This window comes from Micrasema longulum, unplaced genomic scaffold (assembly GCF_059751315.1).
Source record: "Micrasema longulum isolate JH-2025_06_02 unplaced genomic scaffold, ASM5975131v1 h1tg000206l, whole genome shotgun sequence".
Lineage (NCBI taxonomy): Eukaryota > Metazoa > Arthropoda > Insecta > Trichoptera > Brachycentridae > Micrasema > Micrasema longulum.
The window spans coordinates 365,388-649,693 of NW_028277411.1; the positions used below are offsets into that span (position 1 = coordinate 365,388).

Consider the following 284,306-nt stretch of genomic DNA (forward strand, 5'->3'; position numbering starts at 1 on the left):
TTTTTTGAATTCCCGTGACAACGCTTCATTGCATTGGCCACGCCAAGTCATGATTCGGTTTTATTTTACTTAAATTTGTATTGATTCTTGAGGATTTCCTCGCAAAACTTCTACAAAACGTTTCACGTCTATATTTCTTACCACTTTCGTGCTTCTTTCGCTGTTTGTAAAGCTGTAAGATAAAAATGAATAAACTTAGTAAAAAATCATAAACTCTGATCTGATGAAAAATATGTGAAAAAACCAGAACGACTCGTTTACAAAAAAAAAATATCTCAAAAAGGTGAATGAACTTGGATATAATTTTTATAGGTTTTTCACTAGACATATTTAGGAATATTTTTGCTAAATAACATGTCTAAGGCAGGGGGCGAAGTTCTATAAATCAACACGAAATATATTTTTCGTAAAAATACGGTACAAAAATTTGCCGATGTTGACTAGAATATTTCTTAATAAATACGTGTATGATATTTATTAAAAATATGTGACTTGCTTCTAGTAAAAAAATACTTAGAAAATATATGCGGTAAAATAAAGCACGGAGATTCGTCAAAATACGTAAAAATATTATGATATACGCTTCCACTCACGATTAAAATACGACTGAAGTAACATGTCAACGCGCGATTTCGCAGTGTTACCCCTCCACTCCATGACCGCCATTTTTGGTTTTGAAAATGCACTTTAATACAAAGTTAACGCGATCTTTTAAACAAAAATAAATAAGTTTTTCTTTCGACTAACTACTGAAAAAATATCTGACCCTCGTTTACAATGAGATTTACTTATGTCGGTCAATATAATCAACCTGTATTCTTAATAAAAATAAATGTAATTTATTTCAAGCCTGTATGTTCTGAGCGGTAATTCATTACTGTAAATCGGCTTCCTGGCCTGTTGTGGTTCAAATAAAAAAATAATAAAAAATACTCAATTGATTTTGTAATTACCTTTTTTATTAATTTATTAACGGACATTGTCCATTTATATAATTTGTAGGGTATTATTAATATTGCCATATAAGAATAGTTAAAAACATTTAAAAAAAAGAAAAGATGAATTGACAAACTAAGGAACATCGAGGCAAGATCGATAGATTATATATCGTGTTATTATCGCTACGATTTTTTCAGTACCCTGCGTATGACGTCATTAGTTCTCTTCGGTAAGTTGTCCTATTTAGTGAGTTGGCTTCCCGGAAGCCGGAAATCTTTCACAAAATTCTACGATTGGTTGATTTAGAAAAAGTTGTGACTTTATTGAAGGAGGTTCATTATTGTGCATAAATAATATTTAAAACATTTTCAAAATACAATTTCCCGTAACACTGAACTTCTTCATTGTAGTAATTGAATTTAGTTTAAATGATTAGAATACTTTTAAAAGCCTTGAAATTCTTTTTTAAAGCTACCAGATCCGTATATCCGACAGGACCTATAACAGGGCCACGGATAGTGGGGAGAACCTTGTTTTCTGTAATCATAGAGAGGAAGAAAGGGACAAAACCACAGGATGTGTTCAGAAGATTGATTGGGATATCCGCACTAGCACGAAGGGTAGTCAACAATATTAAAAACAAATCGTATTTCATTAAATTTTCCATAAACTGATTAAAACTGCAGTGAATATTGTAGCGTAAATATTTAAAACCTCACAAGTAAAAATTCAGAATAAGGAAATTGAATGGAGATAAGTCCGCTTTGTTGTGTAGTGGTTGGCGCGTTTGCGAACCATTTTTAAGATACTGGGTTCGATTCTTGGCAGCTTGGATGTGAAGTACTGATTTAAAAGGTAGTAAAACTGCAATATTTCATTGTATATGGAGCGCAGTACTGGTCACATAACCTTCATGTAACAGATAAACGAAATACTCTGCATTTGGTTTACAAATGCAGTGCCCTATGAACCACTGAGTGTGCAAAATGGAATAATGATGATGAAATTCTTATGACTTACAGACTTAAAAAATAAAACGGTAAAGCGCGCATAGAAAAAGCTCTATATTATATTAGCCCGGGCACGGACAAAGTTAAAGGAAATTGATTGCTATTGATGAGTTTAAAAGCTTTAATTTATTCCTATTATGATTGCTTGGAAAAAATTGTTTCCTAAGAATCGACCCGCCAATAACCTTTGTTTAAATACCTTAGAGTTTGTTCCAATCAATTTGAACTCATTTAAGGTATTTGAACGAATGATTACAGAGTTATTCCAGCTAAAACACTTAAAATTCTAGTTGGTTTTAAGCCGGAATACCTGATACCCATTTTTTAATCGTTAAAACTTTGTTTCCGTTTGATCTGAAAAATATTACGCAACTTTATTTTATTTTCTGTCTTTTTTTCTTAATTAATATACGAGCATTTTCGTAAATAATATATGTTTTTTTATTCTAATACAAATCTACTTTTAAACATATAGTAAATGTTATAACTGTAACTCTCCGAAAAAAGAAACTAGCTCTTGTGCTTGGAGAGTGACTTATACTGTTACAGTTATTTATTTATTAGAATTTGTATAACTTTGAATAAACGAAAACATGAGGAAAAAACTCATATTGTATTTTAAAAAAAACAGAAAATAATAATACATTAATTAATACTAATTATAAATGGAATGCAGAATAGAATTGATTAATATAATTACATGATTGGTACATGTTTTTTTTTTACTATAGAACCTATTTTTATGATAAATAAATCGTTATCACAACATGGGCTATCTCTTCGTTCTAGTAACGCGAGCGAGAACCCTTTTAATACCCTTTTATCTCTCTAATTTTCTTGCCTCCTCTTTCATAGTAGTAGTTGCTTGATTATGGAATAATCTACCTACTAATGTTAGAGACCTTATTTATGTACATTTAAGTCAAGATTGAAATGTCACTATCTAAATATTTAGGTTGTTTCATGTCCTTCTTCTTTCCTTTCCACCCCATTTCCTCTCTTCATAGTATAGTGTTAATTAAAAACATATTTTTTTTAGTTAATCTTAATTTTGTATAAAATCGTAAGATTCGATATGTCCATGTACTAGTAATTTTCTCAAATGAACGGTTTGGGTAGGTAGGAAGAAATTACCATAAGGCAATATGCCCGCCCTTATATGTATGTAAATTGTATAGGAATATCAAGTATTAAATAAGTACAAACTTTTTCTAATTTTTTAAATGTTAAAGCTGTTACTTTTCAAAAAAGAGACTAGCTCTTGTGCTCTTTATCGAACAAATAATCGTATAGCCGTTAACGCCGAACAAGCAGTTTTTAAAACGGGTTTACTGACATAAGCTGGCAAAAATTAGTTGATGAAAATATTTGTCCGAAAAAATTATATCTAAAAACGTCCGAAACATAATTATTTTTAAGACTAATTGATACCTAAACTTAATTTAACCCCTTTTTTTTCCTTACTTTTACTTACTTACTTCGTTCTGAGCAATTGTTTTATTTGTATTAGAATATTTAATGCTCCTCTATTTAAAATCTTACGCTACCTATCTTTAATTCTTCATGGTTTTGCGTCAGAATAAAATAGACAGCGCTTTCGTTTGCAATTAAATTAACAATTAAAATATGGTTGGAATTATTCATTTCCATTTTGTCATTTGAATTATTCGACTTTCAGGGACAAGGCTAGGTTATCAAATTAAGCTAGGGTTTCCTAGGACAGCGGTGCCCGTATTTTAACGGCCGTAGTGAACGGTGATGCAGTGGACAGCCGTCGTAAAGGTGACTAGAGTGTGGTTTTCTAGGAAAACGGTGTTATCAACACCGTTTTCCTAGGAAACCACTCTCTAATCACCTTTACGATGGCTTTCCACTGCATCACCGTTCACTACGGCGGTTAAAATACGGGCACCGCTGTCCTAGCAAACCCTAGCTTTACACCATATTTTAATTGTTTGTAAACACGAGAGCGTTATGTCTTCTTTATTCCGACTCAAGGCCACGAAGAATTGAAGATAGGTTATGTTACATTTTTAATGTAACATTACCTATCTTTAATTAAAGGTGCATTCATTATTTTAATGTGAATACAAGAATTACTAGCAAAAGGGAGTGTAGGAAATATGAAAAAGAAAGGGATGAATTTAATTTAGGTATTAATTAATCATAAAAATAACGATGTTTCACACGTTCTTAGTAAGTATTTTTTTTCGTATGAATGTGCAAATATTTTCATCTCCTGATTTTTGCCTGTTTTTGTTAGTCAAACCTTTTTAAAAACTGCTAGTTTTGCATTAGCGGCAATACGATTTTTAGCTCGATAAACCCAGATAATAAAATATAGTTTAGTAATACTTATCAAATCAAACGGAAACAAAGTTTGAAAGATTGTAAAATGACTTTCAAGTATTCCGGCTTAAAACCATAATTTTTTTTCAGTATTTTAGCTCAGATAACTCCAAAATCATTCGTACAAATACCTTAATGATTGGATTAGTCAGGCCTAGGACCAAATTCTAATTTATGAAAAACCTTTTGAACAAAGTTTATTGGCGGGTCGATTCCTAGGAAACATTTTAAGAACGAGCGTACTCTACGACGATTCAGGTAAAACTGAATAAAATAAAATAAAATGCTTCAGTGGGAAACCAACTTTAAAATGAAATCTTATGTAAACCTTACCGGGAATCGAATCCAGAACTTCAAGCACGATAGGCGAACGCGCTAACCACCACACTACGACGCGGATGTTTCTCCATTTTGTTTTTTTTTAAAGATTCTTGCCTGATAGCAGACATCGACTAAAAGATACTTGTCCAGGATTCTGATTCTATTTCACATACAGAACTGTATTTTTCATCCGTCCAGACACAGTCAAAACAAATAAATATTTTTATTAAATACTAATCATACGGAGAAAAATAATATTAAAAAAAACACGAACATTTAATAATACGAAAAAAATAGAAACATTAAAATAATTTTAAAAAAAGGTTATAGCCAAAAACTATGAAATGCATGAAAAAATCCAGCGTTCCTGTGTATATACCTATATGCATGTTTTCTGTAAAGCAATTAATCAACTCTCCCTGATTACGAAATTCTAGTAGTCTACGGGTGAGGCTGATTAATATATCGCCCCTGATAGCATAATTTGAAGGGAATTTTGTTGAAGAATGCCCCGCCTTTATGAAGGGAGGGAAGGGAGGGCCACAGAGCTAGCCATACATTACAGCTATTGGCCTCGGTCAGACAGAGGTCGCGTTCTTGCGAAACGACCCAAGGGTCATGGGTTCTATCCCCGTCAAAAAGATAAAATAATAAGTTATTATTTTTTCTGTATCAAACATAATTTTGAGACTGAAATGATGATTACAATAAATTTTTTTTTCGGTCTATATGTTTGAGTTATTGTTTCGTTTGTGGTTCACACTTTTTTTTTTTAAATTAAAAAATTCAGTTTTACTGGGTTGAACTTCAGATTTGTAATCCGGCTACTCGGAGGTCGAGTTAGAAGGATAGTCTTTGGTTATGAACTTTTAAAAATATGTACGTATTAGATTAGATTTTCATTATTACGTACTAGATTTTCAAGACTCACCAAGATAATTTACTTGTCTTGACGGTGGCCATCTTTTTTTTAAAGAAAAGCGATAAAAAAGAATCAATGATGGGAATAAATATGTAGACATATAAAAAACAAATGCACACATTGCAGCTATTTATCCTGTCATTGGCCTGTTTTTCCTTCTTTTCCACAGCTTTGACTCTAAATTTAATTTGATTGGTAATTAAATTCTAAGTGTGTAAAACTGCATTGGTACTTATCATGCTTTGTAATACTCTTCTGCCGTCTACCGCCGAAACGCATATTTTGTCGTTTATGAGTTATTAATTGATTTATAATCAGCATTTAATTAGCTTTAAGAGTATACAATTCTTTTTCCGCCATGATAACTTGTTGTAAATTAAATACCTACCTATACAGTAACATCAAGTTTTAACCCATAAATGATTAAACTAACTAAAATGCGGTTTTTAAAAAACATTTTTCGCTTGATTATGTTGAATATTTTTATTTGTAAAAATAAACGAAACAAGTTCTCCAAAATGTATGTGTGTGTGTTTTAATTCAAACAGCTTATACTCAAAAGAAGTATCCGCTATCAGTTTTCTCCAAAAACCAAATAATACGCAGTAAACCTTTTAAATTTAAAATAAAAAAAATAGATTTATTAGCAGTATCAAGTTTTATTTTATTTTATTAAGTAATTCAACAAAGATACATACTAGAAAACATACAGTTTGAAAGCATTCGTCGATACAATTTTACATGCATATATCTTCAATTATAGAATTACACAAAATAGATTTATATATTGAGATGTAATACATTTTATTTTTTTATATATTTATATAAATATTTATATATTTATATTTATATATATATATAGAATACAATGCAATAAAAAATAAGTTGTACGTGTGTACTTATTAAATAAGATTTATTCCTAAGAAATTATTCGCAAAAGCTGAGAAAGTATCTTGAAAGATGACAATTTTATTGTTTCGACCGTATATATTATATTTCTGACACATGCGGGCCATAGGTGTGTGGTATGTAGCATTACTTGAAAACAAAGGCAGTTCAATTATTTCCCGAAGTTTGAGTGATCTCAATTCCGCATTTATTAGAATTTTATTTAGGAGGTTAGTATCTACTTTATAGTTTAATATTTTATACATAAATTTTATATCGAAAACAACTTGGCGTTTTATCAGAGAATCAAGATGAAAAAGAGTTAGAAGTTGCTCGTAATTTGAATTTGAAGGTGGGTTAGAAAAGGTACTTATAGAACTTTTTTGAACAGATTCTATTGAGTTGATTTTTATATTGCGGACTCCATACGCATGAGGCGTACTCAACACTCGACACTGTTTTAACACTTAACATTGCATTTTAACTAGTTTTGGACAGATTTTTGTCTGCAGTAACTGACGACACACCCTTTTCATACAAATAATAGTCATCAACATTGCCTTATGATGAAATAATAAAAATAAAGTTCTTATCAACATCATTGCAATTTATTTGTTTAAAACGTTTATTGGGTTGTGGATTTTTCGAGTTACGGCGGTTTGGGGAATGCACGGCAGTCTTAAATAGGTGATTTAAATTAATTATCTTAAGAACAAGCTCTATCTAGAGTACTACAATTCCCATTAACAAGGTACAATACACATAAAGACAGAAATAATGGAAATTTGCGTAGTTTTTTAATGAATTTTGTACTCCGTAGTTTTCCTTCGAGATTATGCAATTTACATAAGCACAAAACACCTCTTGAAGCGTCTAGTACATTACTGCGCCTGTGTAGGAATGAGCATAACGGTTATGACAACTGAATAGTGGATTCGATTATTTATATATTTTTTTAATACTTTACTTTTCAAACGTCCGAATTGACTGTCATTAGCCGCACTGGGATGGGATAGTCAAGAAATTGAGCCACTAGTACATTTATGGATTTAAAAAAAAAAAAAAAAGACCGACAAAAATACTTCCTTTCAAGGTGATGCCACTGCATGACATAACCAATACTAATTTGAATATCATAAACTTTTCTGTTTACACAGATTTAAAATACACATTTGGTCATGATATTCACAATTACAATCCGCGTTATTCGGGAAATCTTCATGTGTCTAAGTTTTGCTCAACGAAGTTCGGCAGAAGGCCTGTGGAAAATATTAGGCATTCTGAATTTAATAAACTGCCCGTTGAGCTAAAACACGAAAAGTCGAATAGAAAATCCAAAAGTGTCGCAATTAAAAAACATAACTTAAAGGTTATTAATATGTGATAGTTATTGATGTAATTTACATAGATGGTGTATAGTACTGTGTTTTATGTTTCTTATATAATGTTTTCTTACTATTTCGGATGAATTAACTATGTATGATATTATGTATTAACACAAAAATGTTTTTTTAATATGTACGGTCCTAAATGAGGTTTTTTAAATAACTCTTGGGAGTATAATATGTACTACTCGTATGTGTATTTCATGTTTTTTTAATAATAAAAAAACCCGTAACCTTATAAAAATACCAACTGATCTTTCTTATTGTATGAAACGCACGAAAGTTAACCGACTATTATCATAATTATGATTTAAATTATTTTGTTCTTTTTCATTATTATTGCCATATTTTATTTTTTACAAGTGGAATTATACGCATGGCTTTTCACGGGTACGCTTTTTTTCTTATTTTTTTGCATTGTATTTCTTTATATATAGAAAACTTTACTCAACGTATAATTTTGGTTTATGTCTAAATATTGAAGTTTTTGTTACAATGGCTGTTGTTTTCTTTCAATAAGTAAAATAAAGAATAACCGATTATGAGTTCTTGGAATATTTATTCTTGACATTTCTAGCCGTGAGGTTTCCCCCTTTATATATTTATTATACGATTCCTCCCCTCAGTTTTAATTAACACTGCGTTGGATGAAAAAGTTAACCTAATAATGAAGGGCCTATCAAGAAGAATGAAGAGGAACAAAAGGATTTCACACCTATCTCCTTTGCTTCTCCCCTTGAACAAGAAGCGCCACTTCAGAGATGAAAGGTGTGGGTGCGGGGTGTCAAAGATAAATATGGTGCAGTTAATCTTTTGTCCGTGTCCTGGCGGGCGAAGAATACATTTCACCGTGTGAAACAAAACCAGAATTCTAGACTAGTTTTTCACTTCTTTCACTAGTTCTTCACTCAGGTAAAAATAAAAATAAAAATCTAGTAAAGATAAGTTTAGTCCGCTACGTAGCGTAGAAGTTGGGGAATTCGCCTACCGTGGTTAATGTCCCGGGTTTGATTTCTGGTGAGTTTGACATGAAATGTAATATAATACACTTCGAAATACAAAAAACAACGACCAATTACAGCGCGCATTTACAAGTAATACGGATGCATGTACCTACTTGCGAATCAATATGCCAACAGCATCGGTGTCTTTAACGTGAGCCTTGAAAATTTTTATTGTAAAGTTCTAAATCAAATAGAAATTAATATGCTTTTTAATAAATAAATAATAAAATTGATTCTCCTAACCTACTTGAAAGACCGTGTGCCATCTAGACCGACAAGACAAAATCTTCTGTTTTACACTGAAAACGCGTCAACAAACTATTTTAAACAACCTACAATACCTAGAATATGCGACCAATATAACAATATATTTACCGAGGCTGATATTTTTTGTGACAATGTATGTAAATTAAGGTCAAAAATTATTGAAATTTTTAAAGAAAAGCAGATATTTAACTTTATTATTTTGTACAAATTTTTTCATTTCGTTTCTTTTACATTTATTATATTGAACATAATTTAAATTATTGTATTAAGTGTAAACAATATTTTTGGTGTGTGCAAGAGTTTCTTACACTAATATACAAAGAAATTGGCAATATATGTGTACATACTGTTTGTTTACCTAAAAAATAAATAAATATTGCATGATAATATAACGTACCACACAGCTTTATAATTTTAAACTGTATTTCTTTATGTAACATATGTTTGTATTTTATTTGTTTATTTGTAAGATCTTATACAAATTTTTCGCTCTTTTACACCATCATCATTTCCCTTTTTACACTTTATGGTGTATAAGGCACTACATTGGTACACCAATTGCAGCGTATCTTGATCGTTTTTGTTACATTAAGGTAAGATGATCAGTCTTACGCTTCGGAAACCAGTACAGGGACTATGAAATATTCTAGTGAAAAAAACCTTTTCGAGAAGGAAATATGGAAGTCTAGGCATTTACAGGGCTTATGACCGGTCATTGGTTGATTAAAGTGGCAACTTTACACACTTTAACATTCACTATTCTGCCGATGTTTGAACATCCACATTTCCTCAACTCTTCCATCTGTTGACTTTTGTGAAGTTAAAGAGCTGAAACCTTTATCATGTAGGTGAGATTCATCCCGCTGAACCAATTCACCTATTAGGCAACGCCTAAAAACTATTTTCCATTTTTTATACTTCTTTTTTCACCAGGAGGTAGTTGATTTCCAATGTTTTGAGTATGTCCAAATGGCTACTTAAACCAGCTAATGACAGGTCATAAGCCCTGTAAATGCCTAGGCTTCAATATTCGTGTCTCAAAAGTGTTTTTCCTCTCTGTTGCAACAAATTTAAAAATGAAAAACTCCCTAGGGAGGAAATTTAAATAGTTTGCAAGCATTTGGACATACTCAAAACATTGTTTGAAAACACTTTTAAATAAATATTTCATATCAACCATGTCGGGAATCAAACCCAAGACATCTTGCATAGTAGGTAAATGCGCTGACCATTACACCACGTGACTGACATACAGCTTCTCTCTTTCACAGCTTCGTTATATTTTTCTATACCAACTATATTTTTAAACACTGTTCTATCTTTTATTTCGTATTTTTTATATTTAATTATGCAATTTTTAGGTGTGTAAAAGCCTTAGAGGCGTGAAAGATTGATAAAATAAAATAAAACAACGAAACTCTTTAAGGACTAGAATACGCAACATACCTAGGACTCACCATGAGCAGACAATTAAAATGGACGAAACACATAGACGGACTCATCAAAGCGATGGGATTATTACATCATGATGTACGAAGCTTATGTTAAAAGCAAATCGAGTTAGATGACCACCTTCTGGGGAACCGGTAACAAGACGGACATAACAAGTAGACAAAGACAACAAAATAAAATAAAATAACGTCAACACAAAAATCAACAACGAAACTCTTTAAGGAAATAGAATACGCAACATACCTAGGACTTACCATGAGCAGACAATTAAAATGGACGAAACACATAGACGGACTCGCGAAATCGATGGGATTATTATATCATGATGTACGAAGCTTATGTTAAAAGCAAATCGAGTTAGATGATCAGCTTCTGGGGAACCGGTAACAAGACGGACATAACAAGTAGACAAAGACAACAAAATAAAATAAAATAACGTGAACATAAAAATCAACAACGAAACTCTTTAAGGAAATAGAATACGCAACATACCCAGGACTTACCATGAGCAGACAATTAAAATAGACGAAACACATAGACGGACTCATCAAATCGATGGGATTATTACATCATGATGTACGAAGCTTATGTTAAAAGCAAATCGAGTTAAATGACCGCCTTCTGGGAAACCGGTAACAAGACAGATATAACAACTAGACAAAGACAACAAAATAAAATAATTAACTATCATATGACTTACCCTACCAGTAGCTTAATTACAAATAACTACCGACGTGCTAAAAACATGCTAAGCATTTGAGCGATCGCAATGAACAATAAAAAACATGCTAAAGTTATCGCAGTCATAAGTCAACGCGTGTGTAATCTCTAAGTCAACGCTCGTGTCGGTTTGTTTTTTGTTTTCCTCGTAAATAAATACAGTTTACGGGCGAAAAGTCGGCGTTTTCTATAAATAATAATACAATATAATATTGCATTTGCAAAAAAGTAAGGAGTATCTTAAACAAAAAATTAAAATTAAACTATAATTAATTTACAATGACTATAGCGAGTGCTTATCTTGACATTTGCCTTGCCATCCACCGGCTAAATGCAATAAAAATCATGATAAATAATAAATAAATAAATGAATGAAAATAGCAGTTTTGGAATATTTTCCACATTTTTAGACCGGTTAAATTCAAATATGTGATTGCGCAGCAGGATTTTACGTCGCAAAACGTAAATATTTTGACATTTAATATTGTTTCAGTGTTCACAGATGAAGCACAACAACCACGGTAAGAAATTATTATCGCGTCGCTTACTGGCACGTCGATAGTTATATGCGATTGAGCTACTGAATCCTATGACAGAACAATACGAAAAGACGATAAAAAAAAACATTGACACGATAAAAAAAATGCATTCAAAATTGCGCTAAGAAACATATAAGACGATGAAATAACATTAACCAAAAATGCTGACATACAAAATAAAAATATCAAACAACAAGAAAACTACACAAGAAGAACAGTCAGAAATACTATTACGATGACTTACCTTACCACTTGAAAAATTACATTGGGGACAAATTTAAAATCGACCTGAAAAAGTACATAATGATTACGCTAATCAGAAGAGACATTACATGACTAGACCCTGTAATACTTCTTATATAACCCTAGCAGGTAAGATTCATCTGATCGAATAATTTCACCTACACATTACGCAACTCCTGAAAATATTTTTCAGCAGATGGAAGAATTTAAAGAATATATCGAGGCCTCACCGACAGAAGGCATTAAGTCAACATTCTTTAAATATTAAACATATTTTTACATTTGGTGCAAGATGTGGATTTTAAATTGTATTTTATGTATATGCCTAGAATAAAGATTACTCTTTCAAAACTTTAAAAAAAAAATTTTTGGAGAAATAATGCGTTGAAATAATAAAAAAACTTTAAATGCGATTATTTGTTGCGAGAACTTGTTTTAATGACTTGATGCATTCTGCCAGTAAAGCCTCGATATATGTTAAAATTAAGGCTGAATGATGAATGATGAATGATGAATGTTACCCAGCGTGTAAAGTGGCCATTTAAACCAGACATTCATATTTCTTTCTGCCTGGACTTTTGTATTTCCTTCTGTGTATCTAATAAGTTTCAGAACATAGCTGTTTCTTGTTCTTCAAGAGAGGCAAACACACAGTAAATAAATTTAAAAAATGTTTTTTTTATCTGGGTGAATGATAAATTAATCATTTTGATAAATGTTCGACGTACTGTCGTGCTGCAGACGGTTTTTAATATTTCAAGAAAATTGCTAACGCTAGCAAAATGCAGGGAAATACGATGAAAACATGGTAAAATAATTTCAACGAAACAACACCTAGCTGAATTTCAAAGGAGTAATTTAAATTTTCCCGACAATTTTACTCCCACGAGATGCTCAATCTTTCATAAGGGTTAAAACAATCCTTCAAAACCGCCAAACGCTTAACACCAATCTCAAAGCACGTAATGCAATTAGAGCCACCTTTCGATCAACTCGCAAAAAATGCTAGTAATTTGTTTACAGTACTATCCGTCTCAGATTAGACTTGGCAAAAAGGTGCCGAATATATTGTCGACGATTCGAATACGCGAGTAGCGATGTCAGTTCTTTTTAAGAAGTGGTGTGATTTATACGACCCTGAAGGTTATCAGTAATAGGAAGTGCGCCTGACTTCGTCACAGTTCCCGCCCTTTGTAGCTGGGGGCGCGCGCAGCAGCCGCGCAGCATCTCGGGAAATTCTGCGTTTCGGTTGACGCTTCGAACGAACAATTTCCCGGAGTCGAATATCATAAAAATATATGAATATTTTTTTTTTAAAACATTGAAAAGTAATTTTTCATAGTTGCAATAACAGTGAATGTGTATTTCATGTACATGTAAATGTACGTACATTGTTATACGGGATTGAAAAAAAAACAAACCACTAGAATGTTATAAAATGGCATTTTAGCAGCCTGTATATAGTATTATATATTTCTCGAAATAGTATCAGCTCAGTGATAAATATGTATTGGCTTTAGAGTCACCTTGTAATAAATATTTTTTATGTATTTAATAATATACAAAAAATGAAGCATAAAATGTTACATAAAATTGGTAGGTATTATAAATAATGTATTCAGTTGGATTAATAAAACGATATTTGAAAAACGCTTACGTAAATCTAAACAAATATATCATAGTTACTGTGGGTTTGAAGGTTTAATAAGCCTTTGTAAATGTGTTATTTCCTATCGGCAAACAAAGTTAACCTTCAATTTAAACTTGAATTAACAAGCACATTTAAATGATTTAAATGAAAACCTTTTGAAACACCCAAAAAAAGTTTATTGATGATTTGAATGGACTGTACAATGTATTGAAAACTTCTAATCTCTAATCTCTCTAATTTACTAAATATTCATCATGTGCTTTTTCAGATTGATTTTAAATTTGTCTCCAGTAAAAGTTTTCAAGTAGTAAGGTAGGTCGTTGTAGTGTTTAAGTCCATTATGTAGTATTTTTGACTGTCCCGTGTTTGTCTTTGCTTTTCTAATATGATAGTGTTGTCGTTGTTTGGTGTTATATTTGTGTATGTCAGCATTTTCGACTAATATTATGTCGTCGTCTTGTATGTTTCCCAGTGTTATTTTGTGCACAATTTTTAAGGTCTCAATTTTAGTCAAGTAGTTTATGTCAAACTGGTGTGTTTTTTTGTACAGTTCAGTCGTAGAGGTCAGGTAGGGTAGGTTGTATGTTAGTTTAAGAATTTTATTTTGTTGTCTTTGAATTCTCGTTATGTCTGTCTTGTTACCAGTTCCCTAGAAGGCGATCATGTAACTCAATTTACTTTTGACATAGGCTTCGTACATCATAATTTTTTCCTTTCTCGGTATAAAATCTTTAATTTTGTAGAAAAGGCTATGTAGTGATGCGATTACTTTAGTGAGTCCGTCTATGTGTTTTGTCCGTTTTAATTGTCTGTCCATTGTGAGTCCTAGGTAAGTCACATGTTCTAGTTCTTTAAGAGTTTCGTTGTTTATTTTTATGTTCATGTTATGGTTCTTCTTCTGTGTTTCGAAATGTATTATATTGCATTTCTTGGCATTTAGTGTTAAGAAGTTTTTGTTTGTCCAGTCTAATAGTTTTTGCACGTCCTTGTTGATGGTTTTAGTCGTTTCAATGTCATTTTTGTTTTCATATAAAATTCCTAAGTCATCCGCATAGATTGTTTTTTTTCCCATTATGTCACTGTGTATTATGTCGTTAATGTATATTATATAAAACAATGGTCCTAATATTGATCCTTGAGGTACTCCAAATTGCATTGTTGTTATTTCACTTTTGTGTTCTTCAATTTTCGTAAACTGTTTTCTTCCTTGTAGATAGTTTTTAAATATTTTGAGAGCTTGTCCCTTAACATTCTAATCACGCATTAAATGTCACTTCCTAAATATTTGAGTTTCTTTTCTTTTCCCTCTTTCCTTCTCTCTTTACCACCTTCTCTCTTCATAGTATAGTGTAGACATTTAGTGATTTTTTTTATTTAAAAAAAAAATATATACATTAATGTTTTGTTTCATAATGAATATATTTTATATATACCTACAATATGTTCATATACCATTGATTTTCTGAAATTGAACGGTTTGGGTAGGTAGAATGAAATTGCCTTAAGACAATATACAATATACAAGACCCTTATAAATATGTTTGTAAACTGAATATGTACATATATAAAGTGTTTGAATGAATAAATAAATAAATCAACAGAGAGGGAAAACATTTTTCAGAAGGGAAAATGGAAGTCTAGGCATTAACACATTGTTGAATCAACTACCTGGTAAAAGTAAAAGTATAAAAATTGGAAAATTGTTTTCAGGCGTTGCCTAGTAGGTGATTTGATTCAGCCGGATGAATCTTACCCCGTGATAAAGGTTTCAGCTGTTTTACTTCACAAACGTAAACAGATGGAATAGTTGAGGAAATGTGAATGTTCAAACATGGGCAGAATGGTGAATGTTACACAGTGTGTAAAGTTGCTACTTAAACCAGCCAACGACAGGTCATAAGCCCTGTTAATGCTCGACTTCCATATACCCTTCTCAAAAATGTTTTCCCTCTCTGTTGAAAAAAAATTTCAATATGAAAAACTCTCTAAGGAGGAAATCCAGCCAGTCTGCAAGCATTTGGACATACTCAAACATTGTTAAATAAATTTTTACTTAATAACCGGTAGAAAGAAAAAAAAAAGAAATGTGATTTTTCTTAATAAAAAAACCAATTTAGTTTGTACCGCAATACCCTCAGAAAAAAATCAGTAATAAAACGAGTAAACAATGTAAAAGTAATCATAATTAAAACGTTATTTCATTATTGCGTTTTAGAAAATAAAATCCTTACTCTGAAGCTTGTACTGGGACGCGTTCCGGATGACGAGAACGTAACAATGGTCGAATCTAGTTTAGCGGAGAAAACCGGCGGCCTTATCCAGTATGGACCAACCGGCCTCAAAGGAGAGCGCCCCGGACACTTAAACTATTGCCAAATTATCTTACAGAAAAACACTTAAATGTACCGGCGAATTGTCTCCGACACCCGCGAACTACGCGTCCCGTGATCCACATACAAGACACTGAATTCAAACTAAGTATGCTCACTCTTCAGCGATCGAAGTGTTTCATATGATCGGGACGAGGCTGCATCGGCTGCCCAAACAAAAGACAAAATAACTATATGAAGTGTTGAAATGACAAGTTTCCTATTGACAAGTAAATTGTGGATTAAGTTATCTGTGTTTTGAGTATTTTTTTAGTTTTTTCTGTGACCTCTGACAGTAATAAACGAATTCTGGATCCACAGCGCAATTTAAATTTTAACGTTCAACTAAAGGATTATTGTTACGAGGTAAGTAATTGAACCTATTTTAAGCAATTAGTTTTAATGATCTAACAAATGGTTATTTTCATTTTTATATTATGTACATTAAAAATATATTATTTTCTATAATTAATGCATATGCAAAGTAAACGCCAGTTTTAAAATTCTTGAATATTAAGTTTGTTGCTTGTTTACTGTTGTTTATATGAAAACATTACAAAATGTTACTGTTTCTATCAAAAAAAGAAACTGTTTTACAATATGTTGTGAATAATCTGACGTCCATACAATAACCACTGATTATTATTTACTTTGGGAGTACATAAAAAAACGAAAAAAAAATGTTTAGTCTTCAAATTAATTGCTATATTATGCTATGGCAATGTTTGTTTATCTATTGCAAAGAATATTAGTTAAAAAATAATAAGAAAAAAATAAAGTCACACAAATGTCATAATTGGTTACTTAATTTCAAACATTAAACGTTTTTTTATGAATAAATTTGCTACCCTTAATTTGCGAGGTATAATGAAATATTCGTTGTATGTTAAGCAGAAAACAAAATTCATAAATAATTATAATGATAAATAAAAATTGACAAATATTTAAATATAAGTTAAGAAGATTTTTGAAACAATTTTTAGACAAATTATTTTTAGTTTCAACATTTTTCCATAATCGGTCTCAAGTTTTAACATTTTAAGACAAACATTCACTAGTTTTAACCATTTTAGACGAACTGTTTTTTAACGTATTCAAACACAGACGAAAAACGGTTAAGAAAAGGAAATACGAATGCTAGGTATTAACAGGGCTTATGACTTGCCGTTTGCAACTTTACACACTGTGTAAAGTGTCAACAATCATATATTCGTCTATGTTTAAACATCCATATTTCTTCAGTTTTTCCATTTATTAATTTTTGTGAAGTTTAAGAGCTGAAACCTTTATTAATGTGCGTGAGATTCGTCTGAATAATTTATTTCACCTACTAGGCAAAGCCTGAAAACACAAAGATCTTTGTTGTAATACGTTAGTCTTGACACCTTAGGAGGTAAAATCCAGTCTTTGTCTACAAACATTTAAACAAACTCAAAATACTGTTGAACTGTGTTGTGTTTTGGCATTTTTTAACTAACCGGCATTAGCATACACCTTTTAAAAAGCAATCTGTCTTTAAATTTAAAACTTTAGAATAATTGTCTTTAGTTTTAGTCTTTTAAAAATTCTTTAGTTTTAATATCTTAAGACTAACAGTCTTTAGTTTTGACCATTCTAAATTAACTTGGTGGCCTCCGTGGTTTAGTGGTTAAGACGCCTGACTCGCACACGTTGAGAACACAAAACTCAAATGTGATTTTTCTAAAGCCTGGGTGTTCTGCGTACTTGGGCCTCCTGGGCTGTTGTGGTGCAAAAAAAATTGTTGTAGTTTTGGTATTTTTCAAAAAACCGTCATTAGTGTAATCTTAAACATTTTAAAATAAAACTTCTTTAGTTTGAGCCTTTTAGACAATCTGTCTTTGGGTTTCGCTGATTTCAGATTCAACGATAATTTATGCCAATTCGGTGTTCTGAAGATTATTGGTTAATAACGCATGTCTACATATTATATCTCATAAAGCATTTTATTTGGTTTACAAACATGTAAAACTGTGAAGATTCCTCATTTATGCTTGGTATCCCGGTAAACCTCTGAATGTAGTTATAATATTATATCATAATGATATTCTCATATGATACAATATTGATGAGGTTAATAAGGTCACATATTACGCCACAGGCACCCCATTAATTTTCACAATCGTGTTGCTGAATTACTTGACAAATTATTAATATGAACAAGATGGTTGCTGAAGGTTAACCCTTATCTACACGTGTCGCGACACTACGTACCTAAATTTGAAATAACCCGGTAAATACAAGCCGAATCATCAGTAGGTGTTTAGTATATAACAACATTTATCGATATTATTCCTGGCCTATTTATTACCTTTCTTTCCTATCCTTCCCTTGACCCATTCTTATGGTACCTACTTTACGTCAAGATGGAAGAAATACAAAAATAGAACATTTTGATTTGGAACAAAACAAATAACATTTTGACATTACACTGAAGATTGCATACAAAATCTTGGATTCGTCACGCGTCGTTGTAAAAGTTATCATAAGTAGTTACATAACTCATAATGAATTTCATCATCCAGTGCCCAAAATTGGAGAAATTTCCTCATCGCATCAAATGCAGGTCCATTTCTGTGTTCGTTTCCTTTCTTCAAATATTTCCAACCTTTTAAAAAACTGTGTGATATTCGTTTTTTCGCTACAGCCCGCTTTTTGTTAAAAGTAGGTCCCATAGAATTAAGAATATTCCAGAAGGAGCGTAGAATCATATTTGAATACATCGGACTGTGTCCAAAAATTATCTCAGAATAATCATTCGCTACCGCTAGAGAAGCCCCTTCGATGTATCGCATGGAACCTGGAACCCCATTTTTGGTTTGGTTTTCAGCTTAACAACAAACGTATAACAGACGGTTTCGGTTTGCGCTTGCGACTCTTAACCAGAGTGCCAACGGTTCACTATGTTGATGTAAACTGTAGCTAACTTCGTAAATAATATGAATAAAATGAATAAAGTATCAAATTATATTTTGCTTTATAGATATAAAGATTCAATACTGCATATAAGTAGGTACGTACATAATTATTCGCGTTGAAAAATTATAAGAGTTTAAGGAAATCAATCGAAGTTTACCAATCAGAACGATAGGATTTTAAATTGAAATAAAACACAGTAAATTAAAACTACAAAATTAAAAAAAAAAAAAATCCCTTATTAAATAATGAAACAACTTTTCAGTATAGCACTTTTGAACTAAAAATCAACCAATTGGGTAACCCCACCTCTACCCCTCCCTCCCTCACAACTCCCTACCAATTCTTCAATATAAAATAAAATATTTTATAATTAAGTTAAATGGATATTTAGACATGGTGGTGTTCGGGTCTCTATAAATCTGCATGTGATTTATGAATTTTTCGAAATACAATATATATATATATATATACTACGGCGATGTTGAAGGCGGAGGTGTATTTTAGTATTTGCATGTTGGTGTAGTGAGCTTCCTGACGAAGAGACGGATACGTCTCTAAGCCGGTAGAGTAAAAAAGTCAGTAAGTGGTTATTTACTAATATTTAGTACAGTAAGTTCTATAAAAAAATGCGGAATGGTTTTATTAGATGGTACGTATTATGCCATTTATGTTTTTTTTTTAAATATCGTTTATTTGACCACCACGGTTTCTCTTCTCTGATTGATCCGGTTACGCCAATTTTGATGACTGTGTGCTGCATATCGGATGATACAGCGGCTATGATACAGATAATGTTGGCTTCGAGCTCATCAAGAGTTCTATGTTTGTTGGTTAAAACTTGTAATTTAACATGGCCCCACAGAAATAACTCATGTCAATGGATTGTTTTTCGTGTAGAGTAAATTTAGTCTCCAACTTTTGAGTTATGCGAAGAATAACGAGTTCAGCTAGAGCAGAATAACGACATTACTTTGAACGAAATGCTCTTTGAGTGGCCACAAAACTTCTCGAATTTCGATAGAATATTTGAACGATTTCCAAACACTGGGGCAACTTGAAACGATTCACGATAAAATGGCAAACCTTACTGATGACAACTGACAGCAGATGTCAAATTTTGAAATTTAAATATGGCCGCCATGAGCTATAAAAATCCAATCGCCTCTATCAGCAAACCCTGTATAATTTAAGTATAAAAACGCAAAACAGAAATCGTCAGTGTGATTTTTACAGTATTCGAATAGTGAAAATTATTTTGATTAAATTTTTATTTATTTTATTTATAGTTAGCAATACTTTTTTTGAACAACAAATAAGTATTAGTGTTCTTGTAAATTATAAGTATTTCAATTTTGGTGGCTATTTTCAACGAGTTGTAAATAACTCACAATTAGAAAATGGAAATCAAGTTGGGGTAAAGTAGGGTTCGAAACATAGACCTCTGATCCATGAGTCCGCGACACTAGCCACAACCCGATTCAAAACACATTTGATAGTATTATACGTCATTTTTTTTAATTTTGTAAGAGTTCTTCTAATCTACTTGTTTTGTGAATTTGGAAAATATTGTAAGTGTTTTATTTTATTTGTTATTGGTCATACATTTACATTTATATCAATCGTACTTAAAAAGGGTGATTTGATTAATCAAATGTATTTTGTAGTTTCTTATTTAGTTCTCCTAATCATCCCATTCAACTTGAGTTAGTTTCGAAAACTCATCAGCGAGAAATGGCTCTAGCAAATTGCGATTCGGAGTGTCGCGCGCGTGTACTAACTCCACTCTCAATCGCGCGTGTAGCTAAGGGTTAAGAAAACCTCACATGGATTATTAGAGGTAATGTTTGAGGAACTAACGTTCAGATTTTCCATAAAACGATTATTTGAATAAATCCTACATTTTTATTTCCTCACTAACCTAACTTTAAGTGCGAATATTTGATGAACTTGGATATTTTGTGTGGTGCTGATAGTATTTTTTTGAGTTTTTTTTTATCACCTACATCTCGATCGCTCACTAACCTAACTTTTGGGTGGATATTATTTAATACAATTGAGTATTTTGTGTGCATTTCATTTTTATTTTGCCAGCACTTTGTGAACGGCTGATGACAATAAAAAATACCAGTATTAAAAAAAAATATATGCACATACATGTGTGGTAGTGTTTTCTTATTAAAATTAGTTTCACACACCTAAAATAGTTTATAATAATGTCACAAAATTGCTGTAAAATTACTCTGCCGTAATGTTGTGATTTACGACATTGGCCTTATATACCTAAGACACAGATATCTGAGTAGTTTGTGTGGTTCTGATAGCATTATTTTCATCATCAGTATCATCATTCCATGTCCTCTCCCTAGTTAGAGCTTAAAGTGTCCACGAAGATCCTCCGGGACTCTGTAGGCTGCCGGTTCCTGTTCATCCTCCCCAGTCAGGTTCGCGTCCCGTAGTTTTGACATAAACTGCCTACGAACAGTCTGCAGCGGACGTCCAAGACGTCGAGAACCCCGATGCCTTGTAAGTATGCGAGCGTATTTAAGGCTCTCAGGAAGCGTCCGCAGTATATGGCCAAGCCAGCGGGCAGCATGGCTTCCGTTTGGTGACATTTGTTACCAAAGTTTGCCGCGTCCTTATTACTTCATTCCTTACAACTCAAACTTTCGCACAACCAAGATTCTTCTGAGACGCCTATTCTAAAAACTCAGTAATTTTCCATTTTAGGCTCTAGTGAGGACCCACAATTCGCACCCTTAGAGGATAATAGGTGTTATGCCGGCATTATATACGCGGCATTTAGTTTGAACTGAGTAAATATCTGATCTCGATACCCTTAAGGCTCTTGAACGTGGCGCCTGCTATTCTTAACCGCACACCGAGTTCTTTTATTTTTAATGACCAATTATTATTTATTGACGTTATTTTGAATTAACGATCTTCATTATTATATTTCAACCGCTTACCTACCAACCTAAATTTTTGTGCGGATAAGTATTCGGTATATCTGAATATTTAGTGTGGAACTTGAAGCATTATTATTGATGATACATTCTATCACATTTCGATCGCTCTAAACAACTAAAAATTATATCACCAAGATCCCAAATAATCGAGGTCCCAAGAGACGGTTAATCGAGGGCCGATGAAATAAAGCCCGAGGGGCGGTCAAATGAGCTGCTAGTAAATGATTTAATTACCTGCTAGTAATTTCATTAATTAGAAAGTTCAGTGTTACGGAAATGAAAAATGTATATAATATTTTATTGTACGGCGAAGTATCTCGAAAATGTATGACAAAATTGAAAAAAATCATTTTAATAAGAATGAACAATTTTGAATTACGCCTTAAGTTTTTCCAAATCAACTCTTATTGACTCATTGAGTAGAACATGTGGCGTCACTGGCGGATTAGTTTCAAAATCACAAATCTTTGAAAATTCAATTGCTGATAATACAGTACACAAAAAAAAAAAATTTTTTTGATAGCCTAAATTTTTTTTTTTTAAACCGCGTGAACTTGAACTTGAACTTAACTTTTTTTTTAAGTCAATCAACAGGCTTAAGCAAGCCCTAATAGATTGGCATTAATGAGTAATACTTAATCTAAACAGTCTTAAAATCTACTTAAATTTACCAAATGTATAATTAACAAAGGGTATAAATATGGCATAATCAAAGCGGAAATGGAAAGGGTGACATCGCGAGTCAGGAGAGACAACACCGCTTGCTTCTTAAATGCCTGCCCTTGCTGTAGGAACACATCGACAGTACCGTTTAGTGAGATTTCGTTCACTGTTCTGAGGATCCTTGGTAGAGGGGAAAATAATCCGATGTTAGTTTTATAATTTCCCACAGCAAAGACAGGATTGGTACGCAAGTTACGGCGAGGTACATCAAGGTTTATCTGAGCGAGGATATCATGGGCATCTATACAGTTAGATATCAATTTGTGCAAGATATCAAACCAGCCAAAATATTTCTGAATTTTAAACTAAATATATGAAAGTACTCTAGACGATCATAATTGTTGATTATGAAAGTATTTGATTGGATTTAAAAAAATTACGTTGCACCGATTAAATACGCCTTATATGAATATTATAATTACGAGACCATATTATAAAATTAAATCTTACTCCACATTGCGGTTAATAATCAGATGCAATGATGTAATTTCTTAAATTCAAATTAATGTTAGTGCAGTCAAGTTTTTTCGTTCAAAATAGTCAATATTGTAATCAGTGATCGACCGAAGTTTCAGTTTCGGCCACGAGGCTTTGCCTAAACCTGCGTTCGGGATGTGTCTGATTACGTTTGGCTGACTCGGGTGGAAAATAAGCACAATTAAAGATATTGAATTGTTGTCCATTCAAATAATTAGTAATTGTTTTAGCATTGTATGTATGAATGTAGAAAAAGCAAGGACTGTATGTAAAGACAGAATGATATGGCGTTAAATCCTATCTAACAATGTTTGATTATGTCCAAATGCTTCCAGACTGGCTAGATTTCCTCCCTTGGGAGTTGTTCATATTTAAATTTATTTCAACAGAGAGGGAAAACATTTTTGAGAAGGCAATATAGAAGTCTAAGCATTTACAAGGCATATGACCTGTCATTGGCTGGTTAAATGGCCACTTTACACACTGTGTAACATTCACCATTCTGCCCACGTTTGAACATCCACATTTCCTCAACTCTTTTATCTGTTGACTTTTGTGAAGTAAAAGAGCTGAAACCTTTATCACGTAGGTGAGATTCATCCGGCTGAACCAAATCACCTACTAGGCAACGCCTGAAAATAATTTTCCAATTTTTATATTTCTTCTTTTACCAGGTAGTAATTCAACAATATTTGATTATTTCCAAATTCTTGCAGATTGGCTGGATTTCCTCCTTAGGGAGTTGTTCATAATATGGCTACCTAAACCAGCCAATGACAGGTCATAAGCCCTGTAAATGCCTAGACTTCCATATTCCCTTCTCAAAAATGTTTTACCTCTCTGTTGAAATAAATTAAAATTAAATCCTACCTGCCTACCCTTATGGGGAAACAAAGCGATGGTTTGTTTGTTTTGTTTTTGTTTTTCCATTGTCTAACACAAAAAAATTGATATCTATCCTGCTTTTGTGATTTGTTGCCTATAATTAGTAGTTCTAAGATCTTATATATATTTTTTGTTATTCCTTTATAGTTAAGTTAAAGTACCTATAGCGTACTTTGAAGAACTGATACACATAAGTTATGTGTATTTATTTATTTTACAGAAACAAATAGTCAACTATGATATAACATAAAATATATACAGTTTAAAGACAGACCAGCGAAGTTTCTAAATAAAATATCATACATATTAAATTGTGATACAACAAAAAAGTATGTTTTTGTGTATTTGGATGAAAGTAAGTGTAGAGGTGTGTTTGTGAGTTTTTGTGTGGGAGTAAGTGTTAAGGTGTGTGTATAACATATCAACGAATCAAAAACCGCTAATAATATACAAATTTACACATTAAATTTATATCCTTTATTTCATTGTGTATTTTATTAAGCATTTAACATTTATTTAACACTTATACATTATCACGAATGTTAATATTGTATAATAATGTAGAAAGTAATTCTGATATTAATATCTTTAACGATACATTAAATAACTAAGGAAAACTTAAAGGATACCCGGTTACTGGTAAAAAAATAATTAAAAAAATAAAAATAATAAAAGTGGAATAAAACTATTAGGTATTTTTATTATTATAATTAAAATGCAGTTCCACCAAGAAATGTCAATAGAAAAACTCAATATATTAAAGGAAAACTGTAACCCAATTTAATAAACCAAATCGTCCTTTATGTTAGTTAGGTAAAATAATTTGTAATAACATGTTAGTAATAATTTATGGTAGTAATTTTTATAACAATCATAGAATTCAATATAGCTAGCCAATCAAAAAAAATATCTATTATGTACATTTTTTCTTTATTTGTGCATGCTGTGTTCACATATAATCAATGAACAATATCTCAAATAACAATTTGTGATTATAATACCAATGTCATATGTATTGTTTATTGTTTTTGAACCAAAATAAATCAAATAAAATTTATTTTAATGAACGCATAAGATTAAACAATAAAAACGCCTAATTTCGGGCGTTTTAAAGTGCCTTTTAAACATATTGAAATAATTATAATAATAACAATACGTATTTAGTTTTTTTTTACATTTTACATTTTTTTTTTTTTGCACCACAACAGGCCAGGAGGCCTAATTACAGTGGTGAATTACATCACAGAGCACCCAGGCTTGAGAAACATCACATTTTAATTTTTGTGTTCTCACCGGGAATCGAACCCGGAACCTTCCGTGCGTGAGTCAAGCGTCTTGACTACTACACCACGGAGGCCGCCAATTCTTCCACTTTTATTTATAATTTTTTAACAGTGACCGGGTTTCGTCGTGACCGACATCGTCAGACTGGTGAGAGACTAAAAAAAATTCTGTATTATATACAAGTGCAAGCGGGGGTTTTAAATCATGATTTTATATAATTATGGAAATAGAAGAATTAAAATAAAAATAATTTAAGTATAAAGTTATAACAATTGTATGAATTTAAGTTTTGTTTGAATGTATATGATAAAAACCGGGGAAAATGATATAATTTTATGAAGTTTAGTATTTACGTATTTTATTGTAATAATTAAAATGCAGTTTCACTAAGAAATATCAGTAGAAAAACTCTATCTATATTTAAATAAGTTTCGGTTTCTGTTGAAAATCTTGTATCGGTCAGTCACTAATTGTTATAATATTTTTTAAAGTATTTATATTTATTTCAATTTATTATGCTTCAAAAGAGCGTTATGTGTCAGAATGAAATAAAGTAAGGTCTCTAAACTTAGTTCGTTTGTTTCAATAATTATATTTATTCTGAAAAATAAGTAAATGTCAACCTATCCTATTCATGAATCATAGTAAATAATCGGGAACCTATTGCTTAATTTCTAGTATTAATTATCCGTAATTGGTAGATTGGAGCTTTAGACTTTGTAGATGGGGTACCCCCTTTTGCAGCATTATTTAACAGTAGTGTAAACATTATTGACACCCCGATTACACAAGTTTGAATAAAGGCTAATTTCCATTGAGATCCTACCCTTAGTTGGCAGTTAGGTTGAGTACTTAGGCGGGTTTACGGTCTCTCCCCTTTAACTGAAAATTAAATGACTACCTACAGAAGCTTACGAAATACGCAACGAAATTTCAGAGCACATCCGAAAATTAAAATTTATTGATTGAAGAAGTTCAGTGGTTTTTTAATATATTTTTATTTGTTAATAGACTATTAAATTAGGCCAAAACTTTTATTTTTATTTTTATACGGGTATTCTTTAAATCCTGACACATCTGAAACCACGATGGTCAGTATGGGCAAGAAGACATATTAGCATATTCAAAAAAATATTTAGATCGCAGAAATTAAAAAAAAAAAGAAATTAAAAAAAAAATGGTTGCTTACTTTCGCAGGGGAGAAGCCAGGGGGGCGTGGACATGTGGTTGACGGTGTATCAGATTCCCCCTCCCCTCTCCTCGCTTCTCTCTTGAATAAGTAAATAACCATTTGTTTTTTTTAATATTTTATTTTTGTAAATTTTATTCGTTTTAAAAAAATATTTTAATGTGCCAACATATCTTCTTGCTCATACCGATCATCGTGGTTTCGGATGTTACAGGGCTTAAAGAACATCCTGTTTATCGTATTATCAGCGCTATGATTTTTTAAAGTTTTGTATTTCTGAGATAACTCAGCATGTGACGTCAGAGATTATTCTCTATCAGTTCTCCAGATTAGTTCGTTTACGGTAAGCAAAAAGATATCCTTCGTCGCTCTCATATCATTGGTAGGTTCATATGAATCAGTGACGTCGTTTAAAGTAGAGCGTTTTTATTAAAATATTTTTTATGATTGTTTTCGTACATTTTCAAGAAACTTTGCTTTACAATTAAAAGCTCTAATTTTTACCGCGCGCAAGAAAACATTTTTGTATCCAATTTCCAAACTTTATTTAAGATAAATATTAATATTTAAAGCATCAATTTTGCGGTCAAATATTTCTTTAAATGTTAGAAATTTTTGTGTAAAACCACTTACCGACTTTTCTCTGTCTGCTGGTTTCGAGACGTACCCGTCTTTTCATCAGGACATCAATTAAACTAACATTAAAATACCACTAATACCTTCACCATAGTTTTTGCACAAAAATACAAAATCAACGTGCTGATACGACACACGCTTTTAGTGGCTGACACTAACATGCACTAGTTATCATTTATGAAAATACTGATGTTACTGAAGAAATAGTTTAAAAAAGAGATTAGGAAAAAAGGATAAGCATGAGAGAAAATCATGAAGTGATTATTTTTTAGTGTTTTATCTAAATTATTCCGTGGGAGCAATTTTTATATCTCGGTACGGATCGACCATAAAAATAATCAGAATTCTCAATCTATGTAACGTAACAAATATTTAGCATCACGTTGTTACCTGTGTACGCAAAAGTTTTCAAAATTTATGGGATTTACCACAAGGCACAAGTATAAGGGTGATAGGTAATTTAAACGGGATTAAATATGAATTTATAAAATAAGCTCACGGTATTAAATCTTAATTCTTTAGTCGCTAAGCAAACATTTTTATGTGATCTTAATTTCTTTTAAAAGAAAGTTAGATAAAAGTTGAAATGTGTCAAGTTTTATTACGAACCGTAATTTGGCGTAATTAAATCGTATCTTCTGACAGTTTTTTTGTATCCTTAAGTGTAATAACTTGATAGATAGAGTTTATAGCATTTAGGTTGTTGAGGGTTTGAGCTCCTACCCTAGTTGGAGATAGAAAAAATACACGCGGTTGATGTTCGATGCGTATTTATTACATGGCGAATAAATTAGTCACTTTTTGTAAAGCACGAGAGAAACGACGGTGATGTGTTGAACTGACTGGGCGGCTTAGACTACATGCTGGAACTAAGTGACTGCACTGAACTGTTTTGGTTGAGCCTGACACTTTGGACTGACTGACATTATCACGCCCTATGATCTTTTAATAGTCTAGGTTCTTTTGTTCTTCATCTCTCTATGGTAGGAATGAAATTAATGGATTGCAGGACATTGCTCTTACGTAGACGGACGTTTTATGTACAATATTGTTAGTCTTGCAGATTATACTGTATTATTAACATATTACAACAGAGATGAAGAACATTTAAGAGAAGGTAATATAGAAGTCTAGGCATCTACAGGGCTTATAACATGTCAATGGCTGGTTTAAGTGGCCACTTTACACACTGTGTAACATTCACCATTCTGCCCATACTTGAACATCTTTATTCCTTCAATTCTTTCATATGTTGATGTTTGTGAAGTTAAAGAGCTGAAACCTTTATTTATGCGGTTAAGATTCATCTAATTGAATTATTTCACCTACATACCAGGCAACACCTGAAAATGTTATTTTTTCAATTTCTATACTTCTTCATGGACCAGGTGGATTTATCAACAAACCAGCCATTGAGAGGTTATAAGCCATGTCGATGCCTAGACTTCTATATTACCTTCTCTTAAATGTTCTTCATCTCTGTTGTAATATGTTAATATAAACAGCTCCCAGGGAGTTGATTCCAGTCCTTGTCTACAAAAATTTGAACAAACTCAAAATATTGTTGATACTGTATTAAATTCAATATTAAATGATGATTTGCTTCATCAGTGTGTCATCGATTAATGGACTATGTCTCCCACAGTTTAAATGATTTACCGTCAGCACTTTTCTGGTAGCTACGTTCCATGTGGCTCTGCTTACTTCCACGTCACGTGGCTAGCATAGTAGCGACATTTTGTGACTAGCGACTTCACTACATTAGGAAGCTTTGATTGTAATCGCTTTACTTTTTCAAAATAAATAAAAAAAACAATTAAAGTTATTACCTCGTCAGCTATTGTACTTTACTCGATTTGACCAAAACATGACTTAAAAACTAAAAAAAACTAACAATTTCATACACTTTATAAATAAGTTAATTTTAATTGTAATTGAGTGCCGAGTAAAATTTGATAGCAGTAACAGCGCCATCTAGCGGCTTTGCAAGATTTAAAAATTGAAAGTAGTTACAGCGCATGCGTTATTATTTTATGTAAGATGCGGTGCAATGATAAAAAGAAAACTGATACTTTGAAAGAAATGTTGCCACTCTGAAAAATAAATATTTCTTTTTTTTTTTAACGAAAGCCACGTATTGACACGTCTGTAGAGCCGACTTCGTAATTCCTCTATGGATATAGATAGTTGAACATTTAAGTACACCGTCTCGATATATATTGATGCATCTAGCGTTTGTAATCGACCCCCTGACGGTGCAAAGGGCCCGGTAGCGCCAGTAAATCATTGCAGTGAAAATCAGTAATTTATTACTACTTCTAAAAATTGCGTAGATGTTCAAATCACAAACATTGAGCAGAATGGTGAATGTTACACAGTGTGTAAAGCGATCACTGAAACCAGCCAATGACAGGCCATAAGCCCTGTAAATTCCCTAATAATTCCTTTATCTCGGTTTACATACTGGTCTCCTAGAAATTTTGATTACAAATATTTAAAATAAATAAGGCCCCAGTCAGGATTAAAGCAAATAAACTCGAATCACAGTCATAAACATTATTATATAAAAAAAACACGTTACATACTTTTGTTCCTTCTCATTACTGGATCCTTTTCCTGTCTCCTCCCAAACTTATTACCTTATCCCACATTTCTCATTTATATGTAGAACAAGTTTAGTATTTGCATTACCGAAGCTTATTGGAAATTAATTATGAATATACGAGTTATAGTAATATAATGAGTTTCAGTAACTCCTGAGAATGTGATTTATATGTTTTATACGTTGTATTAAAGGATTTACAAATAAATAAAAAATAACTGTATATATTATTTTTTTTAAATTCAGCGCAAAATTTTACCAGTAATTCTCCTTTTGACCAGTCGGTTTTTTTGTTGGCTGGAAGATATTGCTTTTAGCAATAAGTCGACCAAAAAGCTAATATTTTTAGATTGAAATAAATAAATAAACTTTTTAAATGCTTGAACTTCCATATTTCAGTAGAAATAATTTTCACATTCATTTTTCATACATATACTCGTATATCTAGAACTTCATTCATTTTTCCTTCCTGCGTGGGAGTTCATACGAGTTATTTCTGACGTAATCAAGTGGTGGTAGGATTTTGTTCTGTTTTGTTTTGACGTTTCATTCTTTCTAGCCGGACGAGAATTACGCATTAACCGGAGGCAATTTTTCATGGCGCACTGCCAACATTCTGTATGAAGAAATTTAAATCCAGGATAGTAGTCAATCACATTTAAACCAAAGAGATACGCTACCAAGGATCACGTGTCCAGCATGCATTAAGACAGCGCAATTACTATTATTTGACTTTGCAAGGAAAGAAGTAATAAGAGAACGGACGCAGTGACTCCGGTGGCAACTGTCACTAAGTGGAGGCGATACGGTTGGCATGTGCCGCGGATGCCTCCTGAGCCTTTACCACGCTTGCCTACTTTACAACGGCTCTCGACGTTCTGTACGTCCATTGTAGACTTTTCGTCAGCAGTTCGTGTCAGAACTACGAGACTCGAAACTTACTTGGGAGGATGCACAGGAGCTGGCAGCTGACAGACAGCTCCAACTAGGGAGCGGAAATAGAAATATAAGTACATCATTCTCACCTAAGAAGTGCCGCAGGTTTTTTAAAAATATTCTATTATACAATATTTTTTTTACTCTCTCTTCTTTGTAATGTGTAGCTTGTACACATTGCATTTAATAACTTTAATATCTCCATAAATATGATAATCTTTCCATCTGTTTAATACAGAGGAGATATCATTAAGGCATATACCATTCTCATCTTCTATGGTCCATGTTCTGCACTTGCGGTCACTAGTCAAAGTTCGGATTTTTTGAAATAGGTCTCTGGTTTCAAAACGAGAAGCGTGATTTTCTATTTTTGAGCAAATTGTGTTAATCGTTTCCGTCTAGTCTTTTCTGCAAGATCTCTGTACGTGATTGATTATTTCTGCGTACGCGTGTTTGTCTTCTTCTGAATTGATGCCACGTTGTTTAAGCTCTTTCCCTCTGTTAATGAGATCCCGTGTCTGTTCAGTCAACCAATGTTTATGCTGTCTTGTCTGCTCAGATACACTACTTTCGGCTACTGCTGCAGTATCACAGATAACGCCTTTAAGTCTCAACCATTCCGTTTCAGGGTCTGAGTTCTGGTTTGGTTGGAAATCGTTTAGCCTCTCTTTTATTTAGTCTTTGTACTTTGATAGAGCTGCCCTGTTGAGACATTTACGTGGTTTTAGCCTATCCTTGGCATTGCGAAGTTTAATTTTTATATCGGCTATTAAAAGTTGATGGTCAGAACCGCATTCTGCTCCAGGATAGGTCTTTACATTAGTTATTGACGATCTCCATCTTGAATTTATCAATATTAAATCAATCTGGTTCCTATAGTTATCACCCGGAGATTTCCAAGTGTAGAGCCTGCGTGCGTGGTGTTTGAAAGACGAATATAGATGTTCAAATATGGGCAGAATGGTGAATGTTGCACAGTGTGTAAAGTGGCCACTTAAACCAGCCATTGACAGGTCATAAGCCCTGTAGATGCCTAGACTTCTATATTACCGTCTCTTGAATGTTCTTCATCTCTGTTGTAATATGTTAATATAAACAGCTTCCCAGGGAGTTGAATCCAGTCCTTGTCTACAAAAATTTGGACAAACTCAAAATATTCTTGATAAATCCACCTGGTCCATGAGGAAGTATCGAAATTAAAAATTAACATTTTCAGGCGTTGCCTAGTCTGTAGGTGGAATAATTCAATTAGATGAATCTCACCTGCATAAATAAAGGTTTCAGCTCTTTAACTTCATAAACATCCACAGATGAAAGAATTGAAGGAATATAGATGTTCAAATATGGGCAGAATGGTGAATGTTACACAGGGTATAAAGTGGCCACTTAAACCAGCCATTGACAGGTCGTAAACCCTGCCTAGACTTCTATATTACCGTCTCGTGAATGTTCTTCATCTCTGTTGTAATATGTTAATATAAACAGCTCCCCAGGGAGTTGAATCCAGTCCTTGTCAAATTTGGACAAACTCAAAATATTGTTGAACTCGAGATATTGTTAGAATCGAAATGTTTATTGAAAATTACAGATTTTATTTGCGATGAATAAAAAGTACCGTCTAATATTAACGTCTGTATACAAGATGCGGAGTTAGCTATCTCGCTAATTTGAGGATAATCATTTCGTCAAATAAATCTAACAAGATTTTCTAAGACCTGGTTTATAAATAGAAATGGTTCTCTTTTGTAACACGAAAATTGCTTGGATATACAACGTTCTAACCAACAACAGAGAGCCTAAAATAGGTACATGACGCTTCATGTACTTACTTTATTATATGGTGGAATAATTTAATATGTAGGGGAAGAACCTACACCCACGGCCGCATTAAGGGATCCAGGGGCCCCTTTTGGTGAGTGAGCACGAAACACACCTTTCTTCTAGATATTGACGTAGGTATTTTGACATTATAAACCCAGGCCCAGAGGCTTAATTAGGTGTTTTAACGCCTTGGACAACAAAGAAAACAACGCCTTCAAAAATTGAATATCTAGTTATAATGTTTTATTTTATTTTTATTTTATTTTATTTTATTTTTGCACCACAACAGGCCAGGAGGCCCAATTACAGCGGTGAATTACATCACAGAACACCCAGGCTTGAGAAAAATCACATTTAATTTTTGTGTTCTCACCGGGAATTGAACCAGGAACCTTCCGTCTGTGAGTCAAGCGTCTTGACCACTACACCACGGAGGCCGCCCATGTTACCAGGCGTAGGTATTTATTTAACCTTTCCCTTTAAGTGCTCAAAACATCCTCGCGATACGGTGTTGTGTAGTTGATACCCTTGCAAAAATGAGAGATTTTTAATCAGAAGCGATTGCTTCAATCATATTTATAGTTTAAGTCAAAGGTGATGATATTTTAAATATAATTGTTATAAATACGAAAAAAGCATTAACTCACCCTTAACGAAGCTTGGAGAGCTACTGTGGAGCTACTGACGTACTGTACTGAAGTACTGGCAACTTTGCGATTCGCCCATGCGACGCGTGAAATTGTCTCGCTCCTGAGTATACTTGCATTGAGAGTGAGACGTAAAGAGTGTGTAAAATAATTGTTTATTCGGTACTCTTTTACTTCATTTGCCGTGACGTGCGACGCCTCAGTAAACTTTTAAATGCATAGGTGATTTATCTCAGATTTCTGATAAAAATCCTTTTTTTGTGCCTGGTAAACATTTATTAATTGATAAAAAAAAAATATTTCAAAGATATGTAAATGTATAGTGGTGTAGTACAAAAATTTTCAACACAGTATTTACTATACTTATAGAGATATACGAGCTACACATTACCGTGAAGAGACAGTTAAGTTGTACATCGATGGACTTTGTTTCGATTCGAGATTTTCACAAGTTTAACAGTTTTTCGTCAAATTTGAAATAAACAAATAAATGGTTAGGAAAAAAGGATAATCATTTATTTTAAACATAAAAAAATCTCTTTGGGAAATTCAATGTAGCTCGTTGCTCATACTTGAAGAATTTACTGATAAATAATATATGGATTCGCTATGTGTTTAACCATTTTAAAAGTAAGCCTGTACAAAAAACGCGTTAACAAAATATTTTAAAATAAAATTCCATCAGTTTTCAATTTTTTTTGTCGCCCTTAAATAAATAAGCATCTAATATAAACACTGCATTTTCGCTTATTATGTATGAACCTGTTGAGCTCGGGCCCTCTGGGGGCCAGGTTTGCTATAATAACATGTCAATAATGTTTTTAGACTAGACTAGTACCTACACCAAATATGTGTCATTAAATACTTTGAAATAAAATCTAATAAATTTTAAGCATTTTTATGGTAAGGGGCCCTCCGGAGGTTTGGGCCCCTAACCCGAGTCCTAGTCTGCCGTCATAAGCATAAAGGCAGTCATTTGCAAAAGTTATATTTTGTATTTATCAACTTTACGCAAATTTAGAAAAAACTGTAACTAGTTATAAGTAAAAATACAGTATGTCAATTGGTTTTGAAGCATTGTGGTGGGCAACACCAGCAATCATGAGGTTGGCAGGTCCGAACCCCGCTTTGGCCCGCAACGCGTAGTCCGCTGCAATGTCAGCCTGGACGAGTCTACTAAACACCGCACATCGAAAGAATTCGGTAAAATCGGTACATTTCATTTTAATAGTTCGTGTTGCCTGGCAGCTAGCTCTCCACCAGTGCTCGCTATTGTAAATTTCTTCTGTATGAAATAATCGGATGTAACTCGTGTGTAATTACTTAATAAATAACTTCAATTGTAATGCATCTTTCTCATTTAATCTGAAATCAGCTCGCACGCACCCACCCTAAAGTATAAAACCTGTTATTGTGTTATTGATTTCAAAACTTATTCTATTTACTAAATCATATTTAACTAATTTCGTGATTTATTTAAAAAGGCTGCCTTTTCGCTCATGACGGCAGTTAGTAGTGTGCCCATAGCGGTAATGCGGCTCTATACACTACAGTTTTGAATTCGGGCTTCAATACCATATATTTACACCGAATTTCTTGATTTAACCATCCTTGATTGCGCACGTGGATATAAATACCCGGGCCGGATAGGATTTCACCGCCTTGGAGGGATAAGCCAGGAAAATAATGTTTTTTCCTCTCCACGTTTTAAGTTCAAATGAGAGTACCGACGAACACGTGTTGAAATAATTGATTGACCTTGGCGCGTAGGCGTCTAGAACCCTTCCCAAATCACCCTTCATTCCAAATATAAAAAAAGATTAAAGGAATAAATTTTAAGAGATATGATTTTAAAATATTTTTTATTCCCTCTTTTAATAAGTTTGATTACTTGATCAATTAAAAATATCAGTGATGGTGAGATGCATATAAAACGCCCCGGCTGAACACATACATATGTATATAAACAAAACATTTTGAGTTAGTAGACATACTAGATTTCACCTCCTAGGTAGCAATTAAGCCCGACATATTGCAACAGGGACGGAGAACTTTTCAGAGAAGGAAATATGGAATTATAGCCATTTATATGATATTTAATAAGAAATCACGTAATTTTTGTTTATTCAAAAATCTATATTCATTTTTCAATATTACTTTAAATGATAAAATAGTACCATTTAAAGTAATCATCATAGGATATAACACACTTATGCAAGCGTTTTTTCCACTCAAAACATTTTTGGAACACACTTTTTTGTATGGCCTTCGACCTTTATCTCCTCTATGGTTGCGAAACGTCGTCCTTTCGTAGTTTTTTTCATCTTTGAGAACAAAAAAAAGTCGCAGGTGGCCAAGTCCAGTGGATATGGGGGCTGTGGGCATCAATGCGGTCCCTTTTTTTTTGCCAAAAAGTCGCGAACAAGCCATGAGGCGTGAGAGGACGATTTATCTATTTTGCTCTAAAAAAAATCTTCGAAATTCGCCTATCACTCCAAAACGCGTCTGAGAAAAACCAACTACACATTCAAAATGCAAAAAAATTAACATGAATATATTACTAACATGTGCACCAATCTAGGAAGAAAAAAAATCTCTTGCAAGAGGGAAATATTACGTTTTTTTTAAAATCAATAAGGGTCTATGAAATACTTTCAAATAATAAAAAAGTTGTGCTCATAAGTAGCATATAAAATAGTTTGAAAATTGTAATTGTGAATTTCCGGGACAACGCTTCATAGCATTGACAATAATGACCATGCCCCTTATACGGGACGATCCATTTGACGTTTTTTCATTTCAGCATGTTCTTTGTATGAATCGGCGTCTATTATTATCTAAATGCGTCCTATTATTCATCCGCGTTTATACATAATAGTAATTTTACCCGTATTTTTGTGCATTATGTCTGGAAGAAAAGGTTATAGATTCTGTATTGTACCCAGATGCACAGCGAATATATAATTCACAATGTGAAAATCCTCCAAAAAAACCACGCGACAATAACGGCCTATACAAATAGTAAGCAAAAATGCCAAATCATGTCACGTTTTTGTGACGGCGTATTTTATAAGAAATTTAAAAAAATATATATATATATTTTTCCACAATATCCATATTGATTTTGAAAATACAATTACTATTTCGAGATCCATTTTACATATTTTTTTCGGTATTCCTAGAATGTGAAATTTGCCCATTCGATATTTTAATTCGAAATTCAAAGATTCCGCGTATTTTTTATATGACCTCGTATACCTGCATAATATGTATATTATAACTCGTATTTTAGCAAAAACAAAATGTAACCAAAGTTAAAAACAAGTTCTAAGATACAATGTAAGTTGGTATTATGTTGCACGTTTTGTCATGGAATGACATTGTCAAACTAACTTGTTTGACAAGTTTTTTGTAAGTGCCTTCATAAGACAATGTTTTTATATATATTACGTCTTAATGGGACAAAATGCGTAATAAAATTATACATTAAATCAAACAAATATTTTTACACAGAGTGTAAAGTGGCCAATCAAACCAGCCTATGACAGGTTATAAGCCCTTTTAATGCCTAGATTTATATTTCCCGTTCTCTAAATTATTTTCTGTCTCTGTTGTAACATGTCGATAACTTCTTAGACGGTAAAATTCGGTTCCAATCTTTAAAAAAATTGAAAACAAAAATTTTTGACAAAATTATCAACTAAAATTTATAAATTAATTGAGAAACAACCGCATGATAAAAAAATGTTGGGATGTTTGATGAACCAGAATAAATTAAAACATATATTTTTTAAAAAATTTTCCATTCTTTTGAAATATCAAAATAATTTAATTTTCTTTTCATCAAATGTAAACGTGTAAGAAAATGGGAAACACTTTGCGGATAGGGCGGAATTCGAACCTCGGACCTACTGATCCGGAGTCCGTGACACTACCCACGGGACCACAACTCGTCTCGTTTACATGATCACGGGGTACACGGGGGTTTCGGGTTCAATTACCAGTGAGAAAACATCAATAAAATGCGATATTTTTCAAGCTTGGGTGCCGTATGGTGTAATTTACTTTTGTAATTGGGTTCCTAGGCCGGATATAGTAAAAAAATACAAGATAACAAAATATATTTTTAAAAAAAACATCAAGTACATAAAAAACATAACAAAGAAACAAACTTCACAATATTTGAATTCAATACCTGCTGGAAAAATTAAAAATCAATGTTTATTTTATTTTCAGACTCAATTTCCTTAGGTTTTCTACGTAACAGAAAATTCACCGTTATTTCTATGAAATTTTTACAAACGATTAAATCTTAAAGTAAGAGAAATGGGGAAAATCTCCATATTTATCTTGCTCCGTACATATATATTTATTTTTGTATACAAGGTTTTATAGCAGAGCGAGAAATGTATCAAGTCGTTATAGAATATCATTATTATTTATTAAATGCGAAGTAGTCTAATATGAAAATCATAAACATGAAACATTCATGTTTGTGAATAAAAAGGAATCCAGAAACGTTGAGATTTTGTCATTTTGTAAATATTTGCACAAAAATCTTTGAGATCTTAAATAATATCATCATCATATTTCCCTTTCTGCACCTAATTGTGCATAGAGCACTGCACTGGTACACCAATCGCAGCGTATCTTGATTGTTTTTGTTACATTAAGGTAAAATATTGAGTTTTTCTACTGACATTTCTTGGTGGAACTGCATTTTAATTATAATAATAAAAATACTTTATAGTTTAAATAAAAGTGGAATAAAACTATAGAGTATTTTTATTATTATAATTAATATTAAGGTAAGATGATCGATCTTACGCTTAAGGTACCAGTCCAGCGACAATGAAATATTTAAGTGTAAAAACACCCTTTTAAATAAATATTTCATATCAACCATGCCGGGAATCGAACCCGAGACTTTTTGCACGGTAGGCAAATGCGCTGATGCAAAACCCACTATAAACCTTCACCATAGTTGTTGCACAAACATTTAAAACCAACACTATATGTAATTAGCAACCCTTACATTTTTTTTTCAATTTATTTATTTTATAAACGTTTATGTACATTTTAAATATATTTTAATGCATACATAACACGAAAAAATTCATGTTAAAATTTAAATTTACAAAGATGGTAAAATAAAAATACCTAGCAATTATAGAGAAAGAATGTTATCCTCTCTGAACTTTTGTCAATATCCGAAGAGATACGGTTGAGTAAACACATTGCTCTTCCTACTGGCATTACCATCGGCAGGTTGGTTCTGCAAGCAGGAAGATAAAACAGCTTAAGCTGTCTATGTCTAAGGTAGTCATTAGGAACATAGGAACATAAAGAAAAATACTCTCTGTTACACCTATGTTGATCGTAATACCACGGATCAATCGGAAAAAATACATAAGCAAGTATGCATTTCTTCTTTTCTCTAAACTATTGTAGCCAAGCATTCCCAGTATGAAGTCAGACGGGTACAACCACGGATAGTTTCTGCACTCCCTTAAGTAAAGATACCTCAGAAATTTCTTCTGAACCATCTCCAGCATAAGAGAGTACTTCATGTCATGTCACGAAATGATTAGGTTATGAAATTATTTTATCTTATGGGAAAATATTTAATGTTACTTAAATTTGTGTCCTGGCAAAGAGACGGGTACGTTTTAAAACCGGTTGATATAGAAAAGTCGGTAAGTGGTTATATACAGATACTTCTAACATTTAGTAAAATGTTTGATAATTAAGTTAATAATGCTTTAAATATTAATCCTATAATAAACTTATAGTTTGTCATCGGGTGCTCAGACATACGTGTTGATGCATTTCAAAAAAGAGTTCAGACATAAACAAAATTTCAACCAAAAACAAGATGAAATAGTTCAAAATAATAAAAAAAGCATAAAAAGGATAGGAAAAAAAAATATTAAAATGAAAGAATTTTAATGCTTTTAGAAAGAAAAATGGTGGGTAGGCATAGTTGTAACTAAAACAATATTTAAAATTAAAACAAATAAAAAACTCGTTGTGTAATATGTTTTAATTTGAACTACTTAATGACATTAATTGTGTAATTGCCAGAAACACCGCGCATCGTATACATACTAAAAAATAATAGTTAATTGGTTTCTGATATCAACAATATGATGTTTTGCATAATGTTTTGTTTACACTAATTATAATGAGCAAATATTCGTGTTTCCATAGAGTAGTTATATAGTTTTATGTAATAGTTTATTTCTCGCAATGGTGACATAACCGGCAGGAGCGGTACGATAACGCTCGTTAGTAAAACTGACAAGATTGAATAAAAGATAAAGGGGATATGGAATGAGGGTGTCGCGTGTAGTATATTTATATACCCCTAAATCACGTGTCATCTATTCTGCTCTCTTAGAGACATTCTGGATATTGGCACTCTCAGAAGTGTGTATTTTGCTCGGTTTCAATCCACTGCAACCTATGGAATAGATGGCTAGGGGGGTTGTGGCAAAAATTATTATTGATAATAATATTCCAGTGCCCTCCAACATACCCGTCAGAACAGTTTTTCTAATACATGAAGGTGCTGGATATGAGACAACTGTACCTAAAAGAAGTACTTACACACTTCTGGTCGAACAATAAGGAGAGGTCTCAGCAAAATGTCCGGACGAGGTTTTCCCAGAGCATGAATTATATCATACCCAAAACCTATATGACTTTTGCTCAGAGGCATCTCTCATTTATCGTACCGAGTGTGTTCAATATTTTGGAAGAGCGTATTAAGCTCCCGAGGACAAAAAATTTTCAAGAAAGTAGTTGTTGAGGACTGGATTTTCCTTAGTGGGAGGGATTTGAGTAGGAAACTCCTTGATGATTTTCCGAATGTCTGAGTTTACTGTTTACCATATTGATGTTCAATATATATGTATTTTTGAAAATACAAATAAATATATTTTAAAAAAAGATATATTTTTGATTATTTTTTATTTTTCTCATCCTATATTTGTGATGATATACTCATGTGTCTGTGTCAACTAATTGCTAGTCCCATCTCAACACAGGACTTTTAGTCCCATGGAGTTGGGACTATGTCTCAAATAATGTACAATAAACTTATGTGTGTAAATAAATAAATAAATACAGACAGATTATTAATTAATTACACCAAAGAATAAGTTAACAGCTCACTTTAAGCTATACTTTTTTATTTATTCACAATATAATTGTGATTACATTTATTGGGACTCAAGTCTTAACTCCATGGGACGAAAGTCCTATGTTGAATTGAGACAAATAATGTACTAAAATAATATAGCGTAACTTTATTAATATTCAGAACAAAAACATCATTAAAACATAACACATAGCACATCAATGTAAAAATAAACAAAGGAGTTTCTAACTCGAATCCATACCCCAAGGAAAATCCAGACCTGAACCCATCTCTTAAAAATAGATTTTGTTCTTAAGAGCTTTAAACTCTCTTTCAAAATATTAGAAATTCTCACTGAGCAAAAATCGTGCGTGTTTTGGGTATAATATAATTTATATTCTGGGAAAACCTCATACGAGCATTTTTCTGAATACTTTCAAAATTATTAACATATTTATTACAACAGAGATGAAAAACATTTAAGAGAAGTTAATATATAAGTCTTGGCATCTACAGGGCTTAAGACTTGTCGTTGGCTGGTTTAAGTGGCCACTTTACACACTGTAACATTCACCATTATGCCCATATTTGAACATCTTTATTCCTTCGATTCCTTCATCTGTCGGTGTTTGTGAAGTAAAACAGCTGAAACCTTTATTTATGCGGGTGAGATTCATCTAATTGAATTATTTCACCTACATACTAGGCGACTTCATTTCTTCATGGACCAGGTGGATTTATCAACAATATTTTGAGTTCGTCCAAATTTTTGAAGTACTGGATTCCACTCTATTAATATTATCATATTAGAATACGAGTAGATGCCTAGACTTCTATATTACCTTCTCTTAAATGTTCTTCATCTCTGTTGTAATATGTTAACTTTCAGAATTGTTTATTTTTTAAGTACATTTTTTATTACAGATACGACTATGTTTATTAAAACAAAACAAAAATCCACATAGGCATAGCCTGGGTATACTAAATCTAGAAAACAATCTAAAATCTATGGTGAGAAAGTGAAAAAGGGACATGTAAAATTTAAATGGGAAGTTAAATTCAGGTTTTTTCTTCGGCCTCGTGGTGTAATGGTCAGCGCGTTTGCCTACTATGCGAGAGGCTTCGGGTTTGATTCCCGACATAGCTAATATAAAATATATTTTTAAAGGGTATTTTCACACCAGAATATCTCTTAGTCCCCGGACTGGTACCTGAAGCGTAAGACTGATCATCTTACCTTAATTTAACAAAAAAATATCAAGGTACGCTGAGGTTGGTGTACCAATGCAGTGCCCTATGCACCATTAGGTGCGGAAAGGGAATAATGATGATGTTTTTTTAATAAATTGATTCGAGCGGAAAATAAGAAAATAAGACATACAAAATAAAAAATAGATGCAGAGACAAAAAAACAATAAAATTGAAGTACTTAGAAAATTAAATTTAGAAAAAATACGAAAGTAAATAAAAAGTTTACATGGTATTAAAATCATAGACATTTTTTTTGTGACCTAGTTTATAAATAAATTATTAGGGAGTATAGTCAATTAAAGTAAGGATTTTAAAGTTTAGAGGCAAGGACATTTGCATGCCTCTGTCTTAGTGTTTGTTTGCAAAATCGAATCTCCAAGACTCGATTTCTTCGACTCTGGCGCGGCGGTTTAAGTTTTGAGGAAACAAGTGCAGACGATTTATAAAATATATTTATATTTTAAAGGCAGAATGGTGAATGTTACACAGTGTGTAAAATGGCCCCTTAAACCAGCCAACGACAGACCATAAGCCTTGTAAATGCCTAGACTTCCATATTCCCTTCTCAAAAATGTTTTTACTCTGTTGCAATAAATTTAGGCATAAACAGTTGTGAAACAGTGTAAAAGGGCGTGACGAGCAGCTTTGAAATCAGAGTAAGCGGCACAAACAGTTGTGAAACAGTGTAAAAGGTCGCGACGTACAGCTTTGAAATCAGAGTAAGCGGCACAAAAAGTTGTGAAACAGTGTAAAAGGTCGCGACGTACAGTTTTGAAATCAGAGTAAGCGGCACAAACAGTTGTGAAACAGTGTAAAAGGTCGCGACGTACAGCTTTGAAATCAAAGTAAGCGGCATAAACAGTTGTGAAACAGTATGGAAGATCGTGACGAACAGCTTAAAAATCAGAGTAAGCGGCATAAATAGTTGCAAGTAAACTTATTGACTCTACTTCGCGTTTTGCACGGCAACGTTGTTCGATATTTTTTATAATTTGTTTTCAAAGTCGCGTTATATGAAGCGTCATCTCTATTAACTGTATCTCGGTGCTTATTGTAAATATAATATATATTACTTCATCGTAGTTTTTTTAATTCAGGTTGAAAAATAAGTATATTATTTTTCTTCTCAAAAAAAAAGGTCAATCGGTCACTCTGTTGAGACGTAAAAGGGAACACAAACAAACAAGCACCTTTTCGCATTTATAATATTTGTATGGGTGGATATAAATTTTATATGCTAACATAATTCTGCATCTGGGATAAATAGACACTATTTTACACTCAAAGCACAATTTTGTCGATCATCTGTGGCTCTCACGCAAAAGTATACAATCTGGTTACATTGTTATCAGATTATTGCATTTCACTGCAATTCTGATTCTCAGTAATTGGCTCTGTGCTATTTTCTGCAACATTAATTCCCCCATCATATCACCGGGAACCAATTTGACTCCCGAATATATTTTATGCGGAATATTTAGTGAGTAATCCCCGTTTGTTCCAATTTTGTTCGCGTTTTCACATCGCCATGACTCGACTGAAATGCTAAAATACTGTGCTGAAAAAAATAAACACGCTGAAATTTGCATTTGCGGATTAGCTTTGAACTTTATTGAGTGAACCGACTGAATTGAGATTTTGTAATTTCTCATGAATAACATTTTGTTTTGTATGTGTGTTCTCACAAGGAAGAAAGTGTACTTATAAGTGTTTTCGGCAAGGGTGACTTCAATTTTACACATAGTTTTAAATGTTTAATACTGTACATAATGCAAAAAAAAAGCTGAAAGGAATGAACAGGGCGAACGGTGCACTAAAATCTAATTGGGCAAACAAATAGTTGTCGCAGGAGGCAAAACTAGCGGTTCATAATGGAGTTCTAGTACCAACTTATATGTATATACAGGATGTTCTTTAAACCCTGTCACATCCGAAACCACGATGATCAGAATGGGCAAGAAGATTATATTGGCATATTAAAAAAAATATTTAGAACGCAGAAAATTTGTAAAAATACAATATTCAAAAGAACAAATGGTTGCTTACTTCTGCAGGGAAGAAGCGAGGGGGGGCGCGGCCGCGCGGTTAACGGTATGTCAGACTCTCTCCTCCTCGTTTCTCCCCTACAGGGGTTAGCAATCATTTGTTTTTTTTAATATTGTATTTTTTAAAAAATATTTGTAATTAAAAAATATTTTAACGTGCCAATATATCTTCTTGCTAATTCTGATCATTGTGGTTTTATATGTGACAGGGTTTAAAGAACACCCTGTATATTGTATATGTATATAAAGTGTTAAATAAATAAAAATACGTTTATAGGGCAGAATCTAGACAAATTCCCTGCGCATCTAAGCGTTCGCTTTTAAAACTGACTGTTATTTCATAATTTATTTCGACTTCAAAATTTATTTATTTCTCTCTCATGTTTTTAATAAGCTTTTAAGAAAAAAATTACTAACCTCAAAAAGATAATTTTTAAAAAATAAATCGTAATTAAAATAAGGAAATAAAAAGAAAAAAGAAAAAATTTCTCCGTGGAATAAATTTTTTGACACATTTAATGCGTAGATATGCGTTAAACATTAGTGTGGGTAAGTTTCTACGGAATTAAATGTTGATATCAAAATATTGTTGATATAAATTAATATTATAATTAATGGAATATAATGAATGAAATAAGTTAACTAATTTCAAATACGAAGTGCAGAGATTTTCACTAGCCAACAATTCAGCTCAGTCACGGAAATTAGATACGTCAGTAATAAATTATAGCTTGGCGTAGAGTTACCAATTAAATTATTACACATCAAACTTCGGAAATTAACCGCTGTATGCGATAGAAGCTATGTACCCTCTGATTTTGCATAATTTATTCATTTTATAGATATGCCGCAGTTTACGATATATTTTCTCACTCTAAACAACTACAATGAAAATGCTGGAGCCTTAACTGTAAATAATTATAATAATTGTTTGTGAGGTGCCTACTACTTATATTTTATAATAAATTAAATGAGATCAAAAGAACCCAACAAAATATAAACACTCGTTCAGCAACATGAATTAACTGTATTTGTATCAACCACCTTTGGTTAAAAGAAATATAATGCAATTGCTCCAAAAATATTCAATGGTTTAATGCCAAATATAAAAGACCGAAAATGTAAAATAAATTTTAAAATAAAAAAAACTGCACATATAAATAGGGTAGCGAGAGATTTTTTTGAAAAATATATGTAGATTAATAAACGTAGTACTTTATATAATTGGTACACATATTATTTATATTATCATGTATTTCATTACTTTAGTTTTGTTTTTTATTATGTATTATACTTTATTATTTATGTTTAAGGAACAGGTATTTGTAGAATAACGATTGTTAATTTCTTACATTTGACTAGCTAGGCATTTATAATTAAGTACTTTGAGTTTTTTTGTTATTGTTACGAGTATATTAGTATAGAACTACTAGCTTTAAAAAAGAAAAATCTCCATCTTAGAACAGGCTGAGCCATGTTAGATGGAGACTATTCTAAACAGAGAACACTCCGTTTTCATTTTCTATTCACAAGTTTTATATAGATTCCCTGTTATTTAATATGTGTACTTATTTTATGCAATAATTTTATTTTAAAAAAAACATTTACAACTTTATTCAACACACTAACTAAATATTTTATATTCTTGGATATAACATTTATTTTCTGTTTTTAAATGAACTGATCCGGGGTTGCTATGAGTAAATTGACTGATTTAAGATGTCAGCAATTCGATAAACTTGAATGACTTCAGAATACATGCATAAGGTATATTTTTGGTCTTAGGAAATATGACCAGATTTCTGATTATCGTAAGCAACTGAAATGACTCAAAATTAGATACCGGTGAGACTATCATTCCCTCTTACTTCTTTTCAATGAATTTCATAGTCCTAACGCTCCTATATACCTCCGTGAATACTTTCAACGCTTATCAGTTCATGGTTTATCTCTTCATTCTAATTCTCAAAGGACTCTCTTAATACTCATCCACAATTTCTCTTTTTTCTCTAACTCATCTATCTAGTGTCCATACGGCTTGACTGTGGAATCATCTCCCAATCACCATCAAAGATTCAGTATCTCTGTTTAAATCATTTCTGAAGAAACATCTCCTTTCTCTTTCTTAATATCTCATCCTTTCCTTTTTCTTTAAGTAATAGTAATAGTATGGATTTGAGGTTATTTATATACAAATCTAGTAATTTCTAATTTAAAGGATTACTTTTATTAATTTTGTTTTCTATTGGATATGTTTTGTAACTTGAATTATAAAAAATTAACTTTTATTTGATTGTTTTTTGGAAGAAATTGCCATTTGGTAATAAGCCCGCCAACGTACACATAACATTAAGTACAAAAATCAAATTAAAAAATGTATAAAAAAAACAAATCCCTTAGCGATTAAGACCGTGGTTAACGTTATTTTTCTTCTCTTATATTTTATGCAAGACAAGCCTTTTAAATATCGTTTTTTATAATATGCAATAATGGGCCCGAATATTGGCTTATTTGTTAATAATTTATTTTGTTATAACTGCAGTTTTCTTAAAACAAAAAAAAATAATAAATGAAACATTCACCAATAACTTTCATCAACAAAATTAATATTTAACGTCAATAAATTGTGATTTTCGTAACAGAAATACACTGTTAAATTTGAGTATACAAGAAAAGTCAACTCATAACGCGATAATTATCAAAACCATTCGTTAATATACCCAAGAGTCCTGTACAAAAAATAATAATACTCAATTTATTGTCTAGAAGATTAACCGCTTAATATGCAAATTGTCTAATATGGCGGGGGTGAATTCTTTAATCATTATTTTGCTTCTACGGCGCCCTGTCCTGTCTGCCCTCCATGAAAAGATAAATTTCTCCATAATCAGGGTTAGACTTTGATTAAAATTGGTCGAAATCTTAACACTAATGTAAACTTTTTAAACACGGCCTAATTTAGACACAATTATATACTCAGATTCTGATCGCGTATACAAATTGTCATCATCGTCGCCCTTTTCCCACTTAGTGGCGCATAGGGCAATTCATTGGTAAATCAAATGAAGCGTAGTTTATTCATCTGCAACATGAAGGTAAGCTGATCAGTCTTAAACTTCGGGGCTCAGTCCAGGAACAATGAAATATTTCAGTTTAAAAAAAAACATCAAAATCGTCTATATTTCACGTCCACACCCTGCTAGGAAACGATAAGGCTTCACGAATGGTAGGCGAACTCGCCAACCACTAAATACCGAGGCGGACATACCTCCACTAGATTTCCTTATTCAGAATGTTTAATAGAACTGTGTTCTTAATCCGCCTAGATACAGAGAGCGTAAACATCAGAGAAAACCCGCCTTTACATATTCAAGACAACGCAATCTTGTAAGAATTCTTATATTTTCTGATTAACTATTTTTTTCAATTTAAAATCATCGTGTGCGTGTCATTATGTGTATAACAAATAGTTCTATGGCTTGGGTCTAAAAGAGCAAATGTTGGATTTAATTTTTCTCTTGCAAACATTTTGTAGTGGATTGATGTTAATTATTTTTTTTTTTTAATATTATATTTACATATACTTACGTGGTAGTGTTTTTTTATTGATAATAGTTTTAAATACCCCAAATAGTTTATTATAATAATATTTATGTTTTTTTGTGATATTTCTTGATAAATTCCATATTTAATAATTAAAAAAAATTATAAATGAAGTTTTCAATAAAACTTTTTTGTATAGTTTTACTTTTTTTTTGTGTTGACTAACGAGCGCTTTCGCCTAAGTTCGCAAGTAGACATCTTCAAGTCTTGAAGATGCCTACTTAGGCGTAAGCGGTCGTTGATTAAAACAATAAAAAAGTAAAACTTAACCAAGAAGTTTTATTGATAACATTAATTATAATTTTATCAAAATAATTAGTTGATTGTAACGCTGTAAAATACCTTTGCTTTAATGTTGTTATTTACGATATTGGCCCTTTTTTAAAATGTATTTATTTATTTATGAAATCATACAGTCTTTATATAAAACAAGGTACAAAAGAACAATTAAAAAAAGTAAGATCAATTACAGATTTCACACTAATGAATGCAGGAGGAGAGGGGAAAAATAATTTAATTCTAAAAAAGTAAAAATAAAAATATTACATAAAAAGTTCATAAAAAGGAGAAGACATTGTAAAGCTACTCTACTTTCCTCCCTCTCTCTTTGCTTCCATGAACATTTAAATTTAACTCAGAGACAAATTTCAAATCAGAATATGAACCGTCTGATAAATGTCTAAGGTCAATGTTTTAAATCTAAGAGTTTTTAAAATATATTTTTTTGGGTAAATTATAAAAATGGAAATATTTCTTTTAAATTTTATAAGTATAAGTAAAGTGCCTAGCAGATAAAATGTATTCCTTTTGTATTATTGTTATCAAAAACAATTTTTACTTTGTGGTATCACATTTTACACGTATATGTTTATTAATTTGTATTGTAAACCACTTTAATTTTGAGTAACACTTCGACCGGTTTCGAGGTTACTACCTCTTAGTCAGGAATCAAACTTACTTATAATTATGCTAACTTATATTAAACTAACTTCTTACCATCCCTCATCACATAAACATTTGCTTTCCATTCTATGATACATCGTCTTACTTCAATACCACTAAATAAAAATAATTTTGAAATACGATAAAGAGTATTGTTTTCAATAATAGTTATGAATCAAATTTAGGCGACAACATTTTGAATACAAAACTTAAAATGAACTAAAGGAAAAATACTTATTCAGTTCCCAAAATGTTTCGAACAATAATAAAAATCGGCGTGGAATTTTGTACATTAATTCATTTTCTAATAATATCGCTCAAATTTTACCTAACAATATTAGGCCAGCTTTTTATAATAATAATAATAAAGGTAAATTATTATTAAATCGTAAAGATAAGGATGCTAAATAAAATCATTCGGGAATTTATAAATTAAATTACTTAAATTGCCCAAATTTCCATATTAGAAAAACTTCACGTAAATTTAAAGTTAAAATCAAAGAACATATAAGATGTCTCAGAAATAATAATTTTCCAGAATTCGCAAATCATCTTATGTCCGAAAACAATGATTTTTATCAAGAAACGGGTGCAGAAATTTTCCATATCGAAAAAAATTGTTTTCGGTTAGACAATTTAGAACTAGGGTCAAAGCACCAGTAAATGACCACCCCCCAGTAAATGATCATTGGTTAATAAAACACAATAAAATAAGAATTGCTACATGTGTCCAGTCAAAAAACTTTTAACACTAGCTACTATGACAAAAGCAGTAGGCGGACACATCTTTTGGTAAGAAACAAATCTATCAGTTTTGAACTGTGAGTTGTCAAATAGTAAAAGTGCGTCTTTCCGTTATTGTTCTGAGATTTATAGTGTTTTTATAAGAAAAGGTGTAGTAAGTGTTTTATTTGACGACATTTCTTGTGCAATTCTTTGAATATATCTTTATTCTAACATGTAAGGGTGTTTTATAATATTATGATGTAACTAAATCTGAGTATTATTTTTACTGGGGTAGTAGTGGCCATTCACTGGTGATTCAGTTTTTTTTTAGAGTAATATTAATTATAATTGTAATACTCGTATTTCAATAAAAAAGTAAAAGTACTTAGAAAAATTAATGTTTTTTATTGTTTTCTTTTATTATGTACACTCAAATAATGAAATTTATACATTTAATGTGGATTTCACTACAAGCTGAACCTTAAATGGTCATTCATTGGTGCTTCAACCCTACTAGAAATTAGTAAAGCCATCAATCAAAAACTTTGAATAATAATTAATCAATTAAATTTAACTTCGAGTCCTCTTTTGAAAATATTCCCATTGTGATTCATTTTATCTTCTTTCTCTTTTCTTTCTTTTTTCTGTCTCTTTCATACAATATTTTATAATATAAATAGCAACGCGTGTAATTATAATTTCGTTTAATTCCTGACGACGAGGTTGTAAACTCGAAACCGGTCGAAGTGTAACTCAAAATTAATGTGGTTTATGCAAATTTAAAAACAAATCAGTGTATTCCTTTTGTTTCCCAAAGATTTGGACATACCGACGTAAAATGAGTTTTTACCACTATTGTTTCGGCCCTGTTCACACCCAGCAGGGTGGCACCCGTGTCTGGGTGTGAGCGTAGCTAGACTTACACCCACATTACACCCATACCACGGTATGATGTCAAGAGTAGGATGAAAATGAAAAGACTTGTTATCGAGTCATGTGTTTCTTAACATACTTTGACGTTGTACTCGCGTACAATACGGAGATAGAGGAATATTATATTTTTCTCAATCCAATTTACATATGAAAGAATTTTTCCAGGTCAATTTTTGTATAAAATACTCGTATGTACTTACCCGAATTTGCATGTGATGGTGCATAAGGCACTGCATTGGTAAACCAAATAAGTTACACGAAGGTGAGATGATCAGTCTTACTTTACCGGTGCCAGTTCAGGGACAACAATAAAAAAATATTCCAGAAAACGAGCAGAAGAGTGTAATTCTATGAATCGCAAAGGAATCAAAAAATATATTGCACTGTTAAATAACCCTTTAAACTACTCGTAGTATTTTGTTTTCAGAAGCAAAACGCTTTGTGAATATAACATTTTAACTTACTATATTTTACGGGAGTAACCAAAAAAATTATTTTGTTAAGTTTAATAATAATAATAATAATAAAAATCATAGTTTATTAAAAAAATAACAATTACTTTATCTACTCCATATACACTAAGGTAATAGATTTCTCTAGATCATGTCAAGTCTGCCTAACTAGGTACAACCTGTTTTAAGGCAGACATTTATATGCAAAAATAAACAATAACATGACTACCTACTAGTTTTTTTTCATGAAGTTATAGAATATACGTATTTACAATTTATTATTTTAAAATGTTTTTAGTAAGTTTTCCGATTTTCTCGACCTAAACCCAGTAACCAATTTTTAACAATTTTCAAAAATTGAATCCGGGTCATGGTTTTACAATGTTCGGGTAACATATTAAATATTTTGGGGCCCAGAAACCTGAAATTTCTTTGCCCAAATTCAGAGTTTGTTACAAATTTCATTTACTTAATTAATATCTCGGCCATTACTATGAATATTACCACGATTTTTTTTGCTATCTTCAAGTAATCCTTAACACAAAAGTAACCCGTAAAAAAATGTAACGTAAAGTGTAAAAAATGTAAAGGTACGACCTAGGTATAAAAAATAATTTTAAATGAAATATTTTGTCCATCAGAATCTCCGAAAATGACAAAATATCGAGTACCCTGAGACAAATATACAAAAAAAACATTCATTTGAAAAAAGGAGATATAATCTAATTAGATCACCAAGCAATACACACTTTTAATTTTAATTAGATGGAAAAAGAATCTAAATTTACCAGAAAAGGCAACGGGAAAACATTCTGGTCATCTTTTCTCAGGAATTACTACGGCGAGCACATCAATAAGCAGTTGTCCCGGCATAGGAATATTATAAAAGTAGTGCAGGACAGAAATGCTTTCACTGGAGCGACCGCCAACGTCGGGGGACCCGCCACCGGAAGAAGAAGAAAAGGATATATAGAGACAGTGATTATCAGGCGGTTATTTCCTAATCTAAGGTAACCACTCGAGGTTTTTTTTACAGAGTATGATATAGGTTAAACCACTTAAAACCATTAAAACAAAACAGCTCAAAACATTAAAATGAATTAGTAAATTAATCAAATAATTAAATAAAGAAACATGAAGCCTTTTATGTAAAGGCCGTAGTATTTACTTTACCCAAATAGAATTGGTCATTTCCACAACCTGGCAACACTTAAATATTATTCAATGTTTAGAAATGGCTAGAAGTAATTTAATTTCATTGTGAAAGTTTTCCTTTGAAATGAAAAGCTCGTATGTGGTTGTTTAACATAAGTTTTGGGAAATTACACAAATACGCGCCGTTTGGGGGATTAATTTTTAATTTCCCCGCTGCTTATTAGCTTTGTGAATTCGGTTGAACTTCCGTGAGCCAAAATTGCCAAAAATAATTGAAACTAGTGAAGCGAATAATCCGTTTTTAAATACGAAAAACCGGTTAAATAAGTTTTATTCAAAAGTGACTTCTCAATGACCTGTGGGTCATTCCACTGTGACTTGTATTCCATTCCATTCTGTTTGATTCCAGAATTTAACCATATTTAAGTTTTTACTATGTCATCAAAATTCATACTGCAATAAAATATTTTTTCAAACAAGATTACAAACTATTTTATTATACCTACTGCTAAGAAGAAAAAGCCAAACAGTCAATGTGTTCTGCGTTATCTTTTAAATAAATGTGGCTGGTGGGACACTGGAAAATTGCACTAATCTACCTTTGTGCATTTGAAGATTAATTTATGCCAAGGTATTCATTACTTATGAAAAAAAAGGGTTGTGTACATGTAGGTTATATCGAACACTTGTGTTTTAATCTAATAGAAGTCTTTTAACAATTGTAGAAAAAAATAGGTTGAGTGAAGTTCCGAAGTATTTTGTTCACAAATGTTTATGACTACCAACAAATAACAAAAAAATACTGAAATAATGAAAAAAAAAATGTTCTGAATGCTCGAAGGTCAAATTTTGGAAAAATCTTAATAAAGTATTAAAATTCACATATCTCCTGAACTATAAAACTTTAGTTGAGGGAAGTAAGGTAATTAGCAACTGACCTCCTCTTTATGCGAATTCGCCATGGCGAGTTCAGTTCTAGTAACCCTGTAAATATATTTAGCGAAAATGCTTTGAAACTTGAATGATATAAATAACACGTGTATTTTATTGGTTTGTTGGAAGAAATTTCAATTCGGCAATAAACCCGCCAGGGTACATTTTAAGTAATTTTTTTATTAAATTCAAATAAACGCCCGGAGGGTTTTTACAAGCATAGTATATAGATAAAAGATATAAAGAAAATTATTAACAAAAATTTAAATAAATAAGCATAGAATTAAGAGTACTCCAGAAGGAGCGTAGAATCATATTTGAATAGATCAGACTGTGTCCAATGATTCCACCACTATGCCCCACTTTCACCGCGCGCATTCGTGAGGTCGCAGCGTAATGTTGCATGATGGGAAAAAAAATCATAACACAAATGTAAGGTAAAAAAAAAGCAATCTGTTAATTTCTCTAAAATTTTATTGTGCTCGCGGAAATATTGATTGACATAACAGAGTAGATAAGTAAGGTCATTTAATAAGTGTAATTGTATTAATGAGCTTTGAACTTCAAATATAAAACAAATTTTATTTTACATAAAACGGATATTTTTATATCATGTCAAATAATATTTGATATTTTGAAGATAATGTCGGTCAAATGTGACCACAGAGTTGTTTAATCCGAGATCCAATTTTCATTAAATCTCTCATTAGATGAGTAAAGTAGGGTAAAAAATTTACTACCCTGGCAACACTAACGAAATTCCCATTTTGTTTTTTCGACAATCTGACAGACGGAAAAATTATCAAATTTTTAAGCAATGTATTTGTTATAAAAATATTCATTTGCTAATTACACATGAAATGTGATTACATCCTGTTTCTTTAAGATCCTAGCAGTATTTCTACACTTTAAAAGGACACAACACGGCATACTTGAATTCAATTCAGGAGTTGCGTACTGAGCGACGTTTACAAAGAAACTAATGGGTCAAAACGTAAACCTACTAATTTATGAGTAGTTGAGTCGCCTCCTGTTTGATGTGCGTATGCGGTTTTTGAACTATTCTTAATTCTATGAAAATAAGTTTAACAAAGACAACTTAAACAAATACAAACTAATACCACTTTTGGACAAAGGGATTTTGAGTGTAATGCAATTAAAATCTATAACCTACTTCCACCGTCTATTAAAACAATAAGAAATGAGAAAATGTTCAAAAAGACTATACAAAATGGATAGTTCAGCTGGGTAGAAGAATATAAATTGTCTCATTCGCCCAAACCAATATTGAATCAACTGCTCCACAAATGTATACTTTATGTTATGTTTTTATTATTTTATTGTGCGTTTTACAATATAAATAATATAGGTGTACGTAAATTTAATATAACCTTCAATGCGTAGTGTGTAAAACGGCCTGAACATTTTGTTAATTATTTCTGTATATTCAGTCTTCTTTGTATATTCTTAAATGTAAAAATATTTTTTACAAATTATTGTTAAGTGTCCTCAACACGTAATAAAAAATATAGATGCATCTGAAGCAAACGACTCATCTTGCCTTCATTAAACGCCGTGCCGTGGTTGGTGTACCAATGCAGTGCCTTATGAAAGCCCCGTGAAAAGGAATAATACGTTTTTTTTATGTTCAAAGAATAATATTTTTCTTCAAAACATATTTGAGTAAAGCCCTTAAAGTTGTAACATGAATGTTTGAGAGGGTGATATAAGTGACATAAATAAATAAAGGGGCAACATTCTTCCAGTACGCTACCTCGAGTTTTTGATGATTGATTACACGCCGCGAGTTTGTGTGTTGCGACCGACGCAACGCTCGAAAATGCCAGCTTATTTTCCTGAAGTCTTGTCTTCATTTTATAGAGAGCCATATATTTTTTAATGAATCTCTTAAAAAAATAAAAGTGAAATTACACCAATGCTCTCAGATATTGATTTATTTATCACATTACATTAACATTACAACACATACAATCACTAGATTTTCAACACAAAGACAACTTAAACAAATACAAACTAATACCACTTTCGGACAAAGGAATTTTGAGTGTAATGCAATTAAATTCTATAACTTTCTTCCACCGTCTATTAAAACAATTAGATAGAAGTAAAATGGATTGTCTCATTCGCCCACACAAACATTGAATCAACTGCTCCACAAATGTGTAGTTTATGTTAGGTTTTTGTTATTTTCATTGTGTGTTTTGTAATATAAATAATATAGATGTACATAAATACTTTGTTTGTAAAACTGTCGGAATATTTGTTAATTATCTTTGTTTTTTATGTTAGTCTTCTTTGTTTATTCTCAAATGTAATTTCAAAAAAGTATATTGTTAAGTGTCCTCAGCACGGGTAACCCCAGTGTGGTCACATTATTTTTATTATTGATCTTTGTTTGTAATGGAAAAAAATGATAAATAGAATACACATATTTATTTATTTTTTCCAATATAAACAATAATGATAAGACTAATAATTTTATGATATTTTAATGTTTTTTTTTTGTCTTTTTGATTTAGTACTCACTTTTATTTGGCGTATTGTTTATTGCGTTAATTTGTTACTCTATAAACGACGTCTCAATTATGTTTTTGTATTATTTTCTATTGATTTCAATGATTTTATTATTTTGTGTATTTTTAAAACAAAAATTATTTTTATTAATAAATTTCATAAAAAGTACTTGTTTTTGTAAAATTCTAAACATTTATACTTTACACATCTAGTAAATGTTATCACTGTAACTCCTAAAAAAAGAGACTTACTCTTGTGCTTGGAGAGTGACTTACACTGTTTTAATTGTTTATTTAAAGAAGTTTATAAAATTTTAAATACGAGTATATGAAAAAGAATAATAAAAACATAGAATTTAGAAAGAAAAACATAAAACAATAATACCATTCATACTAATTAAAATTTAATGTGGTTTTTACACGTGTTCAAAAATTTCTTTAGATTAACTTTAAATGAATTTATCGATATATTATTTTTAATAGTTCTTAGTTCATTGGGAAGATTATTATAATTTTTTACACCTTTGAAGACAAAACTATTTTAACCATGTCCTGTATGGAATTTAGGAATTTTAATATTATGTTGGTATCTGTTGGTATCTGGAGTGACTTTATTCACCTCGAATTCTTTTATTTGATTATGTATGTAATTAAAATTTGTATAATTTTAATTTCAATATTTATATCTTATTATTTTTGAAGATATCTTTTTTGGAGCGTTATTATTTGTTTTTTCACTTTTTATTATTGACAATTTGTTTTTCTGGATTGCTATTCTATTGCATGACATGTTTTTACAATAAAATTCATTTTACTGGGTGTTTTTTATTATTGTAAATTATTATGGCTTAACACAGGCACAGAGAACAGCATATCACTCTATCTTGGCATATATGCCTCGCTTCCTCTACATTCATACATCTTCTCATATGCACGCACGCCGATTATTCCTACTTTTGACATGCGCATCTTCAAGTATTTGATAGACTTGATTGTGCCATGTCTTTCTCGGTCTTTCTTGTTTTCTGCATTCATCAACTTTCGCTTCGTAGATCCTTTTAGCCGTTCTTTCACTGTCCATTTGCTCCACATGTCCAAACCAACAAAGCACCCCTTTCTTGATTCTGTCGATAATGCATTTCTAAGCCTTACACACTTCACGGATCTCGACATTTGTTTGTGCACCTATCATACATCGTTTTACCACACATTTGCCTGAAGGATTGCATTTTGACAGCATTCAACCTACTTTAATCATCATTCTTCAAATTCCATACTTTGCTCCCATACATTAGAGTTGGCAGAAGAACTCCGTTGTGAACTGATAGTTTAGCCTAAAAAGTTCATGAAAATGCAAACGAGTGTAATTTTAAATAAATATATTAACAAATAAATCTAGCAGTGGAGAAAACAAGGCTTAAGAAGAAGCAGATAAAGAAAAAGGTAAAATCATTTCATCCGATTAATCTCGCCCGCACCAATAAAGGTTTAAAGTCATTTACTTTACAAAAAAGATTTGGAAATTCACAAAATATTGCAGACTAAAAAAATGTGTTCAAGAAATGCTTTTGTCGTTTCTTCGTTCCACACAACCAAATCATTTTGGCGAGCCTTTCTTAATCTTATAAGTTATACCCGTCTTATCTTTGCATTTCTACATTCCTAATCCCTTTATACACTGATTTCTCACACTTTTGTCTAAGAGATCGAATTTCAACCAACTCAATCCGCTTTATTAATTCTTTCGCCAGCTCCACGTATTCCTACATTTATTTATGACATGTAAATAACAGCACACATGTCAATCACAATATACATACAAGTATTAAAAAAAAGTAAAAATGTGCATTATGGAACATGAAAAGATATAGACGTATAAACATGTAATGCACAAAAATAATAAAAAATCGAAAATAACTGAATCGCCATTCCACTTTATGATACATACCTACACACATGGAATTAGGGATAGTCCAGAAGCAGCCTAGAATCATATTTGAATACATCGGACTGTGTCCAATTATTCCCCCACTTAGACACACTTTCGCCGTGCGCATACGTTAAGTCGCCGGGTACTGTTGCTCGATGGAAAAAAAAAATCATAATACAAATGTGAGGTAAAAAAAAGCAATGTGTTAATTTCTCTAAAATTTTATTGTGCACGCGGAAACATTGATTGACACAAAAGGTTATATAAATAAAGGATCTCTTAATAAGAGTAATTGAATTTATGAACTTAGAACTTAAAATATTAAACAAATTGACACAAAACGGATATTTTTATATCATGCTAAATAATATTTGATGTTGATAAAGATGATGTTGAAGATAATGTCGTTTAAATGTCCCCCACGGCGTTGTTTAATCCGAGGTCTAATTTTTATTAGTTCTTTTATTAAATGAGCAAAGTCGGGTAAAAACAAAGTCTACCCTGGTAACTCTTACGAAATTTCCATTTATTTTCTTCGACAATCTGACAGATATAAAAATAATTCATTTTTTAAGTAATTCATTTGCTACATAAACATTCGTTTGTAAATAACACATGAAATGTGATGCCATACTGTTTCTATAAGATCCTAGCAGTATTTCTACACTTTAAAAGAACACAACACGGCATAGTTGAATTGAAATCAGGAGTTGCGTATTAAGCGACGTCTACAAAGAAACTAATGGGGCAAAACGTAAACCTACTAATTTATGAGTAAGTCGCCTTCTGTTTGATGTGTTTATGCGGTTTCTGCTCTATTCTTAATTCTATGCCTACACAGTTAGAGACAAGGAGTCTAAAACTGGTAATCATAGAATGGAAAAGTTGCTCTTAGTAGGCTGATCATGTTCAACAGACCAATCATCCCCCTATATCATATAAGCGCTAAAGGAACTAAAACTTTGCCGTTCAATATTAGGTACATTCCATAATTGGTTACTGCCCTTTACTATGAGTGTAATATCTTATATTGTAAAACAATTTAAATGGGGGAAAAGGGGTCGTTGAAATAGGCACTCGCTATATAGGTAATTCGATTGGGTTTGATGGGTTTCGAGATTATTGAGTCAATGTCACTAAATGCTAAATGGTTTTGGAATTCAGCTCTACGAGTAATGTGTAATGGACCCGAGTTGAATAAATTAGATTAAATTAATGTTCGTTTAAACGAGAAAGGCTTTCTGATTTTCTGAAATCATTCTTATACTAGAACAAGGGTTTTATAACATAATTAAACGAACAATACTCGAGTAAATTACGGGAAAATTTGGTTATATCGATTCCCAAAATTTTCTGTGATATTGTTTGACTTTCTAAATTTGTGACTTTAAGTTTTATTTGTAAATGGTGGGTGAAAAAAAGTACAAGAATCCTGTATAAGCGTTTTTTCTTGAGCTACCCGGCTTGATTTAAATTTAAGTTGAACTTTTTCTTAGATCATTTAACATTAGTCCGATAAATATACAACATTAGTACAACACAAATTTTTTGAACATTTGAATTTCCGATGCTCTCTTATATTTCCAAATTAAGACTTATCTGCACGTTTTCACAAACTTATTGACCTTGAAAAAAGGAGAACATTAATGGATCTCACTTTCCTCTACAAAATTATTAACAGTCTAACTGATTCGTCCCGGCTCCTAAATACAATTCAAATTAAATGTCCATCACGTGCCCTACGAAATCACCCAACCTTTCGAATACCTAGCGTCAATACAAACTATTGTCAGAATTCGTTTTTACATAGATTGTGTTCCTCTTTTAACAGCTTTTTTTAACCATATAGATATCTATCATACAGGATAACAATTATTAAAAAAATAGTGTATTGAAATCTTTTGAATAAAACTCCCGTTGATCCCCTTTTCTCTTACATCACTTCACATTACCTACATTAATATTGTTAATTTTAATCAATTTTTTCTACCGAAGTTTGTATTACTGCGAAAATTGCTTTACTGAAATATTATCAACTTCCTTTGGTTTAAAATCTTCTCTTTATATTGCTTTTTCAAATTTTAAATATTACTTGCTATACCTGTTATTCCTTCTTGTCTCTCTGCTGCATTGAAAGGTTTTAATACTTTTAAACTACTTTTAATTACTTATATTTTATATGTATATGAAATCAATATAATGCTGCTCTTAATATGTGTCATTAATTCTGAAGATGGTTTTTAAATTGACATAAATTTATTTTCTTATTTAAAGATTCTTCTCATCGCTTCTTTGAATCCCTTAAAATATGTATGTGTATATTTATGTTTTTCCTTTTTAAAAAAATGTTATTATTTTATTTTGTTTTTCATTCTTTATTTTAATTCTTAACCTTTAATTACTTTTACAATTTTTCTTCATTTTTTAAATGTAATTTTAATTTTCTAAACAACTTCTATTTATGTTTATTTTCCTTCTCTTTTTTGTACTTTAATTAATAACCTTACATATAATTATTTTAAAATATGGAAACTTCACTGGTCCATATGAGTTAAGTCTAACTGTGTAAAATATAAAACAATGTAACTGTACTGTATGTTTCCTAAATAAAGGAAAATAAATTAAAAAAAATAAAATATTACATACCTCCGCCATTTTCGGTGTTTAAGTGTGTTCCTGGTGCACCCCCATCGCTAGACTCAGTACCTTCATAAGTGAGCAAATCAGAGCAAATAATATAACTAACATGGTGAGACAACGACAAAAACCTTTGAAACGTAGAATGTTTTTGCAAAAAATGGCTGTTTCCCTCGTTAGCCATGGTTTCGAAAGCATTTCAACACTCTAAATTTAAGGAAATGTATTAAATCCAGTATTAAATGGTAAGATATTTTTAATATTGAAAGTGGTATGTCATAGCAGTTGAACATGTAATTTGTGCACAATTTCTATACCAAAGGCATAGAATTACCAAGTTCGTGTTACTCCTGCTGCAAGGTCAGACAAACTGTTCAATTTGAAATGAGTACAAATAATTACTTTTGATAGCAGATACTTTAAATTTATTCCTACTACATTTAGAAAGTAGATGCTTAAGATTGGAAATAATTAGTTTACATAGCTTGAAAACAGTTTTTGGGTAAACTTAACTATGTGCTGTACCTTCCCTAGTTAGATGACATAATAAAAACGACGTTATTTATTGAATAATATGATACAAATCTGTTGCTGACCGATTAACTGATGAACTTAGTGATTGAGTAAATGAGTAACTGCTGGTACCTAAGGGTGTTACTGCTTGTAAAGTAATTGTACAAAGTTTTTATTTTACTTCCTAGTGAGAAATTAAGGTAATTTTCTATTTGTAACGTGTAATTTCCGAAACTAGTCGGTTGCGTGAATAAAAAGTGGTTCATAAAACAAAGTTATTTTATTTCTACCTCTAAAATATTTCATCTTCCACTTGTTTTAGACCTGCTGGCCTGTTATTCTCTGCATCGAATTCCCTCTTGAGTGGTGAACTGCCAGCTGTTTTTCCATTTTTTTGGAGGTCGTCCTTGAGGTATGTTTACTTGAGGTATACTGTTCTTAAGTGTTTTTACGGCTTTTGATTCTATCATTCTAGTCATATGCTTACTCCAGAACCTTCTTCTCTGCCGTCCTCATTTCAAAATATTCTCAACTTCCCATATCTTACAGATCTCTGTTTTGTATTCTGTCACGAGGGTTTTGCCAGCAGTATTTCTGAATATCTTCATTTCACTGGCTTTCGGTTTTGACAGTGTCGGCTAGGGATTCTATGCTTGCATTCGTGACCTGAAAACATTATCAAATAATAATATGATGTCCTAATACAACGGACGAAAACAATTATCAAAGCATCCTCTTGATTTTCATCCAAAATTCCTCCTTCTTTAAGATAATATACGGTCCATGTAGTTTGGCTGTAGAATTATTTCTCACCCTCTATCAAAGAAGTTGCAAGTTTAATAGTAGCTTTGCTTTAATCAAGTTTGAAGAAACATATCGGTTCTTTTTTTAATCTCTATTCATTTTCTCTACCTAATAGTTGATTCACTTTTTTCTATTGAAGACTAGTAAAGGTATTAATTAATTTAGATATGTACACATATTGCATGCATTCTTTCGTTTATAACTTATTAAAACTAAAATAAAGAACTAACAATATTTTTTATTTTTAATTTTTAAGAAATCGCTATTTGACGATCGCTATCGCTATAAGCCCTGAAATAAACAATAAGTTTAATTAATGAAAAGTAAATAAATATTTATTTAAAAAACACGTATGGTAGAATCTGTTTGTTAGTTACAACAACAACAACAAACCATTACGTGGTTTCCCCGTAAGGGTAAGCAGAGAGGATAGAACGCCATATCACCATATTTGCATACATTTCTTGCTTCCTCTACATTCTGACTTTTGACATGTCCATCTTAAAGTATTTGTTAAATTTGGTCATGCCATATCTTTCTCGGTCTTCCTCTATTTCTGCATTCATCAACATTCGCATTGTAAATATTCTTAACCGTTCTTTTGCTGTCCATTCACTCTACATGTCCAAACCAGCGCAGAGCTCCTTTCTTGATTTTGTTGATTATGCTTGTCTAAGCCTGACATAAGTTAGTTATAGGATACCTAATGAAAATGACAAAGAAATTAACAAAATAAGCTACTTTTTTTACAAAATTCGAAATATAAACATAAATTCCATTTTGGATTTCATCAAATATACATAATATTATGCTCGTTACCAATAAATTGATAGTCAGATTCTTTGCAATCTGAATACCAAAGCAACATGTGTTTGCATAGAACAACGGCCAAATTTGAATCGGGTTGTAGTCCCGTGGCTAGTGTTGCGGACTCACGGGCCAAATGCCAGAGGCTAAAACCCCACTCTACCCCAACTTGATTTCCATTTTCGAATAGTGAGTTATTTACAACTCGTTATAAATGGCCACCAAAATTGAAATATTTGCGTAAATTATAAGAACGCTAATATTTCTTTTTATTTAAAAAAAAAAGTATTTTGGCTGGCTAAAATCAATCTAATTCGAGGCTTTGGTTGTACTTTATAAGATTTTTTTTTTCGACATTTCGTCGTTTTTTGTTTACGTAAAATTACACTAAAATTTTATTTTGATAAAGAGAGTTTTTGATTCAACACTATACAATGTTGTAATATAATCAATCAAAGTCCAAAATCACAATTTTGTCCGAGATGGTATGTACAATGATTGATTACAATGTGTAAATAATCTTACTATTATGATACTCTTTTCCGTCTCATCGCTAATGTATATAATTGCATTTCGGACAAAAAATTGTCACTTAAGTATCAATTTCTTAAAGTCCGTTATCAGAACTTTAAAAAACAGAATTAAAATGTATCGGTTGTGTCTTTATATTTTCCTTTAACCAGCTTGTGATCTCCTGGTTTATGACCTTGATGATTTGCATCGCAGACGATAGGCGTCCATTAGGGCAATCAATCTCCTTCAGTCTGGGATGAACTTTGTATACACTGCATAAGCCAGAAGGTAATTTGCATATCTTGATTGACCAATACGGACGTGGACGAGAGTCAACAAGATACTCAGCTGACGTCACACGTTATAGACGAGCAATATAAAATACAACGCTAAATTTTATCGGTAGTAAGTTAGTAAACGTTAGTTTGGAGTACGGTATAATCAGTTGGGGTGGTGCGAGTGACACCGTTTTAAATAGCGTATTTGTTGCACAAAAATCCATAATTAAAAAAATACTCAGAGTCCCGATACAGACATCTACTGAAGAAATATTCCACAAATCTCAACTTATGACACCAAAACAACTATACGCTAAAACAATACTCACAGATTCAATAATTACTCTTACTCGAATGAAAGACATAACCTCTACAATACATCACATACAAATAATATAATCACTAGATCCTCAACACAAAGACAACTTAAACAAATACAAACTAATACCACTTTCAGACAAAAAGATTTTGAGTATTATTTAATTAAAATCTATAACCCACTTCCACTATCTATTAAAACAATTAGTCACGAGTAAATGTTTAAAAAGGCTGTAAAAATTGGATAGTGGAGCTAGGTAGAAGTAAAATAAATTATCTCATTCGCCCAAACCAATATTGAATCAACCGCTCCACAAGTGTATAGCTTATGTTAGGTGTTTGTTATTTTCATTGTGCGTTTTGTAATATAAATAATATAGATGTACTTATATACCTTGTTTTTAAAACAGTAAATATTTTGTTAATTATCTCTGTTTATTAAGTAAGTCTTCTTTGTTTATTCTCAAATGTAAAAACACTTCAAAAAAGTATATTGTTAAGTGTTTTTGGCACGGGTAACTCCATGACAATATTTATTAATTATAGATGGTAAGAGAAAAATATGAATAAATAAATAAACAACCGATTGTGGGTCGTTGCACCAAAAACGGTTAAAGATTTTTTTATTTTTTTTGCTTGTTAAGTTACAATACTACACAAATATATTCTTCTTCTTCTCTGTCCCTTCAGTTCTAAAGGTTTGATCGTTGGTACTATCCCCAGCCATTCTGTCGACAGTGCGTCTCCATCTTTCATGGCTCTGCACCTTTTCCACAGCTCCATGGAGGCTCGCCTGTGACATTGTTCCCACCTGGCCGATCCTCTGATTCTTCGTTATAGCACACTGCCCTTCATTATTATACTTTCCCAATTTTCTGGGTCACATCTGGCTAAGTGTCCGAAGAACTGCAGAAAACGTTAGCAACATACAGCCGACAGGCGAACGTCTACGTTAAGTTCCTCTAGCATGGAAACATTCTTTCTTCAGGCTATTCTTCGGATCCTCAACATTCGACGCTACTTACTTGTATAACACTAGGTAAATTAATAGTCAAAATGAATACCATTATTAATATTATTTTCTTTTTTGCACCTAATGGTGAATATTTTTAAACCAAATGCAGCGTATTCGTTGTATCTTTAATCTTCGCAAATTTGACCACATAACCGAGTATCGCACGCAACTACACTGGCTCAGTATCAGGCATAGAAGAAACATTCACATTCTATCACTTCTTCACAATATTTTAAATAATCCCACTTCACCCGTTTATCTGAGAGAGCTCATCCAACCTCTTTCACAACACGGACTATCTCTTCGTTCTAGTAACGAGAGAACCCTTTTAATACCCTGTCATCGCTCTAATTTTTTTGCCTCCTCTTTCAAAGTAGTAGCCGCTCGATTGTGGAATAATCTACCCACTAATGTTAGAAACGCTCCTTCTTTATTTACATTTAAGTCAAGATTGAAATGTCACTATCTAAATATTTAAATTGTTCCTTTATCCTTCTTCTTTCCTTCCCATCCCCTTTCCTCTCTTCATAGTATAGTGTTATTTTTTTTTATATTTATATTTATTTTTGTAAAGCTTTGCTTTTAATTTTTGTATAAAATTGTAAGATTCAATATGTCCATGTATTTATAATTTTCTCAAACTGAACGGTTTGGGTAGGTAGGAAGAAATTGCCTTAAGGCAATATGCCCGCCCTTATATGTATATTTATTGTATATGTATATAAATTGTCAAATAAATAAATAAATATATATTTCGATCATTTGTTACATGAAGATAAAGTGATCAGTCCTACTCTTCAGGCGCCAGTCCAGGAACAATGAAACATTACAGTTAAAACTTAAATATTAATATTTCACATCCACCTTTCTAGAAATCGAACCCAGGACGTCAAGAATGGTAGGCAAATAAGCCAGTCACTACAAACCGAAGCGGACTTATCTCCACTCAATTACCTTTTCAGGATTTTTACCTGAGAGCAGCCATCGAGTAAAAAATACGCGTCCAGAGTTCTGGTTCTATTTCACACACATAAAGAACTCTTGACTCACCTGGACACGGGTTTATTATGTTAGTTTACCTAACTAACTGAGATAATAGGACCTTTGTGAAAAGTGTGAATAATCAAATCTACACAACAGATTTGTTTTTTACCTTGGAAAATGATCAATAATGCATTCATTCGTTTTTTATAATACAAAAAAGAATTTAATCATGTATCTGACCTGATCTAATGACTTTAATGACAGCCAGATCTAATATTGAATGAAACTCATACAAACTCTGAATGTATGAGGTGACATTCATTTTTATGACATTTTGACATCATGAAATTTTTAGAAGGTGATTACTACAGTTTTTTGTATGAAAGTGGCCTGGCTGTTTTAAGCAAAACATAGAATTGGCCTTTCTGAATTTCATAACACCAGACACCATTTTTAAAACTTTTGGACTGGCTGCCTTCTGCATAATTACGTCCAATTATGCATAATATATGTAAACAAAGAATTTTAACTGAAAAGTGGGGACGCTTCAAGCTTCCCCAAGTCTTTGTGGCAAATATGTAGGTTAATTTAAAGGAAATTTAAGATTTAATAATTGTTGTGTTTCCATTAAAGTGAATAAAATAGATTGCATAAAAAAAGCTCTTTCCTCTCTAACTCATATAGTGTACATGCGGCTCGACTGTGGAATCATCTCCCATTCCCTATCAGAGATGTTTCTACGGTATCTTTGTTTAAATCTCGTCTGAAAAAACATCTCCTTTCTCTTCCTTCTTTCATCTTTTCTCTTTAATCCCTTTTCCCATTGAGTAATAGTATTGATTTAAGGTATCATATTGTCACCCCAAACTGTAAACCTCGTAACTCCAAGTTCAGCAACTTTTTAGAAGAAACATGTAAGAGAGAAACGCAATTTCTTTATTAATTAAATGAATACAGATATTTTCAAAATACGTTTTGTTATTTACTTATTTAAGTGAAATAATTGATTTTTTTATTATGATGCATATTTTTATTACCTTTCTAGAACCAATCAATAAAAACAGTAAAAAATCATAAAGGAATATTATTATTTAACATAAATTTTAATACATCGATCAAATGGTTAGTTTTCATACTGAATATTGTGTGTGGTAGTCTCCAGGGCCCCGATTACAATAGTTAACATTTATCTTCAATTTTATCTATAACGTAAAATTAAGTTTTCTGTATGAAAAGCAGAATGCGTGTATAATGTATTTTTTTTCTTTTAAACGTGTTAAATTATAGGTTGCTGACGAAGATACTTTAAATGTTCATGCAAATATACTCATTTTCGTACACAAATATCGATTTTTCTTTATGGATAGTCGAAGATAACTCCGTTAATTTCCTATTGTAATCGGGGCCATGGTACTCTTTTTTAAGTTCTTGCGGATGGTCCTCTTTTTAAATTTAAGACGATCGTTATGGAGGCGTGGTAAATTTTTGAAAGCTCTACGGAAATATTTCTTCGTTTGGGTGAGGGTGATAAGTTAACTGAAAACCTTAAGTTACCATTGATTTTGACATCAGGAGCGTACTGCAAAGCACGAATATTAGCAACCACAAATCATCCCTTTTCCCAGGGCGAATTGTTTTGTAAAACTTTAATTTCTCAAAAGATTTTTAAATCATGGATAAATCAGTGAATATCATAAGGTTGTCCATTATTCTGTGAACGCAAACGTTTTTCTATGGTGGCATGCGTAGAATCGGCCTCCATCTGGGTGTGCCCCTTTTCCAAATATTTCTGCTCAATTATTATTTTGAAGTTCATGACCAAATTTAGTAGAGCTTTAGACATCACATAATTTCCATTTTGGTATGTACAACCATCACTGCACAAAATAATCTGATCGTTTTCATGCAATTGAGGCCTATGGATGCAATTGAAACCTTGAAACGCGCGCGGCGCCCGGGCGCGGGCACCTGGCCCGCCTCACGTCCCGCGCCGCAAAACGCTTGTTACTGTGGCTACGCGCTTATTATAAGCGGTGTCTTTCAACTATTCAAAAACAGTTTGCATTGTGTAGATAAGTGTAAGTTGGTCAATATATCAATTTTAAAACTTACTAGGCAGATAATTATAACATATTACGGTTTTAAGTTAAAAAAATATTTTTTACGATTTCAACTATTAAATTTATATGATGAGATTAAGAATGAATGTGAAATAATTTATGGAGTTTGGTAGAGGAAAGAAAGAGCACATAGAAAATAAAGAGGAATAAAATGATGGAAAGTTAGGGTTAAGATTGTCTAGTTATTTATTACAGTTCAGCTAATATAAGAAGATACTTTTGACAGCTTACAATAGTGTTGCGGCAGTCTTTTTTCTTTCGATGTTCGATATCGATTTCATCAATTTTAAATTATTTTCCATCAGATGGAGTGAATGAAAAATAGTTTTTATATTAACGACTAAATAGCTAGATACTTACTAAAAATAAAACGATCAAGTTAAAAAATACATAAAAGCAGTTTACTATATGTTTATTTTTGTCATTCAACAGAATACAGAAATTAAGGTAAGATAAAATAATACAAGAGAAAAAGTAATAATATGCCTCTTACAATAATAATAAGATGACAAAGATCGTAACAGAAATATATTTATAAAATTATAGTTAAAGCAATGATCGTTTTATTTAGATTAACTCGGAAGTGTTATCTTTAAACGTACTAAATAGGGAAAAACCAATTTTTTTAAAACATTTTTAAAGTAATAAGGGTGTTTAAAATACTGTCCAGTAAAAAAATATTCTTTGGCACTTATTAGTAACATATAAAATATTTTCAAATTTGTATTTCTAGTGAAAGTTAAATATAAAAACATTTCTCCAAAATATCCGTATTGATTTTTAAAATACAACTATTTATTACTAAATGTTATTAAATATTTGTATATAACCACTTACCGACTTTTCTATGTCTACCGGTTCCGAGACTTTCCCGTCTTTTTGTCAGGACACCAATTAAACCAAGATGCAAACCAACATGCAAAACCAACTACACACCTTCACCATAGTTGTTGCACGAAAATATAAAACCAACCCGACATGCATTTAAATAAGCACATGCACTGATTAGGACAAACATGCACTGAAATTATAAAAATATTATCTTGTTTGAGAATTAATGGAAAAAGTAGAAGGGATGGAGGGAGATGATAAGCTTAATAGGTTTTATAGGGTGACCAGTACAGTGGAACATTGTATAAAGGACTATATTGAAACCGGTAGACATATAAAAGTCGGTAAGTGGTTATATACAAATATTTAATAACATTTAGTAAAATGTTTGACCACAAAGTTTTTTTTTTTTTTAATTTAAATTTCATTGATAAACCCTTACGGGTTACATACATTCAACAAAATATTTTCACTTTTAAAATTCATATTCTACTGTTAATAATAATATTTTTAATAACTTTTGTAAAGGTTGTCTGAGTCTTTTGTTTAGTTTTGTCTGGTAGTTTATTCTATAATTTCAGTCCTTCAGTTCATAGTCTCGATTGCCCTGTTCTCGTTTTAAAAGATTGCATATGATATTTTTCTGATATTCTCGTATTGTGTTCATGTTTACTACAGTTTTTTTCGAGTTTTAATTCTTCGCCTACAATTACATCAGTGGCTAATTTATGAATAAATTTCAAGGATTCTAGTTTAAAGAGTTCAGTTATATTTAATTGTTTAGATTGTTCAAAAAGTTCTTTAGTTGCTGTTAGATAGGGAAGGTCATATACTAACTTTAATATTTTATTTTGCTGTCTTTGTAGTCTGTTTATGTCATTTTGATTTCCTGTTCCCCATAGTAGTTGCATATTACATATTTTAGTTTTTACATAGGCTTCATACATTAATTTTTTTTTCTGTTATTGGAACAAAGTTTTTGATTTTAAAAAATAGACTCGATAAAATGTAAAGTTAATGCTGTAAATATTAATAATATTTTATTAACTAATTATTCTTAATCCATTTCATATATTTTTATCGGTATTCGTAGTACGTGATATTTCTTTATTGTAGGATGGATCACATATAACAATCGCGAGCGAAATAGTGATTTTAGATGGTGTTTTGTGAGTAACACGATGAAAACGCGACTAATGTGAAAAATATTGATCTCCAATGTGATAATGTTCTGCTACCTGACTGCTCTGCTAATCGGCATAGCCAAAGGCAGGTTGGTTTTGGACGCCACGTCGGGAGGTAAAACAGTATGCGCTGACGCTGTCAGAGATAACCATCAGTAACATAGAAATTTATACCACACTACATTTTAAAACTCTTAAATAAATACTGATTTTTTATTTATGCCTTCTTTTTTGCCATATACCTATGTGGTCTGTTTTCCAGAGGGTTGTTCTTACTGTGAGGTAGATCCCAGCTGTCTTTCCATTTTTTGGCAGGTTTTCCATGAGAACGAGTCCCATGAGGTTGATCAGGGGGCTTATGTTGGACTCATTTGTCTTTAGAATCGTATGCTACTTCCGTAATTCGACGAGTGACAGCATTCTTGAACCACCCATATGAATGCAGTCGATCAAAAAACAATCAACTTTATCTCAAGTGCCCCAAAGTTCTTGACATTTACAATTGAATGCGACATCGTAACTTCAGTAGTCAAACTAATTTCTTGTAAAACGCTCGGCATTCATGTTTGAATGACGAATAGGTGTTTTATTTTTATTTCAACTAAAAATTTACAACACTGATCAATGTTATGATGATGACGTATCAACAAATGTGCAACAAATATAACTGTACTTATTGTTAATCCACTATCAAAAGAAGTTTCACTAGAATCATGATTTGAAAATCATTTTATCGCTTATCAATGTCAAAATACCTATTTGGCATATATATAATACAATTTGTTTTTTAAATCCATTAAATAAATATGAAATATTTCTAGTAACACGAAGATGTGTGTTACGTCAAAGGCAAATAATAATTATCAATGTTGCAGTTTCTCAGTAAAACATTTTCTTTTATTTTTTTCATAATATTCCATACCCAAAATATTCAACGGAAGAAGTCTGACAACAAACAATAAAGATTTACGTGTGGCAGGAGACCAGGAGAGCCATAGATAAATACGGATTTGTTAGTGTTGCCACTTTTTTATTCCTCTCTGTAATTAAATTATCAAGGGGTTTTTATGAATAGCATTATGACAAAGCAGTGGAAATGCCCAATAGTTTATTGTCGAGTGGGTGACAAAATGTCATATTTTTCCAGCATAAGGCTCCAGATGTTATATAAGTAGTTTCGAGTTTCGACACAAATTAGTCTCGAGACTAAGACGAAACTCAGAGATCAAGTCTCGAAATTTCGCGCTTACGAAACTGGCTAACATAAATCAGAAAAATAAAAACACATTTTTGTAAAATAAAAATATTTTATTTAATGTCTTTCAATCTCATTCATCCTCATTACTATCACTTTCTGCTGAATTGTTGTCGCTTCTGTCGTCTCCCATGTTATACACGGTGTTCTTTCAACCCTGTCACACTCGATACCATGATGATCAGTATGGGCAAAAAGACATATTAGCATATTAAAAAATATTTAAAACAAAAAAAATAAAAAATATATTAAATAAAACAAATGGTAGCTTACATCTGCAGGAGAGAAGCGAGGGGAGCGCGGCCGCGCATTTTCGGCGTATCAGATTTTCTCTCCCCCTCCTTGTTTCTCCTTTGCAGAAGTCAGAAACCATTTGCTTTTTCTGATACTAAATTTTTAAAAATTTTATTCGTTCTAAAAATTTATTTTCATGTGCCAATATGTCTTCTTGCTGATACTGATTATCGTGGTTTCGGATGTGACAGGGATTAATGAACACCCTGTATGTAATTTTTATATCTTAAATACTATCAATTCTTACATATCTGGGTAGTGCGAAAAAAAAAGAGCTAAAGTTACTATTTTGTGAATAAACCTCGTTTTAAGTGACCATCACGCATAAACGTATATTTTATTTTTTAAAGTTTAACTTAATGGGCCCAAAAATAAGGTCAACTTCAAAATTATCCGCGATTAAATTGAATTAATCGTATTGTGAACTCCTGAAAATGAACACGCAAACTACAATTCGATATTCAATACATAGTCGATGTAATCGTTGGATAGTGAGGGTTTTCGGTGGTACGTCACTATTGCGGCGACTACAACAATAAAGTACAGCATTTATTTCTTACACTTAGTTGTCAATATTTACAGAACTTCATGAGCGCGCAAACGTCAAAAGTATCTTTTTAAATTGCCTGTAGAATAAGAACGTGTCCGCAAAATGAAGTATTTTGGGTATATAATAATAGCTTCGGCTTTGTAGTGTAATGATCAGCCCGTTTGCCTACCATGCAAGAGGTCTTGGGTTCGATTCCTGACACGGTTGTTATGAAATATTTATTTAAAAGGTGTTTTTACGCTCAAATATTTCACAGTCCCTGGACTGGCAACAAAAATGATCAAGAAACGCAGCTATTGGTGTACCAATGCAGTGCTCCATGGACCATTAAGTGCGGGAAGGGAATGATGATGATAAATAATAAAGCAATTTTTTTTTCAGTAAATGTAAATGTGAGTTATAATAATATGTAATAAAATATGGCTGGGCGAAAATACATTTTTCGATATTTTCACACACTTAATCATAACGTTAACCCTAAACCTGTTAAAATTCATAATGGATTTCGGAAGGCGGAGGATCTTATAAAGAATTTCGTTTTGGTTGGGATATTTTTCACTGCGCGTATCCGTAGGTTATGTATTTAGAGAGGATAGGGGTTGCGGAGGATTTTTCGTAGGAAATCCGCCAGCTTAGTTTAAGTTCTTGACCGGAAACAAAAATAAACGATAAGCGCTTTCCAGGATAAAATTCCTACGTATTTTGGTTTAAGGGGTGGGGGATGAAATAAAAATATATCCTAATTGATGAATGACATCTGTTCCTCAATATTATGTCGTGTAAAGGATACTGTTTATTTGTAGTGATTGGTGACCGACCAAAATAAGATTTTCAGTCAAAACCGAAACGGAACCTTTTTATATTTGATATTTGTTTTTAATATTGTTGACTCCCCTTCGTGCTGCTGCGGATATCCTAACCAATCTTCTGAACACCTCCTGTGGTCTTGTCCCTTTCCCCTTCTCTATGATAACCGAATGGAGCTTCTCGCTACTATCCGTGGCCCTGTTATAGGTCCTGTCGGATATACAGATCTGGTGGCTTCTAAAAAGAATTTCAAGGCTTTTAAAAAGTTTTGTAATCATTTCGGCGAATTGATCATGTCCAATCAATTTAATCCCAGTCAGTAAAGAATTCACTTCCCTCTCTTCTCAATCCAATGAAGTACATAACATGTACTTCTGGATTACTTTCTTTCAGCACGAAGATGCTTAGGCTATCAGATTTCAGAGAGCTCCTTCGGGCAGCTTTTCTCGTTTGACAACGAGCAAATTTTCTGTGTAAGTGGGCACCGCCAAGGAGACTTATGTCTTCAGATGCGGTGTGCGGTATGTGGTGGGTAAGCTGTTATTATTATGTTAACTTTGTTAAATAGCTAATCTTAGGCATGTTTCACATTTTGTAAAATGTTTCCCTCGGCACGGGACACCCCAGTGAGGGAACATTATTCTGTATAAAAAAAGAATACAAACAATGTAAAAGTATAAATAAATAAAATAAATTATTCATAGATGGCTCTTTTATTATATTTTTTGAATAATTCTAATTTTACGTTTATTTTCAATTGAAATTTTACAAAACTTGGTTTGCGGACACTTTACAAAAAAAATAATTTTTTTTTTTTGTTTTGTATATCATTATGCGGAAAGGATCTTAATTATATTGTTTTGGTATTTGTTACAATGAATATAGTGTAAAATTTCCGAGAGCCAAGTTACGTAAATTTTCCATTGAAAACAAACGTATAAATGACATTTTTCAATAAAAAATTATAAAGGCGCCATCTATTTTTGTTTTGATTTATTTTTGCATTACAACAGGCCAGGAGGCCCAATTACAGTGGTGAATTACATCACAGAAAACCCAGGCTTGAGAAAAATCACTCTTTAATTTTTGTGTTCTCCCCGGGAATCGAACCCGGAACCTACCGTGCGTGAGTCACTACACCACGGAGGCCGCCTATGAACAGTTAATTTTATATTTTCGTTTAGAATCACCTTAAACAATTAAATAGTTTTTTCGCAATGCCCAAAATTATTTATCGTTTTTATTGTTAAACCTTACGCGTTCATAAGTGTTAAATAAAATAGACGATGAAATAACACGAATAAATAAATCAAAACTCTCTCACTGATATCGTATATACCTTCAATAGTGGCGACCACCAGTATAATACGCAGAGTCAAAATATTCACGTACCTGGATCACGCACGACAAGGTATGGTCTAAGGTCTAAGGCCTCTGCTGTACCTTGCATGTAATGAGTACAACGGGCTACCAGGGTCTCCTATAGAACCAAAAAAATGATTAAATGAATTTTAAAAATTACTACTTGAGGAGGGAGGTACTTGAAGGTGAAATTTAGTTTTAAGTTCTTCTTTTACCTCAGATATTTCTTACTTTACTTGTATGTAAATGTTTTTTATTATGTTTTGATTTAATTTCTTTGTTTAATATGCCAAACTTGCTATGTTATTTCAGTTTTTTGTACATATTATTACTTGATACTATATTATTACCATATTTTTATTTAAATATCTTCTGTCTGAGTGAAAAAATGAGTTTGTTGTCACTCCTGGGATTACAAAACAATATTTTTTTTCAAGATTTAATATAAAAGTAAAAAAAGATAATAAATTAGTTTGATTTAAGCGTTTTTTGGTACGTTGTTAAGTTAAACATATTGTTGTTAAATGTACGCTGTAGGAACTTTACTAAAAATAAATGACAGAAATATAAATATAAAAAATCTTAGATCTACCTAACGGTAGTAAAAAAATCATAAAATCAGTTTAGTTATTATTTTTTATGTTAGACAATGGCAATACAATAGCGAATTATTTGAATAAATGATATCTCTAATTCTGCTAATTTTTTACTTGAGTACAGCCAAAAGTAATCCGACACATCCCGATCGCAGGTATTCGCCGAGCCGAAGTTTCGCCCAATTTTCGGCCGAAAGTGAAACCGCGGGCGAAACTAATCGAAATCGAAACCGAAACATCGGTCAGTCACTATTCATTTGCTTTCTACTCATTGCCATAGCTATTGAGTCGTACGTAGCCCTGAAATATTTATTAAATTTCTGTGGATAAAGTACATTAACGAAATTGTTTTCTTGATGAATATCTGAACTGTGACAACTCAAAATATTTTTGCTGCCTTTGACAGCTGATGATGACAAAAGTACAGCCATAATTGATGCTGATTCACGTCAGAACAGCAGTGAGATCGCCGTAAAAATGTAACCAATCATCCGTGGTGTAACATTTGCATAGTATGAGGATGTTTCTAAGTACCACGTTTGGGTTCCTCGTGAACCGTCGTCAGTTAATTTAATGGATAGAATTTTAACGTGTGTTTCATTACGTGTAAGGCAAAAATTTTTTTTTTTCAACATTTAAACTAATCATCGAAAACATTCTACCATCCCTCGTATATGTGAAATATAGTGAAATAACAAGAATTTTAATAGTCTTAATATATTTCACACTCCACATAATAGGTACAGAAGGCAACTAATAAGCTTAATACAAATTAACAGAGAGTAGACGTTTTGTCTATTTTTTTGCTCTTTAGCATTAAATTAAATGCAATTTTCCACCCCTATTTTCCTTCATTTCTCCTTCACCACTCCTCGTCGATTTTCATATTTTCCTTCCCACTATCTCTTTGTTATGTCCATATTTATTTTACTTTAATATATAGTATATTATATTATATATATGATATTGTATAGTTGACGTCGTCGCAATTAAGTGAATACATATTATTGGATGGCTGGCCCTACTATTTTTATGTAAATATATTTTTTTCGTATTTTTTTTTATAATTATTTGAACTGTACATCTTCTTGTCTATAAAAAAAAATGAAATAAAATATTTTATTCAAATTTAATAATCGCTAAGCCTATAAATCATAAATTAAATAGTAAAATATTGCTTGATTTACAAAATATAAAAGCAAAAAGCACTAAAATAAACGATGATTTAAGACAAAACATTGAACAATATAAAATAAACATTTTTTCTAATATAATATTAATATCGTACGGGAAAAATACGATTGGATTAATTTCATAATATAATTCCAGCCAAAGTAGTAATGATACTTATGAAAAGAAACACTTAGACGAAATAATATTATTTTCTAGAGGAAATTTACATAACGTTTTATGTTTTTGTATGAAAATTATAAGGCACAGTTTTGAAGTTATCGGGAAAAATATTAAAATAACAACTTAAACTTTTTTTATTGATTTCTTATTTTATATAGCTGAACCCAGCCAAGTTTCGCTGTGGCTTTGTCTGATATTAACTATTAGGGGAGTAAATAAAAATAGTCTTGAATCGTCACTCCTCATTATGTACACAAGAATTGTTTATTTCTTTTACTAATGTAAAAAAAATAGTTGTAATATTGTATTTCTATTTGTTATTAAAAAAAAAAAAGAAAAAACTATAGATTTACAGAGAGAAAACATTGTTTAATTTAATATATTTATTTGCGTTGCTGTGACCATAGTGTAGAATATAAAGAAAGAAAAAAGTCAATTTGGCTAAAATTGATACAATGGCAGCACTGTGTAACACTGTTGTTCAGTACTTGTTAACTATGACAAATTATTATGAGTCAATTTAAAACAAACAGAATGTTCCGTTTTCGTTAGAACTTCCTAATAAAAAGTACAAAGCTAAAATGCAATGTTCTGTTAAAAAATAAGTAATCAAAGTCAATCCATTGATTACTTTCCGAGATTTGCGGCCACAAACATACGAAACCTTAATATTTATAAACATTTATTTTATTTATGTATTTACTTTTTATTTTATTCATACAAATTAATCCATATTACACACAAATTAAATTTAAGAAATTAACGTATCCCAAACTCTACTCTATGTAAATGACCTAGACAGGTATTTAACAGATTACTTATTTATTTATTTGGTTTACAAACAATGAAAAATAATACATAATACACATAAATATTTAAACAATAAAAATAGACACTACTTACCTTTTATCAATTACATGTAAATACCAACTAAATACACATTTATTTAAAATAAGCAAAATAAATTGTTTTAAAAATTGAAAAAAAATTGCAAAAATCGTACAAATTAATAATAAAATAAACACGAATAAAATACGTATTTAAATAAAATAAACAATAAAAATTATGAAATTTAAATTATTAAAAAAAAAACATTCATTAATATGAAACTATTAAAAAAAAATCATAAAATACCAATGAAAACAATAAACAAATATGCGTCGAAACAAAACCAGCAATGTAATCCATCAAAATTAAATGTACATAATTAATATATCAATATAAAAACGCATTTTGTATACACTTCTTAAACCTAAACAATCCAGCGTCAAAAAAATTGAATTTGTCATTAATCTTTATTCACTATTATTAATAAAGGTATAAAAGCAAAGGTAAGCGTCCATGGGACATATCTAATTCACTCGAACACAACCGAATTACGACCTGTATCAAAATGAGATAATCCAGCGAGCGCCATTTCTTGCCTATGCTCTTCTTATACTCTTCCTACACTCTTCTTTTAACACCTGTCGTGGGATTCTAAACGCCCTTAACGGGGTAGAGAAAACGTTGATAGAACGTAATTAGCAAAAAAATTAAGTGCTAGCGTCGCGTTTTCGTCGCGTTTTCTACTCCCTAGAAAGGGCTCAGAGTCGCACTGCTGCGCTGGTCTCGAAATTTCGACACTAGCATCTCTATGGAAATTTCGGGAGTTTCTACTTTCGATTGGATGCCCTAAATAGAAGGAAGTGTGGCGGTGCCTATTCTTTGGGAAAGCGTTGACATTTAAATCCGAAGTAGATATAACGCCGTGACAATGAAATTGTCCGCGTTCTTCCAATACCGCGTCTATTGAATGCGAATTCTAATAGGAACAAATTGCACACGGCGCGGCGCGGCTCCATTTTGTGTGCACTCGGCTTGCAATATTACTTCCTTTAGTGACCTCCACGTGATCAGATCTGTTGCTGACGAGGCCATAATGCGTGTCAAGTTTACTTATCAAATTGATTTGCACTTGTGTTCTGTATCAATGATATTAAATACCAACTATCATATGGAATTAATAAGTGGAGTCTTACGTGTTAAATATTTTTGTTTTCGATCAATTTAATTTTATGTATTTAAAAAAATAATATATTTTTGTATAAATAAGATAAATAAAATAAAAATCGAAAAAAAAACAAAAATGATGATTTGCAAAATAAAACCTAAAAGATGAGTTGAAATATTTACAGAATTTTTCATATCTATGAACTGGGAATATAAAAAGTATAAACGTTGAGGAGTGGACGAGGTGTTAAGAATACATCGTCCTAGGAGGAAGAAAACTTAGTAAATGAACTGAATTGTTAGGAACGAAGGTTGCGCAACTCCACTAACCTGGCTGGTGAAGCTGGCGGTGGCTGGCAGACGCTGGCACAGCTTTGTATGGAGCTAGCGGTCTAAATAGACGCTGGCATAGCTCGCTTGATGACAGATTTTGATGAAAGAAAACGCACTTCACTCTTAGAATGTTATTTGTGTATCGATAATGTTATGTTTTTTCCGGAAATCACACGTAGAATTATTGTTACATGGAGCGCGAAATGGAAAGGACGGAGAGGTACATATGGATTTGGTTGAGAATTAGTCCGAACAATACATGAATTTTTAATAAAAAATCATGATCAATAATATCAATGCTAGTAATTCGCAAAACACCATAATCATCATTTCCCTGTCCGCACCCAGTGGAAGACCCACACCTATAGGGCACTGCATTGGAACTTCTTTTAATCGCAGAGTATTTAGATAAATTTCTTTACATGGAAGACAGCGCAACAAGCCTTACGCTTCAGGTGCCAATTTAAGAACAATAAAATATTACAATACAGGATCACCTTCAAAACAAATATTTCCCGTCCATCCATCAAAGAATCGAACCTTAAGCATGGTATGTGAATGAGCCAACCACTACACTACGAGGCGGACTTATCTCCCCTCGATTTCCTAATCCAAGATTTTTATCTGAGAGCAGCATCGAGTGGAAAACACTTGCTCAGTGTTTTGGTTCTGTTTCACACATATAACTGTTTTTTTCATGCGCTCGGACACATAAATCCACAATCTAAAACGCAAATATTTCAATCACGTATCAGATTTAAACCGTATATGTTTTTTTATAATTTACCGAAATAAATAATGTCTTTTTGTCAAATGTATGTTTCAAAGCTGTCAAATAAATCAAACAGAATTACAAATAAAGTTTGATTTTGTGATTTAAATGCCAGATAACAATATAAAGATTTATGTAACTTGTTTGTTTTTAACTTTTAGTTGAACGAATTTTTATTTTCCATCCTATTGAAATAAAACAAAGGTTTTTTTAATTCAGATGGAATTATTCAATTTATGATACACAATCTCACGGGATATAAACATTTTTTGAAGTACAATTTTTTACAGGCTAAACCATGTTAGGTGGAGACTATCCTAACTAGAGGACACTCCATATTCATGTTCAAATGCTCTTGTGTTATTTAATATATTCAAATGTACAATACAACTCAACTGCCAATTTCAATGTACATACATATATGATTAAGTATGTACAAAAACATCTTTATATTAGGCTTGTGGTTCTGTGGCTAGTATTTTGGACTCACGGATCAAAGGTCCGAAGTTCGCATCCCGCTCTACCACAACTTGATTCCCATTTTCTAGTAGTAAGTTTTTTACAACTCGTTGAAAATGGACACCAAAATTGAAATACGAAGGTTGTCCGTAAAATAAGTTTCCCTATTTTTTTTCACAATGAAAACCAATTTTATTTACAACGAGCAATACATCATTAGAAAGCTTAGACTTTCAGCTATTTCTTTACATAGTCTCAGTTGACTTCGATGCACTTTTTTATCCGGGTCACCATCTTTTTGATTCCCTGGTCGTAGAAGTCTCCCGCCAGGCCGTAAAGGTAGCTGGAAGTATTGCTTATTGAAAAAAAATGGTTTTCGTTTTTAAAAAAAATAGGGAAACTTATTTTACAGACAACCCTCGTATTTAGGTAAATCATAAAAATCCGAATATTTATCTTTTTACTAAAAAAAAAGTGCACAATCGATTATTAGGCATTCAATGGCACGAAATCATTTTTCTGCAGTAATAGTCTTTATTAAAACTGAGACAGAGGATGGTCAAGTGCTATGCGTGGTCAATACTGCTTTACGGGGTTGAAACGTGGACTCTCAAGGTAAACTCCATGAATCGATTAGAGGATTTTGAAATATAGTTTCACCTAAAAATGCTGAATTCTACGAACAGATTTAGTGACCAACGTGGAGGTGCTGAGACCAGCCAGTGACGAAAAAGAACCACCATTCTCAATAAAACAGAGAACACTCTAGGTAATATCATGCGCGGAAGCAAATATGCGCTCCAACAGCTAATCATGATGGAAAAGATCGAGGGAAAGCGTGGAGTTGGAAGGTAACAGATGTCCTGGCTGAGAATCATTCGCGACTGGACGGGAGTGCGTGGGGTTGAGGCGCTGCTCCAGTTGGCACAGGACCGGAATGCCTACTCTAGAGTGATCACCAACGTCGAGGGGACCTGAAATGACACAGAAAGAAAAAGAAGATTATTAAGGGGTAACTGTCATGGTATTAAATATGCAGGTACCATGCCTAATTTTTTGAACAAGTAAAGTTAATTTACACCTGGTAATACTGTGGGCCAGAGAGGAAACTGTCGACGGGTTGACAGACAGAATGCCAGGATGGCAACAATACTGAAGCGTGTGAGCTTTCGCTGACGCTGAGAGTAAAATAACGTGGGAAGACTTTCATAACATCAAAATGGAACTGAAATTGATTCCCTTTGTTGACCACCCCCTAAATTGAATCATGGCAGAACTTTCATTACCCTTTTACTTAAATAATAAATCATTATCGTATATCGCAGCACTCAGATTTATGGGGAAGATTTCTCGTATCCCATTTTGAGAAAATATCTGAACTTCCGTACATTTAATTATTGAATGACGACCAGCCATCTTGGACTTCTATACTTGAAAACTCAAAGCTGTCAAAGGAAAGTCAACATATAAATGGATCAAATGGAATTTCTTAAGTCGATCGATAGATTATGTGACTTATTTATGAGGAATATGTCCCAATTATATAGTATGATGATAATTATAATCAACCGCCGTTGCACCATTCTCCTCGGTTTTATTGTATTAATTTATTTTTATGTTGAATAATATAAAATTCTAGTCTCATTGATTTTTAGTTTGTAATGAATCATTTATCTCACTCCATAAATCACAATAGCTTATTTGAATAATTTCGTGTTTAATAACTATGAGTAAATTAATTAAGATAAGTTTGAAGAAGCGGATTAATATTGTAAACGTAATTGTATTAAAGAATAAACTTTGTGAACATCATTCGAACGTCTTTTGATTCAATTTCTAAACTATTCTCCTGGGTAAATCTGCGAGAGATCTCGTTGAGTCTTAAACATTTCTTAATTTTATGGACTATTATTCTTGACGATTGAGTTAGCTGGTGGATGTTTTTTGAAAGAGGGGCGTGAGAAACTCGATAAGTCATATATTTATATACATAATTATTTAATTGTCCTTATGAATAATGCAAGTAGATTGTACACTTTAACCGAGTAGTAGGCCAATCCTCTTTGACTGAAAGTTGTTTTGTTGATTTTCAATTTACCTATTACATATATTTTTTTTAAAACATGGCTTTGTTTGATAGACCTTTAACAAAATTAAAAAAAAAAAAAAACATCACTGATTTTCCTCTAAGAGTGGCTAGCCAAATTGTAAAATGCCAAGTGTTGACAATATCGGTAATCATCGATTAGCCCTTTTACAATACGGAACCGTTTCGAAATTTGGTTCTCTCTTTATTCCGCGCTTCATATTTGAGGATGATGATTACGCCCGACTCTAGATATGGTTCGTTTGTGGACAATCTCCCTTTATCCGGGACGGTCTTGTGCTGATTGGTAGGCATTTGTCGGTGGATAATTCAGCGACCAAGCCACTCCATACTGTCGGTTGACGTCCACGCGACCTTGTCCTTATCAGAGTTCCCTTTGGAAATATTTTCAAAGAACTGCGGAATTCTTTTCTCGCACATAGATGTTAATTTTTCTCTAATGTCTAGCTCCTGGAGTATAGTATACGTATGTTTGAAATTTGGCCAGCCAAAATGTATTCCGGCTAAAATAAAAATCAGGTTTTGACACTGACATCAATATTAGAAGTGTTACCGTTAAATATACTAATGTCATGTCAAACCATCCTTATAAAACAAATAAATAAAAGTTTTTTACGTAAATATTAATGGAAATAAATAGAGACATGATCACAAGTTGATGACACCTTAAACTTTCTACTGAAAATTCAAAGGGTTTTTATTAAAAACTCGTTTGGTTAATCGACCCTGATAAGATATTGGATAATCATCCCCTCGGGAATGCTTAAAGGTTCAGGCTTCATTACACCTTTAAGGGCAGTGAAAAAAATGTAATTAGAGTATTATGCGTCCTGGAGATGTTAGGGTGAAAAAACAACACCAACAGATACTTTAATAAATTATTTCACATTATAATTTTTGTTAAAAAAAGAAATATTTGCGTTTTTATAGTTTGAACAAAATTTAAATTTCTGGGCCCTTTTTTAACGAGCTGTAAATAATTTATTATTGGAAATTGGCAATCAAGTTCTGGTAGAGCGGGGTTCCAACCTCAGATTTCTGTTCGTTGAGTTCGCAATACCACGAGAAAGTGCAAATTGATAGTGTTTTAGAAATCTTACTGAGATTTCAAGGAAAACCGATGAATTATTTTTTTATTGAAAAAATATCACATTTGTAATTTTATGGTAATACGTTTAAATTCCCGCTAAACTGCAAACGCTTTTTTTTAATCGAGATTATTTTTTATATCACTAAAAGATTACACAAAAAAAAAATCTTCCAATCTGCCCAAATTATGTACAACCTATACTAATTTTTCATTGTTCTAATCGCTAGACCGCAATATGGACTTATACTCCATTCGATTTCTTAGCGAGATCCTGATAGATTTTTTGTAGCGCTATGCTTCGAAGCCCCTGAACCAGCCCATGGATCCAGATCCAAGGGCGTAAGACTGATCATCGTACCTTAATGTATCAAAAAATATCGAGTTACTATACAATACGTGTGTCCTATGCATCATTAGATGCGGAGAAGGGGATGGTGATGCTGATTGAGTTGTATCTTACAGGAAAAAAAGATAACAATATAGGAATAGATAAATTACATTAACTACATATTAACCATCATTTTCTTAATTTTTATTGGCATGACTAATTATTTGTTCAAATGGTTTTTCAACTGTAGCTATCGGCTCTACAGGGTTTGGGTTTTATTTTACACTTAATACATGTCCGCTCCCCAAGTGGAGCATATGTTGTCCACTAAATTTCTCCATGCCTCTATGTCTGCGGCCGATTCCCGTGTGTCCTCCCAAGTCAAGTCTGCGTCTAGTAGTAAAGACGTGAACTGCCGACGAACTATCAGCCGTGGCCATCCAAGACAGCGAGAACCTAATGCCAAGCGTGGTTAGTGGTTAAAACTCTCGGGATGCATTCGGGATATATGGCCCAGCTAGCCGTAAAAATGATCTACGTAATAAATTAAGTAATATACGAAAAACTGGCATAAAAAAATACGAGATTTATCTTTTAAAAATAAGCAATAATTTTACGCACTTTCTTTTATTTGTTAAAATACAAGTTCGTTATTATGATTCATACGTATGATTTTGCCCTTTCGTGCCATATCTCTTCATCTCATCCACTTTCATATTTTTTCTGCTGATCGTTGATTGGTCACGCTGTGGACGATAAGATGTCATATTGGTTGATTTATTGAGGGAGAACAAATCGATAATTATATCGATAATAATATTTTATCGTGGTCGCCTTCACATTGTCCTTTGCGAGACCACTTCAGCTATAAATCAGAAAATACATATCTGTAAGAAGCATGAAACTGTTAGAAAATAAACATTTTTATTCATTTCGTTTTCCCACAAATACCAGTATATTTGTAATAAAATTTACAGAGATCTTTACTCTTGTGTTAAGTTCAAAAAATAAATCCATACAGTACACAATTTATTTTATACATATTTGCTCTGGTAAATAATATAAAATATTTATTTCAATATTGTAAACAAGCGATACTATTTTTTCCCAATATTTGAACATTAACTTTCTGCGCATTATTTTATTTATGACTATTAAAGTTTTGCTTTATTTTTATTCGTTTAATTGACATATTTTGAAGTAAAATAATCTCGTTATTATTTTATGTGTAATCATAAATTTGAGTACTAAATAAAAAAATAAATATTTTTCGTGATCTTGCTTTACGCTGTGGTCGTCAGACATCTCAGAAACTTTGTGTTAATACGCATTAATTATTTCCGCTCCAGGGGCAATTTGAGGGCAACGTTCAATAAAGACACCTTTAATTACTTTATTTGGTCGGTCTATCTTATAGGAGAGCGAGAATATAACAGTTTAATACATTTTAAAAATTATTTCACGTTTTTTATTTGGTAAGACTAAATAAAAATGTCTTTTTCTCAGTTTTAAGAATGCTCAGCAGGGCCGCGATTATGAACGGCTATCTTCATTGGTATACTAGAAGGTATAAACTAATATCGATATTTATGTATGAAAGTGTGTATATTTGTATAAAAATTCAAAATATCTTTGTCGGTAACCGGTAATTGAACATGTAAAGAAAAAAATGTAATCATATTCTTTTTTTCATACAGAAAACTTAATTTTACTTAGTAGATAAAATTGAAGATAAATTTTAACTTCCCATCAGAATACGTACCCAGATGGCAATATATTAGTTAACAATATATTGCCATCTGGGTACGCAATTATATAAATTAACTCTTTTTTCTATGATTTATTTTATTTGCCCTTTAATAATAAGGAATATTTTGTGTTTTTTAAAAATATTTTTTATTTCCTTTTTTAATTACCTACCATAAAAAAACCATATTATCTTTTACAGAATATTTTATTTTTTCTTTCTTAAGTTATAGAAAAATATTATTACTGTCCATTATTTATGTTATATGTAGTTATGTTATAGAAATATATTATTACTGTCCATCATTATAGGAGCAAAAATTCATTAACATTTTCTTGTATCCCCACGAACAGGCCATGCCTTTGTGGGATTTTTTGTTTACTATTTTTCTATTAATATGTACTTCACTGATATGTAATTGTGCTTTATTTTTTTTAATACTCTGTTTTATTATTATGTTTACTGTAAAAAAAACAAAAAAATTTAATAAATTAAAAAAAAAAAAAGATTGCAAAATAATACCGTATTTTTGATCTACCTACGAACAAAACATGCAAATGATTTTTCTCTAGTGATTTAATACCATTTCTTTTGAATCAACAGAATATATCAAAGTTGCCCCAAATGAATTGCAATAAAAACTTTGACGGTAGAACAAAATCTGTAAAGATTGTAATGGCGGAGTCGTGTAGAGAAATAAGCGAAATAATGTATTATTTTTGACAAAATAAAATGAGGGTCTTCTATTCAGGGGAGATATGATTAATGCGGCGGCTGTTTGGACAATAAGCTTTTATGGTGCAGTGACCGATAGCTTTTAGTCCAATACTAGTCCAAGAACATCGTCTTAGAATACAGCCCCGGAACTTTATTATGTTTATTTTTTTACAGCAGTTTACTAATGCGAGAATATTTTCAGATTTTTCTTTACCGCGAATATCAACATTTACGTACGGTTGCGTTATAATGTTAATTTTTATAGGTACATTAAAGCAGAAAACTATTAATATGTTTTTTTTTGTTTCAGATAAAAACCAGAATCCAACCAGAACCACACTTGTGGGTGGAAAAGTTTATATTACCCGGAAATATGCTTCAAAGGAAAAATATAGTAAATTATTAAGCTGACATCGATAATTCAAGGATAATTTAGCGATACGATTCACGTTTGAAGCGTTTCGTGAGATGTAAATATACCCAGTAAATTTAATTTCGTATTTGAGAGAAGAAAAATGGATTTTCAGTCCCCGAAAACGACGCGTCAAAAGAGAAATAAATTTAGGTAAATCCTAAAATGATATTTTCGATTTAAGAAAACTGAAATATATGATATCGTTCAGTGCAGAAATGGACGCGTCAAGTTTCTACTTCCTTTCTTGCTTGGTAATACTTTCCACTGTGGGCCACGCGAGTGGCGGGTCACGATACAATGACTCTTCGGAAATTGTACCGCACTCTGCCTTAAATACAACTCGACAGTGGTCTCCTTCATTAGTTTCTGCCGCTAACCCGGTCGAGGAGGGCATTTTAAATTCAGAAAGATCTCGCGAAACTTCCGTCTCGGATTTGAGCGCCAAGTCCAACGGACCCCCGAACGACGATAAAGTCGCGGAGTTCCAAGACGAGTCTTACGAAAGTCCGGATCTCGACGAGTCTCCTCCGTTCGAAGATGACGTAATAAGTATCGACACAAATCGAGATATAAACGTCAACGATAATTCCGACTCTCTTCCTTTCCAAGAGCCGTCCGATACATTCTTTCAGAGCAAAGGAAAAGAGTATTCGAATGCTGACTTGGAAAAACAGATAAATGCCACTTCTCTCGGAAACAGCCCGGTAGAAGAGGGAATCCTCGACGCGGAAAGAGACAGAGATGAAACTCTGTCTGATATTTTTCAGTCGGGTGGTTCCAGCGATCAGAAGAAGGACTTTGGAACTGAATATAAAACAGATTTAACTGATAAAGAAACCGAAGGTGCCGACGAACCTAAGTTTGAATTTCTTATTGGTCTGCCTTTGGAGAATTTTACCGGTAAATCTGTTAATAAAGATGCGTCGGAAACGCAAACTAGGAAGCCGTTTGTGCCTCCGAAATCCGCGTGGCCAGTTCCAAGAACGCAATCACTAGCTGTTGATACAAGGTTAAATCAAACTGCCTCCGAAGAAGGCGAAGCGAAATCAGCCTTGGTGGAAGATTATGCAGAACTGGTTGAAATCAGTAATAGTGGAAATAATCAAGATCAACTTGGGAACAAAAACTCTACAGGATTCGTTCCTCACGTCAACAGGACGGTATTTTTCTTGGAGAACGATGCGCCAGAATCAAGTAAGTTAACGATTTTTTTTATAACTTAACATTTATGTCATTACAATAATTAAATTATCAATTCAATGTGACTACCTCGTAATAATAAACAATTAATTATTGTGAAATTTAAAAATATCAAATAGATTCGTAGTAACTACATACTTCTACATACATAATTATTAAAGCAATTCATTCATTCATTATTCCCTTTCCGCGCATAATGGTTTATCGGGCACTTCATTGGTACACCGACCGAAGCATATCTTGATCATTTTTGTTACGATCAGTCTTACGCTTTGAGTGCCAGTCCGGGAGCCATAGAATGTTCAAGTGTAAAAACACCTTTTTGTATAAATATTTCGTGTCAACGATGCCGGGAATCAAACCCGAAACCTCTCGAAAATCAAACGCGCTGACGGGGGTATTTAAGCAATTACACAACGATAAGTAACTACTTGTATGTTATGAAACTGAAAATACATATTTGAAAATATTATAAGCAAACATTCCAACAAATGTTTGTTTGTCGTAGCGTCGTGAAATTTAGAAACAGCCCATTCCCACTCTCATTTGTTTGCCTCCTCTTTCACAGTAGAAGCTGCTCGATTATATAATAATCTACCCACTAATGTCAGAGACGCCCATTCTTTATTTACATTCAAATCACGTACGAAATTTTACTTCCTGAATATTTGAGTTTTTCCTTTCTCCCCCCCCCCCTTCCTTCCCTCCTTACCCGCTTCTCTCATCATAGTATAGTGTAGATATTTAGTCGATTTTTATTTCTTAAAAAATATACATGATTATCAATATTTTGTTATATAGTGAAATTAATAATATACCAACGATATGTTCATATCACACTTATTTTCTGAAATTTAACGGTTTAGGTATGTAGGTAGGAAAAAATTTCCTTAAGGCAATATGCCCGCCCTTATGCATGTGTTTGTAAACTGTATATTTATATAAAGTGTCAAAATAAATCAATTGATTACCAAGTAAATGATTGAAATAGATGCATTTTATATTTTTTATGGGAAGTTGTAGCCACGTGAAATTTAGAATCAACATTCAAAACAACATTTTAAGATTCAATTATGCTGTTTAACTGTTAAAATTTTCTCGGACTTCCTCAGCATGAAATTAAACTTTTAAACAGTAAGTTGTAGCGACGTAAAATTAAGAAGCAACATGTTAAACGCTATTTATAGATAAACCTTTATATTTTTCATGGGAAAATTTTCTTGGCCTACTTCAATATAAAAACAAAAGTTGCGGTGACAAGACATAACAAGACATGCAAATGAAAATAGTCGGGCAATGTTTTTGTTCTATTTAAAGTTGATTTTACTCGTTTTAGAACAATTATTTAATCGGAATAATTTCAAAATTCCTCTCCAACATGCCCATGATGCACGTTTCGTATATAATTATGATTTAGCAGTTCTAAAAATATGTTATAATTGTGGTTGTAGAAGCCTTTAATGTTTAGTCCCTAAACTTAAAACTTTCTGCAGAATTACGTTCAACTTATCCTACCTAAAACCCTCGAACGAAGACAGTAAAAATTATATTTAATAATCAAGTAAACATGTTTTTGAGTGAAAATTATTTATTTCAGAAATCAGAAGAATATTTTGATACATATTGCATACTTATTTCTAATGAATACAAACAAAAAAATATTAAGCAACTGACATTTACAACTAATAGATACTTTTTATTTTAGTAACTAACTTCATGTTTTTTATTAATTAACATAATATTGAAATTATTAAAAAGGTTGATAGCAACAGGGAGGCAAAAGATTTTTGCTAATGGATATTGAAATAAAGGCATTTTTCCCTCTGTTGATCAAAATACTGATTTTTAAAAAGGCGTCAACGAACTAAATCCCCAATCAATTTTGACAAAAACGCAAATATTATTTACCGTTAAACTTTTGAAACTGCATCCGGCTCCAAAGAAACCAACTTTGTTTTGGCGAAAAAAAAAAAATACTTTGAACTTAATTGTAGTTTTGACTTTTGTAAAAATGGCTTCTATTACAAAGTTGCTGTGGAAGATGGCAGTCCCTAACGGGGAATGGGTGGAGGAAATTCGGCTCAGATCATTGCTGTATTTGGACCTAAAAGAAACTGGATAATTAACTGATTATTTATTTATCTCTTCATTTTATTCAACATTATAAACAACATCAAACAATGAAAATAACGTGTCCTCACTGGAGTAACCTGTGCCGAAAAAATATTTTATTATTTAATTTACTGATGAAATTGACATTAATTTTCATTGATTCATTAATATAATACAAACAATAGTTTTAATTGTTACAAACTATAGTCCTAGGAAAGCTCTTTTCTAATTTTAATGAACCACAGGTTGTCACTTTAATCCATTTAGCAAACTAGCAATCAATCAGCTTAATATACGCTAAAATTATTCTGCTCGACAGGTTTGGAGATTGACATCGTTATCTACCTGCTCGTGAACAGAACATGAATATATATGGGCAAGAAATAAAATCATTTTAAATATTTCTCCCTTAAACACAACATTTGGACATAAGTCCAAGGACTATTTTTTTGCTAAATTGTTTAATATGCTTCCACATAAAATAAAGTAAGCTGATGACAAACAATATTTCAAAAGAGAAATCAAAATCTCTCTGAAACAAAATTGGGATTTGAGAAATAAAAAATAATGTGAATTTGATTTGAAACACATAAAAATTTTTAACACTATATAGTTTTCCTAATGAGGACTCACAAATTTCAAATTATATTGGAAAAAAAAAATAGACCAATAACCGATTTTATTGCTCTCGCGACATCGTCAGCTTCTTTTACAAAATATTCCACCCTCTCCCACACTCGTCCCTGCAGGATATAGGCCTTTTCCAACTCCTTCTACTCGTCTCTGGCTTGACCTCTCCGCATTCTGGCACCATCGGCTATCTGGACAACGACGTCGGTCGATCTTTTTTCTGACCTTTTGACGCTCCTTTTTGTGCCCGGGTCTCCACTTCAATTTTCGTGGGGCCTATTTGGTGTCTCCCTGTCTAGCCAAATGTCCTGCCGATTGCACTTTAGTTATGCCACACACTTTGTAACTCCGTCTAATCTCATATTTCCTAAATATTATTCTTTCGCCTAAATTATCTGTTTTTAACTTCTTAAAAACCATACTTTTGATTCTTTTTGACATGTAATACCATATGTTCGATTTTTGGGAAGGTCGACGTGCAATAATGATTAAAATGGTGATTCTAAACTGCAATGTTACATGTTCCTGGACTAGCATTTAAAACGTAAGGCTGATCACCCTACCTATGTATGTAAATGTATATATGTAACAGATGATTGATATAGTGAACCGATTCAGTGCCTTATTCACCTTCGAGTACATACAGGGGTATGATCATGATAATGAAAAATCATCCCTGTCTGACAATGTTCCGAGAGCGATGGAATCGGTTTTTGGTAAATTAAAATAAATAGATTCAATTGTCAGCCAATCGTCAAAAAAATATAGGTATTTATTCTACACTTTCATGAATCTGGTTCTGTTTTATACAGAATGAGGAAGTTCAGCCCTACAGGAAATCAGTTTTTTTTTCTTGCGCACGGTAAAAATTAGAGCATTAAATTGTACGGCGGTTTCTCAAAAATGTATTAATTTTTCAAATATTTATTTTAATAAAGACAAACTACTTTGAACGACGTCACTAGTTCATATGAATCAATTAATGATCAGGAGTTGTGAAATATTTTGGTTAACGGTAAGTCAACGGGCTAATCGGCAGAACTGACCGAGAAGAAGCGGAAGAGAGCGGAGTAATTTCAGAAAAAAAAAAACCTTTAATAAATCATAGAGCTCAAAATACGATACATAGAAATAAAAAAAATAAAAATTCTTAGTTTAATAGACTACATAAAAAAACACCGAGCTTCCTCATTGCGTTCTTTGTACTACCAAGACACGGAAAAAATGAAGAGGTATTTTTTGTGGACAAAGTGGACCCTGACCAGGCATAAAGTTACGCCTAGGCATAGTTGTAAAATAAGGATGGTAATACCATCTTTATTCTACCACTGCAATAAGGATAGTATTTCCTTTCGTATTCTAGGCTATACCTAGGTGTAACTTTATGTCAAGTTTATGAGTAAGGCCCAGTGTGTTTATATACCTGCTTACGTTGTTTTTTTTGCATTTCATCCATTTTCGATCGCTCCAATTCAAATACAACAGGAACAAATAATATAAGGGATGAAGTTGCCGCAATGAATAAAATTTTTCGGGAGATGGAATAAAAAACTTTAAATCCACACCTGCAAAAATCATTCAAATGTGCCTGCTTATTTAAAAATAACAATTAATACGTAATTATTCACCGACAATTTATCAACAGAACTTTGAGTTTGTCCAAATTTTTGTAGACAAGGACTGGATTCAACTCCCTGGGGAGCTGCTAACATTAACATATGTAGACTTCTATATTACCCTTTTTTTAAATGTTCTTATCTCTGTTACAATATGTTAATGTCAGCAGCTCCCCGGGGAGTTGAATCCAGTCCTTATCCACAAAAATTTGAACAAACTCAAAATATTGTTGAAAAATCCACCTGGTCCATGAAGAAGTATGGAAATAGAAAAAATAACATTTTCAGGCGTTGTCTAGTCTGTAGGTGAAATAATTCAATTAGATGAATCTCACCCGCATAAATAAAGGTTTCAGCTCTTTAACTTCACAAATGTCAACAGATGAAAGAATTGAAGGAATATAGATGTTCAAATATGGGCAGAGTGGTGAATGTTACACAGTGTGTAAAGTGTACGTTCTCTCAAATGTTCTTCATCTCTGTTATAATATGATAATGATAGTTTATCAGATTACGAACAAATACATTTAAATGTTTAATAAGATTTTGTTAATAAAGATTTTAATGAACTGTTCATGGTGCACGTTCAGATTTAAAAAAATAATTTGTTAGTAATGAAAAATATAACTAAAACTTAAGCAATCAATGACGTGTAATTGAATAAACACATTACTAGCTCTTAAAAGGCTGTGCTACAAAATTCCTTTACACACGGCAATGTAACATTGTGTTACCTCAAACAAAAGAGAGAATGTTTTAAAGTTCAGACATACGAAAAGAAAAAAGCGCAGAGACATTACTGTTAGTTAATTTCTTTTCCATAATTTATAAAAATTTAGGCCTGTTATGGCAAAATAAATTTGTAATCAAATATATGCTGGTCACATAACAAGCGTACACTCCCGCTTACTGTCAATAACCGACTGATCGAACCAATTTCTTAATTTGTTTCTGTATTTTTCACACAAACATCGGTCACAAAACAGCGTCTCATTGTTGAAATAAATCGAAATAGGACACAAAATCCCGAACGCTCTCAAAGTCGAACGGAAGGTCTGTTGATGTCTATCCGGCTTCTAGTCCGGCTTCTCCTGAATGAGTTTTCTGTGGTTTCCTCTCCTTAAAGCAAACGCGGAGAAGGCCACAGCCGATTATCCAGCCGGATCCTCACACTATAGTCAGATGAATTCGAAGGAACATACCTTTTGCAGTTAATATAAACCTTGTACATAATAAACAAGGGAAAAAGTACGCAACTTCCGGCGGCCTCCGTGGTGTAGTGGTCAAAATGCTTGACTCACGCACGGAAGGTTCCGGGTTCGATTCCCGGTGAGAACACAAAAAGTAAAAAATGTGATTTATCTCAAGCCTAATTGTTCTGTTATGTAATTCACCACTGTAATTAGGCCTCCTGGCCAGTTGTGGTGCAAAAAAAAAAAGAAAATAAGAATAAAAAAAACAGCCTTTCAGTCTTTCTTGTTATAAGTTTTACTTTCGTGTTTTTCTTATACTGCACAGATTTATTGTGGTATTGCATTTATTCGAATAATTATTCTTTAAGTAAAACAGATAAATATTTTCGTACTAAATCCAGCATAATTTTATAAATTTTACTTTCCAAATCCGAAATAAAGATGTCTTTTTGAACATAACAAAAAATACAAGATCTTAAATGAGAGAGATAAATCAAGTTTTGTATCTCGTTTTACATCACAGCTACACGAGCATGCGCAAAAAAAATAAATTAATTCGTGAGTAATAATGGCTTCCGTGCTTTAATTTTATAACGAATTTTCATCGTGATCATCTGGGATGCTAGGCAGAAATATACAGTCGTGTGTGATGAAACAATGCTGTAATAACACTTTATTTTTGAAAAACAGAAAACATTATGTTTTATTAGTTAATATAATATGATCTAGGGAATAAGTAGATAATTAGTTACATTCAATGGCATTAAAAAAAATTACAGCTGCAGGGTTGCGTCATATCTACGATTTACACATAAATAAATATGAACCATGGAACTCTTTCTTACCAGTAGGATTCCATAAGTATTGTAATTTGCCAAATCATTATTTATTATTGAGTCTTTATTGAGAGTTATTATTGTCTATTTGTTCTGTCAATGTAGGCAATGGTTTGTGTTAAACAATGTATAATGTAATCACTCATCACTTAAACCAAAGAACAATTTATAAGTATTGCATACGTGTAGTCTGCATATACATATCACCCGCTCAAAAAAAAAGTATCGCTTTCAAGATATGCATGTCAATATAAATTGAGAATAGAATTTACTCACCAACTTTTTTGAACAACCGAGTAAGTTTTGTTGACAAAGCTTTCCGGGAACATTTCAGTTAAGCCCCATAATCTTTCCTGAATTGTTTCATCAGGCTCCTAAAATAATAAAACAAAAATATTTTGAATTTATTTTCAGATACATCGAGATTTAAGTAGATATTGACTAGAAACACTATTTTCGCGTGAAACATTTACCCTTCTTAAAATACACACTTTTATAAAGGACACATTTTTCGCCTGAAATATAAATTCGTTGCCTGAATCACACATTCTTTGGAAAATACCCCCCTTCCCCCCGCCTAAACTACGCACTTTTCATCAGAGACAAACTAATTGCTAAAACCCCTTTACCTAAACCACACTTTTGGCCCTAAACATATACTCTTTTCCTTTCTTCGATAGCCGCTTTTTTTATTTATTACTATTATTTTTTATTGGAAATTTTATAAACCCAGTACGGATTATTACATTCTTTTAACAAAACCGTTTTTAATTTTTTATTGATACTCTGTTGTTGATGATAATATTTTGAACATCTTTCAAAAAGGTTGTTTGAATCTTTCGTTTTGTTTCGTCTGGTAGTTTATTGTATAATTTTAATCACTGGTATATTATATTAATAATATTAAAAAAATCTTAATAACCATAATATATACGAGTACAATGTGATAAATAAAAAAAATAATGAATATTTATTCTTAAATAAAATAAGGGTATAAACAATTAGATGGCGGACTTATTGTTACTAGCGATTTCTCACAGTCGGACCAAAAAAAAACATACAGCAATGAAAAAAAGTAAAGAAAATAATAATTAAAAATGAAGCAATAAAGTCAATTAATAAAAAGTTAAGAACATACAAATAGTAAAAAATATATAAAAGTTATGGTTTCTATTGCTTACGTTGTTTACATTAAATATATTTTAATTCATACGATTGCAACATCCAAATATTCATTTAAAATAAAAAACATTTATTTATTAGAAACACTTTTAACACTGTTGAAAATTTTTTTTTACGATTTATTTCTTAATTTTTTTGGGGAAACTTATTGTATTAACATAAGTTTCGATTGTTTATATTTTGTTTTAGAATGTTTTTTTCCTAGAGTTTTCATTTAATAAAATATACACATTATCACAATAATAATACATTATGAAGAAAATAAAATATTAAAATATATTTGTCCCGATAAACTTTTCAATAATAGTTTGTCATCAGGTGCTCAGACATTAGTTTTAATTAATAATCAAATAAAAAGAGCACAGATATAATACTGTATACATATAAAATAATAAACATAAACTAGTGAACAGATAAAAATAGTTTAAAAAAAAAAATTGTTTTTTTTAAAGTAATGCAATTAAAATTGAATGTTGAATGAGGTATTGTTCTGATATTCTTGTATTGCGTCTCGTGTTTATAATAATTTTTATCACAAGTTTTCGTGGCTAATTTAAGAATACATTTTAAAGATTCTAGTTTAAAAAGTTCAGTAACATTTTATTGTTTGGTTTTTTAAAGTTCTTTAGTTGGCGTTAGATGGGAGGTAGGAGTAAAATATAAAATTACAATTATTACAAAAAACCAAACCCGACTATTTTTCCATTTCACCAACGCTTTAAGGGTTAACCTTATTTATTCTCTAAATTAAAATAAATTATTATTTACATCCTCATAAAATTCAGTTAAAGGACTTGAAACTCCTACTGCAGGAACGGGTGGGACATTTGTCTTTTTATTTGAAGAAGTCTCCCGAACGCCAGCGGTCTGCAAGAAAATAGTAATGCTTACATTTTAAATCGATTCATAAATTCAATATTTTAAAAGTTTTTTCAAAATAATTCCTTAGAGTATAGAATGTACTATATGTATTGTATGCTTTATTTGTAATAAAACATAAATAAATAAATAAATTGTGAATGCAGTTTGTCAATGCAAATTATTATAAAGGTATCCAAAAAACGATAATATCGATTCAATTCGGTAATATACAAACTCGCGTTTAAAACCAAAGGCTTATTTATTTATTTTAAAGAAACAAACCGTCGACAATGCTATTGTATTATTCTAAAAATACAGTTTAAAGACAGAAAAGTTTCTAATTAAGAATCAAACATATTATTAAATTGCGTTACAACAAAACGGTGTGCTTATGTGTATTTGTATGAGAGTAAGTGTAGATGTGTGTTTATGTGTATTAGTGTAGGAGTAAGTGTTCAGGTGTGTGTAAATGTGAGCATCATTAAATAGTAAGTGGGATCGTATCGCAGCCAGAAATAATGAGTCTTAATTTATTTTGAAATAAAATAAGGGCATGTAAAATATATCAAAAGATGAAAAAAAAACACTTTAGTTAGAGCAAGAACGACAGAGGAAATAATGTTGTGCTAATTAATACTACAGACTGGCAGATGGAATAAATACTTATTTCTTGTTACGTTATCAAAGAAGTTTGATAAATTCCCAATAAAACGAAGCACGTCATACTGTACTCCTGTGTATTATAAAAATAAAATAAAACTGAATCTGGAATTTTTTTATGATACCTCACCAATAATTAAATAGAATATAAATTAATCAATGAGGATGTTCAGTTGTTTTTTATATATTTTTATTATTTTTTAATAGACAATCAAACAAAACAATATTTTATTTTTATATTATAGATATTATTGATATGATTCGTAATTTCGTAAATCCCACCAAAACATCCAAATTATATCGCTCGGCCCACAACGTAAGAATTGAGGTAAGCGATTGTTTTTGACATTTAAAAGTTGTACATCCCGTACAAATTATTTAAACTCGCTCAACGTCAAAACACGGAGAACGTCGAAAAATATGGCAACCCGGAAACTGGAAATCCGTTGACGGCTGCCACAATATAACATAACAATTTTTTTTTAAATATGTATCGAATTGCCGGAGCAACGACTTTTGTAAGTTTTGCAATTACTCCCCCTGCGACGTCATAAGTTATCTCGGTGAGTTCTTCTGATTGTCAAATTATCTTCCCGTGAACTGGAAATCTACAACAACGCTCTATTTTTGGTTAATTCACAAGAACTCGTGACGCCATTTAAAGTACTTAATTTTTATTAAAACAACTTTTATTAATTTTTACATAGTTTCGAAAAACTTTGTCATACAATTAAATGCTAATTTTTACCGCGTGTAAGAAAACATTTTTTGAATTCAATTTTCCGTAGCACTGAACTTCTTCTTTGCTGATTTAATTAATATGAAAAAAACACTATAAAAATAAAATTACTCGTGACAAGTAATACTTTTTTTGACTTCATATGAATCCAGGTCAATGAGAAAAACCTAAATGAATTTTTCATTACTTTGCAGTAAGCGTTTATATTTCGCTCTAAATTCGTTCCCGTCCTCTGCGGCTCTCTTCTGACCCTATGAGGTATTTGTATATTTTAAAAATTTGATTAAGGTATTTTCGGTGGGGTAACCAATAAAACTTAAAGATAACATTTGTACTTAAGTTGAATAAAAAAAGACATCTGAGTATTTTAACACACCTTTTTATTTGGCATTATAAGAAACGATATTTTTCCTGTAAAATATTAACAACGCCACCATGCAACTGTCAACTTTGTATGATAATTTTTGGTATTATGTTCGTTGTTTCAAACAAAAAAATGAACATTTGGGCATATAAAATTGACAATTAAAATTTATTTTAAATTTCGAGTAATGCATTTTTAATATTACGACAGTAGGTAGGTACCTATTAACTAACGTATCAATTTAAAGTTTTTTTGATTTGTTCATGTACCACGTGTTTTCATTAACACAAAAAACTAATAAAGAACAAAAAGTAATCATTTAATTATTCGTAGTTGGTTGAGCCGTTAGTTTGTTTAGATGTATTTTAGCCAGAATAATCATATGTAAGTAGATACTGGCTAATTTTGGTTTTGTGAGGTTGCTATGCCTTACGGGATATAAATGAACCTTTAAACTCTTTTTGATCCAAAATGTGGAGCATCAGAATTTTGTTGAAAATTCTTGAAGTAATGAACTAACTAGCCACCGCATTGACTGGACAATGATTCATCCACCCGCTTCACATTTTGGATCAATTTGGAAATCGAAAATAAAGAATTTAACAACATTATTTTTGGTACGTGTACTTTTGTACACACACAAATCTGGATTTTCTCCCAAGGGGGAGTAGGTATATATTTTTTATTTATATCCCTACAGAGATGAGGTAGAATTTGTTCAAATTCAGGATTATGGATATTCGAGCGTTTACAGGGCTTATGACCTGTCATTGGCTGGGTTAAGTGGCCACTTTAAGTAGGTACTACAACATTCCCCATTCCGCTTATTAGCGAATACCATTGGAAATTAACAAAATTGTCTTTACCTTTCTATAATTTTTTTTTTGTCTCAATAAATGTATTTGTACAAAAATTTTAATTATCTTCATCAGAACATGTAATTGAAGATGTTTGAAAAAAAGAATTAGTATTTTATTTTTCATACTGAAAATTCGCGTTTAATTAATTTTATTTTTAAGCCGATCCACAGGCTTACGCCCTAAAGCCCTAATATATTTGTATTTATAATATATTTATACTACATTTAATTAATCTTAACAACTTAGAAATCCATTTCAATGTATAAAAGGTAATAATAATTTGAAAAGGAAAAATGGGATTCTAGGCATTTACAGGGCTTACGACTTGTCATTGGCTGGCTTAAGTGGCCACTTTACTCACTATGTAACATTCACCATTCTACCTTTGTTTAAACATCCACATTTCCACAACTCCATTATCCGTTGATTTTAGTGAAATAAAAGAGCTGTAACCTTTGTCATGTGGGTGAGATTCATCCGGCTGAACCAGTTCACCTACTAGGCAACGCCTGAAAACAATTTTCCAATATTTATGTTTTTTTATTATACGAGTTAGTGTTAACGAAATGGCGGATTGTAAATGAAAATCGAATTTCATTCAATTTTGTTAATGGGAAATATTTGAGAAAGGAATAGGAACATGGAATGGATACCTACCTTTCATGTGGTCTGAATGTTCTTCAATTTCTGGCACTGGATGACAAAATGAACTATAAAATGAGACAATGTTTTCCACGACGCGCGACAATTCCAACCACTTTTTATCCGATTTTATGTCAAGTCAAAAATGTTGTTTGGTTTTTGATATAAATCCGAATTTTCTAATTTTGAATATCTTCTATCTCGATGTTTGGTAGGTACCATAAGGATGGGTCAAAAGAAGGATGGGAACGAAGGGTAATCGGGCAGGAATAGTATCGATAAATGCTGTTATTTACTTAACAGTTAGTTTGATCAATAATGCTTTGAATATGTGTCAATGTTTTACAAGTCAACAAATTGTAGAGTTATGGAAATATGGATGCTTCAAAATGGTGAATGTTACACAGTGTGTAAAGTGGCCACTTAAACCAGCCAATAGCTGGTCTGAAGCCCTGTTAATACCTAGACTTCCATATTTCCTTCCCAAAGGGTTTTCCCACTCTGTTGCAACAAATTAAGATCTAAATAACTACCTAAGGAGGAAATCCTGCCTGTCTACAAACATTTGGACCTACTTAAAGCATTGTTGAAAGTGTATCTATATTATTATTTCTAGAAACGTCTTTTGTTCTATCTGCATTCAAAATGGAAGATATTTTATTCAATATATCTTCCTTTTATCTAGCGCTTTCGTTAAAATGTGTAATTCCTTTTCTTAGTTACTTTCTTCACAAATACGAGTTTTTCTTCTGGCTAGTATATTTATGGTTTACCAGCTGTCTGAAAAAGTGCATTTTATTGACATCTGGTGATACGTTTTGCTGCTAATAAACTACGTGAAAACACGGGACCGGGACACAACGCGTGGTTATTATAATCACGTGTTTACACGGCTCCGGGATACAAAGCACAAAAAAAGGAGTGAAACCCTGTATATGTGCGAACATTGCAATGTGGCTCTCCATAAAGACCAATGTTAGCAAAACTATAATTTAAAAATGTTTCGCATTAGTTTAAATAAATATAGGAAGTTTCAATTGATTTAATTTAGAATTTTTATAATTATGAAACTTTTAAGAAACCCTTCACAAAGAAGGAAATTTCACAAAAATGAGCCGGGCACAGGGTAAATTCTATGTATTCGGCCGGTACTCAAAGTTTTAATTACGGAATGCGATTTTCAAAAATGTATTAAATGTCGGTTAGTATTATTTTAGCATTACCAAAAATGCAGTAAAAAGAAATTAATGGGTTAAAATTATAAGGAATTTAAGGAAATAATCTGATTGGGATCCATTCAAAACGAAAGTTGTTTGTTAACATTCAAAAACAAACTTTTTTACAAACAAAAAAATAAAATCCTTTTACTTGTACATGCATTCTCGGCGAATGTAGCCCTGGGTACGATGAAAATAACATTTTCGCTCCTAATTTTTTTTCCATTTAATAAGAGTTATAAATGTGATCATTGCAAAGATCTACATTTCGCTGAAAACCGCATGTAAATCGGCCCAGTAGTTATTCAGCCCATCGAGGACACACACGAACATTGCCTTTTACAGGTATATATATAGATGAAGTATATGTGATTCTTAAATTTTGTTTATTTGCATAAGTGGCACTTAATCCATAACCTCTTTAGAATATCTTTCTCTCGTTGTAATAATAATAAAAGATATTTCGTGCACAGTGTTATTGGATTACTGAGCTATAGAAATAATATAAAAGAAGGATGCAGCCGACCCGGCCCCCTGGCGCCATAGATGTCACCCTCGTTATCGCCATCTCTTTCCACAGTTCTATTAATGCCAAATACTCTACATTATCGTCAACTCGCGAAAGACGTTCCGCTCCAAAGTAAATATTCAATCTTCGCGATATTTGAATTTAGGAATACGGGACGCTGTGTGTGATAAATGTTTTTATATTTAGAACATTTATTAATATTACTTGTTTTTCATTACGCCAGAAGCATGTGTAATTGCCCAGAAAATATTTAATTAATAATGTTTCATATACCACAAAGACGTACAAGGCAACAAATGTTATATCCGGATGAAAAAAAAAATTGAATTTACGATTTTTTACTAAAAACATTGAATTTGTTAAAACAAAATTATAGAAGAAAAATTATGGACCTTTTAAATTTATTCAAAATTGTAAATTCAATATGGGATTGCCCTGAACTATTATCTCTCATCAACTTCAGGGTGCCTGGAAGAATGACTAGACAGGTGTCACCGTTTTGTAGCAACAATTCACAGACAGTGTATACTTGTAACGCCGTATTGAACATACTTCATGAACTCGGCAATAGTTATTCCCACGTATCGGATATATTACTTAGTGTAGGGTATTGTTCCTATAGAACAAACCTTTTGAACTTTTTCAAAGATGGTGAATGGTAATTATATTTATTTATTTATACATTTCATAATATATACATTTTTTTGTTCACTTTGCCCAGCTATATGAAACAGTACTTACGATTTTCTTGTTATATAACTTTAAAAGAGTTTATAATTAAATTTGTTTTTTCATTTATTCTTAAATTGTTTAAAGTTTCTACTGAATATGTTGTATAATTTTTGGGTTAATTTTTTTTATAAATCTTGTATAATTTTTAGGTTTAATTTTTTTATAAATCTTGTGTAAAAGGATTTTTATTTTTTTTTTATAAATATATTTAGCCAAATATGTTAGTATTATATTTTTTTGTAAAAAACAGATTTGCCGTTTATGTTAATAAAATAAAACTGCCGAACCAACGTCAATTATTACAATAGCGTAATTAATAGGTTTGCTAAAAAGTGTAGGAATGTTGATGATATTTTTAACACGATCGATTCACAATGTGGCTAGTGTTTCTGAGATTCGAACCCCACTCTACCCCAACTTGATTCACATTTTCTAATAGTGAGTTATTTACAACTCGTTAAAAATGGTCTCAAAATTTAAATATTTGGGAAAATCATAAAAACGCAAACATTTTTTTTTTTTTAATAAGACCAATGCTTTAGCCGATACTTTGTTTTGATGTATTTTAGCCTGAATAATCATATGAGAGAAGATACTACTAACTAATTTTGGTTTTCTGAGGCTGCTACGCCTTACGAGTTGAAATCAAATGTTTAAAATTAAAAGCAAAAGTTAAAATTAAAATGAAAAGTTTAAATTAAAATTAAGTTAAAAGTTTAAATTAAAAGTTAAAATTAAGAATTAAAATTAAAAAGTTAAAATTGAAAGACAAAATTAAAAATCAAAATAAAAGTTAAAAGCCAAGCAGGAGATAAATTTAAAATGTCTTTAACTGATCTGATAAAAATATGGTATTTACAATGTAGTATGTCGATGTCACTAAAACTGTCATTATAGGTAATCTGTATTTTTCGTAGAGTGCTATTTTTTAAATAATTAGTCTTTGAGTTAGGAATGTCGAAGAGTACAGATTGACGAGTTCTACGGACAGGGACTCGATATGAAATACCTCTAACAATTTCTGGGCTATCAATTACGTAATTAACAATATTGTAGAGAAAGCTCATATCCAACATGGTACGCCGAGTATAAATGGCGTAGGATCACAGAAAAACTCATTGTGCAAAAAAAAAAATGATCACTTATTTTTAAAAGTTTTCGGTTTCCGTGTCATTTTAAATGTCGGCCGTAAATCAATAAAATTAAAGAAATATGTACACACACCATGTTCTTGGAAAAAACCGCCAAGGATCGCGGTCAAAATGGCTGGAGAAAGGATGCGGGTGTTTTTGCAAATGATTTCCGAGGATTAAGACTAAAAGAAGATACATACAGTCGTGTACTGCTAACTTATTTAGTAGCGAATTTGCAAAAAGCCTGTGTTTTTGAAATTCTGTACAAAATTTTTAGGTAGCGTATATTTTCAGGATTATCATAATCAAATATCTGACAGAAACAGATTTTATTTTCCTTTTTTCGGTCTCCTTTTTGTATTTTTGCTTTGGAAGTGTTATAAAGTAATTTGAGAATCTAATGGATTTGATAAGTAGGAACCAACTTAGCACTTCTGTCATACATTTTACACGCCAGTATGTTTGTAAATGTGACGCTGTACAGTAAAGAACAAAATAATTAAACCTTTTTGAAGTAAAAATAAATATGATATATGTACGTTTTACTTAGACCACGGCCCCAATTCCAATAGAAGTTAAGAGATTTTTTATTAATATCCCTACAGAGATGAGGTAGAATTTTTTCAAATTCAGGATTATGGATATTCGAGCGTTTACAGGGCTTATGACCTGTCATTGGCTGGGTTAAGTGGCCACTTTACGTAATACAACATTTCCCATTCCGCTTATTAGCGAATATCGACACAGGTAACATTTTTGATTTTTGTATATATATAACGTATATGTTATTAAATGAGAAACCATTCATAAGCGTGTTGGAGCGCCATCTATGTATTGATATTGAAGTTAAGTATTTTTAATTAGCATATTACTTTATTTTATGTATTTAAGACTCTTCCGAGTTAATAATAAAAAATATATACCTACTCTCCCTTGGGAGAAATCCAGATTTGTGTATGTACAAAATACACGTACCAAAAATAATGAAGTAAAGAGAGTTGCCTTAAATTGTCTATAAAGCAAAATCAAATTTTCTGTCTGAAAACATACCTTTATACATACATTTTTACGAAAATTTAAAGCAAATTTGTCAGTAACTTATAAATAAATACGTTCATTTAATTTTCAAATATAAATACTTGTTTTTTATACAGAAAATTCGATTTTACTTTATACACAACAAGAAAACATCAAGTTTTTTTTTGCATTTAGAAAGTAATAAGAGTATGAAATACTGTCGAGTAAAAAAATTTTTTTCAGGTACTTATTAGTGGCATAAAAAAAAGGAATTTTTAATTTTGGATTCCCGCAAAAACGATCATTGAATTGGCCTCGCCATCATTGACGTCACAATTACCAATGCCAAACATGTTGCGTTTTTCTAGTGACACATTTTTTTATACTTACTCTTAAAGTTATGCATGAAAACATTTCTCCATAATATCAATATTCATTTTAAAACTACAATTAATTATACTTAATCCGTTTCATATATTTTAATCGGTATTTGTAGTATGTAATATTTCCCTATTGGAGATAACTCTTTTACCTTCCTATTGTAATCGTGGCCTAGATGAGAAAAACTTATAATTTGAATTTGCATATTTAAATATTTTTATAGTTCTTATAATAATTAGAACCGTTCACCGTTCAATTAAAAAAAATATTAAAAAACTAGGATTTACATTTATTAAGTAATTTTGAGATAACATAATTTGTGCATAATTTATTAACCATACATTCTTTATTGGGAAACTCCATGCTGAAGGATACATTAGATAGGTTTTTTAATTACAAAGAAACAGTTTTTAATACATTATAAATGTACAATCATCATGTGTGCGAAGTCAACTCGAGTATAACTCAGTTATATGGTCACCGCATTACAGGGTTCATGTTAAGGACATCGAAAGAGTTCAGCATAAATTTTTGCGTTTTATCAATTTTAAATTAAGTATACCGATTGAATACATAAATTACTCATACTTAAATGATTATTTAAACATCCAAACATTAGAAAACAGACGAAAATTAAATGACTTGCTTTTTTTGTTTAAAATAATAATGTCGATGTTCGATTATTGTGAACTTATCAATTTGATTAATGTGCGAGTGCCTGGTCGAGTTACCCGATGTAATACTTTGTTCTACTGCGGTCCATCATCGACCAATTACAGCGCGAATTCGCCAGTAATGCGGATGCATGTACTCGCGAACCAATATGCTAACAACATCGATGTCTTTAGCGTGAGTCTTGTAAATTTTAAATATCAATATATATGTTCCTTATCAAATAGAACTTAATATTCTGTTCATATTGTATTTTATAACATTATGTACCTAGCTGCTTTAAACCTTTAATTTTATTTCTTTAGCTTATTAAAAAAATAGAAATATATATATATTGCTTTAATTTTTTTAAAACCAACTTAACTTTAAAACACAGTTCTATATTTTATTACAGTATATTGTATTTTTTTTAAAAATTTATGTTGTTAATACACTCATCTTTTTATTTTTATACCAACTATACTTCTTAACACTGTTCCTTTATTTTGTTCCTTTATTTTATTTCTTTATATTGTGTTTTTTTTTTTAAATCTATGCTGTTTATATACTCATCTTCTTTTTTTAAACCAACTTTACTTCTTAACACCGTTCTATCTTTTGTTGCTTTATATTGTATTTTTTAAATTTAATGTTGTTTATATACTTATATTTTGTAAAATTTTCATGTATGTAAAAGCCTTATGGGCGTGAAAAAATAATAAAATAAAATAAAATAAATAAAATAAAATTTTTTATCATCCCCTAGCTGCACTTATTGGTTCTCCAGTGCAGTATGTCTTGATAATTTAATACACGAAGGCAAGATGATGAGTCCTACGCTTTGAGTGCCAGATCAATGACTGCGAAATACTGTATTGAGGGGATCCAAAAAGCCCCCCATCCACAGCATCCTGGGTGAAAAGAGTCAAAGTACAAAGTGAGCAAAAATATTCCCAAGGAATACTAACTCTCTATAGATTAATGAGGGGGAGGGAGGATATATGGACAGAGGCCAACATGTTGTCCCCACTCCCAGGATACTTTCAGTGCCTCTGTTTTTTTGAATCAATAACAAAACGTGTACAAAATTCACAAACAAGTAAAGAAACAAAAATAGAAAATAAAGAATCAAGTGTACGCAAATATTAACCGAGGACTACTGACGAAGGCAAATAGGACTAAACATTAATGAGAATAAAACAAAATTGCTGATTGCCTTCCAAACCCTAGGCATAATCTCATATGAACATATTACAACAGAGATAAAGAACATTTAAGAGAAGGTTATTTAGAAGTCTAGGCATCTACAGGGCTTATGACCTGTCAATGGCTGGTTTAAGTGGCCACTTTACACACTGTGTAACATTCACCATTCTGCCTATATTTGAACATCTATATTCCTTCAATTCTTTCATCTGTTGATGTTCGTGAAGTTAAAGAGCTAAAACCTTTATTTATGCGAGTGAGATTCATAAAATTGAATTATTTCACCTACATACTAGGCAACGCCTACATCTAGATCTTTATCTCTGTTATAATATGTTATTATAAACAGCTCCCCAGGGAGTTGAATCCAGTCCTTGTCTACAAAAATTTGAACAAACTCAAAATATTGTTGATAATCTCATATACTTTCACAGCGAGAAACTACAATTTTGAGATGATCAACTCGTTTACATACCTGGGTTTCTCAGTCACCAGAAGAATAATATTCGCCAACCGTTGCTACTACGCGCTTCCGAAACAATTAGGGCCCAAAATAATACGAAAAAATACCAAGATAATACTGTACAAACTCTGACGAAACCAATCATGACATATGCCTGCAACACCTGGGTTAAAGAAGAAGAAAAATCCTTCAAGTTATCTATGGCCCTGTGAGAGAAAAAAAACCATTGGCGTCGTTGCTACAAAAGGGAGCCATATGAAATCTACGGAGCGCCCGATGTAATCTACTATATCAAGGTGGGGCGTTTGAAGTGAGCTGGCTATATAATTAGAATGGACGACAAAAACCCCATAAAACGACTAATTTTCTCTGTTTTACGAGGACGATGAAGACCAGGAAGGCCGAAAAAGAGACGGATCATGTGTTCATCGTACCATACGACATTTCTTAGGCATCCAGATGTTTACTAACTGAGATGGGTATGTTCTCATCATCACTATGGCTGCATTGTCAGTGTGGCATGTGATGTTAACGACCTTATTTCTCTTAGTGATTTCACCACTTTCTTAATTTTTTAAAGTGTTTTTTAAATATATTTATTCTGCTTGTGTAAGAAGGGGTTTTTGGCGTATATATTGTACCATATTTAGTTATAAAGGTTCTAATTTTGCTTTGTTTCTTTGTTGTTCTGTTGTTCTCAATATGTCTATTTTTTTTAAAGTTAATATTATTTATGTCCCGAATCGAGTTGTTGTAACTCCTGGGAATGTTATTCAATGTATTATACATGTAAAATACGTTATGTCATATGATTTATAAATAAAAAATATAAAAAAATAATAATCAATCATATTCTTTATGTAATCTGATTTAAAACTTTTGTTCCCGAGTGTACCTTAGAGGAAACCTTATATATATACAAAATGAGAGGGCACTAAATTAGATTACGCGAGCGTTTCGTAAAATATATTTTAAGCCCGGAAAGAAAATTGTTCATAAAAAAACCTTTGAAAGAACCTTTCATACGATCTAAAATCGAAAATCTAAAGAGAGCGAATTTCAAATGTACAAATAAGATGATATTTAAAAAAATACAGATGTATTTTATATATGTCATAATTAATGTCGGCCTCGTGGTGTAGTAGTAAGCGCGTTTTCCTACCATGCAAGAGGTCTCTTAATATTTAAAATGATATTTTTGAAATTTAAATAAGTGTTTTGACACTATTATATTTCATAGTCCCTGGACTGGTACCTGAAGCGTAAGACTTTATGCAATGTAATCTTACCTTTATGTTACAAAAATGATTAAGGTACGCTGCAATTAATGTATCAGTGCAGTGCCCTATGCACCATGATATGTAGAAAGGGAATAACGATGATGATGATGTTAACGTGTTAGTACCTGTCGGTGAACTAAGGAAACACTCTTATTTCGTTTGTGTTAGTTGGCACAGTAGAATGATTTAAATGAAAACTTATTGTTACACATCAAACAAGGCTCAAACAATATTTGAATAGACTGTACCTTGTTTTTCTACATCAACTTATATTGTTAATCTCAAGCAACTTTATATTTTTCTTAATTTAATTATATACTTTAATTTTATTATATATTTTCTTTTTTTTAGTTCTTAATTGATTTTTTAAAATCGAATTTTAGCATTCTTAAAAATACATCCAAATATTTCAATTGTGGAGGCTATTTTTAAATCACTTAAGTCTCCATTTAGTCATATTTAAAAAAAACACATCACCATTCCCTTTACGCACCTAATGGTGAATAGGATACTGCATTGGTACACCAATCGCAGTGTATCTTGATAATTTTTTTTGTAATATAAAGATAAGATGATCAGTCTTAGGCTTCAGGTACCAGTCCAGGGACCATGAAATATTCTGATGTGAAAATACTCTTTTAAATAAATATTTCATGTCAACCTTAATCTTACATAAGCACACCTTGTTAGGCACAAAAATTCAGCAAAAATAAAAATAAATAGACATTTATATGAGTATATTATACAAACAGACTGAATCTCCGGTTCATCGGTTATTGTTGCAAAGTCAGAAGTACTTACTCCCTATGTACAACCGAATGAGCATTAACCCATCTAGGTAGCAGATATGACTGCTTGTATATATATGAAAATTAAATTACCCAACTTTAAGTTACTAATTTTTCCTCTGTATCTATTTTTGTTTTTTCTGTTTCATATTTTTAACGTAATCGTATTTAAATAAAAAAAACAGAATGCAACTTTAATTTTTTTTCACTGTTTTTTTATGTATTTAAAAATGCATCTCCATTTTATAATGTATTCTAGATTTAGTATACCCATGTATAGGCCATGCCTATGTGGGATTTTTTGTTTTTATAAATAAAGTGATATATTATGCAATAAAAATGTAGCAAATATAAACAAAAAAAATGAAAATAAATTGATAAATTGTGATTTTAATGAGAAAACGTACTTAAATGAAAACAAACAATTGAAAAAAAAAAAATATTAAAATATATATATCTACCAAGCTATGGTAAACGGAGAAAGCAAAAGCTTGTTTAAAACGCAACCCCTGTTTTGATTTCCATAATATAGGGACAGTTATTAGATGAGATGAAATTTAACTTTTCCAAAGAAACATCTAATTTATGTGACAGGTTCGCTTCAACGACTTCACGTACTACGTATAACTAAAGCGGTCGTTTCCTGAATACCCACATAAAACTTCTAAATAAATTTTCCTGCATGTATTCATGAACGTTTTATGTCAAAATATTAAACATTCGCGTATATTATTTAATACTGTTGATTCGCAAAAAAATGTTAAATCTATATATATTTACATATAAAAGGCAATGTTCGAATGTAAGTTCTCGATGGACTCGATAACTACCCTACCGATTTACGTGCGATTTTCAGATAAATGTACATCTTTGCCGCGAAAAGGTTTATGGCTCATAAAATCTTCAATTTATTAAGTACAAAAAAAGTTAGGAGCGTAAATGTTTTTTTTATCCATCATCAGGATTAGATTAACTGAGAATGCGTTTACAAAATAAATGGATGGATGTTAAAAAAAGTGTGTAAAAAAAGTTTGTTTTGAATTTTTACAAACAATATTGTTTTTTTTATCCCATTAGGATATTGATCTGTTTCATGTATCCGAAGGGGTTTTCCGGAGCAGAATTGTCCTACCACTTTGACATGAATCTCTTTCATGCATTTTTTTTTCTTTTTTATAATATGTACGTATTGAATGTATGTTTGTAATGTAAATGTTATATTTAAATAAATGAATTGAATTGAAGTTTCCGTCAATTCCTTATAATTTCTGCCCATTTATTTCTTTTTACTGGATTTTTGGTTATACTAAAATAATATCAAATTTGATACATTTTTGAAAATCGCATTCCTGACTAAAATGCCTCCCTGAGCAGAGTTTGACATTTGCGTAAAGAATTATTTATTTGAAAATAATGAATTATTTTTTGTTTTGGAATTCAAGCACTAACAAGTACTTGGGTACCTACTTAAATGAAATATTTGAATATCTTTTACTTTTAGATTTGGAATTCAATCATAAAATAGTACCTACTTTCCAATGAAAAGTTACAACATCTTATTTACGTTTATCCGAACGGTTTTTACTAAAGATTTTTTAGTAAATTTTTGTAAGAATACTTAATTAATTTTAATCTTAAGAGGAAACGCGGTCCGACTTTTCTTCATACAAACGTATTCACGTATTTTCTTTCTGAATTATGGCACTAGAGAAATGTTTTTCTTTTACAATAACAACAACAAACTATCACGCCGCTTCCCCGTAAGGGTAGGCAGAGAGGATATAACGCAACATCACTCTTTCTTTGCATTCAGATTTTGCTTCCTCTACATTCATAAATCTTCTCATGCACACGCGCCAATTATTCCGACTTTTATCATGTCCTTTTTCAAGTATTTGTTGGATTTGGTCATGCCTTTCACGGTCTTCCTCTATTTCTGCATCCATGATATCATCGCATTGTATATATTTTTAGCCGTTCTTTCATTGTCCATTCGCTCTACATGTCCAAACCAGCGCAGAGCTTTTTTTTACAAATAACAGATATTTATTATTTATTATATCACACCGACGAAAAGAAAGATTGTAAACTTAAGTAAACATACATCAATTACTCAGAAAGAGATTGCAAATAAATATTTTGTGAGTCAGGGAGCAGTCAGCAAGATTATTTTGCAGAAAAGAGAAACAGGGTCAGTTGAAGCAAAGAGAATTGGGAAATGTGGAAGGAACCGGAAAACTTGTGTCCGAGATGAAATATCTTTAATCAGAAATATTGAAATAAACTCCAGAAAAACAAGTTACGAACTCCAATGAGAATTGACAGCCACTGGAGTAATGATACATGACTCAACAGAACGAAGAAGACTCGTTGAATCTGGAAGAAAATCAATTTGACGACTGAAAAAACAACTCCTGATGGCACGTATGATGAAGCAAGGGCTCATTTGGGCAAAAAAATATACCAAATAGATTGTAAAAGGCTGGAGAAAGATGCTGTTTTCAGATGAGACCTACTTTCTTGTGCAGAGATATCGCACAAAATTTGTTAGAAAAAGTGGGGATGAAAAAATTACTGTGGCTCATATTGACCAAACGGTGAAATATCCCGCGACAAAGATATTTTGGGACTATTTTTTTAAAAGAAGTTATGATGAAAAGCCTTAAGTATAAAGCTCTTTTGGAGGAGCACTTGAGGATAGAACTGAGAAAATTTTGTCCTAATGGTGGGGCTGTACTTCAACAGGACTCAGCTCCTTGTCACGTATCGAAGTTTATCCTTAAGTATTTCAATAATAAAAAGGTAATTCTTTTAGACTGGCCTGGAAATTCACCTGACCTTAACCCTGTAGAAAATTTGTGGGTGATTTGTAAATCTAAGATATAAAGATTGGACTGCACCACCAAGATAAAGATGATAGAAGCTGTTATTCAGATATGGTGTCGAGATGACAGAATAAAAAAAAATTGCCAAAGTTTAATTGATTCCATACCAAAATATGTTCAAGCGTGTAATAAAAGCAGAAAAAGGACATACATCCTATTAAAAAAATAAAATGATTGTACGTCACCTGTAACTCAAAATACTAATAAAAAACTTATTTTATGATTACAAGAAATTAAACTCCATTCATTCGCACAATACTGTATACAAAAATGTTGTTAATAGACCGGGAAATGGGATCACACTCATAACGGTGTGATCATAGAGGATGAAAGGCGAGTTTCTGGCGCCTCCAAACTAGAACTAGCCAGCTAAGGGAAGGTAACCTTGACAGAAAAATCCACCAGAGAAGGCAAAAGGAAACCTATCTGGTCATCTTTTCTCAGGAATCACTATGGCGAGTATATCCAACAAGCAGTTGTCCTGGCCTCGAAGTAGCGCAGGACCAAGATGCTTTTGCTGTAGTGATCGCCAACGTCGCGCCGGGGGGACACGATAAGGCACCACAAGAAGAAGAATAGACCATCAAACTAAGTTTAAAAAATTTTTTTTTGAGCATATGGCTGCTTGACTGCCGATATGTATAGGAAAAAAGATCCATATTTTCTGCAATTTGTCCAATTAATAGGTTGATTCTGACTTGTATTCGTGTGCGTGCTTCTAGGTGTGTGAAACAGAGCATGAGATCTCACTCGTTCGGAACGTAAAACTGATCTCTTTCGGTATATTATCATCCCAATGATTTTTTTAAACTTATTTTTTATAAATTTGTATGAACCAATTTCACTTTTGAGTTATACTTCGACCGGTTTCGGGTTACTTTCTCATCATTAAGACTTGAACTTTCTTAGAATTACTCGCGTTGCTATTTATTTGGTAAAATATTGTAAGAAAAAAAACCATGGTAAGGAAATTTAGAAATATTGTAAGAAAAAAAACATGGTAAGGAAATTTAGAAATATTGTAAGAAAAGTGTCTAATATGTATAGCAACGCTAGTAATTCTAAGTTTTTGCAAGTCCTAATTATGAGTAAGTAACCTCAAATCCAGACAACGTATAACTTAAAAGTGAAAGTGGTTAATACAAATTAAAAAAAATATTTGTAAAATGCCATACCCCAAGTAAAAAATGTTTTTAAAATAAAAAATATGTTTTTTTAAGTTTTGTATAATAATTTTAAAACTTCCACCAAATCTTCGAAATTAGAACGCCCGGCCCGAAACATTACGAGTTTGGGTCGGTGAATGTTTTTGACATTTGAAAGTTATGAACTGCGAACCCACTGCACGTCAAAACACACCGAACGTCGAAAGACATGGCTATCCCAGAAACCGAAAATCTGTTGCCGGTTGCCACAACATAACAACGCTAAACTTTTAAATTTTATATTTTTGACTATCATAAACACGTAATCACTTACATTTCTGACGTTGCAAATTAGTTTATTTTTAAAAATCATTTTTCCATACATTTTTGAGAAACTTCGCCGTACAATTAAATGCTTTATATTTTACCGTGTGTAAGAAAACATTTTTATATCCAATTTCCGTAGCACTTATCTTCCTCATTTGTGCATCTCATGACACAATATTAATCTGGTCAAATCTTGCAAAATATCTTGTCTTTTTTCTGACTCAAGCAGTAAGAGCGAAATTTTATAAAGTATGATATTATTGAATTGTTTTTTAAACATAGTCAGAGCTTAGAGCTGCTAACCGCCCCCTAGTTTTTTCTTTCTTTGCAGGCTTTACGGACCTACAAACTCTGTTTCTGGCCTGCTTTGCTACCCTGGTGCCTCTTCTTCTTGCTCTATTCCTAGCTTGTGGTCTAAGGTAAGAAAACAAGAATTTTAATTTTAATTTTATTTTTTTAATTTTTAAAATATACTTTTTGACTATGTGAATAGGGAAATATAACGTTTTGTTTTACATTTTTAAAGTAATAAAGGTCTAAGAAATATTGTCTAAATTTGTAATTTTGAATACCCCCAAAAACGGTCATTTTATTAGCCGTGTCACTAACACGCCACGACTCATGTTTATTTGTTCCTGGCCATTGAACTTTGTTGAGATCATTATCACGAATCTTGACGCCACAACATCCAAGGCCAAACACATCGCATTTTTCTTGCAATGTATTTTTATTAAAAGTATTTTTTACATTTCTCCCCAGTAAATCATTTTGATTTTGAAAATAAAATTAATTATTCTAAATTCATTTCATATATTATTATCTGTATTTGTAGTTTGTGATATTTCCTTATTGCAGACTTTTCATTCAGTTTTTAAGATGTATTTTTGTAATGTGTATTTTCTTTGTTTATAATATTATACTGTAGAAATTTTTTAATGTAATGTACTTTGGTAAAATAAACAAATAAAAAAAACGTTTTAAAAAAGCGACGTTTATTAATTATACAGAATTAGTAATGTGGCGTTCTATTATCTCTGTTTAACCTAACGGGGAAATGGCTTTACGGTTTGTTTTGTTTTCAATTGTTATATCTCTTCGCAAATCGAATCCGGAACCCTTTTTGCGTGAGGCTAGTATCTTAGCCGATTCACAATAGGGGCCAACAATTTATTTTTTAAAAGCTCAAATTCTTACACAATCACCCGACACTTCCGATAACTGCCTCAAATTCCAATTTCAACCCGATAATAATTAAACTTTATATTTTAAAAGGGCCGACCAATCTGATTTTAATTAAGTTTATTGGAATGTTAAAATTTAAATTTTCACTGTGTAAAATTTCCATTTCAAATCGCTAATAATTATTTTTAAAAAGTGTTTTCAGGCATTTTTACGGAAAATATTTTTCCTATTATAAAACGAAACCGAATTTAAGAAAAATAAAAATGAAATTAAAAATAATTCATACATAGTGAGGCATGGAAGGTTCTGAGTTCTGGAAGGTTCTGGGTTCTTGAAGGTTCTGGGAAATTAGATATAAAAAAATGTTTTCTTACACGTCGTAAAAATTAGAGCATTTAATTTTTCTACAAAGTATCTCGAAAATGTATGAAAAAAAAATTAACTACTTTCAACTACGTCACAAGTTCTTCTGAACCAAACAAAAAAAGAGCATTTTCATAGATTTTCGGCTTCCGGAAGCCAGCTTATCAATCAGTAAAACTTGTGACGTCACGGGAGGTAAAATTTCAAAATTATAAAACGTTAAAAAAAACAGCGCTCATATTACAACACATACATATATATAAACAAAAAAAACTAAGCTTGATAGTCTATGTATGAATAAAATAAAATAAACCAACTAATCTTCCTTATTTCTGATGAGAACACAAAAATTGATTTTGATTTTTCTTAGGCATGGATGTTCTGTGCTCAATTCACCACTGTAATTGGGCCTCCGGCCTGTTGTGGTGCAAAAAAAGTATTTTGAAATAAATCACGTTCGAAGAAACATTCTTATGCCTTCCTCAGGGAATCGGGTTGTGGTCCCGTGGCTAGTGTTGCGGACTATTCTCTTTTAAAAAAAAGCCCGTCTTTTCATGTTTATGAAATACATATGTATATATAGAGTATTTGAATAAGAATAAATAAATAAACATTTTATTGTACGGTAAAACTTACAAATAAAAAAAAAGTACTTACGTTTCATTATTTACAAACGAGTTCGCCAATAGCAAACGTTTATTTAGCCATAGTATAAAGATATGCTTAAGCAATTTAATTTCATGACTCGATAGAGAAAATTAAGATTTTCAGGATAAAAGAAAAACTTAAGTATTTTCTCGTATATCAACTCCTTCAATCGGCAGTTCGCAGCCTTTATGGCTGAAGTTATATACGACATTAAATCAATTCCACCCATTTAATCGCATTACTCTACTTGTTTTTAGTGAAAAATGAACCGAAAAAGTTTTCACAAGTTTCAGGTAATTTCCACACCCCTCAAAAACATAACGTTACTATTCCTAACTTTGAGAAGTTAACTTTTTTCAGCAATGTACTGTTTTTCCCATAGTGTTAAATGTATACTCTAGCATGATCAGAATGAGTTTTTATGTGTTATTGTGCCGCATAACTTTCGTACCCTTTGCCAACATTATGGACCACATTGCGACGTCTATTAGGTTTTTAAATAAAAACTAGCTGAAAATAGTCGGCGATAGCTGACATGCTAGGAACACATTTTTCAAACTTTTTGACACAACTTTCGAACTTGGATTCAAAGTTTTATAATACTAATACTTACGGGTGTTAAATGACGGAGAAAGTAATAAGCTGCGAATCAGCAAATGAAAGCTTATCAAAAACGTCATATAAAAAAGGACCTTGTTACTATTTTTTTATGGATTGTATTGATAAAAACAACTATTACATAGATAATTCTCCCAAGTTATAACTTATGGCATGGTGAAAGTAAGCATGTTACGCATATTTAAATTTATAAATAATCTTAATTTTCATAAATTGCATTAATTGTGTATATTATGAATTAATTTTTGGTCTATTGAAGTTCACATATCATTGGTGAAAGATATTTAATGCTATTTTTTTATATTTTATGAATTGTATTCAAAATGATATATTTTTTACTGTCTCTGAGCTGAAAATCAATAAATAAATAAGCATAAAAATCTTCTTACAAATATTTTAATCCGTACTTGTTAGAAATCAAATCCGGGACCTCGAGCTAACGCGCCAATAGCAGTACTACGAGGAAAACTTTTCAACGCTAGATTTCCCTTTTCAGCATTTTTAGTTGATTAGCCATCGAGTTGAAAACACTCGTTAAAGGTTCTGGATCAAAAATATGAAATTCTTGATCCACCGGAACACAGAGAAAACTGTTTGTTAACTAAATGATTTAAATAGTAAAAGCAATATGAAAGATCAATGAAACAGTTCGTAAATCGCAGGTTAAAAAAACGAACAATTAGAGAATGTGTATTGATCTCAGAGCAATAATGCGTAGCCTAGAGAGAAGCCCTATCACCATGTTTCATAAAACGCAAGCGATGTTGTTTTTTTGCTTAGCAACCAATTGGTGGCCATTTTGTTTTATTTGACAACATAAACAAAACGGTTCGATCGGATGTTTTTGTAGCTGTGCTTGGCTTTGTTTGTAAATAACTTGGATATTTACCTTATAATAAATAAAAATCGACTCGTGAATTGCAGTATGTTTGGTTGCAGTAGTAGGAGCGCCAAAGGTTAAGGGAGTCAGTTTTCACAGGTAATTGATTTCAAATATTTTCCCATGATTAACATAAATTTTTGGCATTTATTGTCCCAACACGTGTATTATGATTAAACTTCTTAGATTTTCACGGCCGTTAAGATGCACAATAAGTTTTTCTGGGTTATTATGCCGTGTGTCGTTCGTACTCTCTACCGACGTTTCGGATCGCGTTACAGTGTCCATCATCAGGGTTGATGTGATCCACATCAACCCTGATGATGGACACTGTAACGCGATCCGAAACGTCGGTAGAGAGTACGAACGACACACGGCATAATAACCCAGAAAAACTTATTGTGCACGTGTATTATGTTGCTTAAAAACTTTCCTTATATCAACATATTTACTTCAGATACTAATTTTTCTCAATTTAGGGGATAAATTTGTGATTTTAAGTATGTTTACTGTTGGTAATAACAGTTAATTATGGGCAATATGTCAGGGCCGCACTAGGCATCCATATAAAGTTTGAGTTTTTATCGAGTAGAGGTTGATTAAAATTTTACTCGAAATTAGCAACGTTAACCCTGAAATCGCATCTAAAATGACGTGTCCAAATTTCAGGCCGCTACGACTCGCCATTTCGGAGATGTGACGGACAAACAAACAAACTCAACACAGGACTTTGGTTCAATGGAGTTGGGATTTATGTCTCATTAAATATAACATAAATGTATTATGAATAAAATGAATAAATAAATAAAAAAATGAACACAATTTTTTTTTCAGTTTTATAAAATAAATATAGGCGAATTATAGAAAAATAGATTGGAATAACCCTGCAATGATAAATACACAGGTACATATTTGAATGTTATTACAATGCACATTAATATCTATTTGGAAATTTTCGATTTGAGTACGGCTCATTGTTTTGCTGCAATCTGTAGCTAACTTAATACCCAATAGTCGTAGAATGGTTTCCCTACGTTTGGGCTCCTCTCTAGGTTACGCATTATTACTCTGAGGTATTGATTAATGTTCAGCGTTTTTCAATAACAGTATAATGGAATATCCGTTAATAATTCCTATGGTCACGTTGAAAAAATGTGATTTTTGTCTAATAAATTTTGTCTTCTGGAGGCACACGTGACGCGAGTACGGGACACCTCACAATAGATCGCCCGCGTGTTCCAATGTTTCCCTTTCACAGTCCAGTAACATAAAAGGGGTCGAAATGGTCAAAATGTCCGGGAAACGGGTAATATATTAAAGGGTTAAAAGCAAAACCGCCACTGTCCATGATCGCTGTTTTTGGTAAGACAAACTAAACCAGAAGCCAAATGACTTTTTCTTTTAAGTTCAACGTTCACATTTAACTAAAAATGAATAGTCTTTTTTCTATTTGTTATACAAGTTGCATATTGAATTTAAAAGAAGATTAGATTAGATTTCTTTTTGCTGCTGGTTTTGTTAGTCTTCTCAAAAACATTTTATTTTTATTTTCTTTAAATTGTTATCAAAATTAGTACTAAGTTACAAATGTTTCTTGCATACATAATTTATAATAAAGTTTCTACCTCTCTAAATAGAGTGGAAAATTATTTTTTGGGAGAGTATTCGTTTTACATTATTTTTTATGGTATGTTTATATAAATGTAGATTCATTCAAATATTTTCAAAGATACGCAATTTTCTACTGTATCGAGTTCGGGATAGGGTGGATACCACGTGTTTTTTAAATTATAGATTTCAATGTTTTAATATTCGCCATTGGTTTCTGAAAGGTTATTATTATTTTTTTCAAAAACACGAATAAAAATGTAATATTGCAGTTGTATTGCATTTATGAAAAATTATTTTTTTTAGAAATCATGAGTTTCGAGAATTTTGTAAATAAAAAATTTCTTTTCTTTCAAAGTTTGTACAGTATATGCTTTTTTAAAGATGTCATCAATTGAAGGTATATCTAGTAGTTAAAAAATCGATTGGAAAGGTTAGTTCTAGGCTTTTTTAATGTTATTTTGGCGATGGTTTTTTGGGCAATTAAAAGTGAACAAGGACAGTGGCAGTTTTGATTTTGACCCCTCATATATATATAAATTATCCTTACACTGTATAATTTTTACCAGATGCCCATTAGAAGGTGAAAGCGCTAATTAGTCGAATAAAAAGTGAAAGTGTATAAAGTATTTTTAATAAGTATCTTATGTATAAATATAATTTATTACATCATTCCTCATATATACATTTTTGTTTGAAAACATGCATAGCTTCATAGCGCTAACGCTTCATATTACCCACGTGAAAATTTTTAACGCTTATCAAAGCATGCCTCTTCGTTTAAATTCTCAAAGCATCCTCTTTACTCTCATCCAAAATTCGTCCTTCTTTACAAATTTATATATTTTATCATCTCGCACTCACTACCAAACATGTTTTCACAACAAACTAGTTTAAATCACGTCGGAAGAAACATTTCCAATCTCTTTCTCTTTTTTATTTGCTCTTTTCCCTGTATCGAATCAAATTATTTAAATACTACTTATTACATATATTGCTAGTTTATCTCTGTCATTTATTTATTTTTACATAAGCATTAAATGTAAAAAAAATACCATTTATAATATTGGTTGCTTCCAAGATATTGTCATATAGTAATAGGCCGGCTGTTGTACAAATTAATTATCGTAATATTTACACAAACTGCTTTAACATTCCACGTTTTAGAAATAAACACACTAACAAAAATTTACTTTGGTAATGTCAGGTGGGGAACAGTGTATCAAGGAAACACTATAATAGATATAATATTTCATTAAATGTTGTGAAATATTTGTATATTACTTCTTAACGACTTTTTTATGTCTACCGGTTTTCAGACGTTTTCGTCTCTTTGTACAAACCAACATGCAAAACTCAATACACACCTTTGCCATAGTTGTACTTAAATGAAATACCAACATGCAACGCTTTTTGGTAGACAACCCTTATATGCACTGATTCGGTTATGAAAATGTTTAATGTTTAAGGAGAAATAGTTGAAAAAAGATATGAAAATCAGTAAGTGGTTACATACTAATATTAAATTACATTAATTGAAATGTTTGACCACAAAGTTGATGCTTTAAATATCAATAATATTTTTGTTATTTTTCTTCATTGCAATACTGTTTTGTCAATATCTATTGAGAATTTAATATTCACCGCATTAAAACAAAACTTATTTGAGAACAGTATTCACAGTTAAAAACATTATTTATATCGGTGTAAAGGAGTGTTTAAAAAAAAGTCATTTCATTACTATTCTGAAGCAGTCAAGCATTGGTGAGTTAGTGTGTTTCTTATTTAATCTTTGTTTGTATGCTTTTTTATAAATCAAACAAGTTTTTCGGTTATTCTAATCTGAAATCGAAAGGAAATCATTTAAATATCCTTTAATTTTCTCCGTATGGGCGACTCTATTAGGTTATTACTCTAAGTTTTAATAGTCGAAAATCATTTTCCGAGAATAACTCTAAGTTATGGACAATGGAATGTATTTTGTTTGTTTGTGTGTGAATACGGACATAAGACACACATATATGCAACCTCAAACACACATAACAAAATGGAATATCCTAATTCATACATATCAAACAATAAGGTTAAATTAGGCATATATAAAAGTAAAACATAATTATACATAATATCCAGAGAATAATATGTTAAAAAAGTAAATGAATCTTGTTACAAAAAACTCCCTCAGAGACGTGAAAAATGTCAATGTCCAAAGTAATATTGTTCAACATAGATATATATATTTCCAATTCATTGCCATTTTCATTCGCTTTGCATGTCTTACGTGAAGTTGGCAACGTAACCCGTCCGGAAAATTGGATGTCACGTTTTAATATCGTTGGATTTGTTGGCCATGCCAAAATCTGCTTTACCCACCAGACTGTCATGGCGGCGATTTGGCCAAACTTGACAAAGGTACCCGTTTGAATAGGACACAAAGATACCCAAATTCCGGATTACGTTGTTATCTGTGAAATAATATTGCTTTTGTAGAACAATAACTAGATTACCTCCTAACACTCCTTTACATTAACAAATGAGTCAATTGCAAGTGAAGTAAACCAACTGACAAAATGATCAAACGTTTGAAAATAAAAAGATTTTTTAACATAAGCGATGAGTTTATTTCACGTTCAAATTATCAGTAATTAGTTCACTTCATCTACAATGGGCTTAAAATTAGCATAAATTCGTCGAAACATTCAACTAGAACAGCCAGTTTCATTGATTACCATCCTGTCTATGTTTGAAAATACGTATTTATTCAATTCTTTCATTTGTCGATTTTTGTTATGTAAAATACCTTAAACCTCAGTAGGAAAATAAAACATACTACAAATACCGAAAAAATATATGAATTGGAGTTTGAATAATTATTTGTAATTTCAAAATCAATAAAGATATTGAGAAATGTTTTCATACATAACTTTAAATTTTTTTTTTTTCTAAATATGTCCCTAGAAAAACGCGACATGTTTGGCATTGATAACTGTGACGTCAAGATTCGTGACGATGTTCTAAAAAAATTGAACAAATTCAAACGAAATTAAAAAAAACATGAATCGTGACGCATTAGGGACGTGGTCAATGCAAAGACTGTTTTCACGGGAATTCAAAATTATACATTTAAAAATATTTTTCATGGTAGGTACTAAGAAGTAGAAAGAGTTTTTATTTTAACTCGACCGTACTTTATAGACCCTTTTAACTTTAAAATTGTTCAAAAAATAGTTATATTTCCCTATTAAAGAGTACGTGTTGTTAATGTAAACCTTTAAAACATTGTTATTGCAAACTATAAACATTTATAAATCAAAAGCTTCCATGTTCTCCTTTCAAAAAGATTCTCTATCTTACTTGAAATGTAAATTGACATATATAAACAATCATTTTTGGGTCAGTGAGGAAGTTTAGCCCTACAGGATATTGGATATAAAAATGTGTTCTTACGTGCGGTAAAAATTAAAGCATTAAATTGTACGGTGAAGTTTCTTGAAAATGTATAAAAAAATATTTTTAATTTCCGCCCGTGATGGCACAAGTTCTCGTCGGTCAGTTCTGGTGATTGGTGAGTTGGCTTCCTGGGAACCGGAAATTTATCACACTACTCTATCGTCGGTTGATTCCGAAGAACTTGTGACGTAGCTCAAAGTATTTATTTATTTATTAATATACACGGCACGTAGTGCTTTTTACTATGCAAAAAATATATATTGTGTAGAAATAAACACTTCAATACAGAATACAGTAGATAAAAGAGGTAAAATAAAACCATAAAAAGTTTATCTGTGCATATTATATCACAATGGTTTCATTCAATGAACACGCTAACATATTGTATAAAAAAAATAATAAGTCATTATAAGGAATAAAAATAAAATAAACATTAACAGGAATATAAAAATTAAAATGTGCAAAAATGTTTTTTTTTTCAAAGTTACTTAAAAAAAGGACAGGTAGGTATATCTTTAATCATAATTACATTAAACAAAAAAATACAAAATTACAAAATCTAAGTTTAAAAGAAAAAAATGTGTTTTTTTATGTTAAAAATAAGAATCAAAAAAATATGTAATATACATATGTTAACTAAAATATACAAAAACTAGAAAAAAAAGTAAAGAGAAAGCAATTAAAATTTAAAAAATATAGTAAAGGTACATAACTATAGCTTGACAAATGTAAGTTACAGTTTACCATCTTTGAAATAATTAAAAAGAGTTGATATAAACTATACCTTATGTTAAATATATCAGCAAGATCAGAAAACTTATTTAATTTGTTTCATGCATTTTCAAGAAACTTTGCCGAACAATTGAATGCTCTAATTTTTACCGCATGTAGGCTTTTATATCCAATTTCTCTGTAGTACAGAATTTCCTCATTAAGCTTCAAAGTAATATTTTTTAAAAACAGTCTCGAAAACAAGTTCTGTTGCCTGTGTTATTCTGTTCATTAATTATTTGTGTAGGTATTTTCATCTTTACAAGTGCTATTTAGTACATTAGCAAATTGACCTTTTAACTTTCACTTACCAAGTGTCTCTACAATATTTTGTACATAACTTTCGTAGTGAGAACATTAGCAATGCCAACATTTAGATTTACACTTCCAGATGGCTCTGTGTCCTGTTCGTTTGCAAATTAATGTATTATCAACGGCTGAACTTATTCCGACATAGGGACGTTGAAAAATAAAAATTTAACCCTACATTAAAGCGTCATTATTCGTGTACGTTAAAATTATGAAAAATGTGCTTATAAATTAAACGAATTCAATAAATTGGATTGTATTTAAGAATAAAGTTGTACACCTGTTTAGGTTTCGAGGTTCAAAATTAATTAAAAATGTGATATTATAGAATTAAAAATAGTCCAGAAGGAGCGTAGAGTTATATTTGAATACATCGGACTGTGTCCAATAATCCCCCCACTATGCCCTACTTTTGCCGCGCGCATTCCTGATGTCGCCACGTAATGTTGCTTGATGGGGAAAAAAATAATCATAACACAAATGTGAGGTAAAAAAAAGCAATCTGTAAATTTCTCTTAAATTTTATTGTGCACGTGAAAACATTGATTGGCACAACAGAGTAGATAAGTAAAGGGCCATTTTATAAGAATTATTGAATTTATGAACTTTTATTAGCTCTTTTATTAGATGAGCAAAGTAGGGTAAAAAGATTTACTACCCTGGCAACACTAACGAAATATTCATTTTGTTTCTTCGACAATCTGACAGATGGAAAAATAATTCAATTTTTAAGCAATGCATTTGCAACTTACACATTCCCTTGCTAATTACACATGAAATGTGATTGCATCCTGTTTCTTTAAGAGCCTAGCAGTATTTCTAAACTTTTAAAGGACACAACACGGCAAAGTTGAATTAAAATCAGAAGTTACGTACTAAGCGACGTCTACAAAGAAACTAATAGGTCAAAACGTAAATCTACTCATTTATGAGTAGTTTAGTCGCCATCTGTTTGATGTGCGTATACGGTTTCTGGACTATTCTTAATTCTTTGGTTATTATCTTTCAATACTCATAACATGATTATTCAGATGAATGGAAGCGAAGAATGGACTTGGAAAAACAGGAATGAAAGTAGGCTGAATGCTGTTGAAGTGCGATCTCTTAGGCAAATGAGTGGTAAAACTATATACGGTAGATGCACAAATGTTGAGATTCGTACATTATGTAAGGCATAGATAAGCACTATCGACAAAATCAAGAAAGGAGCTCTGCGTTTGTTTGAACATGTAGAGCGAATGGACAGCGAAAGAATGGCTAAAAATATTTACAATGCGAATGTTTAATACCCTGTCATCGCTCTAATTTTCTTGCCTCCTCTTTCACAGTAGAAGCCGCTCGACTGTGGAATAACCTACCCACTAATGTTAGAGACGCCCCTTCTTTATTTATTTTTATTTATTTATTTGGCACTTTATATACATATACAATAAATATATAAATAAGGGCGGGCATATTGCCTTAAGGCAATTTCTTCCTACCTACCCAAACCGTTCAGTTTGAGAAAATTATAAATACATGCACATATTGAATCTTACAATTTTATACAAAAATTAAAAGCAAAGATTAACAAAAATAAATGTATTAAAAAAAAAAAAAACATTTTACCATGAAGAGAGGAGAGGGGATTTACATTTAAGTTAATATTGAAATGTCACTATCTAAATATTTAAATTGTTCCTTTATCCTTCCTTCCTCTCGTTCGATATTAATATGTAAATATATATACATACCAAAAATAATATTGTGTAAAAACATGATCTGGTCAAAATTAAGTAAATAAAATTGCAGAGCCATCTGCAGGCGATTACTAGTAATTAATTTAACTCGAATAGAGTCTTAGCTACATAAATAAAGTAATTTGCTTTAATACTTAACCTCAATATCAAATACATAGATGGCGCTCCAAACGCGCTAGCGAAAGCTTTCCCTGTTTCATGACATATATACTAAAACCAAAAATGTCACTGATATGGATATTCGCTAATAAGCGGAATGGGGAATGTTGTAGAATTCTACATAAAAGTGGCCACTTGAACCCAACCTATGACAGGTCATAAGCCCTGTAAACGCTCGAATATCCATAATCTTGAAACAAAAATTCTACCCATCTCTGTAGTGATATAAATAATAGTATCTTATTTTACCTTATTATTTGAATTATTTCTTTATGTATGAATTAAGATATTCTATTTTGTAATGTATATATACATGAATAAATTAAATTGAAACATGGCAGCGAACGCTAAACGCCATAAAACTAACTAACTGAAACAACTTGCTCCAAAATAAAAAGAACTAGCGGGAAGCCAGCTGTCAAAGTTAAAAATGAAGTTCTCTGTGTAATGCTGATTACCGACCTATTAATAAAAAAGAGATGTACTAAAGGATTCCAGTTATCAAAAAATAAACTCGACGCTTTTGAATTTCGGTAGCTACGAGAGAAAAAATCTTAAAATTCACTGGAATTGCTACGGTAGTATAACCGTTCGATATTAATTGTTTTTATTTTATTTTATTATTATGTCATTATACCAATCAGTGAATGAAACGAAAAAACATGAAAAAAATGCATTCAATAATTAATTTAAATATAATTCTATAACTGCGTTAGGGTTACCTTTAATTGGGTCATAAATTATACTTGGAAATACGGCGCATTTCACACAGCGCTAAAAATCTATATAAAAGGGCTAAATGGATTAAACATTTGAAAGCATTGCATAAAAAAAAACCCTAATTCTCTGGGATGGCTACCACTGCATAATAAAATTACACATACATAATTATCCATACATGCACACACACATATCCACCCTCAACATACATGTCTTTATACACACATACTTGCATACACATATATACGCATTCACATGTATAAAAAATACACAATATAAATATTTTAGTACAAAAAACCTAAAAATAACCCGTTTTACAAGCAGTTTACCTAAATAAATCAAGTACATATCTTTCCATGACTAATTTTTTAACATATTTTTTAAAGGTGTGATTGATTAAACTTTACATGTCACTCACATTATGAATTAATACAATATACAGTCTGGGAGCGAAAAAGAGTGCATGTTTTTGACCTCTCCCCCTTTGAGAGGGCTGTTTAATCCCCCTTTTCACCTCAAAAGTCCTTTGTTTGCATTTAAAAAAAAATATACGCAAAACAATTCCATTTTTTGGAGAAAGTTTGAATTACAAATATATTTTCCCTGAAATTCTACACAAATAAAATAATGCATGTTTTAAGTGATACGAAACGTTAATAAAATAATAGACGTCGGAGTTGAAGGAAGATTAAGAATCCATTAGCGTATGAGTTCGGCCTATAAATATAAGAGAACTCATTCTCTATTCAGTGGTTTGGCCTAATTTGCCGCTTCGTTTTATATTTAGTTTTTTTTTCTCTCCACCTATTTACTAGCATTTACCAGCGGCCTCGCTCACGCGAGAGAAATTAGTTAGCAAATTAATTAGATACGTTGTTAAAAATAAGAATTTTCCAGACGGAATCATAATTTTTTCGGGCCGGAAAGTATCTTGTATCGATTGCGGGTCCTCCAACTATCACCATGAAAAATACGACAATCCGTTAGTCTACGGCGATGTTGCATCGTTATTCTGTTCACAGATTCAACATTTCATGAAAAGAAAACCAAACTAACCATAGATAAAATAATATTTTCTTGCTTGCGTTAATTCATTAATTCATCGAATAAAATTATTTATTGAATTATTTTTGCTTTCCTTTCTCTCTTATAGTTATCCCTATTTCCGCTTTGTATATTTTGCTTTATGGTTCTTTTTATTTATGGCGTTTAAATAATAATTCTGATGTTTTATTGATTATTTTCATTTATAATTATTATAAATGAAAATAATTACCATTATAACATTAATTATTTATATTTATTTTATTTATTTATTTATTTTATTTATTTATTCACACTCTTTATCAAAATACAATTCCATGTTCACTTTGCCCAGCTAACAAGGGTACATACCCCGTTCCAAGCTAGGCAATTACATTTTAATATATTATAATAGTTAACAAATTAATATAGAGCGCAGAAAAACAAAATATAAACTTATTCGGATACACATTTTGAATTATATACATACAGACATACACATATATACACACATATATACACATGTACATACACACACACGTACATACACCCATGCGCATACACATACATTTATTCATAAAAACATAGACAATTTATTTATGCGAAACTTCATGGTTGTCATCTATAAATATATTTTTTTAAAATTATTCCTTATTTTTTATATTTTATTTTTGACATCCAGTAAGGTTCTCCAATCCGTGGCATGCATCAACTTTTCTGACTCCCTCCGACCAATGTCATGAAAGAGCGAGGTTATATACGTAAACTATTAGAACAATTATATTTTTTTTCTATATAACCTAATAATTTTAATGATATTATTATTTTTTATACTGGTGTATGTTTATTAATTGATAGGTATGATGTATATTCTATTACTTTTACAAGTTTTTAATGTTATTTATTTTATTTTAATTGTTATTTTTAATATTGTATCGTATATTATCATTATTATCAAAGTATAAATATAATATTATAAATTGTCCTTGGATTGTTTAAAAAAATAAAATATTGAATCATAATATTAACAATGTTTTGAGTTTATCCAAATTTTTGTAGACAAGGGCTGGATTTAACTCCCTGGGGAGTTGTTAACATTAACATATTTCAATAGACATGAAGAACATTTTAGAGAAGGTAATATAGAACAACAAGGCGGCCTCCGTGGTGTAGTGGTCAAGACCCTTGACTCACGCACGGAAGGTTCCGGGTTCGATTCCCGGTGAGAACACAAAAATTAAAAATGTGATTTTTCTCAAGCCTGGGTGCTCTGTGATGTAATTCACCACTGTAATTAGGCCTCCTGGTCTGTTGTGGCGCAAAAAAAAAACAATTAGATGTTGATAAATCCACCTGGTCCAAGAAGAAGTATAGAAATTTAATGCAAAGAAGTTCCTTAACAAGGAAGCAGCCAATTATTCTACCCGATCCTCACACTATAGTTAGAATAATTAAAAAGAATACGCCTTTTGCAGTACATACGAGCCTTGTATATTTATTTATTTATAATTTAGTATCTACGGCCCAAGCCAATCAAAACAGTGATATGAAGAAACTTATATAATATAAACATATTAAAATAGAGATAAAGAACTTTTTAGAGAAGGGATTATAGAAGTCTAGGCATCCACAGGGCTTATGACCTGTCATTGACTGGTTTGATTGGCCACTTTACACACTGTTACATTCACCATTCTGCCTATATTTAAACATCTATATTCCATCAAATCTTCCATCTGTTGACGTTTGTGAAGTAAAAGAACTGAAACCTTTATTGTTGCTAAGATTCATATGATTGAATCATTTCAACCACATACTAGGCAAAGCCTGAAAATATTTTGTACTTCTTCTTGGACCAAGTGGATTCATCAACAATATTTTGCTTAGGGAGTTGAAGCCCCTCCAGTCCTTGTCTACAAAAATTTGGTTAAGCTCAAAACATTGTTATAATAATATGTATAAAAAACCGAACAAAAATAACACACAACTATGTAGCAAAGACAAACAACGGCAATATAATAATGGTACATGATAAGCAATCTGCTTTCAGAAGTTCGAAATTGTGCAACTGAATCCATTTTAAGAAAAAAAAAAAAAAACTTGTTTATTTGTGAAATCTTTTCCTGACACTTTAAGTGCTACTTTTTAGATGTAATTGTTAGAAGTACCATAATATGTGTTTTACATGATTTGTAAAATTTGTCTGTTGGTAAACAGTTATTAAGAGTTAGCCTGTAGATAGACCTTATTTTTTATATAAGTGTAATGTACAGCGCTCTTGAAGTGATTACTCACGAAAACGGCGCTACAAAAATTGTCGAAATTTATTTTTATTGAATAAGCAACTTCTTTTTATTTTTGGGATAAATCTTCCAGCTTTCCGTAGATCTCTTTGCCATTAAAACAGTGTGTGATGGAGCTGGATTGGCATGGTTTAGCTCGAAGTTTAAATTTTAATCGTGTTTATGAATATATTGCGTACCATTATTTTACTGCGCTTGTTTGTTTTTGCTTCATAGTTTTATGTTCTTTTTGTTCAGTTTTTTGTACAAATGTTTCTTTCCATAACTGTTAGAATTGACTTAGATGTAATAAATTAATTAAAAACAACGCCATTTCAAGCAACAAAAATGATACAGATAAGTTGCGGTTGTTATCAACAATGTTTTGAGCAGGTTTAAATGTCATGTCTACTAACATTTGGACACACTGAAAACATTGTTGATTTAACCAACTGGTATAAGAAGACGTATGAAAATTGGAAAATTGTTTTCAGCTAGTAGGTGAATTGGTACAGCCGGATGAGTCTTGCCCACATGATAAAGGTTTCTGCTCTTTTATTTCTAAAATGTCAACAGATGAAATAGTTGAGGAAATGTAGATGTTAAAACATAGGCAGAACGGCAAATTTTACACAGTGGGTAAAATAGCCACTTAAACCAGCCAATGACCAGTAATAAGCCCTGTTAATGCCTAGACTTCCATATTCCTTTTTTCAAAATGGTTTCCCTCTCTGTTGCAGATAATGGTGATCACGATGGTGAATTAAAAAAAAAAAAAATTCGTCAACTGGGTGGTTTTATTACTTTTTTTATGCAACCCATTTTGTTTTTACTGACGAGAGCTCAACAAATTGTTTTTAAGCATTTTTTTAACTTATTTAATTTGGTGCAACTGTCCTAAAATAAAAATATTTGAAAACAAATATAATATATTTTAATAATATTGAGTGGGTAAGTATTGCCTGCATTGCCCTGTACCGTGAAATTTAAATATCAGAATATAGTAGTTGCTCATTCACAGGACTACAGGACCCTTTTCTGACCTTTGACTAAAGTATTCATATTAATTTAAAGCACGAAACATCCCTTTTTACTAGCGATGCTTTGTATGGTCACCTCTGGTCCTTGGGTTGAGTTTGGGTCGAAAATAAGGGTGCTTACATCTTGATGGATATTTAAAACATGTTTTCATTAAAAATGAAAATAACGACCCTCCAAAAGAGGAAGGTAGGAAATTAAAAAAGATAAAAAGATTCGTAAAAAATGATACCGTGAAAATAACGTGTTTTAAGGTAACTGCCAGATTGTAAGAATTAAGCGTTGAAAGTGTTAACGGGAAAGCATTTTTCAAATTTATTTAACGAAATATTAAGATGAAAGTACTAGTTAAAAAAAGTTTTTTAGGGATAGATTCCGGATCATGGGTCTGTGATTCGAACCTCGTTCCACTATGATTTCTTAACAGTTTTCTTGCACAAGTATCTACGAATAAGTGATAATTACTTAAAATTATACGAAAACACTAAGAATTAACCTTTGAAAGTTTCAAAAGAGAGATATTTTTAAATAAGTTTAGTTTAAAGGTTAAGAAAAGTGGTCTGAGATATATTAAAGAGGTAGAAACGTTAAATATAAAATTATAATATGTATTCATGTATAAAAATGTGATTTTAGCAAAAAAAAAAATTTCATTCAACCCCGTTTTACCACAACTTCCTAGCCATTTTCTTATAAAAATATCTAGAACAGTAAAAACGATGATTTAAAAAAAATAAAAAAATAAAAAACGAATACATTTCTTAACAAAATAAAAATGACAGGATCTGGCGTTAATTATTTGCGCTGTTTACTTCCTGTAAAAATAATTTATTTTATTACTCCATCGAAATCTATTACTATTTTATATATTGTTTCAATAGAGATAAAGCTGTTGAGAATATGGAAGCCTTGGCATTTATAGAACTTAAGGTTATTAGAATGAATTATAATTTTTAAAAAGACTTGTTGTCTTGACGAAGAGACACGCATGTCTCGAAACCTGTAGATATATTTTATTGGTATTTTTTTATATTTTTGACATTTGTGCAATGATATTTACACACATGTCCACTCCTTATTCCATTATAACACCCAGTCATCCACCCTCTCATACACTTTCACTCATACAAACACTCTAACATGTATGTATTGTAAGAGTATTTAATGTATTTCTGTGGATATCTGTTATTGGTTTTATTCTCTGTATATTTTATTTGTTATATTTTTTTTTACATGTATTACTGTTGATGAACCCTTATAAATAAAAATAAAAGAAAAGTCGATAAGTGGTTTTACACAAATATTTGAAATGTTTAACCACCAAATACTTGAAATATTAATAAAACGTTTTTTGTTGGCCTTGTGTTTTTTTCTTCTTACAGTCAAATATGCGCAGATACATATGTAAGGGAGAGTGCCCATGAATGGGACAATCGTCTTCCAGCCAAAACTACTTACAAAATACAAACTACTTCTGTATAAAATACTCTTTCAGATTAACCTTTAAATCGTTTGTGAAGCAAGCTAGATGCGTTTCAAGTTTTTAGAGAAAAAATTTATTTTTTTAAATTTATGTATTTATTTATTAACAGCCGTAGCCAATTTTTAGAAATGAATAGTAGTAACATAGTTAAAAAGTAATAAAATATAAGACACATATTAAGTTTATACATGTTACATGCATATTATAATCTGGTTTGAGTAACTGGTTTGCTCGAACGGGAATGGATTTCTGCGATCAAATGTGGACTAACTGGTAAATGATTAATATGTATTTATAAATGTAAAATGTAATAATGTATAAAGTATCAATGATGTGTATAAACCTAAACTTAATATTTATTTACATGTATGTATAAAACATAATATAAATATGTATGTGCGAATATATGGTTATGAATGCATTACAAGTGCCCCGACTCAACACGGATTTTCTAGCGAGTCGGAGCAAGTTCACAGACATGAGTCGTTTCTGATTGTGTAAACTGTGTCTCTGTCCTTAACAAATGTATGTATAATGTAATTAAAAAATAAAAATAAATAAAAATAATGTATACATATAAATATTATGTGTATTGCATACGTTAGTATAAATAAATTTAATTTGACATATTTTGGATGTTTGTAGCACTAACTTTGTAGTTCATTGTTATATTTTAAAGCAATAAAAACTATTTTTTAGTTTTGTACACCATTTATTTACTATCACAACCAACTAGTTTCGGAAACTCACGTTGCCCTCTTCAGGGTTATCTAATGACTCATGTATATTTAGTCATTGTATAACCCTGAAGAGGGCAACGTGAGTTGCCGGAACTAGTCGGTTGTGATAATAAATAAGTGGTTCATAAAACAAAGTAATTTTATTTATTCTTTTAAAAAAACAATTTAACATATTTATAAACAGACTGAATATTTGGTTTATTTGGTTAATTGTTGCAATGTCAGTAGTACCTATTTCCTTTAAACAACTGTACAACAATTAGTAAGTCGAACCGATAAACATATAGAGTAAGTGTGATTGCTTTTAAATAATGTTTGAGAGTCTAAAACTAATTATATTTATTATCTCTTCTGAAAAAAAATGTATGTTTATCTAAATAAGGGTGCACACTGCACATATAAAACAAGGTATCATGCATTAGCCAAAAATATTGCGATAATTATCTCTTAATACTTAGGAAGTGACATTTTTTAGATAAAGTTGCGGTAATTTATGCTTTTAAGTTATACCGGGTGCACTGATAAATTATATACAGTATTAAAGTAGATTCTCTAAGGATATTTAACATTAAGTTTTAAGAAATTTACTAAAATATAACTTTATTGGTTTACGTGTTTTTCTAATAATCATAGATTTCCTTGAATAGTACACGTGGAGTGATCATGAATAGCATACATGATCGAAATAACTGCAACGGGGTGCCCATGCACTACCAGGGGTGATATTCCAAACGCTCTCGCGGTCGTAAAAAACACTTTCATCTCGCGTATTTACATACAAAATACGCTTGTCCTGATTAGGGTTTTATGAAAAAAAAATTACATTGAAGCATGAAGAAATTATGTTCTCTTCATATCTGATAACAAGTGTCAAATGTGCGTTGGAGAAAACAAATTAATATTGTGTTGTACAATGGCTTGAATCAAAAATATGTATTGTTTTGTTCAGTATTTTTTTAGTTATATGTATTTATTTTTATCTCTTTATTTTAATATTATTTGATTTATTTTTTATTATTTAATATTTATTTATTATTATTTTATTTACTTTTAATATCATGAAAGAAGGTATGAACGTACACATGTAACTAACTATTTATTCAATAATTTATTTAACACTTTATATACATATGCAATACATATGCATTTAAGGACGGGCATATTGCCTTAATGCAATTTCTTCTACATGCATATATTCTTGGTTATTATACAGAATAACAAACTAAAATTAACTAAAAATTCACATTTTACTATGAAAAGAGGAGAGAGGACGGGAAGGAAAAAAGAAGGAGAAAAGAACAACTCAAACATTTAGACAGTGATTTTTCAATCTCGATTTACATGTAAATAAAGAAGTCGGTATCTCTAACATTAGAGAGTAGATCATTCCACAATCAAGCAGCTATTACTGCAAAAGAGGGGGCAAGAAAATTAAAGTGGTGAAAGGGTATCAAAATAGTTCTCTCATTTCTAGAACAAAGAGATAGTCCATGTTGTGATAGAGATTAGAAGAGCTCTCTTAGAATAAACAAGCGAAGTGGGATTATTCAAAATATTGTGAAGAAGTGATAGAATGTAATCTTCTAGTATCATGTGAAGTGTTTACTTATTTTTTTTGGTAAGACATATTTTTTTCAACTAATTTTGTTTTTGAATATATCATTATTAGGCCGGTTATATCTGTTGACATTTATTTGAAAATTAAGTGAATAATTTAAACAATGCATCTTTTGATGATGGATTTTTTTGAATCCATTTTTTTATTGATAAAAAAGAGGAAAATGCCTTTTTTATTTGAAAAAATATTTGAGCAAGTTTTGTTGAAACAAAATTGTGTAGTCTCAATGAGAAATTAAAAATACTTAAAAAAAAAAAAACATTCAACATAAAATATATTGCCGGTACAATGACGATATGTCCTATTCAAGGTATACTAGTGTCTCATTCATGGGAAGGTGTTTATGAATGGGACATATTTAGATTTTTTTTTACAAATGTCTGTTACTAAATTTTAAATGATTAAAAACAACGTATCGCATATTTGTCAGTTAAATATTAACCACGTTTCCTTTTTGTTCTTTTGTTTAGTTTTTCGTAAAAGTTAGAGAGATTAAGTACAAAATGTCGCATTCATGGGTACTCTCCCCAACCATTGACGATTTTATTTGTAAGGAATTTTATTTCACTCTGCCTTTTTATTGAAATAGTTCACGTTTTATATCCGGGCAAATATGTACATCTTTAGTACTCTAGTTGATATTCTAAGGACCAAAAGCTGTCAGAGAAAATCCAATATATTATGAGCTAGTCATAGTATCTTAAATTAACTGGGATTAGTATGGAACTGTGGGTACTTAAATCAAAAGAACAAACAGCTTACCCACTACATACCGCACACCGCATCTGAGGACATAAGTCTCCTTGGCGGTGCCCACATACATGGAAAATTTGCTCGTTGTCAAACGAGAAAAGCTGCCCGAAGGAGCTCTCTGAAATCTGGTAGCCTTAGCATCTTTGTGCTGAAAGAAAGTAATCCAGAAGTACATAATATGTATTTCATTGGTTTGAGAAGAGAGGGAAGTGAATTTTTCACTGACTGGGATTAAATTGATTGGACATGATCAATTCGCCGAAATGATTACTACAAATATAAACTTTTTAAAAGCCTTGAAATTCTTTTTAGAAGCCACCAGATCTGAATATCCGACAGGACCTATGACAGGGCCACGGATAGTAGCGAGAAGCTCCAAAAAGAACAAACAAACAAACCGCCACGAAAATTTTTCGTATGAGTCGGTAGAGAGCGTAAAACGTTATACCATCCTATTTTTACTATTGACCTCACCTTCCATATAACAAAAATGTTCTAGATACGCTGCGATTTCAGTTTTAATACAGAATCCTTTAGCCCGATGTACCGCTTGTTGCATACAGAGACTAATGACGATTTTCTCATAATTTAACACAAGTACTATCGATATAATGAGTATTTGATGAAGGAACAGTCGAGTCCTGAGACTGGTCCGGCAAGTTTGATTTATTTTACTACTGTATAATATAATTCACAATAATGTTGACTCAGTGTTTTGTGTTGAAAATGTGTCATTGTACATTTCCCGTGGGCGTCTGAGATCACCTGATACATTTTACCTTCCAATTTTTACAAACAATATGGCACATTTTAACCCTCTTGCAAGTTTGTTAAGACTCCTTAACAAAATAGAAAAAAAAGTTAACATTGACACTTATCATAATAGAGCAAATGATTATTAAAATATATTACTATGCGTCTTAAATCAAATGCCTAATCCTTATTTTTGGGTATGTAAATTAATTTTAATCTATTTTATTACATCTTATATGTTGTTATTTTCTCTTTACTTTTCTTAAAAACAAAAAAATGTTGTTTCTAATGTTTAACTTAGTTTTATTTCTTTAAATCAATCTTTATTCTTATCTTTTACTTAAGTTTATCTTTATTATAAGTAATATAAAATGGTGTGTAAAATCAATTTAAGTAAAATAGATTTTACACACCTTTTTATATAATTTATGAAAGATGGTGGAGTTCTATAATTGAGGATATAAATAAAGAAAGTTAGTAATGCTTACTTAAAAAATGTATTTTATGTATCCTTGTTGAACTTCCAAATAAATAAATAAAAATATATTTTTTTTTTACATAAAATAAATAAGAATCTTTAATATGAAAAAAAAACATGACGCTAGTTATTAAAATATTAACGTTATAGCTCGTATAAATTTACCATGAAGCCTTTTAGCCTTTTCTCAGAACTCTATCACTTGTTTAATTGTATCGATGTATCAAACATATTATCTTATATTACTGTAGCTGTGAGCTGTAATGAAAGGCGTTGATTCTCTCTAGAGATTTAATCTTGGAAAATTTAAAGTTAAATCAATAAGGTACTGCAGGGACCTATGAACACGACTGTTGTTTCAGAGGTAGGGAGCAAGAAGGAGAAAGAAAGCCTATTTCTTGCCGTACATATCCTTTGTGGGTATCTCCACGTAAGCACCAAAATATGCATAAAATAAACTGGAACCTACCCACAGATAAATATTAAATCTAAACAATTTCTATTCGCTCCGAATGGCACAAAGTGCACTGTATTGGAACGAATGTAGAATATCTCGACCATCCGTTTTTTTGTAATTTAAGATACACAAAGTATGTTCAAAACAACATTAAGACGATTTTAAACGAAAACATGAAACTAATTACTTAAAGTTGGCGCTTTTATAATTTTTTAATGAAAAATGCCATTTTTACGTTTATTTTCTTATTTTACTTAAATTGTAAATATTTTTCTTATTTTTTGTGTTGTCCACCATTTTGAGAAAAGGACTTAAATTAAATTGTTTTCATATTTGTTACAATCAATATAGTGTAAAGTTTCCGCAAACCAAGTTTTGTAAAATTTCCATTGAACATAAACGTAAAAATGACATTTTTCAATAAAAAAATTATAAACGCCATCTATGAATTAGTTTCATCTTTTCATTTAGAATCACCTTAAATTTGATATTGTGAACTACATAATATAGCAACAAAATAAGCAAATAAATAATTATTATCTGGGAGCGACAATATATTGCCTTGTTGGCATGTTTTATCTTTCGAAAAGTGAGCTAAATATTTTCCTCTTGCATAACCCTCTTTGCCTTAGGAATGCGTCATCAACCGAGCTATCTTTGGACACCTCACTGTAAAGCCTTAGCATTCTTGGCAATGGTGAAAAAAAGCCAGTGTTGAATCTGTAGTCTTCTAGTGCAAATAAAGTGTTAGCACTTATTACTTAAAGTTAAGGTGATCAGATAGCCAAGGAACAGCAAAATCGTATGGGGTAAAACCATATTTTAAACATATATTTTACGACGACTGAGGTCTTTCATTGAATTTTCAGCGAAGTAAATATTAAATTAGAATTGCGATTTTTATACTCACTAGACTAGATTTGATGTGGGAGACTGATTATTCTGCTTTCATGTATGTAATAATGGAGATTTGCAGCAATTGGAGTTCAAATAGAGTTATGATGATAATAACCTTTCCATTTTATTTGCTGTGTGATAAAATCTCTTTTCGGTATTAATTTGGATATGTTTTTGTTAAGGGTGGCTTGGAAGCGGTACCGCAGGGGGAGACGCGGGGGATGCTACTCCGTCGGGCTGAGGGGAGGATGTGGGGGGAGCGCGGATGCCATAGCAGACAAGAGGTTGAACTTAAACTCCACACAGGTAGGACTAGAAAATATTATGTTGTACTGTGAAAGAATTAAAACAAAATACTTAAGCAATATTGAAGCGCGAACGTTGTGATTTTCCAAGTTGAATAATATAACAACATATTTACTTTGTGTGAAATCAATCAAATAAATTTAATCTGCCGACGAGTTTCAGAACATGACTGTACCTGTGTCGAAACTTAAAATAAATAAGCACTGAATATTTTCAATCTTACTGAATAACAAAAAGATACCATCAGCAAAAGAAAAACTTTTGATGATAATAAAAATATAAGTATTTGTAAAAGAAGGCATAAAGTTAGATATTTATGAAACATTAGAAAAATAAATGCCGTCAATAAAAGTATAACTATAATAACCAATTTAAAGATTTAAATGTAACGTCATGTATTTATTTAGATAGTTGTGCAAATAATATTTGAACACCTAGCTCTATACATTAACTAATAAACAATATATTTACAGAAATAATTTCAAAAACAAAACATAGTTTTAAAATCCAGACGCTTTTTGATGACACTCAATCTACCTACATACGAGTACATGGATGATGTATTAGGCAATTTTTTTTTTTTAATTAAAATATTAATACTAAAGTATTTAAAATTACTTTTTGCTTTACCGAAAGCATGTTTAATACCGTCAACATATAAATCCATATGAGAAATGTTTTCAAATATATATTTTTTTTAAATACGTCACTAGAAAAACGAGACATGTTTGGCCTTGATAATTGTAACTTCCAGATTTGTGACAATGTTTTAAACAAATTTGAATGGTCAGGGTTCCGATTACAATCCCAAAATTACAGTCGTCTTCAATTTTATCTACAAAGTAAAATGAAATTTTCTGTGTAAAAAATAGAATATGCAATTTTTTTTTTTTCCTAATCATGTTCAATTACATGTCTCCGATAAAGATATTAAAAATATTCCTACAAGTAAACACAATTTCGATTTTACCTTATAGACAGTCGAAGATAACTCTGCTATCTCCCCATTGTAATCGGGGCCCTGGAACACAAATCGTGACGTATTGGGGGCGTGGCCAATGGAATGACCTCTTTCGCGGGAATTCGAAATTACACATTTAAAAATATTTTTTATGCTAGGTACTAATAAGTAACAAAAAAATATTTTTTTACTGGACAGTATTTCATGAACCTTTAATACTTTAAAATGTTTTAAAAAAACCTGATATTTTCCTATTCTTCTGAGGCATCTGAGGATGAACATAGTGTTCCGATTTTTCTTTGTTCACATGTCACCGTCGAAATTTTGATTATAATAAAGGAAAAACAGTTACTAGTAGGTAATATTACTATTTATATGGTGTATTTCGTTCGAAAACTTGGTTCATTATTCATAACATGTCGAAGTTTTTTACATCATTAAAAGTTTTTCTCTAGAGAGAACAAAGGAAACAAATTTGTTAACTTGTAATAAATCTAAAAAATAAAACCAAAATACTTCATATTATTTATTGTACTGCTTTTTCGGTCGCTCCTTGCATCTTATGAAATAAATGTGAACCAGAACTATCTACGTTTAATTTAATATTATAATGCATGCATTTATTATGGAAGTATTTAACTATTATTATATATATATTATTAGTATTATTACTTCATGAATTATTTTGTATTTTTGTATTTTTAAAAAAAATTTTTTTTTACTATCAATTAATTACCTAATTAAATTATAAAATAACTATAAATTATTTATAATATATTGCCATGTAACTATTGAATAAATTTTCTGCATTTCATTTCTTGACTGGTAAAATTTTTAATTATTTGCATTTTTTAAAATGAATATTTTGTATATTGTTTAATATGTTTCTCTATGTTTTTGATTTATATATAGAAGAGTCCCGACTTAACATGGAATTTTCTGACAAGTCGGGACATAAAAAAATTATAATTGTGCGATACTAAAATTGTGTAATTTGTGCATTAAATAAAACATCAAAAATTCGAATTGTCTCAATTTTTATAACTACGTTAAATGTTAACATTGTCAATTTAAACCTTAAATCAAATATTTCCTGTAGTTTGAATTATTGCCGGCCTCATGGTGTAATGGTCGGCGCGTTTGTCTACCATGCAAGAGGTTTCAAGTTCGATTCCCGGCAGAGTTGATATGAAATATGTATTTTAAAGTGTGTTTTTGCAGCATCATATTTCGTAGTATTTTTTTATTATTTATTTAATAGCATAATAAAACATTTTTACAATTTAAAAAAAAAAAACACTTGTTATATTTTTACTAAAACTAAAATCCCACCAAGCCACTTTTTGTAGCTTGTTGGTTAACTGAAGCGTAAGACTGATAATCTTACCTTCATGTAAAAAAAAATATCAAGATACGCTGCAATTGATGTATCGATGCAGCGCCCCATGCACCATTGATGATGAATGATGATTATGATGACGATGAGTTGACAATGTCCATGACAGGCGTCGCACAGTGTATCGTTTCATACAAGCTAGACGCTAAAAGGTCTCGATACACACTTTTGCTGTGTATTTCATCCTGCAATGATGATTTTTTTTTTAAAATACGTTAATTATAAAGAAAATAAATTACATAGTAGTTCACTGAAGAAAAAAATTAAATTCACAAGAAATTAAAATCTACGTAAAAGTATGTGTATAAAGCTTAACAAATTTGATTTTTTAGCTGATATATATTTATAACATTATTTATTATAAACATACGAGTATCTTGCTTCGATAAACTCTTATATGTTGAAAAAATCTCTTGTCTGAAAATCGCGTAAGTATTATTTGAAAATTTAAAAAAATTAACGTGACACTAGATTTTGCGAGAAAAAAACGATAGAAGATTAAATTGAAGATAAGTTGCTGTATAGTGCAGAAAAAAAATTAAAATACAATTTTTGAAGTTTATGAGAAAAACTCTCGACAAGTCAAAAACAAAAGAAATATGGCCGATATTATGACCTAATTTGCACATTTTTTTTACAGGAGCACATGCCATGCTTAAAAATAAAATTTGAGATAAAACTATAGTACATACTTTTCGAAGTAATCCCTATTTTTTCTGAATAAAAAAAATCACCTAAAACTCAAAATTCAACCTTGACCGTAGCGCGATAACGAACGAATGAATGCAACTAAGTTATCACTACACGATAAGAGACTGTTCAATTCATTACAGGGACAATCGAGCACACTAAGTTATTTAATGGTGGTTTCTAGCTCCTTTTGTTTTTTTTGTGTCCAACTTTTACGACTTTTTTTATTTTTATTATTTGTTAATATAATATTTCTAGAGTTATTTTGTTTATTCTGATTCTGTTTTTATTTTTATAATTGTTATCTACGGTGAAAAATGTTAAAGTCAACTGAATATAACCTAAAGATAAATATATTCGATAAAACCTTGCATATAACAAAAGCAAGGTATATATAATAGCCACTAAAAAATAGAATATAATCAGTTTTCACAAATGAGGATGCAATCATTAGTAAACGCATGAATTGATCAAAACAAATAGGCATGAATTTATCAAGCTGATTATCCTGATATACGTATACTTCCATGAGTCATCGTTCAAAAATTCTGAATGAAGTGAAACATTGTGCGTCGTGGCTCAGTTGGTCAGACGTCAAACCTTGAAACTCCCGTCACGAGATCAATTCCCACCGGTTGCAAAAAGAAAACCCCACAGGAAATTTGATACAATAAATGTTTTCTTGCGCGCGGTAAAAATTGGAGAGTAAAATTATACTCCAAAGTTAACTGAAAAAGTACAAAAAAAAACATTTAAATAAAAACGGACTACTTTGAATGACGCCATTGGTTTATATGAATAAACCTATGATATGAGAGCTATGGAAGATTTCCGATAAGATTTTGTTTACTATGGATGGACCAATGGGAAAAACAGAATGAGAATAAGCGGAAAAGATGACGTCACACGCGGAGTTATTTCATAAATACAAAACTTTGAAAAATCGTAGCGCTGATAATACGATATATAAAAATTTAAAGAAACTTTTTTGCCTTAGTTTTAGTCTATTAACAATTAAAAAAGAAAACCACCTAACTTCCTCATTAAAAAAGTCTTCGGTACAAACAACAAACTTACACACATAATAACACATAATACATATACACACTACACGTCATTGTATGTAGCATCCAAAATAACACTACTGGGCTAATTTGCACATTTCAAAATGTATTTTTTATATTCCGGACTTCCTTATTCTATATTCCCTTCTTTAAGGAGTTCTCCGTCATTGTTGTAACATGTTATTTAAATAAACTGAAGCCTTTTTTTACACGGGGTATACATTCTACGCAGTACCGTATATAAAAAAAGCATATTTTATTTCTAAAAAGATATACAAACAAAACAACAAACAAACCATCACGCCGTTTCCCCGTAGGGGTAGGCAGAGAGGATAGAACGCCATAACACTCTATCTTGGCATGCAGACCTCGCTTTCTCTACATTCATACATCTTCTCATGCACGCACGCCGATTATTACTACTTTTGACATGTCCATCTTCAAGTATTTGATGGACTTGATCGTGCCATGTCTTTCTCGGTCTTCCTCGTTTTCTGCATCCATCAACATTTGCATCGTAGATCCTTTTAGCCGTTCTTTGATATGAAGATATGAAGGTATATATAAATTTTTTTTTAAATACATTAGTAATTTTTCACAAGTTTTCCTAGTAAAGTTTCATCTTTATCCCAAATTATAACTTTTCTCATTTTACACCATACTCGCGAAACTTTTAATTTTATAGCTTCGAAATATGTTTACGAGGTTTTATTTTTTCATGGCTATCGGGTTGTACTTGACACTTATTTCTTTAGTAACTTTCCGCGTAAAATATCTTAATTACAAGCAAATCCGCCAATTATGTATTTATACTGTGTTTTTCAAAGATCTATTGATTTTAGTGAGATGGAAGAATTAAAAGAATGTGAATGTTCAAACGTAGGCAGAATGGTAAATGTTACAATAAATGCCTAATTGCCGATACTTTAATATTTTTTTCGTAAAAGTGTTTACTTTGCCTGTTATAATCTTGATAGCTTTCTTAATTCTAATCCTTGATAATTTTTTATATATATTTTTTTTTATTTTTTTAATTATTTGGTTATTTTTTCATTCATATATTATGTACATAGAAATATGATTTTAAATATACACTTTAGAAAAATACATCTCAAAATTAAGCTATAACATAAATTGGAAAAAAATGCCCACAAAGACTTCAGCGTCTGAGCGTGGGCCATTCCTTTTTTAATAATTAAAAAGTTTATAGCATATAAATATGGTATGACATGACCATGAAAAGAAAAGAAAAAAAAATAAAAGAAAAACCAAATTAACAAATGCTGATATTACGAAAACATGATTTATTTGCAGTATGCGTTTATTTTTTTATTTTTTTTAAAGAATGTGTTTAACTGTTCCTTCTACGCTAATCCAAGACCTCAAACCTACTTTAAACTGTACTAGTGATTTAATGTTTTGTAGTTCCTTAGTTAGAAGATTGAAGGATATTGGACCAACATGTAATAAGCATATCTTTTTCTGCGCCCAATGGTGCGTAGGCCACGGCATTATTGAACTAAATACAACGTATATCGATCATCTGTTACATACAGGTAAGATGATCAGCCTTACGCTTCAGGTGCTAGTCAACGAATATGAAATATTGTTGTGTAAAACTAAACGTTTAGTCATTATTTCATGTCGATCTTCTCAGGAATAGAACCTGATAGCTCAAGCATGATAGGCGAACTTGCCAGCCATTACACTAGGAGGCTGACTCATCTCCTCTCAATTGCCCTATTCAGGATCACATATCTACAAATATTTTGACGTAAAAAAAATCTTATTCTACAAAAAAATATTTGCGTCCTTATAATTTATCCAAAAAATATTATTTGGGGGGATATTTTTAAAGAGTTGTAAATAACTCACTTTTGGAAAATGTAGCGACAAACATAATATGAAGCTTAAAATATGGAAGAAACTGCATTGGAAATGGAAAATTCAGTTTAATTGAAAAAAAAAAAACATTTTCATAATATTAAACTAAAAATAAAGTGAAATCGTAATAATAGATGATATCTGGATAGTAATATGCAGTGACAGGGCGGAATCAAGAAAACAATATTGTGTGTGAAATAGAACCTGAACCCTAAATGAATATTTTCGTCTCAGGTAAAAATCTTGAAAAGGGAAATCAAGAGACTATAAAAACTCCCTTTCAAATGAAAATTTCATGTCAACCCTGGTGAGAATCAAATCGAGACCTCATGCACGATAGGCAAACGAAATCACCATTACACCACGAGGCAGACTTTTTGCCATCATACCAGAATGGGATGAGGATGTTTTGGGAGACAAAATGTTTCATATTCTTTTGAATTTGACACTGTAGCAATTTATCAAAGAAACTGAAAAGTAATGAGCGATATTTTCTACAGTTTTTCCTTCCGAGAATGTATCTACCGTTCAAAAATGTAATGAGATTTTTTAATGTAATTTGATAGAACTCATCTTCAAGAGACGAAAAAATAATGGGAAATATAAACCCGTAGAATCGGTCATTTCGCGTTGAAAATTCCACCAATTTAATTAAAAATAAGACTTGATTTTCTATTTTTTTTTGTAAGGCATCAAATAAAGGTGAATTATTTAGTATTTTGATCTAAACAGCAACTCTTTTAAAATTTCTTTCAAAAGAGAGAAAAATATTTTTGAGAAGGAATAGAAATCAAGATATTTACAAGGCTTATGACCTGTCATTCAGGGGCGAACCGTGAATAGAAGCGATTATGCGCAGCTTACCATTATATTTGACTAACCGTATTAATGTTTTACTGTAACTTTATTAACAGAAAAACAAATAATAATAACTATTTATTTAAATTCATTTCCACCGTTTGTATTTTTATCTTAATATAAATATAAATTTTAATAAAGCGCGCCCAGCGCCTGCGGTGAGCCAAGAAACTAGCCGATTATTCCAGCTTATTTTTCCATACAAATAAGTATACTATATTTTAAATGTCTTAACCCCAGTGCGGGTTTTTTCTCCTTGATTAAACTTGCAGATTACACAAATTATTTTAAAATTCTTTATTTGGAAAACAGTATTTCAAACATTATTTCTTAAGGGCTATTTTTCTTTGAGATGGTACTTTTGACATAAGACTATAATTACTTTCATGAGTCATATTGCAGGACATATGGCGCTTGACGCGGCCGTTTTTAGCACTATTCATTTCTAGAACAATTCGGCCAGTTGACATTTCAATTGAATTTTTTTAATGAGTTATGCATTAAAGTAATGGATAATATATCTATGTAATATAATTTATCACAAAGTTACGTCGTTTGAGTTGATTTCATGAATGAGAGTTATATCACACAGAACCACAGAAAAATATCAAATTATAGTATATATTACTTGCATTATATTATGTACCTTCTATGTAAGTACTATATGCATTTTTTTAAAAGCTTACCTGTAAATAAAATCACCATTCGCCATTGCTGTCATTAGCTGGTTTAAGTGACCATTTTACAAACTGTGTAATATTCAAAAGTCTGCTTTCAAACGTTTTTTGTGAATAAAAAAAAATCACGGGTTTCTGGTGCTTAATTTGATTAAATAATGATGTTCATAAAGTCGATCAAAAGTCCTTGACCTACATTTAATACTTAAGATTTTTTTATCGCGTCGGTAGTTACCGACAAGTGTGGACATTGTGATCGAGCTGTTGATAGGTAAATCCACAACGCTTTCATGCATCCCAATATGTTGGGTATTTTATTTGTTCGTGAACATTTTTCTTTTTAAATTAAATTTGGAGAAATAAAACTTTTATTTTGTTTTTTGATACACTCACTTTATTTTTACCAACTAGTTTCGGTAACCAACTGTTACGTTCTTCACGGTATTTTTATAACTAAACATACATAAAAGAAACAGTGAACAAATTAGTGGGTGTCGATAAGGATGAAGGAGGGGGTAATTGTGTTTAAGGTGGGGGAAGGGAAGGGAAGGGAAGGGGGTAATTGCGTTCAGGGTAGAGTTCGATTTTATAGGAAAAATATTAAAAATGGGACTATGACTTAAGTTTAATTGATTATTAATTATGTCTAAGTTCTGTTTTACCGCTTTTTTTATTTCTAAAATTTCAAAAAGAAATATAATAAGAAAATCAATAAAGTGAGTGTATCAAAAAACACAATATAAGTTTTATTTCTCCAAATTTAATTTAAAATGGTACACAAAGTTATTGCAGAAAATATTACAAATAAAAATATTTTTCTTTTTGTTTTAGGTAATATAAATCTCTGCTTTGATGTCATGATATAGGGTTTGAACCCAAGACCTCGTGGTAGTTAAACGTGTTAACTAACATAGTACGAGGCAGATATTTAAGTTAAAAACCACAATAATGAGTAAATAATCTTCTAAGGGTGTTTTGGAATTGGATATCCCTAAGATACGAGTATCATAAATTTTACCTCTGAACATAAACTTGGTCAAACTAAATTTGAATTTAATAAGACCTAAGTATGGTTGTACCACTAATGCGAGAATAAAAACGTTACAATTCTTGAAAAGGTTGAATTATAAAGAGTTTACCCCGAGAAATACGTAAATCATTTAATAAGTTTATTTTTGCGTTTTGATTACAAATAACTACAGAAGATGAAACACGAGAGGATAAAATAAACAAATCAAAACAATACGATATTTTATTAAAATATGCGTTAATCTTTGAATACAAGTACACGATACCTCTAGAGCAGCGTTTTCTATTTTTTTTTGGTCAAGCTACCCTCTAATTAACCTATCTGTTTTTGGCGGAACCCTATCTCAACAATATATACGTAAATCGACAAACATGTTACCTTTAAGACCCATGACACCTTATTGTTTGAATGTTGTAATGTGCGTCTTGAAAAAAAGACTGTATTCTGAATTCAAAATCTTTACTCCACCCATTTGACGTGAAGAATGAAATTTGTTCATAGTTATAACACTAAAATTAGGTTTGTTATCCGGAAATTGAATACAGAGATCTGGAGCGGCATTCAGTCTAGTTCTTAACTTCGTTTTAGTGTAGCAGTAATCTGAAAAGCCATTATCACATCGGTAAGTCCAATACAAACGGAAGCAGAACTATGATATCCTTCTCAACTGCTGCACTGTATATCTTTAAGTGTTGGGCACCCGCAGGGGGGGGGGGGGGCAAGGGGGGGTACTTGCCCCCCCCTGGATTGATTGAAAATAGTCAAATAATGTTACTTTTATTTTAAATCACTTTCTGTTAGCATAAAGAAAGTGTGGAGAGACAGAACGTTGGCCAGCTTTGTCAAATATGAAGATATTTATTGTCAACTGGAAGAATTTTCATTGCATGCAAGTGGAAATTCACGACAGGTTGCACATCAGTTATATTGTTCATCGAAGTCCAGCACGTTTTTATTTTGTCTCAATATTATTTCGCTGTACTCTGCCATACTAGAATCAGTTACTCAGGCTCTTCAAGCTGTTCAAGTTAATCTTCCAGAAGTCAAAACCTGCTCAGTGTAGTAAAACTTTACCGAGGTGATTCCGATAACTATTTCAGGGATATTTTTGAGAAAACAGTACAACTCGCAGAGAAAGTGGATATTGAACTGATTATCCCAATACAGTGCGGAAGACAAAAGCATCGATGTAATCCTGGAACCATAAGTGTTGAAGAGTACTTCAGACAAACAGTTTACATTCCATACTTAGATTCTCTAATTAACTCAATGGAGAGTCGACTTTGTGAGGCCAACAGTGCACAATTTAACTTAGCGTTGCTACATCATTCAAAACTGCGCAAACTGAATCGTCAACAGTTTAAGGATATAATGTCTACTATTAATCAGATATACCACATTGATAATTTTTAAACTGAAGCCTTGAGTTGGTTTGATTTTTGGAAAACGCGAGAATACAAAAGTAGCTAAGGTTTCATCGACTTGTTACCTTTTACAAAGTGTTATCCGAGTGTCAGGTATGCCTTACTTGTTTTGCTAACATTATCAGCAACAATTTGTACGGTGGAGCGATCGTTCAGCACATTAAGTCGTGTAAAAACATGGCTTAGATCTACAATGTCAGATGAACGTCTGTCTGGATTGTGAATGTTAAGCGTACACAGAGACAAAGTGAACTGCAACAAAAAAAACTTGATGGACAACATTGTAGATATGTTCGGTAGCGATAATAGACGACCCCAGTTCTTGTTTAAAGAATAAATTTTATTTTCAATTTATTTTGTAATATTTTTTGTTATATTCATATATTGTGTCAATAAAAAAAATGTTGCTACAGGATGCCCTTTATTACTACAGTGTCCTGTCCGTTCGTTTACCATACAAATATGCTACAATAAATTCAAACTACATTAAAACATTATTGAAAATATTTTGCCCCCCCCTGGAAAACATTTTGCGGGCGCCCATGCTTTAAGTCCAATCCAAAAGTCATTTGTGTTTGAAGGAGCCTTCAGAAAAAACGGTTCTATTATGGAATGCGTTTTTTTTAAATATTTAATATGGTATTTTTTTATAATAGTTTCAAATAATAAATTGGTAAATTTCATGAACTTCCCTAACTAAAACCAAATAACTTACTTAGGGTTTATGGTTTAAATACTAACCCCCTTTGTTTTTACATTTCGTAAAAAAATCACATTTTTGGTTGGAATTGGAACTCTGCTCACATCGTCCCACCCAAGTTAATTTATGAGAATTGAATTTGAACGTGTATACAGCAATCAGTTTGTACAATTCACTTTTTAATGATCTAAAAAATATACAAAACATGTACGTACTTAAAAAACACCTAAATAAAACAGTTCTTACAGCCCGTGTGACGAGTGATATGTGATGTTATTTTATCAAATTTTTATCTAAACTATTGTGTTATTATGTATAATATCCCCTCATACTAGCACTTTTGCTGATTGGGAATATTTCGTACAAATAAAATATGTAATATAATGTAATATGTAAAGTTTAAAAACCTTGTATTTTGTCATAAATAAATACATAAATTTTTAAAAAAAGTGAACATACATGCATTATGTCTAGCAAAATCAAAAAAAAAAAGTTACGTGATTTTTGTTTTCGTTACCTATCTTGTGACACAATTTAAAATGACGGATAAAATGCCAACGCTTTTTTAAATTCCATATTGAACTCTAGTTATGAATGGGTTAAATTGTTCAATCTGCGTGAAGTTTAATTGACCGTAATATATAATGTAATCAGACTGACAAATCACAACATGAGTGCACTAAACAGTACTGTCGATGTATTCCTACAGCAAAGGCAAGTATTCAAGAAGCAAGCGGTGTTATCACTCCTAACTTGAGATGACAAAATTGCCATGTATGCCTAGATCTCCCCACACCTATTAAACATTTTTTTATTTAAATAGATTCTAAGATAATTTAAGTTAAGTTAATTAATAAAATTATAAAACATTAATGCCTATCTAATAAGGTTTTCATAAGCTTGTTGATAAGCTTGAAAAAAGCGTAAAAGAAACAACGGTGCTCGCAGGCTCAGCTATCCCGAAAAATCGGCTTATGGCAAAATAGGGCATAATTTATCTCTTGAGCCGGTAATCTTCGATAGACCGAAGAGCCATCAAACTCAATTAGTAAGAGAAGCGATCGAGATTTATTGACAGAGTTAATGGAATGCGATTAAAATTATACCAGTAGTAAATTATTATTAGGAATTAGAATGTCACAATATGGATTTTAGATTAGTAAACTGCATATGAGTTGATAAATATCAAACGCCAGTACTAATGTCCACAAAAATCCACCACAATGTCCATGTGGATCTATCAGTGTTTTCATTATAACAATAGGGAAATGTATTAGTTTAAATAGTTGTGAAATGATCATATTTTTTTCAGTTCACTTTGTAGAACAAATATAAAAAATCAAATTGGGTAGACATACTGGCATTTGATATTTATCAACTCATGTATATTTTTACTTTTCTTTTAATTTATTTCACATAAAACTTTGTATATTTCTTTTCTATATGAACACCTCACTGGGCATAACCCGTGACGAGGCAACCAGGGTGTTTTTTAGACCCTGTCATACCCGAAACCACGAGGATCAGTATGAGCAAGAAGACATATTGGCGCATTAAAATATTTTTAAGAACAAATGAAATTTGAAAAAAAATATATAAAAAAAGGAAATGGTTGCCTACTTCTGCAGGGGTGAAACGAGGAGGGAGAAGAGGGGAGTCTGACACTGCGCCGCGCTCTCCTCACTTCTCCCCTGCAGAAGTAAGCAACCATTTCTTTTTAAAAATATTTTATTTTTAAAAATTTTCTTTGTTCTAAATATTTTTTTAAATATGTTAATATGTCTTCTTGCCCATACTGATCATCGTGGTTTCGGATGTGACAGGGTTTGAAGAACACCCTGTATAACAACGACGGCAACACGATACAAATTCAAAGTTGCTAAGGTTACCTACATAGAATTAAGAATAGTCCAGAAACCGCATACGCACATCAAACAGAAGGCGACCTAACTACTCATAAACGAGTAGGTATACGTTTTGACCAATTAGTTTCATTGTAGACGTCGCTCAGTACGCAACTCCTGATTTGAATTCAACTATGCCGTGTTGTGTCCTTTTAAAGTTTAGAAATACTGCTAGGATCTTAAAGAAACTGGATGCAATAACATTCCATCTGTAATTTGCAAATGAATGTGTATATAACAAACGCATTAATTAAAAATTGAATTATTTTTCCATCTGTCAGATTGTCGAAGAAACAAAATAGAAATTCCGTTAGTGTTGCCGGGGTAGAATGTTTTTACAATACTTTGCTCATCTAATAAATGAACTAATGAAAATTAGACCTCGGATTAAACAACGCCGTGGGGGACATTTGAACAACATTATCTTTAAAACATCAAATATTATTTAACGTGATGTAAAAATATCCGTTTTATGTAAAAAAAAAATTGTTTTATATTTTAAGTTCATTAATTATATTACTCTTATTAAATGACCCTTTACTTATCTGTGTATTATGTTGTGTCAATCAATGTTTTTACGTGCACAATAAAATTTTAGAAAAATTAACAGATTACTATTTTTTTACCTTACATTTGTGTTATAATTTTTTTTCCCATCAAGCAACATTAACCGACGACTTAACGAATACGTGCGGCAAAAGTAAGCCGGAGAGGGGGAATATTTGGACACAGTCCGATGTATTCAAATATGATTCTACGCTCCTTCTGGACTATTCTTGATTCTGTGGTTACCAATTTAAATTCTTTTGGACGCTGCAATGCAATCAGAAACGTCGAAATGAATACGAGTTACACACGGCACAATATCCCAGACAACTTATTATGAAATTGAAAATATGTATTCGTACATAACATTTCTTTATTTTCCAGTGAAAAATATTATTTTTGACATATTTCTAGGTCAAACTTATAAATCTAATAATTCTTTCAAACAATTTGCGATTTTTTTTTTAACCCCTGTCTCATTTTTGGCAGTCGGATATCTTTTGTGGAAACCGTCGCTTCTAAAAATAGGAAGTATTGTTCATATATTCAACCTCAAGAGACATTATTTCTCTTCTCAGAAGCAAAAATGCGGTATTCTTATGATTTATTTATTTACTGGTACTTCTACAATCAAGTTGTTAGATATAAAAATAAGCGATACGTAAAATACACGAATTTTATCAGATATTTATTTGTAACTTTAACTTTATATTTATATAAAAAGATATTTAAATGAAATATAATCCTTCGTAATAATTATTATCTCTCAATTTTGCCAAGGAACGAATCTTGGGCATCTCTATTTGCAACCAGAAGCGGCACCTAGGAAGGGTTTTGAGAATTAAAAAAAACTTTTTACGAAGACATTTAGTTTACGCTTCTGCTGATAGATGGCGTTAGTGAAACGCAAATGCAGTTTACATAAATTGCGTTTTATTTATACCTATAGGTAAATAAAAACAATTATGTTAACAAATATTTTAACTTTAAAAACTATAGAAATCTTCGTTTTTGAATGTGCATAAAATATTGACAGATATTATGAATATCCGTCATACTAGATAAACTCCCCAAAATACAATGGGGAAAATCCAGCACAAGAATTGTGTACAAAAATTTGGACATACTCAAATTATTGTTTGAGTTTTATTTATTTTTATCAATAATACAAACTAAGATTTTTGAGGTTATCGTTTAGTCACGTAGAACGATTGGATGACGAAGGAATGGTAAAACAGATACATGGCGAGAATGAGTCGTAACGTAGGACGAGGACGACCCAAAATGACGTGGCATGATCAAATAAACCAAAATCTCAAGTCTCAAGATTTTTAAGTCAAAGGCGGGTTTTGAATCAAAGAATATGACGTTATGGTTTGTTTAAGCTTTGTTGGGCATTTAACATTAAAATAGATAAGACGCTAGGGAAATTACTGGAAAATCCTAATTCTTAAAAGGGGATGCGAAAATCAGTTCTGTAAATGGTATCAAAACATGTATAAACACGAGAATTAAATATTATTTGTAAACATCAAGAATATTCTAATAAAAGGAATGATTTTTTTCAGTATTTCATTTTTAAAAAAACATTAGGTTATAATGTATTCGCTCCTTGGAAATTCCGTACCAAGGAATACATTTTACAAGTTTTATGAGAAACTACTTTTTATTTTATTTTCACATATTATTTCAATGTAGGTACAATATAATTCAGTACAAAATATGTATTTTTTATTTACATGCTTTTAGTCAAATAACTATTTAATGCAATTGTTTTATGTTGGTATTTCAAGCACAAATAATAATAACAAAGTATCTTTTGGTAGGTATCTTTAGGTAAATTGATATATATTTCTCACTTTAAACAAATTTAAAGAGAATGCCAGAACCCTGATTGAAAAAATCATCATAATATAATCTAACTGTATCTACCTAATATTTTGTTTTTTGTACACTTTAATATTTCAATTATTTTCTCTTGAGTGAAAGAAGAAAGGAGGGAAGGCTAATCTGGGGTTACTCCGTATGGATCCGCCAGCGAAAGGATTTTTAAGTCCTAGTAAACAAAAAGTTTTTCTTTTATTTTTTTATTATTATTGTAATTTTTTTTTTTTTACGGGTGGAATAAGGCTGAGTGGCTTTTTAAAGGTACGCTTTTTTTATTCTTTTTTTGACATTGTATTAAGTAATGTATATAAAACTATAATTGGCCTATAATTTTGGTTTATTTGTAAATATTTTTTTTTGTTGTTTTCGTAAGGTAAACAAAAGTCGGCCTCGTGGTGTAATGGTCAGCGCGTTTGCCTACTCTGAAGAGGTCTCGGGTTCGATTCCCGACATGGTTGATATGAAATATTTATTAAAAAGGACGTTTTCACGCTATAATATTTTATAGTCCCTGGACTGGTACCTGAAGCGTCAGACTGATCATCTTACCTTCATGTAACAAAAATGATCAAGATACGCTGCAATTGGTGTACCAATGCAGTTTCCTACGAACCATTAGGAGCGGAAAGGAATAATGATGTGATGAAACAAAATAAACAACATCAATTTAACATGCTTTTTGACAAATAACAGTATTAAAAAAAAAAATTGTACGTTATTTAGTAACTAAAGTATATTTTATAAAATTTGAAGTTTTAAGCGAAAAGGTTTTTTATTTGAATGCTATAAAATTCAGTACTACACACGTTTTACAAGTTCTTTGACAATGAAGTACTTTTTTAAATTTGACAGATATACCTACTATATAATTTATTGAGTAAATCATAGATAAATTTAAAACGTTTTTAGACAAAAAACTGTTTTTTTTTATTAACAGACTATTGAGCCAAAGCGTCTTTCATGCAAAAAGTGAAGAAAATAATTGAACGTATTATGGAGATAGCAGCCAGTCCATAATTTTGAAAAATGGAGATATTGATGTTATCGAGTGCAGTAAGGTCAACTATATGTTTTGCTAAAAACAGCCAGGCCGCTTTTATACAAAAAACTGTAATAATAACCTTCTGAAAATAGTGTCGATCACAAAAATGGCATCTCTCAATTTGCAGAAAACCCCCACAGCTTTAGAAACATCTTATAGTACTTAAAAAATCATTAAAACTGGTCAAATACATAATGAAATTATTGTTTTTAATATAAAAAAAAAATCGTATTCATTGTTAATCATTTCTTCTTGCGGTGCCTTATCGGGTCTCCCCGACGTTAGCGATCACTATAGCGAAAGCATCTCGATGTTTATTTATTACATGGTGAATAAATAATGAATTATGTCGGACGAGTGTTACGTCGATAAGGAGTTGAAGTAACTTGAACTACATGCTGGAACTGTGTGATGTCGTCGAGCTGGTATGACGTGAACTGAACTGACTGACTGACTGATGTTGGCTGCGTCCTGTGGTCTCTTTATAGACGATGTTCCTTTGTAGTTCATTTTTCCATGGTAGGGACGGTGTGAATGTACTGTAGAACGATGCCCTCCGATTTCATGTGAAATACTCAGAGTTGCATTTTACAAATGTATAGGATTCGATTGAAAATGATGACATTGCATTGTCGATCATTAGTCTCTTTTCTTCTTGAGGTACCTTATCAGATTCCCTGACGTTGGCGATCACTACACCGAAAGCATCTCGGTCCTGCGCTACTCCGAGACCAGGACAACTGCTTGTTGGATGTATTTGCCATAGTGATCCCTGTTAAAAGATGACCAGAGTGGTTTCCCGTTGCCTTTTCTGGTGGATTTTTCTGTCGGGGTTACTTTCCCTTAGCTGGTTGGTTCTGGTTTGGAGGCGCCAGAAACTCGCCTTTCGTCCTCTCGTTATCTGCTGTGATCACACCGTTATAAGTGTGTTATGTTACCCTGGGAAATAGGTTCGCGACGTGAACGCTAACGAGTTTGACTAGACAGTAGTGTTGCCGGTGGGTTGCAACTGGGCTTTCGTAGCTTTTAATAGAATCACACCCTCCAGAAAAATGTGACACATTGTGACCCTACTAACGGTCCGAACCGTTCGTTAATCATTTGTTAAAGTCAAAAACATTTCAACTTTTATGTAAATGTGATTATTCACTCATTTCACAAAAGTGCAATTATCTCTGTTTTTTTTTTATGGCTAGCTGCTTTCTGCATAACTACGTTTAATTATGATATCATCTTACCGAATATTAGCCATTTTCATTAAACGAATTATATCGTGGTGTAATTACTACTACTTGATAACTTTAAGATCAGAAATTTTTACTTAACTCTTTGAAGCTCAGTGGTATAAAAAACGCCTGTTTTATAAAAAAAAGCAAGTTATTATTTTTTTTTTAAATAAAAAACTTTGACTCAAAGAGTTAACCATTCAAACACATCTTTGTTGCTTCCTCCATTTTTTTATTATTATTTTATTATTTTTATTTTTTTAAAAAATTATTTTTTTGAAATACATATTAATAGTAAAAATAGTGAACAAAAATCCCACAAAGACATGGCCTGTTCGTGGGTGTACAAGATTATGTTAATGAATTTATGCTCCTATAATAAATCACGAACAGTTATAATTTTTGTGTAACATAAGAAAGAAAATGTAAAATATTCTGAAAAAGATAATATGGCATTTTTTTATAGTAATTAAAAAAGTACAAAAAAATTTAAAAAAACACAAAATTTTTCCTTATTATTAAAGGGCAACAAAATAAACCATAGAAAAAAAAAGTTCATATCTTTAGTTTGAATCCAGCATAGTGCATGTTTTTTAAAAGAAGGAAAATTTTGAAAGTTTGGAATCAATGAAATATTATCAGTAAAAAAAGGATTTAAAATTTTTGGGCCAATAAAATATGCATGTCTCTGTGCGAGCCTCGTTTTACAATGTGGTATTTCTAACACACGATTCCTTCTTTGACTTGGTCTATTTGAATTGCTTGTAAATAAATTTTGGTTCTTAAATATATATTTTAAACATTGAAAACAATATGTTTGTGTTAGGTCTAAAAGTTAAGCTTCTTGGAACAATTGGAAAGAGGAAAAAGTGCGATTTTTGTGAAGCATTATTTTTAATATAAATTTTTGAACAGTTTCTAATGGTTTAATATGATTGTTGTAAGTTCTCCCCCATCCAATTATTCCATAGGAAAGCGATGACTGTACAAGTGCATAATATACCATTTTAATCGCATTTAGCTGGGCGTATATACTTAGTCGTTTGAACAAATAGTTTTAATACTAAATATATTAGTTTATTAACAATTACTTCAAGATGATTAGTCTATTTAAGTTAATGGTCAATGATTACTCCCAGGTATTTTATGCACCTTTCAGACTTCATGTTTTCGAAGTTATTACATATGTCAAGATTACAATATTTATTATGAAACATTATGTTATGGGAAGAAGAAGGGGAATTAATTAATGCCACAGCACATTCAAATCATCATAATACTATTTGAATCCATCAAGACTTGTCCATTTGTAGCATTTATGAAGAAAGATACGAAAATGTGCTTTTAGCGGTGAATCCTTTGAACCGTATGTACGAGCATGTTGAAACAAAGACTAACTTTGCTTTTATTTTTCTCATGGTAAATCAAATAATACTTTCGGGTTTTTATTTTCTATTTGCTGGTAATTATTTCCTATTTCAATATTATTTTTAATGTTTTTTAAAAGTTTACCAACAGGAATGTTCTTATGAAGTTCTGCGGTCTGGCTCCAAAACACCGCGTATAATTCGACAGAACGCCGATGTCCAATTAAAAATATATAAATATATAAAATCAATCAATGTAATTTTTAACAAAAACATGTTTTAAAAAGTTTTTCCTCCAATAAGCCATTTGGGAAGTATTAATGAATTGAAAAGTTATTAAAGTAATTAAATTATATCGGAATAACTTCCCTTTATCTCATTTTCAAAATAATAAAGCCTTTTAGTTCGTTAATTGGTAAATCCCAAAGGGATTAAACAGGATTCGTTTTTAGTATTAAATGTATCCTATCAGTTATTATCTATTATCTGGATATAAATATGAAATCAATCTTTTTTAACCATGAAGACAATTGTTTAATTTTTGACAAAAGCTTTTAAAATAAACCTATTATAAAACTGAACTATTTATTTGCGTACTATTCTGGCTTAAGTCACAATCCGGCTGTCACATATTTATTTAACTGTAAGGTAAAATATGAAAATAAAATTAATTTATTCACACGGCATGCAGTGTCATTTACTCGTATATAACAGAAATACAATTTAAATAAAATATTAATTTTTTGAATTATTATTTATTTTATATTAAGAAAGTTTAATTCAACAGATTTAAAAATATATATTATTTTTTTTATTAATCGATATATTTCATAAATGGTACCTACATGCTTTTTTTAAGCTATACAAATCTACTTTTATACATCTAGTTAATGTTAAAACTGTAACTTAAAAAAAAAGAGATAAATTATTGTGCTTGGAGAGTGACTTACACTGTAATAGTTACTTATTTATTAAAATTTATAAAATTTTAAATATCCGAATGCATAAAAAAAACTTATTGGATTTAAAAAGAAAAACACAAAATAATATTACGTTCAAACTTTTTAAAATTGAATGCAGTATTTACAAAAAAAATGTTTAAATTTACTTTGAATTTATTTATTGATATATTAGTTTTAATAGTTTTTAGTTCATTGGGGAGATAATTGTAAATTCTGACACCTTTGAAGACAAAGCTATTTTGACAATGACTTGTGTGGAATTTAGGGATTTTAATATTATTTTGGTATCTGAGTGACTTATTCATCTCAAATTCTTTTATTTATTCTTCTTTATAAATTTTTATATTTTATGGCATTTATTTTATAAATAGTGTCTAAAATTGTGCAATTTAGTAATAAACTATTTTTTTATTATTGATTTTTAAAATACTCCTAATCTAATAAATATGTGTATACATTTTCTAATACGTTTAAGTTCACCAATATGTTCTTTTCATTTTAAGTTTTGGTCTATGTATACACCAAAATATTTAATTTTATCTGTTGTATCAAGTACTGAACATGTAAGATCTCAGTTAGTTTTATTGCAATTACTTTGGTAAATAATTATTTTTCTTACTGAGTATTTATTTGTTTTGTTATTTAAAAATGGGATGGTTTTTGTCTTTTCCGTGTTTAAAGATAATATATATTTGTCAAACCATAATTTCAATTTATTCATAACGTCATTAGCTACTAAATTTACTGAGTTTCAGTAAACTCCCTCAACTAAAGCAACCGTATCATCGGCATATGATATTCTTTTTTTATTTAAATTTTGACAAAATATGTCATTGACATAGAGAATAAATAGAAGCGGACCTATCACCGTACCCTGGGGTATCCTAAAATCGCAAGTCTCCATTTAACTATATTTTTATTTTATTTTTACCATTTAAGGTCGTTGGATAGATAACTTGTTAGCCATTCAATGGCTTTGCCATCCATTTCCACACTTTTTTTTTTAATGACGTCACAAGTTTTTTTTTTACCACAACAGGCCAAGAGGCCCAATTACAGTGTTGAATTACAACACAGAACACCCTGGCTTGAGAAAAATCTAATTTAATTTTTATGTTCTTACTGGGAATCGAACCCGGAACCTTCCATGCCTAAGTCAAGTGTCTTAACCTCTACACTACGGAGGCCACCTTATTTTAATTTTGACTTTGGTTTATTGTGTGATACAGTATCAAATGCTTTTTTAAAGTCATATCTTATTTTTATATCAATATAAAGTAGGTAAACATAAAAAAATGTAATCCATATTTATATTATATCACAGCAGTTTCATATTGAAATCATGCTTACAGATTATAAAAAAATAAATTGAAAATTAGTTAATTAAAATAAAAAGCTATAAAGGAGACTTTATTTAAGAATATTCATATATAAGTATATTGAACAAAAACAGGTGCAGTTTATAATCGTACCAAATAAATGGTTGTTTCGAAATGTTAAAAACTAACAAAAAGTAAACTAAGAAAGAAAAATTAAATTAATGATAATGTTAACATGAATAAATATGTTAATATATATACATTGCAATAACCTAACGAATGAAAATAACCGTTCTCCATCTTTAAAATAATTTTAGGTATGGGGTTGATCTAAAAAATGAGACATTGCGTGTTGATCAATGTATATTACGAAAAATTATCCTGCACTGGAAATTTTTAGCTACTCGGGGTTAGAAACACAATTATAATAATCCGAAATATTATACACTGTAAACAATATTACCTGTTTGTACAATCTTTCTCTTGATATACATCCTCTTAAGAGAAATGACCTCTTTTCCGGGCATCATTTGGGCAACGCTCCACAAGATGAGTGATGGTCGTTTGTTTCTTCAAAATCATCACTTCAAACCATCCGCATCCTTTGTAACAATACACAAGCGAAGCAAAAAGTTCGTTTTCAATAACTGATAAATTACTAGATAGCTTTATAAAAAGTAAAACATCAACAATAAAATTCTAGGACATCGCAGGTATGCCTCGCTTCAACGATCTGTAGAGGTATATTATTATACTCTACTAGATAGTAGCTATTTGTTTGTTCATGTAAAATATATGATTAAATGGATTAAATGGATTTAACTTCAAGGAATAAATAAATAAAATAATTTTAGTTACTTACAATTATTGGTTTATTACACACGAAAATACAGAGATTAAACAAAGAATACTTTAAAGTGAATTTGAATACTGGTGAAGACAGAAAAAGACGAGTGACGTGTTATGCGCCCTTATATAGGTCCATTGGGCACTGCGGCCATAGACAACAACACATCCTCGTCTCTCACTCTCTGTTCCCCACATATCGATTATGATGTGCAACAGGGTAGTAGTTTAGGATGTTCATTTGTTTCATATATTTGATGGGCGGACAATAAGAGTATAACTGCATGTATGTTTATGCCCATGGATATATGTATGTGAATGTATGTGTATGTATGTGTATGTATGTGTATGTATGTATGTGTATGTATGTGTATGTATGTGTATGTGTATGTATGTGTATGTATGTGTATGTATGTGTATGTATGTGTATGTATGTGTATGTATGTGTATGTATGTGTATGTATGTGTATGCATGTGTATGTATGTGTATGTATGTGTATGTATGTGTATGTATGTATGAATGTATGTGTATGTATGTGTATGTATGTGTATGTATGTGTATGTATGTGTATGTATGTGTATATATAAATGTGTATATACTAGTAAGTTTATATTTTATTTGTCTATTCTTTCTTTTAACTAGTAAATTATTATTATTTATTAAAATGCAATTGCCTAGTTTGGAACGGGGTGTTCAAAAAATATATGTAATATGATAAAATGTATAAATAAATAAAACTGCAAAGATATAACTTTTCAGGAGTGCATAACAAAATTATTTAGCTACGTAAGTCATATTTTTTAAAACGGCTTATTTAGCTACATAAGTCATATTTTTTAAAATGGGTTATTACAGATCATTTTATCTATGTAATCACATTTGAGTAATTTGGACAAATAAAATGAATATTTAACGTTTGCTACTTAAACCATTAAATATGAGACAGAAATAAGTCTATATATACTTTTAGAACTAACTTATATTATTTGTATCACTCAATGAATGATAGAAATGAGTTTACTTTTATTATTGTACTATTTGTGCCACAGAAAATATGACACCAATGAGCACACTTATTTCAATAAATCCAAAATTTAATTGATACAAAGTTGTTAATTTATGTTTTTAGTAGTCGTATTATAAGAACTCGCGTTAAAAAAAAATATTAAGAAAGACATTCGGAGCTGTGCAGGAAAACGGAGTTTGGAGAATAAAGTATCACAAAGAAGTCTACAATATCTACAATCAGTCCAACATAGTGCAATTCATTAAACTAGCGAGGCTGCGTTGGCCAAGACACATATAAATAATGACTGAAGAGAGAGGGCCCCACACGGCGCGGCGTCCTGAGGTAGACGTAACGTCGCGTCGGTAGACCCAAACTCCGATGGCTGGATGGAGTGCAGCGGGATGTGGATGTTATTGGCATTAGTGACTTTAGCACTGGAGGAGTACATGCCAAGGTAGAGGAAGATGGCGTCAAATGTTGGAGGAGGCCAACGCTTTAGGGGCGAATCACCTAAATAAGCGATTAGGCACAGCTTACCATTGTATTTGACTTTCTATAATAATGTTTTATTTACCATGTTTATCGGAAAATTAATAAAATAACTATTGTTTATTATAAATCACTACCGCCGCGCCGTTTATACTTTCCTACAAAAAAATCTATAAAGTGCGCCCAGCACGTTCTCAAGGAACGATGAAACTAGCCGATTGCCTCAGCTTATTACTTCAGACAAAAAAGTACACTATATTTTACGTCTATAACCTAGTCTTATTTTTCCAGTACTTAAACAAGCCTGCAGAATACAAATATATACAAATATAAATATTTTTGGAAACTAGTATTTCGAACATTATATCTGAAGGACTATTTTTCTTTGATTGGATACCGTTGATATATTATGTATCACATACGACATGCGGCGTTTGAAGTGGCCGTTTTTGGCATTATTCCCTTTAAAAGGAATTGACCAGTGCTCAGTGTTGACATTTTAATCATAATGGAAATATATGCTAAATATCATTGTGGTATTTTTTAATAAACTTTGTTCAAGTGTTGCATTAAAATAGTTAAGAATAAAGCTACGTACTCGTATATCGTGAAGTTAATCATAAATATTGTATGAGTTGAATTCTACAGAACCACAGAAAAAATTGCCATTTATAAAATCTATGGACGGGGGAAATAATCACATAAGTCAACTTTTTTATATTTATTTTTTATTTGCTGAACTTGTAGTATGCAACAATGTTCACACGTGTTCTGAAACACGTAAGTCAAATAACGATTATAAGGAAAATATTATCAATGTTCTTTATCACGCAAAATAAATTTATTAGGGATCGGCTATAAAAAAAGTATTCTCGAAGTAGAAACTTTTCTAATTTTATGCTTTCAACAACGTCAAATTTAAGAGTTATCACAAAAATATGTATTCTTGATTGTTATCAATAATCCAATTTCTATAAGTACGTAGAAAAATAGCATATTATTTCAATGTTAGATTTGTTTCTTGCAATGTTATTATTATTATATGTAGGTACATATGAATGAACATTTTCTGTAGATGGCCAATAAAATAAATCTCTGCTCGCCATTGCTATGCCCATAGCGGGGCTGTAGAGACAGTAATGATAATGTACTTGAAAAAAATCTGTAAATATATGGAATGATATATTTATTTATTTATTTGACGGACTTATGCAGTCCATTCTAAAGATGGTAAATACATTTTTTTGTAATAGATACAGGCACTAATACAATAAAATACAACTAAATAAAATTAAAGCTAGGAAAAAAAAATAAAAATTACTACTTCAAAACAAGATCTGCTCTATCTTAGTGAATTTTTGAAACTATAAAGACTTACACCAAAAAAGTCCAGATTTTGTCTCAAGTTTACAATACGACACAATCGGGACATATGGCGTTAAAGAAAAACATATTTCTAAAATACGATAAATAGTTATTTAATTATATGAAGATATCTCCTAGTCCGACGAGTAGGTTGTGGACTAGGAGGGCTGACCCCGAGTGAATCGGACGAACAGCCAAAAAGAAGAGCATGGAAAATATGATGTTTTATGGACATGATACAGTTTGGAAATGTTTGAAAGGGAAAAGATGAATTGTAGTCATATTTTCAAAAGCAGTTTTTAAGGGAAGAAAATAAAAGATGCTTAGTTTATTATAATGAGTAATCTAACTGTCAGTTGCCTTCTGTACGCCGATGACGCAGTCCTCCTAGCTGACAGCGAAGAGGAATTGCAATCCTTGGTTACAAAGGTTTACGAAGTGTGCAAGGAGAGTGATTTGCTAATGAATGTGCAAAAGTCGAACGTCATGGTCTTTGAAAGAAATGTAACTATGACTGAATGTAAGATTGTAGTAAATGGAGATAGTTTGAAACAGGTCGAAGAATTTGTATATCTGGGTAGTATGTTTACTAGAGATGGAAATATGGACAAGGATATTGAAAGGAGGGTTAGTGCCGGTAACAGAGTTAATGGTGTCTTAAAGTCTGTCGTAGCAAATAAGTGTCTATCGCAAGAGGCTAAATTAGCAGTTCATAATGGAGTTCTGGTACCAACCCTAATGTATGGAAGCGAAGCATGGAGTTGGAAAAAAAGGGACGAAAGTAGACTGAATGCTGTTGAAATGCGATCCCTCAGGCGAATGTGCGGAAAAACAATGTATGATAGGTGCCCTAATGTCGAAATTAGAGCAGAATGCAAGGCTGAGTTAAGCATTAAGAAAGGTCTTTTGCGATGGTTCGGTCATGTGGAGCGAATGAATGATGAAAGAACGGCTAAAAAGATTTATGATGCGAATGTGTCTGGTTGTAGAAGTCGAGGAAGGCCGAGAAAGACATGGCATGATCAAGTACAACAAATTCTTGAAAGTGGTCATGTGAAAAGTCGGAATAATCGACGTGCGTGCATGAGAAGATGTATGAATGTGAAGGAAGCAAAGGAAGTGTGCCAGGACAGAGTGGTGTGGCGTTCTATCCTCTCTGCCTACCCCTCTGGGGAAATGGCGTGATGGTTAGTTAGTTAGTTAGTAGTTTATTATTTATAATAATAAGGAGTTACAAAAGTAATTAAAATATGTAACTTCAAATTGAACAACATGATATAGACGGAAAGAAAAAAGATATCTAGCGACATGTAGCAACTTTACCGAAGGGCTAATTTTTTTTTTTAATTTGTAAATTGCCTACCATTCAAGAGGTCTTCGGTTCGATTCCCGACATGGTTGACATGAAATATTTATCTAGTAAGGTGTTTTTACACAAGAATATTTCATAGTTCCTGGTACCCGAAGTGTAAGACTAATCATGTAATCTTCATGTAACAAAAATAATCAAGATACACTGCGATTGGTGTACTAATGCAATGCCCTATGCACTATTAGGTGCGGAAAAAGAATGATGATGATGAAATTCTTAAAATTTATTTATACAAATACATATATAACAAAAAAATAACGTATCCCTAACTCTATGAGACCAAGAGGTCTGTGTTGAGTTGGGATACAACATCGTGGAAAGTGGAAGCATACGTATTATTAAACTATATCAAAAATAAAAATTATTACACAAACATCTGAACAACAATCTTAATAGTATATAAATCTATGCAATGATCTCATGCCTTAGACAAAATCAAAACTTGAACACTTTCCGAAAATGGCTTTCGTTTTCGAGAACTCAATATATATTAATCTAGGACATTGAACACTCTTGGGGTCATAAGAAAGAAATTTCTTGGAGCAAAACTCGGACGTGTTTTTGGTATTGAATAATTAAAATTATAGAAAAACCTATATAGTCAAGAATCTCATATTTTATTTTAATTGGAAACACGCTAAAATAATACAAATGTGTGAGATTTTTTGGTTGATAAAAAAAATACTAAAAAACTTTGATTGGCTCTTTGGAAAAAATGCTACATGTAACTTGGTAACTTTTTTCTTTCCATCGTCGATATTAAAGCTACCCTTTGGATAATTTTATCTGTTATGTTATTCATAGTGTTGACACGGTGCTATATCTGTTTATTTTTTACTTTTTAGCATGACACTCAACAAATTTACTATTATGCTCAATGTTTATTTTTGTAAATTTATTGTTTAATTGTTAGTATAAATTTAAGTTGCTAGAATTTCACTCGTCCATGCACTTTGTAGCTGCAAGACAATTAGTAATCTAGCTTCAATAGGTAAATCTTATCGACTTTCAAATTTCCAAATTTAGTAAATGGGGTCTAGAATTTCGACCGTCCATGCGCTTAGTAGCTGCAAGACTTGTTGGAATCTTACTTCAATTTTTATATAAGAATTTTTTATTTTTTAAATATCACTCAAGCTCTTAACTTCATTGTCAAATAAAAAAAATAAAAAAATGTAAACAGGGGCTAGATTTCTTATTGTCCATGCGTTCTGTAGCTGCAAGACGTGCTGTAATCTAGCTCCTATATATCATAATTGGAGATGCGGAACATAATCCCAACCGTCTATGCGCTCTGTAGCTGCAAGACGTGCCGGGATATTTATTTACTGTACAGCGCCCTTGAAGTGATTTTCACAACAACGGCGCTATATAAATTATCCGAATATACATATATATATATATATTATTTAGAAATGGAAAGCAGATGGACACGATGCGGATTATACTGACTTTAAAATACTGGTTTTCTAATTTTTCGTTGAAGATTAATGTGCTTTTTTCAATAAGCCATAAAAAAAAGCATACACAAATTTTGGAGACTTTAATAACAAAAGTAACGGCCTGTCTTTTTAATGGTAGACACTGAAAAAATGTACTTCTATCTGCATAAAGCGGCATTCGAAATGTCAAAAAACGTCTATTGAAAATTGAACAACGTAGATACATTTTGTGAATATAGCCAATCCATTGACCCGTATTGAAATCATCCAAAGATATGCCATAGTTGTTCAAATGCCTAGAATTCCAATTCCTTTCTCAAAGAGCTTCTCTACCTAAAGCATATTTTAATAAAATAAAAATATATGAAACTGTACTTTTTGTTACACGCTGTATATACGGCCGTATTCGTGTAGTTGTGTTCTTTTGGTCTCAGAACGACCCAAAACCAGAAATTATGTTCTGCGGTCCGAATGTGCTTTCACAAATTCAAAATGGCGTGTTCGGTCAAAAAGGGTTGGGGAGAGTCGGGGAAAAACAAACTATATATTTAAAAATTTTGTATTATGGTAAGGAAATTCAGTTTCAATGAATTCTTGAATTATTTAAACCATTTTCAAAAGAAGAAAACATGTATTTTATAAAAAGTTCAATGAATAAAATATAAAAATTTACGAGTAAGTTAATTATTTAACAATATAAATAGTTATTTAATTTATTTTATTTCTTTTGGTTCACACACAATAAACAATATTTATGACAATGTTATAATAATCACTAATTGTTATTTCAGATATTGTTCATCAATTAAATATGACCACAGCATGCACAAATAAAGAAAAAAAAGTTTATGATCGTTTTTTTTTTTTAAAAACCTTTATTTTAGCATAAATAAACAATACATTCAGTAGAAAAATGAAACACTTATGGTTGAACTTGCCAAAAAAGAGTCTAGCTCTTGTGTTTGGCAAGTTTACAAAATAACATAAAAATAAAACATAAAATGCAAAACAAAATAATAAAATAAATAAAAAATTAAACAATTTTAAAAATTGAGAAAATATAACACTAAAAAAAAAAATATAAATATGAAATAAATATATATATTAAATAAAAATACAAAATTTGTAAACACGGGCACATATTAAACATACATCTCTTTTTTTAAAATACAGTTAATGTTAATGTCAAGATGTCAAAAGTTATGTCAAGAAGCTTTTCTTTAATTTATCCTTAAATTTTTCGTAATTTATTTCTTGACGTAGATTTTGAGGTAAATTATTGAAAAGCTTCCGTCCTATGTAAGTATAATGATGTTTGGCCGTGGTAGTTTTGATTCTCGGTAGAGCGAGGCATCCTGTTCTCAACCTTCCCGTAATACGGTCCGATGGGAGGCTATCCTTATGCACCTGGAGCATACAGCACTTTCCGTAGATATCCTCCACTCTTAAAACATTAAATTCTTTGAACAGTTCGGTAGTTGAGAACAAGGATGGTTTATAAAGTATTATTTTGATGATTTTTTTTTGTAGAATTTTTAAGGGTCTAAGATGAGCGTTATAAGCCCCCCCCCATCCAACTATTGCATATTGAATGATTGACTGTACTAGAGCATAATAAACTGTCTTTAATTGATTCGTCGATAAAATACCTCTAAGCTTTAAAAATATTTATTGTCTAGCTTAATTTAATTCTATGATTGTTATAAAAGTAAATAAAATATTTCTAACAGGTTATTACAAAATCTTTAACCCAACTAACATAAGTGACTATTTGATTTTATAAATTGCGTTGCAGTTTTCCTAAAATTATTTAATGTACCGTTAAAGATATCAGCATTACTTTGTACACTATTATACAATATTCACGTTATAATAATACATTAAAGAGCGCCATATTATTTTTGAAGGTTTGAAGATAAAATGTAGTCAAGAATTATTTATGATTGAATGAATGCTTATATTGTTGATACTGTAAATGATATCAAAAATTTTAATCAAAAAATGGGATATAATTCACTGTGTACTCTAAGTCGGGTACAGTGGATCACAAATAAATCAACAATGGCTCATTCTACATAGTACACAGTAAATAAATGTGTATTTAGACTTTAGTAAATATGTAGGTAGCATAAGAAATACTTCTAATTGCTTAGTACACAGTGGATTATAACTCACTGTGCACTACGGTATTTTATCCACTGTACCCTATGTGGAAGTTTTGATTTTCTAGTAAAAAAACACAGTTTCCTAAGTTTGTCCATGATAGTGATACTGTTAGAATGCACGTAGTTTACAGTTAAATTAATGCCATATAAAACTGTTACATGAAAATCAGATAAGAAAAACAAGAAAACTTAACTTTAAAATTTAGTTTTCAGACAGTGGAGTGCTTGGCCTATAAAACCTTTTTACTGTGAGCAAGATTGAATTGTAGTACTTATACTTTTACATGTAGGGTTCTTGATCCACTGTACCCACCTGAGCCCCCGTCGGCACCTTGACCCTACTCCGAAAATCCCGATAAAGAAAATCGAGCTGAGATAAGTCCGTTTCATTGTGTGGGGGTTTGTGTATTTGCCAACTATTTTTGAGGACTGACATTTGAAGCATAAGACCGATCACCTAAATGTAGCAAAATTAATGATGATAAGGTGCAATTGTAGTATCAATTCAGTGCCCTGTGTACTACTGAATGCGAATAGGGAAATGGTTATGATGATATGATTCTTCGAATCACCTATAAATACAGAAATATGATTTCTCTTTATTGGTGTATATTCATCTAAAAAAAAAACATTTTTTCTATGAGCAACCGTGACTGCCCAAAGTGATCCAAAATTCATACCAAAATTTGTAATTAAAAATTACCGTTTGTTTGCGATTAGTCCACTCTCCCCTACATTATGCGGGTCACATTACTCCTACATAAGGACACTTAACTCATTCAAAACAAATGATCCGTGCATAATTTTAGAAGACGGGAAGAGTGACTTGCTAATTTTAAAAGTATATTTTTAAATTTAAAACGACAATATTTAAAGTAATAGAATTAAGAATAGTTCAGAAACTGCATACGCAGAAGGCGACTAAACTACAAAAAATGAGTAGGTGTACGTTTTGACCCATTAGTTTATTTATAGACGTTGCTCAGTTCGCAACTCCTGATTTGAATTCGACTATGCTGTGTTGTGTCCTTTTAAAGTGTAGAAATACTGCTGGAACCTAAAAGAAACAGGATAGTATCACATTTCATGTGTAATAAGCAGGTAAATGTGTAAGTAGCAAATGTATTGCTTAAAAATTGAATTATTTTTCCATCTGTTAGATTGTCGAAGAAACAAAATGAAAATTTCGTTAGTGTTTTTGTCAGTAATTTTTTTTACTCTACTTTGCTTATCTAATGAGAGAACTAATGAAAATGGGACCTCGAATTTAACAACTTTGTGGTGGACATTTGACCGACATTATCTTCAAAACATCAAATATTATTTAACATGATTTAAAAATATCCGTTTTATGAAAAATAAAGTTTAAAATTCATTCATTCAATAACTCTTATTAAATGACTCTTTACTTATCTATTGTGTCAATCAAAATTTCCGCGTGCACAATAAAATTTTAGAGAAATTAACAGATTGTTTTTTTTTTACCTTACATTTGTGTTATGATTTTTTTTTCTCATCGTGCAACATTACGCGGCGACATCACAAATGCGCGCGGCAAAAGTGGGGCATAGTAGGGGGATTATTGAATACAGTCCGATGTATTCAAATATGATTCCACGCTCCTTGTGGACTATTTTTAATTCTATGTTTAAAGCATTAACTTTATAGTCAAAATTTAAATAATAGAAAATATTTCTACATGACCATTAACCGACTTTTATATGTCTAACGGTTTCGAGACGTACCCGTCTCTTCGTCAAGAAACTAATTACACGAACAGTGTAATATCAACGCATATTTGTTGTGGCTTGTGTGTTAATTTCTTTAGTTTTAGTTATTTTACTTCATTTTTTCAGTTCGCGCTTGCTTTTTAATTTCTAGAAATAACAATTTTTAATGTAGCTCGCGATTCATGTTGTTTTGGAAACCCAATGTTGTTTGTTGTTGAAAAAATAACACCCAAATACAAGAAATACCATTAAATACTTTGAATAGTAATTAATTAAATATATACAATATTGAAAATAAAAAATAAGAATCCAAATAAAAGAAATAACAAAAATACTTTTAAAATAAAATATAAATCATGCATATTATGAAGTATTACAAACATAAACCAGTATTCAAAATAATAGTATGATTAAAATATGAAAAAACGCTATTTTTATAATAATTGAAATATGGTGAAGCATCTTTAATGCCTTTCCGCACCTAATGGTGCTTAGGGCCCTGCATTAGTACACCAATCGTAGCGTATCTTGATCATTTTTGTTACATGAAGGTAAGATGATTTTCAGTGCATTTGCCTACCATGCGAGAGGTCTCGGGTTCGATTCCCAGCATGATTGATATGAAATATTAATTTAAAAGGGTGTTTTCACACCAGAATATTTCATAGTCCCTGGACTGGTGCCTGAATATGGCAAGGAAAGTATAAATTTCAGTCATCAAAAATGTAACAAAGTAACGGTTTAAATGATATTAAAAAATAAAACGTAACAAAATAAGTAAATGAGAGATGAGGACTCAATCTTTTCAACAAATATCCTTCAATCAATTCATGAATTAGCCACTGCTAATATTGTAGAGGAAGAAATAAAAATTGAAAAGAATTGTAGTAAACATGGACACAATGTATCAAAGTGTTTGCTTATTTCTTTTTCACGAGGTCGACATCCCATCCCATATCATTATATATTAGAAAACCAACCTGTTCAGAGAGTTGATACCGTACGCGATCTGGGTGTTATTCTTGATAGCAAACTTACATTTGAGAATCACTTCGATGACATACTGACCCGTGCACATAGAAACCTTGATTTTGTACTTCGTACATGTCAGGTATTTAAAGATATCGCGTGTATTAAAATGGTCCACTTTGCTCATGTTCGCAGTTTGCTCGAGTATGCCTCTTCTGTTTGGTCTCCACAATATGTCACACATAAAGAAAAGTTTGAGAAAATTCAATGGACATTTCTTAGACATCTTAACTGGAGATGCAGGTATACCGATCTCAATTATATGTCTTCCTGCAAAAAACACCACTTGCTTACTTTAGAAGATCGCCGTCTACTGTTGGACATGGGGGTGCTTCATGACATACTCAGTGGACGCCTTGATAGTCCGGCTCTTTTGTCGGAGTTATCATTAAATGTCCCCGGATACCGCACCCGCCACACGTCGAGCTCTCTATTTCATGTGCCAGCAGTTCGCATGAATTATGCCCAGAACTCTCCACTTATAAGTTTTGCTTGTGAATATAATTTGAACTTTCCCCTTATTGATCCATTTGATTGTAAAAAAATAACATTTAAAATGCGCGTCTTAAAACATACTTTTTTGTCTTATACTTAGTTTCAATAATAAAGTATTATTTTACTTATTTTATTTTATTTTATTAAATTTTATCTCCAATTCTTAATATTTTATATATATTTATATTTTCGACGCTTGACACCCTCATTCCAATATAACACCCACTCACCCACCCTCTCACTCACTTACACTCACACTCACACAAACACTCTAGTATGTATTGTACGTGTATTTTATGTATTTCTGTGAATATCTGTCATTGGTTTTATTCTCTGTATATTTTATTTGTTATATTTTTGTTACATGTATTACTGTTGATATCCCCAATAAATAAAAAAAATACGAGAATAACAGAAAAATATCATATACAACATTCTAAAACGAGACAAGGACAGTCGAGACTAATAAACTAGGAACTGAAATTATACAATAAATTACCAGACAAAACTAAACAATAGACTCAGATAACCTTTAAAAAATGTTACAAATATTATTATCAACAACAGAATATGAATTTGAAAATAAAAACATATTTTTTAGATGATTGTAATCCGTAAGAGTTTATGAATACATTTCAAATAAGGATATTTTTTTAAAATAAATTTAATGAATTGCGTGCAATAAATTTTTCATTACTACTGAACCTTGAACAACCTCGTCCCCGTCAATATGCAATATTTACAGTATTTTTTGTACAAGTTCCCTGATACGAGTTTAAGAAACAACCTTTGGTTCCTACGTCACCCATAATTTGTTCAGTTTATATTGTCACACATTTTCAGTTAGTTCCACAAAGTTTTCTCCACAAATATGGAAATGTTTATCGAGAATGCTGTGAAGGGCGAAACTTTCGGAAGGTATTCCTAAATATTCTATCACCAACAATTGGAGACATGTATGGAACCCGAGCCCGGGGTAAACTGTTCGTTTAACGTTGTAAATATTATATAATACTATGCGGGATTTTCAAAGGACTATTGTTAGAAATAATAGAATGACAATTTCAGGAATCAGTTTATTTATATAGTAAACACGTCAGACTTTAACATTGTTACAGACTTTAAAACTCTGATGCATAATAAATAGATACGTTATTTTCTTACTAACCAAATAGCAACATAAAACTACAGCGAAAAATCTTCTGAGAAAGAGACATTATACGGGGCATGTTCAGAAAGTAAGTGTACCTACTGTGACAAAAACGGGTTGTGGTTTTTTATTTTTTAAAGGAGTGGCAACATTGATTGGTACAGGGGGATCCCCTGACAGAGCGAGCATAGCAGAAACACGGTAGTACATAAACTTACGTTGTAGTGACTAGTTAATTCGGGATGATAAATAAATATCTTGTTTTATTTCTCACCTCTCGGACTATTCTCATGCAAAAAAACATGTCAATCGATCGCTCCGTTGAGACGTGAAGGAAACACAAACAAACACACTTTCGCAATTATATTATTAAAGCATGCATGAGTCAATGATTAATTAAATACTAAAATAAATTAATTAAATACCAAGGCGAATGTGGGGTAAAACGATGTATGATAGGTGCGTGCACAAATGTCGAGATCCGTGAAGTGTGTAAGGCTGAGACATGCACTATCGACAGAATCAAGAAAGGGGTGCTACGTTGGTTTGGACATGTAGAGCGAATGGATAGCGGAAGAACGGCTAAAAGGATACGATGCAAATGTTGATGGATGCAGAAAGCGAGGAAGACCAAGAAAGACATGGCACGATCAAGTCCATCAAATACTTGATGGAAATGTCAAAAGTAGGAATAATCGGCGTGCGTGCATGAGAAGATGTATGAATGTAGAGGTAGCGAGGTCTGTATGCCAAGATAGAGTGTTATGGCGTTCTATCCTCTCTGCCTACCCCTACGGGGAAACGGCGTGATGGTTTGTTTGTTTGAAATACTAAGTAATTTGATTTCAGCAGCTTCAACATAGTTGCCAAAGTCCAATGATTGCATTGGTTTAAAGCAACGCGCAACGCTGCAAATTTATCTAATCAATTGGAATTCTTGTGACCTCCCTTCGCATTGGAGGAACTTATATACTAAGTTTAGACTAGTGAGGTGAAGTTTTGCCTCACAGAAGGAGAATGGAAGTGTACAGGTAACGGCGGTCAAAGTTTAAAGGGTAGAAAGTTCACTTTGTCTTTATTAACTTATTACAACCGAGGAGTAAAGTTTTTCTAAGTGCATCTAGCGCTAATATTGAAAAAGCGAACAAACAAAAAATTATTACTAAACGATATTTTTTTAATGTTGGTAAATTATTGTGTATAAGCATATACCAACTTTTCTATTTCTACCGGTTTCGAGACGTAACCGTTTCTTTGTCAGGACACTAAATACACTAACATGCAAATCCCACTGTACCTTCACCATAGTAGAAGTGGCAAGCAAATATAAAACCAATGTGCTGATAGGACGCATGCTGTTAGAAACTAACACAAAAGTGTAGGGTGCTAGGTTATAAACAATTATTTACTAACATTTAAGAACTGGGTTGTGGTCCTGTAGCTAGTATCACGGTCTCACGGATCAGAGATCCGAAGTTCAAACCTAACTCTACTACAAATTGATATCCATTTTCTTATAGTGAGCTATTTATAACTCGTTTAAAATGGCCCGCAAAATTAAAATATTTGGGTAAATCATAAGAACCCAAATATTTATTTCCATTAAAAAAAATACTTAATTAATTCTTTAAATACTAATAACAGATAATATTATTTTTATCGGGCCCGTACCGAGCAATTAAGAGCTGGTAACACATATCATTTTTTCTTCCAGAATGCAGGACAAATTTAGAGTTGACGATTCCTGTGGGGAGGATGATTGGTATGTTGAACAGCCTACCGAAAGAGGTGGATCTTTTCCATGCTGGGATTACCAGCTTTAGACTCTTCCTCTCTAACTATGTATGTATCACGGCGGCCTCCGTGGTGTAGTGGTCAAGACGCTTGACTCACGCACGGAAGGTTCTGGGTTCGATTCCCGGTGAGAACACAAAAAATAAATTAGATTTTTCTTAAGCCTGGGTGTTCTGTTATGTAAATAATCACTGTTATTGGGTCTCCTGGCCTGTTGTAAAAAATAAAATAACGTGTATAAGTGACTTATTCGTCTATGTATACTATTGTTTTAATATACTTTAAGATTGAGATGTTGGACCTTAATAATCAATTGAGATTTTTTTTGAAAGCATTTTTCTGTCATTACCACACCATATACGAGTATGTATGTACATTATTTTTGGCAATCGTGTTGTATTGTACATTTAAAGTATGTCTAAAGATTTTTTTTGAATAGGTACGTGTAAAAACTACATTAAATTTTGATTAGTATGAATGTATTATTGTTTTATGTTTTTTCTTTACATATCTATGTTTTTATTTTTATCTCATGTAAATTATTTAAAATTATAAAACCCTTATAATAAACAATAAGCAACTACAACAGTGTAAGTCACCCTCCAAGCACAAGAGTTAACAAAGTTAAAAGTAGATATGTATAGAGTTTTTTTAAAAACTCACACCTTTTATGAAATTTATTTATTAAAAAAATAATAACTTTAATTAAAATGAAGAAAATTAATAAAACTAAAAAATAAATCAAATGAAGATAATGAATGAAATTAACGTAATAAACGATTTTAATAAAATAACGTTTAACATTTTTTTTTTAGTATTTTATTATTGTTATTTAGTTATTTTTTTTACAATGTATTACTTTAATTGTTATTATATTATATCATAGTGTATAATTATTTACAAACATAAGTTTATTGTACTTTATTTGAGACATAATTCCCAACTCCATGGGACTAAAAGTCCTGTGTTGAGATGGGACTAGCATTTAGTTGACATAGACACATGAGTATATCACCACAAATATAGGATTAGAAACGTATTTAAAAAAAAAAAAATACAAACATATATGACACATAAATATGGTAAACAGTAAACTCAAACATTCGGAAAATAATCAAGGAGTTTTCCTACTCAAATCCTAATAATATATAAAATAAATGTAGCTTTAGAACGGGTATTTTTGTATCTGGTGAAGTTGCTATGGTTATTTTCTTGCAATTCAATTCAATGTCTAACACTTATTTTGTTTTATTTTGTACTGCATGTATTTACTTTTATTTTTTGTCAATAAACGCTGTATTTTGGCACTGAACCTAAACTAAAAAAAATATTGAATTTTTGAAATAAACCAAATAAAAAAAATATAAATATGTACTTATATGTAAAATGCAAAAATTAATAAACATTTTGAAAATACAGTTTTTTGCAGCTAAGTCTATCTGAGTTTCTTTTGTTGATATTTCCTATCAAATAACTTTTTTTAATGTTTACAACAGACCCAAATATAGTTACGTCGTCTATTATTTTCTTTGACTATTGTTTAGTATATTAAGAGTACGTTACGACTTTGTCGTAAAGCTTTCTTTAATATGAACATTAACGACTTCAAGCGATGGTGCCAAATAACGTACAAATCCTGTATTTTATATCTACTATTGACAAAATATTCTCTTTAATATATGATACGTGATAAGATTGGTAAAGTTAATGATGTGATAAATACCGATTTATCCGAGTATTTTATTTACTGGATTCAAGCTCTTGTGGTGATATACAGAGTTTGAGGCTGTCATGAAATGCCGAGTACTATTTTCTAATAAGCATTTATAACTGTCACGTTCGTTTTAGAAAATAGTTGTTATTACTTGTTCTCTTCTGTTGTTGTTGTTTGTACTGTCAGTCACCATGTTATTTTTAATGTTTTTATTCAGTGGTGAAAACATAAATATTATTTAAAAATAGATGCTTATACATTTTCTGTTTACTGACCACGAGCGTCAGAAATAAAGGAATACAATTAATGACATTTTCATAAGTGATAGCATTAATTTTTTTTTTTTTTCTTTAATAAAAATAAATATTAGCGTTCCTATAATTTACCCAAATATTTCAATTTTGGTGGTCATTTTTAACGAGTTGTAAATAACTCACTATTAGAAAATGGAAATCAAGTTGTGGTAGAGTGGGTTTTGAGTCCGCAATACTAGCCACGGGATCACAACCCGATTAATTAATAACCAGTATTTTGAGTTTGGCCAAATTTTTCTAGACAAGAACTGGATTCAATCAAATGTTATTAATCTCTGCTCTAATGCATTAATATTGATATCTCCCGAGGGGATTAATTCCAATTCTTGTCTTATGATAAAACCAGCAGGTTCAAGAAGAAGTATTCAAATTTGAAGTGTTTTCAGGCATTGCCTAATATGTAGGTATAATAATTGGGTTAGATTCTCACCCGCATCAATAAAGGTTTCAGCTCTTTAATTTCACAAAAATCAACAGAGATGACGCACGCGGTCATTAGAGTTTTAAGCTCAGAGGCAAAGAATGAAATCAACAAAATTTTGAGTCTATCCAAATTTTTGTAGACAAGAACTTAATTCATTCCCCTTGGGAATTATTAATATTATTATATAACAACGGAGATGAAAAATATTTTAGAGAAGGAAAATATAAAAGTTAAAGGTGGAAGAAATGAAAGGATAATATATGTTCAAAAATAGACAGAATGGTAAATGTTCTTATTCGTGTACTTAGTGGTGAGGGTCACTGCTATGCAATTTCCTGACGTCACTGCGACCTGTGAAGATATTTTATGACGGATCCCCGTGAATAGTTCTCGCCCTCCAAACCCAGGTCTATCAAGAGCCTGGCTACTGTGTGGAAGGCGAGAGTTTACATTTTACTAAATCTCCCCCACTAAGCCCAGATCCGTAAAGTATCGGGTTATTAGGTAGGGGGCGAGCTCTTTAACATCCTCAGGTTTAACCAATGGTTCCCCGAGGATGAGGCTCCTTTTATGATGGAAAACATCGCATTCACATAATGTGTATAGGCGTTTCCTAATCTGCACTGCAGAACCTACATCTAGATGTTTTGGAAAGGTTCATTTTGTTAAGGTGTTTGTTTAATCTGCAGTGCCCTGGGCGGGCTCCAGTGACAACCCTCACTTGCTTTCGGCTGAGCTTTATTAGGTCAAAAGCAAAACTTTGCGAGTACCTTTTTATCAGTTACTTCGCATGGTGGTGACCGGGTACTTTTCGTCAGAGCATTACACTCTGCTTCCTGGCCCTACTAAAAAATGCTCTACATCTCTGTTCATATGTTGAGAAATATATAAACTAAAAGTAATTAATACAGTTAATTAAAAAAGGTGATGCAAACCATATGATTTATTTATTATATAATTATTATGGCAAACGGTCATTGCTTGCTCACAATTTTCAATTCTTTACCTAGGAATATAATTAGCATGTCACATTTCCCCCCAAAAAAGTGTTAATTTCGAAACTCAAAAATTGCGACTTTCGATTTTAATATTATAAGTCAAGTTCTACGAATAGTGTACTATGGCGTTGCACATGGCCACGCCCCGTACCCCTTCAATATTTTATATTTGTAAGATTTTAAAGGTTTTAAAAAAAAAAAAGATTTAGAATTACTCATTCCTTAATACTTGTACCTTATGACGGCAAGTGATAGAATATATAAAAAAATACAATGATGAGAATCAAACCCGGGATCTCCGGGATTGCAAGCGCGTTCATTACTTAACGTTGTACTAGGGTCGGCGAACATTAATCCAGGGATTTGCTTTTAATAATTTATAAAACGAAAAAAAATATATATTCAATTTTCCGTAGCACTGAACTTCCTCTTCAAATGCATAGGTGTAGTCTCAGAGTCATAATTTACTAGAGAAGCCCTTTAGCTCTATTGCATAAAACATAAAGGTTTCGAATTTTTGGTTCGGTTTTTAGTTTAACAACAAACGTGTAACGGACGGTTTCGCTTTCGGTTTGCGCTTGCAATTATCGACCTGAGTACATACAGCCCGTTGCATTGCTGTAAACTGTAGCTAACTTCGCGATTGATAACCATATAATGATTTTCGTCCGTATGGGCGACTCTATTGCCAAGTGGCATATTATTACTCAAAGGGTAATAACCGACATGTACATATATTATTATTTATATACTGACTATTTTAACTTGGAGCATTTTATTTTAATTCATTGGAAAGCCAACAGACTTTTATAAATTTATAAGATACAATATTACATTATAAATACATATCATAAAGTCCAATTGAACGTAGTTATGCAGAAAGCAGCCAGCCATAGAAAAGTGAAACCGAGATAATGGCACCTTTGTGAAATTAGTGAATTGACAAATCTACAAAACAGTTGTTTTTGACTTTGACAAATGATAAACAATGAATATATTAGTTTTTTTTTTATATTACAAACAAGAATCTAATTTTAAGTTTCACCGTTTTTAATACTTTTTAAAATTCGTTAAGAATTTTTTAGTTCTGCGGGTGTTTTCTGCAAATTGAGAAATGCCGTTTTTGTGATGGACGCCATTTTCAAAAGGTGATTAAAACAATATTTTATGAGAAAGCAGTCTTGTTCTTTTTAGCAGGACATAGAATTGACCTTACAGCACCCGATTACATCAATATCTCATTTTTTCAAAGTTGTGGACTTCCTGAATAACTACGTTCAATTAGAGGCTTCCACATAAAATTGTTATTGTTAATGTTGTCACATAACAACAATACATAACATAAGATAACTAATCCATACGCAACTTATAATATTACTCAAAATGCAAATGTAGTACATATTATTAAAAATATATCTACTTTTGAATATTGGTCACACAGTTGCACATTATAATATATAATACAACTATAGTTGACCATACAGTGTACATTTATTATGTGCCTACATACAGAACTGCACATAACCTGCATAATATAGGCTGCGGATTCAAGGCGCAACATCATAACTTGATTTGTTTTTGGAAATTTCATTTTAATCGGAAGGTAAAGATTTATTATTATCAATACAATTAAATTTTTAATAACACATACTGCAGGTATCAGAGTAATAATGCGTAACCCGGAGAGAAGCACTATCACTATGTTTCATAGAACGCAAGCGATGTTGGTTTGTTGGTTAGGTACCAATTGGTGGCCATTTTGTTTTATTTGACAACATAAACACAACGGTTCGATCGGATGCTTTTGTAGCTGTGCTTGGCTTTGTTTGTAAATAACTTGGATATTTACGTTATAATAAATAAAAATCGACTAAGGCTAATTGCAGTGTGTTTGGTTGCAGCAGAAGGAGCGTCAAAGGAGTCAGTTTTCACTGGTAATTGATTCCGAATATTTTCCCATAATTAACATTGATTTTTGGCATTTATTGTCCCAACATGTGTTTTATGTTGTTTAAAAACTTTCCTTATATCAACATATTTACTTCAGATACAATTTTTTCTCAATTAAGGGGATAAATTTGGGAATTAAAGTATGTTAACTGTTGATAATGACAGTTGATAATGGGCAATATGTCAGGGCCACACTAGGCATCCATGTAAAGTTTTTAATTCATCCATAGAAGGTTTTTATCGAGTAGAATTAAAATGACGTGTCCAAATTTCAGGCCGCTACGACTCGCCATTTCGGAGATGTGACGGACAAACAAACAAACTCAACACGGGACTTTGGTTCAATGGAGTTTGGATTTATGTCTCAATAAATATAAAATAAATATATTGTGAATAAAATGAATAAATAAATAAAATAAAAAACACAAACATGTATGTTCAGTTTTATAAAATAAATATAGGCGAATTATAGAAAAATATATTGGAATAACCCTGCAATGATAAATACACAGGTATATATTTAAAAGTAATAACAATGCAAATTAATATCCATTTGACGATTCTCGACCTGAGTACGGCTAATTCTTTTGCTGCGAACTGTAAGTAACTCAATACCCAATAGTCATATAATGGTTTTCCTACGTTTGGGCTCCTCTCTAGGTTACGCATTATTACTCTGAGCTGCAGGTTCTATTTACAAATGGATTTTGAAAAGATTATAGCATAATGTAAATAACGCAAATAAACGCCTCGACAAGGATTGTGCCCGGCGAGGTGCTTATGAAACAAATTATTCTGAACTTCGATTCTTGATTTAGCAGTCTGAAACACCCGCCTCTCGTAAACATATCCATTGATATTGTACCTATCAGAAAATGCTATTTACATTACTCCTTCTGAGTTTAACAACCTCTGGATTAATTTTGACCAAAAGTTGCATCGCAAACCTGAGGCTTACAAGTTTGACAATCCATTACTCAGCCTGATGTACGATGTATCAAATTTTGAGACTTAGCCGTAGGAATTTTCATATCACGCTTTGGTGGGCACACACGACCCCAGGACTTCGGAGGAAGTTATTTGATTGCGGATTTACGAACTCCATTGTGGTATAAACTTCGATTAGGAATTCCGAGACCACACTTTATGGCTGTGACGTCATGAATTATTATGTTACAATTTAGTGTAACATATTTTAAAAAGAAATTCAGGGGTATTTGAAAAAAACTTGTTCTTGTCATGTAATTTTAGAAATATTTTATTTTCGCCCAGAGAGCACTTTCCAAAACGTAACTAAAGTACAAAATCAAGATTTTTCCTATCCGCATCTTGTTTTGCATATTTCACAGATAAACCTTGCCGTGTATATGTTGATAGATTTCCCACACATTCGTAGATAGCATTTAGCCGTAATATAAGCCTTGTTTATAATAAGCAAGGCAAAAAATATGCAACTCCTTAATTTAAATAAAAAATAAACCCTTTAATGATTTGTCTGATTCTAACTAAAACATATTTTTATGTATGTCTTTTTGTGGAAATACTTTATTTCATATTTAGGTTTATTTAGACATTATGCTACATCGGGCATCAAAAGGTAAAAAAATACAAGAATGTAAGAAAAATAAGAAATAACGTTTTTATAAGATATGAACTCCATTATACTTAAACACTTGACATTATGAAAACCAAAATATTATAGAAAAGAAAAATCACCAACAAAAATCAATTTGAGTTGAATAACTTCATTTATAGAACGAAGTTTATTTTAGTTGAATAAGTTGATTTTACATCGATAATAACGTCTAGCCATCGTTACATATCGTCACTTGCACGATAATACCGCGTGCCAAAAAAAAAAAAAAAAATACTATTATACTATTCATTTTAGCTGTTTTAACCCTTCAATGCCCATTTTTTCTAAGTCTAACTAAAATCATATTTTTAAGTATGTTTTTTTATGCAAAAATACTGGGAAAAATAATGAACAAAAAGTAAATTTTTTTCGGTTTTTTATTTCATATTTTAGTTTATGCGGAAAATATGCTGTATCAGGCATTAAAATATTAAAAAATACAAGAATGAAAGGAAAACAACAAATAACGATTCTTATGAACATTTTTTATAAAATAATGAAATTTGCGGAAACAGTTATAACTTCAAATCTTAAATAAAACCAAAGAAATCAACCTGTTGAACTTTAGCTAAATTACTCTTTTGACAGAATACGGGCAACTGACTTTTTGTTTCAAATTTTATCAAAAGTTTTACCCTGGTGGTGACTTTTTAAAATAAATTATAATGGCTATTTTGTATACCTATAACATTATAAACTAGTTGCCGAGTGATAAACATGCTTGAAATCACTTTTATACACCGATTATCGGTATGTAGCAGATCGTCTACTTTGGGCATTTTAGGTTGAACGCGTTCACTCTGCTTTCATCCTTCCCCTGCCGTTTAATGTTTTACTTCTATTCATATGTGTGGGAACTAAAACTTCATTGTTCACTACCAGTCTTGCTACGACTGACATATTTTTATTTGCGATCGCTGTACTACGCCGGACGGTTCATACCACTGGATGATAATAGAGTTTTTTTTCCAGTGCCGAAATGAGATGTTTATTAAAAAAAAGTACCCACATACTTGCGAAAAAATCGTAACACAAAAATATTTTTAAAAACGTGTTCAATTTTGAAAAAATATTCCTAGCAGCTTCGATACATATTTTTTTATTGAAAAAATATATTGATGTATGAGTATAAAATTTCAAATGGTTTGGACATACATAATTAATAATAACGTTTCTACCTCTTTAATAGAGTGAAAACGCGTGTGTGACAGAAGATCGTTTTACATTTATTTTTATTTTTACGTATAAACAATAAAGTATACATGTTTTGTATTTTATTGACATTTTATTTTTACTATTTAAAACAGATTCCTTAAAATAAGATATTATATTCTAAAAGATACACAATTTTCTACTGCTTGGAGTTCAGGATAGGTTGGGTCTGGTGTGTTTTTAAATTTAGATTTAAATGATTTAATATTTGCTATTAATTTTAAGATTTCTGAATTTTAAAGAAACCCTCAACATTAAGTAAGGAAAGTCTGTATAAAACATTTAAGGTTCATACAGTAGACACTCTTTATAAAATAAATTATATTTTACAAATTTATAAAGAAGAAAAAATAAAAGGATTTGGGATGAATAAATTACTCAGATACCAACATATTATTACAATTCTTTAATTCCATACAAGTCATGGTCAATAACAACTATCTTCCCAATGAACTAAAAACTGTTAAAAATAATATATCAATAAATAAATTTAAAGTTAATCTAAAGAATTTTTTTGAACACGTGTAAAAACAACATTAAATTTAAATCAGTCTGAAAGTATTATTGTTTTATGTTTTTTTCTTTATATGTCCTATGTTTTTATTTTTTTTTCTCATGTATTCGTATTTAAAATTATGTAAACTCTTATAAATAAACAACTAAAACAGTGTAAGTCACTCTCCAAGCAGAAGAGTTAGTCTCTTTTTTTGGAGAGTTACAGTGATAACATTTACTAGATGTGCAAAAGTAGATATGTTTAGAATTTTACGAAAACATGCACCCTTTATTTAATATTTTCTAAAGCTACACAGATATATATACTCGTATATATATATATATATATTTTTTTTTAAAATTATTAATAAGTGTATAGCATATAAATATAATATGACGTATATATATATATATATATATCTTGCAATCTATCCTAAGTCTTTTAATGTAATAAAGATATATACTAGCTTTTACCAGCGGCTTCGCTTGCTTGGTATAAGGGAACAATAGGTTAGTTCATTGATTGGTTTTGTCGTTTAACGTTTAGAATTTTCCCGATAAAAATATGTGTTTTTCGGGGTTATAAGTAGTCTGTATCGATTACCGGTTTTGCAAATAAAAGTATGCAAAGAAAACGACGATCCGTTGTTCTATGGCGACGCAGGATCGTATTTTTGTTTTAATGTTGATTCGTTTTCACACAAGAAAACACAAATATAGACAAACACATTTTCGCATTCATAATAATAGTAAGGATAATATGAACAAATGATGATAAACATTTATAAAGTATTAAATAATAAATAAATAACAAAAATGGTTAGATTATTCCGTAACCGAGTCGCTAATAATGTGAAAGAGCAGGCAAAAATTTGAAACAAAAAAATAAACAATTTTTTAATATTTTTTTATTTGTTTATTTTCCATACATACATAGAAATAATAATACAAAAAAAAACTCTTTTTATTTTAATTACGCTAAAACACAAATTGGAAAAAATGCTTACAAAGACTTCAGCGTCAGAGCGTGGGCCATTCCTTTTTAAATTATTAATAAGTGTATAGCATATAAATATAATATGACATGACCATGTTTATAAATATGGTATGGTATGACATGACCATAATCTGAATTTGAAAAAATAAAAGTAGATTTAAAAGAAAATTACAGATTAAAAAAATAATGGAAAAAGAAAAAGAGTGAATAACGCAAACCAATACTCTTAAAGACATTTTTGAATTATTAAGACTATAGTCCTAAGAAATTCTAAAAGTCCTTCCTGCTGACTTTTTAAAATTCTTACCAGCCTTATTTTTTTATGTGAATTTTGTTTTAAGAAGAGTTAGCAAACTAAAAGTATTATGTCTTAATTTATTTTAAGTATAAGTACACCTTTCTTAATGTTTGACTTGAAATCCTTCCCCAGTAAAGCTAATTGTGTTTTTTGTTTGAATGCGGGAGAAGATAAGCCATCTTGAAGGTACATAATTACTATTATCGTTATATCAAACGATCAAATTTAGTTTAAAATTTGGCATCGTGGCCCCTTCGCTTGAGCTCAAATAAATAAAAATGCACAAAAATATAAAACAAACGTGCTGATTGGTTTTATATTTTGTGTCTCTCTGTGTCCAGGCGGATACAAAATACAGTTTTGTGTGTGAAAAAGTCAATTTTCTTCCACAGAACTTATCGACGTCCACTCATTAAATGACACTGGAATCAGAGAAAACCTTTTAAAACTTTTCAAAAATTATTTAACTAATAGAAAAATATGTTTCAAAGTATTAGATGAAAAAAGTGAAATAGAACACGTTTCTTCAGGGGTGCCACAAGGATCAATATTGGGCCCTACCTTGTATATAATATATGTAACAGTCATGCATAAACTATTCAATAATGTCAAACACTATGTATCCGCCGATTATACTGCTTTGTATCGAGGCAAGTATAGCCTCTATGAAGTTTTTTAGATACATAAATTATTGAAAGTTTTTGCCACATAATCGACTATTTCTTTGTCAGCACTGCCGTGGAAGATTTTTTCTTAGTTTACGGCGTTTCTGCACAATGTAAGTTTAAATCGGGACATTACAGGTTTCATCGGGACGTCGGGATAGAGAACAGCTCAATAACGGTGACAGTCCAGATATATCGGGACGAATGGCAACCCTATGTATGTATGTATGTATGTATGGCGGCCTCCGTGGTGTAGTGGTCAAGACGCTTGACCCACGCACGGAAGGTTACGGGTTCGATTCCCGGTGAGAACACAAAAATTAAAAATGTGATTTTTCTCAAGCCTGGTTGTTCTGTAATGTAATTCACCACTGTAATTGGGCCTCCTGGCCTGTTGTGGTGCAAAAAAATGAAATGAAATGAAATGAAATGTATAAAATAATATGAATGGTTAGTATAAAATATTAATATGTGTGAGCGAATATATGCATATATGTGTGTATGTATATTTATGAATGCATCACAAGTACCTCGACTCATCACGGATTTTCTAGCGAGTCGGGGCCAGTTCACAGGCATGAGCCGTTTCTGATAGTGTCACTATAAACTGTGTCTCTGTCTCTAATAAATGTAAGTACAATGTTATCAATAGATACATTTAATAAAGTTGCATGTTCTTATGGAAAATGGAAGCGCGTCATAAATTTTAAGAAACAATTTTCGTTGGAAAGTTTTAATTACACTTACCGCGATTTTTATTGAATTTATATTTACCGCTTCCTTTGACAAAATATATGGAAAGCTTATGAAGGATATTGTCATTTTTCTTGCGACCAAATGCAATTACACGAATAGAAGCAAAAACTATTTATTCACATTTTTATCGTTATAGGTGCAATTTTTTATACATATGTTGTTACTTTAACAAAAGAAATTGACTTAAACCTATTTTCATTGTTTTTTGGAATGTATGTATAGGTTCCATTAAGGGCGCTCGGACTTCAAATTGAAATAAAACGAGTTGTGTAAAAGACACATTTATTTGTTTAATTTTGTTTAAAAGAGTAATCGATTACATTATGAACAAAATATTATATCGACCAAATGGCCGTCACGGCTCGCTGGACGGCGCGTATCCGAAAGGTCCAATTTTCAATGATTCGATATCGTTGAGGGTGTTGTTTCTGTTAATTTTTGACGCATCAAACGTTTGCGGTTTATTCACAATGACCAGTGATTTAATGTAACGCCACAAAAAAGTGTAATGGCGTTAAATCACACGATCTCGCTGGCCAGTCGACGTCACCAAAATTAAAGATTACCATCCCGTCGAATTTGTCGTGCAGAAAATTCATTGTTGTATGCGATGTGTGGTACGGAGAGCAATCTTGTTAGAAATTTATCTTTTAGTTTCAGTCTTAGCCTAAAGGCTAAGACTGAAACTAAAAATTGGCCTGTACATTCACCTGTACTTCTCGCCGCTGACAGTTGTGGCTGTACTAGCTTCATTTTGGAAAACGTATGGGTCTGCCGCATCAATATTCAATATATTAACACCAAACATTGCTTTTAGTGGGTGCATTTGCAATTTATGGATTTTATGTGAAGTGTTAACTCTCTAAATGCGACAATTTTGCTTATTTACGAAGCCATTCATCCGAAAATGAGCCACGTTGCCGATAAAGTTGAGTAATTTGTATGTGTTGCTCAACATTTTAACTTTCCATGATGATAAATCAAACATTTATTATTGTTACCTTTAAATTTGGCAACTGTGACTTTACCAACATGGCCGCTGAACACTGCAAATTTTAAGTTCCTCTTTTAGAAAACTTTTCATAACCATGATTTTGTCAACTTTGTTCTATGCCACTTTGTAGCACTGAACTAAACCGATCTTAAATACCATTTTAAAAGGGTGATAGTAATATTTTATAGTTCCCGAGCTAGGTCTGAAGCATTGGCTGTATACATCAAATGATCAAGATTTATTGCAATTTGAATAGCAATGCAGATTCATATGCTCCACTGGGCGTATAAAGGTAAATTATGATAATGATTGCGCTGAAAATTTTCATTTAATTTTCAAAAACCTCTTTACTGTCTGTCAACTTCAATTATTTTATCAGTATGATCATTCCTTTTTCCGCACCCAAAATGGCAAAGATAAACCAAATGCATCGTTATACGATCATCTGTTACATAAAGGTAAGACCATCAGTCTTATTGTTACGGTGCCAGACCAGGAACAATAAAATATCGATTTTTTAGACGAATGCACCAACAGATTTGCTTATTCAGGATTACCACCCGAGAGCAGTTATTGAGTCGAAAACACTCTTCCAAGGTTTTGGCTCAATTTCACACATATATCTGCATTCTTCACCCGCCCGAACACAGAGAACTGATTTTTCATCGGTTTCTTAAATTTGCGTACGAGTTCGAACATCGTGGTATGTCGCTATAGAAGTTGATTTGTAGAAATCGTTGCGGGGTCGTTGACCGCTGCATAGCAACACCGGACTCTTGCTGTCTCACTTCCTCCCCCTCCCCGCGACTTCCTGTCTTCCTCCCACCCCTAGAGTCTTGTAACATCGCCTTGCGCCCGAAACTAATTTGGCAATGCAACATTTTACCGCTGCGAGCTGCTGATACTCATCTTTTTCATACAGCTCACGGAAGCTTAAAAAAACGTAAACCCTTTTCATTTAAAGTATTACGACAGACATGGAGAACTTTTTAGAGGAGAGAATGTAAAACTCTTGGCGATTCCAGGGTTCACGACGGCTTAAGTAGCCACTTCACACACGCTTTCAAAGCTTAGAAAAAGTTTTGTAATCATTTCGGAAAATTGATCACGTCCATTGGATTAATTACGGTCACTAAAGAATGTTTTTTCCTTTTTTTAAAAATCTAATTAAGTACATAAATATTATGAGCTTCTGGATTACCTTCTTTCAGTACAAAGATGCCAAATCTACCAGATAACGGAAAGCTCGCTCGTGTAGCTTTTTTTGTTCGGCAAAAAGGAATTTTTTCCTGCATTTAATCACCACCAAGAAGATTTATGTCCTCAGATACGCTATGTGGTAGGCAAACTACACTGTATAACAATCACCATTTTGTCAATGTTTAAACATCCACTTTTCTGAAATTCTTCAAACTGACAATTTTTATGAAATGAAATAGCTGAAACCTTAATTAATCCAGGTGAGAAAAATCTTGTAGGCAATGCCTCAAAAAAAATTCAATTTTTATTCTTCTTGGACCAATTGGCAAACCAAATGGCCGCCACGGCTCGCTCAAAATCAATAATGTTTTGAGTTTGTCCAAGTGTTTGTAGACAAGGACTAAATTTCACCCTCTAGGTATATGCATATTACAATAGAAATGAGGAACATTTCATAGAATGGAATATAAATGTCAAGGCATTTACTGGGCTTATGACCTGTCATCGCATGGTTTAAGTATCTTTTTTACACCCTGCGTTACATTTGCTATTCTACCTGTGTTTAAAGATCAGCATTTTCTCACAGAGAATCATTCTAAAGATTTTCACCTGCATTAAAAAACATCACTTTTTAAAAACCAACACGTCTTCAAAATTTATTATATTGGTTAATACTTCGCATTGTGTTAAGTGATAACGTGTACCGTAAACGGCTCAGTCAGAATCGGGGATATATTGATGTTCGAACATAGGAAGAAGGAAAATGTCGCACAGTATGACCACCGATCTGATTATCGTAGGCAACTGAAATGGCTCAAAATTGGACAGCGGACAGACTACCACGCCTTTTAACTTATGGTCACTGTATTTCATAGTCCTGACGCTTCTATATACCGACATGAAATTTTCAACGCTTATCAATTCATGGTTAACCTTTTCGTTCTTATTTTCAAAGTAGCTTCTTAATTCCCATCCACAACTCCTCTATACATAGTATTTATGCGGCTCGACTGTAGAATTATCTTTCAACCACTTTTAAAGATGTTTTTACAGTAGCTCTGTTGAAATCATGCCCATAGATTTTTTTTTTTAATTTTTATTAATTTTTTCTCTTTTGCTCTACCTTTTTCCCTTTTCACCATTGAAGACTAGAATCGATATTAATTTATTTATATCCCCTTTTTTTTCTTTTTTTTCTTTCTCACATGCGGTTTGATATTAAAATCATATAAACAAAATTTTATTGTTTTTTTTATGGATTACCGTTTAGTAATAAGTCCGTCAATTTAAAAATAGTTGAGGTAATAAAAATAAATAATGTGATATCTTAGACCAGCAAATGGCCGACCATGTGAATACCTAGACGTAGACATTCGTATTATTTTCTCAAATAGGTTTTTCATCTCCGTTTTTATTTAAATGTTTGTCTGTATTTACGAAAATAAGGTTCGCGAACTATTTTTATTCGCCAAAGTGCATTAGCAATTCCCAGAGCCAAAACAAAAGCTGCGGCCGAAAATTTTATGGTTGAATAGCTGTCCAGAACCAGTTTGTAAAAGACCATTAAAACACAACTAACTCGATGCCAGTTGAAAGAACTCTACAAATTCAAAGAGCTGCATCTACAAGGTACCTGTGATTACCTACTTTGGAACTTAAACCGTAAGTTCCTGTAAGGACTCTTTGTAAAACATTGCGCATTAAGCATTCCTTAAAATTATTACCAACTGACTTCAAAAGCGCTGTTCAATAACTAAGGTATTTATTCATTTTCATTTTGAAAAGATGCGGTGACTGACTGTTTTGATTAAAAGATATTTAAACACTGTTTTTCTGTTACTCTCTCCCAAATGCTTCGCTGATGTGAGCAAAAAAAAACAACCGCACCTCGTACTGATTACGCCTATTCTTATTTTTATTCTTAAAGGTGGAAGTCAGTGCTATAAAAGCTCCTGAAGTCACTGGGACCTGTAAAAATCTATTGTGACAGGTCCTTGTGAAAAATTCTCACCCACCGAGCCCAAGTGTTTAAAGAGCCTAGTTTCTGTGTTTACTAAAGACGAGAGTTCTCATTTTGCTAGATCTCCCTCTCCAAGCCCAAATCAAAGTATCGGGCTATGAGGTAGGGGGCAAATTCTTTATCATCCTCAGGCTTAACCAGTGGTCCTCGAGAATAGGCTTCCCTTATGATGTAAAGCATCACATTTACATAAAATGTGTATGGGTGTTTCCTCATCTACACTGCAGAACCTACATCTAGAAATTTCAGAAAAGTTCATTCTAGCAAGGTGTTTGTTCAATCTGTAGTTTCCTGGGCGGGTTTCAGTGATAACACTACCCTATTTAATTTTGGCTGAGTTTTTAAACATTATTTTCTTAAAGACATTTTTTATCTCTCCTATACGAAATATAGAAGATTCCTTATAGACAGTACACCCGTTTAGTTTTACGATGGCAGTAATTATGTATGTACTCGTATGTTCATTATTATATTTTTGTACCTTTTATATTATTTGTATATATATTTTTTTCTTATTCTTTGAATTTAAATTTATCTGGTTTCTATTTACTTTATTTTTATAAGTGTGCATAAGTATAAGTATTTTTATTTTATTTATAACTTCTAAATGCCTAAAAATGGTTAATTGCTTTTATTTTGATACCGATAATGTACTTAATCAATAGCTTACACCACTGTGGAAAATTTATATTGACTGTTTTCACAATTTTTGTTTATTTGTGTTCTTATTTTCTGTATACAATAAATGTAAAAACTGTTGTTTTTTTCCTAAATAAAAATGAATAAATAAATAAGATCAAATACAATTCTAAGCGAAAACCCTTTTTTTTTTTTTTTTTTTTTAAAAAAGAAATATTTGCGTTCTTATGATTTACCCAAATATTTAATTTTGAGGGCCATTCTCAACGAGTTGTAAATAACTCACTATTAGAAAATGGAATCAAGTTGGGGTAGAGTGGGATTCGAACCACGGACCTTTGGTCTGTGAGTCCGAGACACTAGCCACGGGACCACAACCCGACATTAATTAATAAGTTCCATTGCTTGGTGCTGACCAGGTACTTTTTGCCAAAGCATTTCACTCTGCTTTTTGACCGATGACTTAAGTTCATTAAGAGGAGTACATTTGAGCAACCCGCAGTAGGGCTCAGGGCCTATTGGGGTTGATTATGCCTAACTAAAATCGACAGAATCGATTTTACGTTTTTGGTAAAGAGTATTGGAATAAAATTGTCGGTACCATTTGCCTTTTTGTAAAAATATTTATCATATTTGTATACTGTATGTCCGAAGACGGCAGATAAAACTGTGCGCTTTTAAGGGTTTTTGGATGGTTGTTGTTCTCGTAATAAAGAGTTTATCGAGAAAATAAAATAGAAACACGCTAATTGTAGATATTTGTAGTGTGTTATTTGTAAAAAATCACTGCTATGCCATAGTTCAGGGAGAAAATACAGGAGTATGGTTGTATCAAGAAAAGTCAGACCGCATTTCTTCTTAAGTGTTATTTAAAAATATAAATTTAATCTTGATGCTAGAAAAAAATCATTTAAAAAAAAGGATTTAAAGTTTATAATGAGCTGTCGCAAATTGTAAAAGAAGCCAAAAATATTACGGCCTTTATGTATAATTATAAATAAAATGTCAAGTATTGGAAAAGTCTCTTAAATTTAAAACTACCTATTCAATAACGACATTCATTTCTCCGCGCTGGTAGGGTTTTTACACAATATCGATATTAAATATACTTCTTGAACATACTGCTAAAATTTGTATATTTGATACAAAACGCAAACAAATTTACCATAGAATTAGCGAAATAAGCTAGTTTTTAAACCAAAAAAACACGTATTATAACCAAGATGAATGTAAAGGAAATGTTTAATTAAGTTATTTTTTTAATTACTTCAAACTCTAATTCAATAAATCGACATCGCATGTTCGTTCCCAAGAAAGCGGAGTTATGGGAACAAAGAATGAATATCAACAATTGTTCCGAGACTGTAAATAAAAAAATATTTATAGAAACACAATAAAGAGATACTCATATCATAATACTGTTCAATATATAAAAAATTATTAGTCTGCCACGTAGTCAAACGGTCGGGTGATCGAATATTTCATAGTCCCATATTTCGTAGGAGCGTAATAATGATTATATTAACTTTTTGTAGTGAAAATAATCAAGATAAGCTGCGGATAGTATACTATTGCATTACCCTATGCACCATTAGTTGCGGAAAGGGAGCGATGATGTTAAAATTGCGTCAAAAGCTGTGTCTAGGTGGAAGAAGAACATTATGTGTAAAATATAACATGAATTCTGGGTCGTGATTATAAACGTAGATTTCGAGGCGGTATAAAGTAAAATTGATATTTATGTTCGAAAATATCTAGATTTGTATGAAACATATAGTGACCGACCGAAACAAGATTAAATTCAATTTTAGTTTTGGCTGAAACCGAAACGGAAACTTATTAAAATAACCTCAAGAGTTCATTTATATAAGTTTTTAACAAAATACACGACGAAGTAAAATACAGATTTTATGAGTAAATTAGTTTATTTTTAGCGCTTTTTGGTTCGTTATGTTATACGTATAACTTATATGTAATATTGACTTCCTTGTATTGAATTTTTTTAAACTTTTATTTAATTGATACATTTAAGATTTTTTTATATTTTATGCAAACATTATTATATTGTGTTACCAAAATGTTTAAAGAGAGAAATCCCTGCAAAAAAACTGCTTTTGCAGTTTGGCGGGAATTAAAAAAAAATGTTTAGAATAATGCTTTTGTGAAAAAAAAATAAAAAAATAGTTGTTCAATGTACGCTATAGGAATTTATACTTTTAACTACAAAGAAATAACAAAAAAAAATAAATGTAAATAACTACTCTAACCACACTCAAAAAAACATTCAATTAGTCTACATTTTATTTTTTACGTTTGATAATGGCAAAACAATAATGAATTATGAATGGACAATAATCCAATATCTCCAATTATTGTGTGAATTTTTTTACCCGAGTACAGTCGAACGTAATCCGACACATTCAAACGACGGGTTTCAGCTGAGCCGAAGTTTCGGCCAATTTTTGGCTGAAACTGAAAGCGCTGCTCCACAATAATATGTAAAATACGAAAGGCAGTTTTTTTATTTTGATTTTATCGCCGTAAGAATTGAAAATAAAAAAAACTGATGATGGAAAACGAAACATATCAATTTCTCCACACTCGTTTCTGAGCCGGTGTAGTCTGACGATTGGAGAACTTTCAAAATGTTATTTTTTTAGTAAATACTATGTATACTACGGTGATGATAAAGGTAACAGTGTATTTTAGTATTTGCATGTTGGTGTAGTGAGTGTCCCGATGAAGAGACTCTATTTATCCGGTAGACATAAAAAGTCGGTGTATGGTTTTATACGAATATTTACTAACATTAGTTATTATTATTATTATTATTTATTTTATTTAGTTCTATGATAAACATAGTCTAATATATATTACAACACAATATTTCCATCTATACTTATTCTAACATTATTTATCACTATTATACACTTAATATCCTAATTTATAATATTCACTGTTTCATATGTACATTTTCATTAATTATATTCACTATTTACACTATATATTACCTAATATTTTTCACATATATACTTTTTACATTTAATTTGAAATATATTAACATTTATTTAATTTTTTATACTTTCTGTTTTTTATTCCCTTGTACATAAGGCAATTCTGGGACATTGCTTTTGATTTCTTTTCCAGTCTTATATTACATTATGTGTTTGATTAATCCACTAATCTGATCCTTCACACATACTGCCTTTTACCGCAAAGCTTTGTTCAGATTAGTTTTGCATTATACATTCATATTTATATATGTTGGTTGTATGCAAATCCTAACACGAACATTTTCACCATTTTGGTTTTACCAGCTGTCTCTAACCGACCAAAGCTTACACAGACAATCATATAAGCAAAGGTTTATTATAAAATCAAAATAATTACTTTTAAAGCATTAATAACGATAAATCTTAGTAAATAACAATAAACTGACTTAATTTTCTTTATTCAAAGAAATATCAGCGTTTTTATAATTTACCCAAATATTTCATTTTTGGTGGCCATTTTCAACGAGTTGTAAAAACTGACTATTGAAAAATTGATATCAAGTTGGGGTAGACTGGGGTTCGAACCTCGGATCTCTGATACGTGAGTCCGCAATACTAGCCACGGGACCACATCCCGATTCAAATTCAAATTTAATTTTCACAAATACATTCCATTACAGCACACATACCAATTACAATGTATTAGACTAATTTAAAAATAAATGCCAAAAGTTAAAAAAAAAAATGGTTAAGATTATACAAAAGTCATTCGAAAGAAATTTTTTGCTTTACAATATAATATGCTGGTTTATTATTACATGTATTATATTATATTATTTTATTTGATTACAAGCATTCATAAAGTTCAATGATTATTTTGCAACAATTTGGTCAATTATTCATAGCATCTTCACCGTACACCGAGCAGCTTTGTCAGCTCAATTCTCTCGATTGAACACGAATAGACATAGGTGTCAAAACGCTCATTTTCATTTACTTGATATTTCATTTTGAAGGCTCGTAATCAAGTAAAATATTGAATGTAATATAAAAGCAAACACAATTATCTTATAGAGCAGAAAATTTTCTTTCTAATTTTCCTTTACCTTTTTTTTTACTGTTGGTGCTCATTTTTAAATTTAAATAAAAAACGGATACAACTCATGTTAAAACCCAATGCATACGAGAATTATAAAAAAAACTACAAAAAAAATGATACTAGAATTTCAAAGGTTATAATATCCAAGAAAATAAAATCCTTGAAAACAAAGACAACAAAATCACCAATACTAAGAATCTTAAACTGCTTATTTTAGCACACATTTCTATGTCTACAGTTTTCAAGACGGACCCGTCTCTTCATCAGGACACTAATTACACTAAAATAAAAATATCCCTACACATCTTTACCATAATAAATAAATAAATCAAATATAAAACGAACATGCTGAAAAGACATGCTATTAGAGGCTAAAGCTAGGGTTTCCTCGGACAGCGGTGCCCGTATCTTAACGGCCGTAGTGAACGGTGATGCGGTGGACAGCCGTCGTAGTGGTGACTAGAGAGTGGTTTTATTTTTTAACGGTGTTATCAACACCATTTTTATAGGAAACCACTTTCTAGTCACCGTTACGACGGCTGTCAACCGTATTAATGTTCACTACGGCCGTAAAAATACGGGCACCGCTGTCCTAGGAAACCCGAGCTTTACGCCTATTAGCACTTGTTGTTAGCTTCTAATAGCATGTAATTGTAATAATTAATGTCTTGGTAAAACGACAAGTACGCCGAGTAATTTAACAAAAATATAAAACCAACGTGCTAATGAAACACAAACTATTATAAGTTAATCCCAACATGCACCCAGTGTTGACTTCTAATAGCATGTGACCTATCAGCACGAGGATTTGGTGATTGAGTGCTAGTTACTTAAAAAAGTGATTTTAAGTCAAGTTTTAAGTTAAATAATTGTTGCATTTTTGTCAAAATGGGCAAAAGAGTTCACACGGAAAAGAAAAATAAAATAACTCATTTTGCATATTTTGACAAAAAAGCAATCATTATTTATCTTTTATTTTTTTTTAGCTAAGATTTTATGTTACAGATAGCGAAAACATTTTTGTGAAGGGAATACAGAAGTCTAGGTATTTACAAGGCAAATGACCTGTCATTGGCTGGTTTAAGTGGCCACTTTGCACACGGTGTAATATTTGAAATATCTTTGTTTAAACATCCACATTTCCTCAAATCTTCAATCTGTTGACTTTTGTGAAATAAAGAGCTGAAACCATTATCATGTGGGTGAGATTCATCCGGCTGAACCATTTCACCTGCTAGCGGGTAACTCCTCGGTAACTCCTGAAAACATTTTTTAAATTTGTATACTTTTTATACCAGTTAGTATAATCAGCAATGTTTTTAGTATGTCCAAATGTTAAGAAAATAAAGAAATACAGCTTGTCTACAAACATTTGGACATACTCAAAACATTGTCCATTTAACTTTACTTATCTATGTTTTTTCGTGTTTAAAGAAAAAACATTGGCCGAGTGGTATAGTGGTCAGCCCGTTCGCTGACCATCCAAGAGGTCTCATATTCGATTCCTTCATGGTTGACATGTGCGCAAGAAAACAGATTCTCTCGCGGCCGTATTATATTTTGTACGTAAATACACAAGATAATACGGCCGCGAGAGCGTTTGGAATACCACCCCCGAAGCGTTAGTTTGAAGTTCATGTAACAAAAAAATGATCAAGATAATCTGCGATCGGTGTACTAACGCCCGAAAACTATTTTCCAATTTTAATACTTCTTCTTTTACCAGTTAGTCGGATCTTCCTGACGGCGTATGCTGCTGCGCTAACTCTTGCCGCTAAAGCTTTTATATGAGGGGCCCACGGTTAGTTAATTCAACAATGTATTGAGTATGTAAGAATATTTTGGGTATTTTTATACTAGAATATTTCATAGTCCCAGGGACTAGTCCAGGACTGGTACTTGAAGCGTAAGACTAATTATCTTACCTTCATGTTACACAAAAATGATCAAGAAAAGCTGCGATTGGTGTACCAATGCAGTGCCCTGTGCATTATTATTATTATTTACCATGATTCATGATGAAAGCAGTTAAATATTTTTTCTGCAGTTCAATTATGAAGGAGTTTGCTTAAAAACCTGAAATAGAGAATTTTAAAGTTTAATTTTTTTTCCGAAGACAAAACTACAGATACCAGTTTATTTTATTACCTGTGAAGTTTCTGTGTACTTCTAGGACTAAATAACAAATATCTCCCTGTTTATTAGACCCGTTGCTCGGCGTTATATTGCCTCTGTCTATATTTCAAACACCTACTTGTTTTCATTAGATCGCTAACGTAGCAAGAAAAGCGTGCTATTAGTATTGTACATGTAAGATTTTGTAGTTGGGTGTTTGGTTGGAGTTCCTACCCCAGTTAGAGATTGACAGAGAAGACACGAGGTTGCTGTTTGATGTTTATTTATTACACGGTGAATAAATAATGAATTACGTCGGACGAGTGTTACGTCGATAAGGAGTTGAAGTAACTGCACTTGAACTACATGCTGGAACTGTGTGATGTCGTCGAGCTGGTATGACGTGAACTGAACTGACTGACTGACTGATGTTGGCTGCGTCTTGTGGTCTCTTTATAGACGATGTTCCTTTGTAGTTCATTTTTCCATGGTAGGGACGGTGTGAATATACAGTTGAACGATGCCCTCCGATTTCTTGTGAAATACTCAGAGTTGCATTTTACAAATTTATAGGATTCGATTGAAAATGATGACATTGCATTGTCGGTCATTAGTCTCTTTTCTTCTTGAGGTGCCTTGTCAGATCCCCCGACGTCGGCGATCACTACACCGAAAGCATCTCGGTCCCGCGCTACTCCGCAGCCAGAACAACTGCTTATTGTATGTATTCACCCTAGTGATTCCTGGGAAAAGATGACCAGAGTGGTTTCCCGTTGCTTTCTCTGGTGAATTTTTCTGTCGGGGTTACCTTCCCTTAGCTGGTTGGTTCTGGTTTGCAGGCGCCAGAAACTCGCCTTTCATCCTCTAGTCTCCTTTAGTCTTCCTTTTAGTCTCTTTTAGGTGAACTAATTTAACACGTGTGTGTCATCGACTATGGACTATGGACCCTACATACATGTACATACCTTAGTTCAATAAATACTAAATCGCCGAATAGAAAGGAAAATTAAACAATAATTTTGTAAGTTTAAGGGATCGCAATGACGTGCTTCAAATTGACCAGTTGAAAAATTAAAACTACAATGCACATTCAAGTTATGATGTTGAACCTTGAATACGGGTCAAACGTACATATCTGCTGTACTGTATGTATGCACATAATGAAAGTACACGTATGATCAGCTATGTCCGTAATATATATTATAATGTGCAATTATGTGACCTATTCCCAAGCATAGATTTATTTATTTTTTATGAGTATTATATAACATACTTTAAAATATTAAAAATATTACAAGTAGTGTACGAAAACTTATTTTACATTATGTTTTATATTAATCCAAATTTTCGGAGACAAGGACTGAATTCAATTCCCTAGAAAGCTGTTAAAATTAACATTTTACAAAAAAGATGAAGACCATTTTAAAAAAGGTAATGTAGAAGTCGGGGCATCTACAGGACTTATGACCTGTCATTTCAGGCGTTGCCTAGTATTTCGGTGAAATAATTCAATAAGCTGAATCTCACCCGCATAAATAAAGGTTTCAGCTCTTTAACTTCAAAACATCAACAAATGAAAGGATTGAAGGAATATAGAGTTTAAATATAGGCAGAAAGGTGAATGTTACAAAAAAGTAAAGTGACTACTTAAACCAGCCAATGACAGGTCATAAGCCCTGTAAATGCCTAAACTTCTACATTAACTTCTCTCAAATGTTCTTCATTTCTGTTGTAATATGTAATATTAACAGCTCCCCAGGGAGTTGAATCCAGTCCTTACCTACAAAAATTTGGACAAATTCAAAATATAATTGATAAATCCACCTGGTTCATGAAGATGTATAGAAAATTGAAAAAAATCAAGTTTTCAGGCGTTGCATAGTATGTTGGTAAAATAATTCAATAAGATGAATCTCATTCGCTTAAATGGAGGTTTCAGCTCTTTCACTTCACAAACATCAATAGATGAAACGATTGAAGAAATATAGATGTTCAAATATGAGCGCAATGATGAGTGTTACACAGTGTGCAAAGTGACCACTTAAACCAGCCAATGACAAGTCATGGGCCCTGTAGAAGCGTATACTTTTATATCACCTTCTCTAATATGTTCATATTTTGTTTATGTATCAATATTAAGAGGAAATCTCTAACTAGACCTTATGAAATGTATTCATAATATCTGTACCTTGGAATATAAAACATGGGAGTCCATTTTTTGCCGTTTGAAGTTAAAATTGCAGAAATCATCGCTATAAGCTTGATTAGATTTCCGTCATAACCATGCTTTTTAAGTTGGAAAAAAATTTATGTTCACTTTGTTTGACTGATAAAAAAATCAGTAGCCCCACGTATGCTATTTTAATATTAAATATTATTTTTAAAAAAATCATTATTTTCAATTTGAAAGTACTTTATATGTTGAAGTTATCTAATTTGATTAAAAACTTATGGTGTTTTGGAAATCGCCCTACCACAATATCTTGTTTGCTCAACATTTTGATAAATGTGACTCCCGTGGTTTATCCTTTAAGGTACAGATATTTATTTTACATTTTTATAAATATCTGTTGTAAAATAAAATTATAAATTACAAGACCCGATGTTTCTTAATCCCAAATGTAAGACTAGTAAATAATTCTTGCGCTCCGAAATATCTTGCTGAGAATTTCATTTACCTTTCTGATCAAGGTCTTTTGCTTTGCTCTTCCTAGGAGGGAACACTTTCCATTCCTTGACATAACACATCATTTTTCAGCTATTTCCTTTCTGTCCAAGACACTAGACTTTGAAATGAGCTACCCCTTTATATAAAAAATGCTCCTTCTCCAGCCACCTTCAAGAAACGTCTGAAAAATATATATAATTATATATCCCTAGAATCCAGAACTCCTTGAGGTTTTATAGTTTTTTTTTCTCACATATATTTTTTTTACCCTCTTTTATTTTCTTGGTTTCTCTTTCTTTTTCCTTCCAAACTCATTATCTGATCCCGAAAATTCCTCATCATTTTATGTGTATATCAATTAGATTTTTTCAATATTTTATTTTATCATATGCTTGTATCTTTTAATATATATTTATGGTTTGTTAGTACAAAATTTTGACCAATCTCTTCTTTTGACGAGTCTGTTTTTTGGTTGGCTGGAAGATATTACATTTAGCAATAAGTCCGTCGAGGTACTAATTCTTTGTACATGAAGTTTTAAATAAATAAATGCCTTGATTTATTCGATTATCAAAGAGGTTCTCCATTTCTGTTGAAAAATCTGTCAATCTCGATAAAAACCTTAAAAAAGTAAATCTCTACTCGCCTACAAAGATTTATAGGTGTTCTTTGTGATATAGTAAAATTATTCGAAATTTAAAAGTCGAAGGTGTGAAAATTCTCATTTAATATTGAGGGGTCCTTAAAATAACTATGGTTGGGGGCTTTGTGAACATTTTCCAAAGGACCATGTAAAAAGGGAAAAGTTGATTTGATCTCGAGGGCTTATGTCATAATTTATTGAAGGTTCTTTTCTGATATATGATACAGGATTTCGAATATGTATACGGAAAGTATTTGGACATTTTCAGTAAATACGGTTCTCATTCAAAGTGCTTAAGCAAACAAAATAGCTATTTAAAATCCCATGGAAAAAATAAGGAATAATATTTTTTTTTATTCCTGAATTTATAAAACAAATTGCAGTTAAATGAATATCAAAAATACTATCAGGTATATATTATTTTTTTAATTTTAAAAATGATTAATAACAAAAGTATAAAACAACATGTTTTGTACATATATAATTTATAATACCTCTCTAATAGAGTGAAAACTCGTGTTTAGAGAGGGAGTTTGATTTACGTTAATTTTGATTGATATAACATATTAAATATATACATTATATTTTATTTACACTTCATTTTTATTATCTAAAACAGATTTCTTTAAATTAGAAATTATATTCTGAAAGATACACAATTTTCCGCGGTATAGAGTTCAGAATAGGGTGGGTCTTATGTGTTTTTTAAATCTAGATTTAAATGTTTTAATATTTGCTATTGACTTTAAGATTTCTGCAAGATAATTAAACTTTTTTTCCCAACATTCGAACAATGTTAACATAGTGCAACAGACATTTTGCAAGCATTTTACAAAAGGGAAAATAGAAGTCTAGGCATCCACAAGACTTGACTAGCTTGAATAGCCATTTTACCCACTGTGTAACATTCATCATTCTGCTTATATTTAAACATCTATATTCATTCGACTCTTATATGTGTTGACGTTTAAAAATTGGACTCTTGCGATTTCAAATTTAAATCCAAAATTTCAATATAGCTTGTATTTTTAATCACACCTCGTATAGTTAGTGGAATAAATCTTTTAATGATTTTGTGAAAAAAGACAATAAAATAATTAATTGTAGGATGCTCATCGTAATTTATAAAATAAAGATTTTAGGTTAACACTTAAAACCGATTAGTTTGATGGTGCAATAGCCAATTTCATCGCTCTATCAATATCGTATGTGTGGTATCGCTTTTAAGAGATAAAATTAATAAATATAAAACATTTCGTTACATTTGAGATATTAAAAAAATAAATATTGTTGAAATTGCCTATTTTTATTTTAACACGATTTTGAACCATTTTTCAACCTGTATGAAAGCATACAGTATGGATGGTGTCATGCATAAATGTGTCAAGCCACGAAATCGGAAAAAATGTGTTAGTGTCGGAATCATAATCCAAAAGTGATATTCTTACATTGAATTTTTTTTTAATGAGTTTAAATACACAAATTCTCTGTAATATCTCTGTGTTAACCAAAAACCATGCAACTGAACTTAAAACAATGTAATACTGCTTTAAGATGTTTAACTAAGATGTTTTTATAATCAATACGTGGCTAACATGAAAACAATATTGCATAAATGTGTTAACATCGCAAAAGACCGACCTTGGCCAATTACCATTGGCCGACAAGTTTTGTTTATTTATGAACGACATGGAGCTTTTTGAAATTGGGGGATTCATATTGGAAGAAAATTCCAAGGTATTTTAACGTCTGTTTTAAATTATGAAGCCCTTGTTTAAATTTGATTTTTTATACTTAAAATTTTCTACGCAATAAAATATACACTATTGATAATTTTACATTAAAAAAAGGTAAAAATTGTAGTTTCGCATTATTATGTTTTTCTTTTGGGAAATATTTATTTTTTAAGTTATTGTTATTACAATGGTAATAGTTTTTAAAGTGTTCTGTACAAATGTGTTATCTCATGTTTTGTGTTATTTATTTATTTGTTTTTTTACATAAATGGCATTAATTGCCTTTAACATATATTGAACATAAGAATGAAAAAAAATACAAAAATAAATACATAACAAAAAATAAAAAGATTGCATAACTATAATAATAGTAACAAGTAGGTACACATAAACAGATACACATAAACAACCAAAAATATTATAGAAATAAATACATAAATATGAAAAAGTAAAAAAGGAAAGTATTATTAAAGAAAAGTTTAAGAATTATATTGGGAAAGAAAAAAAGAAATCAGACTAATTTTATAACTTTCAAGTCCTGAACCAAATATATCAGCCTTGTCCTCATACTGATTACCATATCTGTGGAGCCTAGGGATAGGCGAGTGCTGTGATAGTTGGTCCTAGAACTTGCAGAACAAAAAGGAGATCTGTGGCGGGTATGTCAACCAGGTACACGGAAACACACCAACTCCAGCAAATCTTCTTGGTCAATGAATGAATTGATCACATTATAAAGTAAAATTAGGCCAGTTAGGATTCTTCTGACGGAAAGTTGTGAAGGATTTGCTGAAGCTAACAATTGATTATAATTTTAAAAAGCAGCTGGAATATATAGTTTAAAATTAATATATTTCAGAAATTTTTTTTGGACGCTCTCAAGTGAATCAGAATGTAAACTATAATGAATAATATATTATGTTTTAAACTATATAATTGATTACATTTTTTAAAAATGCGTTTAGTGATAAACATAAATTATCTCAGTGTGAGGTTGGTGTAGCTTAACTTATTTTTGCATAACACCATTAAGTTATTCCCATTCTTGTGCCAGAACTGAGAAGTAGGTATTTATTCCAACGACCGGATTTAAGCTTCCCTTGGGTCGCCTGCCCTCCCACGAAGTGAGCATAATTTATAATCACATTTGATCGCAATCCAATAAGGAAAGATTCTGTTTATTCTATCAATGTTCTTGGTTTCAAGCAATACAATCAAAATGGTGTAATTCGATTAATCTTTTATTCAATACGACGGACGCTAAGTATATTTCCCACTAAATCTGCGAAAATATTTAGAAAAAAAACAGCGAAGATTAGCACACGTTCATTTTATGTTTGTTGACAATAGTGAATGGCAAGAAAAAAGTTCTGATAAATTCAACGCTAGTAGGAAGATTTTTTTGAATGATTAGTAAAAAAATTTTAAAATTAATTTTAAAAAATAACCGTTGCAGACTTGTCAAAGTGGGGCCAAATGTATTGATAAATATTTATTTATTCTTTTCTTTTATTGTGGCTTTTACCATTCTTAGCAATACTAGCCAAAAACAAACCGTTTTTACAAATGTTTAATGGGAGAAAAACAACATTAAAGACAAGACAGAAAAAACAGATAAACCTTAAACATCGTTGAAATAGATATATGAAACATAATAGATCTTAAAATTGAATTGACAAATCATAATAACATATCAATACAAAGATAGAGTAAAACATAGTAAAACATTCAATAAGTAGAGACACGAAGAAGGAGAGGTACCTAAACTTTTTAAAAAGCAAAGGCGCCTGTCTGTAAATGAAATTATATGGAATATCAATAACAATCAACATTGATTGGGTGTTTATTTTGTAGAACTCCACATTTAAACTCATAATATAAGAAATCAAACACTGATTTGAGTCTCCTTAGCACTTTGTTTAATTTTTTAAAATATAAAAACAAAAACTTCGTGACAATTTCGTGCCATTTTATGGCTCAAATTTCCTTCTAGATATTGGTTTGATAGTACCTATCAGAAAAGGTATATATACATACATAATACATGGCTAGCACGAGGTGAAGGCTTGTGAGTACCGAGGTGTTTAAATAGGTATGGCCAAAGAAAACTTTATTTTACAATTCCTAAAATTTTCAATAAGACTCCTAAGTAGATTTTTTTTTAAATGTCAAAAAAACTTTTATGATAAAAATAATTCAATGGCTAATATGTAACAAGGCTTTATATTGATTATTATTTTATGTTAATACTCAACTATTAAAACTTTTGTAAATATATTTTGTGTAAAAAATACGTACGCTATTAGTCCTTAATTATGTTTTTATTAATTTCTTATAAAAATAAAAGACGAGTGATACTTTAATTCACAAATATGGAATATCCAGTGACTGTATTAAAATATCACTCGTTAATTGCAATGAACTTCCGTAAAAAAATTTCACTTACAAACTTAAATGTTTATGTTTATATTATTTTATAGATTGATAAAATTTATTTTACTTTTTTCTTTGTAAAAGAAAAATGAGAAACCTGCTGACAAGCCGGTTTCGCGGTTTAGTTGGTTTCATTATTTTTTTCTTTTATATTTTCAGTTCATGTTTACCTTTTGAAAAAATAAGCCAATAAGTCAATAAATAAAAAAAATAAAAAACGTCCTCATAGTCACTGAGTTTGTTTATTTACACCAGGGCTGCATTTAACGAGCATGCATCAATTACCAAAAATTGGAGGATACCGATTTTTGGTATAAAAAAATGTATTTTAATGTTGACAATCAATATTCAATTTTGGTGGATCCTAATTAGATTATTTCCTTAAATTCCTTTTGATTTCGACAAATTCGTCTCACTGGCTTTTAGGATATAAATATCGTAAGATTGTAGAACAACGACGGATTTGTCAAAAATTATACATTCATTTTTTATTTGATATTAACATCGTTAAATATTTTTAATTTTACTCAGATAACAAATATAAGTATACAACATAACTTCTAAATAAAAATTTTATATTAATTAAATACATATATTTACATTAACGTTTCGCATTACGTAAAAGAAAAAACAATTCTTGTGTACATAATGGGAAGTGACGTCTTACAATAGTTTGTTTATTTTGTTTTTAATCATTAATATTTTTGGAATAACATATAAATTACAAAAAAAAAAACGGTGTTTTTAATCAGTGCTACACAAAAAATAAATATTATTATTCCACTTCTTTCTTAAATATATTTTCTTTGTTCATTTCATTAAAGAAAAATGTTCCTCCGTAAGTATTACGATGTTGTGCTGTAGGTATATATTGTATAGACTTTTTCTATCAGGTTTGAAAAATTACACATATATGTAACTTATCCAAGTATCAAATGGTAAACGTTTGCTTTTTTGAAGTTGTGACGTAAGCGTCAAAAAAAATTTAAAACCGCTCTTACGTTAAGTTGAAAAAAATTACTAGCATCGTTGTTTTTAATAAGAAAAATAAGATTGATCAGATTTTAAAAAAGGGGTTATCGCAATTCATTATACGGCTTAATATAATATAGGAACTTGTAAGTGGCCAGGAAAAGCACGAAACAATATTAGACTATATTATTTTTTGAAATAATGAAATTAATTTTCTGTTCTAGGCGAAGTCCGCAGAGTCTGGTTTCTCTGGAGGAGGGGATGAGAAGAGTATCGGAGGAAGAGGAATCCCTACTTTACAGCATCCTGCCAACGGCTCCATCATCACAATGACCCTGAAAAATAACCACCTCATCGTGGAGACCGAAGTCAGAAATGTGAGTATACTGTGAAACGAACATAATTTAACATAATTTGAAACATTGCTGTAGAGGTAGGATAAACAATTTAGTACTATTCCTTTATTACTACAGGATATTTTATAGGAACCTGTAAACAATGGTCAAACTAGTAAATGAAAATAATGTCCTGGATAAACAACCAACATTGAATATGGTCATGTTAAAACTAGATAATCAAGGAACATGTATGACTTGATGAATTTAAGAGTAAGATTTTTGTGCCAAAATAAACCCATAATATTTGGCTGATTTACAAAGCGCCATTTTTGTAAAAAACACCTCAAGTGATCATCATGTGATCTTTTATCGTTGTGTGATAGTGGCAGTCGCAAAAGTCATAAAAGAGTCTCCAAACAAAGATAGATTTTCTTATGTCTTATTTTCTTTCATATTTTTAGGATATTGCACGTGGATCCAGGGAAACAAAAATGAAGTACTCTCCAAACAATGATGGGGTGTTCGTGGTTGAAGTTCAGCAAAGCAACACCCGACCTGGAAACAACACTGGATCACCTGGACGAAGGGCTTTGGTTCATCATTCCCCGGTCGTTACCAACAACAACGTTCCAGAAACTCCGGATAGTCCAAAAATTTCTCAGCAACAGGCCAAGAAGTCTTTCGGAAGCACTAATACAGGACTATCAACTTCCGACTTAAGCATTTCTTCTTCTGATAATCCAAGTTATGCGTATGGAAATCAAGTTGGTTACGAGCAAGGCCACTACGGATATCCATTGTATTCTGGATATGCTTCAACTCCCATAACGTCTATTCCCTGTGAATCGTCTCGTGAACCTCTGTTAAGCAAAACACCAACAGATCCAGATAAGCCGATCATTACAGCAGCAATTTTCAAACAAGACTCAATCATAGCTGGAGATGATGCTATGAAGTCGTCAGGTTACAACATTGAAGGATCCACCGATGGACCGCTGCTTTCAGATATCCAGGCCAGAGAAATTAGTCTTCACAAGTTGCAAGACAAAATAGAGCATGGGTCCTTAAGAGTTATAGCCAACAGTGATAGTGTTCACTCCTCAGATACGGAAGAAGAGAAATACCAAGAACAACAACGACAGCTAGGGAACGGAACAGTTAAAAAAGAACAAACTGTTGTTGAAATCAATCACGACAAATCCAATCAATGTCTTCACAGAGCCGATAGTCTCCCACCAAGACTGACGGAAGAAATGGAGCTTCAAAAAAATGGAATAATTTCTGACAGTCAAAAGAATGGAAACGACGATAATTTTGACACCATTGAAGAAGAATCCATTATCGATTGTTATCCCGGAGACATAGCTTCGGGATCTCCTTTACTTTGTCATCAAGCCGGACTAGTAGCTGCTGGAGCGAGGAACAAAAGAGCATCCTTGCCCATTATAACCCCGGACCTTTATTCCTCTCTTAAACAAACTACGAAGAGTATTCTCCCTGGACATTCGCCGAAGTTTGAAAAGTTCAACAATGAAAATTCTCCATTGGATGGTAACGAGAGATCGGGCTTGCCTCCACCGCTTATCACAGTTACTGAAGAAGCAGAGAGTCCAATGTGTTCGGACGAAAATGATTCTACTCAGAGTTAAAGATTCTCGATATTAAATTAGATGACCTTACGACTGTTACGGAATCCCCTACACGGGGATAAAAAAGATACGAAAATAAGCGTGATCATTGGCGATTGCATATTTTACCAGTTACTCCTAGATTATAAAATTATATATAATTATAAAATAAAAACATAATATATTTTTATCAGTACCTACTATTGTATAGATGCTAATTCTATTGAATTGTTTCAATTTTAAAAATATTATCGATTATCGTTTGCGCTTCGCGTTGTTTGATACTCTCGAAATAATTTCATCGGATATTAGAAAAATTGGGTTAAGGAATTGAAAATTGCAGTAAGCTAATATTTGGCAAACCATGTAAATATTGTTAAGTAAACTTAGTAAATATTAATAGTACCTACCTATATGTAATTCTAAATACTATATTATTAAGGTATTAAAAGGTTTTGTTTAATTTGAAATTATTTATAAATGAATGAAAACGTTATACTCATTGTTTGGGTTTTTGTTTATGAAATTACTAAACAGGTGGCCAGAAACACTCAACGTAAAAAAAAATAAATCTTATCTATCGAATACCCTGAGACCCGTCGAATAAATGTTAATCTTGTTCGGTAAAATGTTAAACGTTTTCAAGGAATTATATTTTTATTGTTTTTTTCCCTCGATTTCGCTTTAGTTACCTAAAATTATATTTTAGTTAACGTATAATTACTTTTCTTATTTATCTTTATCTGTAACCATAAAGTATCAAATACTTGATGGCACAAAAAATTATAATATCTTTAGCATTATTTTAAGTAATGTACCAGGATCTTGTAATAGTAATTGTAAAAGGCATCTCCGATACTCTTGTTAAGAGGAAACGTGGTCTGTCTTTTCTCTATACAAACATATTCCCGTATTTTCTCCTTGGATTATGGCACTAGAGAAAATATTTTTTTAGATATTTTTAATTGGTAATGAAATGACTAATGATAGCAATTATAGTACCGATATTAAAGCACGGCTATCGGCAGCAAACAGATGTAATTATGGCCATTATTTACAAAACTTTCCTGAGCCAGAAAATGGTCCAACACATATGAGGAATGCCATTTTCATACTAAAAGGAATAGATTTATAATACTTTAGATATGGCGATGGATTTCATTGTTTTTCTGTGATAAAGTATTATGTTTTTTATTGTTCCAGATAAGGAAAAATAAATAAAGGTTATTATTTATAGTCAATCAGCGCGTTTGCCTACCATGCAAGAGGTCTCGGGTTTGATTCTCGACATGATTGATATGAAATATTGATTTAAAAGGGTGTTTTTATACTAAAATATTTCTAGGTCCCTAGACTGGTACCTGAACTGTAAGACTGATCCTCCATGTAACAAAAATGATCAAGATACGCTGCAAATGATGCACCAATGCAGTGTCTTATGCACCATTAGGTGCGGAAAAGGAATGATGATGAATTGTTTATCTAATAAAGTATAATTTAAAGTAACTAATGCGAAATTGGGGGGAAAAAAGTAAAAATATAACCTCTCGCCTAGGATATATGAAAACTTTTATTTTACAGGTCTAAGGGTGTTATCTAACAGTTATTTACTATTAATATTTAAAGCATTAACTTTGTGGTTGAATATTCAACTAAATGTTATTAAATATTTGTATACAACCACTTACCGGCTTTTCTATGTCTACCGGTTTCGAGAAATACCGTCTCTTCGTCACAATTTTTGTGCAACAACTATGGTGAAGGTGTATAGTGGGTTTTGCATGTTGGTTTAGTTGGTATTCTGACAAAGAAACGGGTACGTCTCGAAACCGATAGACAAAGAAAAGTCAGTAAGTGAATCTGTACAAATATTTAGTACCACTTTTTTTTTTAATTCGAGCGTGTGTGTAAAATATTGATAAATAATATAAATTTTGTTGAATGAGGCCACAGATACACACACACGTACGGGTTTAAACGCATCCATACTTGGTTTTAAATAAACGCTTATAATATTGTCCAGTAGGCGCGTTCGCCTATCTTGCTTGAGGTCCTGGTTATATTATGCGGCAAAGAATTTTAAAATGTAGGAATTTTCATAATTTTTTTCACAAAATCTTTTATCATATTTTATATTTATTATAGGTAGTAGTTAACAAATGTGCTCCAATTAAATTTAATCACGTTTATACAAACTTATCGGAATACACCGAACGCGTCAACCACTACCTAACGACGCAGACTTATCTCCACTCGATTTTCTTATTCACATTGAGAGGTTATTATATAGACGCGCCCTGTAGAGTAAAATATTTTTAAAAGTAGTGTTACAAAAACGTACCCAAAGTTACTGAGTTTGTTTATTCATACCAAAGATCATTTCAACGATCATGCATTTTTACATGCATTTTTACATCCTTTCATGACACGAATCAGGCATTTTGTTTTCGATTCTAAGAGTCAGGCCTGGCTGGCAGTCAAAAAACGACTAAATTCGCGTTGGGCATGAGTTACGTGTTAACATTTTTAAGGGCTCAGAGAATGTCTAAGTGCAATAATATATGTATCCTTATTCAGGTTTTTCACCCGAGAGCAATCGAGTTGAAAACACTCATCCTAGGTTCTTGATCTTTTTCAGACGCCGAATTGTATTTTTCATCCGTCTGGCCAATCAAAAGACATAAATAATAATAATTTAACAACTTTGGCTAAAATAGTGGTTTGAAGCCATTGTCCTAAACTTCCTCGTAAATAGCACGTAATCAAATATATAAAAGTCCGATTAGAAGCTTTCTCACAATCAACACATTTCAACAATGTCAAAAACAAACATAAGTATGCTACTTATTGTTTGTTGTCATATGTTGTAAAGCTTTGATTTCCTAAAAAGAGTTGCCATTGTCTAGCAGTCATAATATGCTGTGATGCGGTGGGCGAAACAAGACGGCCGTCTCAACGGTGACCAGCGATGTCAACTTAAAGAAATCGGTACTGTCAATCGATCGTAGCAGTGATCACATAATTTTATTAACGATTCACTCATTTAAAAACTTAATTTTATAAAACTGAGATGTATTGCGACAAAAAATGGACGGATTAGAAAAACAAAGTATCATGAATAGGCATATTTGTAACACGAAAACTCATCAGAAGTCAAAAACTATCATTTGGAGGTGAGTGAGACGTATAAAAATCATGCTACAGGATGTAAATTTTAATGTTCAATGGAAATCACGTTTGCCCTCGTATTCAGTCACAAAAATGATTACCGCTATACTAGAAAAAACATTCCAAAACTGTTTGTACCGCTATAGCGGCCATCCTACAAATGACAGCAACGCTGTATGACGTTCTTCTTACATCAACATCCTCATCATAAGCTCGACAGCCCTGAGTGGCTCTGGGCTATATTCAGGAGTCTCCTCTACTCTAGCCGGTCTGCTGCCCTTCCTCTTCAGTTCCTCACTTGCAACGTTGTCGCATCAGTCCATCAATCACATTTTAGGCCTTCCTGGTCTTCGTTATTCTTGTGGCATGAAAGGAGTTAGGCGTTTTAGGGGCGTTTATGGCTCACAATAAACGCTCTCTTTAAAACTAGCGCTATCCGGTTTGAACATACAACGTTTTAATGACGTCATACAGCGCTAGATGACAGTACCGCTCTTTTAGAAAACTATAGCTATAGCCATTTATTCTAATATGGAATTTTAAAAAACACGCTAAAGTATAACCATGGTATTATTTTGTAAGATGTATAATATACTTGTTAATTGAGAAATAATGTATATTTTTGTATGCCTACACATCGAAAATACAAAAAGCAATATTTAAACAAACGAATTAAAAATATGATATTTATATTTGAAGCAGTTACTTGGTGCTTATTTATTATATTTTTTCAAATAAAAATACAAATATCTTATTTTTAACCGTTTAATATTTATTTCATAACATACCGGTTGCATATTCAATCTTTAAATCTCAATTCAATATTGATTATCTTTAGATATTACTTAGACTAAAATTAAATAACGCTCTGTTCCATAAAACAAATATGTAAATGTTGCCTAGCTCAAAACATGTATTTACAAATATCTAGTGAGAATAAACAGTGTTTTATCTGTTTGCATACTAATTAATTTACTTAATTGTATTTGATACCTTTGTCACTGTTTTGCAAACAGAACACATTGTATAATTGTATTATTTACTACAAAGGCCGTTTACACATAGACAATACAATATTGTTTTGTCCCAGGACTCGACCATTGTTAACGTGTAAACGGCAATTTGTGGGACAAAACATTGTCTCGAGACATCAGCACCGATATAGACAAGCAGACTATCTCCGCGGAACAATGACCCCACAATCTTGCGCCAAGAACGAAAACAATCGTTTTTATTATTTTGTTTGTCATTTAACAATTCCAATACATCTATGAACAAAATTAAAAATATTTTTCACGAATTTGCTCGTAATAAATGCTATCGTGTATTTCATTTCCGTTTTGTAGACGGTACAGTAATAATAAGTGATGAGGTAAATGAACTGGAATCTATGGTAAAAGAATTATACGAAGTCTCTAGAAAGATCGGTCTGGAAATGAATATAGACAAAACCAAGATTTTGAGTCCAATACCTGGCAACATATGTACCGGAAGTAAAACTATCGGTGCTGTTAACGAGTACATTTACCTTGGGCACAAAATCAAGTTGGGAAAATTTAATCAAACTGCGGAACTGCCTAGACAAATCGGATTAAGTTGGGCTGCGTTTGGAAAGCTGAAACACGTTTTCAGAAATAAGAAAATTCAAAATGATCTGAAGGCCAAAGTCTACAACTCTTATGTTCTGCCGGTGGCAACATATGGTCTTAAAACCATATCACTCACTGCTAGAAGTGTTTACAAAATTAAGTGCACTCAGCGGTCTATGGAAAGACAAATGTTGGGCGTCTCCTTAAAAGACCGAATAAGGAATGAAGAGATAAGACGCCGTACAAAGATGACCGGTATCGCAAAAAGAGCGGGAAGACGAAAATGGCTGTGGGCGGGTCATGTGGCAAGACAAGAAGTCGATAGGTGGATCCCCAGAATACTAAACCGGAGACCCTACGAAAGCAAAAGGAAAGTAATGAGACCACAATGGAGATGGACTGACGACGTCGTCGAACTCATGGGCCATGGATGGAAATAGAGTGCCCAGGACAGAAAAACATGGAAAAATTTGGAAGAGGCCTCCAGCAATGGAGAAAAACGCGTTGATAAGAAGAAGAAGAAGATTCCATTTTTGCAGCGCTCATGTGTGAACTGCTGCCGAATTTTCGTATTGTTACAGCGTTCTGTCTTGCGCGGTTGAAGTTATTTACGGAGCTGGAACATGACTGTATTGTCATATCTATTGTAATGTTCACGTGTAAACGGCCATTAATAAACGCCGATTCTCCGCAATGAACTGAACTGAAAGCACCATAAGCTGACGATTTAATCTATATACGAGTATATAAAAGGCAATGCTCGTATTTTTGTCCTTGATATACTAAATAACTACTGAACCAATTTACGTGCGGTTTTCTTCAAAATAATGAAATTTAGCTTGAGCATATTTTAAGCCCTGATAATCTTTAATTTAATTTATGGAAAAAAGTTAGGATCGTTAATGCTTCATTCGTCGAACTACGGGCTGCATTTGACGAGAATACATGTACTAAAAAATTAGGACGATGTTATTTTTTGCATATATTTTTATTTTATTTAAATGTTTAAAAACAGAACTCATTTTTTTGGATCTCAATCAGATGCTTTCCTTAAATTACTTATATTTTCTCCCCATTAATTTTTTTACTAGATTTTTGGTAACGATAAAATAATATTAACTGACGTTTAGTACATTTTTAAAAATCGTATTCCTGCATAAAACGCACCCCTGTTGGTGAAAAAAACAGAGTATGACACATGGAAAAAAAATTCTTTATTTTAAAATTAATTATTTAGTAAGCTTTAAAATTCAATTATAAACATGTACCTAGGTACCTTCTTACCAATGAAAAGTTACTTCATCTTTTTTACGTTTATCCGAACGGTTTTATATGAACGGAACATATTAATCTGGTTACGTAAAAGTAAAGATTAACGTTAACTTAACATAAAAACGTAAAAATAATAAGTTTTCGATTATGCTCATTTAATATACATACGAATTAATATTTAACTATAGCAAAAGCAAAGCATTGCCGGGTTCAGTTCGTAATAACTTAATAGGATCTTGATAAGGAAGCTTGTTTATCTTTGATACCGGTTGGAAATAAGGAAAATATTAAGTGGTTAAAAATAAAGTTATATTATTTTAATTTGAGTAATGACATTTAAATATTGTACAATGGGCATGTAATTTAATGTTTAAATGCATTATATGACGTAAGATTTGAAGCTAAAAATTGATAAGTTTTAAAATCAAAATAAATCAAATATTCTTTTGTTACAAACAAATACACGGTTTTTCAGAGCCAGACTGCTGAACTTCAGAGGAACATTTCTCATGGTAGGCCTTTTTTTTTTTCCAATAAGTCATACAAAAAAAATGTTATCTCAGAATGTAGTAAATCCTTTATTTCTCAGACAAGCAGTCCCTCCATAAACCCCTTCCCTTCTCCTACCCAGCCGCTCCACTTGTCCGCGTCTAGTAAATATCGCTTACGTTTATATCGCATTTTGTTTTATCAGGGAGGGATAGGGGTATGCGGAGGATGCTAGTCCGAGAAATTACCGATTTACTCCATTTTGAGATCATAAAAAATAAACTTTTTGGAAAAAATTTAAAAGAATTTTTTTAAAGCTGAGAAATGTTCCTATTTCGCAGTCTGACCCTGAAAAACCGTGTAGGTTAAATTATACAAATAAAATACTTGTGACGTATAAATCCACAAATTTGAGAATATAAGTATCATTATCGACCCTTTTCGCATCTCATGGTGCATAAGGAACTGAATTGATAAATTAAACGCAGCGCATCTCGATCGTGTGTTACATGAAGGAAAAACGACCAGTCCAATGCTTTAGTGCCAGTCCACGGGTCCATAGAATATTGCAGTTGATTGATTGATTAACTCCGTAGATTGTAAATGTTCATTTCTTGTATACCAAGATTTAGACTTACTCAAAATATTATTGATAAAATATGTTAGTCGGCAACTAAGCCGTCACATTAATTACTCAATTATTGTCGTCCATCTTTCAAAAAGACGTATCTCGAATTTATTAATTTTTGAGATGACTTTTTAAGAGTTGGTTTGGAAAATTTTCGCCTTTAAAAATAACAGAAAAAAATCTTACTGTATTTTGCTGGGTTTTTTTTGTTTTAAGACAGTTTAATGCCAATCCATAAATATGACAATTTTTTTATTTAAATATTCATAACTAGATTTCGACAATAAACGAGATGCGTCTTTTCAAAAGACGGACGACGTTATATGCCATTATTTAAAAAAAAATAAGTGATGAAAAGTATCCAAAGAATAAAAAAAAAAAACAACGAATCGTTCTTAGGATAAATTTTCTTTTTCGATAAATGGAAATTTCAAAGAATATATTTTATTTTTGTAGAAAAGGAAATTCGTAGGAAATATTTTAGTTTTCTCCATAAGAAAAAGAATGATTTATTCTGAAGAAATTATCTTATTTTTCTAAAAAAATAAAAATGATTATTTATTGCAGAGATATGTTTTATATTATTTTTACAGAAAAGGAAAATAAAAATTTACTAGCCGAATATATTTTCTTTTCCTGCAAAAGAATAAATGACAATTTAATATTTTTCTATAAATGGAAAGTAATAAAGTAATTCGAATGTATATTTTTCTTCCCCTTTTCAGCAAAATAACGATTTTTCTCAAGATAAGTTTTCTTTTTCTATGCTGAAAAAAAAATATTTATAAAAAAAGCTTTGTAAAAAGCTAAGTAATGGATAATTTCAGGATGTAATTTTATTTAATATAAAAATAACAAAATGATTCATTTTTAGGATATTTTTTTTTCTCCAAGAAAATTATGGTTAATTTTCAGGGTATATTTTCTTTTTCAGTTAAAGGAAAACAGTATATTAATTTTTTTTTTTTAATAGGAAAAAACGATTTATTATTTAGATACTAGCACATATTGTTTAAAATTAGGTTATTTAATCTGTCCACATATAATGTGTCCTTAAAATTAAAATTATGTGGTTACATTACGGATATATGTAAATATTTTATTAATCTCAAAATGTTCTCATTGATCAGTTTTAAGCTTATGTTATTATTTTTGGCAAGTTAATATTTATGTAAATTAATTTGTGCTTCATTACTGATATGTAAGTTGTATAAAGTGCATTTGAAATAAGGTAAGGAAAGAGTGTGCACTGTCGATTATTAAAAAAAATATAAATATACATTATAGTTATTGCTCAAATTTATGTCTACGGTAAGAAAATTTAAAACTAATCATTCTAAGTAAACTTTAAGTCATCCATTCTAATAAAATTGAAAACTTTGTTTACCTATTAAATCCTTATATGCATAAATGAGTTTTAAAAATACTAATTCAAGTAAAATTGAAGTGCTGTCATTAATTTTGCTATTAAGAGGAAAAATTTCAAATATGTTTTTTATGGACTTTGATCTTTCTGCTGACTTTGACAAAAATAAGCATATTTATTTTGAAGCTTTTGACAACTTATTTTTATAATGTCGGATTTTCTTTTGTACGGCTTATCAGCCGTACAAAAGAAAACTGCTGATAAGCTAAGATCAATATTTATGGAGACAATTTGAAAACTGAAAGAAATTTCTTCATAAAAAAATCAAAATGAAATAGCCCAATAACCCTGGACATTCCCAAGCACGGAGAGTGGGGAAATATAAAAACACGTAAAATGGATAAAGACAAATGAATTGTATTTTCGAAATCAATATGTTGTGAAGAAATGTTTTCATACCTAATTTCAAAAATAAAATTGATTCAAAATAGGTTTAAAAAAAAACGCGTTATGTTTGGCCTTGACAATTGTGACGTCAAGATTCGTGACGATGTGTTATTTAAATTTAAGCGGTTACAAACAGAGTTAAACATTTAATAAAATCGTGACGTATTAGGGGCGCGGCCAATTTAATGAACCGTTTTCACGGGAATTAAAAAATTTGTAATATGTGCGAACAAAAAAATTTTTGTACTCGACCGTATTTCATCGACCCATAATGATTTTAAATTGTCGAAAAAATCCTATTGAAATACAAATTTATGATTGCTAGTATAATTATGCTTTTTTAAGCTTCATGTTGTTTAAAAATCTATCTTTTGTGTATGCGAACTCACCCCAGAAATACATTGTTTTGAAGCTATAAATGCAATTTAACGAATTTTTTTCTCTTTCTTTAGAAAACGTTCAAGTAGTGTCTCTACATTTTTTTCGAGGCATGATATAGGGTCAAAGCACCAATGAATGACCGTTAAAGGTTCAGCTTGTAGTGAAATCCACAATTAAGGTATAAATTTCATTATTTAAGCGTACAAAATAAAAGAAAACAATAAAAAACACACTAATTTTTCTAAGTACTTTTTCTTTTTTATTAAAATACGAATATTACAATTATAATTAATATTACTCTAAAAAAAATAGCAGAATCACCAGTGAATGACCACTACTACCCCAGTAAAAATAATACTCAGATTTAGTTACACCATAACATAATAAAACACCTTTACACATTAGAATATGGATATATTCCAAGAATTGCATAAGAAATAGCATCAAATAAAACACATTTCCTTATAAAAACACTATCAATCTCAGAACAATAACGGGAAGACGCACTATTACCCTTTGACAACTCGTAGTTCAAAACTGATAGATTTGTTTCTTACCAAAAGATGTGTCCGCCTACTGCTTTTGTCAAAGTTTCTAGTGTTATTTTTTTTTTTGACTGGACACATGTAGCAATTCTTATTATATTGTGTTTTATTAACGATAATCATTTACTGGGGGGTGAATATTTACTGGTGCTTTGACCCTACCACAAACGCAGTTTCCTTTAAAATCAATTGACTTGGAGAACACTGCAGTTATGAATATATGTATATATATTTAGTAGTTTGTATGTAAATTTTGGCTACGGAAATGTTTACGAGAACTTATGAGGAACATTCCCATCAAGCAAAATATTCTCGAAAATAGCACTAACTAACTATTATAGACACTTACAAAATTCTAGGCTGTAGCGTAAGCATCAAGAAGCAATTTGTGCATTAAGTTCTGTTGTTATCTTGTTACGTTCTGGAAAAATTTAGTGTTGTTTTTTGAAAATATACATTTCCGTTAATTTTTATTGACAAACTTCAATTTGGTGCTCATTTTCAGTTGATTGTGAAACCCTTTAAGAAAATGGAAAACGGAAAGAATGGTGATCGATAATTTAACATTTTATATTCATTTATATGATTATACCCTTTCCGCACATAATGGTACACGGGGCACTGCGGTACACCAATCGCAGCGTATCTTGATATTTTTTGTTGCATGAAGGTAAAATGATCAGTCTCACACTTCAGGTACCAGTCCAGGGACTATGAAATATTATAGTGTAAAAACCCCCTTTTAAATAAAATATTTCATATTAACCATATTGAAAATTGAACCCGAGACCTCTTGCATGGCAGGCTAACGCGCTAAATATTACACCATGAGGCCGATTTATTTATTTACTTACAGTTTATGAAACATTTTTTGAGACGTAAGTCTCAACTTCATCGGACTAAAAGTCCTTTGTTGAATAATTAGTTGACACAGACATCTATCACTACAGACAATATATAGGATCAAAAAATTCAGTAATTTAAAAAATATATGTACGTATATGGTACATCAATATGAACAGCAAACACAAACATTTGATTTACATTGAAAAGTAAGGGGGAGACAAAAAAAGGTGTTCTATTCGAAAAATTATTCAAGAGTTTCCCAGTCAAATCCCTCCCGCCAAGGAAAATTCAGCCCTTAACTCCTCTCTTGAAAATAGTTTTTGTCCTTGAGAGCTTTATATTATGTTTTTCAAAAATATTCTCGGTGCAATAAAGGAGAAGTGTCTCTGACTAAAAATCGTATGTGTTTTGGTGTATAAGTGCTTCTTTTATAATGTTTAAGCGATGAACAAGGAATTTTCTTTACATAGAAGGACATATTGGAACAAGTGACCATTGGTTAATAATTATTTTTGCACAGCAGTAAAAACGCTCATGTTCTGTGTATAAAATGTGTTATTAAATTAAATAAACTAAGAACTCTAACTGGCTTACTATTTATTGCTAGAACATTCGTCAGGATTATTGCATATGGGATTATGAACTTAAGATCTCTAAAAAAGCTAAGTCAATTATTTTTATAATTAAGAAGACATTTCAACATATTACTGCAAAGATTACTCTTCATACAAGGCCTGCATACAGCTTGTATAGGAGCATAGATAATCCCTAAGTAATGTCTCTACTTTTGCAAAGCAATCTTATCTCAATAGCTACTCAAGACAGTCCAAAGATGCGATAAAAAAAATACGAAAACTGCTGAAAAAGACGCTTAAACATGGTAGATGCTAATAAAACTAACTTCATTAAATGAACAAAGGAAGAAAGTATACTGAAAGTGACATTGAAGATCTTAAATCGACCTCGTGGTGTAATATTTATCAAATGCTCTCGTCAAGGAGTTTACGAGATCATCACACAAATTAAGTAAAACACAAGAAAGTGGTTAACTCCACGAGAGAGTGAGTTTTGATTGGAATAATTTACCAAGTATGGCTGTTTAGTTTACTATGGTAAACTTATGAAAAACCGCTTGTATGATTTCTCAAAGAAAGATAAACAAAGTAGTCAATTGTCACAAAAACAAAGACTGCGGTAAATAAAGTAAACTCGAGGATTTTTTTCCCATTATATGCATACAATTTGTGTATTTCCAAAGAAATTTAGATTTGTTTGTGAGACGCTTAATGTCTAAATAATTATGAGTGAGTGAAAACATTTCTACTTCTTCTTCTTCTTGTTCATCCTTTCTATAGATCCAATGGATCTGTTTGTGCGTCTGTTTTCTCTTAGGACGCCGACTGCCAGCAATCGCGTTACCTCTTCGGGGTCTGCCTAAGAGTCTTCTTCCATCGGGATTCCCTTGAAGTGCGATGCGTGGAAGTCTGTCCTCCACCATTTTGTTGACACGTTCATAACAGTACCGCCTTTATTGTCCTCCCCATCTCTTACAATATCTTCCGTACCGCACGTGCTACGAATAGCAGTGTTTCTCGGGCGGGCTCGCAGGGTGTTTCCGGTTATGGATTGGAGAGTTCACATCTCAGAACTTCTTCCGTTGGTGGCTAAATATTGAGTCTTATATATGCTTGATGTATTTTTATTTTACTTTCTAATATCATGTGCTTATTCTTCCATACGTAATATCTGAGGCACCCAAATATCATTGCAGCCTTGTTGATTTGCTTCAGAGTTTCATTGCACAAATCCCCTTTGCTACTGAGGTCAACTTTGAGATACTTAAATTCCATCACTTGCTTTATGATTTAATAATCCACAACTAGTTAACATCACCTCGGGTTTTTTGGTATTAGGAGGCTTTTGGTTTTATCAGTGGATATTGGATAAAAAGATAAAATAAAACTGAGCACTTTTTTTTAATGAAATTTAGTGTAAAAAGAAAAATTAAAATCAATTAAAAGTATGCTTCCGAGTGTATTCGGTTAAACGTTTTGAAATATAATTGAAAATTGTGAATCCAATATTGAAATATCATTCCAGGAATGTTAAATTAAATTAAAATTAATAACGGTATGATCAAGTGTGAATGTTATTGAGTTTGTATTTCTGCGTTAAGTTAGCAGGAGTGTGAGAAAAAGTTCATCCCACTATTGTGATTTTAAAAATATGATCATAACAATGGAGTAGAAAAAATAAAGGGTTTTCAATAAACATACAACTTTAAAAAAATATACTATTGTGACTTGTTCAAAACAGAGGCTTTAAAACCAATATTATTGTGCTTTTAACAAATCACACGAATACAAATTGTAGTAAAATAATTCAAGCTAATAAATAAGCATTCGAGGCCACAATATTTTTTATTAAAAAATCGTTAAAAATAATAAAAAGGTATCTGCAATGTTTTCAGTGGTTAATTGATACTAATGAAAATCATTTAGTAAATTAATTGACTCTAGTTTACATTGTTAAATTTTAATATTAAACCAAATGTAAAAAAAGCGCGTTATCTTCTTTAAATAAAATTGTAAGAAAAACTATAAAAATATCTTGAATTAATTTCGTGTAAAAAAAAAGGTTTTTCTCTGTTGGTTTCTGCATATTGTGGTGTATTTTTTGTAACTTTATTCTACATACTCTCTTTTCCGACTGCTGACAAACCTCTAATAATAACGGGCTAACCGTTTAAAAAAAATAATGTCACCATCGAAATATTTATTCGTTGGATTTACTGGATTTGATGATGGTTGAAAATAGGGGAGTTCCTACCCAGTTAGAGGTTTACATAAAAGAACGGTTGTTGTTAAATATTACATGTTGTATAAACGGAGTAACAGAAAAGGTAACTACGTAAATGTTTCAAGTTAGTAACTGAACACTGAGCTGGACTACATATTGGAACTCACTGTATGAACTGCATATTTTCACTCGGGGTGTTATTACTTTTACATTGTCCTGTGTTTATTTTACTTTCTGGTGGGGTTTTGAGATCGTGTACAAAGTCCGTGTTTATCATCGATTTTACATCCGCTTGTATCAGCAGTTTGTTAAGAGTCAATTGAGTGTTTTATAAATTATTGTTTACATACAGGAAATATATGATTAAATTTTTACACTGTCGTTAATACGATAATAGATCAGATGACACTTTGAATTGATTTCCGGGTGACTTCTGCAGATTTAAAGATTAAATTATTTGAATCTTTATATTATACGTTCACAATTGTACAAGGCAAGTGTGAATTTCTCATATTTACGTTGGAGCATATGTATAGCCTCTATAAATAGCATCCAACTTTCTCTATTGGAGATGATAGAATTTGTCTTTTTGTAGGTAAAAATAAAACTATGTGAAAATGGTGAACCTTAAATTTCACAACCTCAAAACATTCCACAAATTGATTTTATTTTACATTTTTTTTAAAGTCAATTTTCTACATTTTTACGTGTTTTTCAGCAATTATTAAAAAAAATGTTTTGAGTTTGTCCAAATTATTGTAGACAAGGACTGAATTCAACTTTCTGAGGAGCTGTTGATATTGACATATTACAACAGAGATGAAAAAAAATTAAGAGAAGGTAATATAGAGTTCTAGACATCTACAGCACTTATGACCTGTTATTGGCTGGTTTAAGTGGCCACTTTACATACTGTGTAACATTCACCATTCTGCCCATATTTGAACATGTATATTCTTTCAATTCTTTCATCTATTGATATTTGTGAAGTTAAAGAGCTGAAACCTTTATTTATGCGGGTGAGATTCATCTAATTGATCATATTCACTGTGAATGCTACACAGTGAGTAAAATAACCACTTAAACCAGCCAAAGACAGGTCATAAGCCCTGTAGATGTCTAGAACTCTATATTTCCTTCTCTAAAATGTTATTCATCTCTGTTGTAATGTTTTTTATTATGAAACACATTTTTTCATTATAACAGTAAAACAGTGATGTCATTTAAACATTTTGAAAAATCAAGAACTTGTGAACTTTAAAAATATTAGTATATTTTTTTTACCGAATTATTTAAGAAGGTAATTAGATGCAACGGGTAAAAATGCATAACATTTATAATTTTTTTGAGTAAATGTCAATTAGAATGAATTATATTTAAAACCAAATCAAGTGTTTTCAGTTATTACAACCACGAGGAATTGATTGAATGAGAATAATGTTTGTATTATTTTTGAAAGCAGATTTGTAAAAGGTTCAAAATATTTATGATTTTATTTGATTAGCACAACTTAGAGATTAAAATTCACTGTTTTTAAGATAAAAAAAACATTCCAAGTAAGTTTAGAACATGATATCGTAATTATTTGTAATGTCAATATTAAATTGCCTTTGTAGCTTTCAAGTTTATTTTCATTCAATTATAACTAATATAAGGATAAAATAAAATTAATATCTGTTAGTCTAACACTAAAAAAAATGTACATTAGGTGTCCAATGAAAAAATATTTTGTGAAAAATTATTTAATTCATATTTTAAATTTAATACTAGAATAATGTATTTAAATATGGAACAATAAATGACTTATCAAAATGTATATTTTTTTATTTTTAAAAGTATTTAAACTTTAATTTGAACTAGGTTTGAGAATGTTTCACCAAAGCGATTGAGTTATAATCCTCTTTTCAATTTTTATTGCACCTAATTGTGCATAAGGCCACACCTAATGGTGCATGATTCTACAAAATATAAACCACATTTTTAATCTTCTTAAAAAGACCAATGAAAAAAAAAACAAATTAAGAAAAACTGTTTAACATGATATATTATGTGATTATACCGTGTTTTAGCTAAAATAAAAATATAAAATGAACGCCTCCCGTGGTGCAAAAGGTAAAACGCTTGCCTCACATGCTAGGGGTTTTGGAATCGATTCCCGGTGTAAATACGAAAAATGTAAGAGATGTTTCTCAAGCCTGGGTATTTTTTTGCTGTAATTTGCGGCCTCCGTAGTGTAGTGGTCAAGACTCATGCATGAAAGGTTCCGGGTTCGATTCCCAGTGAGAACACACAAATTGAAATATAGTTTTTCTTAAGCCTGGGTGTTCTGTGATGTAATTTACCAGCGTAATTGGGCTTTCTGGCCTATTGTGGTGCAAATATAAATAAACTAATAAATGAATTTGTAAAATAAATAAATGAAAATGTAGCTGTGGACTGTAATAAAGGCGGTGCTTTTCTGTAAAAGGTTTATTCTTGGATGATTAAAAATCAAATCAGGGTTGGTATTATGAATCTTTTCTAGCCTTTCGAAAGTGGTCATTTTGAGGTTTTTTTTTTGAATTTGACAACGTTTTGCTTCATTTAATGACCATACAGATGATCTTTCATCAAATGATGTAATAAAACGGTTTAAAAAGCGAAAAAAAAACCGAATACGGTTTGGTCAAATCATTTTAATTCGGTGTTTTGGGTAATGCTGTGTAAAGGTTGCAATAATATTCTAAATGAAAATCATCAGAATGATTTCGCGTATAATGTAAATGATGTAAACGCATGCTAAAATTTGAAATTCTCAAATGACTCACTCTCTAGGGGAGAGGTTCCCAACCCCGTGCCCGCGGGCACCATAGCGCCCACGGAACGATTCGTATGTATCCGCCACTATTCGACAGAGACAGAATTTTTTCGTAAACATTAATTAAAAATGTGATTTATTTGTTAGAGTTTTAATTTTTTTGAGTGCCTAAGTTTATTAAATACGTTGGTATGTTTGCGATATTGTATGTATGAGTGGTTCCTTTGCTGACAGTACTTGTCGCAACTTGTCTAGCGGCGAGCCAGACTGCACTCTTCACGCTAGCCTGGAACGGGGAGTGCTATTTGCACATCACTCCTTGTGCGCGAAGAAAACCCGAAGTGAACGAACGCCACGAACTGAGCCAAACCTAAGCATTTCCCACATATAAAAAAAATACTATGTAACAATGAATTTAACGGGTCATTATTTGTTAGGAATCTTCAGGTGTTAAAGAAACAGTTTAAAAAGAGATTTTTGCAGTTTACACATATCGAGCCAATTGTTTCCTTATGTATCAATCCTTTTATTTGCCAAATAGATGTAATGGAAATGGTCGCATGTATTGCAGATTATGTTCAAGGTCAGACAAAAAACTAAAGTTAGAAATTTTGGACCTTAAGAATGATATTTTGCTAAAATCCTTATTATCAGAGGACTTTTGGAATTCAGTGAACAGAGAGAGGTTCCCATTATTGAAAAAAGAGGCATATAAAATTGAATTATTTTTCGGTTTGACATATTTATGCGAATCATTGTTTTCAAACATGAACTTAATAAAATCAAGATATAGATCCCAACTTACCGATGAGCATATTTATGATTGTTTGCTAACAGGATTATCGCCATACTCTCCTAATTATGAGGCACTGGCCAATTATGCAATGCCAAAGATCACATTGGCATATTGATATTATATTTTTTATAAATTTTTTTATATTTTTATATATATATTTTTTTTTTTTCCATACTGTTACATATTATGCATGTATTAAATTACATATTTTATACATTATATTTATTAAACATTAGAAGAGAAAAAGAGAAAAAATATATATTCTAAAAATAAACATAGCCTTAAATTTGGAAAAAATGCCCACAAAGACTTAAACGTCTGAGCGTGGGCCATTCCTTTTTTATTGTTTTTGGTGAATTTTTTGGTATACAAACACAAATATGACAATGCCATTAAAAATCATACAGAAATAACAGGAAAATGACATAAACAATGTTAAAAACTTTGTTTACGTTTTGTTAATACATTTCTCTGTGTGTGTGCAATTTGAATAAAAATGTTATTATTTTGAAACATTTATGTTTATTATTTATTAATACAAGAAAATAATAATATAAGAAAATAAATTATGGAAAAATTAGAAGTTATGGAAGAAGTTTGTCGATTAAAAATAGGTGGTGCCCGCCTCCCTACCGATATTTTAGAATGTGCTCTAGAGTACAAAAAGGTTGGGAAGTCTTGCTCTGGGGGATAGAGAAGATAAATAATAGCACCCCAGGAGGACTCTGGTACTGCAGGGGCCCGGTAAAATGGAGATCGTTAAACACGACTGTTGTTTTGGGAGCTAAGCAACCAAAGTAGAAGCAAAAGAGACGAAGAGTGCCTATTTCACTGCCTTATATAGCCTCTGTGGGTAGCTCCATATTAAAATAAAAATATGGATCTCATCAGCGTCATCATTACCTTTCCATAAGCAGTGGTGAATAGTAAACTATGTGATGGTAAGGTGATAAGTCTTTTGTTTTTGTTTCAGCTTTCAGTCTAAAACAACGAATTAATGCTGTTTACACAACTTCAACATTAATATTTCACTTTCACCCTGCTAGGAATCGAACCCAGAAACTCAAGAATGGAAGGCAAACACGTCAACCACTTCAAAATCAAGCAAATTATCGCCACTCGATTTTTTATACAGGATTGTTACCCGAGAGCAGCCAAGCGAACATTCCTCCAAATAGGTGGAAATACGTTTTTATTTATAGTGTTTTTATTTATCAGTGTTATGTTTTCCAGTAATACAAACATGCAAAACAGGGCTTTTTCCAGTAATACAAACATGCAAAACAGGGTTTTTTCCAGTAATACAAACATGCAAAACAGGGCTTTTTCCAGTAATACAAACATGCAAAACAGGGCTTTTTCCAGTAATACAAACATGCAAACAGGGCTTATTTCAGTAATACAAACATAAACCTTGTTCGGAACTGACAAAATTCAATGACCAAATTATTAATTACTAAAGAATTGTACTGTCAGCGACACGATATTCCACAATTTCCTTATTGGACAAACCTCTAAATATTTTATCTGTAAGAGCATTATTATGGTCCAAGCTGGTTTTTCAGCATGCGTCTCTATCTGAATATAATAAATTGGAGCATGTTTAATTATAAACATCGAGTAATAACTTGGTTCACTAGTGTAGATGGAATAGGTCTCCCTAAATTCAATAATAAATACGGGAAAAGAAAACTAGAGTACAACTTACCAAAAATGTATAATATGCTCAAATTCAACATAAAAAACAAAAAAACTTATCAAGCTCAAGAGAAAGACATACGCTGAAAGTCTATCTTTTAGAACGTACTTTTTTAAATTGAGTTTTTTTTTTGTTTTTATTTGGACAAAAATTTTATTTTTATTCTCTACATGTAACATATTTCCGATGCACATGGGAATACATTTTTTTTTCATAGTAATAAGAGTTTTTTTATATGTTATAGAATGTAAGAGATAAGATTAGGTATGTACTCGTGCATATATAAGAACTTAACTATAAGAACCTGCTGACGAACTGCATTTCATGCAGTTCAGTAGCATTTGATATTTTGCATTTTACTTTTTGTATGTTTTTGATAAATAAAACATATATTACAACAGAGATGTAGTAAGAGAAGGTAATATAGAAGTCTAGGCATCTGCAGCGCTTATGACCCGTCAATGGCTGGTTAAGTGGCCACTTTACACACTGTGTAACATTCATCATTCAGCCCATATTTGAACATCTGTATTCCTTAAATTCTTTCATCTGTTGATTTTTGTAAAGTCAAATAGCTTTATAACTTATGAATCCAGTCCTTGTCTACAAAAATTTGGACAAACTAAAAATATTGTAAATAAAAAATAATTGAAAAAAAATAATAAAAACTAAAAAATACATTTTTATAATGTTTTACAAGACACGTTTCAAAATTATATAAAATGTCTCTCTTGGCATGGGATATCCCAGGAATATAATCTTTAATGTAAACAAGAAAGACATTAATTGTCAAATAACAAATCAACACAATAACGTAAAAATGAATAGGCGGTGACTGGGCATTTTGATGAATAGGTATTTAAACATTGTATCTCTGTCGTTATCTCGCGGATGCCCCTCCGATACAGTGCAAGGAAGATAACTGCACGACGAACTGATTTTGCCAAAATTTACTAAATCGACTTTTCGCTGTCCCGTTTTCCGCTCCCCAAACATTTTGATTTTTTTTTAGAAGCGTGTCAGAAGAATATTTTCTGTATTAGTGCCTTTTGCGTTATTAAATTTTATTTATAATATTTGAAAACGGTACGTCTAAAGACGGCAGATAAAATTATGCGGGTTTTCGGATGGTTTTATAGCCCATGAGAAACAATTTATTAAAAAAACAAAACAATGCAGATACGCTGAGGTATATAAATATCTAGAGTGTGTAAAAAAGCATTTTTCTTATGCCATAATCATTGCACACAAAGCATTATTAAAATTGTCTTAGGAGTCCCAATCAGAACTAGCTCCCTTGGTATATTCGTAAATCTTAATGTTACATCTGTATTACAACTTTATGTAAAAGCTCTGTTACTGTACGCACAAAAAAAATATTCTCAACCTTTCATAACTTATTTAAAAATACAAGCGTTACTCCACCCTGATGCGGCAAAAACAATTTAAGATTCATACAACTTTCGGTCAAAGAGGATTGGCCTTCTACTCGGTTGAAGTGTGCAATCTACTTCCATTGTCCAAAAAGACAATTAGTAAGTTCTCACAATAAAAAATTGCTATTAAGAAATGGATAAAGGAGATGGGTTGCGCACGGATCGATTAGTGGATCAAGCCAAATAGATAATTTTTGTGTCCAGATTATCAAATTTTGTTTACAAGTATATATGTATTTATTATGTTTTTTATGATTATTTTAGTTTATATTGCTTATTATGTTTACGATTGTAATTAGGTTAATTGGATAAATTACGTTTTTATTTTCTTATTACGTAAACTATGTTACATAACTAATTTAAACCATGTTTCATTGTACTTATTGTAAAATGCTTCCCTCGGCACGGAACACCAAAGTGCGGAAAACATTATTCTGTATAAAATATAATACAAAAAATTGTGAAAATATAAATCAATAAACAAATAAGCCAGAAAAAAAATACGGGAATAAATTTGTATAAAAAAAAGTAAGAATGCGTTTTCTTTTAAGACAAGGTAGAGGGAATAAAAAATAAAAAAACACAAATCAACAAATTTTGCATTGTCATAAAAGTAAACTTTAGGCCAAATAAATAAATCATTTATCCTATTTTTACGATTTATGAAGGAATTCCACCCATGTTAATTAGAGACATCTAGAATAGAGGAAATCAACTATTTTGTGTTATTTTGAATCATATTACTGCCATCTACAGGCATTTTCTCGAACTCCGGAAAAACGGATCGTGACAAACTTGAATCGGAGGGAAATTGGAACAAACTTTTCCTCCACTTCAATAGATTACATTTAAAAAATTTAATGAAAAAATATGAGGTTAAATAAACTGGAATGATTTTTTTTAAGTATTAAAAAATATCTTATATATCTCTTTTAATTTTTTTAAAAAATTATTATTTGAACTCTATCACATAAGTTTGTTTTTGAATAACATTTATTATATTAAAATTTAAAAAATCGGTTTTTTATGTAAACCCAAAGGTGCAAAATGCACTACCCTTCTACATCAAATACAGCGTATTTCGATCATCTGTCATGCTTCAGGAGCCAATCCCAGGAATAGTGAATTGTTGGGGTGCATCGAATAGTGAATTTCACGTTGGCCCTATCAGGAATCAAACCTGATGCTTTAAGCATTGTTCGTAAATACACTAACCCCTACATTACGAAATAATCGATTTCATTATATTTTAAGATTTTTACGTAAACATCCTTCTAGATTTTATTAGCAGACATATAACTTTTAACACTTCGCTAAACGTTATCTCTTGTTGTAATTGTTAAAATATCATTTATTCAAAACTTTTGAAGACACATACAAAAAAATCAATTAATTTTCTTACTTTGACTGTTGAGCATCAATACATTTTGGCGTTATTTGGTAAAATGTTTACCACAAAATGCTCATATGTAGGCATAATTGTGGTACACGTTGTGTAAAGTGCTCACTTAAATTAGCTAATGATAGGTCATAAGACTCCCATATTTCTAAGTAAAAATGCAGTATACTATGCACCACTGGTTGCGGAGAGCAAAATGGTGATGAATAAATGTTTTTAAAAAAATATATATTTAATACGTTTACTTGACAGTTACAGGTTATGAGTTTTGAAGTGTTCTGATTCAAAAAGAATTCAGCGTCTCTGTAGTACTTGATTTAAAAAAATATTTTTGGAGAACTTATATAACACATATACGTTATAACAGACAAATATCTTTAATATAAGACTACAAGGAATAAAGTCAATGCTGAAGTCAAGATATTCAAAACAGAATATTGGACTAGATTCTAGAAAGACATGGAACACGATATATATGTTGCTTAAAAAAAGTATGGAAAATGATTGGAAAATAAAACAAACCGATTGATAAATATACTCAGTTAAGCAAAATAGCAATTAGTAAGTAGGAAACATCTTTTGAAGAGTTCCATGCTCAAAAACCTGGTCAACTAAATAAAAATCTGATCATTGAAATAACTGCTCAATAAACATTGAATGAAATAGAAACATCAATCCACATAAAGCAAAAATATTACAACAGAGATGAAAAACATTTTTAAGAAGGCAGCATAAAAGTCTAGGCATCTACAGGGCTTGTGACCTGTCATTGGCTGGTTTAAGTGGCCACTTTACTCACTGTGTACCATTCATTCTGTCCATATTTAAACATTTATATCCCTTCAATGATATTTACATTACTTAAAGAAGAAACTTTTTGATGCTTGTGTTCTCCCTGTACTGACATATGGCTATGAAACTTTTGTGTTCACGAAAAATATTTTACACAAATTATCAGTGACACAGAGAGCCATGGAAAGGAGAATGCTGGGTATTTCGTTGAGAGACAGAAAAACCAATACAGGGATTAGAGCGAGAACAAAGATCACCGATGTGGTCCATAGGACTGCCAACCAGAAATGGAGCTGGGCTGGTCATATAGCCAGAATCACAGAATCTAGATGGACCAAAAAAGTCCTGGAATGGCGACCCAGAACGGGTAGAAGAAGTGTCGGCAGGCCTCAGACAAGGTGGTCTGATGACGTAAGACGAGTTGCAGGAAGTGGCTGGATGCGGTTGGCTCAGGATGGGGAAATATGGAGACTAAAGGGGGAGGCTTATGTTCAACATTGGACTAGAGACGGCCGATGATGATGATCCCTTCAATTCTTTCATCTGTTGATGTTTGTGAAGTTAAAGAGCTGAAACCTTTTTTCATGCGGGTGAGATTCATCTAACTGAATTATTTCATCTACACACTAGGCCACGCCTGAAAAGTATATTTTTTCAAATTTCTACACTTCTTTATAGACCGGTGGATTTTTTGTGAATGGTGAATGTTACGCAGTGTGTAAAAAGGCCACATAAGTTAAAAGTAATTCTTACCACGAAACAGGTAATCTATCCGTAAATTATTAAAATACAAGCAAAAAAATTGTACCAAAGCACGAGTTATCAATAAAATGTAAAACAAATCACATCACCTCTATGAAAGCAGAAAAGCATAATTTATTGTACCAAGGCTGTTCAAAAAGCTTCCTGCCAAAATAAAAGACCATTCATGGAGCAAAAGAGCAAACAGACGGTATAAGAAGTTTCATAAGACTGTTTAAATCGTGTACTCAGTTTTCATTTCATCTTTGAAATTCTGAGTTATTGTTTTATCGGAAGAAATCAGCTGGAAAACATTCCAAAAATCTAATCCTTTCTTCAAAAAATCAACGATTTTTCGTTTGTTTTTTAGTTCTATTTTTTTTTGTCATTTTTGATTTGTCTTATCCATAAATTGTTCTTTATTTTTCAATAACTAATTTCCCATAATCTTATTTATAACCCAGTTTTCTGAATTAAGAGTATTAGCTACCTAGATTGTTAATTTTTTTTATTTCTCAATCTTTATTTATAAACATAATATTTATATTCTCAAAAGGTTCCAAAATTAAAACATTGGCTAAATTGTAATATCGCAAATATTTCATTAAAAAAATACTTTGATTTTATAGTTTATTTATTGTTTGGACTTTTTGAAAACTATAGCAGTCTGAAAATGTCGTAAGAACAGTAAAACCGGCAAATGATTTATCAAATTAAGAAGATAATTGTGTCAACCTGTCATTTAACCTGTGTACAGGTATATTATATATCATAGGCTATTTACCCTTTATTGGACCGTGGCAAATACTTATGCCACTTTATTTTGTTAATATTGATCTAAAACGAATTTCGTACATAAAACTATAAATATTCGATATATTTTTATTTATTTATTGGTAACCTATAAACAACTATAAAGAAAAAACAAAAAAATAGGGATGAAAGTTTAAACTCATCAAAGCAATGCTAAGTCGTACAGGTAAACGTCAGTGACATAAATATACATACTTGTAACATTTATTTATGTACGTCGTAACGCACGCCACAAGTTTCAAGTTTATTGGTCGTCGTCTACATAAGCGTTTAAATACATGCATACATTTAATTTTTAATTTATATTAGCAAAGAAAAAAAATATCTATGCTTAAGTGGCATAAATATTTGCCTGCGTCTTATACAGGCTTTAAATTAATTAATTTTGACTGGCTAAGATCTGGGTCTCTTATCTTGGTTACACTCTTGAAGCAACTTTATATTACTGTAATAATTACATAAATTAATTTTTAAAAAAATTAAAATATTTGGAAGTTCAACAAGGATACATAAAAAACATACAATTTATAAGTAAGCATTGGTATCATTCTTTATATTTATACTTAATTATAATACTCCACCATCTTTCATAAATTTTATAAAATAAGTGTGTGGCTTAATTAAATCAATTTGAGTAATAATAAAGATTGAGTTAAAAATAACAACAGATTGTTTTTAAAAAAAAGAAAATAGAACATATAAAAGGTGATAAAATAAATTAAAATTAATTTAACATATAACAACACAGATGAAGAACATTTTAAAGAAGGCAATATAGATGTCTAGACATCTAAATTGCCTTCTTTAAAATGTTCTTCATCTTTGTTGTAATATGTTAATGTTAACAGCTCCCCAGTGAGTTGAATCTAGTCCTTGTCTACAAAAAATTGGACAAACTCAAAATATTGTTGATAAAATTAATTTACCTACACAAAAATAAAGATTAGATATTTGATTTAAGAAACACAGCAATATTTTTTTAAAAATCATTTGCTCTATCATGATAAAAGTCAATTTTAACTTTTTTTCTATTTTGTTATACAGTTTAATTATTCCTGCAAGAGAATTAAAATGTGCCATATTGTTTGTAATTGGAAAGTAAAAGGTATCAGGTGATCTCAGCACACGCACACGGCAAACGTCGAATTCAACTCATTTCAACTCAAAACACTAAATCAACATTATTGTAAATTATAATATGCAAGTACATCATATCTGCAATTTGTCTCCGAGCTTCAACATTTTAGTTCTTAAATACTCCAAGCGCACTTCATAATATTAAAGTATTCTGCCTTTATTACACTTAAATGACAAAAAACGAAAGACTTTTGTCTGTAGAGTTGAAATTTGCATGGATATTTTTATATATCACATAATGAGGTGACTAAAAAATACATCCGAATGCCAAATTGCTACGCATAAGATAATTATACAAACAAATAAACTGTATAACTTCTATTTTATAGAAACAACGAAAAATAATAAATTAACTCTCTTCTTCTAATAATTTATTAATAAACCGGGTCAAAAATATAAAAGTCAGGTTTTCTTTTCCTGATAAACTTTTAATTTGCTTTCGTATTTTTTCCTAAGTTAATTATCGACTTTGATTTAATATTTTTTTCTCTACATTCTATTCTTTATCTTTTCTATTTCTTATATTCAGATTCTTTGCTCTTACTCATATTATAAAAAAAAACAACCTAAATGTAACATTCCATGTTTATAAATATATTTTTTGTTAAATTTATGTATTATGCATCTACACCACAGATTTACGTATTCTAGATTTAGTATACCCACGCACCGGCTATGCCTATGTGAGATTTTTTGTTTTCACGTATAGTGATATATTGTGTAATAAAAAATGTACCAAATGTAATCGAAAAAATTGTAAATAAAAAAATAATAATTTATTAATTGTTTTTAGGCATTGCCTAGTATGTGAAATAATTCAGTCAGATGAATCTCTTCACATCAATTAGGGTTTCAGCTCTTTAACTTCACTAAAAGCAACAAATGGAAGAATTTAAAAAATAATGATGTTCAAACATGGGCAAAATGGTGAATGTTACACAATATGTAAAGTAGTCACTTAAAACAGTCAGTGACAGGTCATAAGCCCTGTAAATGCCTAGACTTTCATATTTTCTTATTTTACTTATTCTCCATCCCTGTTGTGATTGGTTAAAAATTATTGATGTTGCATTTTAAAATGTCTTGGATATTCTGTGTATGAAGCCCAATATTTTTAAAGATTGAAACGATTGGAAAAAGTTAAATGTGAGTCAAAAGTGATTCCAAGATCTCGGAATTGTGCTCATTGACTTAAGGGTAACATTATTAATTCTACAAGTAAAACCGTTTTAATCAATTTTTCTTGTGACCGTTGTTTTACAGCATTTTTGAACATTTTGGAGCATATCATTAAGTTTATACTATAAAATTCAGTATAATACAATAAATTACAGTTTCGGGCCATGAGTAGAGGATGCGGTAAATTTTACATCATTATCAATAGGACAGTATTTGGGACTTTTACCCCGCGTGTAGCACGCGTTAAAAATGTCCCTTTACGCCGGAAACATTGTTATAACTTTATATCCCTGTTTGAAATTGTAAAACGGTTCTCCTACCTGAGTGGGGGTGGGTGTGACGTCAGAGCGGGTGCGGGAGACGGTCCATTCCTCGGTCCGATGCGTGCGTGTTAATATGGGACGTTCGGTATTCGTTTATATGATTAGCGGGCCGAGTATGCGTGGATGGGTGTTGTATGTACACGACAAAAAACATGGCAAAAAGTAAATAAAAGGGTAAATTAAACATTACATAGCGGATATGGAACGCGTGTAGGCGGGGGCGGGGGGTTGCGGTCGGGCGGAGGGTACGCTCAGCCTAACTGAATTATGCGAACTGTATCCAGTAATAAATATGTGAAAATTCAATTTTTACTTGTTTTTTTAAACGACATACAACCTTAAGTTAAAATAAAATAAGTAAATTGTGATATGCCTGAACATCGTACGATACGAAAGACCAACAACATAGGGCGCTGTCAAATTTAAGTATGTAAGTTGCTACTTTGACACGCTATGTAGCATTCCGTATATATTATTATAAACATCCATATTTCTTCAATTCCTCCATCTGTTGATTTTTGTGAAGTGTTTGACACAAAATATTGTGCAAGAGCGATTATTCACTCTTACTCGCTGACAGCCTCCGAATTGATAAGTGACATTTCATCTCTAAAGCTCGTGATCGTAAATTATTCTAACCATTGTAAATTCAATTGAAAATAAATCTCATGTAAGTAATCCTAATCGCGTATTTAATGATGTATTACCTGAATATTTCTGAATAATGTAATTAAATAACATTTGATCAAAATTATTTAACAATGGATAATATCCTGACAGTGGTGACCCTGACGTGATTTGAATACGGTGATAACACCAGATCATAATCCCGACAAATATTTATTTGTTGGAATTAGTTTGCTTTTATTGAGTTCGAAAGAATACACATTTATTTTTTTAAATGATTCGATCGGCATTCTATCGGTATAAATTAAGGTCATTTTGTCCAAATGATTCGACGTAATTTTCAAAATGGCGCACGTTACATTGGCTTACAACGCTTCATAGGCAGTTGATCGTTTGTTTCCATAGACACTGTACATAACGTAGCCGGATAGAAAATAATCAAATAGCGTCAAATTATATGGTCGTGGAGGGCAATTCATGGAACCATTTATGGAAACAGTTGTTGCTAAAGTAAATTCATGATTTCGCAAAGAGCCATGAATTTAGTTTAGCAACAACACAGGTTTGCTAAAAACTTTTTTTTCTCAGTGAATTTTCCCGATTTGCAAGCGTTGTAAGGCGTTCATACATGGCACGAAAAAATAAAAACTCAAATTAAAATAAACAAAGATGGTTAAATAAAAATACCCAGCAATCATAGAAAAAATATGCTATCCTCTCTGAACTTTTTTTCCCTGATTTGAAAGATGTCGATATCCGAAAAAATACGGTTAAATAAAGACATTGCTCTTTCTACTGGCATTACCATCGGCAGGTTGGTTCTGCAAGCAGGAAGATAAAATAGCTTAAGCTGCATATGTCTAAGGTAGTCATTAGGAACATAAAGATCAATACTCTCCCTTACACCTATGTTGATCGTAATACCACGGATTAATCAGAAAAAATACATATGCATTTCTTCTTTTCTCTAAACTATTGTAGCCGAGAATTCCCAGTATGAAATCAGGTGGATACAACCACGGACAGTATCCCCACTCTCTTAAGTAAAGATACCTCAGAAATTTCTTCTGAACCATCTTCAGCATAACGGAGTACTTCGATTCGTGGGGCGCCCAGATCAGAGATCTACACTCAAGTCTGCTTCGCACCAATGAGTTATAAAGAAGTCTTAAGTCAATTCTAAGGTCGTTCCGTCGGGATTAACAAAAAAAAATTGTCTTTTGAAATACGTGATTCTTCTAAACATCGATTTTAATGTAGCAAAAAAAAACAAGAAAAGCTATCGAGAGAATTAGTCAATGCAATGGTGGGTTTATAACCCTGTAACCCTGTAAATTCCAAACGTGCATATTTCCTTATAATCTTAATTTTGTGTATAAGTTATAACTTTTTGGTAAAATCACTAAAACACCTATTACACATTCATTAATCAAGAATACTTATAGTTTGTGAAAAACGTTTATTTTACAATTTAATTACGGGTTATTGCAAAGAAATATTTTAACGTTTTCCGTGTTATAAAACATCAAATTATAACAACTAAATACAAACAAAAATAAACAAATCAAAGGATGGTTTTATGAAACAAATTTGGTATGATACGTGTTTTTCACGCAAGAACAATTATAAAATACGCTGTGTTCTTCACCAATCATTTAAATAATATTAAAACACAAAAAACATGGAGCATTTAGAAGCATTCTCAAACAATTGTAAACAATAAAAAAAATAATAAACTATGTAACATAGATTTCCTTTAAATTTTAATGCAACGTGCCAGTACATACTAAAAAAAGATTTTCAGGAAATAGACATCTTTAGTAGTAGCATGCGTGCAAATACGAGTATGTAAGATACATTCCATTAAAAATTAATTGCATACTTTTTCTTTAAGCTCGTAAATCGTATTTTTTAAATCGTATTTTTGTTAAATATAAGTAGAAATGTAAAAATTTGTTGATACCTTAATTGGTCGCTTTTTTAAAAATCATTATCGTCATTCTCTTTTTCGCACTTAATGGCGTATAGGGCACTGCATTGGTACACCAATCGTAGCTTATCTTGATTATTTTTTGTTACATGAAGGTAAGATGATAAGTCTCACGCTTCAAGAGCCAGTCCAGGGCCTGTGAAATATTATAGTTTAAAAACCCTTTTTTCAATAAATATTTAATGTCAACCATGCCGGAAATAGAACCCGAGACCTCTTGGGTGGTAGGCAAACGAGCTGACCACTAAACCATGAGACTGACTATGTTTATGAGAACGTGATTACTGTTTTTTTTGTACGAATGTATCCGCATGTAAAGAATTTTTAAAAAATGCAACTGAAATCAAAAGAAACTACTGCAATAAGGCATTTTTGTTTGATGTTTTTTAGATTTCAGGATAAAAAAGCTTTCTACAAAGATTTGGACGTACTCAAAATATCATTTATGATGAATTCACGCGGGTCAGGACCCTTTATTTACTTATTCAACAACCCGTCCATTTTTTCACAAACATCCCGTTGTAATTTCAAAACAAACAGCGTTTTAAAAGATTTCAGAGAGCGAAAATATGAACGTTATGTCACAGAAACAAGTCCGGGTTATCCATTGAAACAATAAAATAAATATTAGAGTCCTGTTGACCACCCACCCTCCTTCTCCACCACCGTACACAACAAACAGAAATAATAAGCAAAAAGAGAAAATCTACAAAAGTTTGCAATTATGTACGACAATACATAGGCAGTATATTTCATTCGCGGCACCCCAATACAGAGAAACATATAATTTTCAACTCCGGGGGGGCCGTGCCTACCTCTTTTCATTCGCACCTCACCCCCCACCCGAAAAACTAGGTTTAAAACATAAAAGCCCCGTCTCCTCTCTGTTTCTCCCTCTAAATCCATCCCGCTCTCGTTAAAAATACTCCCTGCCCCCCCGAGGGGGCGCCCCCGTGCACTAATACTACGAAAAAGATCGCGAATTCTGCGCAAAACCCATGCAGATTAGCTAAAACTACGCATTTTTTACTAGCGCCCCCATCTTCGCCCCCCCCGGGGGGCATACACCCCCCTACCCCTGCGCGGGATGCTGCGCTATAGGGAGGATTTATTTTTAAATTAATATTCGGAATATTATTTGCATTCATTTGTATGGAACGGGAAATATTTTACATTGCTGCAGCTCAATTTTCCCGGGTTTTTTGTACCTGATTTCACAGTGACGTTTTAACATATTCGAGTATCTACCCATATCGTGGGCGAAAAATGTAAAATGCTGTAATGGAAAAAATATACATTACAATATTTTGAATTAAGGGCTGGATTCAACCTCCATGGGAGTTAATAACATTCATATAACACAACACAGATAAATCCATTTCTTGTTTACAAAAATTTGGACAAAGCCAACTGGTCCAAGTGAGGTTTAAACATTTTTTTTCAGGCATTGCAGACTAGATGTAGGTTAAATATAGTTTTTTTGCGAATTAATGGAATAAAATTCCTTGTAATCATAAAATACGTTTTTTTAAATTAATATTTTGAATTACAGGTACAATTATACAATTACGTACAATTATAAAATATTTTTTATTTAATAGAATGTATGTCATTAATTTAAGTGTTACTATACGTAAAAAATGAAAAAAATACTCTTAATCCATTAATTCGTAAAATACTGTAATTCTATCAGAATCAATAGATTGAAGGATTGAAGGAACGTAGATGCATAAACATAGGCCGAATAGTGAATGTTACACAGTGTCCAATTTAGCCACATAAACCAGCCAATGATAGTTCATAAACCTTGTAAATGCCTAGACTCCTGAATTACATATTTTAAATGTTCATCAACTCTGTTATCATATATTCATAAAGTACACATTTTACTAAATGTTATTAAATATTTGTACATAACCAACCACTTACCGACTTTTCTATGTCTACTTCTATCTTCGTCTCTTCATGCAACTACTAAAATAAAGGTGTAAGTGGGTTTTGCATGTTGTTTTAGTTTGGGTCCTGATGAAGAGACGGGTACGTCTCGAAATCGGGAGACATAGAAAAATCAGTAAGTGGTCATTTACAAAATGTTTGATCACAAAGTTAATGCTTTGTGATTTTAAACGAAAATATAAAATGAATTAATTATAGATAGTGATTTTATCATTTTTTATTGAAAAATTAATTGAAATTTTACCAAAGTTGGTTTGGTAAAACTTTACACTATATTGATTGTAACAAATATAACAATATAATTTAGGTCCTTTTCACAAAATTGTGTACCTAACAAAAAATTAAATAAATATTTGTTTGATTTATGTAAAAATGGCATTTATCAATAAAAAATATAAAAGCGCTGTCTATGAATAATGACTTTAATATTTTCGTTTAGAATCACCTTAATTAAGGATATTACAAACATGATATTACAAACACTTTGATAATCCAAAGGCCCTTATTATACATTTGTCAGAAGCCATTTGGAATACGCCTCTCAGATATGGAATCTCCAGTATGCTATATATAAAAGTAGAATATAAAATATTCAACACAAATTTATAAAGTACCTTAAATACAAAACCGGTATTTCTTATGTATCTACTCTCACTGCCTCCACCTTCCATGGAATCATTTCTCTACAATACCGCAGAGTGTGCGGACCAACTACTGCTTTACAAAATTATGACAGGAATGGTTGACTGTACATAGCTGCTTGGTTTAATAACAATACATGTGCCAGCCAGGATTTGTAGACGGTACCACCTGTTTCATGTACCAATAAGTAAAACATCGTATGTTAAAAATGCTTTTTTTCGTAGGACTTTTTCAATGTACAATACAAAATTTAAAAATATAGATTACACAAACATCACTCTGTCAGATTTAAAATTTACACTTAAAATGTATAATGTAACTTAGTAGACATTATAATAATAAATATGTACATCTCCCCTCCCCTCCTTATCCTCTCTTCAAGCATTTTTGTCCTTATCCCGCCCAATTTACAATAACTTAATGTTCTTAAAATAATATTTAAAAAATCTTTGATTATTGAGTACATGAAAATAACATTTTGATATGTATAAATTGTATGTATTTATTTGATATGTAATATATTTTCTTTACTAACTTTGTATACTATGTGGAAATCTGTTATTAGTTCTGAGTTTATACACTATATCTGTTTGTTTACTAAAAATATGTATGTAGAACTGTTGATTTCCCTAATAAAATAAAATAAAATAAAATATATTAAAAACAAAAAAGTTTAAACGAATAAATAATTTATGCTTGTCTCTCACAGAATTTTAAATTCCTGCTAATGATAAAGCGACAAATAATTTATTAGAAATATTTTAAAGAAATAATATTAATATTCACAAATAATGAATAACTTTTCATTTTATTTTTATTTTTATTTGTTTATTTATACACATAATCATAAACTCAATTTTATGTTCACTGCCCAGTTAACAAGGGTACATACCCCGTTCCAAGCTAGGCAATTACATTTTAATACATGATAATAGTTTACAAGTTGATAGAAATAATAACTAATAAAATATAAACATACTCATACACATTTTAATACATATACATACACACATACACATACACACTTACACACATATACATATTTACATACATAAACAAACATATATACATACACACACACGTACATACACCCATGCGCATACACAAACATACATTCATTAAACATTTATTTAATATAATGCGAAACTTCATGATTGCCATTTGTATATATATATTTAAAATTATTCTTTAGAAACTAATTATCAGTTTTGTAGCTTTCGTGACATCTTCAAAACTAGTCGTGTTTATTATATTTTTTGATTAGTATCTCTATTTAACTGTCAACTGATTATAACGTATTTCAAAAGGGAACTGCTCAAACAAAGGAAAATGAATGTCCAGGCATTTAAAAGGCATATGACTTGTCAGTGTCTCCTTTTAGTGATCACTTTCACTGTAGTATTCACCTGTTCGTTCTTGTTTGACATCTGTATTTGTTCAATTCTTCCATCTGTTATTTTTTTAACAAATGGTTGTGATAATATAAGAAAAATTTCAAAATCTTTGGCGACCGGATTTCCAATCCTTTCAGATGTTATCTTGATCAGCATTTCCCAACCGCTGGTCCACGGGCCGGTACCGGTCCGTTGAGATTTTCTGCAGGTCCATAGAGTGATCCATTTTTTTAATTCCTCTACTAAAAACAGCGTAATTTGTTATTTCCATACCTGTTATAATATTATATTTAAAATTAAGAAACAGAATACATGAAATAAAAGTTTTCATACCTGCGTTAGGGGTCTCCAATTTTTTTCTTCTATTTTCACCTGTCCGCAGGCTTAAAAAGGCTGGGATACGCTGATCTAGATAAACTTTATAATAACTATTTTTTTATTATTTTAAATCAAACTACAGAGTAATTTCTTAACCATTATGAATGATAGATAAATAGTAAATAAAATAAGTTAAAAATAAACTAGAGTAAGACATTTAAAAAAATATCAAACTACCATCATGTTTTAAAATAAAAGGATTAATTAAAAATTTCAAAAAAAAGGAACTTTCAAAACTAAAACACTTTATTGTTTATTTTAAGTTCCTAACGTAGACAATATTTAAAGAAAATAATGAATTATTTAGTTGATAAAATAAAACAAGCACATCTTTTCGATTTCCTAATAATTTCAACTTACCGAAATGCCGTTCTAAACAATTCCAGTAAAATTACATTTATTTAGGCATATATTTTTTAATTGCCTTTCTAAACAAAAATAATAAAAAAAGATATATATCAACTGAAAATATAATTAAAGGAACACTTTGCGAAAAAAAACTATGTATAATAACATATATAAAGGACAAATGAAGAATGACGATGTTTTATAATTTTATTAAATAACAATATTTATACTAATAACAGTGTTCGAATCCCTCTAAGCTTAAGAACTTTTTTTAAAGAAGAACTGCAGGGTTATATCATGGTAACTCTCATTAGATTCAACTTTACAATCGATTCTTTTTCAATGTATTTTATCTATGTAATGTAAAAAACATTTATTCTGTATACCACTGAACATTGAACATCGATTAAGGAAAAAAATTCAGTGAAACAGTAATTCAATTAAGGTATACGAATATTTAAAAAATATTTATTTCTCTTTGGTAAAATCTGTTACACTGTGCGACGTGAAGTTTCATGCACATGTATGTAATGCTAAAACTTAAAGTTTTAGTTAAAAACAAAAATAACTAGAACTTTAAGAGATTCTTATTTATATCAATAACGATTAAAAAAATTGCTATCTATACAGAAAAATAATTTTAAAGAAAGTAAATAACACACGTTACGTTGTTTTGGTAACATGCGTTACGTAATTTAACAAATCATATTTTTTAACAAAATGCGTAAGGATACTACGGAATAGTAGGATAATTAATTATATTGTTATTTTACAATAATATTTACGACAAAGATTCACTCATCTGAGCCTTTACTTTAAAATGGAATATCATCTTCGGAATCTTCAGACGAGGAACCATAAATTTGATACTTTATTTTTTTTATTCTTGATTATTTATTTATTTTGTTTACACCAGAACAGGCCAGGAGGCCCAATTACAGTGATAAATTAATTAAAGCACAAAATATCTAGGCTTAGGAAAAATAAAATTTTAATTTTTGCCTTCTTACCCAGGATTGAACACGAAACTTTCCGTGCGTGTTTCAAAGTTTTAACCATTAAAAAAAAAGCCGATGACGTGTTCGCAGAAATGTTATTTGTCTTTTGGCGATGATTTACTGAAAAATTTTTTTTTTTCAATTTATGTCGCATTTTCATGGAAAAAACCAGTATTTATAAAAATATTCATAAATATTATGCTCGTATATTTTATAAAACTGTAATAAATATACCTAAATTATTGTAATATATGAAATAACTAAAAAATTATGTTCTCCGAAACAATTTTTTTTGTTGTAAATTTTGATTAACATATATGTATATATTTGGCTCATTTAACTTTTTTTTATTCATTGTGTATTTTCAAAATAATTGTTTGGTCTCCACTGTGAAATATTAAAGATATATTCAACAAACGGTATTTTATGCATGTCTTCATTGTTGTAAACATATCCACAATAGCTCAGCCCTTGATGAGTGTTAAAAAAAATATACTAATTATTCATTACAATACAAACAGCGATATATATATATACATGGTACATGTATTTCTCGGATAATGTAATACTTATTTGAAATATTTTCCTTTTCGTTCAATGACAATTTTATTTTGTTTTTTTTTTTTTATGAAAAAAAATGCATACTGTAAAATGGCAAACGAACCAATAATTAATAACAACGAGAATACAGAAATAAAAAAAAATCGGCAACAACTTTAATTAATAATTTAATCATTAAAAACCCCTCAACATTACTCACAATATTTCCTAAACATAAACCCCCCTCCTTAATTAGCTCTATCATTACCTAGGTATTTTCAATTTATTTTTAGATTTTAACTACACTTGTGGAAATAAAGATTCGTGCTTTTTAAAACTATATGGTAGTGCAACAAAATAAATTCAACTTGTGTCATACAAAAGTTTTTCAGTAAGTTTAATCGCGTATTTGAGGTACACAAATGCACGTAAAATTAATTTATTTTTATTTAAGTTTTATAACGGTTTAAGTGCCATAAGTAAGTACATAAAAAGCGAAACGACATTAGATTTAGATTATTCACACATTGAAATAATTCAATAAAGGACATTCAGATCAAAATCGCTCCTTTGGCATTTCCCTGTATAGGCAATACTGCGTATGACGTCATTAAATGGGGTCCTTTTATAAGCCTCTATACATTAAAAAAGATACAGCAAAAAAGGTTTTCCCGGTCAGAAGATAAAATGCATGAACTCTTAGAGGCGTATTTCAAAAGAGATTTTAAATGGTTCGATCCTTTTCACGAAGGGGTTGAATTTAACTGGACCATGTAGGTCAAACGGAAAGAATTCGGACCATTTTATATATTCACAGGCCATCGTCCTGTTAATCTCCTAATCGTTAGTAGCCAACGATATTTGCAGGACCGAATCGGAAAATTTAAATAATTATAAAAAATATATGAGTTATTGCCATAACTTATATTTTACTACGCCCACTGAATACATGAGCAATGAGGAACTCCAGCCCTACGGGAAATTAGATACAATAAATGTTTTCTTGCACGCGGTAAAAATTGGAGCATTAAACTGTACAACAAAGTTTCCTGAAAACGTACGAAACAATAAAAAAAAAAATCAACAAAAATGAACTTCTTTGAATGACGTCACCGGTTCATATAAATCAACCTATGATATGAGAATAATGGAAGATTTCCGGTTTTGATTGCCGTGGATGGACCAATGGAAAAAATAAGCTATTATATGCTAAAACAATACTCGCTTACAGATTCAAAAACTATTCTTATTTAAATGAAAGACATAACCCCAACAATACAACACATACAAATAATACAATCACTAGATCCTCAACACAAAGACAACTTAAACAAATACATACTAATACCACTTTCGGACAAAGAAATTTTGAGTTTCATGCAATTAAAATCTCAAACCTACTTCCACTGTCTATTAAAACAATTAGAAATGAGAAAATGTTCAAAAACGCTATAAAAAATGGATAGTGAAGCTGGGTAGAAGTAAAATGGATTGTCTCATTCGCTTAAACCAATGTTGAATAAACTGTTCCACGAATGTATAGTTTTTGTTTTTTGTATGTTATTTTATTGTACGTTTTATAATAAAAACAATATAGGTATACATAAATTATTAACATATTACAACAGAGATGAAGAACATTTAATAGAAGGTAATATAGAAGTACAGGCATCTACAGGGCTTATGACCTGTCAATGGCTGGTTTAAGTGGCCACTTTACACACTGTGTAACATTCACTATTATGCGTATATATGTACATCTATATTCCATCAATTCTTTCATCTGTTGATGTTTGTGAAGTTAAAGAACTTTTAAAAAAAATTAAAGAAATGAATTATATTAAAAATAATTTAAGTGTGCTAAAAGTGTTTCTAATAAATACATGTCTAACTTATACTTATTATTGAATATTTAGAAGGTGCATTTGAATAAATTAAAATGTTTTAAACGTACATTTTTTATTTACATTTCATACATTTTAATTCATTCAATTGCCTCTTCAAATTATTCATTTATGCCATAGAAATTCTCTAGGCTCTTGGCCTCATAGAGTTTGAGATACGTTATTATTTTTTAAATAAATATATATGTATATGAATAAATATTTTTTTTTAAACAATTAACTACTTTAATTTTTTTGGGAAGCTTATTATAAATTTATATAAAAATTTAAGGGTGCCAAATAATATGTCAACGGTTAAATTTTACATTTTGCATCGCAAAACGTGATGTAAACATTAAAAATAATGGCATAATAAGTGTAAAAAAAAAAACGTGTAGCACTGTTGAATATTACAATAATCCCGATCTATGAATTTTAATCGATGTTCCAATGGAATCGTAAAAACGATCAAAAATTGCCGTGAATTATTTTTATCGCGTCCGTAATTACTGACAAGTACCGTCATTGTGATTAAGCAACAGGGCTCTGGTTCTATTTCACACAAAGGGTTTTATTCTTTATCCACCTGGACACGGACAGCATAACTTTTTTTTTGCGTTGTGTATTTTCTACAAATTTTGGTTAGATACATTTTTAATTAATGCCAGATCCGGCTCTTATCGTATCGCGATATAAAAGTATGACGACCCTCCCAATAAAACTGGCCATAGGTATAACAGCATCCGTTTGATACCCCCTAAATATACAAATGCCGGAACATTTTATACACATGGCACACACATACACATCTGCACACACACACGCACACTCTAAAGTGTCGTCTGCGTATGGACAAGTAAGTACCTGAACCTACTCTGTATGCGTAGGTACTTAAAAGGGAGTTTTATTGTTCTATATAATTGGAATTATTGATTAACTTGTCTTACATAGTCAAATTAGTATAAGCGTAATATGCAATGTAAGAAAGTATTAATTTCCTTCCTTTTTCTTCTTTGTCGTTTCTCAGTTCGGAGGGTCGTGATCATTAGTACTTTCTCCAGCCATTCCATTGACAATGCGTCTTCAATCTTCACGGCTCTGCGCCCTCTCCGCAGTTCCATATAAAGTCGTCCGTGACGTTGTTTTTACCTGGTCGATCCATCGGGCTGCAGCTCTGACTCTGTTTTTTAGTTCTGGCACACTGCCCGTGATTATTATTTTCTCCAGATCTGGTTCACGTCTAGCTCTGTGTTTGAAGAACTGCAGAATACGTTGGCAGCATATCGCCGATTGAGTTCCTCCAGTATAGAGACATTTGTTTTTCTGGCTGTCCATAGTATTCTCAGCATTCGACGCCAACACCACATCTTCAAAGCATCTATTCTCTCCAGATTTTCTGGTTCACGTATAGCTCTGTGTCTGAAGAACTGCAGAAAATTTTGGCAACATATGGACGATTGAGTTCCCCAGTATGGAGACATTTGTTCTTCTGGCTGTCCATGGTATTCTCAGCATTCGACGCCAACACCTTTTCTCGAAAGCATCTATTCTTTCCTGCTCACGTGTTTTAACTGTCCATGTTTCTGCGCCTTATAAGTATATTAGGAACGCAAGCGTATGCACTATAAACATTTTAGTTTCATTTCCTTAAACACTCATAAAAATATAATTTTGAAAGTCATGAAAATGTCAAGAAATTAATATTTTTTATTTAAAATGATTCTCCATTTATAAAGAAATAACTATCATTTTTGATGAACTCTTTAGAAGGTTAAATCCTAAATTTTTGAACAAATGCGAACCAACTGTCAGTAGAAAATAATAATCGACTTATGGTCAGCATATATTAAACAAACTAGTGAGGTAGTAAAAAACGTTAAATTTATCGCAACATATCGAAAAAACATATTTGGGAAGAGAAAATAGAAGTCTATGCATTTACAGAGCGTATGAACTGTCATGGAATGGTTTAAGTGTGTAATACTTTTTAGTCTGCTTTTGTTTCTTTGTTCGGATGTTTACCCATATTTTCTTAAACTCTTCCATCTGTTGACTTTTGTGAAAAAAAAGAGCTGGAACCTTTTTTGATGTGAGTGAGATTTATCTAGCTGCATAATTTCACCTACTAGGCAACGCCTGAAAACACTTTTCAACATAAATATTTTTTACCATCGTAAAGGGATATGGAAGAACCAGAACACCTTTTCAGACTAATTGGAAATTTTAAAACCAACAACAAAGCCATAGTAAAGATTGATTATCAAACATTGTGAGATTTTTGAGCCAAGAAAGGAGTCAGACAAGAATGTTTTCTCTGACCTGATCGCTTCAATATGCAGAATACATTGTGTGAAAAAGCTTAGACGGTTGAAAAGGCGTCATTCCAAAAGCTGGGATGAAAATATCCAACCTGCTCTACGCAAACAACACCAGTCACTTAGCAGCCAGTGAAAAGGAGATGGCAGAATTATTTATGATGGCTAAAGCAGAAAGGAAAAAATGAAGTCTGGATAATAAAAGAAGAAAAACGAAGCTCATGATCGTCAACCAAAATAGCCAGCTAACAATAAACAATCTCATCCCCAGCATAAAATATTTTTTTCTTGGCTGAACTATTACAAACACCAGAGTATTAAATGTAAAAATACGGTGCAGAATAGCTTGGTAAACTCAAATCGAGAATAAATAGACGCTTTTGAAATGTGGCGCTGGAAAAGAATGTTAAGTATATCGTGGATGGAAAGAAGAACGAATTTGTCCATGCTTCAAGAACCACAAATTAACACAAAATTATCGACTTTATGTCGAGAAATAATTTTCCGTTTCTTTGGCCATATCTCAAGACTTATTTTCTAACCTCGAAAAGACTGTAATGCTGGGCAGCGTACCTGAAAGAAGACTGAGGAGTAGATCCCCTATCAAGTAGATCAATCAGGTTTAAGAGGCGGCCAATTCCACCCTTGCGGATGCGGTGCAAAAGAAAATTTTTACTACTGTAAAACAACACTTTGAAAAAAAAGAAATGTTCATAATTTCTCGTAGCTACTGAGCCGACTTTTCAAAAAGTAATTTTTTATATTTTATGTTTACAAAACAACAAAAATTACGTGATAAGTGAAAAAAAGTTATAAGAAGCAAAGTTTTACACGACAAAGTATAAAATAATACTTATATCAATCGCGTTTAATCCTTTTTATACCAAGAGTATTACATTTATAAAGAAAAATGTAAAATACTATTTATTTTAATAAATTGATTTATTTACGGTTCCATGAACATTTTGCAAAATTATAATAACAGCACTAAACGAAAGGTTTTTTTTTATTTTCAAAAACCCTTGAAAACGTAGAAATTACTAGGATTAACCAAAAAAAGTAACAACGAAAAAGAAATATAAAAACGTAAATTAAACAAGATAACAGTTACGATGAGGAAAAAAAAATTACAAATTAAATAACAATAAGGTAAAATAAATATATATATGTATATCAGAAAGAATTCAGTATGAAGTAATAACGAATAAGGAAAAAATATCACATATGAAAGGGAATAAAAAAAGTTCAAAACGTTATGGACATATTTTATGGTAAAACAATAGAGTTATTTCATTTCAATTTCAATATCAATTTTATTTATTCATATATATATGTACATTACGAAATGGAATATTTTAATTTACACATATGTAAATAATTAAAATAATAAGGTATATATAAAAATAACACATAAGTTTACATAATATCCAGATAATAATATGTTAAAAAAGTAAGAGAATCTTGTAACGTAAAACTCCCTCAGAGACGTGAAAAATTTAAATGTCAAAAGTAATATTGTTCAACATAGAGATAGCCCTTCCAACGATTTACGCCAGTCGCGAGAATAAATAAATTTCACAACTTCCTTCCAAATCCTGTCATCTTCACCTACTAACAAGCTTCTAAAAAAGAAGCTTAACCGATTATACTCGTACCTTGGAAAAAACATTCAATAGGCACGTTACTAGCGCGAACAGAATAGCATTTCAAATCTTGGGTAATTGCCTTCAGTGCCTTAATTCTCAACCGAACTTTCATCGTGATCGGACGTGATCTATGCAGAAACATGCTGTCATGTGGTAACAAAGAAATGCCTTTTTTATATTGCAACCATAAAAAGAAAATATAAATATAGTTTTATTATATAAATCTAAGATAAAATATCTGGGAATAATAATCGACCAAAATATTAAATGGAAAGAACAAATAGATTTAATGTGCAAAAGACTAAGAAAATTATTCCACATATTTTTAAAGCTTACAGGTATTTTATCGACGGATCAATTGAAGACAGTTCATTATGCTCTAGTACAGTCAATCATTCAATATGCAATAGTTGGATGGGAAGGGGCTTTTAGAACGCTCATCTTAGACCCTTAAATGTTCTACGGTGAATGGTAATTATATTGATTTATTTATACATTTCATAATACAGACAATTTTTAGTTCACTTTGCTCAGCTGAGCTGTATGAAACAGTACTTACGATTTTCTTGTTATATTACTTTCAAAAAAATATTATTAAATTTGTTTTTTACATTTATTCTTAAATTGTTAAGGCATTCCATTGAATATGTTGTAAAATTTTTTTGTTATTTTTTTTCAAGTTATTTCAAATATGCTAGTATTTTAATTTTTTGTGAAAGGCCGTTTATGTTAATAAAATAAAAAATAAATGCTGCTCTAGAGAATTATTACTCTAAGAGTTACACAGAAATTGATGTAAATCTCCTTCTTACATAAATGATTGCACATGAATGGCGATTTTTCATCACTTTTTTTTCAAATTGTTGAGGACAACTCAATATTTTCTAACGAGCTAGTTTGGCTCTACGGGGGATTGAATTAAAAAAAAGTTTTCTCACGAGAGGTAAAAATAAGATTATTTAACTGTAGGGCGAATTATTTTAAAAGTGTATAAAAAAAATAAAAAACATGATTTCAATAAAAACAAACTACTCTGAGTAATTTTTATTTTTTAAAATTTTTTAAAATTTCATACAAATACATCAAAATACATATATTTTACAAAAAAATACAATAATAACGTATCCCAGACTCTAGGAGGCCAAGGGCCTTGTGTTGAATTGGGATACAACATAATTTAAAGTGGAAGCACGTACATATAGCAAAAATAAAAATGAAAAAATATTTTATTTTATTTTATTAACATAAACGGCAAATCAGCCTTTTATAAAAATTTATAATACCAACATATTTGGCTTAATACATCCTTTTTTTAAAAAAACATAAATTTCCTTATACCTAAAATATATTTAAAAAATTCAAACCTAAAAATTATACAAGATTTTTATTTAAAAAATTAACTTAAAAATTATACAGCATATTTAGTAGAAAGTTTAAACAATTCAAGAATAAATGTAAAAAACAAAATTTAACAATAAAAAATTCTACAGTAATACAACAAGAAAATCATAAGTACTGTTTCATACAGCTCGGCAAAGTGAACGACAAACTGTATTTATTATGAATAAATAAATATAATTACCATTTACCATCTTTGAAAAAGTTCAAAAGGTTTGTTATGTAGGAACAATACCCCACACTAAATATATCAGATACGTGGGAATAACTATAGCCGAGATCACGAAGTCTGTTTAGTACGGCATTACAAGTTTACACTGTCCGTAAATTGTTGCTACAAAACGGTGGCACCTGTATATACATATATTTCAAAGGGCATCTGGACAACTCGTTTAAAAGTATATAAATCTATGCAATATCTCGCAGTAGTCTCCTGCAATGGTCTCTTCCCTTAGACAAAATCCAGACTTGTACACTTCTCCTGAAAATGGCTTTCGTTTCGAAGAACTTAATATATTCATCCAGGACATTAAACACTTTTGGGTCCACAAAAGAGAAATTTCACTGAGCAAACACCGCGCCGGACGTGTTTTTGGAATATAATAATTCAAATTACAGGAAAACCTCGTACGAGCATTCTGCTGGGATCTACTCATGTAGCCGCCTGACCAGAAATGTGTCAATGATTTTTTTTTTTAAATTGTCTAATGTCCAGTACCTTCGAAATCTTTCTAATTAACAAATGATAATAGGTAAGTCAACCGGCCAATTAGCAGAACTGATCGATAAGAAGGGGAAGACAACTTGAGACATCACACGCGGCGTAATTTCAAAAATGCAAATCTATAAAAAAATCATAGCCCCGATAAAACGATGCATAATGATGGCCGCCAAATAATTCCCTGAATTATTTGGCGGCCTCCGTAGTGTAGTGGTCAAGACGCTTGACTCACGCACGGAAGGTTCCGGGTTCGATTCCCGGTGAGAACACAAAAATTAAAATGGGATTTTTCTTAAGCCTGGGTGTTCTGTGATGTAATTCACCATTGTAATTGGGCCTCCTGACCTGTTGTGTTGCAAAATAAAAAATAAATAAAAATAAAATTAAATTAAAATTAAAATTAAAACATATTTTTGGGCTAAGTTAAATAGTCTAGTAACAAAAAAATAAAGCTGCCGGACTTTCTCATTATATTAGATGAAGTAACTAAAAAAATAACGTGTCTATCCACTATACGTCGCGTCGTTGCATTAATATAATCCTAAGAGATAAAAATACAATTTATTTGTTCATTGATGTTTTGTTTATTGATTTACTGTTGTTTTCAACATTGTTATCTTTTTTTGTTTTTTCTATTGTTTTCATTCAAGTTACTAGGTTAAATTATTCTTTGAAAAATTTTATATAGTCTGTTATATTGTAATTTGATCATTGCAGTGATTATAATTTTCCTCAAACAATTTTATAAAAGGTTTTTGAACCGTAAATAAATACGTACCTTCCAGACACAGGATAAAAAATATAACTCATTCCAATCTCAACAGGTTTCATTTTAATTACACAAGTTACGTTTATTATTAAACCCTTTGTACCAAAAAATGGTCGAGTAAAGTTGATTTGGCGAATTCGCACATAACAGGCTTCAAACTTTTCCTAATAAACATGAGAACTAAAATTCCACAATGGACTTTGAACAAACAAAAAATTGGGAACGAAAAATCTTCGCGAAAAAGCAAACAAATAAAAAGTGAATTTGTTCGTCCTTCCCCACAAAGAGAATCCTTTCGAGCAAGCGGTCTAACTAGTAAACAAGGACATAAGCATACGGTAGCTACATGCGACATCACACGAGGGTAGTAAAAGGCACTATACAAGTAGGTGTGCACACATTAACCATACCTACTCACCCACAAAAGGGTGACTTTCCCTCTGACTTAACAGTGCTCCTAAAACGGTTGATAAAATAATAACAAATGTGCACATTCAAAAAATTAAATATTTCATTTCATATGTATAACATTGTTGGTTTAATTTTATTTTTATTTTTTTATTCCCTGAATTATTTTACGTTTAAAAAGTAGTACATTGTATTTCATTTGTTTCTTTACTGTGAGCCACCCAATTTCTTTGTGAATTCTTGCTTCAATAGAATACATTTTTTTAGTATAATCCTCATCACACTATGCAACTTGGCTGTGTTTTAACAAGTAATATTATACTCAGTAGGGTGACTACCAACCCCAACAAATTAATGAGTGCAAAAAACTTTTCACTAGTCCCGAACCTGAAACAACTTAATCTCCATCGATGAACAACAGCCGGTTTAAATATTAACATTAAATACTTTTAAAAATATATACAAATCATGTAGTTACAAACAAATGTTTGATTCAAACAGGATTACCTATAATACACTAACACTGCATAAGGTCATATAAAAGTCAATAAGATATTGTTTTTAATTGAATATTACAACCAGAAGTATATTTTTTTGTCAAAAAAACAGAATGAAATTCCATAAAAAAAGGTTTCAACTAAAATATTACCGAAGGCATAATTTTAAGTAGAAATAATAGAAAAAATCGCAAAAATGTATGTGATTTATAATGATTGTATTTCTTTTCAGAAAACAAAAAAATAAAATTTGGCCGCTGCCACTTTCATGTTCAATTCATTATCTTAAAATTTTTACAATAAATTTTAGTTCAATAATATATGTGTTGCACATCTACCGAGCTGCAGCGGAGGATACTTCGTTGTGTGAATAAAAATAATACATACAGTGTAGACGTGTTTAAGAGAAATGTTTGCATTTTTAATATGTAATATATGTACATTTAATTAGTTTTTTAAAATTTAATTATTATTACTCAAAGTACTTAACTGCCTTAATAGAGATAGCTTCCCCTATTTAAGACAGCAAAGACAATTATTATACAAAATGAAAACAATTAGCCAACTTATTGATAGACAAAACATAGCGACAAGGCATTGTCTTGTCGACCTGAGAAAATAATCAACCCTTTCTATGTACTTTGTTGTTTATATGCAGTTCAATGTTATTTGAAACATACTTTGTATATTAACGATTAACAACAGAGTTGGAAAACAATTTAAGATAAGGAAAAATGAAAGTCTAGGCATTTACAGGACTCATGACCTGTCATTGGCTGGTTAAAGTGGCCAATTCACATACTGTGTCCAGTCTTTGTCTATAAACAATTTAACAAACTCAAAGTATTGTAATACTTTATCTATCTTAATGAATAACTGTTACTATACATACAAACCTATGAAGGTTATTTGAATAAACTATGAATCTTGTTAAAATACAAAAAAATAAAAAAACAAATGAGAGTTTGAGAAGCTGCGATTTTCAACCTGAACTAGGATGGGCGCTGATTACGCATTACGTACTTAAAATTCGGCCTCTCGTTTCGCGCGTATTCAAAAAATAAGTGTGGACTGGCCGAGGGGTGGTAGTGGTTAGGTTGCTGGTGGGGCAGGGGGTTTCGCCGGGGAGAAGGGGGAATACCCGTGACGTATGATGGAAAAGCGCGGGAAAGACAGTGATTTTCGCGGTTCGCTGGTCCGCGTCTCATCCTTTATAGTTGACCGATAACTAATGATATATTGACAGATGATTTTAACAGAGATGGAGAATTTCCTTATACTTTGAATACAGAATACGAATAATCTATATCTGTTGCAATATCCGTCAATCTAAAACCATTATCTTTCCAAATATTTTTGGGCATTTATTTATTACAATAAATATACGACTTTTCATATTCTATTTCAAATATCATACTGGTCTACACACGGTACAAGACTTGATATCTCTCTCATTTTTTTTAATAATGAAGTTGTATTTTTTGCAATCATCGAATGTATATGTTTACACCGGATTTGGAAAGTAAAATTTGTACAGATATACAGGATTTTAATACAAAAAAATCTATTATTGCTTAGAATGAATGTGACGCCAATACAACAATAAATCTATATAAAAGAGAGCACGAAAATAGAACTCATACCACGAAAGATTTGTATGAAGAAAGGTGCAAGGAAAGTTTGTGGGAAAGAGATCTTATCTGTTATTGGCAGTGAGCGGAGGTGCACGCATATAAGATGACCGGCGAATTTACGATTTTTAGTATGTTTTGCGATAACATGGTGAAATTATATATTTATTTTTATCAATTATGGAAAATAAATTATTGAATAGTATGTTTATTTGTTTTTTTTTCAAATGTCCGAACTTCAGAACATTCCGTCTTTTGCTTGAGGTAACATGATGTTATATCACCGCTCGCTACACTTTTTTTTACCACTGCCTTTTAAGAGTTAATATTCATTTATTGACTTGCTATAAAGCAAACATTATATTAAGTCAAGAAGTATGGATATGTTTAAAAATTCAACAATTAACATGATTAAAAAATTAGTATGTAAATTAATTTACCGACATAAATTAACAGGTAAAATAATTTATAAAAAAGATAATTTACATAAACGCAGTACTTGGTGAAAAAAATATTTCCGCTTCGGGGTCAAAAGGTCAGCGCGTTGGCTCTTCATGCAAGGGTCTCGGGATTGATTTCCAATATGTACCAATAATAAAGTGATAAAATAATTTATATATTTAATAATTGTCATAAATTTAGACGTTATTGTAATAAATAAAATAATAAATTAATCATTTAAGTTCGTTGGTGAAAATTCTTAGTGGAAGTTCATTTTAATTTATTATAGAAATAAATCGTAATTAATTATTAAAGTTATTTTAAAGAAACCCTTTACATTCAATACGGAAAGTTTATATAAAATATTTAAGGTTCATATAGTAGACACTCTATATAAAATAAATTATATTATACAAATGTATAAAGAAGAAAAAATAAAAGAATTCGAGATGAATAAGTCACTCAGATACCAATAGAATATTAAAATTCCTAAATTCCACACAAGTCATGGTCAAAATATCTTTGTCTTTAAAGGTGTAAAAAATATTAATAATCTTCTTAATGAACTAAAAACGATTAAAAATAATATATCAATAAATAAGTTTAAAGTAAATTTAAAGAACTTTTTTGAACACGTATAAAAACTACATTAAATTTTAATTAGTATTAATGTATTTTTGTTTTATGTTTTTTCTTTATATATCCTTTGTTTTAATTTTTTTTATTATGTACTCGTATTTACAATTATATAAACTATTATAAATAAACAACTACAACAGTGTAAGTCACTCTCCAAGCACAGTAATAACATTTACTAGATGTGTAAAAGTAAATATGTATAGAATTTTTAAAAACATGTTCCTTTTATGAAATTTATTAATAAAACAAAAAAAAAGACACATAAAACATAAATCCTTGAATTTTGAATAATCAGTGACCAGTTTCATCTCTTTCACTTCCAGTCTCGAAGATGCCGCGAAAGCAATGAAACCAGTCACTGGTTATTTTATATTTGTGGATGTAAGTGGAACTCATCTTTTATTTCCATAATTAATAGATAAAATGATTAAATAATAATATGTTAATGTTTTCAAAAACATTTTTCCCTTTTATTTTTTCCCTTTAATAACACTCTATCCTTGCATACAGATCTCGCTTTCTCTACATTCATACATCTTCTCATGCACGCGCGCCGATTATTCCGACTTTTGACATGTCCATCTTTAAGTATTTGTTGGATTTGGTCATGCCATGTCTTTCTCGGTCTTCCTCTATTCCTGCATCCATCAACATTCGCATTGTAAATATTCTTAGCCGTTCTCTCGCTGTCCATTCGTTCTACATGTCCAATCCAGCTTTATTATTGTCATCCTTCTCAAACCAACTATCTCTGTCACTCACCTATACCGCGTACGTATACACAAACTAGGAAATTAATGTACCCCTCATATCGACATTTTTAACTCGAATCTCTGTGAATTCAAATATTTTTATAAAAAAAATTTTTTTAACCACTAATTTAAATCAAGTTGAATCAAATTAGTGGTTAAAAACAAAATTGTTTTATTTATTTTATTATAGTAAATAACCACAAAGTTAGCGCTTCAAATATAAATTTAATTTCAAATCTATTTTTTTTACGCCTCCACTCGTTTGCGCGTGATTTTGGTATTTAAATCATCTCTTCATAAATATTATATAATGTGCTATAGTAACGATTAATTTGCAAAAGCAACTTATGCTTATGATCTCCTGTTAACTCATTTCATGTTCATAATATACCGACTTTTTTATATGTTTTGTATGCTGCCCTACACATGCATGTTTAAATATTGTTTTTTATTTTTGGATAACTGAACTTATTAATGTTATCCTGTGTATTGAAAAATGCAGTTGTGCCGTATAATAAATAAATCACAGTAAAACACAATTACTAGAGTAACTAGGCACTGCACCCTGATGCTGCAAAAGCAATTGAAAATAAATACAACTTTCGGTCGAAAAAGATTGGTTTACTTATTCATTAAAATATACGACGTAATTCTTTAGTCCATAAGGTCAATTAGTTAGTAAAATTATTATAAAACTGCTATTAAGAAATGGATAATGGAGTTTGGTTGCGCACAAACAGGTGGAAAAGTGTTTTTATTTTTGGTATTTTTGTTTGTAAGTTTTATATGATTTTACTGTATTCGAGGGAATCACCTGAAAATCAATTAGAAGTGTCAACATTAACTCTCAGTAAAATTTAAATTAACTGCTTCTATATTTCCAATGCAGTGTCCCATGCAAAGTCAGGTGTGAATTAAGATTTGTAGATGATATATGTGATGTTTATATCTACAACTATAGATGGAAAGGTCTGTGCTCTTCAGAACTTTATACAAGTGCTTCAAAATAAACTCAAGTAGTCTTTTAATAAAATATTTCATCAATTTATGTTATTTAACAAAGTTAATGCCGATTCAATAAATAAATAATTACGATTTCAAGAAAAGAGTAACATAAATTGAATTCCAGAGTCCTTGAGTTCTGCAAAGTTTTTTTTTATCCCTATGATCGATGCTAGTACCGCATACGAGGCATCCTATGTGAATCTCCCATTTTTGTAATGAATCGCAAATGAGTATGCGCACACCCCTCTAAAAAATCGCCCCCTTCCCCCCTCACCCCGCAGCAGCATGCGGAAAAATACACGGCATTATTGAACGCACATCAATACAAAATAATAATATTAGGGACACCAATACAGATGAACAGTTACCCCCCGCTCATTACGCCCCAATACATACATACAGTTTTGAAATAAAATCTTACTCACACAATTTTAAACAGCATCAGAGAAGCACTTCCTTATCGATCGGCACTTTTTAACACTAGCGCAATTTGCCTCTTCGTTTTCCCTCTCTACCCCGGGGGGCCGATGCACCCCCTTTCCCCTAGCCCCCTCTACATCAACCCTGTTACATTGGTACTGTCTCGGTATTATTTATATCATTATATTCGAGAGTTTCCGCGGCAGTTTCATACTAGTCTATCAGGGCCGCTTTTCGCGATCTAGGAAAATTTGCTGCAACAGAAAAAAAATACTACCGCTAATTTTATTTATTTGAGTATTCATTAAACAAATAACTCATTGCCTGTTTCCACATCCTGCACCATGTTTTTTTAAAAATAAATTATCCGTTAGGAGCTTGTCCGCAGATGAAGAAGTGAGGGTATAAAAGAAAGTTGAGCATTGAGTTGGCGATTGAGAAAAAAAAAATCTTGATTTTTTTCCTTGCAACTGGCGGAAATGGAACTCACGAAGCCATTTTCACAGTGCCTGTCGTAATTCCATGTGTATAAAAAAACATATTTTTTGGTTGGTTGGAAGATATTGCTTTTAGCAAAGTCCGCCTTCACTGCCGAACTTCAAGTTAAATAAAAAAAATGATTCATGTACATTTATTGAGGCACAAATTCCAACTCCGTGGGAATAAAGTCCAATGTTGAGTTGGGATGAATAATATACCACAGTTATATAGTTCAACAATACTATTACAATATATAACAAGAAGATCATTAAACAATGTAAATGCTCATTATATTTTTGTGTAATGTGAATTTTTGTTTAACATTTTGTATGAGAGTTCTTTGAGTATCTTTATTATTTGTTTATGCATTGTAAGTTCGTGGATGCATAACAAGTGCCCTGAATCTACGCTGATTTTATAGAAAGTCAGAGCAAGTTCACAGTCACGGGGCATTTCTAATTGTGACCTTGTACATACTTCATAATCAAAAATGTCAAAAAATTAGTTACAAAATAAATATGAGCAGTCTCACTTATAACAGTTTATATCATAGAAGACTTTGGATGTTTCATTAGTTGCCTGCGGAGATTAGGGATGCTGGGTCTATAGCATCGTTTCGTGGGATGGCAATGGTTTTTGTTAAAAACAAATATTCATAAACGTAGCTAGTGAGTTAAGTAGAGTAAAGTTTGTTTTTTTACATAGGATTCATTGAATCACTTATATACGTCTGTAAATTATAACTGTAGAATACAAAGCAACAATTTAAAAATTAAGCTGAACAAACTTATAAATTCAACTCAATAAACTAAAATCAATAAACACGAATCTAATGTCAAGCTGTCTTGTCTTGTAAATACTGTAAGACTCTATAGTAGGTTTTTCCAAATAACCTGTGCTTGACAAAATCGTTTCAATTTTTTTTGTTGGCAAATCCTGAATTTTAAGAGGTACCTTGATGTAGAATCGTATGCAGTTTGAGGCAAAAGAATGATTAATTATTTGCAGAAAAAAGTGGGAAAAGGAGCGTTGATAAAGACTATGTCATCCAACTTTAAGAGATAAAAAAATGCAAAAAGATAAAACCTTGCACAAATTAAATGCAAGGTACACTTCCGTCATAAGCAAGGGGCAGTTTTTTGTCAAAAATCACCAAATGAGTTAAATATGAGATTTCTACAAGAAATTTCAAACCATTTTATTAACCTGCATTCAAATTGAAAGATTGCAGTTTATCTTTGTTGTGGCGTATAGTAGACATAAATATTTTGTTCTGCAATTGTCAAACTACACCGGCTCGGAAACGAGTAAGAAAATTATGAGTTTCCTTTTAGGTTATCAGTAATCAGATTAAAAATTCTTACTGCGATAAAATCAAATTAGGTTTGCATTATTCGAATGATGTAAAAATAATTTTGACTTCTTGTATTTTACCAACCTGCACTTAAATAATACCTACTGAAAACTTCATATTTTAGCCTGAAACTTATACATTTCAAAAACGGTTGATTATGTTCCTACCTTTTTAAATTTTTAATATTCATTTATTTTAACAATAAAAAAGCATACATACATGTATTGTTGTTCTCGCAAAGCCGAAGCTTGTGTCTGCGAGTTACATTACATTTTTTTTATATAAAAGGTTTATTGCAGAATTTAATAAAAAATAAAGAAAATATTTATGTGCACACTTATTTTTTATTTTATTTTATTTTATTTTGGAAAGCCAACAGATTACAATGTTTATTAATTACAGTGTAGGTTAAATTATATATTAAAATCCAATTACAGGCCTTCTCGTAAGCTAAAAGATAAATATTACCAATAAGAAGTTAAGAATAGATATTAAATTTAGATATGTACATTTTAGGTATGTACATTTTACAGTGCGGATAACATAATAATAAGTATACATACATATGCAGCGAGTATAACATTTGCGATAATTATTGAGCCTTATAAGAAGAACAACCTAATTGAAGAAAATAATAATTATAAAAATAAAAATAAAAAAAAACTCAAAAACTAAAATAAAATAAAGTGTTTATAATAATTAACCAAATATCAAACTCACATACACATGTACATGTACATATCCATACACAATGTAACTGCACAGGTAGGTATTTCGGTTAAATAAGATATTATATAAGAGAATATTAAAAACATATTTTAAAAAATAAAAAATAAAAAAAAATTAGTGAAACATAAATTGATTTTCAATTACTTTTCTAAAATTGTTGTATGTTATATTATTAATATCAAAATTTATTGTTATACAGATTGCAAGTTCTACATATATAAGAATTTTGGCAAGCATTAGTTTTATATTTAAAAATGTGAAATTGGTTTATGATTCACTTGTTCTTTTTAATAAGTTTTTTATGATTTATTTAAATGTTTTTAAGTTTATTTTCTCACAATTTTTATTAAGTATTTAGTTAAAATGTTTTGGTACTACACTTCTCATTGTTCTATCTCCATAATAGTTTTTCTGTCAAGCTGCTGTGCCAATACTTGTCGGGTCACGATCTGGTCGGTTACTTTGAATTTAAAACTGCAGTCGAGGAAATGATCTGTCGTTATCTTACACTGACATTGTCTGTTATTCGTTAACCTACTTAAATGTAGTATATAATATTTACTTATAGTTCGTACATAAAAAAAATATATAGAATTTATGTTTGTTCGATACATATTTATGAGACCAACATAAATATTTTCAAGTTATACCAAGAAACACTTGAATTTAAATTTTGCAACGTTTATGCAAATGATTTCTGGGCGTATATGATAAAAAAATAAATATGGCAATTAGCAGTAAAAAAAATATTTCAGTACAAAAAGTGATACAATGTTTTTTAAATGTGAAAGTTTTTTAAGCAATGAAACAATACTTATAGATCCATTAGCAAAAATTCAGTGTAGATATGGCACACACAGGTTTTATTCTTTAGAAACAATAGACAAACTGTATTTTTATGTCTGATTGATTATTTGCAGTTAATATATTAATTAATTTGCATTAAGTTGACGAATACTAAAAAGTGTCATATCTCAAAAAAATATACTTGGGAAAAACCGGCTTTTTTGCTTATAACTTGCCAATGATCGGGTTGTGGTCCCGTGGCTAGTGTCTCGGACTCACGGCTCAAAGGTCCGCGGTTCGGATCCCGCTCTATCCGAACTTGATCCCATTTTCTAATAGTGAGTTATTTACAACTCGTTGAAAATGGTCCTCACAATTAAATATTTGGGTGAATCATAAGAATGCAATTATTATTTTTTTTATTTAAAAAAAAAAACTAAGCATAAAAAAAAAAAAACCTAGAGGCTGACTTAAGTTCACTAGAATTCCGTTTCAAGGATTTATTTATTATTATTTTCATTTATAATTTATTTTTTTATTGAAGCTTTAAGTGAATCTAATAAAATATTATGTTTTAATACCTATTCATCAAATTTCTCAAACACCGCAAACTCTCTTTAGTATGTTAATTGAGATCAAAGAAAAGAAAAAAAAATATTCAAAAATATTGTTTTGCATACCGAATAAATGTTTTTTAAATTTACCTTCTCTTCGAAACAAAAAAACTAAAACGATTAAATCAAAATGAAGTTGTTTCAAATGCGCGAAAGTACCTGAACATTATTCATTAAATAACAAACAGTTACGATTCATGAAAACAAACAATGACGTAACTAGAAAAGTTTTATAACATCATCATACCATTATTCTCACCCAATGCTGCAGAGCACAGTCATATTAAACATCATTTCTCTTTTCGCACCAGTGCTACAACAAATGCAGCGAATTTTGATCATCTGTGCCGTAAAAGTAAGGGCAGTAAAATACTTCAGTTTAACCTTTCCGAGCCTTAGCGTGGAAAAAATCAGCAAGTTCCTGAGGGGTGTACTAAGAATACCTTAGCTAAAATGATGTAAATTTGGAATTTAGATCTGTAGTCTGGTCACCACATTACATCTTCTTCTTTAATTTTAGCCTTCTGTCCTCCACTGCTGGATAAAAGCTTCTTCAAAATGATTACACTGGAGAGCGAGGAATTATAATGTTTGCTGTTTACACGGGAAAAGGGCAAAGACAAATCTGAATTATTATTGAAAAAAATTAGCAGAAAAATATTTTAACATTCTTAACATTGTGATGATTGACAAAAAATATATTGAAAAAAAAAATATTTGGAGGACCCTAGATACTCCTTTTGACCCGAAAAGGTTAAACAAACTTAAAAATCACTATTTTATGTTCACCCTGCCAGTAATCGAACCCAGGGCTTCGTGGATGGTAAGCGAACGTGTCAATCACAATACGACAAGGCGGACTTATCTCTATTTGATTTCTTTATTTAAAATCACCTGAGAGGAGCCACACTTGTCTAAGGTTCTGCGTCTATTTCATACTACTAATTGATAAACCAAATATAGTATTTCTCCCCTTTATTTTAATTTTATTTGCATTCAAATTTGTTAAAATTCTTTGATTATTGTTTTTATTAATTTTTTCAATACGTTGCGTCTTGACATTTTTTTTTCTATCATTCTTTAAAATCTGTTTTCAGTTTTTAAGTACTTCCAAATTGTTGATTGATCTGTTTCTCTTTTCATTTCATTTATATTTTTGTTTATTATATTTTTATATTCTTTCTCAATACCATTTGGACATACTTCTAGCTATGGACTGTTGGGAGACAGTGGCGTCAGGCAGGAGGTTATAAAAAGGATGGCAGTGGAGGAACAATAGTCAAAAGCGGTATCAAAATCCTAATTAGAAAACAAATCTCCTTTTTAACAATAAAAACGTCCACAAAGATAAAAACGATAAGAGACTATCCAAGACAGACCGACGTGCAAATTAAGGACTAGGTAAGCTTACTTAAAGTAAATGGGACATACAGCGCCGAGGAAGAAAAATATTATATTTTTTAAAACTATTTACTAACCCTTTTCCCACTTTTTGAGCATTTATAAATTGTTGGTTTACTGTTATTACTTATTTTTTAGTATTTTGTTAATACAAATAACTGATCATAATTAACGTTTATATGATATATATTTTAAAGATCATACTTTTTTCGAACATGGCAAAATAGGCAAGTGCAGCGGTTTACAACTTTTATGGTACTACGCATCCCCGAAAAAATAATTCCGCTCCTCTATATTTTAAATAATAAAAACAATATTTTTACAAAAAATCTGTAAATCACAATGAACAGAATAATAAGAAAGTTATTCATTAACATATAAGTTCACATATATTTATTTTGGAGGATGGTATATAATCTGAAAATTGAATTCGAGGGTTGTCGTTGTTTATTGGCATCAAATCTTGAGAGCAACGTAGAGGGTGCCACTCGTATCTGCTTTTCAACGACTAACCTTGCTCGATATTTGGTTTCCATTGCAGCCAGAGCCGTATGGCCCATTTCGCATAAATAAAACGTTGCAAACGGTAGAAGTACCTGCATTTCTTTGCAATATAAAGATTCATACTTTTCGCTAAGATTCATTCAAAATTGATTTGAGGTTTCTTTTTGAAACTTTTGTTTTAGTGAGTTATTTTATGACAATTCTATTGAATTAATTTTTTCTTTCCTTTTTTCATTTTTGGTGTCTCCCTTGGCTGCGCCATTTCTTGGAGGCGTGCCTCCCAAGTTGAAAACCACTGGACTAGTGTCACCAACGTAAGCATAGTGTACAAATGTAAATAAAAAATAATTTTGACAGTCTAAATAGGTTAGATAATTTCCATTTTCACGCTATCAATATGCTCTTTCTTTTAATAATTATATGGGCGGGAGGAACAATCACGTAAGTCAAATAATTTTTTTTTTTAATTTTCTATATTCACACGTGTTCTCAAACACGGAAGTCAAATAACGTTATTAAGGATAGATTTATCAGCGTAATTTATCACACAAAATGAATGTATTAGTTATCGGTTAAAAAAAAGTTTTCTCGAAGAAGAACGTTTTCTAACTTTATGCCATAAACGACGTTACATTGAAGAGTTATCACATGACTTTGTATTCTGGATTATTAACAATAATCCAATTCCTATAAGTATGGAGAAAAAATGATATTATTTCAATGTTAGATTTGATTCCTGCAATGTTTGAGACATAAAAAACTGTCTCCTTAAGAGTTAGGCATTTTAACCTATGTGATAGTTCCCCCAGCCCATATTATTTATTTATAAACTGGGTCACAAATACAAATGTCAACGATTTAATTTCCAAATAAACTTTTTATTTATAATACTTTCCTAATTTTTCTTAATTTGATTACGTACTTTTTTTGTATTCATGTATTGTTAATTTAGTATTTCTTTTTCTCTTATTTTCCACTAAAATCCATTGAAGTATAAAAAAAAAGAAAAAAAAAACCTGAATCTACCTTTTCGTTTTTATTTTATTTACGAGTATTATTTCTCTATTTCACTTTCGCACCATAGATTTCATATGTATTGTAGATTAAGTATACCCACGCACAGGCTATGCCTATATGGATTTTTCGTTTTAATAAATATTGTGACATATGTAATAAGAAATGACCAAACTAAAACGGAAACAAAAAAATGTAAATATATATTAATTGTAAATTGGCAAAAATACGAAGCATCTGTTTTGCGCCTGTTTCACGCAAAATGCATAACATACATAAATTTTTACAGGGGAAGAAATCAAGAAATATGGTTGTTGAACATAGGAAGAATTTTAACTGTCCGGCATTTTGTAAAGGGGTCACTTATCATAATAATTATTTTCTTCTCAGCACCTAATGTGAAGACATGTCCAGTTTTCTGGTTCTGTAGACAGAACTGATACCGTAGGATAATATTTTAAATCAAATAAATTAATTTCGTCCTATCCTTTTTACATCCGCCCCATTATATAATTGATGCTCATCTAATATACTTTCATGGAAGAATTCTTGGGTTTGATTCCCGAAATGGTTGATATAAAATATTTATTTAAATGGGGGATTTAGCACTCAGATATTTTACTGTCCCTGTAGCTCAATCACAAATGGCTATCGATGTGCTAATAAGCGACGTGATAAAAAATTCTCACCGTGGTTGTTTATAGTATTCGCGATCACAATGTAACATCCGTGAGATCGAGATAATTATATTTTTAAATATTGTCACACTTCAGCGTGATGCTTGGCAACACCTAATATTAAATGTCAAAATATTTACGTTTCACGACACTTAATCCTGCTGCGCAATCACATATTTAAATTTCACCGGAGTAAATATTAGTATTAACTAAAGTAAAATATTTAAGTAAAATAATTGATCATGCTATTTATTGCATTTAGCTGGTCGGTAAGCCAAATGTCAAGAAAAGCAGTCGCCATAGTAATTGTTTGTAATTTAATTTTCACTTTTTTTATATTATATACTCCGTACTGTTTTGCAAATATAAAATATATATAATAAGAGAAAAAATATAATTTTAAAAAAATATGAAAATATAAAAAAATATATTGTTTATTTTATTATCATAAACGCCGATTTTTCGGCGATAAACTGTATTTATTTACGAGGAAAACAAAAAACAAACCAACATGAGCGTTGATTTAGAGATTACACATGCGTCGACTTATGACCGGGATAACTTAAGCATGTTAATTATTGTTCATTATGATTGCTCAAATGCTTAACATGTACCGATGTAGTGCCTTATGTACCACCAGGTGCAGATAGTGGTATGATGGTGAGAATATTAAAATTTAATTGATTTAATATATCGCCTTAACAATGAATACAAATACTTACGCAATGTTCTTATCTCTCAAAAACTTGTTTAAATTATATTTAGTATATGCTAAAAACCTTGTAAACGATTTACTAGTTCTAAAGATGCTCAAGTGAAAGCGCTCGATGGTCATATAAATCCAAAAGAAAAAAAATTAACCGAGAATTAGAATTTTCTTTATATTTTTATTAAGATCATTGGAGACATACCTACTTTATCAAAAAATGTACACAAAAACTATGAATGTTAATACTAAATTTAATTCAAAATTATCTATACAAACAGTATAATACCTTAATTGATGCACCAATGCGGTTTTTTTGCATAATTAATAACGAGAAAGTTCACTACTACGGGAAATCGGATATAAAAAAAATATTTTCTTACTTGCTGTAAAGATTAGAACATTTAATTGAATAGCGAAGTTACTCAAAAATACACGAAAAAAATGTTAAAAATGGTTTTGATAAAGAACTGTTTTGGAATGTCACAGGTTCGTGTAAATAATGACCTATTTAATAAATGTTATTTAATATTTGTATATAACCACTTAACGACTTTTCTATGGTAACCGGTAGACACAGACGGTAAGTTATTAAAATGTTTGACCATAAAGTTAATGCTTTAAATATTAATAATTACTTATTTATTACAGCATTTTTATATGTTCTGATAGATTTCCAGGTAGTCATGTTTATCCAAATATAGTATGTTTTTACAGGTACGGATTAGTTTGATAGTTTATTAACAAACATAAAACATATGAAACCATTTGACTCTCTCATTGTAAAGGCATAAAAAAAAAACGTTTCAAAAGATTTTTCGTATCATTTTTCGTTCAAAGAGTAATAAAGTTTTTTAAAATGAGTTTCATCATCATCATTCCATATCCGCTCCCTGGTTGGAGCATATATTGTCCACAAAGAGCCACCATGCATCACTATCAGTTGCCATCTTCTGTACGTCCTCCCAAGTTAGGTACGCATCTCGTAGTTCTGACATTAAATGCTGACGAACAGTCAGCAGCGGACGTCTGGGACGTCGAGAGCCTGATGCCTTGTTAAGTGAAAAGTAGGCATGCGTGGTTAAGGCTGTCAAAAGACATCCGCTGTATATGGCCCAGTTAACCGTATCGGCTCCGCTTAGTTACAGTTGTTACCAGAGTTTGCTGCGCCCGTTCTCTTTCTACTTCATTACTTGCAGAGTCAAAGAACCACACACCCAAGATTCTTCTGAGACACCCAAACTCATTATTTTGCTTTTTTGGGACCTAGTGAGGTGCCACGATTCGCAGCACAAAAAAAGAAGGGAAAAAACATATATAGAAGTGGTTTAAAAATTAAAATGAAAGTAAAAAAAGTTAAGAATTAAAATAAAGAATGAAAAACATGCTCAGATGTAAAAATGTAATAAAATAATAACATTTTAACAAACGAAAAACATAAACATACTCATACATATTTTAAGGGATTCAAAAAAACGATGAGAAAAATCTTTAAAGAATCTTTAAATCAGACAATACATTTAAGTCAATTTTCAAAACACCCTTAAAATTAATGACACATTATAGTAAAAGCAGCATTTTTTTTGTACAAATACAATATAAGTACTTGAAATTAGTTTAAAAGTGTAAAAATACTTTAATGCAGCACAGAAAAAGGAAAGAATGACAGGTATAGCAAGTAATATTTAAAATTTGAAAAAACAATATGAGGAGAAGATTTTAAACCAAAGGTAGTTGATAAAATGTCATTAAAACGATTTTAGCAATTATACAAATTTCAGTAGAAAAATTTGAATAAAATTAACAATATTAATGTATGTTATTTGAAGTGATGTAAGAAAAAAAAGGATTAATTTTAAATAATTGTAATCCTGTATGATAGATATCTGTATAGTTAAAAAAGCTGTTAAGTGACATTTGGTATTCACTGAGTTAATACATATATGATCTCTAGACAGCCTTCATACTGTTAAATATAGCGCCTGCTACTTCTAGCAGCACTCCTAGTATTTTTAAAAGCTCACATTTTCTTTAACATATGCTCTCAGGTATTTGAAACTCTGGACCCTTTAGAAAAATTGATTTGATGAAGTAAAAGGATTTTGAGCATGAGTCTATGATAAAAAATTACACGTTCATAAAAAAATAAATATTATAACAGAAATTTATCCCCCTTGACTAGAAGTTCCGTTGCGCATTCTGTCGTACCTAATTTTTACCGAACTTATTCCAACAAATCTGGCGTTATTTTCTAAATGACGTATATGTATTTGTCGTTGATATTTATTTGTCGCATATTGACTTCCAATCCTTCACGATATTGGTTTGTTTTCACATATTACGGACTGAATTAACATAACAATTAATTAAAATCCAAACCCATACTTTACATGCCATAAAGTTACGGTTTTATGAAGAGTTTTGCGAACTGAACACTGATATCAAAGTTGATTTTGAGTGTAAGGCGTTTCATTATTAATTTGAAAATTGTTACAGAACACAAGTGAAAATAAAATGTTTTCATCAGTTTGATGAGAGACAGTATTATCATTACAAGGTTCTATTACTACAAAAAACGGGATTTACCAATGCGCAACGGGGTAAAGATTTTTCAAATTTTGGTAACAAGCCAAGCCGAGGGAAACGTTGTAAGAAAATGTCTGTCAAATTCATGCCAAGTTCTTAAAACAAATTTAATGCACTAAATCTTTTGCTTCAAAAACTTTTAGCCCTTGCATTAGAAAATAATTTTGTTTATTTATTTATAAAATAATTGAATAATTATCATCATTTGTTTATGCCCATGTGAAAGTGCATTGGTACTCCATTCATTTGATGTATATTATATATTTTATTTTTATAAAATTTATATTTGAAGCAATAACTTTGTGGTTATTCATTGCCTAATTAAAATTAGAATAGTGACTTGCATAATTTCGAAATGAATATAAAATTTTTCAACATAGCAGTTGCACAAAAATATAAAATCAACAAGCTAATTAATCGCATGCTATAAGTAGTAAACTCTAACGCGCATCGATTATGCATTTTAAACATGTTTATACAATTTTACCCTTATTTACGTTATGCGCATATGCGGTGCCAGAAAAAAGTGACGAATATGTATTTGAACATTGTCTTTATGTCACTCTCTCGCAAATGCCTCTTGATACTATGCGCAAAAGACAATTACACGTCGGACTGATTATGCCTAGCTAAAATCGACAAAGTCAACGTTTTACTGTCCCGTTTACGCTATTTTAACATTCAAACTAAACCGTTTAACCTTTTTTAATAATGAAATTTTTAATATCGGCACGGTTTGAGTTTTAAAAAAAAAATTATCGTGTTTGTATACAGTGTGGTAAAAAAACAGATAAATCTGAGTTTTTAAAGGTTTTTAAGTAGTTTTTGTTCCCATGGTAAACAATGTATCGAAAAAACATAAAAAAAAGGACTCACCAATGATAAATATCTATAATGAATAAAAAAATCACTGCTCTAATAGAATAATCCAGGGAGAAAATACGGGAATACGTTTGTATGAAAAAAAAGTAAGACCGCAATTCTCTTTAACTCTTTGAGGCACATCTTTTTATTTTAAAAATAAATTACTATTATTTCTCTGCCTATTTAGTGTAAAAAATAAATATATATAATTGGAAAACGCTTTTCTAGGTGGCATAAATTTGACAACCATCATACCAGCCAGTAAGGGAGTAAACAACTCTTAAAATCTGTTAGAGACAAGTGACATATGTTAGCGAAAATGTTATGTCTATATTGTTGTTGTTTTAATATACCATGGTTCTAGTATCAAAAGTTTTGTGTACCACCATGCTCAAAGAGTTAGTCGTTGGCTATAGTGGCGAGCTTTTTGCGGCGCGGCGCGGGCACGGCGAACTCAAACTTCTGATAACAAGTATAATGTCCATAGTGACCTCGCGAGCGCGGCAAGAACTGCGTCCGCGCCGCACTGCAAAACGCTCGCTACTATGGCCAAGCACTTAACATTCCTTGTCCGCCTACCACGTATTTGAAGTTGTATTTGATTTCCAACGTACTTAAAATAACAATAAAGGTATTTTCGATGCAATAATTTATAGTCCCGGACAGTATCCGAACCGTAAGCCTAATTATCTTGCATTCGAATGACTAATTATAGAGATGTTCTGAAATTGGTGTAACCCATTCACGTAGGGTGAACAACCCTTTGCGCTCATTTTACATTACAAAGGCTCGTAACACACTGTATGTTCCTGTATTTTTTTTAATAAAAGAAATAAAATCGCAAACATGGTAGCTGAAAAATGAGACGTCAGCGTCCTGTTTCAGTTTAATGTAATTTTCATAAAACGGTTTTTTTTGAATTACGATATAAATTTACAGAAAGTATTAAAAAATCACTTAGATCTTATAAAGTATTAAGATAATCATCAAAATAAACACTTTAATTAATACAAAGAAAAAATAAACACAAATAATTTCAACAATGTTTTCAGTATGTCCAAACGCTCGTAGACTGGCTGGATTTAACTACGAAGGGCGTTGTTTAGATCTTTATTACTCTCATGAGAGTAAAATTCAGCAGTCTAAAAACATTCGAACACACTCAAAACATTATTGATTTAACTAACTGGTATAAAAAAAGTTCTTAAAGTACCTTTTGTATAAGTCCCAAATTTCTAACCCTCGTTCAAATTCAAATTACGAGCAACTTCTAACTCTTTTTCGACAAAACGCCGCGTTGTTTTAGATATAAAATTTCTGTATAAAATATTAAACCATAAAGTAGATACTAACCCCCTAAATAAAATACAAATGAATGCGGGATTGAGATCACTCAGACATCGGGAAATATTTAAACTGCCTTTGTTTTCAATTAATGCTACATACCACACACCTATGTGTTGAAAATATTTAAAATATAATATATACTGCCGAAACAATAAAATTGTCATTTTTAATGAATTTCTCTCAGCTTTTGCGAATAAACTCTTAGGAAAAAATCTAATTTAATAAGTACACACGTACAACTTATTTTTTATTGCATTGTAACCTGTATATATAAAAGAAAAAAAATATTTATTACATCTTAAAATATAAATCAATTTTGTGTAATTCAATAATTGAAGATATATCCATGTAAATTGTATCGATAAATGCTTTCAAATTGAATGTTTTCTAGTATGTATCTTTGTTGAATTACGTAACTTCTTTTTAAAAATTAGGAAGTGTTAAGATCTAAAATGTAGTTTCATGCGTTGCCTAGTGGATAAAATACATAAATTTCAGCTCTTTTATTTTATAAAAGTCAACAAATGGAAGTGTTAAGAAAATTTGTCCATTAAAACATAGACAAAAATATGAATATACACAGTATGTAAAGTTGCCACCTCAACAAGCAAATGACAGATCATATGTCTTTTAAATACCCAGACTTCCGTATCCCTTTCCCAAAAATGTTTTCCCTCTTTGTTGCAAAAAATAAGGTCTTAATAATTCCCCAGGGAATGATATTCAGCCAGTCTACAAACATTTCAACATACTCAAAACATTTTGGATTAAACTAACTGAAAAAATTAGTCACAAAATTATTTTTAGTATTTTCAGGTGTTGCCTAATTTTACCACATGAATTTCACCCACATTAATGAAAGGTTTAGCTCTATAACATTATAAAAGAGTTAAAGAAATGTGGATGTATAAATATGGGCGAAATGTTACAAGCTGTGTAAAGTGGCCACTTAAACCAGCCAATGACAGGTTATAATCCATATAAATGCTCAGACATTTTATATTCTCCTCTGATAAATGGAAAACATAAATCAAAGTAAAAAAGTATAAAATGTCATGATTGATTCATAAATTAATAAAAAAAAACTGATCTTCCCATTAGAAGGTATGCAGATGCTGATCCTACTAAAAGAGAGTTGTTTGCCATGTATTAAGTGTCCTATGCAAAGACAGATGCGGATAGTAAAATGAAAACGATAATTCTGATATTTTTATAAGTTCAATTAAGTATAAAATATTTCTTTCTTTTTGAAAAACATTTTACGGGAGAATAACATAAATACGTAATAAGGCACTCGACCCAGATAACATCCCAAATTCAACATCAAAACATTTATAAAAAGCATAAACAACACATACAGATGCAAAAAGAGTAAAATTAACATGGAATCTGGAATAAATCCACGCTACCCCACAGGTGGGCCCGCGAGATATTGTGGGAGAGGGGGAGGGGAGATAGTAGGAAACAGGAAGTGAAGAGTAGGGACGCAACATTACCGAAAAAGCGTTTCCGGTGAAACGATTAAAAATCTATTTATTTACTTACATACATAAGTTTATTGTACATTATTTGAGACTTAAGTCCCGACTCTATGGGACTAAAAGTCCTGTGTTGTTACATTTTACGTATTTTTTTTATTTTGAGAAAACTATGTCATATAACACATAAAGGTTGTTTGGTTGTATATTTCAAACTCTAAAACAATGAATAAAAATAATTAAATACGTTATTTAAAAAATTCAAAAAAAAAATTTTCACTACATGAATGCAGATTTTTTTTTTTATTTACAGCATTTTCGAAATGCTGACCTTTAAGGTGCAAGAACATTTAAATATTTCAATGCTGAAAACCCTAGCCACTTCTTTCCGAATATTTTATTACAGTTCTTATTATTAATAATTATAATTATTTAAAAAAAAAAATTTTTCGTTCTTATGATTTACCTAAATATTATTTTGAGGTTCGTTTTCAACGAGTTGTAAATTTATTATTTTATTTATATATATACACCCAATGGGCATTTTAAGGACATATTTATACATAGAAAATTATTAAAAAGGAAAGAAGAAAGATACAATGGTATATAGTTGACTTGGTAGGAGTGGAAGCGAGAGAGAGGTGTTTATAATTGAATTTGATTCAGTGATCGTATGAAAGAAGACAACTCGTTGTCAAAGACATCAAGACTGGTATATTTGTTGGCAGACCTAAGAATTCTGGGCACAGGGGAATGAAAACCATAGTAGGTTCTATGGTTATCGGTATAAGAGAGTAAGTTTTGTCTAAGGTTTCTAGTTTAGATATTTAATTTTTTTGAGCTCAGTAGTTCAGACGCATCAGTAGTTAAGAATTTAAATAGGACTAGAGATCAAATTTATTTTGACGATCTTGAAGAGGAGATACATTAAAGCTAGTTTCTAACTCATTATACGTACATTGGTCTCTAGATAAGCCCAACCTCAAGCATATCTTTCTTAAAAATCGATGATGAATTGATTTAATATTTTTTATGTGAACATCATGATACGAAGACCAAATATCATAGGAATACTCTAAATGCGGGTGAACTAGGAAACAGATATAAGTTTTAAAGGTTTTGATATTTTTGAAGTCAGTTATGCTTCTATAATTAAATTTAGTTTTAGAAAATGGGAATTTAGTTGTGGTAGAATGGGGTTCGAACCACGTACCTCTGATCCGTGGGTCCAAAACACTAGTGACGGGACCAACACTTGGTTTGATTTGGTAAACAATTATCTTGAGGTATTTCTATGAAAAGGTCATACGGACTCATATTAGGTAAACGAACTACCTAGCAGATGTCGAGAAACTGAGAGACGACTTTCATGTAAATAAATCTGAGACATAAGTTTTAGACGCAGGAGCCGTGGATATAGTGGCCCCAGTTTCTTACAACCATCTTTTTCTGTTAAAAAAATAACTATTGTAAAAAATCTTCTTCAAAAATACTGTTGATTATCTCACAATATCACTCAGAATTTATTGTTATCGTTTGCCAACGATAATTTTTAAATATGGGTAAACGATTCCTCTACCTAAAACACCACCTCAAACAATTACCTTCTGCTATGCCATGGTTGTTCTTGTATTTACTTCGGATTGTGTGAACTTCAGCAAAGGAAATTTTAAATGTTCACACAACCGCTTAGATGAAAATGTGTTTTATCAGTGTAAAAGATGTTGCTTTAATTGGTAAAGAAAAAAAACTTGAGCATATGCATTTCAATGTCAAAAATTAAATTCTAATTAAAATGTACCTTAAATGATTTAAAAAACGAAAAGCAACCCGAGGACCCGCCTAGTATATGTGAGAAAAAAAAAACCTATAGTGTACCCATGTTCAGACAATAACTAATTTAAAAACTCTTAGAAATAATATTGAAACCGGTAAAAAACCGGTAATGCACGCCCTTGTAGCTAGTGGGAAGCTACCCCGCTAGGTTCATCAGCACACTCTAGGGCAGGGGTGGGCGGGGTATGGAAGAGGAATGGCGCGGGACGCGGTTTTTTAACAGGGTGGATTTTTAACCCAACCTCCCTAGTATGACGCGAACGAGGTGGTTTTTTAGCAGGAGGTGGCACACACCCCTATCCGCTATGGAAATCGTAGTGTATTCGTATAATGGTTCTTATAATGGGGTTAGGTGGTTTTTTTCGGGGGGTACGCACCCCCGTTTTTAAACCCCACGTGAACTGGGATGCTGCGCCGAAAATTACAGTGCGTGGGAGGCTTAGGCCGGGAAGTTTTTCGCTTTGTATTGCAAATATACAAAATAGCATTTCCCTGATATAAAGGCGCGGCCTGGGAGGGTGAAAATTATACAGATGTTAACTTCATTTTTGATTATTGTCTAAATTCACGTGCCCTTTATCATAGACATTCATTTTAACATTTATATTCAGAATAACAACTACTTCTGCGTTTTATTTCATATTTTTTCTGTTTTATATTTTTTTGCTGAAATCGACGTTGCTATCCTAAATTCAGTGAACCAAAATCAACTCTAATGTGAAAAAAAATATAAATTTTCTAACATTTTTTCAACTGTGAGCTTTGTTTTACTATTGTAAATAATTAAGTGTTATAATGTTTGTCAAATAATAATTTAGTGATAAATCTAATCACAAAAAAAAAATAATCCCTTTTTCCGAAAAGTGGCAGTTTTTTTCAAAATTTAATGTGAGCATCAAAAATAAAACAAAATCTTCTACTTAACAAGATATTTTTTTAAACTTTACATGAGCTATTTCAGTGGAAGCATTTAAAATGGATTATCAAGTGCATGAAAGTGAATTTTTAGACACTTCCTTCTGTTTGCCTTTAATCGAAGGAATAAAGGTGCCAAAGCTGGTTGCGATATTTACGCAGTGTACGACGAAGATGCTTTGAATTATTCAATAATTTGTTGTAAAATATTGAATGAGAATATATTTTCGACTATTTTTTTTGCCGTGTCCTCTTGTTCTCTTAATTTGGACAAAAACGGACACAACTTATGTTAACACTTAATAAATGCATATAAAAACACCCGATATAGCCAATAATTACACAATAAGCTAATCGGTGTTTGAAATTTCTTAATAATTCATTGATGTTATCAGGGTTCCTGAAACTGCTTAATGAAAAAAAAAGGTTTTGAACTCTACAATACTAAAACACAATATTTTTCATTGGCTAAAAACATGTATCTTATTCGACCTAACGAAAAAGCACGTGTTTTGTAATTACATGCATAGATTATATAAACAGGGTGTATATAAAATAATATACTATGTAAATTCAAAGCAAGAAAAAAAAGCGTTAGTACCTACATGCGCGCGGCAATCTGTACCGCCATTTGCTTCAAGCCATTTCTCACTAATGAATTTTCGAAAGATACTCAAATTTAATGAAATAATTAGGAGAACTGAATGAAAAACTATTGAAATACATTTGAGACATATTATAATTACGCTAATAGAGTACGATAGATGTAAATTTAAAATGTACATAGAAAAAAGCGGCACGCCGCTGTACGTGAGGATATGTTTGAAGGGGGTACCATCCGCCGAAATATAAATATATTGAAAATAATGTAACTTTCATGCGTACGCAACTTTTATTAATAAGTTGTAGAAAAATCATCTATCATTATCAAAATTTAATAATTAAGTCGATTTTATTTTGCATTATGAAAATTTACTCAAATTCAATCCGGAAATAATAAAAAAAGAATTTTATCAAACTTTTTGAACCCATCGATTGGACCTTTCAAACAAAAACATTGCATTAATCCCTTGTTATTAATTTTCAATTAACCTAGCACCGTCCCTGCCGCTCCAGTTTCAACAGGCTCCCCCTCCGCCCTGTGGCCCTTTGGACTCCCACTACCCCCCTCGCAGCCACCGAGAAGAGGGAGGGCCCCTCCCGTCATAACCCCCACGCGGGAAATTAATTTATTGCGTTTCTATGCGTAGCGCGGCTGTTGCTCTACCGGTAATGTTACGATCTCCACCCAAATCTAACTATCTATATCTAATTTATTACCAAAAAAAAAATACTAAAAAAATAATCCAAGAACTGATAATTATTTATTTATGACAAAATACAAAGTTTTCAAACATAACATATATTATTTGTACGAAATATTCTCAATTAGCAAAAGTGCTGGTTTGAGGGGATATTATATATAATAACACAATAGTTTAAATAAAAAGTCGATAAAATAACATCACATATCACTTATCACACGGGCTGTAAAAACTGATTTGTCTAGGTGTTTTTTAAGTAAGAATACGTTTTGTATATTTTTTAGGTCATTAGAAAGTGAATTATAAAAATTTATTGGTGTATAAACAAAACTTTTTCTTTTTCTGTTAGTTCTAGACTGTTTGCAAGTTAAATTATTTGATGCTCTTGTATTTATTTTATGTATGTTGTAGTTAAAATTAAAATTAATATCCGTCTTTATTTTATTTATTTTTTTATCTTAAATATCATTTTTATTTTTTCTGTGTAGATTAATTCCTTTATATTGAGCATTTTTGTTATTCAATGTAAATCTGTGATTCTAGTATATTTATCAAAATAAAATGTTACTTTAAGTGCTAATAATTATCATCATAATCGTTCTATTATCCTTACTCAATGTACTAACACTACTGGAATTTTTTAGTTTTAAAATCCATCTGTCCTGTTTTTTATTTAAAAATTTCAACTATGCCGTGTGTCGTTCGAAACTTTTTCTGACCTTATGGATGCGGTAATGCGATCCAAATTGGCAGAAAAAAACGAAAGACACACGGTTTAATAACCCAAAAAAACTTACTTAATACAAAAATATCAAAAAGGTTATTATAATCTAATTTTTTAAATAATAAGAAATATTAACGTTTATATAATATACCCAAATATTTTAAATTGGTGGCAATTTTCAACGATTTGTAATAAACATTTTATTAGAATATGGAAATCAAGTTCGGTAGAGTAAGGTTTGAACCCAGAACCTCTGATCCGTGAGTCAGCAACACCAGCCATAGAATCACAACGCGATTCGATATTTTAATACCACCTATTTAAAACTCGCGCCAAACAATAAAGAAATTACTCGAACCCAAAGAGATTTACATAGTAACGTTTAGTACGCACGTTTTTAGATTAACGAGGTACAGAACGGCAATACTCTTCAGTTGCCCTGCTTTTTCCTACCCCCACCCATCTTTCTCCCTTCCCGCTCCGCCCCTTCCACCCCGCTTAGGTTTTTCCGGCAACAATACTCGGCAAACATATGACAAGAGGATTTTCCCGTTTCTGTGTATATTTTTGACGTAAAGAGCGCTATGGATTCGAGGTACATAGTTTCGTTTTTCACTAAGCCGCTTTCATTTTCAGTGGGAGGGAGATTTAAGTACATTCTACCCTCACAACGATCTATGCAAGCATATAAAAATTAACGTGCTTTTATTATACTGGGCAAAAAAAAAAAACTTTTCTGACTACGAAAGAGAAATATGTGTTTCTGATAGTTATTTTCTGCCAAATTCAAATATGATATCGGGTTTTCCCCATCATACAAGGTTTTTTAAGAAACAAACATTTATAATTTCAAATATTTCAACACTTTTCACATTATTAACTGCTTTATATTCAAACATTCTAAATCGCAAGTAATATTTTTGAATGCTTGCTAAGCTGCATTTTTGCCAGTGGATTCAATAGCTCCTCAAAGTTTTCACCACGCATGAGTGATCGTATTTGTAGACCCACAAATATTATTTCTTTAATTTTTACATCACTAATTTAAGGAAGTTTCTGCTTGAGGAACGCAAAAAAAACTCGATGACTTCAACTGAATTCTGTGCGTAATGAAGTAATTCCGAATACATAATTGTAAACAGTCTAAAAAGCCACATTCAGTCTATTGGCAATCGTGAGACAAAAATCGTTTTGACCAGTATTATAAATTATCATCATCATATCATATACCATATCTGCATCTGATAGTGCATAGGGTACTTCAATTGAAAACCAAGTGCAGTGTATCTATATCCTCAGTTTTATTTAAAAAAACACGTATACACGCAACGCAACTACACTGGCTCAGTATCAAGAGAAACATTCACATTCCATCACTTCTTCACAATATTTTAAATAATCCCACTTCGCCTGTTTATCTGAGAAAGCTTATCCAACCTCTTTCACAACACGGACTATCTCTTCGTTCTAGTAACGATAGAACCCTTTTAATACCCTGTCATAGCTCTAATTTTCTTGCCTCCTCTTTTACTTTGATTGTGGAATAATCTACCCACTAATGTTAGAGACGCTCCTTCTTTATGTCACTATCTAAATATTTAAATTGTTCCTTTATCCTTCCTTCCATCCCCTCTCCTTTCTTCGTGGTATAGGGTATTTTTTATTTTATTTTGTTAATCTTTGTTTTTAATTTTTGTATAAAATTGTAAGATTCAATATGTCCAGGAATTTGCCTTAAGGCAATATGCCCGCCCTTGTATGTATATATCTTGTATATGTATATAAAGTGACAAATAAATAAATAAATATACACACATGCAAACAACACATAAGACTTTGAGCTAACCCATTCTAATCCATCTTCATCCCATATTTTTTTAGCGGCAAAGAAATCTACGCTGGAAAGCTGGAATATCTATCCTAAAGTATTCCAAGTTGTGTGACAAATTGACTAATAAACACGTTCTGGACATTGGGGCATAAAAACTAAAGTTGCTCGTAGAAGATTTTGTAAATATAAAATTTTGACTTCTGGTAACATGTTTGAGAACATGAAAAGTAATTGATTGCAACAGAGATGTGACATCACTTATAGCAGTAAGAATTTTAAAATGTAAATAAGATCCATTCGAGTTCTACGTTTCTCCAATGATGACAGATTAAGAGATTGCTGTATTTCAAAACAGGAATAATTACCCCTTTGCAATCCGAGAAACCATGCCACTTTTCTAAGAAAACGGTGTTGGACAGACTTGATATTGTCAATATGAGTCCTGTAAAATGAAGACCAAATTGGAGAAGCATATTCTAGATGGAGTCGCAGACTAATAAGCAGTAAAAAGTTTTGATACTATTTATATTTTTATAGTCCACCGTCGTTCTATTGATATAACCAAAATATTTCGGAGATATAAAATCAATAATTTCTCTTTAATTTTTTTTTTTTAAATTATAGATTTGAATAAATGTAAATAAATAAATCTACTTGTCCATGTTTGTTTGCTTACATATGGAATTAAATTTGATGTTAAATATGTTTTTATATGTTTGAAAATTTTAGGATTTAACTTACTAACTCAATTTAACATAAATAAAAAGAAAACTCTAAAAGACTAGCGTAAATAAAAAAATAAAAAATTATATCTAATTTCACTTACAAACTTGTGTTGTATTACGGTGTTATGTCATTATTTTCTGGTTAGAAAAAAATCAACATATTACAGTAAGTTATTTACACACCGAGTACAATCCAAAAAGCACCCGGTCATCACCATGCGAAGAAACTACTGAAGGGATACTCGCAAAGGTTTACTTTCCACGTAATGAAACGAATCCGAAACCAAGTGATTACTAGAACCCTTACAACGCGGGAGATGGAATAAACACCTTTCTAGAATGAACCTTTCAGAAACTTCCAGATGTAAGTTTTACAGTACAGATGATAAAACACCCTAACTTCTAAAAGAAAATGATCACAAGAATGAAATATTTGGGTAAATAATAGAACGAAAACATTTTATAAAGAACGTAGAATAATATTAATAATATTTCAAGCCTCTACTTTTTTCAATTTTTATCAAACAACAGAATATTTTCATAATTTAATCAGTGCATGTTTGTCCTAATCAGTGCATGTGCTTATTAAAATGCATGTCGTGTTGGTTTTATATTTTTGTGCAACAACTATGGTGAAGGTGTACAGTGAAATTTGCATGTTGGTTTAATTGGTGTCCTGACAAAGAGACGGTTACGTCTCGAAACCGTTAGACATTTCTGCTGACAAGCCTCAAAATAGAGGCTTAGCGGGTTATTCATTAAAAAAATATAGAAAAGTCGGTAAGTAGTCGTATAAAAATATTTAATAACATTTAGGAAAAGGTAGAATAATTTATTGGGTCGCTTTATATTTAGGTCCCATTATTGTTTATTTGGTTTTATTGACATATTTTTATATCTTATAATTTATCCATATATTTTAATTTTGAAAGGGGCATTTTCAACGAGTTGTAAATAACGTACTTTAAGAAAATGATAATTAAATCGAGATCGAACCTCAAACCTCTGATCCGTGAGTGAGTCCGCGGGACCACACCTCTGTATTTGTTTATTTTATATAGTATATCACTTCGCAGATTACAAATATATGAACCGACTCATGTATTTAATTTGCGAAAATGCCCGCTAAGAGCGTTTAATATATATTATTATAAATAAAATGTTATATTGATGTTTTTTGTTGATATTTCTTGATAAAACTCCATAGTTAATGATTATGATAAAATTATAAATAAACTTATCAATGAAACTTCTGGGTTCAGTTTTATCCGAAAGCGCTTGTTAGTCAAAATAATAAAAAATAAAGTTAAAACAAGAAGTTTAATTGATAAGTTTATATAAAATTTTATTAAAACCACAAATAAAATGGTTCTCCAATTTCAAAAATCTTTAATTTTCCTCACTTCATAAGATATTAAAAATAATTACTGAAATTAATTGCCACATTTGTAAGGAGATTTAATTTATTTTAATTGAAAATACGACGTGTAATATTATGTAGGTTGGTTAGATGGAAATTTTAATGTTTCGGGAACAAGTTTTATGTCCTCGGGGACTTTATCCGAGTATGGTTACGATTCTAAGTTTTTTATTAGACTTTAGTTTCTGCTTCCTGCTCTTGGGTTTATTCGATTTAGTTTATTTATTTTATTTACTTGTCTAATTACTTAACAAGGTTTTCGTTTATTTTTTAAACATTTTATTTATTAATTGGCTGCTTCATTAGGTAACCCAGTATTGAAGCAGAAATTTCTTTTATTTAAGTTGTATCAGAGGGTATTCATACTCGTATAATAAATTAAGTTTTCCACTAATCAATATTTTTATTTCTATTTTTCGATTCCCTAAACTTCTACACAAACCTCTTAAGATTCTAGGTGCTATGAACAGGTGACTTTGTAAATAAGCAAACATACTTTTAAAAACCATTAAAAAAAAAAAAAGGTTAACTATAAATTAATGCAGTATGATTCCTATTTTCTAGTAGTCATTTACGACAAAAGGTGTATTGGTTTTTATTTAATATTTTATTCAAATAAATACTGTTAAATAATATAACATAATAAAGATACATCGAATTAAAATCATTTTCATCCTTAAACTATAAAAAAACAGTTTTCATCATGAGTTCAGAAATTATTTATTTTTACCATATTAAGTTTGTACATTACATCTTAAGAACTTTAAACTTTTAATAACATCATCCTTTTTTATCAAAATTTCTCAAGAACATATTTTTTCAAATTTATTTTAAATATTGTAATGCTTTCATTTTCTTTTATTTCTTCAGGTAATTCATTGCACAACTTCAATCCCATTAGTTTAAAAAGTATAAAATAGGAAAAAAAATACTAATAATATATGATAATCAATACTATTCATACTAATATTATAAATCCGAAAGTGCTTATTTGTTTGTATTTCTTTCGCATCTGAATGGAGCGACTGATTGTTTTTTTTTTGCATAGTAATGGCAGAAAAGGTGAGAAATCAAACAGAATAGTTATTTTTCATCCCGAATGAAAAATAATACAATTAAAAACATATATAACAATACAAAAATACAAAAACATATAGAACATTTTAACATTTATATAATGAGTTAATTTATTCTAAAAGAATAGGCGGTGAGGCGGGATGTCAAAAATAATAATTTTTAAATAAATTTTTTAAATTTCTATAATTGACTAGACTTGATTTATCTATGGTCAGCTTGGTTTGCCTTCCGTTTTGGTCTTGTAGTAGGATTTCGGATTTGTGAACAGAAGAATGATTCTACGTCGCCATAGAATAACGGATCGTCGTATTTTTCAAAGCAATAGTTTGAGGACCGGCAATCGATACAAGATACTTTCTGTCAAGAAGAAATATCATTCCATCGAGCTTTCGACTCGATGGGTGCTCTCGGGTAAAAATTCTTCCTAAGAAAATAGAGTGAAAATATGTTCGCCTCGTCGGGTAGTGATTGTAGTGATGTCATCACTCTTGAGTTTTTGGGTTCGATTTCTGGCAGAGGGGAGATAAAGTATATTTATTTCAATGGTTGTTTGAAATGCGAACATTCATTGTTTCTGGGCTGGCATCTGAAGATGCGTAAGACTGAACATCTAACCTTCATATAACAGGTGATCGAAATACGCTGCGTTTGGTTTAATAAAACAGTGCCCTATGCACAAATGGGACTAAAAAGGGGAACGACGATGGTGTTTAATTATTATTAAGTATTTTTATAAAGAAAAGTTAAATTTTAAACAAGTGATTTTCATCCCGCAAACTATTCTACAGGTGTCATCGGGTGCTCAAACATTAGTATAAAAAGGAAAAAAAATAAAAAAAGATCAATATTATTAAATGTTTTAAAAAAATATATATAGCACACTTACGGTTTTGATGTTTTAAAATAAATGTGTTTGCAATGAAAAAAAAATAAGAAAAACAATTTGAAGGAAGAAGAGAAAAAATAACCCAAACGAAAAATGAATGCATCGTATAAGACGTAGACGGCAAACAAAACGAAGTAAGGAAGAAAGCCACGAAGTCTATGCAATACGCCAGTTACGGGTGATATTTTTGATTCTACGTGTTCAAATTGGTAGCTCTATGAAAGTTTGGAGTCAATAAATAGTCCCAAGTATTTAGTAACATTGGTCTTTTCAATATAGCCAGTTTTGAGAGAAATATTGATATTTAAGTCCTGTTTGTTCGCAAAAATCATATACGATGTTTTTTTAACATTCAAAATTAATTTATTTAATCTCATCCAGTCAGCTTGCCTATTGAAATCTGGTTAACGGGGCTTGTGACCGTTAGCTGGTTTGAGTAATTTATTTTCATATTACTTTATCCATAGTTGCTGCATAAGTGGAGCATATTGTGCCCACGAAATCTATTCAGGCCACTCTATCTGCGGCCAACTCCCGTGTCCTCCCAAGTCAGGTCCGCGTCCTATAGTTCAGACGTGAACTGCCGACGAACTGTCAGCCGTGGACGTTTAGGGCTGCGAGAACCTGGTTAAAGTAGACAGACGTGGTTTAGGCCTTCGGGAGGCAAATGTAATATATGTGCGGCCCAGCCAGTTGTATCTTCTTTACTTGATGACGGTTGTCTTATTTCTACATTCCTTACGAAGTCATACCATCGCACACACAGTATTTTTAAGGCATCTTTTGTCAATACATTTGCTGTTTTAGGCCCTATTGAGGTGCTACGTAGAGTCGACAACCGATCTTCAGACAGCTTTCATTATGTCGAATGCAGCGCCTGGTATTTTTAGTCGAACTCTTAGTTCTTTTGAAAGCTGTTCTCTTTCATTACGTACACTTCCAGGTAATTAAAACTCTCGACCCTTTAGATGACTTGCCTGACAAAATCAGGGGATATTGGAGATCTGAGCGCGGAAAGTTACACATACCACGATTTTAAAAAATATTTTTATTTTTAAAACAATGCAAATTATTGCGGTGTACCTATTAAGCCTATCAACAATTAATTGAAGGCACCTGACAGAATTGTTAAAAACTCCAGGTTGCAGTTTTTTGAAAGAGACGGATATTTTTTGGATTGGTGGTTTTTGTCATACATTGTCAAACATTTATCACATTTCATACATTCTTTCACTTATTCTTTAAGCCTAAAAATAATGATGTGTTATGCCTGAGTTAAGTTTTTATGTGTTATTAATAATTTTATTAGTAAATGAAACTAAGTCCAACAGACTTACGCTGTTTTTGGGTCCCAACTGAGTGAATTGAGTTACTAATTGCATTAAAAATGTCTAGCCATGGGCGCCAAAAATTTCTCCCAAACAACAAATTCCCAAATCAGGTTAACTTCCGTAATAAAAATATCAAAGCGGCTTACATGAATATTACATATTGCCCATGTGCAATAATCTCCACACGCTATCTACTAATTAATTAAAAATGATAAACTATCACGAAGTTTCACAGATTTTGCAATCGAAGAAATTTTTACAAAAGCGATGTTTCACACGCATAATATTTCTCAATATAGTTTATCAGGACCGTAATCAAACATTTATCGACAACTGTGCCGCGATTATGAACGCTATCTTCATCTGTATGCTCTACCGACTTGTCATCTCGACGTCATATGATCAAATTCAACGAATGAATGACCCTGAAAATTTAGTCCGCGTTCCTTACTTCATTAAAATGAAACATAGTTTTCATTTATATTTTAAATGGGCTTTTGTGATAAAAAATGCTCACTTCAAAGCGATTTTAAACTCCAATTCAATAATAAATCCCAATTCAAGCAACAAATGGTAGCTTTAACGTGATTTTCATCTGAATTTTGACAATTATCAAGACGGTATGCTTAACGGTCGTCTGGATTTATCTACCGAGCGATTACAAAGCCAGCTTCTTTAACGCCTCGATACGTACACTCCGGAAGATAATAAAACAGATGGAAAAAATATAATGACTTAATTTATTTTTCATAGTGGCATCATGTTTCACCTAAAGTCCTTAAAATATTGCTTGATTGGAATGACAGCTGTCAAACTAATTTCATTAGAGATGGGAAATTACTGATCACTGATCGAATCGACTTTATCAGTTATTTCATGATTGCATGAAACTCTGTTTCCGAAAATTGATATAAGAAACATAAAAACAAGCCTATTATAGTGTGTTTAACACATTTTTTCACCAAAAAATAAGACATTTATACTTTTTTCATGAACAACATCAAATGAACTATTTTTTTATTCGATCAATTTGTCCCATCTCTAACGTTTTTGTGAAATGATGTAACCTTGTAAGAAGGTCGTTAAAAAATAGGTTTATTTTAGTTTATTTTTAGTTTTAAAGCTGATTTTATATAATAATGTTGATTTATGTGTAAAGCATGGTATTAAAAAAATAAATTAACACGCCAGATACAAATGATTTTTCGTGTGTCAATATAAATAACTCCTTTGACGTTACTACAAAGTTATGTCGTCACTTTTTCTGATAAATGTCATTCTAATCAAGCTATATTTTAAGGACTATAAATGCTCTTACATGTGAATAGGGCAGAATCTAGCCACATTATCTGTGCATCTAAGCGTTCGTTTTAAAAACGGACAGTCATGTCAAAATACGTTAAAATTGACCTTTTTCTATCTCATATTCTTAAAAGGCTTTAAAGAAAAAAAGTGCCGACCTCAGAACGATTGAAAATTTAAATAAATCGTTTTTAAAGGAAAAATTGCTGCAAACCGATGCGCTTACATAATTTTTTTTTAGTAGTGTACCTTCGAAATTGCTCGGGAGAATTTATATTCAACTATGACGTCCTTATGAAGTATGTCACTTTGGTGCGGAGATATGTGTACCGTGACGAACGCTTCTCCTTGTTGAATATCGATGTACCTACCCAAAACTTGAAGTTGGGGGTTGGTTGTGTACCTTCGTAATCGCTCGAGAGTATTGATCTTCAACTATACCGTCATGGTGAAGATATGATGTTCTTAGCTTCCCATCAAAATAGCGGCCCTTAAGGTGAATATGGCCCTGGATTTGCGAAAAAAATGCAGCGTATCTCGAACATCTGTTACAAGAACATAAGGTGAGTAGTCTTACGCTTCAGGTCTCTATTCACCATCATTATTCCCTTTCCGCACCTAATGGTGCAAAGGGCACTGCAATGGTTCATCAACCGCAGCGTATCTTGATTAATTTTTTTGTTACATGAAGGTAAGATTATCAGTCTTTCGCTTTAGGTACCAGTCCAGGTTACTGACTGAAAAAAAAAACTAGTGTAGTCCAAAAAAAGACTGGTAAAGGCCTTCATGTATGGTGTAGATTGTTGGACACCGAGGGAATCTGAACAGAAAACAATTGAAGCTTTTGAAATGTGGTGCTGGCGGCAAATGCTGCGGATCCCGTGGACGGCCAGACGTACGAATACATCTATACTCCAGGAACTGAACATAGAAGAAAGACTAACATCCATGTGCGAGAAAAGAATCCTGCAGTTCTTTGGGCATCTTTCCAGGAGGTATTCTGATAGTTTGGAGAAAATCATTCTCCTGGGAAGAGTTGAAGGGACAAGGTCGCGTGGACGTCAACCGACAAGATGGAGCGGCACAGTCACTAAATTATCAGAATCATCACTGACAAATGCCTTTAGAAGAGCACAAGACCGTTCCAGATGGAAGGAGACTGTCCACAGACGAGCCATGCCTGGAGTCCGGCGTAATCACCATCCTCAGACATGAGGCATGGATTTAAGAAAAGAGACCAGTCCAGGGACTATGAAAAGTTCTTGTGTGAAAACAACCTTTTGAATAAATATTTCATGTCAACCATGTCAAGATACGAACTCAAGACTTCTTGCATGGTAGGCAAACGCGCTGACCATTACACCGCGAGATCAAATATTCAGGACTGAAATCAATGATATTTTTATTTTTTTCATAAAAAAAATTCTCATATTAGTATAATTCTTATTTATACCTATTTTATTTCTATAAATTATTTTCATAAATGAGATTTTTTTATTGTTTCGTCTATGTATATTTTGGAGTGACCGATTGAAATTTCGTTTTCGGTATATAATAACTTGTAATATAGTAAATAAAATTATTTTTGTACAGTAAAATGTGAGTAATAACTAGTCGCTTGAGTTTTTTTTTTAAACTACTAAAATTAATAAAAAAAACAAAAAAAAATATGATTCATATAGGTCAAGTATGAAAAGTCAGA

At 31.3% G+C, this 284,306-nt stretch overlaps 2 protein-coding genes across 8 annotated transcripts; one reads left to right on the forward strand and one right to left on the reverse strand.

Moving 5' to 3' along the window:
- Window positions 1-85,032: 85,032 nt before the first annotated feature.
- LOC148283743 (uncharacterized) lies at window positions 85,033-204,706 on the forward strand. Its single transcript, XM_088243331.1, has 6 exons — window positions 85,033-86,182; window positions 111,951-112,056; window positions 135,789-135,912; window positions 202,932-203,084; window positions 203,507-204,128; window positions 204,213-204,706. The coding sequence occupies exons 1-6, from the start codon at window positions 85,183-85,185 to the stop codon at window positions 204,692-204,694; spliced, it is 2,487 nt and encodes an 828-aa protein (XP_088099457.1). The 5' UTR covers window positions 85,033-85,182; the 3' UTR covers window positions 204,695-204,706.
- On the reverse strand, window positions 87,759-96,526 carry LOC148283744 (mitochondrial import receptor subunit TOM22 homolog). 7 transcript variants are annotated; one of them, XM_088243329.1, is made up of 5 exons: window positions 96,394-96,526; window positions 94,526-94,624; window positions 92,852-92,949; window positions 90,362-90,495; window positions 87,759-88,292 (listed from the first exon to the last, which is right to left on the reverse strand). In XM_088243329.1, exons 1-5 carry the CDS (start codon window positions 96,406-96,408, stop codon window positions 88,270-88,272), a joined length of 369 nt encoding a protein of 122 aa, XP_088099455.1. In that variant the 5' UTR covers window positions 96,409-96,526; the 3' UTR covers window positions 87,759-88,269. The 7 variants fall into 7 exon arrangements, with proteins under 7 accessions (XP_088099455.1, XP_088099450.1, XP_088099453.1 ...); XM_088243324.1 differs by having other exon boundaries at window positions 87,759-88,302; XM_088243327.1 differs by having other exon boundaries at window positions 90,354-90,495.
- Window positions 204,707-284,306: the final 79,600 nt, after the last annotated feature.

What these genes read in the sequence shown, in the direction of transcription:
- LOC148283744 (XM_088243324.1), bottom strand. An exon ending in TCGGTTGTTCAAAAAAGTTG is followed by an intron (nt 90,496 to 92,851) that starts GTGAGTAAATTC and finishes TGATTTTTGCAG; the next exon opens with GTGTGGATTTAAAGTTTTTT. An exon ending in TGAAATGCAAAAAAAACAAC is followed by an intron (nt 88,303 to 90,361) that starts GTAAGCAGGTAT and finishes TTAATTATCCAG; the next exon opens with TTTCTTTTAGGTCCAAATAC.
- LOC148283743 (XM_088243331.1), top strand. Translation starts at nt 85,183, where the DNA reads ATGATATCGTTCAGTGCAGAAATGGACGCGTCAAGTTTCTACTTCCTT. An exon ending in TTCCTAGCTTGTGGTCTAAG is followed by an intron (nt 112,057 to 135,788) that starts GTAAGAAAACAA and finishes GTTTTTGTTAAG; the next exon opens with GGTGGCTTGGAAGCGGTACC. An exon ending in CTTAAGAGTTATAGCCAACA is followed by an intron (nt 204,129 to 204,212) that starts GTGATAGTGTTC and finishes CAGTTAAAAAAG; the next exon opens with AACAAACTGTTGTTGAAATC.